Below are 263,304 nucleotides of genomic sequence, written 5' to 3'. Positions count from 1 at the left end.
ATCAACTAATGATTATTTCAAATAAATCAGAGTAGAAAGTATTTCATCTCATAAAAGACGTCATTATGTCGAAAATAAACTTTCTATCAATCACTTCCACAATTATGTTAAAAGATATTTTTAAAGACATTTAAACTTGTTAAAAGAATGAATTTTTTACAATTTTTTAGATAATTATAATTTTTTAGATAATTTAATACGGTTGATTGACAAGTTTACACAGAAAATTTTAATAGAATTTTAATAATTAAATTTCATTAAAATGTTGAATATAAAATTTGTTGAATATAAAATTAGTCGCACAGTATTTGTCATCATTTTTGTCGTGTATATATGAGATCAATAAGTTTGATACAAAAAAAGAGTTGGTATGATGTGTGAAAAGTCAGCAGACTGGCAATTGCAGCACGCAGGTGTTTATTAAACTAAAATTTGGGCGCCAGCAATACCGCAACAACCACACGACCGACAGAGAGTAAGTTAAATACACAAAAAACATAGCAGGCGAATGCGATTCAACTTGAACTTTCTGCTATTGCCATATTCAACCGCGACAGTGGTTTCCATTGAAGTAATATTTATATTTACAAACTATGAGAGAGGGGGAGAGAAAGAGAGAGAGAGAGAGAGACGTGTTTGTATGTAGAAATTAATCAATTTTACCTACACTTGACAGATATGAGAAACTGAATATTTACGCGGAAGTAGGTCGGTCGAAAATACCTGCATACGGAGAGATAACGTCGGTAGCTAATGGCGCCGTCAATGAGAATAAGTTGCGACAATATACAGGAGCGACAGGTGCACCATCGATGTTAATCGTTATTACACATATATATAAGGTGCGTTAAGAGGCCGTCTTCGTAGTTGATCGCCTTTATCTGCCTGCTTCCCTTACCGAGACTTGCCTTCACGATGCGGCATTCCATCGACGAGACATGACTAGAATTCCTGAAGGATCCTCTCGCCTGGAAGTTGCCTCGTAAAACGACAACAGAGTAGCAGATTGCATGAACGACGATTTATAAACCAACTCTCCTGCGTTTAGCGAGCATTCCTATGATTATTCCAGTTCGATATTCTATAGACTCTTGTTAACGGTACAGTACTCGCGTACTTTTGTCAATTTCAGAATTTTTATATTTTCACTGCATTATTGTAATAGTAACTAAAAAAGATACGGAAAAAACATGAGTTAAAAAATATATAAAAATTTAATATATAAAAATATTAATTTATTTATATAAACATTTTTGTGTCATTGGGATACACAATTAATTTTCGTTTCTTTTTAATTTATATATTAAATTTTTATATAGCTATAGATGTAACGAAAATTAAATTCTAGATTTATGTGATTATATATAGCTCTCTTACTTCAGATGCAATACAATTCGAAAAATTAAATGTTTTAAAAGAAAGAAAATCTATTTTTCAACTTAACAAAAAATTATTGAGAGACTAATAAATCAAATAATGTTGGCTAAAGAAATACATTTGTAACATAATCAAATGTCGTTTTATCATTTTTATTTTACAACCTTTAAAAATCTTTTCTGAGTAATTTTTTCATTAACAATCTTTTTTAAATTTGCTTTTTAAAATTTCTCTGAATTGTGATGATTTTTATGACAATTTTTTGAAGTTAAGTTAATTTTGATGAGTAATGCTCACCAAACTTATTCATAGTAATAACTCCAAAATCATGTTTTATGAGTTGTATCACTTTTGAAATAAGGAAGCGATTGTATGATTTGCCGGGATCTAAAAGTGCGTCGAATTTTACAATTTTATCATTGCACGTCAGGTTTACATGTCCGTATTCTTGTCGACGAAATTACCGTTTCGTCAAGCTTATCCTATTTTAACAACAGAATCCTACGCTCTCCAGCAAAACATCTACTAGATCCGAGATGAAACTGAAGACATTGGCGGCACATCGCGTATATAGATCTTCCGACGAAACAAGTTTTCCCGTCTTACCGAGCGAGGATAGTATTTCGTTGTAATAAAGATTCAGTTTCGCTTGAAGGATGGGCGACGTTCGCGCCATGAAAAAGGACGTCCTTGCCGTCGCCCGATTGATAGTCGCGCTTCTACCCGGTGGAAAATTAATTGCGGTAACGCGAGAGCTCCGGCAATTTTGGCACGATGGACGAAAAAAAAAGAAGACAAGAAAATTACTTGTCTCGCACGTAAAAAAGATCGCGTTACTAACGAGATGGCGGCTCGACTCGCGTTGTGTTCACAAGACGAAGAAAAGGGAAATTGAACGGCATCAGCCATGATGTGTTTTCCATCCTGGTTGTAAGAAAGCAACGGGAATAGAGATTCGTATAAAAGACTGACGGAGGAAAAATAAAATAAGAAATAAATAATAAGAAATCGGACATGGAATGGCGGTCCACTGATTACTTGACGATCGTCAAGGAAACATCCTCAAAATCGGACACTTTTCAAAATGCGTGCCCTATTCCAATTAAAATGAAAAATAGGAATAGCCCATATTGTATATTTTATATTAATAGATACCGAGATTTAGTAAGGTTAGAGTTTCACATTATAAATACTTATTTCATATCAATGAAATGACAATTCTAATTATATATTAAAGAAAAGAGAAATTAATAAAGTCGAATTGATGTTGAAAAAATTTAGTTACGTATAAGCAAATAAAGAATATATATAAGCATACTTATTTACTGTATAAACTTAGCATCTAAAAATATCTCATATCATTAATAAACACCGGAGATACGAAGATAAACGGCATCATAACGGCAACACATCGGCGTCGTACGTAATGCGTATATCACGTTATAGCTTCTGCCACATCCCCGATTACTTCGTTAGCGGTATTACGCGAAGATAGCGACGCCGATCACGAGCTCTCGATGAATTAGCGATTACGCTGACATGATGCGCATGGAGCGCTTTGAAGAGACTCGGCTTTGAGAAGGGTTTTCAGAGAGGAATGAGGCAGTGAGAGACGGATCAACAGAGAAAGAGAGAAATAGAGAGAGAGAGAAAGAGAGAGACGTCCGTATTCGCGCGACGATTTAATCGAGTACGGCGTGCACGGCTGTGTCCAATCAATCCTGGGAGAGGCTGTGATCGGAAAGAGAAGCCCACAACGCGTAGCGTACACCCGGGGATGTACATTACACAACCGGCCTAGGTCGGCAGTCACCTGGCTATCCGACGTGCCGATCGCCGTCGTCGGGATATAATCCTGTCTCCCCGTCCAACGAACGAGAGGCTGCGCTTGCTCCCTCGGTTAATTGAAAATTAACCAACCGTCGTCCATCTGTGCACACGGGCCTCCGCCCGCGCTCTAATCACGTTTCTCCCGGTTGCACGTTCTCTCGTTAACCCGATATGCATCATCCGCTGCCTACGACCGTCGACCGGGGCCCTCGCAGCGCCGATAAGTAAATCGGGCTTACGCGTCGTCGCAGATACGCATCGTATTACGCGATCCAGCTTCCATCTCGATGATCGGGGATTGGCCTCCTCTTTCTCTCGTCATTAACGAGATACCTACCTACCTGTTTGTGTATGCGCACGTGATCGACCGTAGGAATATCGCGCGAGATAAGAGTTATTACACTTGGATGCTCAGAATTTTCGTTCATAAAACAGTGGACTTGTCACAACTACATACTTAAATGTCAGACGTGACATTCTAATAAGAGAAATGTTTGAAATTTTAAGTAGAAAGTTTATTGGCACTTCTATATATGGAAAAAATGCTTTTGAAGTATCTCTAAAACATACGTCGTCAATTTTTTTGTTTGTCCTGCCATTCGAAGGTTCGAAATCTTTTATGTGCCATTCTACTATAGAATTAAGCAAAAAAAGTTCGTAATCTTACTTATACTTTCTTCGCTTGCACTCTGAAACGAAAAGACTTTTTCTGTTTAACAAAGTTTACTTCTTGTACTGTTATTTCTGTTTTACAGTCGTTTTAAAGTAAATAATTTATCATGAAAACAAACAAAATGGATAGCCAGAGAGCGTAAGTGTAAAAAATAGATTTTAGTAGAGAGTACGGTTGCTATTTTGCTGTGTCATTCTTTGTTTCTTTAATTTTTTTCTCAAGCGTACTTCTTTAAGCGTGCCATGAGTTAGCCACTTCTGCTTTAAAAAGAGAATTTAGCTAGATATAAATCTAAAAATAATTTTAATGGACTATCAAAATAATTATTTAGGACTCATATATAATAATTGAACAATGCTGCAAAAAGTTTTCACATTCTAACAACCAGCTTGATCGCCCATATAATTATTTGTGTTGATATTTCAGGAAACTTATATTTAGATTTATATCCAATGAAATTTTCAGACATTATATTTCGCAAGAAAACGGTTTTCCATGCAGTTAATATTATCTGACAATCCTCATTATTTCTTACTTAAACAGTTTCCTATATCTCTCGTATTCTAAACTTTATTGTTATCACGTGAGTCTGTCTTTATTTTTATATTTATTATTAATTAAAAAATTTCTTATTTTCTTTTTATTATTTATATTAATTAAAAAATTTTAGAATATGTTTTCACATTATTATGATTTATTGTATGAATAGATATAGATATATTGAAGTAGGTAACCATACAAACAATAATTTATATGATATAGTACAGATCGCAATGCGCAAAGCAATATTTTACGTTTACATATAAACATACATAATGCATACATACATATACGTATTCTATACATGTATGTACATAAATCTATCTCCATTCGCATTATACGACGTATGAATGCAATTATGCGTCCAATTTATAAAACAACAACAACTCTCTCCGATTAAATAATAGAGATTACTCCAGAAACAATTATCTCTGTTTTCCGTCTTCATTTGCACAATTTTTACCTGTGAGTTTAACAGAGACGCGAGCGGATGAAATACAGGATTAGATTTTGAAAAACGACGACGACGACTTCTTGAGCAAGGCTGTGAAAAGAGATTTTCTGCGCAGGAAAACGCGGGACATGGCGGGACATGGCGTGTCGGCATGTCGACGAGCTTTCCCTTAAAATATCCGCTCAGCTCCAGGAACTCGCGTGGAAATCGCTACCGCGAGTGAGCGGCAGATGCAGCAAAATGCCGTCGCAGCAGCGCCAGTGCCAACCCTGTACCAACACCAGCAGCTCGTGAAATGTGAAATTGTGATGGACCACCATCCTGCCCATTCGATCAGACTTACCTCACTCAGATCGAATATACATCTCGCGACATTCCATTCTCCCATCCTCCTCGGCGTCTACTTTCTCTCCATCCCGCCGCTCTTACTTTGCCCACGAGACATCTTCCGATACCAAGACAGCGACCTCATGAGATTTTACGAGCCGACGATGCGATACCGTTCTATCTAACCCCTGAATCTCTCCCTCCCTGCCAATCCTGCAACGACGTAGCGCTACTTTTGCATCGCCGTCGTTGCATCCGACTTTCAGAATTATATCGCTCGCATCTTCCTTCGTAAAATACACCTTGATCTTATTCCGGTCACGCGGTTTGAACGCAGCAAATAAATATTTCCAAACGCGTTTACCGACTGTTGTCGTTGTATCTGTTTTCCTGAAATTCTTTACATACAAGAAGTAGGTAACGACTGTTATGTGCATACAATAGAATAGTATATTTGTTGTAATACTACAGCAAATTTGTGAATACAGCAAAGATAACTTTCTACGAAAATTATTTCAGAATATCAAAACTTTTAACGAAATATATTAGCTAAAATGACATATACTTTTAGTGTAGTATATGATGAAGAAAACTTAATTGTTACATTAATAATTGTAGCAAAGTATTAGCTGAATTAAAATAATATACTGATAATTGCTTACAGACATAATATCTTTGTTAAGCGATTAAATATTTATAGATATCGGACTTGTACAGTAAGTTATAACTATGCTGAATCATGCAATCTATTTTTTTCCCATGATTTATTATTTGTGATAAATTTATTGCAAAGATATCTTACAATTAGCCAAATATTCAAGCATCTCAAATTCTTCCACTTTCTAGGCACGTGTTATGGAATTGTTCGAAATGGATTCTGATCGGAATTATTCCGGAGTTTTTCCCTAGAAACACAATAGAAATCTAGGGAATAATTGAACAATTCCAATTTCGGACTTTTCCATGATAGGTGCCCTGGCACGAGTACTCTTCCCCACATTTTCACTTATACTTTATTGTCGATATACCAGAGAATTGTAGTCCGAGATAGTCAATCTATACTGCCGTATGTAACTGTCGAAAACGTTTTGTGCCGAAAACGTTCTGAGGAAAGAAAAAAAATTCTCACTATTCTCAAATTTTATTTTTTTTTTATCGCAAATATATAAATATTAGCTTTGTTTTTATCGCTAATATATAAATATTATTTATTATAACAATTTATAAAAAGTTTTACCAATTAATACAATAAGACCAAACCGAAAATAAAGATCATATTTCAGAGGTTGTTTTTGATATTTTCAACAAGGTAAAATCTTTCCAAATAATGGAAGATTATTTTTGTTATTAGAGATAAAATATGTTATGCTTAGGATATTATGCGACATAATACAATGTCATTGGGGTACAAACCGCCTAGGCATTATTCATAACGAAAATGAAAATAGAACGCAACTCTCTTGCTAAATATTGGCGCGCGTGATGGCGAGTGACAGGATGAAATTAAATCAGTTGTCTGTTCAATGTATATCGGTTGCTGCAATATTTCGGGCTCGTCGCTTCGCGTCAGACATTCGAAGCGCTCTGAATGAAAATTTCAAAAGTACGGACGATGCCGCGATCTGTTTTCGCAGCGAAATAGGAACGATTCAATTTCGGAAAACCTTTACCACGAGTTAGATGAACGAAGTGAGAGCTTGTACGACATGCAATCCTATCAAAATAGGTAGCATGTAATCAGAAATTGAATAATTAGTGCATGAAATATCTGTAATTTAACTTTACAGTGTATACTTTATGTATTGTGTGTGAGATAAGTGTAATTATTATATAATAAATATAATAAATACAATTGTAAACGAAGGAAGTTACTCGTTTTTATCTCTTAATTTATCTGTTACATCAATTTTTTAACAATTTTTAGGAAAATCAAATTTTTTTCTAAAAAAAAATTAGCTTTTTTAAGTATCTCTTGAAAATTTGTCAGTTATACGATATTATTTTTTTTCAATTTTTAGAAAAATAGAATTTTTTTAAAAAAATTAACTTGTTAAGTATCTCATACAACAGGCAGAGTCAGTATATACAATATATTTTCCTTGTAGCGTTTTTGCATCGAGGCCTTTTCCGAAAATTCGGAGCCCAAACATAAATCTCATATCTCAAATAATTTTCTAGTGGGCTCGACGGAAGAGACGCTTTCATATGAAAATCTCACGGTTGTCAGATTGTCGTAAAAATTTCATGTCGGCGGGATGAACGGCGACGTTAAAAACAACTCAATATTTTCAATGCGCCGCTTGTGCGCCACACTGTTCGTCCCGACGATTCTCTATATCCATAGGGAGTTCCGAATTCGCACGGGCGAACGAGTGCGCTGAATAAAAGCTAGAACGAGTGTTCGTCCCGCGTTACTGTGCCGACTACTACAAACAGCGTAAAAGTTCCGTCCAACGAGACTTAAAAAAGCGCTCTATTCTAAATTTTCGAAATAAACGCGCGGCCCTTGTAAGACTCCGGGTGTTTTAACATTCGTTCGCAACGGAACATTCTTTGCATCTCCGCGAAAGAAAGTGCCACTTAAAGCCTTGCGCCCGGCTTCGCTACTCTCTCTCTCTCTCTCTCTCTCTCTCTCTCTCTTTCCTCTTTCTCTTTCCTCTTACATTCTTTCCCACACCATTTATAAATAAATTATCTTCAGCTTCCTGTGGCGTTATGAGTGATAAATTTAACGACAGAGGAGTATTATAATAACAATAAAGGAGATCTTTGTGTCGGTGGGCGGGAAATATTTGCGTAGAACAGAAAATATCCGTGATATAATTTAAAAATGCCAAGAATACACACGGAAAGAATGATTTTGTTGAAATATCTAAAAATTTAGTTAGATACAGATCTGAAAATAATTTTGTTGGACCGTTGAAATAATTACGTAGGAATTTCAAGCGTGGTGAGCAATGCTGCAAAAAGTTTTGAAATTTTAGTAACTAGCTTAAGCGTCCTATGTAATTATTTTGATGGTTCAACAAAATTATTTTTAAATCCAATTAAATTTTCCGCATCTGCCTAAACTAAAAATTCCGTATCTACTTAAATTTCTATAAATACTTTAGCAAAATTATCCATTTCGCTCAAACTTTTACAAGAGAAAGTTGAGATTAAATTTTGTCAAAATATTAATACATGTTCGATCGGAAAAATATAACAAATCTCTCAAAGATTTTATTTCACTTGCTATTTTTTTCTGCATTTCTATCAAAAATGGCGAGGACTTTCTGGTGGTTTTCCCTTTGACCGATCAATCGTCAGTGAGCGCATTTCGGATCGTTTACGTTCTACATTGGGCGAAGAGGAAAGCACCACTCGACATTTTGGCCCGATAAATGGGGAGACCGGACACAGGGAAAATACCATCTCAATTTGATTCGATTAAACAGGAAATAGGCAGCGTGTATTTCCAATCTATGTACGGTATATATTTGCAATTGATTAATCGCCGTACGGTCCGGCCGCGAGGCCAAATTGTCTAAACGCCGGAATCTATTTTTCCAACGGGCGTGCGAATTGCCGATTACCGGCTTCACCGTACGAACGCTGAAAATAACGATCGTCGAAACGCATACAAAATACGCGGTCGTCGCATATGCCTGTGAAAATAGTAATAATTTAATTACAAATTTTTGTACTAAAAGCGCTTCGCAATTGATATGAATACCTATTGGATACACCAGCATCGCTTTAACATCGCGTAACGACACGGAATGATAGAACCGGCAGTCAAAGTTTCCATTTTCACGGTACTGATCCATCTTACGATGTAATACACGCGTTTTACAATGCATAAGTAAGAGCAATATAAAGAAATTCTCAAATGTAAAAAGACGCGAAATTGCATGTGAGTCGCGAGCTACGCAATATCATTCTGCACGAAATTCTGAATTTCCCACCGTTAATAGAACGCTCTTAAAAAGGCGTGGCCAGCATTTTCTTTCTTTTTACGATTTACCGACATCCACCGAGTACAAGATACATTTTTCAGGAAAGTGCCCGACGTCAAAAGGAATTGAAAATGCAAAGATAAGTCGTAAAATTATACTTATTCCTTCTAATGGCTGCTCGTTATGAATACTTGAAACTAGAAAGTAAAATGATGTGTGAGCAGACCAGCAGGTCGTGAAAAGCCACTTTTCCATCAAAACGTGATTCATTCTAATGTCGAAATGTCGACGTTATTGATCGAAAAATGACTTTTAATAATCGATCATTTCGAGTAGAGCTCTATATATGAACTGTAGCGAAGGTCCATCATGTTTAAGCTAATAATCATATCATATAAAAAATTGTTTACTTACTTATAATATATATAGTTATAAACTGTGTTTACTTACTTATTTATTGGTTTATTTACAAAGTTTACTTATTATTTATCATTCACTTGTTAGACGGTAGGTCAAAAATAGGGGTCGAAATAGCCAATGAGAAAATTGTCGGCATTTAGTTCAGGATTGCGTCTACTCTTTTATAAATAGAGCTCTAATTTCAAAGTCATATTGACGTCTTCTAGCTAAATTTTTAAATACTCCAGCAAACTGTTCTTTTCTCGGGTTTTCTTTCCTTATTTTCCAGCCAAAAGAATGATTTTTGTTCGGATTATCATTCCTTATTTTCGTTTTTTCTCGCTTTTATTTATTTGTTTGTTTTTCAACTCAATAAATGATCGCTAAGTTGAGACAAGCGTCACATCATGCGGACACGATAATGCATGTCGCCGTGACAATGTTCTAATTGTGCGTGACAATACAGTTAAATCCATCACGTAAATGCAGCACATTTGAATTTGTCGAATATTTGACAACTGAACGCATTGTTTGGAACCGGCTCCACGCGCATTCGCGAAAGTCATAAATTTCGCCGACAATTAGAGCGCAAACTGCACTATCCATTCGAAATATGTACGTATACATGTATAAATACGCAAACCATGAAAATATCTACTACATTGCGTATAGAATGAAGTCGTCATGTACGTCGCCATAATCTTGGATAAATATTTGCCCCATATTTAACATAGAGAACGACTCTGTCTGCGCAATCATACGAGTAACATCGTGGCAGGGAATTAAGATGTGTGCAAAACATGTATGAAGGTGTAAGAACGTTTATCTCGATGCCATATCGTGAATGATGGAATTTAAAGTAGATATATAATATTTTTATAATATAATACACATTTAACACCGCATCTTTTCTTACATTTTGTTAAATACATATATAAATAACATAAATTCATAAGTTCCCGAATACTCCTAAAAATTAAATAAAATATATATTTTTGCCGAATTTTTTTATATTTTGGCGACGTAATTTGATCTTTTTTGACTATAAAATAACTATAAAAATATCTGTCATGGCTTGATATGTTGTTTAGAAAATTTAAAATTTTTTTCATCAAAAAATCTCTAGTGATAGACGGGTGTAAAAAGTATAATAGATCCGTAGATCGTACCACAACTTTGGCGACGTTTATAAAATAAAACCTGGAGAGGAAAAATATCATTAAGTATATGAAAGTTTGAAAAATTAATTAACAGAGTGCCGAAAATGTAAGGGTTTAATAAAAGTAAAAGAATATTACGAAAAGAAAAAATTGATGAGAAAAAAAAGTTTTCCAAGCAATATATATATATATATATATATATATATATATATATATATATCAATTTGTGACAAATATTTTTGGAACTTTTTAATTAAAAAACCAAATTATTATAGTTATGTTACCAAAATAAAAAATTACACAGTACAGCGTGTTTTATTTTATTTTTAAAAGTATTCTGGAACTTTTAAAATCGTATATGCATTTTTTGTAAATATAAAAACCAATATTATACAGTGAAGAACAAAATTTCCTCAAAAATATGACATAAATTATAAATTAATATTAATTAATGTTAATTGAGGTTATAATGTTTTTAGTTATTTGGATAAAAATATTGCCAAATATTCGTTACAGATTATGATATTGATATCAGATTCATATTACCGAAATAATTTATTATTTGACAAATAAAAGTAGCAAACGAATAATATTTTACGCTAAGTAAAATTGTATTTCAACAGCTGGCTGATGGAAACCTTTTAATTATAAACCCAGAATATTATGTAAGCTAATTTCAGCGCTGCATTGCATTATCTTTAAAAAATTCAAATAAAGAAAGTTTAATTTCTTTACAATTATTTACTTTTGAAATGTACATGTTACTACTAATTGTACAATAATAATTACACATTATAACTTCTTTTCCTAATATCATCATTATTTATTACGATAAATCTATTGTTAATTTGTATTATCAATTATCGATGTATCGCATTTAAATGACGATAAATCAATCGTTGCATTATTAAATTAATTATTAGGTTACAAACATATATATTACGCTAACAATACTTGCGATATATCGAGTTTGCAAAATGGGTTAAGTGCACTAGCGACCCTTTTTCATTCGTCTGATATAAAAACAATTAAATTGCTCTCGTCGTTTGCGTTTGCACATAAAAATTTCGAGGGAAAAAATTGAAATTTCGAAATATCCATTCATTTTACGTTTAACACGATGGACGAAGAGGCAAATAAGGGAGAGGGGAGACATCGGATTCTCAACAATGAAACCCATTTCAATGTTTAATCAAACTGCAAATGTATCCGACTTGAAATTTCATTAAATCTCGACGTGCGTCGTTAGCTGCGTTACCGCTGTATTAATATGCCTGCAGTATATAGATCAAAAAATTGTTACGTTGGCATGAGTGTCGCACTCGTCTCGCCGATCAGACGTGAAGACTTCATCTTGTATCGCATTCGAGTTATATTCATCGTATGTTGTATCGATTCTCGTACGCGCATTACATTATCCATGATTCCACTGCACTGAGAAAAAAATGCTGTTGATTCAATTAAATTCTATATTACGGGCTGTCACTAACATAAGTGATTAATTCATGTATATTTTTATTGACATGAAGGCCTTAATTATTGAAATAATAATTTATGCCTTTATCAATAAAAATATTCATGAATTAATCACTTATGTTAGTGACAGTCCGTAATATAGACTTTAATTGAATCAACTTTTTTTTTCAGTGTGTGTACATATCTACGAACGAACGTGGTTGTATGGTACGTGCATATCTTCGCACGTTGATTGCATCAACATTATAGACTTATGTAAATCTATGATCAACACAATCCCTGAAACCTGTGTGTAAAATAATCGAACGGGCAGTTTACGTCATGGAGGAGGAAGAGTACGAGGCAAATATGGGAAGAATGATGGAGAATGATGAGTTTCAGGATGATATTGAATTCGAGTATAGATATGATGACTTTTTCAAAGTGGAACAATCCCTCGACTCGGAAGAGGCAAAACCTTTCGAGGAAAGAGAGTGGGAAGAAGAGGAAGAACCGCGTAGGTTATAGTTCTTGAGAGGAAATTTGACATAATGATAACTGAATATTTTATTGTACATTTGTTATTAATGATACATGTATTTCTTACCACATCGAAAATTTTAATTCATTTGAATTCAAATAAATTAGAAAAAAAAACGCAAAATACGATACAGGATTAAAGCTTGATGTCTAATAATATTTCTTTATATAAATTTTAAATATATCTTTTATTTAAATAAATCGATTAACTATCAGACTACTTGAAACATAATTATAAATTGAAGCTGAAATAATATCTTAAATTCATCATCAATTTAATAATGACGCTAATATACGAAAAAAAAAACGATTTTATGAAATATCTAAAAATTGAGCTAAATATAGATTTGAAAATAATATTTGACCAAAATAATTATGTATAAATTTTAAGCATAATGAGCAATGCTGCAAAAAATTCACATTTAAATAAACTAAAATCAATAATCCTTTTTATAATTTTGTAAACTTGGTGCTTTATCGTGTCATTCATATTTATGATCGGCTAAATTTATGTTTCATTGTTAACATTTTACTTTTTATATATTAATTACTTTGAAAGTTCTACTGGTTTTGATGATTCAACAAAATTATTTTCATATTTGTAATTTAAAATATTTATAAACTAAATTTTTAGATATTTCAACAAAATCATTCTTCCTATGTAAACATTTTAAAAAACATTACAAAGAATTTATTACAAAAATATCTAGCCATGCATGACTGAGGTGAAATTTTGAAAATATTTAAAAAAATTGTTAAGCACCAGCTACGATCGTATTTGCCGCTATTTTCTTACTTATTTGTGCTATTTATGTTATCTAGTTTAATTTATTATTATTAACACATTTGTTGATTATTTTAGTACTATGCGAGGGAAAAGCTAAAGTTAAAACAAAACTAAATACAAAATTTAAGGCATTATTCAATATATATTTTTTTTAATTTGAGTGTAATAAAAATATTCTGTTTATTAACTCAAAACAAAACTAAATACAAAGTTTAAGGCATTATTCGATATATATTTTTTTTAATTTGCGTGTAATAAAAATATTCCGTTTGTTAACTCAAAACAAAACAAATACTCTTTAATAGAAATACGTTCTGTTAAAGCATACAACGGACGCGTTCGAAGGAATAACGTCGATAACGTCAAATGTAGAAATATTGAAACTTTGTAACGAATGGGTTAAAATTATGTGTTGGACGAAGATCGATGATGCGTATCAAATACGCACATCGGGTGGAAGTATGCATAGTGTTAACAATGAAACGTAAACTTAGCCAAGCGTAAATATGTTCAAATATAAATGACGCGATTTAAAATACCGAGTTGGCACAAATAATGAAAAAAGATTATTGATTTTGGTTTATTTAAATGTGAATCATGCGAATCCGATAAAAATGTTGACCGTGCTCAGAAAAAAACATAGCAACAGTAACTATAAAGGTGTTTTAATAAAACAATTTTATACAAGATTCCACATAAAACTTGTACAGTTGTCGCTTTCATAATCGTTACTATTATCTTTTTCTCTGAACATAAACTGACTGAATATTTTTGTTATTTTGCTTTATTAGTTTGCTGTTTCAAAGTCTATTAATCAGAAAATTAATTTATTTAAATAAAATTCTGCTGTGAAATGTTATCTTAATAATTGGAGAACTAAATAATTTTCTTACTGTCTAAAAAGTCGTGAATTATCTGTTTCATTGTTCTGTCAGCTGTACAAGATTGGGAGACAGAAGCGAAGAAGAAAATTAATATAGAAATGGATGTGCCGTCGGAGGAAAGAAAACGGAAAACTGTCCATGATCTCAATGCTTACTCCTCTCGACCGTCATTGAACGACATTTCGAAATCTAACACGACGCAAACAACCACGGAGCCATCAAAGAAAATTCGATATTCCGTGTCGATGGTGAATATTTCAGCGTGCCAACGATTTATTTTATTTTCAAAACTTCCGAATTATTGAATTGTTCTGTCAAATGTAAGATTTTAAAAGTATTCACGGCAAAGATTCTGCAGAATTATATCTGAATAAGAGATAAGACGTTATTAATTTTAAATGTATTAAATATATTTAATATTTATTTTGATTTCTATAATATCGACAAAAGAGGCATCACTTCAGGAGAAAGAAAAAAGAATATTAATAATTACAAAGTTAAATTTACGTTGGTTTAATCTTACAATTAGAGACTACCGGGGCTTGCAAGAATCGATCTGTCGCCATTGACACAAAAAATCGTGGGCTGTATCATTGGAGAGGATGTTACCACGGAATTTCCATGGGTGCGCGTTGGAAAGAACATCATAGAAGACAACATAGACTTACATTCTGAGAGCAGTGATTTTCTGCTAGTAAAGGACGAGGTTCATGCATTTCCTGATAACAAGATTTTCATCGGATACGCACCATCCCTAACCGAAAAGGGCCAATTCTACATTGTTCTTACCGAGGAAGGCAGAGACGCTGTAGTGAAACATATACATGAGCAAAGGGAGGAACACGAGAATCGTGTAAAAAGTGCGATTTGCAAATTTCCTGGCCGATGGGATGACTTGGGAAGTGGTGCCGACGTCGATGCAAACGTCGCCAAGAACACAAGGCCGCTATTCGAGATTGAGGTTTTCATACTAAAACAAAAAAATAGTTTTAATTACCATAATTTAACTGTAATTTATATTTTTAGTGCCAATTACACATATATTCTTTTTGATAGAAGTATAAGTATAATTATTATATATCTAATATTATAGCAATAATAACTATAAAAATAGAACTTTTAATTATTTTATCAATTGTTACAAATGCTTTCTTCTCAGTGTAAATCATTAAAGAGTCATAATTCTGGTTTTGGACACATTAAAAATTATATTTGCGGTTTGTGACATTAAAGAATTACAATCTGGTCATTCTACTATTCCCCAAGAATCAAAATTTATATGATACATCATTTATTAATTTAAAAGATATTACTCTTTAATAATTAGAAGATTTAGTATGATAATATCTAATTTAATATTTTAAGAACTTGAAAAAATTAAAGCTCAGAAATTAAACTTGAATTAACTTCTTATAAAATAAGTGCATTGAAAAGTACTATACTGAATTCTTTAATTGTTAATAAAAATCGACATAGACAGGACATGTTACATATCGCATTGGCAGATCCTGACATTAAAGTTCTCGTAACTTTCGTCAAACGTGTCGCGTCACGGCTTTCATTGTCAAAACTTCCTGCCGCGACTTGCATGTCAATTCAATTTCATGTTCAAGCGTTGAACAACACAATCCTCCACATTTTTCAAAATTTTTATTACGTTTCGACAGCGCGTATTATGCGAGCATGAATATTGATAGTTTGCGTTTACTAATTCTGAGTCGCAGTATTACAGCGATTATCGTAAATTTCTATTAATTCCGCCTCTATAAATATTAGCCTCAGTGGACAGACAATAATATTGCAGCGGTGTTCACAAATCGCAGTAAATTATTTAGTTTAATCATTTTATCCTGATTTCAATCAGGCAAGAAGCAGTTTATAAATCCCACAATGCTCGTGATTGTTTAATCGTATTTATGAGAAGTACTATATGGGAGATATATCGTATGACCCGCACCGTTGCTGATGCACCGACCGATTCATATCTTTCGCATTTAATTACGATCAGGTTACGTCTACCGCTGATTTGCTGAACGTGCCGATAAAGCTAACGGACAGGAAGGCGGATGATCAGAGAGACGGATACATTGAGCTGCTACCGAATAACCGGCAAATATTTGAGAATATACGACGTAAATTGGTAAGCAGGTATACGCAAGTGATGCCGATCGTACGACACAGCGAGGTGCAAACGGCACCATCGATATCTGTCAATTCTTGGTACCAATATCTGTACGAATACAAGACAATCGATTTGTCTACTTATACCGAGGATAAGATAGAGGCCTTAAAATATTTTTTGAAACTCTACACTGATGAGGTGTGCGATCAGGTAATATTACAAATTGATTTTACAGTACTTTAAATAATATATAATTAAAATATAGTTAAAACACAATAAAAATGTAATTATAATTAAAATATAATATGCTATAATGTAAATTTATTGACTTATTTACAACACTTTAAATATTGTATAATTAAAATACAGTTAAAACCTAATAATACATAATTACAATTATAATTGGGATATAATGTATGTTATCAATAACTTAATTACAAGATTAATTATAAAAGGATTTAACTATTTTTTTAAATTAGAACTTAAAAGGTAACGATATTTCTTATTTATCAACTATTTTGTCACAGGTTTTAATGAACTCCACGTGGGATATATATGCAAACGATTATGCAAATTTGGTGCGTAGTGAAAAGGATACGCAGGTACCTATACCTATAGGCTATGAAGAACATCAAAGCTACTACGACGGAAAGATCATTGTGGATAAGGTTATCAATGATCTCTGCTGGCATCCGTTCTGGACCGGAACGATGATAGCTGCTTATACGCAACATGCGAAGAGCGAGCATTTAATAGGTCCCAAAACTTATGATGAGGTATGGCAATTGCAAATTACTTCTAAAAATTGTATTTATTTTAATCATAAAATTGATGTAGCTAGCTTTTTCCATCGCAAAGAAAATTTTAATTATTAATGTAGAATATATTTTTCTATTGACAAAAAAAAACACACGCGTGTAATATAATTTTAATGTATTATGATTTACACAAAATTGTACGTTCTCATGAACAGGTATTTTTAGCTTGCGAGGGCAACAATAAAGTATTAATATGGTCTTTCGACGACTGTTTGTCACCTAAACTCATCCTTGAATGTCCACGAGAAGTGACATCCGTTTCGGTCTGTCCTATCGACAATAGCATCATTATAGGTGGCTGCATAAATGGCCAGGTGATTAAAATAGATTTTACTTTTTCCTCATCATATGTTTTTGTTTGTGAAATTAATCATTGACTGATAGCTGGATTTCTTGAGACCAATAGCTATTCATTAGTCTTCGAAGGTTATTCGTGTATATCCTTCATATTGCAAGGATGTACAAAACTATTGCTTTTTTACTGTCGTTTTTTACTATACTATATATATTCGGAAAGAATTTTTGATTATTCGATAGAGTATTGATAAAAAATGACAAAGTCGCAATCCTCGAAACACTGTTAAATATTAAAAAATTAAATTTAAACCAATTTCTTAAGTCAAATAATAATTTTTTATTTTTAACTTTCAAGTGTCAAAATTTTAGTACAAAAAACTTGATCAAAAAACAAATTAATCAATCTATTTTTTAATGATAAAATTACTTAGTTTCAAAGTAAATACGTTTATATTAAACGTGTATGCTTCATTAAATATTAAACTAAATTTAATTAATATTTAAGCACAAAGATCTACTTCAGATCAAATAGGAATTTTCTTATTTAATTAGATAAATTTAATATTTCTCTATTTAAATCTTTTAATCTTCATTGTTGAGTTTAACTCCATTATTTAATTAAATTAACGACATATTGAATAAGAGTAGCAAGGATCTATAGAAATGGTTGAAAATAACTCGAATTGGGTATAATTATGAATTTAACAGGATACGTCTTTTTCGAAGATTAAGAAGATTGAAAAAAAATTGGAAAATAATTCGGTAGTAAAAACGCGTATGAATTTAATATTTTCCTCATTTCGCAAACGAATAGCAATCCACCAATATCGATTAACCCGTTATTGCGATGCACCCCGAAGCATTCGCATTCGCTTGACACGTCATCCCCGCGAATGAATAACGCGACACGCGTGTGTACGTAAACAAATTCTTCCGACAGACGCGGCAATCCGATGGAACACGATCGGTATCAATCACGTATATCGAAAAACACATCGTGATGGTGCCGTGGATCCACCGGGTGTTCCCCAGCTTGTCACCGCGTGCCGCTCCCGTTTCGGACATGAAAATTCGAAAAGTACGTCGGCAATCATGGCGGACGCGAACAACAAACGTAACGCGAATATCGTATGCAAGCGGGATCACCTATCTCCATTAATCCATCGCGACGATTCTCTCGTTGCTCCACTTGGTGTTCCACAACGTTCTGGATATCAGATGACACCTAAAACGCACCCGTCAATCGAGCAATCAAGTCAATCATTGTGAAATATGCTGATTAAAAATGCGCAATAAATATGAATAATGCCGAGAAATGCATTATTCCTGCTCGTGAAAACCAAGTAAAAGAAACTGTGGATGTCCGAAAATATTAAACTTTTCATATATTTTTTCAAATAGATTGTTTCACAAAAATAACAACATAAAGTTCGATCAGTTTTATTCAGGCTTACATACTTCTATTATCGAAAAAAATAAAATTTAATTTCTTTTATTACAAAAAAAATATTTATTTTTATTGAGTTCGTTAGCGAATATTGTTTCATATTTCTAATTTTTATCAACGCTCTACTGTCTAAATTGAAAACTGCGTGCATTTTCTTAATTGCCCAACACTATTTGTAAGCTGAAATTAGCAAATTTTAGACAAGAAGAAGCGTCTGGGAAAATGTATGGGGAAAACATCTCGTTACAAGCTGCAACCGTGAAACTCAAAAGTCTAGATTATAGTAAAACGAGGAGAAGGAGGACGGGTGAACGACGATAAAATCCATCCATATCCTTGCCGTAGATCGCCATCTGGCACATTCCCGGCAAAATCGAGCAGGTGGAGATTGTGGTGACACAGACGAGCGCCCAAGTGAAGTACAGCAACGCGATGAAGAGCTTGATGACATGGATGCGCGAGACGACGTCGTTGATCAGTCCGACGGCGATGTCCTCCCTCAAGTACAGCCAGAAGGCGGGCATCACCCAAATAGTCTGGGTGCCCTCGCATCACAAGATCGACAAAAACGGCCGGATCTTGTCCTTGCCGGAAGACGCGCCCCTGGACGATCTAAGCTATCAGTTTGCAACCGCCTGCACGGACGGCACCGTCGCCTTTTGGGATCTTAAGTGAGTGTCGTCTTTGCTTGTCGATCTTTTAATATATAATATTTATGATTTAACGGATGTTCTTATTTCTTATGTATAACATTTTTAATTGTTAACAGTCTTAATTTACTAATAAGTATAATATTTGTTGTATCTAACACTAATGTACAGTAAAGTATAATGTACAGTAATATACAATTTCTCATGTATAGAAAAAGTATTTTATTTTATCTTAATGCTGCATTATACAGAAAATAAGTGCTTTTGTATTTACATAATATAAAGATTATATTAAATAAAAAAGGAATACGAAGTTGACAAAATATAATATAGCAGGAAAATTATAAAATGAAGAAGATCATAATTTTCCTATCATTTTGTATTTTATCAATTTCGTATTCCTTTTGGATTTAGTAATTCGATTATATTAGGTATGTAAATACAAAAGCACTTATTTCTTACGTAATGCGTTATTAAGATGGAATGAAATGCTTTTTTCATGTATTATATGGGAAAAGAGCTATTTTCAAATTGCTATATCTCAAAACTTTTTTCTTCACATGTTGCAAAATGAACTTAGACAATGTAATTTTCTCATATCTTTTTTACTTTCGTCCACTTAGTTTTCTATAAACATTTTAATTCTTCTTATTAAATACTGACGACTGACGATAAAAAATAGATGTTGTTGTTCATCATTTATAAGTACTTTTAATAATAAAAGTTTCATCAAAATCGGTGTATACATATCGGGTAATATTCCTTGTAAGTAAAATGAGTTTTTATTTAGATTTAATATTGAGGATTGACAGTATTATCAATGGTTTTATAAGAATTAGGGCGAATATTGACATTATTGATATTCTGTCGCGTTGCACGAGTAGTTCCATCGATTAAGGATTAAACGTGAAGGAACTAAACGTGACCTCCGAGGAGTCGCATCGAATTGATGTCGATTCGTCGAACGAATTTTCCTATGAACTACGGCGCCATTCGACTCACAAGAATAAAAACTAAAATATTCAACATAATATTCTCGATGTAGTGGAAGAGAATTGTTTACCTTATATTTCATTTTCGCAATACCTGGCACCGTCGTGTCAGTGAAAACGTCACGTCGTTTTTCTTAAAAATGCAAGAACACCTTGAATGTTGACTGACGTATGATCGACCAGACTCTCGATCTGAACCCAGCAATTGGTAACCAAGGTCCGAACCTATCGTATCTCCCGAGACTGGAAGTTAGCGACTTCGAATGTTCTGACTGGCGCGAAACTTGTCGCAAGCGAAACGTTAAAGAGCCGAGCTCCGTCTCTTGCCTTTCAAGTCCTTCGCTCCGGACGCGGGACGACGAACTGCCTTCCGCTTCCTCCTGCCTTCCATTCCCCGTCCATCCATCCTTCTCGAGAAACTCTCCCGAAACCGTAATGGTCCTGCGACTTGACTCACCGTCGCTCCTTGATTCTCCGAAGTTGGCGTTTATATGGTCCGAAAATGGATAGACCATCCCTCCATAATCGTTGATCGGTATTCAGTTCTCGCTCGCTCCTAACCATTCCCTTGCCGTAGTCCAGAGTAGTCCTCCGGACCTGCTAACTCCCAAGCACTCCTTGGCCTCGTCGATCTCTCTGCATGCTCAGTAGGGTGCGAGGGAGAGTCGCTCTTCATTTCGGCTGTGCCACAATGGCTATGTAGATGTTCCAATACTAGTGAATTGTTTCCTCACTTGATTCGAAATTGGTACGATATTTACGAGATTACACTCTATTCTAAGCCTCACTGAGAGAAACGAGCGTGTTTGCATGAAATTACACCGACAGAGATAAACTTCCGAACAAATAATAATTGATAAAAAATCTTATGATAAATTTACATTTAATAGTTGATTATAAAAGTTTCGTTTTTCTGTCGTACAAGATATTTGAATAAAAAATATACACATATAAAACAAGCGCTAATCTTCTAATTCTAATAACTATATAGATGAAAAATTTGTTAAATTACAGTATTAAATTTAACACATTTTACTTGTCTCAAACAATCCATCTAATTTTTCGTATTAATTTAACTTAATTTAATTTAATTGATTTCATGATACAAATGTAAAATGTTTTTTTACTGTGTCTCGTTTTTATTAACGAGAAAACGTTGAAATTTTTTTTTCCTGACGAAGAACGTTGATCTGAAAGGTGGGATCCTATGGAGAAAACTATTGAGCAAATTCGTACCGAACGAAAGAAGAAGATTCAACCAGATATTCAGGAATCCGTGACGCAGCCGGCATCGCCGTTCAAAATTCTTGATCGTGTCTTCAAGCCTCACTATTACCTCATGATTCAACATCCGGATGAGAATCGATATCTCGTGATAACGACTCTCAGCATGTACAATCCAAAGTTTCACAAGGAACAAGTTGAACCGTTCTCGATGACAAGAGACGATCCCACAATTAGAAAGTATTACAGACCCATAATCGAGAAGCCGGACTATGTCATGGAGCCGAAGATACTCATCGGTACTATCGAAGGTAAAAACGACTTACATAACATTTTCTTACTCAATTTCCGATCGTTGACAACAAGGTTGAGAGACAAGCGACACGGTTATACGAGTTTATTAATGCAATTTAGATGTGAGATTAAGTACAATTAATTATACTTGAATCTCCCTAAATAAGATTGATCTAATTTAATATTAATGGCAGTAAAAAGTGGATTAAAGCGTAAACGACGGCAACAGGTGATTTTGGTTGCGTAACGTGGACCGGCTACGAATTCACCGAAGTGGGCATGAATCGCGAAACGGCACGGTGGGTCTGGATAAAGAAGGTACACGACGGACCGGTTACGCACGTAGTCAGATCCAGATATTATCATCAGGTGGTGGTCACAATAGGAGGCAAGATCTTCGCCGTGTGGCGGGACGATTTCGCCAAACCGGTCATTTGCAAAAAATCCAACGTTGGGTAGGTGAAAAGTTCGCGCGGGATCATCTGACTAAAATAAACTGAACCTTCGCTTCCGCGTCAGAGTAAACTCCCGGGTGTTAAGTGATTCTCGTTGTGCAGAGAAGAGAGAATGCAACGAGCAACGAAAATAAAAAAAAGGAAAGAGAGGAAGAGAGTTGTTCGTCTTGAAATAAACACGAACACGAGCGAGAATTGCATGCGGAGAAATTACTTCTCAAGGAGTAACGTCAATATCGCGAGAGTTAACGAAACATGAATATACATAAACGCGGTAAACATACGGTTCGCGCAGGTTTTGTTCGCGTTTCATTCAGAATAAAAATAACGAGTACGAGCGCGCACAATAAATTGCCTCAGTGTACAGCATGTAATTGCGATGATAGCATTTCGTATTGCCCGACGTACAAGCATTGACGCGTAATGCCCGTCTGCTTGCTTGTTTCACGCGCATAGTTTTCGCTGGTAAAAGTCGAACTTTCGGTATGATCTGCATGATAATATGATTATAAGTTACATTTACAGCCTGTGCGCTCTACTATTACGTTAATGAAAGCCCGCGTGTTTTACTATTTCGTATTAATGAAAACTATTTTCGATGTATGGTCGCACACGACCTGACTCAACAATCGTTATCGGATGTTGTCTAGTACGTCTATACTTTCGCGATTCTAACACTCGACAGATAGTTTATTCCGTCTCATTAACTCTATATAGTTTTAATTATTTTAGAGAGACAGCGACACACATCTTCCATTTAAAATTATCTCAAGTAAAAAAATCAGTTCTCAAGTAACAAAAAATTTAGTTGTATAATTTTGTATTTAATTAAATTAACGAGTATTTATTAAAAAAAAACAAACTCTGAACTATTATAGCTATATTTTATTAAATACCAAGAAGTAATAATTAATATTCATAGATAAATAACTATCTTAGCTTTCATACAAAAGCTTTAAGATGCTTCGCTTTATCAATGTAAAAAGCAGGAAATCAGGAAACAGCATTGATTTAATGCTGACCAGCATCACTATTGTCTTTAACCAAATGCAGCTACTCGGCGTGCTCATGGGGAACTATACGTCCGACTGTTTTGATTTTGGGGCGAATAGACGGTACCATAGAAATTTGGGATTTCGAAGTCAAGAGTCACGAGCCAAGCTTCATGCAGAGTCTGTCTGGACGGGTAATTACAGGCATCTATACTCACGAGTTACCGCTGGAACCGCAGTGTATTGGATTTTGCGACTTCAATGGCTCCTTAAGAACGTTCACGGCGCCGCGTGTCTTACTGACATACGACGTGGGCGACGTCGAGTGGATGAAAAAGTTCATCGACCGACAGGTTCAAAGGGTAAGATAAAAAGGAGCGTGACAGCGATATATCTAGAATGATATCGATTAAACGTCTGAACGAAATAACTTGAGATTTATAATATCAAAAGCAAAATGTTTTTATTAAATAAAAGGATTGTATTATATATTTAAAAAAATAGTATAATTGTTAGTTATCGAATCCGTAAAAATTAACTAAGTTTCATTACATAAAAAGAAAATTTTACTAAAGTATTTAAAAATTTAGATAGATACGGATCTGAAAATAATTTTGTTGGACTATGAAAATAATTATGTAGAAAATTCATGATCAATGCATGAAAAAGAGCATTGCTGAAAAAGTTTTGATTAATTTAAGCGTCCTACAAAATTATTTTGATAGTCCAAAAAATTATTCTCAGATCTATATCTAGCTAAATTTTCAAATATTTCAGTAAAACCATTCTTTCCGTGTAGCAATGATATATTTTCATTTGATACAAGAACGTCGTTTCACACAGCATAAATCCCATAATTTCACAACGTTACAAACAACATGTGTTACATTTATGTTATTGAGTGTAAAATTATAACGTTGATGTTATTTCTAGTTGGTGTTTATTGAGATGTAAATTTCAATGCGTATACATATTTACTCGCTTCATAAAACTTTATACTTTTATAAGACGGAAATATATCGGAACTTAATGGAAATCGTGTTTGTAAAAAATCTTTCTTTCTTTACGATGTTACTTTTATAGTAACTTATCGTAAATTTTACTGCTAACAATAATACAAATTTTTTCGTATCTTGTATCCGTATATGATTGTCTATTTTCATATATGATTAGATAACCGAGTTTCGAGCCTGGCAAGAATCATGGTGTGAATCAAATCTCGAGGAGATCTTGATGAAGAAGAATCTCAAAAAAATGAAAGAAGAGAAAAAGCGTCTGGAGGCTGAGGAGAAGATTAAAGTTGACACGATCGATGTGGTGGCTCGTGTAACTACACCTACAAAACCTGTGGTATACCTGTGGATCAATTTAATATTCCACGTTAATAAATAATTCAATGACTTTCGTTCTATTCATAGCGCCGCTTCGGGCGGCAGTTCGCACTACATAATCGCACCTGAGCGAATCGAACGTTTACAGCCGTGTAAATAACGGTGCCTTTCGTGAATTCCTGGTGCTAGTCGATTCAGTCGGGCACATCCAGAGCAGAGAAAAGGAAACCGATCTTTCTTCTTTTACTAAGTTAATTTCGTACTATTCATAGCATCGGAAGCCCTGGCAATTCATCGAGGAAGCCAGGGAACGGTGGACGTCAATGGAAGCAAAGCGCATGCAACGAGTGATCCTGGAGAAAAAAGGGCTCAAAAAGGACGTCCTCGAGAGGCAGCGCGCGCCGCTTCTTAGATTGCGACAGGAAGCGAGGACAAAGAAGCATAAGATACGCGAGATCCTGAGTCTGCAGGACAAGATCTTTGAGGAAACCGTCATGTTCCTCTTCCCGGAGCAGCAGGAGCGCAGAGAAACTTTGTTGCCGCCTTTGCCATTCTCTGCGGCCGACAGACGCTTAACGATCGACGAGTTCATTAAGGGGGAAACCGCTCTTCGAAAAAAAGTACGTCAAGGGAAACAATTAATCTTACGACCATCCTTTGCAAATAATTAGCACGGTATTGTACATAAATAATACAAAAAACACTCGCTCAAATAAAATGTACATTCGTAAAACGATGTGTATACAATATCGATGTGATAGCGCACAAACAATTAAATGTATTGTAGTGCATATTTTAGAGACTATGTAAAACGAAAAATATCATTTTTTTTTTATATTGTTTATGTCTCTTCTTTATAATATTATTCCATTTTTATATATATATTTGCGCTGTTTCACTAATCAGTTTTTATTTATTTCTTCATTTTTTATTTATTTATTTTTCTATTAAAAAATATTGTCCAAAACTGTCTCTAATATGTCATTAAAATAAAAGTTAATTATAACTTTTATTTTAAAAAAAGGTGTACATATAAAAGCACGACTGGAATCTTTCCATTTTAAAGAAATATTTAACATTTTAATAATAAATATATAAATACAAAAATGAAAAGATGAGCAAGAAAGAATGTTAGTTCAAAGTTACCTATGATATATCTTTAACTTGGACTTTTTTCACATGAAACTTCTGTATATTAAAATATTTAGCTTTCAACACAAGTGTGCGAACAACATTAGACGCTAATTATTTTTTCTGTAAAAAGGAAGTTTTTGCTGATTCTGAGGAAGAAATTATATACAATTTTATGGAAGTACAAGCCGAGGTTTTGGCCAAATTAAAGAGCAAGCCTTTCAAACGCACGTTCGACTGGCGCAAAGTACTCGCGCAACGAAAGTCGAGGAGAAGATCGATGGACATCGAACTCAAGAAGTTAAACAGACTGAAGAAGACGTTCAAAGTGGACGGTGCTGTAAACGATGCATCACGTCTTGTCGACAACGTATAAAAGATGTATGAAGATACAGCTCTGTTTTACATTTTGATTTGTGTTTTGTTAATTTCTGAGATACCAGATTTGTAACTCAGATTTATGTGAATTTGTTTTTCACTCGTTATATTTACGAAGAGAAGAGAATTCTCTGGACAGAAGATTAATTTGATGTGCTAAACAGCATGACATAGCAATTTCTGTATCAATTTATTTTCCAGTTGCACGATGCTAAAAGTTCGAACGCGCAACAACCATTTTTGATAAGTTTAGGTAACTACATACGATGTATCATAATTTTGTAGTGTTGTTCCACGAATCTACAGTCATAATACATTTTAACAGAGCTACAGCCATTTTTCTTTCTAGAAATGCCTTTGTGACTCTAAAATTACATCCATAATTTTGATTGCATTTCTGATAATGCATGTCCTAATATAATAGTATTGTTGGAAAATGAAACTACGTATCCTCGTGAGTGTCGTATAAGTTTATTTTTAGGAGTTCCTTTTAATCCCTTTAATCAGTACCGCTACATTACTTGCGACTAATGGCCACCTTTGAAACAAATAAAGCTCAGAGTCTGCAAATATAATTTAATTTTGTGAGTTTATCGAATAAAAGTATCATATAAGGAAAGAACAAGGTATTGCTATTAATTCTTTTATCACTATATCTAAAGGGAAAAGAATACATACAAAGATATATTTTTATATACCTTTGAGTATCCCAGGATCTGAAATGTGCATGTCATCACGATAATTGAATATCTATAAACAGAAGACATATATGACAGGGAAAGAATAGAACGACTGGATAAGATAAGGAATTGTAATATTTTTGTCGCGAATCTTAACTTATTGCACATGGAAATTCAACTTCATATCATCAATCTTAAAGTAACTTTAAGAAAGGAAATTATAAATGCATCTTATTACAATAATTTTAAGAGTACATCATTTATATTTTCTAGTTTATTTGTAACAATCTGATAATACTCATACACTGCAATGAACATGTACGAAGTAATTACAGTAATGAGACGGGTAAAAGGGGAAATGTGGCAGTTAACGGAGACTGACGATCTTCGCTTCGGCGATAAAAGTGACGTAAAGGAATGTCTGGGAGCAGAGAAGGGATGAAAGGATGGAAAGTAGGAGTTGGCAGCACACTCGACGATTTTTCATAATTAAAGCGGATTAAAACTCAGCAGCGGGACCGTAAATGAATTTGAAATTTCAAACTAGGTATGCTCTTCTTCTGCTTCTCCGTCGCGTTCCCGCCCTCCTTTTGTCATTCTTTCCCGTCATAAACGGATCTGCGAGGGACTGTGGTCACCGTGGCGCAACTTGTATGCCGAGTTTATCTGTTTTTATTTCCCCGGAGTAGCACACTTCTCCGATTTAATTTACTGTCTACTCCTTTGGCACGAATGATACTTTCAACCTTTAAACACACAGAAAGAACAGTTTTGCTGGAGGATCTAAAAATTTAGCTAGATATAATGAATCCGAAAATAAATTTTATTGACCATCAAAATAATTATGTAGAACACTCAAGATTATAGTTGCTACAATAAATGAATAAATAAATAATCTTAACTTTGCCCTACTTATTGACTTACCCACATTGTCAAAAATATTTTGTAAAATTATTTATCACGTTTAAACATCCTACATAATTATTTTGATATTCCAAAATTTAAATCTGTATCTAACTTTTAGATACTCCAACAGAATAATTCTTTCCGTATAGACAGGAATACTCGCGATACATTTGAAAATTACCTGACAATTGGAATTAGTTGAACATGAAAGCACGGAGTGTACTCTAAAGTAATATCTGTAATTGTGAATTTCTACACAGTGTAAAAGCTTATATCGCTATTGTTCAACTGCACATTGTGTAAAAGCTTACAATGCTATTACTCAAAAGTTGGTGCAGCTCTAAACAAAATAGATATGTGAGCACACATTTAAAAAAAAATGTTCTCAGTTATCAATGTTGCGATATTTTTTTTCAATATTTTATCTACCTATACCCTGTTTTTCTACATTTGTATCGATACGCAAGATAGCTGGGTTTAGCAACCTATGTGCAATGTTTGAAATATTGTAGCAACGGGATGAGTGGGTAAAGGATGAAAGCGGTTTTCGACCGAGGTCGAAAACAGTTTTGTATGGGGTGGGGACAAGTTGTAATTATTCAAAATAACGATGCTTTGTTCTGATCCGTGTGTCAGACGTCGCGGGATGTCGACTCTCATTTCGCCCAACCCTTCCATCGCCACGTAATTTTACCGTTAAAAGGTGAGTCTGCACGTACTTCCCTAATGACGATAATGACCGTATAAAAATTTACGCCGCGGGTGAAAAACAAAGAGCAACAAAAGGAGTCTGACCTGACAAGGAATAAAAAGATGATTTTCCTCCACTTATATCTACACATGCAGTTTCATAGATATCTATTAAGGATCATATCTCAAAGCATTATTAGAAATATAAAAATTTCATAGATTAATTTATAATAACATATCAATTAATTTAAAATGATTATCAAGAATTTGAAACACCGCATAATATAATTTTAGATGCTGAGTGTGAATATTCAAAAATTATATTCATCACACAAATTGGAGATCCAATTTTTTATATTAATTTAACACGAGATGAATATATAATATTAGACAGTAATATACACAAATATTATATAAAAATTAACATAAAAAATTACTTGAAAATAAATTGTAAAAAACATATTATTATCCTTTTATGTTACTAGACTTTTAATCTAAATACAAAATGTTTTTATTGTGTATTCTCAATATGTAACCAAAGGGAATAAAAGAATAGGAACAAGATTTCTAATTATTTTTATGTACATGTAAATTTTATAATAATCTCGGAAGATTAGTATCTAGAGATATACGAATTTTCCTCGATAACTCTTACTAGGCGAAGGTGAGGAAAACGACGAGAAAAAATGGAACGCGAATCAGAAGAATAAGTTAATAAATAGCAACGGATTATTACCGAAATGTAGGAGTCGGAACATGGCTGCCGGGCACGTGGCAAGTTTCCGAAACTATCCGCACGACCTTCTGCAACTGACTATCGCCTTATTGCCTAAGTTCGGAACATCCCAGAGGGTGGGTCACGTTCGTTCCTGCGTACAAGTGTTTCTCTATTTTTCTCGCGACACGAGCTCTACGCTTGCTTCCACCTTCTCTCTTTTCTACTTCTTGTGCTCTTCCTTTTTGGAATTCGCTTTGTCCTGAACGATCAAAGTTTTCCCCGGGCCGATCATGAACAGTATGCGCCGTGCGGGACGATCGTTTTCGCAACTTTTCTCCCACGTCGCTTCCTTCCGGCCTCGAGCATTCGGTTCGTTTATCCAACTGAAAATCATCGACAATGCGCGGAACATTCGACATTAGTTCAAATCTCACATTCGTAAAATCCATTGGGCGATTAAACAACCGGATGTTACGTACATATTCTACTCTACTGCGTCAGAAAAATAAATCGGAGAAAAATTGGCAAGAGAACATAGCCATATACATATGTGATAGTAAAAATTCTTCTCTTACACGATCAGTGTGATGTATGCGATGACGAATCGGCTGATACATCACACTACTTGATTTGATTACGTAAGAAAATGCGTTTGTTTCATTTCTTTGAGTGTCATGTTATATGTTTATCCATTTACGTACATTTCCTTTATTATTTGCAGTCGCTCATGTATGTACCTTGTACAAATATTTTATAAATGCTCTTAACAAAACCATCTTCTGCAAATGTTAAATTCTTATATTTTCCTTTGTAATTTTTGCTGGAGCAAATTCACAATGTGGCTACTGAAAACGATTAGATGTTGTCGCAACTCAGATTACAAAAAAATGAACCTATTTGATTTCTATGAAATGTCTTTCAATTTTGTAATATCATACAAAATTTACCATTCTTATCTAAGAACATAAAGAATCCAACATTAATTTTCAAAGATAAATTACTAAATATAGCGCAATAATTTGAAAACATAGAATTATTATTTTTATTAACACCAAAGAAAAATGAAAAAATTATGAGTGTAATATTAATCTACTTTTTTGTATATGTACATACATTGTAATGCACTTAATTTTGTAGCGAAATAGCAGCATTTTATATTCTTAGCGCGGAAATGCAAGAAAGTATTGTCATCTGATTTTAGAATGACGTTAGATGATGTTAAATGGTCTCTTTTTTCTCATATATAAAAACGGGCGATGAATGTGGAAAAAAAGAGTGGCTTCTTCCGTCGCGCAGTAATATCGACGCTGACAGTGCGACAGGCGCGAGGCACTTTTAATTCTCTGCCAATTAATCTCTCTCAAATCCATGAATTAGTCCCGGTTCGGGAACCACAGCTGTTCGTGGACGGGAGCGTGCGAGAGGAGGCTTTTCGGCGATACCGTCGCGCCAGTATAACGCGAGTGATAACGAGGCTCGTAAAATTGCTACGGTGAACGATGGGCGCGTCGATTATTGACGCAGCTGGGATTTGCCCGATACCAAAATCCGGTATAAAAACCGTCGACCGTTCTGTTCACTTCGTCCGGTATTTACTCCGGCGGATCAATTTTTAACAATACTCTTCGTGAATCGGTAACGAGAGATGTAGCTCGTTACAAGAAGAAAAAAAGTGTATCATCGATTATACTGAACGATTACATCGATTCCCCTTCCTCCGATATTTTACGGTTTCTGTCGTGACAATTGGAATTTCCCGCAAAAATATTGTGGCAGCATCCTTGCAAAAAATTGCGGTACGACGTGCTTTCTTTTGACACTTGACAAAGGCTTGCTGTCCGTTCAATTTTATTTATAGATAACGTGTATGATTTATAAATAACATGTACGATTTAATTGTTTTCTCCAGCAATTAAAATATATATTTCATATTTTGATCATGAATTTTGATAGATAAATCTATATCTGAAAAAAAAATAAAATAAAATACAGAGTAAAATATAATCCGATTTTTATGATGATAAAATCACATTGTTAAAACTTTTGATAAGTATATCAGAATTTTTCAGCCTTTATATAATCCGAAACAAAAAGACTTCTATGGCTGATGAAAAAAATTATTTGATAACGTAATTATATCTTATATATTTAAAGGAAAGTTATCGTTTTCACACTTTATTTTTGTGTTCTATCGATTTTATTATTGTATTCAATAAATTAATAATAATCTAATTTTTTCTGCCAACCTTTCAATCAGTCTAGAAGAGATCAATTATATATAATATATATATAAGGTACATATTCATACTATAAAAAAAAAAATTTTTAATTATACCAAATTATTGCAAAATTTAAAATAGATGACGTTAAAAATGTTAATTTTTTTTTTACTCTTGACATGTTCTTATATTATTATAAAAATTATTTCATGTTAATTATTTTAAATGGTAAATTTTATTTAGATTCAGACTGTAGCTTGAGTGTTTCTGCACGGTGTTGACATAGAAGCTTGATATTAACCTCAGTATCTAGTTGTCACTTCGCCTGGATCATTAACATTTCACACGTATCGTAGCAGCAATTAACTCTCCAAACGAGCTCTATAATTAATGAAGAGGGATGAAGGAATTGCACTGGCTTCACTCCTCTACGCAATCGACCATGGAAAAGATTAAGAGCTCGGTCGCACCCTTCTGCGGATTTCCATGATTTCCTTAAATACAATCAGCCTGCACATTTGTCTTACAGTCAACACCGAGATAAATTATTAACTTTTTCGGTGCCATTTTTAATATAAGTGTTGTATAAGTTATTGTACATAAACAGTTATATTAAAGAAATCATGTGTAATATTAATAGAAGATAAATGTGAAAAACGACATATTTTTAAAAAGGAAATTGAATATGTGCGTGTATTTTCTATTTTATATGTACATAGAGGATAGACAAAATGTTTTATTATTAAGAATTGGCCTACTATTTATTTTCAATACGCATTCTATCCTTACATCATAGGAATAATTATACATTGCATGACTAATTATCAATGGAATTATATACTATCTTTTTAGAACATCTTATAATACTTATGTAGGTAAATGATATTAGAGAAGGAAATTTACTTCTCATTCTATTGTCTAAAATTGCTTTCTCTATAAACAGAGCTGTATTCTAAATCCTCTATTAATAATGATTTATTAATAATGATTTTTTATCTGAGCGATACAATAAAAAAATTGACAAATTCATTGACAAATTAATACGAGTAATTTTTGAAAGTTTACACTGTATATTAGCTATGCAAAGAAAAATAGAAAAAAATGATGAAATGCTATTTGTCAACTTGCTGCAATAGAATGAATAATCGTCACGAGTTATTAATTTTTATTATTAAAAAGATTAAAAGCTGCACTGTCCCAACATGTAATTCGCGAATATGTTATGTCACGTTGATCCTCCTTTAGAACGTGACCTAGCACCAACTAGTAGCAGCAACCTAATTAATTCCAGACGCGAAAAAGATTATTTAGGGAAGAGTGACATTGAACGTGCCTCGCGCTTAAATAAGATGAATCTCAGATTTACGAAAGTGGCAAACGCAATATTTCAGCGATAGCGGGCTACCTCATTTTCTCATTGTCTCTATTAACTACCAGACACAGCCCGGAAATTTATAACTTGGGAGGGAAAAGAAGCCGCCTGACGGGAAGAGGGGGAGGTGGTCGTGCCCGCTCGCTCGGCGACATCTTTTTTCTTAATTCATTTGCCGGGGATTATTCATCAGCCATTACGAGACGCGAAGCGGCGTAAAACCGTGAAGAAGGTGACGAAGTGTGCCGTCGCGATTGCCTTTCTACATTTCGAATGGGAATTTTACGGCGAGCGACGCGCGACTTTGACGAGAAGAAAGAGGAAGAGGTAGAGAAAAGAGAGAGAGAGAGAGAGAGAGAGAGAAACGAGAAAGAAAAGGAGGAATAGGAGGGCCTTTCGAATTGTTAATGCGCGAGAAGCTGTCTCGACTTCTTTCCATTAACTTTAGTAACTATGTAGCTGAAGATGTACTGTACCTGAAGAAAACCGTCTCTCTCTCTCTCTCTCTCTCTCCCTTTTTCCCTCTCTTTCACCCTCTCGATTTCATGCATCCTCCATCTACCATTCTTACTCTCGTCTTCGTTATCCTTAATCTCGTTTGCACGGTAACTCGTGCCAAGGACGTTAGATAGGACGATACGATATCACGAAAGACCATCTGTACCGTTGCACTTGATCGACGTTGCAATGCTAATGCAATAAAGCTAAAAGTTGGACAAGAAGAGTGCTCCTCTGGTCGATTATAATGATGAAAGAAATGTTATACGCCACGTTCCGCCAATTCGTTTTACTGTACATATGATATATAGGTGATTACCCTGCATCGGCATTGATTCTTATAAACAATTAACAACGACACCGACAATTCAAAATAAAAAATTCTTGTATTACGAAGACGAAGATATAATGCATAAACTTTAATAACATCAATTATAATTAATTAATATTTTAAAAACTGTTGCATATACATATATCGAAGATGCATGTTTAATCCTATTATGTTATCAATGCTTATTTAAGTTTAAATAATTTTCAATCTTATACTATACGTCGCTAAATATATCTACTAATATATATAAATAAAAAAATACAACAAATAAATATTTAATTTAATTAATTTAATAAAAAAAGAAATTTAAAATAATTTAAGTTTAGTACTGTATAAAGTATTGTCTTTTTAAGCATGTTTTGATATCATACATGTTGCTGTTGAGATACATTTGATAATGGCAATTAAAGTTGTTGAAAATCATCTAAATTTAAAAAAAATAAATGCTTACAAAAAATTAATATTGAATATTATCCCTATATGGTTATCTCGTGTCCCTGTCATTTTAAACCTTAAAAATTTTTAGACGACCCTTTTATTTAGTGGTAGAGGAAAGACTCCTATTATGAGATACCGAGTTCATTTTGGACAAATGCTAAAGGTCTATGAGCAAAATTTAAAAAAATAATAAGTCATTTTGAAAAGAATTTAAGATAACGTTATATAAAATTTAATTCAAATTCCATTTTTTTTAAATTAAAGAAATGTAAAAAGTGAGCAAATCACAAAGTCAAAAAATTATGCTTCTAATATAAGATGCCTCGAGAAATCGATAGTAAAACGCAAAATATATCAGTATTGCAAAATTAAAAATTTTCATGTTTCTAAAATGCAAATAAACACAGTCAGAGTGCGTGAAAAATAAGCATGCTATGGATTATACCAAGAACTCGTCTTCAGGTAGTTGGAATCAGGCATCGCAAAAATAGGCACTCGACATTCATTCCGGTTATCCTTTTTATTATTACAATAACATTTACTCTTTAGCAACAATTTTCAATATAACATAAAAGCATGGGTTATTTCATATTAAAAATATCCTGGATATCTCATATTATGATTTCCATGCCTTATGGTTTCACGATCATCAAATTTAACTTCTGTAATTAAATAATTTAATCCCCCGTAATTCATATCCCGTATTTTTCTATTATATTAGTATTTTACTCAATCACTACATGAAGAATTTATTGGCAAATATTTATTTATTAAATAATAAACAAGATTTAAAGGCTCATCTCAATAAAACTTGAAGACATCCAAATTCTAAAATCTTTTTTTACAATAACTACAGGCATAATCTAATAATGAATTTTCTACTAAATAGTTTTCAATCTAAGAGCAATAAATTCATGGCAGAACCAATAGATAGTGTTTATTAGTTTAGCAGAAACGCCGCTATCTTATATTAGGCACCTATTTCATAATAGAGGGCTTCTTCTATAAATAGTGTCTTTTTCTAAAAAAAAACTTCAGTACAATAGAGATATGAGCACGAAATAACGTCACCTTTTAATCAGCAAAAGAAAAAAGTTACGCATCACACCTGGATGGTGTTTCCGAAAGAAACTCTTTTAATAAATGTAAAAAAACGTTTCCAAGCTTTTCTAAAAATCAATATCAATATCGCAGTTCCTGTACGATTAAAATTTAACTGACTCATTTATAAAATGATTGGATACATCATGATAGATGACTCTACGTCACCTATCTATACACTTTTACATTTTTTAACGCTTAATTGCACGAAAGCTTGTTCGACGGCGCGTACAAAATGTTCAAACGACACCAGCGACATTTGTACTCCCGGTAAAAGCAGTCTCGCGGAATTCAACCGGAAGGATAGTACATCTCTCGAAGACAAGCGATAGCTTTGGTACCCGCAGCTGTGGCAACAGAAACAACAGTCCAACACAAGAAGAATGAGCGGCGGCAGCGCGCGTCGCGTCCGGCATCGTTGAATTTCAAATCGCATCGTCTTCGTCGTAGGTACATCGTCCTTGCGACACACGTACAGAGAAATTCGAAGAGAAGGAAAAAGTAGCTTACGAAAGAGTACGGGGATAGAAGAAAAATTTACATGCAACGAGAAGAAGAGATACGGATGGGGAAGAGCAGAGACCCAGGCATGAATCCTAACTTTTCAGGTCTCCAATACTTTCTTCACACTCTCAACGTAAGCATCGAAGTTGTAACTAGAATTGTATTTTATACCGAAGCGTTTTGCAAATATCAAATTACGCTCCCTTGTTCCCTTTATAAAATTAAAATTAAAAAATTGGAATTTTCTCAAAAGTCACAATTTTACATGTCCGAAACAAACGGTACACACATGCTTCATTTTATCTTTCAGTTAATATATATAAATTTCAAATATTAACATATCGATAATGTGAAGCTCTAGCTCCAGTAGTAGCTTCTATCTACACAGATTCGCCCCTATATAAAGCGACGAAAGCGTGGAAGATGAAGAGTTTAAAAGGAGAGCGATAAAGATAGAGGGTGAAAGGGGCTCGGAAAAAAGTAAATTTCCATCGGCTGCCGCCGGCGTCGTACTTGAGAAACAATGAGGCGGAATTACAGCGTACGGTCTTGTCGCTGCCTCCCTCGACCCGCCATTGTCTCGCGACGTGAATTTACAAGTGAATTTCTTCGAGCCGCGATGTCGTGCGTCCAGTCTACGTGTTTATTAGCTGCATATCGAAATAGGAGTTTATCGAGATAGGTTACTGTGTCGATATATGTATATAGATAATTTATATTATTTAAAAACCAGCAATAAAGTATCGATACAGTGACTCATATTTTTTGTGGATGAATATATTTGCTTGCTTTTTTTCCTTCGGTTTTAAGCAATATAAATTTCCGTTTCTATACTCCGTACGTCTGTATAAAGAAGTGGCAATATTACTTTAAAAGTTTGTGACATATAATACATGTATGTTCTATCATGACGATATAATATAATACATTACAATCATATAATATTCGCAGCAATTAAAATAATGCAACCTTATTTATGGATGCGGAGGAGAGATTGCATCGAGAACCGTCAACGTGAAACGTTTAACCATCGTCCTTCTTATGTGTCCCTTAGGGACAAACACAAACAGAAGGAACTGAAATTCTCCCCCGATAGCACTTTTCCTTCCTTTTTGCGAGAAGCATCGAAGAAGCGTGAACGAGTCGGTTTCCTGTTTTCTTACAGGTTTCTCCATAGTGAAGCGCGCGCCGGGAATAAGAGGGTGTATCCCAAACCATTGTGTTCGTTTTTCCCCTGTTTTTCGCGGATTCGCCCTTTAAACCGCGCGTATATAAATCGTCATGATAAATTTTCTGTTAATCCGCGAGCGTTAAAGTGCGGACCGATTTTTGCTGGTTCAGGAAGAATCCCGGAAAGATTCCATCATAGCGAATAGAATTTCGAGTGACGTCTTTACTGAAGAATACGGAAAGAAAAAAAAAAGAAAGAAAAAGAAACAAAGAGAGAGGTATTTTTAAATTGAAATGCAATCAACTGTCCGAGAAAGAAAAGTATTATTTTTTTATTTATCAAAATAATTATATAGGACGCTCAAATTGGCTACTAGAATGTCAAAACTTTTTGTATTGCATTGCTCATTATGCTTAAAACTGTATGTATTTACTTTGATGTTATAAATTATACGATAAAATTATTTTCGATAGCTAGCTAAATTTTTAGATACTTCAGCAAAATTATTTTTTTTTTTTTTTATGTAATTATTAACAAAATATTATTTTCTTGCAGAGAAAAGCTACATAACTTCTGACACAGTTTGGATATTATATACAATCGACTGGTTTGCGCACAATTTACTGGTTTACACCTGGACGTCAATCTTGATGCCAAAGGCGATGTGCATTTTGCGAAACGTAAATGCGCAACCGTTGAGCAGAACAATTCGGGCGATCCATTGCTGAATCGCCTTGCATCCCATTGCATTGCTATTTGCTGAATTAGGCGGAATATTAAACGGGGCACTTGCAGCAGCTGCCACATCGTCCGACGTCGACTTACGGCTTCGCCATAGAATCCAAGGGGGTCCCAACTTCAGGGGTGCCTCTCTCCCTCTCCCTCTCTCGCCTTCCCCCCCTCTCCCTTCCGCTCACCTCTCTTCCGCCTTCAATCCGGGATCCGGGTTATATAGCAGCCCGGGGCGACGTGAGTGTTGGTACGTGAGTGTGTGCAGCAATTTATCGGTTACCTAACGGGATGGCTATCGGTTATCGCTAATCGACGATCGCTCGGCCTTATTCGATTACACGCTAATCACTGGCTCGACCCGATCGATTACGGCTAGTCTGCCGCTTCCGAACGTCCTACGGCTATCGGTGCCTCCAGCGCCGCGTGCGAAGATAAAGGGTAGAGAAATAAATATGTCCACTAACCCCTCGAAAAACGTATTCTGGCCCTGTGTATCCTCTCTCTTTAATTCCTTTAACCTTTCCATCGTATCAAGGAGCGCAATAAAATTGTGCGAGAGCGATTTTTCACCGTCCTTTAAACCGTACTTTCAAGTAAATCATTTCCTTTGTGATCATATGAATCGATTGTAAAATATGCGGGTGTACGAAAATATAAGACGAGATTTCCCCAAAACGATTCACATATTTAACATTACACAAAACACACGTACTACTTGTCTTTAATAAACTGATCGACAGTCTTGTTTAATAAATTGATTTTGAGATCGCTGAAAATATCAATATATCGATAAGAAAACATTTTGTAATTACATTAACTAGCTCTTATTAAATTTTTGTGTTGAATTTTTAACATACTCGAAGTTAATTCAATATAATGTGATTGTGGTATTTGAATATTTTGTATCAAATCGATATTCGACATTTCTTAGTTCTAAAATAACATAATTTATGAACAAATATTCACATTGTGTTAAATTACACAAGATAAATAACACAATTTTTATAGATTGTTTGAAACACATGAAATACGTTAAATTTAACACACATTTTTCAACTGTGTATTTATCAACATACGCACAATCGCGAAATATTGTTAAAAGAAAGGTACGCACAAAGTACACGGTGCTCATAAACTCGCTCAAGATATTAGAGAAAAAAATTGCTCCGCGGATGTAAATGCAATGTTTCTGTAATCGCCGCGAACGAACTGGCAAAGCTATATACGCGCGTAAACGTCGAAAAGAAGAGGAAATATCCGCAAAGGGGAGGGACACGGGGATGAGAATCGTACAAGATAAGCGTCTGTGACAAACGAGTGGATTAATAACAGCCGCTAGAATGCTGGTTGTCGACATATTCTTGCCGTTTATTGTGTTCCTCCCTTGACGAAGAATGAATGCGTAATAACAAAGAATACAAATGATTCATTGTTCCCCATGTAATATCGCGAGATTGCTCAGTTTTACAATAAACACAACGAAACAACAAAGATTGCCATTTTGTCTACGTCTCGTTATAGATGATCAGTTTTGTAATAGCAAAATAGTTGATGACAAAGTCAAAGAGTAAGCATTTCAAGTTTCTTTAAGGTAAACTTGGTTAGTCATATAGCTGATGATAACGATTATAATTTGCAACTTTACGTACAGTCAGGTGAAATATAATTAAAATCATTAATTATCTGTCACTACTGTAATTAATTTTAAAGAGAGTATTTAATAAAAATATTTTCTCATCTTATTTTTAATTCGCTTTGATTTAACTCTCCGGAACTGACGTCAAATAATAGTTACTAGCTATAGATTCAGAGCTCTGGATCTACACGAAAAGAATGATTTTGCTAAAATTTTGCTAGGCACAGATCTGAAAATAATTTCATATTGGACCCATTTAATTTATATTAATTACATTTATGTTAATTAAAAATGCACTAATTAATTTCAAGGAGCCAAGGAGACATAACTTTTACAAAAAAGAATAAATGTATACTTATTTTAAGAGTATACTTATTTGAGAACAATCTAATCTTAATTTATCGATGTAGTGTAAAGTTAATTGAATTGTTTGACATTTTTAACAAAAAAATTTATTTGAGTGGATTCAATAGACCGTCAATTTCCAAAGGGCTAAATGAATGCAATATCCTTTCCATATTATGTTTACATGTATACAAGCTAACTTACATCCACGATGCCGATATCGATGCCATTATCGAATATTACGCTTCTCAAATACAAACAGCCTCAAGTAACGACTAATGGTCGTCATATTCGAATAAATACTGTTCTCCATAGAATTTCTCTTTGTTTCCATAAACTATCGCGACTACGTTCGCTGTCGTTACAACAGTGGCTGTTATCGCTAAGTTGGCGGATCGCCGCGGTATCGACTGCGCGATTTATTCTGCAAACGGTAATGCACTGTACACGGCGTCGTATAAAACTATATTCTCCCAGTCGCGTGTGCGAGCAAACGAGCATGCCAGCCGAAGCTTCGTCGGGAAGCAGCCTCTTTCGAGAATATTGGAACTGTGCAAAGCCGCTTAACCGGACAATCTGTCGTAAATATCCAGCAAACGCTCGGCTTACGTGTATAAATATATAATGCGGACTCTCTCCTGTATATATACACATGCATGAACCGATTGGACAATGTCGGAAAACATTTTTCGGAAAAGTATATCATCGCGCCCATTCCCCACGAGGCAAAGAAAAACATGAAAAATATATTGGTATCGTGAGCACTTATACCTCTGATCTCTGAGTAAAGCCTATAAACAACCTAGGTGTACAAGGTGCACCTGCTTTTCTTCTCCCTTTATACATATTTCACGATCAAAATTCTAATAGCTTTAAAGGTGACTTAACAAAACATGCAACAAAACATATTAAAGAAATACATGTACATTTTACAAGCAAATAAATATTGGATGAATGTTATTCAAAACTTGTGTTTTTATTGAGAATATGCAAAAGAGAAAATTCTATAATACTTTAGATATATGATGTAGATGTAAAAATAAATTCGTCGTTATTTGATCACTCAAAACGAATCCATCAAAAAAATCCAAGACGCATCTAACATGGCCATGGCCTTTGGAAAGACTGTATATACAGAACATATAGATGTAATAAAACGAAGAAATAAAGTACGATTCGATCGGAACGTAATTAAATAGCGATCCCTTTCAGAGCAAGAAGCGCTAATACGGAACGATAGTCGGATCGGCAATGAATCCAACTTAAATCGTTCATTACGTTCAGGCGAGCGACACTGTCGCGTGATTGCTCCACCATTGCCGCGAATATATTGCGGTCAAATTTACAAGCGCGCTTCTGCTCGGGTCGCTCGTTGCGGTAGCGAACGAACGTGTAACGCACCCCTTGTCGTTCATAATACCAGTGTATACGATTTCCAGTGATTCATTCACTACAATCCCCGCCAGCGCATCGCCTGAACGTTAATCGTGATCAATTTAATCCCTTCGTGATACCACTTCCTCGTGTCTCTCATTCCTTGTCGACGTATGTACGAAAAAAAAAAATCGTTGACACAAGATTTTGGAAAAAACAAAAAGAATCATTTTGCGCCTACGATTTAAACAGGGCTTGGTTCTTGTTTACTCGGATGTAAAAATAAGCTGCATCCAATTTAAATTAAAACTTAATCGGCCCGTAATGTCAACTTTGTTTCGTAGTGGTTCGTAGAATGTTTGTGACATGGCTGTATTTAAGCTTACAAAGTCTGCCGTCTGTTGGTGAATTGAGAAAGTTGTTGGCGTCGAAAAAAAGGATTATTATTTTAACCAGTTAAGAGATAATATTAACTTCTAAAATTTCTAGATGCAACATTCTATACTGTTTTTGAAATTTTTTCTTTGTTCCGTATATTACGCTTAATATAATCTCGTATACTATTATTTAACGTATTATTAATATATAATAATTATACCAAAACGATATATTGTTTGTATATTCACTTTGTAGACAAATTTAAATATATTAAATATATATACTGCAAATATATTAAATGTAATATATTAAAAATATATTAAATGTATTAAAACTGATTTAGTATAAGTTAAAAATATGTTCAAAAATAATTAAAATTAAAGATTTTTTTCTCGCATGATTGTAATATTGCCAATCGAGTCTGTGTCTCTATCGATTTCAGGTGCACCAGACAAGGCGATTAAAACTTTTTCAACGTCAGAGAGAAAATATTGACTCAATTACTGGAAAAGAGTTTCGCGCATGAAAATTTCTTTTAGAGGATAGCTATCGAGCAATTTCAACCACGTCACTGCGGATGCGCTCGCGGGTATTTACACAACGCAAAAATCTCAATAAATTCCACAAAGAAAACCTGGAAATAAAGCTTGAAAGTGAAAGATAATCATTGTTCGTAGTGATACTCGCTGGCTTAGCTGGCTATGGTATCAAATTCTCATACATTTGTGAGGCAATCTATACGGTTAGAAAAAATGTGTTGAATTTAACATAAATCGCATGTGCCAAACGATCCACTCAATTTTTTTAGTTAATTTTTAAACATAAGATGAATATATTAAAAGGTAACACAAATATTATGTAAGAGAATAAATACAAAGAAAGATAACATTGACACAGTTTGTAAACAAACGTGAAAGCATGTTTTTTGTTAGAAAATTAATATTTATGATATGTTAAATTAACATGGATTTTATTCATTTGTTTTAGAATTTTAAAATATGTTATTTTTGTGTTACTTGTCCACTTACTCATAAATTGTGTCATTTTTACACAAAAAACAATGAATCAATTTCACAAAAAATCTTTAAATAACATAATGACATTATGTTAAATTAATACTTGAATATGTTAAAAAATTCAACACAAACTGTTAACAAGAACGTGTGTAGACCGTTTCTAACACAAATTTTTTTACTATGTACCACTGTAAACTTCTCTAAAGCGTACCAATTTTTATAAAAATTATATAATAAATTTTCTTGGAAAGACTTTTAATATGAAAAATTTTCTAAGAATTCAAAGAACATTAATTATAGAAACAGTAGCAAATATTTTGCATTTGTATTAAAAATTTTGTAAAATTTTTAACATATCCTTGTGTTAATTTAACGTAATATAATTGTTATTTGTATATTTTGTATTAAATTAATATTTAACAATTCTTATCAGTGATAAAATAACACAAGAATAAGTAAAAAAAAAAACAATTAACATGAAAATAATGTTTTTTTAAACATATATGGAAAGAATGGTTTTGCCAGTGAATGAAGTATTGAATGAAGTATTTAAAAATTTAACTAGATACAGATCTGAACATAATTTTGTTTAAACAATTTGACAAGAAAAATATATTAAATTTGACTTTACGGATTTGTTCACTTTGAAATTAATTGCAGAAATATATTAATTTACATTTTGGCACACATAGAAGTTAAAAATAATAAAATGTTACTTCTAAGTCAAGGAATTGGATTACTATTGCTCCTTTAACAATGTAAGTATACCGAAATATAAGACTTCAGTTAAATATGTTTAATGTAAAGATCAAAGAATTTTATATCAAATTTTAGAAAAGTCAAACGTGAGTCAAATGCAGAGGAAGTTTTTTACCTTATGACAGCAATGCAGAATTATGACGCGAGAGACTGAGAAGGGTGATCGATGTATCTCTATAGGATGGCATATCGACATGCCGTTCACGTATACGTAAACGATAGTTTCATTGGATTGCATCGTTTTCGTGACTCTCATGGCTCTCGTGCAAAGACTCAAAAGCGAAGCTCTCATTAATCGTTCCGTTCTTTCGGCTCGCGCCACGTCGACGTCGTCGTCGACGCTACTCCGGAGCACGAATTTCGAAACGCGAGTATAATTTATCGCACACGTCCGTCACGCGACTCTCTCGGCCTTCTTCGCGACGCTTGTTAAGAACTACGGGTAAAACTGAGATGTGGTTCTTATTCCATTTTTCCCTACAACCGCTTAAGCGTACTTAGCAGCGCCGCGGCAACTTAATTTTTCCATCTCCCCATCATCTCTCTTTCTCTTTGCTGGTACTTAAAAAATCTTACATAATGGAAGCTCTTAGGCGTTCTTAAGACCCGTAATGAGAGCGCCACACCTACTCGAAGTTCGCAGGAGATTCATTCAAAGTCGGCCACGGTCGCGTAATTAAATTTTAAAGAACGCCAGCTTACACCGTAATGTGAGCGGCCACCGCGTCGGATAATGTAAATGGCAGTACAACGACGTAAAGTCGTCGTTTCGTATGTAAACATGTATTAGACCCTTACCACGTCGCCGAAACTTCAGCGAACAAACACGGCCATTGGACGGCTCAGTAAGTTCTTAATGAAGCTTAGGCTTGGATGTTGGGTTCATTTTGCCCACCCACTGGCTTCTTAGTGCATTTACGCCACAACGAGCGGACTCGCAGGTAATGGTTGCCAGTCTCTATCTTGCTACTCGTGACCCAAAAATGTGTATATACGGAATTGTTAATAGGCGACCACCACTATTACCCGAGGGAATTTTCCTTCCGCAACTTTGTGGAAGCTGCATATGAGTAGCAATAATGCAGTACCGCCCACAGAGAGACAGTGAGAGAGAGAGAGAGAGAGAGAGAGAAAGAGTAGAAGATTATCGACCAAAAGTTTGCCAAAAGAACTTTAATCTTACAAAGTTAGCGAAGGATAATACATGCATTAAATTAAGATATATGTTTATATTAGGTGTTAGAATTAATTCGTAGCGTTTTACAAGTGATGGGAAGTACTTTCATTAATGTATTTTTTAATGCTCATGTGAAATAAATAACATTCTTTCATTAAAAAACGCTACGAATTAATTCCAACACCTAATACGTAGAATCATTTTTACTTTCTTCTTTATTTTTTCTACTTTTATAATTATAAATTAATACTCCAGTTTCAAATTTTAAAAGATTCTCAATACACTCGGCTATATTTTTTTTACAATTGTTTCTTGATATAAAAATATTCATTTATCTGTGTTATATTTTCGGACAGCACCTAAACTAGACTATATTAATTGTGAGCAAGCTTGTGGTTCTCTCAGAGAAATGTGTGACATGATTCACTTCCTATTTCAACGGAACGTGGAAAAGGCAAAGTGTGTACATTCCGCGTGTGTTTTCAACCAAAGGTTTATTCGACTGGCGCCGTGCCGTTAACTGGAAATTAAACGCTAACAGTATACGATAAAATTCCGCGGTCGGCCACCGGGCGCTCGCATGCCGCCATAATTAGCCGATGTATCGCGCAGTAGTTCGAAATTACGTAGAGGTGAACGGATGGCCGTTCGGTTCTCGTCGTTTTCCACTTTTTAGCAGGCGAGTTATATCGTCGCTCACTAACCATGTTTGCCGTTGCCTATGCCAGGATCTGCCAGCTGTTTGCGTTGCGCCGTGCAAGCCGCGCTACATCCATTAGTAACTTTATACTTAAATGCAACGAGGCGGCCGCGATGCAACTCCCATTGAGAGACGGTTCATCCCTTATTTGTGCCGGCCCTTATGTTGTCTTTGCGGTTACTTGTGGAAACTAACCACCTTTTCTTCATCTACCTCTCGCGGGGCCAGCTCTTTTTTAATACGACTAAACTCGTGCAAACTTCAATTAACTCGGTTGACTTCCACGAGTTCTTCTGCGTCTCGTAGAAATCTCAAATACAAAATGAAAAAAAAAAACATTTTTTCTAGTCGTACTGTTTTCTCATTGTGAGAGTTGTGCTGACATTTATATGCATTGTATAAAGACAAAAAAAAAATTATGATGAAATAAATCAAAATTTATTAATTCAAATAAATGAAGAAATAATTTTTAAGGCTTTTGCAATTAACTTTTTTTACAAGTAAAAATAAACAATAAATGCTAGAAAGATACTATTCTAATATTGTATCTAATATTGTATCTAAGAAAAGGATAAGAATATGTACAGATATTTAAGATGCGAATTAAAATCAAAACTTGAGTTTTTCCAAAATTTAAAACAATTTGCCTTTTTTTATGACAAAAATTATAATTCGCATTAATGCCGAGCAATAAAATACAAAAATAAATTGTCTTTTTATTTAATATCAGATTGCAAATAATGAGAATAATAATTTAGAATTCTATGAACCTAAATGACGCAATAAATAGATCTTGTGTTATTTTTAAATAGAATTAAAATAATAAATATTCAATATTAAAGTCTGATATCGGTTTAATGGATAATTATAGAAACATGATGAAAGCAAATTACTATTCCAAGGGTATAAGATTAAAGGGATAAGATTAAATGTCACATTTTTATTATTATAGTGAATAATCTAGTAGAATCTGATAATAACTCGCAGGACATCGATAATAATTCGAAATCAAATTGTCAAAGTACAATTAAGTAACATAATTTCCACATCAAAACATCTATTGCAAATATTGATTAAGCATAATACAATTTTCTAGAAATAGTATGTCCTAAAAATCTATATAAATTTTATAATCTAATAAAATTTTCTTTAAAAAGATATTAAATTTTTTATAGTTATAAACGTTTAAAGCGTACTTTGACTAGTAAAATTTTACTATTAGAAGAAATATAAATAACGAATATTCGGTTTAAGACAGATGTTATTACTTTTTCAATTTGAAAAAGAGCAAATGCGTTAAAAATAATAAAGATATTAAAAAATGTCAAACGTTCTGAAATATTTTATAGATACTTTTATGTTACTTGAGACATTATATCATATATGACATCAATTTATGAGTATAATAAATGTTTTCCATTTATCGTACTGAAGATATCGATGTGAGCCAACTCAAGTATAGGCATCGTTAGAAGTCATGTAAATGAAGAGCATCCATTATATCATAAAATTCTTATAAGTACCTCTCTATCAAAGCTACGCGAATTTTTTTCGGTCACGTAATAGTTTTCGACGGCAACGTAACGAGACAAAGGAGCAAAGGGAGCACAGAGAGAGATTATTAATCCCAATTGCAACAGAGCGCTTTCAGCAAATGGGATATCAAGTCACAATAAAGAGCTTAGTCATGCGTATTTTACATTTAGAGAACCCAGGGCGTGCAGCAAGCTTGAGGAAGAAGCTGGAGGAGGGTACACAAAAGAGCTAAATTATTTAACAAGATTTCAAGCCACGGTCGGAAGTTCCCTAGAAGTTCCCGTGTGTTTTGTTGCCCCATGCGGACTAAGCGTCCTGGGCTGCCTATTGCACGCTTAACAAGAGCAAGCCGTGCGCGCATATACATTTTTGTCTAGCTCGGGCAGAGAGTTTAATAGTGATGTGTCTGTCTGGTTCCTGACTTGCGCGAGAAACGTTGTCGTTTTAAAGTATACATACTTACGCATCGTTGTCTTTGCGTTGCTTGCCTCGGCGCTGCGTAAACATTTGGAAAACTCGAGCTCAGAATGCTCCGACAAAGTATCTTGATTATATACGTAACAATATTTCCGTATATATATATATATATATATATGTAAAATTCTCTCTGTGTGCATTTTTTAATAAGGTCGCGAGTTAAATTACAGATAATTTTAATACTTTACAAGTATCATAAATATTCAGGAAACTTAATAAACTTTAACAGTGCTTGGTCATAATTATCTTCTTTTCTTACAGGAATCCAATTTAATACTAAAAGATAGTGATTAATTACTTATTTTGAGTATTAAAAGCACTGAACTACAATGCTTTTAATACTCAAAACAAGTAATTAATCACTATCTTCCAGTATTAAATTTCTGTAAAAGTTTATCAATGTAGCAAAATTCCATTAACAATATAAATAATGTAACTTGAATAATAATTAATTCTATTATTCCGATTAACGTTTCCGATTAATCTCATCCGTTTAATTTCTCCATCGAGCGATTCAGCAATCGCCCCCGTGATAAACGCGAAAGAAATCGTACCGCGATTTACAATTAATTTCTTCGTTATCTGATTAAGACAGGCGCGAGAGAGAACTATTAGACCTTCGAAGACAGACAATTAAACCTCGGTTACTAAACCTGTTTTTGCCGAGTACGGACGCCCACGCCGCGCCTCGACTCGAATCGCGCGAGTACGTCGTGGTCTGTCTAGAGAGCTTACGAAGCGCGAAATTGCAGCGCTACATTTTCTTCGTCCGCTTCTTGCGTGAGGCAACCCTCGCCCCGGCAGCACACAGTCGCATCCTCTTTAATTTTCCTTCCGAGCTGCTTTACACCGGGGCGTGAAATTCACAGTAACTTTGGCCAATTTAGTTGCCTCGCGTGTGAGCACGAGATCCGTCATCAACCGGAACGCGAATGTGCGCCCTCGCTATAAGCGTGCTCATTATTGTGCGGAGTCTCTCTCTATTGAATCTCGGTGGAAATTATTAAAATACGTCAAGTTTAGAGCAGTTATCTAATTAGCCACGCCTCCCCCCCCCCCCGTAACTCCGTGAAATCACGGTAACAGTATTCGAGTTTACATTCGGCTAACAAATGTCACGTTTCTGCTTTGTTGTGCGTAAACGATACTTTCGTATAATCGCCGTAAATGCTTTTAATTCTATCAATCGATATCCGCCACACAGACACTATTAATGCCTTAATAATATAAAACTTTCTGACTTTCTTTCTTTTTTTCTTCTTCTTTTTCTCGTGTAACTAACATCGGATGTAAATTTTTACATATTCTGTAAGTTACGTAATTAATTGTAAATACAGATTATCAAGATTGTAAAATATTTATTAATGGACAACAAATCTCTATTATAATTATGCCGTGCCATCCAGATTGTTAATCGATCATTCAGTTTATGAATGCAATAATTATAATTATAATTAATTGTAATACATTCAAGGTTGTAAGATATTTTATTTACTAATAAATAAACAATTACTAATAAATAAACAAATCGCTATTATTGTGCTATACAGATTATTAATCAATCGGTTTATGGATGCACACAATAATTTTGATTCATATATACTTCAGCAGAAAAAATGACGCTTTACTAATTAAATTTTTAATTTTTAATTGATGATCAGATGTAAATTTTTAATATGTATTCCAAAGTACGTAAATTAATTATAATATACATATTTAAAATTGTAAGATATCGGTTAAGATCGACGATAAATCGCTATAATTGTGTCATCCAGATTATTAATCGATCATCCAATTTATATATATAATGATTCTGAATCATAATATATTTCAGAAATATATACATTTACAAGCCGGCACCATAATTATTCTGACGATCAATAATCGAGACGGTGGCACGAGAATACGCCTGCTTTATTATAATCTGTCTAACGATCATTTTGTACGTAGCCACCGTCGCGGCGCGATATTAATTCCAGTCTTCGTAATTAAAAGTTTTATCGGGAAATCGCGTATTGAGTACGCGAGCAAGTTCAATGGGGAGAATATAGACGAGAGCCTGTAGATTCCGAGGGGTGGCAGACGAAAGTCTAGCTTTAATATTAAACTGCACGCACACCCACACGCATGCAGGCACATATACACACGCACACACAGCCATCACGAGTCCGGTCCGATCTCTTCTTTTATCTATCAATATTTGTCATCATCTTTAGTTCTCCTCCTCCTTTGTCACCTTTACTACGTTCGCGAACTCTTCCCGTATTTGCAATTAATTATTTCTTATGAAAAGCCCAAGTCTCGAGCTACTCCCACCACATGCACGCAATAGAAACAAAAGAAAAAAATCAAGATAATTCGGAGACATATATAAGAGTAAATCTTTTTAAAAAATCATATAAAATAGCTATAGTTTGCTTCGTGATTAAGGATCACTTTAACAAACTTAATCAACCAATTAAGTATGTCAAAGTAACCCTAAAATTCCTATTTAGTCACCACTACTATTTCAGATTTTTCATGTATACTTTTAATTTTTTTCCATAGGCATAAATAAAATTTAAACTAATTTAACTTTATAAAGAATCATTAAAATCATCACAATTGATATTGAAAAAAAGATGGTTATACAAATTTGAAATAAAACTTTTTTGTATTATTCTTTATATATCATCTTTATTTAAATCTTCTTAAATTTAAGCAATTTATTCAAATTTTTTATCTAATCAAATAAACTAACTTAATTTCAAATGTGAAACTTAGACATTTCTATTTCGAATTTAAACACATAGCTTATTCGAATTTTTTGTGTCTGTACTTTATTAGCAACGAGACAGATTATAAATTGCTCAAACTTACTCTTGTAAAAAAAGGGTATCTTGCATGCAGCATCACAAATCCTTAAGAGAATAGAGCTGTAAGTCTCGCAAAATTCAAGGCGTTCTTACGAAAGAAAAATTCCAATGAAGTCCGACATCAAATTTATCAGACGCTTAACATTGTAATCTATACGAGTTACTCTGCTCATTTTTGCGCCCTGAGATTTTTAAATATCTCAGGCGACTACATAAGGAATAAAATAAAAAGAAAGAGAAAAGGGGATGGAATCGAAGTCCACACCAAAATACCGATTTAAACGGCGGAATCTTCTTTGATGACGTCTTTCCGTAATCCTCATAAGATGTACATGCGACGTATAGTAATTTACTTTATGAAGCTTTGCTCAACGCGTTGAGGTCATCACTTTCTCCCTTTATATCGACCGGCGTGATGCACCCCCGACGCTCATAACCCGTAATAACTAAGAACGACGTGGGGGTGACGAGCAACGTCAACAATGATAAACGTCTTTACTTGCTGCGCCGGCGAAAAGACCTGGCACGAGGCAGACCAGTTTTACCGGTAGGAACGAAGAAACGTAAAGATCATAGAATCTCCTCTCTCTCCCTCTCCAACTCCCTCTCCCCTTCCCCCTCTCTCTTTCTTCGGCAGTCGGCAGCGCAAAGCGGAATGGAGTGCCGACAATAGTAGAGTAAGTTATGAGAGTCAAATAACATCGATTGCCCCCCTTCCCTCCTCTCCCTTCCGAGTGAATTACGTGCGACACCCGTCGAAACTGTCGAAAGGGATGCATCTTGATACATCGTAAGCAACGATGTAAAACGATAGTTCTCAACGTTAACTATATTGTCGGCGCAACTTCCAGCTGCGCCACGTTTCTCAGGAGTCGCATATATTACGGAAAATTAGTGGAATACAGAATATTTGAACGAATATTCTGATTATTCTCTTTTTCTCAACTAGCGATTGTCAAAGATGAATATTTATAGAGTTAAGCAGAGAAGGTTGAGAAATGATGATATAAAATATTGAACTTATAATCCTAGACCATATTATTAAATGTATTTTAGATTTTTTGATAGATTTATTGAATAGCCGAATTCACAATTATTTTTATTTTTGTACATTTAAGGTAGAATCTTTATTTGTTTGAACATTCTTAATTAATAAAAAAGCAATTTTGATAGTATTTCAAATATTTATTTATTTTTGTAAAATAAAAAATACTTTTTGATATTACAAGTCTTTTAACAAGTATATCGTAAATAATAATATGATGAAAGACTGTATATCATCCAGTTAATACCTACTAGAAATAATATTAATATTATAATTTATCATTCAACAACGTAGCTGTCATGTAACACCATGTACTTTATTACATTTACATCGAGAGTGTGAAATTATAATATTAATATTATGTTACTTTTACTTAGTGTCGACTAAAATAAGCGTTTAAGAGAAACTTCTACAATAATGATTGCAATAATTATAAGATTAAGAGAGAAACTAGTTGTACAACCAGGCTTTAAACGCGCGCACAGAGTATAATTACAACCTGCCAAGATCTTTCAGCTCATTCGATCGTCTCGCGACCTGTGGGTCACATTCGCCTATTTAAGTGGACTGTTTAACAATTCAATGCCATACGTCGCATAACAAACTCGCATATACACCTTGATCAAACAAACGTCCGGAGCTGTCGCGATCACGCCCAGACCACTCGACATTGTCGCTCGATCATTAACCGATGCACATGAACGCATTTACATCGAGATTGCATTTCGCTAATTAATTATACAGCTACAGCTATACAGTTGGCCGTGAGTCAATCATCGAGTCATGCTCGCGGGGTTGTCTCAGAGACGAATTAAAAAGCGCTGACAAAAAGATGTTGTGTTTCTCCAATTGAAAGCAAACAATAATATTGATTTTTTTTCTCGTTGCATAAAAAGCGCGAATGACTTTGACAAAAAAATAAGCCTGTACTAATACATACTTATTCACGTGAACATACTTGATAATACCATACTTGATGACCTACAATTATCTTCTCTTAAAAAAAAAACTGGTATATCAATGCAATATAACGCGCATTATTTTTTTGTGACGTAATAATATAGTTTTCTCGATATTTTTTTTATTACAGTCACGATAAATATATATTATACCCAAGAAATAACGATATGATTTTTTTATTGAATCGTTAGAAATTCAGTTGTGTGCACTTCAATTTAGTTTTTCTGCATTTTTTTTTCTTCGTCGATATTTAATATTTGTTGTCTTGTAATTTTGATGCCTTTTCCGTACAAAGTGCACAAACTTATAAATAATACACGATCACATTGAAAAAGTCAATCAGGAGTCCAATCATATTTCTTGTCGCGAGTCACAATGCATTAGGAAGATCCCTTTATGCACCGGAGGACGATCATTTTTTGCGGAGTATTTCAATAAAACCTTGATAAAAGGTTAAGATAAATAGTTGGTTCCTAAAAAGAAGTTTAATGAAATTTGATGTTGTAAATAATAACGGAGAGCATTTTCGATGACATCCATGTGACATTGATGATTTCTGTCAATAATATAATAGTTTGCAATATTACTCAATACTGAGAATCGTTAGCAGCAAATTGCTATGAACTAGGAATTAGACGTCATATGTAATTATCGTAAAAATGTTCGTTCCAATTGATAATATGAATAATTATAGACTTTACTTCCGTGCGCTTCGGAATAAATATCTTCGAGACATATGCACAGTAAAAAAAATTTTATATTTGTTAAAATTTAGTGTAGATTTTTTAACATATGTAAGTGTTAGTTAGTTAGTAATATATTTGTGACTGTGTTATAATATAATGTGATTATGTCATTTAAATATTATGTGCTAAATTGATATTTTTATATGTCGGTATTTTTTAGTATCAAAATGACAATTTATAAATAAAGGAACAAATAATATAATATAAAAATAATATATTTTAAAATGAAAATTTTAAGATAAGTAAATAAAATTCATGTTAATTTAACATATCGTAAATGTTAATTTTATTGAAAAAATAAACTTTCTTACAAATTGTATCATGCTATATTTTTATTAATTGTATCAATTTTTTTACATAATATTTATGCTACATGTTCATCTTATGTTAAAATAATGCAACTAGTGGATCGTTTGAGACATTTGAAATTCGACACAAATTTTTCCAATCACATAGAAAGATTATAGATCGAATTTACAAATCGTATACTAGAATTCGGATAATATACTAGAATAAATTGATGATCTTTACATATCTTTGCGAGAGAAACGATTGTTTTAAAAGAAAATACGTTGATTATGAATGTAAAAATATTTTTGTTCCGCCGAATCTGTAAAGTAGTTATGCGGGCGAGTTTTTGGAATCTAAATTTGATAGGGAAAAAACAGGCAGTAAAATAACACGCAGGTGCAGTGAAGTTCGTCGATAAACCAGAATCGATTAGACTTCATCTAAAAGGTAAAAAATATTTTATTGAAACTTTTTGTTATTTATTGATCTTACAAGCAAAAATCAATAAAGCGCCATTAAATTTTCCAAGAAAGTAATTAATTTATTAACGAATACGAAATCCATGATCTCTTAATTGATTAAATTATTTACACGATTTTCTACAGATATTAATAATCAATAAAGTCGATTGCTTATTTATATGTATTATTTCATATTATAACCATATTTCTTGGATATTTCACTGCTTAGTAAAGTTCCAATTAAAGATCAGTCTTGTTTATGCAATCGATATCATGGACGATGATATTACAATGCATTTTCATAATTGTTAAGCTCGTTTAGTATAACATTCTCACACTAACACACAGTGATTCTATATAAATTATACACAAAGTCGAAGATTTTCCATTCATTTACACAACAGAATAATATTGCTTAAATTATTAATCGTCCTTTTCAAAATAAAATATCGACAACTCGCTGAAGTTTCGATATGAAACAATTTACGTACAATTGACGTCAAAATGGTTGAAAATGCCGAGACGCTTCTTTTAATACAAATAAGAGAAAGAATCTTATATTTGGTCAAAACAGATTTCGGTGCTTAATAATCCTATACATAAATTTTTTAATATATTTTTCAGTTGTTATTAAATTCATTATGTCAAATTATACCTACTATTTGGGTTATTTTTAATCATTCCTATAGGTCATCACTGCTTCTATTCAATATGTTGTCCATTTATAATTTAATTCAAGAAATTCATAAACTGAAGTTGGAAGTATATACAAATTATACTTTCTTTAGAGATCCTCGGAATATTGAATATAATAAGGAAATTTATATATACAATATTATATATTTTTTGAATTTATTTAGTGAGTCATTAAAAAAAAATCTTAATTATAAACATTTGTAAAATCGCCACAATCATAATCTTCTACCTTCATCACGTAACACTGTTTTTCCTCGGACTCTTCCAGTTGGACTCGATATTTCCATTGTACCTTGACCGATTCGTGATGAGACACGCGACGCGGTCGGGCCGAGTGCAGTGTCGACATTGTCTCTCGTATCGACGGTTCCGTTTACATGCTTTTGTGGAAATCGCGCTAATTACGTTGAAATCCTTCGCCAATTTCATATCTCATCCAACCGCGTTGGATTTCTCTCCCCGCGTTGTGAAACCGTAATTCCAAATGTTAAACCGTTCGATCGGCGCATTTTCGCGATGCCCGATATACGACATGTTCAGAAGAAGCATTTCGTATTGTCGTGTCGAAGAACAAGCATTGTCATGTTAGCGCTACCGGAAATCGGTATGAATATTCAACCGCCACCCGAGTTTCGCATCGCACGCTCGTAACAAGCGCGGATTCGTACGAAATTTTCTTTTCTTTTCTTTTCCTCTTTTTCCTCTCTTCTTTTTTTCCTTCGTCTGGGTGAGGATTATCTGAATGACAGAACGGCGGGTCGAAAGGACCGCGTGCGAAAGAAGTGTCCCGGAAATATGTCACACGATCTGAACTCCTCGTCGTCCTCGGAGCTGCCGTTGGACGACGATGCGAGAGACGAGTATCTCGCCAGGTGGGAAATCGCGGTGCTGACCAGCATATTTCTCATCACGATCATCGGTAATGTCTTGATCCTGTTGGCTCTTTACGCTCGGCGACGTTATCAACGACGAAAGTTTACCAGGATGTACTTTTTTATCATGCACTTAAGCGTGGCCGATTTGTTGACGGGTCTGTTCGACGTTCTGCCGCAGCTCGCCTGGGACATAACGTTCAGGTAATCTGCGCAATCATTCCAACTAACCTTATGACTTTTTTCATGAGTTTTTATTAACCAATAAATTTTCATTTTACGCCGAAGACAGCAATAGCAACGGGAATCGGGAAATATGAGCGCATTTGTTTGTCTGTGACAACTACGATGTTAATCATGATAGCCTTTTGATATCGTTTTTTTTATTCATCAGTTATTTTATTTAGACCCGACCAACATTACTTTGACTTTTAGCGAGACTCAAAATTCTCTTTCTCTCGTTTTAAAAACAAGACAAGGAGGAAGAGTTTTAACTTCGCTTAAAGTCAAAGTAATATTGGTACAATTGGGCCTTAGACGCATAAAAATAATAATAATAATATATTCTTCACTACAGCTATGAAAGTTACATCTAAGTTCTAAAGTGCTCTGTTTAAAGTACAGAATGCAAGTGAACTGTTGTCTTATAGTGATTGATAGAGGAACTTTAAAGTTCTTTTACTTACAATTTAGAACCTCATCAATCGTACAGATTGCACCAAAAAAATCGTCTAAAATTTTCGCTTCAGTCCAAATGACTCATTGCTGTCGTTGCTGATGTAGCTCAGAGTTAAATATCAGGGTAATATAATATTTTATTCTAAATTAATAAATTATATCTAAAATAATTATTTCCTATTACTCGAATGTAGATGTTCGAATTCAGGTATGGATATTTGAAAAATTGTTTTGAGAAATTAGACAAAAAATTAATCGCAGAATGTAACAGAATTTATCGAAATTATTTATTGAAAATTATGTGTGTAACTTTCACATATCTGTATATAAATTTAATATGTTTTATAATTTTATACGATAAAAATATTACAAATATAATGTGTACTATAAAATTTTTTTTAGGAACAAGAAAAATAATCTTAAAATTAAATATTTTTTTCAAAAACTTTTTTTTCAATTTTGATAATAGAATATTAATTGATTTACATACTCATACAATAGACAGGTTTTTTCGCCTGTAACGATATTTTTCGCTGCGAAAAACATTTTTCAGAACTAGCAAAAGAAATTTAAATAGATAAATAATGAACTAAATAAATAAATAAAAGAATAATAGAAAGATAAATTTACTATTCTAAATTTAGTATTTAAATTTAGTATTTAAATAGCTTTAAATAGCTTTAAATATATATGTAGAAAAATATATTATATATATACATATATAATACTGTATATACATGACAGAAACGAATCAGAAATCTTTTTTGAGTTAAGTTTAATCACTGTCGCGATTGACAGCGAATAACCATCTTAAAGTTCTGAAATCAGGACAGACTTTAAGAAAAGCAGTATAAGCAGATACACCTTATATTTTCCCCAGCATAATCGTATATATTGACACTTTGATTGATGTTAGGAAATTATATTTACCCATCAAGATATGATGTATGATAGGATTAATCCAGATTAGAGCTTCTAACGTTTTGCTTTCACAGCCCAAGAATGTTATCTGCTATTTTAATTATCAATAACTTATCGTAAAAAAAGTTTTTCACAAAAATAAACATATTAAAATTTCGATATAATAATTTTGAGAAATAAATAACAATCTATAATACGTATAATACGTTAATACGAGAATATGTTAATTGATTTTTAAAGTACAAATTTCCAAATACAATTCTAAGAAATATTCTAAAAATTTTAAATCGCAGAAATCTGTTCTCATCAAGGCGATATAAACGATCCGATTAAACAAAATTGACTGTACGGCGGTCAGATTTCAGGGTGGTGCAGTTCTCTGCAAACTGATCAAATTCGGACAGCCATTCGGTCTGTATCTCAGTTCCTATATCCTGACGGTGACCGCGATGGACAGATATCATGCCATTTGCCATCCCTTCAGTTACTGTAGTGTCACATCTCGAAGATCGAAAATGATGGTGTACGGGACATGGACGCTCGCTGCTATGCTGTGCGTACCACAGGTCCGTTGAAAATTTAATTTGCTGTCTCTCCGCTTCCCCGCGAGACGTATCCTACTTGCACGATCCACCTTGCCACGCGCGGAAGGTGGACCAGCTTACTTGAGATATTAATTTTTATCCTATACAGACAGCGGGCACAAATCTAATTGTGCTGACACGCTAATTTGCACAGAAAGAAATGGTTTTATTAAAGTATCTAAAAAAGTTCAACTGGATACAGATCTGTAAATAATTTCGTTAGACTAGCAAAATAATTATATAAGAAATTTAAGCATAATGTTGCAAAAAGTTTTAATATTCTAGTAACCGGTTTGAACAATCTATATAATTATTTTGATATGGAACAAAATTATTTTCAAATTTATATCTAACTATTTAAATTTTTAAATACTTTGACAAAACTGTCTTTCTACGTATCAGCATGCTAATTATTTGAGACTTATCGCTTATAAATGTCAATGCATTTATAAGCGGCAAGCATATTTTGTACTTAGTAAATTTCTCAATATTTTTGGTAAACGTGTCTTTAGCGTAACCATCGGACAATCGTAACGTCGATGCGTTTCTTATTACAAATCTCTTTCATTCAATAATTTTAGATTTTTATATTCTCATACATGGAAATATCGCCCGGTGTTTGGGAGTGTTGGGCCACCTTCTACCTAAAATATGGCGAGAGAGCCTATATTACTTGGTAATATATATCCATTTATATATTTTTTCATTAAAAAATATCTGATTTTTATAACATAACATTTAATAACATTAATAGATTTAAATGTTGTGAGATGTCTGGATTCAATTATAGGTACAGTGTTATGCAGTTCTTATTACCCTTCATAGTGCTCGTATATACCTACACAAGAATATGCATATCGATATGGAGAAGTAGTAAACTATCGGGACTCATTGATCTCAAAAGAAGCAACAAAATCAGTTTCTGTCAGCGAAATCGAGATCCCCTTATCTCCAAAGCAATGATCAACACTGTAAAACAAATGATCGTTGTGGTTACTTTATACATCGTCACCAATACCCCGTTTATCGGATGCGAGCTGTGGGCAACATGGGATCCTAAAGCTTCCACCTCGCCATTTTTTACAGGTAAATATCCTATGAAAGGATAATGATAAATAATAATACATATGGTAATAGGATAAATAAAAAAGTATAAAATAATACTAATCATTTTCATTGTTATTGACATTTCAGTAATTTGAAAATTATTATTCTTTCAGTCAAATTATAATTGATTACAATTCATAACATTTATATAATAAAGTTAATTTGTTATTATGTATGTAGTCTCTTAATTTATATTATTATTATAGATACGTATTAATATGCAAAATAGCGAGATCTCATCTGTATTTATTTTTCGGATCTAATGTTTCTGTAATATTTTCTTAAGGTATTAAATTATTTATTAATTCTTATCTCATTGTATGCATCATAACTTGCAGGGGCTGCTTTCACTATTCTAAGTCTCCTAAATAGTCTCACGAGTTGCGTTAATCCTTGGATTTACTTTGCATTTAACAAGGAATTACGTGTGGCGTTGACATGTTTTTTCTGCAGAAAGAAAGATTATTCGTTGACTTATGGTAATCATAATCTTTCACTATTTTCTCTCTCTCTCTCTCTCTCTCTCTCTCTCTATATATATATATATATATATATATATATATATATATATATATATATATCTTCCTTTCATATGTATATTTGTATTATACCGTCAAATATTTGGATCACAAGAAATATAAACGTTATATTTATATGCCATTTTCTTTCAGATATAGATGCACGTCAGAATACGTCGGATGTGCCCTCTTCAACATCGTCGTTTATTTCTAGAATCTCGCGACTTGCGAGTTCAAAGATATTCGGGTAAAGTGGAAATAAAACAAAGTTTGCATTTTGAGGAGGACTGTTTTGAATATAAAGAATACACCGAGAAAATATAGTTGATGCATATATACATTTCGCAGACGTGTAAATGTGTTTGGTGCAACAATGTCGGAGCGTGTGCAACTTCTTTCGCGAGAACTCTTTATTTAATAAAAATTATTTATTAAGAATCTGTTAAAAAATACCTATGAAAGGATATTTCTTTTACAGAAATATTTTAAGAAATACAGCTAGCGATATAGGTTAAATATTCACTGTTACGCGAATTTCGATCACTTGAAAATATAGAAACAACATTCGACTTCGCGTATCTGTTTTACGACCGACGAAAGCACGGCACAATTTCAAATTTCTTTTCCCCTCGTATTCGTAATTCTCGTCGCATCTCCGCCCACGGTGCGTCATCCTTTACGATCTGTTATACTTGCACAGTTCCACCTCATTAGTATTTCCATCGGTCGGGCGTCTATTATGTTCCGATGTTTGTACTCCCATTTTTATCCCGATCATCCCAGAGACTCTCATACTTATGCTAATATTATACACCAGGTATGGCCACCTTAACAGCATTCTATTTAATTTCTTTGGGAGGTACAAATAACTTTTTAAAAAATATTTTTTATTGTGCAAGCTTCAAACACAGTTGAAAACAAAATTTTTTCTCAACAAATTAAATTGTTACTTAACCGAGTCACAAATAATTAATATCAACTTTCCAATTCTGATCGTTGATTTAAACTAAACAAATTGTATATATAATATGCGACATAAATAATTTCGTGTAAACATCTTAGATAAATATTATTGCAATAATTATGAAAATTAGCTTAATATATAAAAAAATAATGGTCATTTGCTGTAATTATTTACAAATTTTTACGAGCGTTTTCTTATTATTATATAATAATAATTTTCTAATTTTCCATTTTATATACATGATACACAAATACTCTATTAAAAATACTATACTTGTGATACTTTAGGCAGGGCTCATATGATATTTGATACACTCCTCTCTCTTCTTGGTTGCGACAAACTGAGAACCTCTGGCGCGGAACACCTGAATACTTAATAAACGGATAAAATTAACATTAATAACGACTGTCTGTGGCTGATCCACATCTTATCCGAGGACAAACGTGGCCGCTAGACCCACGTGATAAACGCCTTACGATACTTCGTCGAGAAGGGCGAACCGTCAGTTTTTCACATCGTTTCTCTTCGATACGTCGATGGGTGATATCAGGGTTAACGAGGACGTGCCGTTTGTGCTAGATCGGGTGTCCGCGATGGAACAAAATTCGGAGGAGTATCGCGCCGAGCCGGTGAAGAACGAGGTAGAAGCAATCGAAGTGATGCGACACTACCACAAAAATGTAACCACCATAATATTGCTCGATAATGCAATTGAACCGTTATCTTTTTTACTTATTTATTTCGTGCACAAGTGTAGGCCGACGTGAACTTTTTTGTAACATAAAAGGTTCTTTTATATTACAAAATACACTCTATGTATTTTGGATCCAGAAATGTTTATGTATTTTACATTTTTTGAGAAACGTGCCTTTAGTTTCGCAAAATAAAATAATAATATACATTACATCGCTCGAAAGTTTTACTACACTTTCTATTTATGAGTATTTTGTAAAATGTAAATATAGTTTGCATGCATTATGTTTAATTTATTATTACATATTTTCACTCAAATTAGAAAAAGAAAACTTTTTTCAGACTTTTCACTTCTTTAAACTTCTTCTTAGGTTTTGATAAGAAACCAAATTCTCTCTTGACATTTTGTCGATAGTCTTCAAGTTTCTTAATTAAAGACTTGTGTTTAAGTCTGGCACTTAATTTCTGCGAGAATAAATTGTTTCCATTTTCTTATTATTAGTTATCATGATATCCAAATATTTATTGATGTTTAGTAAAATTTGGAATTGATATTTCCTTCAATCGATTACAATACATAATATTTAAGAAATTTACTTATAATTTCCATTTATAATTATTTTTCAGCAATTCACAATTCTATTGAATATTTCGTGATAATAACCGACAATAAGAGTAGTATATCGTATTATAATTGCATCTTTTACAAATAAAAAATGGAATTATGTTGAAAAACGTACTAAATCTATTAAATATTAATGTACTTTAAGTTTCATATATTTTATGTTCATTTTTTAATCTGTTCTTCGTTATCTTTTAATTTTTCAATTTAAGATACTATTAGGATGATTTAGGGCAATTTGAAACTTATTTTACAATGCTTATCCACAAATTTTAGCGTCGCATTTATTTCCGTATCGCGATTATTTCGATCGATGAGGAGAGAATCGGTGCGTTAAGAAATCATGTTCAAACATCAATGTTGAAAAATAGCTAGAAAAAAGACAAATTTATATTCCAGTCTGAAAACGAGAGTAACGATGAAGATTATGCTCATTCGCCGGTATTACTAGATCTAGACGAAAATTTGAAACAGCAAAAAGCAGCGAATCGGGAAGCAAACTCACCGAGTTGCATAGTGCATCAACAGGATCAAGGATTGGCACCAGGTACGCAAAGGAGGTATTTTGAACTTTTATATTAGAATACAAAAAAGCTACTCATTCTTATTACATACTAATTAAATCTACACGGAAAGAATGATTTTGCTGAAAGATCTAAAATTTTACTGGATACAAATCTGAAAATAATTTTGTTAGACCATCAAAATAATTATATTGGAAACTAAAAATGATGAATAATCCTTCAAAAATTTTGATTTTCTAGCAACCAGTTTAAGTTTCCAACACATTTGTTTTGATAGTTCAACAAAATTATTTTCAGATCTATAGCATTAGCAAAATTTTAGATTTTTCATCTTTCAGCAAAATCGTTCTTTTTATATATAGTTCCCCATTTATTAAATCATTAGAGTAATTGCTCGATTTTTTTATATATATTTACAGTTTTCGTAGATATGCATAAGTAACGGTGAATATAAAATTGCGTATTATTAACCGCGCGTACATTATTTTTATAGACGAAACGATACGGCCACAGGCTATAAGAGATAGGTGGCAAGAAACGAGCTTCGAGACGCGCGACCAACAGAATCCTGAGGGAGTGCTCGTGATTAGAGTACCGGAACCGGAAATAATCGGCAGCCATCCGCACCTCGAGATACTTCATGAGGCCAACATTAAATCGGTGCAACGGGAGCCATTGCAAACTGAGAAAGGTGCGGCAATGTCAAATTGCACGTTGCCTGGTGAGATCACATCCACGATTGAACTAATCTACATTCCTTATAGAAATGCTAAGCGATATCGAAGATCATATGATATATATATTAGACAGATATATAGATACAAATATAGAAACTGTTATAGATATTTTTATCATAAGCTTAAAAACTTTTTGCCACAGACCACCCTTTATCGATGTCAATTAAATGGACTTTATTATTGTTTTAAAAGTACAAAACATGCAAAATTCTGACTATTATATACAGAGAATAAACAAAATAATGAATATCTGGGAAATACATTACTTATTTTAACCATACTAGATACAATTTGATCATTCCTACAAACATGGACCACTAGAATCCATTTTTTTTTTATCTATTTAAAATGATTCAAAAAATCTCTAAAAATTCACCAACATACTTTCAACTTTCTAGAATAAATATTGGCACTTTATTTTGGAAAATAATAAAATGTGGTATAATTTATAATTACCGAAAGACTCAAAGAAACTTGCACGAACAGGAATCGTTCGATCACTAGTGACCCATATTAGTAGGGTAAGAGTTAATAATAAGAGATTGATTTATCATTTGCCCTTATTCTAGAGATTCTATTCCCTGGAATAGTCATATAATAGTCATACAATGCTTGAATGAACATTCATAGAAACGTTGTATTATTCTTTTAGCAAGACTTCTTTCAATTATTTATATAAGTGATATGGAGAAGGAAATTTGCATCTCACTTTATTTTTCAAAATTATCCTCCGTTCTCCAAATAATCCGAGAATATATAATCAATTTTTGTGTGAACAATTACCTGGGGATAGTTTGTATACATTCCAATTAAAAGTTACTATTATTAACTATGTATATTATTGAATGCTCTTATTATCATTTAAGATCATTATATGAATTTATTGAACATTAAAAAAAAAATTTTTTTTAAATAGATACAGATTCTCTCGATCAGTAAACAGAACTATTATAAAACTGATTGTGAATTTTATTTTTTCGCTAATACGAGGTATAATAAATCAGCTGATTATTCCCAAATTAAAGACAGATGATAAGCCAACCTTGTTAATAAAACAAATAATGTATTTCTCAGATGTTCACATTATTATTTTGTCTACATCCTATTATACGCCACGCTAAAATAAAACGTGAACGTATTAAGACGTGTTTATGATAAAAATCGAGCTGAATACGTGATCTGAAATTAAATTTCTTCTCGAAGTATCAGTTTCCTTAAAACAGGAGAATTTTAACAGAGGGGGCTGCTTAATTGTCGGACCTTCGCAGTTAGTCGCAGTTCCCTCCTGGTAGTTTTCGGCAAATGTGCGCGCAGCTCTCGCTCCAACAGCATAACCCGTAGATTTTTGTCACGCGTCCGCTGTATCTGTCGCACGAGAATCGAGGGATGATGCTGCCGCTTCTCGCGCGACTTATTTTCCGTCACGACGCCCTCATACCGGCTCGTCTCGTCCCTGTGGAGGAAGCGCGAGTACGAGACATGGCGCATGAATATCAATTCGACCGGAACGTATGCACGTATTTCGTAAAAAGGACGAGCTATTTTCGCGTCACGACTGCATTCAATTTTAGGCGCTAGCACATTTTTATACCGATGCGCCGCGTAACGCGTTTAAAATTATTTGTAAACGTGCGTGTCACGTAACGTCGGACAAACTGCGTTCGTAAAATCGCGAACTCAATTTGTGACTACTCGGCCGGAATTCTACAAAACTCACGCGTATAAATCAGTCGTAAAATTCATAACACTCTCGCATTTTTATAATCAATTCTAACACTTGCAAATTGGACGGAAATCTCAAATGCATATCACCTCATTTTTGCATTAATTTCCAATAATGAGTCCTGTGCAACGTTAAAGGTTTCAAATTATAAATTTCCTTTGATCCCTTTCCTTTCATTTTTCTCCACCATCAATCTCTCTTTCTCAATGATTAATTAATTTAATTAATCAATCATTTTCAATGCTGTTAACTTAAACTTTAGAACTGTATTAAAAATAGCAAAATTTAATTTTCGTTAGATGTTCATTTCAAATTCTAAAGTTTTAGAATCTTTAAATAACAATATATTCAAAGAAGTTTTAAATTTTTGTGTTTCAGGATTTTGAAACAATAAGTATATACTCGCAAACTATATTATATACCTATATACGTGATTTGCAATGTAGCCAATGTAGCCGTTGTTGACTCGCTTCAAGCGTATCCCATCGACGTCTTTTCCGCATCCGTTATGGCCTTTGCCATCCCTTGAGACGCGCTTGACACGCTTGCAAGGCTGCTTGCCGGTAGGCAAGACGTAACCCGTTGCTCCCTTGGCGCCTATTCCGCCGCGTTTTCCCAGTATCTTGGCGAAAAACTGTAAAATTGTTTGGCCGCTATCCTTCCACCAACTATTGCACTTCTTCTCTTCCGTGAGCTCGACAACGCGATCGCCACAATTTTGTTTCCGGTCGACGCTCTTACAGTTGCGCTCCACCTGGTTTCGCAATTCTTCCGAATTCCATATGATTTCCCGACAATCATCTTCGACTTGCGGAAAATCTGCGAATTTCTTGGAATCGTTCGGAACCATCGATAGACTATCTTTTTGCCACGTTAAGAACGATGAATTGTTGGAAACCTTGATAGCTTCGGTCTCTATGCAAATGTCCTGACGTCCTTCCTTAACTTTGAATATGGACATTTTAAACATCTTATTATAATCGTGTCCATGTCAATTAACATTAATTTATTTTGTACAACAATTAATTTATCGAATGTATTATATATCAATTTATTAATATACACAATGTCAATTTATGAATTTAGTTCTTACTTTGATCAATGCTTTCGAAGCCGTTGCATGTCACGAGCGCTATTTCGACAGAACTCTGTTTCGATTCCAAAGTCTTGCCGCGACATCGAGACGTTATTTCAAGTCCGGCATTCGGACTCGTAGTCGAATTCTGAATTATATAAGAGCAATTCATGTCTACGATGTGCGGCATTACACGTATTATCGTCATCTTCTTACGCGTGTGCGGCAAAGGCAATCGAAAATACTGCGCATCGTTCAGTCGCATTCCTTGCAACATGTATAAAAATTATTTTTCCCGGGAACTATTTTATGATTATTTTATTTTATATATATATATATATATATATATATATAAATGTCGTGAATTTTAAATATAAACAAATAAGAATAAAATATAAACATAAACAAATGAGATTAATAGTGCGATGTATAGGTTACGCAGAAGTTATAAGTTCATATGTTACGGATATATTTAGAAGATTCTTTTTATTTTTCTTTATTTTTTTTTATTTTTCTTTTATATATTATATTTAATGTATATTAAATTATATATTAAATTGAATATAATTTTGAATATAATTTCAACTCTAACCTTTACGACTTGCTTTGATGTTTGTCATTCTTGAATATTACTCCTATTATCCGTCCCAGAAGTTTTTTTATTTAAAAAAGACGATTGGTAAAATTTATTAGCAATTTTATTTCACAATCTGCTTCTTGTTTTGACATTTTTGCAAGGTAAATATCTAAAATTTATATTTATTTTTATCAATCATATTGGCTCTTTTTTGTTTTCCCACAGAAATGTCTCTCGTAAATGATTATTCATACAGTTTTATATAAAATATTACAATATCGGCGGGTGCTTTATTAATTCATAACATAAAACGAATAGAAAAAAATTGCTTTGAAGAAAAAAGATTATACTTTTAGCTACCGTAATCAAAATTATAAAAAAATAATTTATCTTATTTGCAATAAATTTATAAATATGACTAAGTCATCAAATCCCTTCGGAATCATCCGTTTTAAATTTGAAGTTTTCACAATTTATCAGCATCTTTTTGTGAAAGCTAAAATGTTTTTCTAAAAAATTTGATTTTAGATCGTCTAATTCCGAAAAACATCCGAACCAATTCGTTCAATCATTCGCGACAATACACCGACGACAACGACGACGACGACGACGACGACGAGTACGCGCGTATGCGAGCAAGAACAGTCATTAACTCCGACGTAATTAACGATTTCAGACTACAAGAAGTCGGCCTGCGATCGTGAACGGACCCGAATGCGCGACATGAACCGTGCATTTGAGCTGCTACGGTCGAAGCTGCCGATATGCAAGCCGCCCGGCAAGAAGCTCTCCAAAATCGAGTCGTTGCGCCACGCCATCACATACATCAGGCACCTGCAGAGTCTATTGGAGCCACAATACAACTATGTACCTGGCGACCGTGCCGGCGGCTATTACGCGGCCCCGTCGGTTCCGCCGACGTCTTTCGAGGTGCAACATCCGGCCGCGGCCCGATGGGAATCCCTAGCTTACTACCGGTATGATTATCACGCGCCCTTCGCCACCCCCTCGCCGCCAACCTTGGTACCGCCTCTGCCGAGACTACCAATTGAACAAGACGACCGACAGTTTTCTTATGAAGCGCGTCACTAGATAATTCATTGATGCGAGAACAAATCCCGAAAAAAATTAATGAATGAAAAAGTGTTTTGGGAAACAAAAGAATTTCGTAATATTATGAATAATTTAATGCTTCCTTGCGAGATATTAATTTTTTTAGAAGAAACACACGGTCTTAGTTATAGAGTCAAATATTTGTCTTCAAAGGAATTACATATTGTTATAATATGTTCTAAATTTGATAATTTTTTACTTTCCATTTAGATTTATTGATTTTGAAAATATTTAAATACAAAAAATTATATAAGTTGCAATTTTTAAAGCAAATATGCATTAGTAATATTCAAGAGATTAAAAATTAAAAATCGTAATAATATTGCAAAATAAATTAATTTATCGATTTTTTTACATGTATTAAGTTTTCGCAAGGATTGTTATTGTTAACTGCAATTTCTTAATAAAGTAACAACATTCAAGGAACGATTTTTGAAAAATAGGAAAGATAAGATTGCAGGAAAAAGTGCAGTTAAAAAAAACGTTAAGAATATTCTCATGACTTATACAAAAGAAGGATTTATATGAACTAGCGTTATTTAGAGAGATTAAAGTAGTCTGTTTATTTTTCTTCATCGCTGTGTAATATATCATTTCTGCGAAATCACTAGTCTCCAGAAAAACCATTACTATGAGTAGGAGCAAAAGCTGATAAAGTCATAGATGCTATTATAAAATTTATCATAGATATAAAAGTGCTCAAATTATTCTAACGTTTTCCTTTATTACAGAACTTTTTTTATTTATGTATATAAATATACGAAAAAAAAAAATATATATATATATATATCTTTCTCATATATATAATAATAAATTATGATACAGAATGCAAATTGTTTTCTAAGATATGGAACAATAATCACATACTTATCAAAGCATATGAAAATCAAAATACAGAATTATATACTATATTTTTATATTATTTTTGTTTATATTAATCTGTTGATTGCATTAAAGTAACGATAATTCACTTCTTTTATATGAACACGCTAAATAATTCAGTAACTAATATAACATCAATGTTATTATTTCATGCTCAATAATGTTACTATTATGGAATACATGTGTTATATTATATTTACACTGTTGAAATTATAACATTAATGTTATATTATTGTTAATGTTAATTGATGTTTTATTAGATATACATGCATATGCTATGTTATGGTACCTATATGATGGTGTTGTATTTCGTCTGTTGCGGCATATTCGGTGGAGTAGTGGTCGGATGAATGTGCAACGGAAGATCCCAAATCATCGTTTCGACATCCAGAGTCGACGGTCCATGCCAACTTATAGTATTCTCATTGGGCATATCCATCAGTTTCGGCGTTGTGACGAACTCGAAATGCAATCGCCACTTGAGTGTCACCAAATTGGTAGTAAAATCTGGCGTAACATGCAAAGGTATCGGTAGCACCAGGTGTGAATACTTGAGACCGAGACACATTTCGTGATGCTTGTTGTAGCTGATCAATGTCGGCGTTGCGATCTTCCCCCGTTTGTACTCCTCCGACACGTGCTCTTCTGACTGTAGAGACACGGATACCTGAACGCAGGATACAGTCGCATTCGAAAAGTCGAAGGTTCCAACAATGTCCTCACCGAGTTTGTAGGAATTCTTAAAGAGGCAAAATCGTACTACGCGTCCGCGGCCGTTTGTCACATTGTAAAAGTTTGGACTGCGTCTGGCTGTTAAATTCTAAAACATAATTAAATTTAACCGATAACTAGAACGTATAGATCTATGAGACATTTTTCTTATTTTTAAATAGTATAACGATTTGAAGTAATTTTGGAGTAATGTTTCACAATCTTTTTGACAGTTTTGTTCTATTCATGTAGACTAACTATTATCATACTACATTGCTATAATCAAACGATAAAACTTTTTACATGAAGTTAAAACTTTTAAAACTAATAACAAAAAACTTTAATGGATTCCAAAGCGATCTATATATTTCTTGTTTACAAAAAATATATGCGTTCCTGTGGAACTTATGGATTAAGTAGGATAATATAACCTGCAATGTTTGTAGAGCAATATCTAGTGGAGTTTCCCTATGTTGTGTTTCCATAAATGGATTGTTCGGACTCAGATCCACACTATCATTGCATGCTGTTATCTCTGGTAATTCTATGAAATAATATATGAATTATACTTTATATCATAGTGATATTATCATATAATCACATTTTCCAATACTTTAAATTATTTACCACTTAAAGAAAGTACTCTGAATGGTACTCGTAACAATTTTATAACTGTATTCACTCTTTGTGTTCCAATTGTAATCTTATAAGAATATTTTACAGCTTGTCCTCTGTATGAAGGTGGAGCGTCACTTGGTATTGTTTCACGATAAATATCTGTTAACAAAAGAGTTTAGTAAATTTGAAAAATACAAAAAACATACAAAGAATTATTAAACAGAAATAAAACATAATTACAAATACAAAAATTTATCCACTAAGAAAAAGAAATCTATTTTCGATCTCGATGTTTAATAATATTCATATATAGATTTATAAATATATTTTTTAGTTCTATCAAGATAAAAATAGAATTATTTCTTTTATTTGATTTATTCTTATCAGACTAATGTTGACTTATAAGAATTTAATTAAACAATAAAACTTACAAGTCTTACTTTCTCCAGGTGACAGTCTTAAATCACAACATAAGATTTTCGGCTTTGTATTCAGCACTACATGTCCATTGTCCTGTTGCCATGGTGCAAAGGTGGTATCTACAAAGTCATAATAAATGTAGTAAATAACAAGTAGAAAAAAAAGCAAAAAAGATTAAAATATTTTTTTTAATTCATACTTGCGTTAATTGCTACTGAGCGAGCTGCAGTATTTATTTTCTCTGAAAGTACCATTTTGCTGTTCGTTGTACATTGACAATGGACTTGTGCACTCGCCCATGCAAGGCTCTCGAATAGATCACTGTGGAAAAGCAATTGATGTTATAAACAATTCATTACTAATAGCATTGTCATTTTCTTACCTGTGACTTTGTGATATTTGATGATTTGGGTTCGGAGGATTAGTAAACGTCACCAAACATTCTACAATCTCTCCGGAAAAATACACAGGGCCTCGAACGAGTTTTGCCGTAATTTCAATCATATTGACAATCTTTCAGATTGAAACACTATATATACTTTTTAATCATAACATAATAATTTTATCATCAAGATTCAATGTCATCGAAATTCTTGTCGTAATCCACCACTCATTAAATAATTCAAATGTCTATATATTTAGATTAAATCAAAATATGCGTGATGTGTCACATATACTTATCTGTCAGTTTACTCCAAATTCGTTTCTATTTAATTTCTAAATTCATGAGGAAAATATTTAAGATATTTCATTAATACCAACTATGTTTATTGAATATTGATTAGGAAAATTTCTTCATGAGAAAAATTCCCCAGCAAGCGCCAATAGTTGCGTTCCAGAAAAAGCAGCTTTGCAACTGTTGTAAGATTCATTAATATGATTGGTTCTTGCCTTTAGTTCTTTGATGAATCTAAATTAATATAACAAATCATAATTAACGAATCTTATAACAGTGCAAAGCTGCTTTTTCTATTTAATGTTGTTTAATCAGAGAGAAACTTGAAAAGGATCATCCTTTTCTATCAAAATCGTCCGTACACTACCGCCAGTACATCCATTTTTGAAATATGCTCACTACGTAGCAACATCCATTTTTCAACTGTCGATAAAATTTATAGAGAACGTCGAAAATGGATCATATGGTGCAAGTTCGTCCTACATAAATTTTTATAGTCATAAAAATTTTTCTAGGGCCGGCTGTCTTTTAATTAATAATATACGTATCTCGTTGATAACTTACAAAATAGTTGATAAAAACAAAATTTTGTGGTTAGATTTTATCACTCTGTACAGTACATTAAGATACTTCTACTTCTCTAGCAAAATACACAGGTGTCAGATGCATCGCCGTTGATTTTGATCGCCTGCGCAGTGCACATCGACAGGATGAGAAACATATACAGAACATAATTGGGCTTGAGAGGTTAATGGTTGTCCGCTAGCGTCATCATGAAGGGAATATTGTGTTTATTCGTCATTCTTGTAAATTCATGTGAGCGATACGTAATAGCGGAGCACGAAGAAGACACATCCACAGATCTATTTGTGATCGAGGGAAAAGTGTTCCCTTGGGACAACGCTGCTTCCACTGGGTGGCAACTCATGACACATGTGATGGCAAATGGAGGTGAACACTATGGTTTTCTAAGGTACGCAGCTACGAGCAAAATCTTGTGTCTACAATGCTAAAATCGTCCCGAGATCTTAGACATAAAAAGAATTGATCAATCACACTGGTCAATTGGTCGAATTGTTCAATGTTTAATTCGTATTAATATTGAATTAATTGTCAATAATATTTCTTTAATTAATGTAATCTGTTCTTTCTCTCTCCAAGATTTCAGAGCAATTTCTAACATCGTGGACAAGGCTTAATACAAGCCTCAATGAATTTACATGTGATGTGTCATATATTAAATGATGTTTAATTTCAGGGAAGATGGTACGTTTATAATCTCAAACGTCCCATCTGGTTCTTATATGGTTGAAGTGGTGAACCCAAATTATGTTTATGAGCCAGTCAGAGTAGAAATCAATTCGAAAGGGAAATTCCGAGCTCGAAAAGTCAATTTGATACAGACGTCGCAAGTGATCCAAGTACCTTATCCATTGAAAATGAGGCCTTTAGCACCATTTCGATATTTTCAAGTTAGAGAACAGTGGCGATTAACAGACTTCCTGTTCAATCCCATGGTAATGGAGCTTTCAATGACATGTGGACAATGCATACACTTTAATCATAGATTTATACAATAGAGTCTGTTCTTTTTAGTTTTAGAACTTCTTGTATAGATCATTCTCTCTTTTTCTCTCAAACGTGAGAAGAAAAGGGAAAGATGAATCATTGCAAGAAGCTTTGCTAAAAATAACAGGTCTGTGGACTAAACGCTTCCTTTAGAGATGTCAAGACAACATTAGTAAGAAAGGACAATAATATGTAATGAGTAAGGTTCTACACACAATGAAATAAATATTAATTATTATAGAAAAATAAAAAAAATTAGGAATAAAGATTAAATGTAAGGTACATTTAATTTTATATGTAACAATAGATATATAAAAGAATATGCATTGCTATTTTTTTTATTTTTCTAATATGTATTTCTATTCTCTTTGCTAATATTTCTTTCATTATGCACAAGTCTAATATATGTATACATACCTCTGTTCTTCATATGTTGTCTTCGACTACCATATATAAATATGCAGTCTATTATATATTGGGTCATCTAAAAAGTATCCGCGGTTTTTAGATGACCCAATAATATAAATCTATGGCTTTAATGGCTAAAAACTTCCTTCGCTAATATCATAATATTTTTGCTCCTGTATTCAGGTTCTAATGATGGTTCTGCCACTTGTACTGATAATGATTCTGCCAAAAATTATGAATGATCCTGAAACTAGGAAGGTAAGAAGACCTAAAGACCGGCCAAAAATTGAGTGACCCTAAAGACTAGGAGAGTTTTTTCTAATATCTAAAAGTAAATGAAAGATAATTAACTGTAAGATAATTCGTCTATATAGATTATTATACTATTTACACGTAGTCTATATATTCTAGTCCTTGACAAAGTCATAAACTAAATGCATTTTGTAGGAAATGGAGCAATTAAATAATCTCACTATCTATAATATGCCAGAAATGTCTGAAGTAATAACGTCTTTTCTTTCTGGAGGAGAAAAACAAAAATCAAAGGCTGTAAAAGCTGCTAAGAAAAGACAATAATGTATCGGTTTAGTTTATTATCTGTAGATGGTTATATGTGTACATGTTTATTCTAGTCGTTAAAATATATTAAAATATTGACGACGAAAAGTAAGAAACGTTCCGGTTCCTTCCATCGAATGTTGCATAAAATTACGATTGTTAATATGTTAAGCCTTTGACTGTTTCAAAGTGCTTAATGTATTCCTGCAATTTCATAATTGTAAAAATAATTTGCATTTTTTACATGTGAGTGCATTGAAAATGTAGAGAGAAATAAAAGCACCAACAACTTTTTAACATGTTATTCGTTTTGTTTTATGTAGTTACTTTATATACATATGCTGCGCGCAATTTCATAAAATAGTATAGAGAAAACTTTGTATGAATATATAAGTAAAAGAAAAATCTGACCTAATATAATGTAACACACGATACTTATAACATAATTGTACTTTACATCACAAAAATATTATTTTGTTACACTTTCTTGTGTCTGTCATTTTCTGTGATGTTTAGATTAATCCTGTCTTATGTAAGATGTTGTCCAGGCACAAGATACAATTTTCTAAATTATAAAAAAGCATGTATCTATAATACAATAAATAAATAATTATGTATAAATTATTGAAATGGAAACAGATTATTATCCACTTTAAACTTCTTCAAATTTTCTAATCAACTTCAGTAAAATTGAAATGTATAGAATGAAGATTCGAAATCAAATCAAATATTTCAACTTTTAATGACAGTGTCGATATTATATTGTTGTGCAGATATTATGGCAAAAAAAAAATTACGCAACGACAATGCAACGATATCAAACTGTCGTTAAGAGTTATAGAATCAACAAAACGTCGATTACAAATCAATTGCTTTAACGTGGAGTCAACTTAATAACAATACATAATTCTGCAATATCCTATTGTCTTACGAATAATTATTAATCAATTAATAATAATTTTGTATTCATTCTACAAAAAAAATATCTAGAATTATACAAGAAAGCAAAAAAGATATTTTCAATTATATGTATTGAAAAATTATAACAAACGATAACGATAGCTGTTAATAACATTTTTAATAAAAAAATTTTGAATCCTCCAATTAAAAATCATATATTATTTCAGAGGTGCTAAAGATATACGAGTTATCACCGTGTTGTGATTCATTGCTAATACAACGTTTCCTGAACCTTTACTTCATCAGAGCGAGGAGCGTAGTGATAGATTCTAAGAAACTTTTTATTCTATAATTTCTAAAAAATATCTTAAACTTTTTCAGATTTTATAAGATATCTCTAGAAATTATAGAATAAGAAATCTTAGAATATTTTAGAATTCACATATATAAAAAGTTTTTAGAAAAAATGTAAACTTTCTTGACACTTCTAAAAAGTACTTTAATTTATATAAAAAGTTTGAGAAATTTTCTAAAATATAATTATAAAATTATTCAGAAATTCTGAAATTTACATACAAATTTTAAAAAATTATATGAAAAATTCTTACCATTAACATTTTTCATTGGTTCGCCTCCAATTTGACTTATGTAATGTTTTTTATTTAGTATTTGAAATGCAGAATCACGTAGAAAAGTAATTATCTATTGAATTATTCAAAGTTATCGTGAATCGTTTTAATAAAAATCTGTAAATCGTATAAGCCATAAATTGAGTGAATTAATTTTTATCTTTTTTCATCCTTATTGTGATCTTAGGAGAAAATTTTTATTTTGTATTGAATATAAAGTATTCTCCATACAAATTTTATACCAAATAATAAATAAGTAAACCAGATTATATTTTATTATTTTTTCTAAATACTATAAATAAGAAACATTATATAAGCTAGCCAAATTGGAGGCAGTCCAATGAAAAGTGTTAATGGTTAGAAACTTTCACCAGGACAGATCGAAAGGAAATAAAAATATTCTCAGAATACATGAAGTCATATCGCATGACAAAAAATCGGCTGCGGCATTAGATGTACGTTTTCAAGAATAAATTCGGGGTATCGAAAAAAGATATCTAAACATATCTGTAATTTGTACCGGAACCGAAAGAAGTTCATATAAAAAGAAAATACGACTTTCCCAAAAGTATTTTTGTTCAAATGAATTACTCTGATTTTTAAACTTATCGCTGAAATATTTTTCGATATCATGAGATAAACTTTGCAGCAATTTGAGATAAAAGTTTATCACAAAATTTGAAAGAAAGACAGAAAATTATGTTATTCGGGCTTGATTAACGTCAGAAAGCGAAATCGCACCGTGGGAATCGCACGTTGGATAAAAATGAAAAAAGGAACGTGAGTAAAGATGAGCAATCACAAGCGTGATTCAACGGTCGACGATGCGCTGGAGCAAGAAGGTTGCTCGCCGAGAGCGGCTGAGTGTATCGCTCTTCCGGGAATCCATATTTCGCCAATCGAGTCTCCAGTTCGGCCGTGATTTGCCTCGCCCTGACCAATTTCGTTTCATTCAAGCCGACGATTAGATCGAAGCAAACATGATGTTGTGCTGTACCGTGGTGATAAAGTTCCCTTACGTTACGAGAAAAATAACTGATTGATCAAGTGATTAGATATTCGTAGCGTGCAGGATGTAAAAAAGAGAAAGTTATTAAAACAGTAAATATGCTATGTATCTACATTTATAGTAAGTATTTATAAACAGTGCGAACAAAGAAATTGAAATGATTGCAAAGTGATTAAATGAAAATGAACGACTTATAGATTAAGGCACCAAAGTATGTATGCAACATATGAAAACACGTAGAGATAATTCAAGTAATTCAATTTTCATCTCGGCAAAGAATGCTGGACTTGTGTGATTTCACTTCATAAGACAGCTTTAACGCCGAAATTAGGTGAGAATGCTTGATATTATTCAACGTGAAATAACAATAAGTGTTCGATTCACGAAGAAAAATCATAGATTCCTTCATTGAATAGTGCGTCTCAAGATTTGGACATTATGCAAATGTCTGAAGTGATGGATTCTGAGTTGACTTCAAAGTGCAACCGGAAGAGGAGATAGTGATGAGAACGCAAGTTAGAACTGCAGACAGATTTGTGTCGATTTGTGCGATGTCTTCGCAGGAACATGGAGTATGTAACTTTGAAATTGTGGACGACGCGGTAGAAAACGATGAGAAGAGCAACGATGAAGATCTTGATGACAATCCCGCGCAAATTATGGTGCCATCCGGTAAATATCTAATCGGCGAACGATATGTGAAAGTTGTATCTTGGACTTATAGTAACTTGGACTTAAGTGTGGGAAATATACTCCGATAATCTCGGAATTTTCACCTTTCAGATCCGTCCAAGTGGAACTCGAGTGACATAAACAAATGGATTTTATGGTGCAGTCATACATTTGCCATAAGACTAGGATCCATCGCATCAATACTCCCATCAACTGGTAAAGAACTGCTGCGATTAACACTACAAGATTGGCGGGATATCGGCGGAACAGGAGGTAGTATTCTAGCGAGACATTTGGCTCATCTTCGTTTACAAGCCACCGGTGTGCATACTACGGATTTACTACAAGAAAACGAAAATAATAAGGAAATTGGTAAGTCTAAACGAACGATAAATTCAATCACTTTTTTCGTATTATGGATACTAATAGAGATATATATATAATCAATCATTCTATTATTCGAATTAGTCTGAATTCAAATTTACTTCTGAATTTAGATACTTAAAATCAGATACTCGAAATAAATTTAAAATCTCTTAAACGTACTAACTTTGGTTTGTTGGATTATTAGAATAAAATCCTAAGAATTTGAAAAAATCTTGGATAAATAATTAAATAATAGAATTATTTATATTTTATTTATGATTTGAATTTTCCTGAATAACCGAATTCTGACATTAATTATTTCGGTAGTCTAAAGGTTTAGAATGCTCGCACGGAATGCAAGAGATCCAGATTCAATTCCCGACCGAGGCAATATTTTTCGCAATAAGTTTATTACAATTTTTTAAGATTAAATTTAGAAAATTTTGGGAGAAATTTTTTATTAATATTTCAGATTGATTACGTTGAAAGTCTGACAACCATATCGGCACGCAATTATAATTTCTAAAATTAGTTCATTTAAATGAATACATATAATAGTTCAACATCTTTATATTCAAACCGTAGTGGCGCTTCGTATTTAAAATAATTAATTATTTCATTTAAAAATGATATAAAAGAGGATACCGCTAGTTGAAGAATTAGAAAATGATGAACAGTAAATTAAATCAAAAGTTAAATTCTACATTGGTAGAAATTAACATAACTCTTTAATAAAATTTTAAATATATAGTTTTCGAAATCTAATCATTGCGTTATCTGTTTTTCACTTCTACGTGTAATATATATATATCAACGAGATCATAATGCTTTTTTTCCTCTTGATGATACTAACATCATCGCACATATATCATCCTACATATATTAATTACAAGCATAAATTTAAAACAATTTATGCTATAAATTTAAATAGCAAAGCTTTTAAGAAAACTTAGTATAGGGATTTAGTCTTGGATCTGTCACGACTGAATGGAGAGTGACCGAAAAAGGCTAACCATTCCCCAAAGATCGATTCTAGTCTAACTGACCAAGAGCTTATCTAAAGCTTTAACGATAATGGCGATCTATTATAGATAAACGTGATTCGGGCAGGAAAGTAAATATCGGTATCGTCGAATGGATAGTTTTACCCCAGACTTTCTTCACCTCATGTGATTCGAAAGGAAAAGCAACGTGAAACGTATATATTTTATCGATATAAAATCGAGGTGATTGAATAAAAAAGCGATACCCCAAGGAATAAAGAGAAAGCTTGCAAACATTGAGTTGAAATTCATTTCATACAAAATAAGAAATTTCTACGAAAGTGTCGACGGTATTATATGACAATCATGTACAATAACGATTATAATACGAAATTGTTATATATAGAAAGATGCTTTTATCGAAATATCTAAAAATTTATAGCTACAGATCTGAAAATAATTTTGTTGAACCATCAAAATAATTACGTAAAAAGCGGAAATATTGCAAAAAATTTTGACATTTTAGCAATCAGCTTGAGTCTTGAGTAATTATTTTGATAATCTAATAAAATTATTTTCAGATCTGTATAGATATTAATTAAACTTTTAGGTACTTCTGCAAAGCTGTTCTTCTCGTGTGAAATTGGTCTCGACTGTGTAAAGTCATAATGAAAAAGCACGAAAAACGAAATAAAATAAACTTAATTTTCTTTTATCTATGCTCTATTCGCCCCTCTTTTTCGGTATACGGAATACAGACTTTCGAGCACCGTCTCTTTGGAGGAAGAAAAGCTAAAAGTGAGAGGTACCGAACTGTGGCAGCGTAAGCCTCTGAGATATATCGTCCGTTTGAATAACGTTGCTGCGCTCTCTCTCTCTCTCTCTCTCTCTCTCTCTCTCTCTCTCTCTCTCTCTCTCTCTTTCCTTTTCTCTCTATCTTTCTCTTTCCTTCCCTCTTGTTCTCTATGTGTGCGTCGGCCCATCTCGCCCCGGCAGCAGCCGTTTATTAAACGAATCAGTGTTATCGCGGTGAGAGAGTCCTTCATGAATAAACCATCGAGTGTTTAGGGCAGCGGAAAGGTGGTGCCACGAGGGGTTACGAGCTTGCCGCGCGACCGCTTTTACCCCTCTTTCTGCTCTCCTCCAGGGGCAGGCTCTAACGGGCTCGGGGGTGGTAAGCTCGCCGCGGGGCGCGACTATATTGTTTTCGTGATGAGCGGCAAGCGTACTCTGGATCTTGAATGTATACGGGATAATTTTACGCGTCGCACCTCCGTCACACGTCGCTTAAACTTCTCTCCTGTGTACGTTCTGTCTTGCGTTTATGGCATGCACTTTGTATTTACGCGTATATGCGCATGTGTTTAATGTGTGCGGCCATGATATTCTCGAACGAATCTATTTGAGTTTGTCCTTTGAGCATTTTGTATCGTATTTAACATAGTGGTCGAATAATAAAATAAAATGATGTTATACTTCTATATATGTATTTTTCTTTTCTCTTTTTCTTTCTTTTGCATAATTGGGTGCGTAATAATATGCGAGAGAGTGTAAATCTTTTTGTATCGTTACAATCCTTACATTTAAATTTTGCACATTTCCATATATATTTTTATCTTTGTCACTGCATTTAAGATAGGTAATTCTTGGTATATGTGCTATTGTTCGTCAATGTATTACAGAAAGTGGAAAATGTAAATATTTTCTAATGTTAAGTTGACTGAACTAGTATGATAAACAATAATAAATGCAATATGAATATTCGATATTAAAACTTCTTATAAGTATAATTGTAACATAAACAACTATTCTTGAGGCTTCCATGGGTGCTTTCTATATAAAGATTATGCGTTTCGCAGGTTTCCTCCGTGTCCAGATCCATTCTTGGAATGCCAACGTTTCGTGAATCTTGCAGTCCACTTCATCAGGATGAGGAGTACCCTGATAAGGCTATCATGAAGTGGACTGCAAGATTCATGAAACGTTGGCATTCCAAGAATGGATCTGGACACGGAAGAAACCCGCGAAACGCATATTCTTTATATAAACAATTTATATAGTGAACAATCACTTCAACTGAGAATTCTGATTTTTTTCATTTTCATAAAAGGACTTTAAAATATTCTCTCTGATATTCCATATCGAACAAAAAGAGCGAGTAACATGCATATGTTTTCAGTTTATATCTCCATAATCACAGACAGATAATATGATATGAAATAATATAAAATATAGTTTTTTGCAGAAATATTATGATTTAAAAAGAAATGATCATCCCAAGCAAACGAAAAATCCAGTTTCGAAAGAAAAAATTTCGAATAAATCTATACAACTTTGCTATCTCGCTCAAAATCTTAAAGATACTTGCGTAAATTTCGAAAAAGAAAGAAAAGAAAGCAAAAGAGATGGCAGCTGAGACGGTAAGTACTCTAAGCGCAGTATGTCGCAAGAGGGGAAGGTGTAAAGGTATTCCGTTCTTAGCAAGACTAAGAGTGGGGGCGCAAAGGGCTGAAAGCTGAAATAACCAGGGGCAAAGGTCGCTCAGTCGCTCTCTGTCCACTGACTAGCGGAGTTTTATTCCAAATGCGTCTACTTTTCGTTTATGATTGATATTGTCGCGTGCGTGTAATTGTCCGAGACGTGTAGAATGTTATCGGTGAAATGAATCTCAATTAATATTCCCTGAGTTGTATCCATTATTTTGCAAAATAGTTGGTTCGCGATGAAATTTATTCGTTGCTCGTGTGATCGTTGGACATGAACCCCTGTAAAATTAACTTCTATTATTATTCGGCTAACACATGAAAAATCATAGCGATGTGTAAGCATGTAATACTTTCTTATTTAAATCAAAAAGATGTAGGATCAAGACGTAAGATTGCCATAAATGTTAAGACTGCAAGACTATCGGCGTATTGAAAACGCAAGAAAACGGATTCTCAATGCATGATTCTCAACTCCAGAGATGATGGGCTTGTCGTTTATCGGTTTTCGAAAACGCCGTTTATATGGCACAGGATTAGGCCAAAATATCAAATTCGGCGCGTAATGTGGAGAATTCAGACACATCCTTTACATCTTCAGCAGGACACTAGATTACACCCTTCGACTGCTGCGATTCTTTATAACGGTAAATTAAAAAAAAATTAAATTAAATTGAAATAAAAATATTGAGATTATTATTATGCATAATATTAAGCCTGTTCTTTTTAAATGAATTTCTTGCACGATTCATCTTTCTTTTTTTTTTTCCTCGAATGTGCAGGAGAGAAAAGAAAGAAAAAAAATAAAAAATTCAGCTAAATTGGAAAAAATTCAGCTAAAAAAAAATTTTTGACGTTGCAATTGCGTTTAATGCGAAAACAGATATATGACATCATACTAGCGAAAAATAACTTGTATATAACAAATATACGAACTACCTTGACAGTATAAAAAATAAAATGTTATATATAATAAGATGTTAGAAAATATTAGAATATATTATAGATAATATTAATAGAAAATATTAGAATTATTTGGCTTTTTACATACTCTCGCAATAAAATCTAAACCGATAATTATCAACTTTTTTGTCAACACGAAATAATATTTACATAGATGATACGCAGATAGAACGGAAGAATAAAAGTCTGTGTTAGTCAGAGCAAGAAGACAAGTGTACTAGGAAAAACCGACGATCCATCGCTTTTATCTCTCTGTCTCTCACAGTCCGACTCGATCTTAAGAACGACTTGAGAACATGGTTTGGTGCATGCGTATTCCGTTTTCTGCTCACAGAAAGGTTCAGCCTCCTACAACGGACTTGCTCGCTGATTGGATCAACAGCTGGAGCCAGTGGCTCGGGGGCGGTCGGAGGCGGACAGGTTCAGCTCTGGCAATTCCTGCTGGAGCTGCTCTCAGATTCGTCTAACTCATCTTGTATCGCGTGGGAGGGCTCGAATGGGGAATTCAAGCTCACCGATCCGGATGAAGTAGCGCGCCGTTGGGGTGAGCGCAAGAGCAAGCCTAACATGAATTACGACAAACTGTCACGCGCATTGAGGTAATTGTATAAATATAAACCGATATATAATAATACAATTATACATTATATCGCCGTGTTGATAGAAAAATGATACAAATAAAAAATTAGCATTTTTTAGATAATGAAAAGAAATTGATTTTAAAGACTACTATATTTTCTATGAACAACGACATTTGTAGCTCATTTATTTATGAAGTGTTAATATTTTTAATAATGAAATTTACACTATATTAAAATTGCACTGTTCGAATTTTGAAAATTCACTCTAGTTTTAAAAAATACATTATAATTGAAAGAATAACATGGAAAAAATGTGTATTTACTAGCCTATTTAAAATGTTCTTTCAATTGAAAATTTTAAAAATATTCTACTGAGAAAAGTTGATAATTATATTAATTATATTATCATTTTTCTAATATAGTGATTTATTGTTTCTTAGCGATTTATCTTTCTTTTTCTTTCTATTTTCATATGTAAATTTTCTTTTTTTTCTCAACACTTTGGAACAAATTGCATTAACACAGTGCTGTTAAGAAAGAAAAATGTTATTTCAGATATTACTACGACAAGAACATAATGACAAAAGTTCATGGTAAACGTTATGCTTACAAATTTGATTTTCGTGGTTTGACGATGGCTTGTCAGTCGCAAGCAGGCATTATGTTGGAGGCGTCAACATCACGCGTAACAAATACGAGCTGCCATCCTCATCATCAGGCTCATCGCACTCCTCGCTTATATCCAGTTGGATCTGCTCAGCACTCTGCGTCCACCTTCCAATCAGAACAGTCTTCCAGTCAACAACAGCCACCTCCACCGCCATTGCCACCACCACATTATTGGCCATATCGATATTCACCACCGACATAACATTGCTCCCAATCACTGTTAGGCATATGAGATTACATCAGCTGATGTTAACTTTGATTTTCTTCTTGCACTCTTTCCTAGTAAATACCAACTGAATGTAATATAATAATAATAATTTCATACTCTCAACAATATAAATATAACACATGTAAAACCTATAGCAAATTAAAGATTGAAATTGAATTAAAATTTAATCAAATCAGGAGAAACAAAATCAATAGCAAGATAAATGAATTTTATTTTGTCAAATTCTAGTCCAATCTCAATTTCAAATTCTAGTCTGATACAAGTTTAGTTGGTGTTTTAGTTGGTGTTTACTGGGCTCAATGGAGGAATTACCAGGTTCTAAATCTGAAAGCTTACTAGGTCAATATCCAGTGATAAATCAACTTTGATCAACTTGAGTGAACAGCTCTCATTTCTTTTCTCTTTTTCTTTCATTCTTATTTCAGATACACCACTGTTTTCATTTATATCTAAAAGCATTATATCTAAACTGAAACGTCACGTTAGCTTATTAAGTTCAGGTTTTAATTAACAAATATAGAAACAATCTGTACATACATAATAACAATGAAAATTAACAATATACATTAAAGAAATGTGAACTATTTTAGATTAATTTAGGTATTTAAAATGTGCAATCATTATATTTGCAATCATTATATTTCCTTCATTACTTTTTTACCATCGTGTTCTATAATATAGGATCTTGTAAATATATCAATCAGTACTATATTCAAAGCAATATAGCATGTTTTTTTATTTTCTTCTTATTATTCGCGACTATTATAGAATCTATTACATGTACAATAGTAGATTCTATACTAGTATATAGTAATTCGTTATTAAATACTTTTATATAATAAAATCTTATGTACTCACAATGTATATTTTGTAAACACACTTTCTATCTAATAAAATATAATGTAGGAAAACAAAAAGGAAAATTATCCATTATATAAACCAAAAAATAAAATTAAAATATTATTACTAGCTGTTCGATTGTTTACCAAACGTCAGCTAGTGCAAATCTCTAGCAGCAATTCATTGGCGATACATTGATTAAATGTTAAAGATGTAGTGGACTAATATTTGATCAATATTTGTGTTAGTAAAATCAATTCGTCTTCCTTCACACAATTATCCATATGGATCATTTGTAGTAATTACGTAAATCATGATTACGTAATCGTTAAAAGATTGAAAATCTACAGTAAAGCGTAAATACTAGAACAGTCCAAATTGAGCTAAATGAAATTAATTATATCGCGTCGGGGATAATTCTTCTTTAATGAAATATTACTTGCCCTCAAGAAATTCCAGATCCCGATAGAGACTAATATGATCAGGACGCCGATAGAGACTATGAATATGATGCCGAGGACACGATTCTTCTTCTTCTTCTTCTTCTTCTTCTTCTTCTTCTTCTTCTTCTTCTTCTTAAAATTAATGGCTCCCACCTCCCGAAATAATAAATGAAGGTCGATTCGACCAGATCACGTCCTTATGAGAGATACAAAAACTAAAAATGATACAATGCGAAAAAATCGAGGACACGATACGATTGATGCGAATTTCTTCGATTGATACGATTGATGCGAATAACATTCTTGCAGATAGCAACATTTGGCGCTAATATTTGTCCTAATCTTAAGACCTAAAGTTCGTCGACAGAGGGCATGACACACATAACGTAATTATGATCGATCGTCGATAACTCTACTGTTTCGAGCAAGATGCTGTAGATGTTGCTCCGCGTCAACATGTCGACCGGTCGAACATGCGCGTGGCGTCGCTGGTGATCAAAAAATGACGCATGCGTAAAAGCCTAGAATGCGGTAGCTCCTTCTCGGCCTGCAAGAAAGGTAAACTGATCCACGTTGGATATTGGCATGGTTAAAATCCGTTTATTATATTAAGATCGTCGTGTATCTCGCTTGCGAAAGCGTTGGAATGTATCTCGTAAAGAGAGAATAATAACGTCCTGTATTTATTTCCAGCTCTCCAGTTCGCTCAAACATGTCTGACGTAGAAAAGTGAGTATACTTATGTCTTTCGTATTTTCTCCTTTTGTCGTGCGACTAATCTTAATAAATTAACGAAATCATGAATGTTCGGATCTGCACGATCTCGCAAGGAGTAACATAGGAATATATATATATATAAAGTTTGACATGTAATAAATATATTCATCATTGTAGAATTGATTAAACTTTTGTTATTAAAAAATCAGTTTTAGATTTTGCAATTGTAAAAATATACACGTAGTTATAACAGCTGATAAATGGAAATAATAAAATGACATTGATCTATTGATAAAGCGAGCTCTAAATAATATTCTAAGATGCTCTATTCAATAAAATTGTTTCCTTACAGCGATGATGTGCCCTCTGCGATGGCAGCAGGTGGTAGTATGGATGTTAACACTGCGCTACAAGAAGTTCTAAAGAATTCTCTCATCCATGATGGTGTTGTTCACGGACTCCATGAAGCTGCCAAAGCTTTAGATAAGTAAGATATAAAAATATTAATTATAAGAGACTTATTTTTTTAATTAAACTTTGAACTGTTCATCTTTTTTTTTCTTTTTTATTCCAACATGAAAAAAAGAAGAAAGATGAACAAACTTCAAATATATAAGCAAATAGATATATAAAGAGAATATAACTATGTAAGGAAACATAAAGACTCTTAAAATCCAATTGCTATGTTTTGATGTCTTGCTGTTATATAATGCATAAATTATATATGCTATAATGCATAAACAGTAACAAATATGCCATGATGTGTGTCTTTATATTGCAGAAGACAGGCCATGCTTTGCATCCTGGCAGAAAATTGCGACGAACCAATGTATAAAAAATTGGTTCAAGCATTATGTAATGAACACCAAATTCCACTGATAAAGGTAGATAATAACAAAAAATTAGGTGAATGGGCTGGCTTGTGTAAAATTGACAGTGCAGGTAAAGCACGTAAAGTGGTTGGCTGTTCATGCGTCGTTATAAAGGTAGGCTGTATTAAAACTTTTGCTCTTCCTAATAAAATCTGTAATGGTCATGAAATAATATATTAAAGACATAATACATGATGATATTTAGGCTCCCTCTACTGAGTAGAACCCATATTATAAACAAACCATGCTGTAATTATGCCTTGCTGATGTGATTTTATTAATATTTTTATTTGTATCGTTATTATTCCATTATTGAGTTAGCATTTATTATTTATAGGATTTTGGTGAAGATACACCTGCTAAGGATGTTTTAATGGAATATCTTAAACAAAGCGCTGTACATTAATAAACTACTTTTAATAAAATATTTGACATAAATTACACAAATACGTCTGTTCTAAACATTTCTTAAAATTTTCATTAAAATATATTATGGATACAAAGATTGCAATTATTCTTTTCCAATAATTTCAAAATGCGCGAGAATTGTGACAATGTCCTCATTGAAAAAAGCGTTGCAATTTTTCTGTCCATAATATATTTTCATGACTATAATATTTCATTATAATTAAAAAGATAAGATATATTTATAATATGTTTTTAAATGTATTGATGAATACATATATTCTTAACTATTAAGAAGTGTATTATCACTGTTTAGTTTTTGTTATTGTGTTGCAAATATTCTTGTGATTTTCCCAGTCTTTCACTTGACACTCTCTATAAGAAAAATATCAAGTGTGCATTACTTTTTAAATGCATCTAGCATTTATTAGTAGTCTGATTATTTTCTATATACCTGCTGCAATACCAAACTTCCTTGCATCTGGAACATCGTTTCTTAGATGGTTCTTGACATAACGAACATTTTTTCGTTTCTATACGGTCTAACTTCTCCAAATCATAGACATCACTTAAAATTTGTGCGACCTCTTTAATGTAACTTGTATCTGTTGTAAATAAGTACTTGGATTGATGCCTAGCCAGTTTCTTCCATTTTTTATGATATTTTTCCAGAATACTTGACTTTATCTATATTTGATATGTTTAAGTTTATATAATTGATAAGAGAGAGGAATGAAGAACAGTGATAGTATACCTGCGGCATAACTTCTATGCGAACCGGGCAAGTTAAATTCGAAGATGGCATCGCCGGCGATATATTTAAGTAAGCTAACCATCTCTTAAGCTCTATCAAAGGTGCAATTTGATCGAGTATATCGTCATGCAAGTGTTTCTGTAGCTAAGGTATAAAATTTTAAAAATCATACATATTTTTGATTGTTAACATCGATATTAGTACACAAATGAGTGAAGGGAACTATTATATTTGGTCAAGACAGGTCTTAAAATCCAATAATATATAGTATAAATTTTTACAATTTTCAGTTCAAATAAACTACCGATTATTTATCAGTTTTATAACAGTCTTAGACTGAAGCTGAAGTAAGTCCAAGATCGTTTCAAGACAAATAATCGGCATGCAGTATGAACAGGAAATTGTAAAAATTCATACAATATTACATATATTATTAGGCACTAAGATTCTCTTTGACTGAATATGACATTCATTCATTTGCATTTAATTTTTCGATCCATTTTCACTTAATAATTAGTACCTTTGATAGCTGGGACAACCTGTGCTCTGTGATTTCATAGTACGGAGAACATTTTGGATTAAGAAGTAATTCTCGCAAGCCAAACCATACTTGTCCCTCCCTTTTATTAATTTTCCCAATTTCACTCGATTTAATTTTCCTCCAGCTGCCTTCATACATCAACACCTCATCTGCATGAAGATTAACGATAGCTCAATCTTTTATTATACTTCGTTAGGAAAAAATAGAAAATAGATGTTAACAGATGAAAACGGATTACCATTCTCATTTTGTTTCTTCCATGGCTGATTTTCTATCAGCTGTACAAATAAATATGGAACGTCGTGTATAGCTAGCATGCGCGAAATTGCGCAAAGAGGTAAGTTATCCAAAATTTCTATTAGATAATGAAGAATTGAGATACACCGCATCCCAATGTCAAACTCGAATGCTCTTTGCTTCTCTATTATTTCTTCCAAGCAAGAGCTAAAGTGAAAAATACATGTGTGATTAATAAATTCGATATTTACGAAAATTTAAAATTTATATCCTCTGGATAAATAATTTGTATATGTATTCTCTGTTTATTTTATACTTTCTTATATTTAATTAAAATAGAAAATATCTTACTCAGTGTCTTTGATTTCATATACTTCTAAAGTTTTTCCATCGAGAAGCGTTGTTACGTGTTGAACAATGTAATCGATGAGGTCTATCACCGTGTCATCCAATGTTTGCCCGCTTTCGCAATGAAACAATATATTTTCCAATAATGAAACCGCGATGACTTCGTGATAGAATATGCTGAATAGCATAAATGTATTTGTTGGTTCCCCATTAAAATTTATCAAAAGTGGAAACACCTTGTGCTTCCATATGTCAATTTGTATAGCTTCATATACAAGAATAGGAATCTAAAAAAAATACGATTAAATAAATGATTGTAAAAGGGACAGTTATATCGAAAGCTAATTTTTCACTTACATAGAATGTTGTTAAAGTAGAAAAAATTATAATTATATTAATTAAATATAATTACTATTGAATATTATAAAAATTGTAGTTATATTGATTAAATATAATGATTATTAAATATTAATAAAATTATAACACAAAGTTACAAAAAATTATATTTTTGCATATCTCTTCAGTTTATCGATAATTTTTCTGTTTGTGATATCGTATTAGGTGTTGGAATTAATTCGTAGCGTTTTACAAGTGATGGGAAGTACTTTCATTAATGTATTTTTTAATGCTCATGTGAAATAAATAACATTCTTTCATTAAAAACGCTACGAATTAATTCCAACACCTAATATCTACAACACTGCTTATAGCATATTTTACAAATTGTTCTTTTTAATTATTTACTTTCTTTAATGAAATAAACCATTCCATGACACTCTCCTCGCGTAGCCCCGTTATCTCGAGCACATTCTGCTGGTTTAGCAACGTCAATTTTTTGTGGAAATCCAACCAACTGAAAGAAACTCGTACATTTTCACACCGATTTCTGAATTACATCGAATGATAAGGGAATACGTAAAAGTGTGATTTACCTTTTTGTACCGACATTTTCGAGCTCCGAAGTGTTCAAGCTTTCTACGTAAGCTTCAATTTCCCATGGCGGTACTATGTATTCCATCTGCTCTGCCATTCTTTCGGAAAGAATTCTTAACGTATTTTTGCGTTAGATTCTAAATAACGATCATCATGTACTGCTGACAACATTCTTGTGTCCATGACAACAAAAGTATGTTTGATCGATGAATCGTCTATATAAATATATATATATATATATAAATTTAAATATTTAATACAAAACACTATAATGCAAGTAAACTACTCGCATCATGAAATATTGATAAAATATTCTTATATATCAACGTTACAGTAAATGAAATGATAAATCAATTATACAGTATTCTGATGAATTACAAATAATAGTAAACATCACATTTAATAATGTAATTAAAATTAGTAATTACAAAAATAAAAAGTAATAAGTGATTAAAGTAATATCAAAATAAAATAGTATAATATTATTTTATTATCTTCCAGCTTATTTCGCATATATTCAAATTTACAATTTAATAAAACTAAGGAACATAAGTTATAGAAAGACCTAATAAAAGATAAAAAAAATAAATATTTCTTACTTCAATATATAATTATTATTTTGCTTATATATTAGCTGGATTAAAAAAAATTAAATGCACTCGTTTGATTGAGATCGCCACTGAGAGAGTGGCGATCAAACATGTTTGGCTCTTATCTTTAAGATCCGGCTGTTTCGACCAATCATTCCTCTGCCGTTGTGGCATTCTGTGAATCACGATCACAATTGCGCAAACGCAATTTCAACCATCTGACCGATAGTTAACCTTGTTTTTGAAATTTGTACAGTTTCATGTAAGGACGTTGGGAATAACATCGAAAGTAGATAACGTCCGCTCCTGTCAAAAGATACGATGTATCGCACGTAATATCGGCGATTTTCTCTGCGATCGGATGCAATGGATGCCGTTTACGTGCTCCATTGTCGCGCAATGAGCTTGTAGAATGGCAACGAGGGAGAGCAGGATCGAATCCGTGGCGGATCCCTGCCCTGTGAATCCACGCAGGATCGGTCCGCAGAACGTGGTGGTGCGTCTCCGACGTAGGGAGACGATGGGTTGTCCATATCCAGGCACCCATGTGCACTGCGCTCGACAGTTCTACCAGAATGTCTTTCCCAACTTCACTGTGATGAATGTGGAGAAGCCGCCGTGTTTCCTTCGCAAATTTAGCCCAGACGGGAGGTACTTAGTGGCGTTCAGCGCGGATCAGACTTCGATCGAGGTGTACGAGTATCGCGGAGCACCGGCCGCTGCAGACTTACTGGCCGACTGTGAAGGCGAGTACATCGGCCACAAGAACGATGACTGTAGCTTTCACATACGAAGTAATATCTTCGCGCGATTTTTCAAGGTACTGGATACTATCCGACTCCGCACGGCATACGCCTTTACTTTGCGGATTGTAAAAGATTAAAGAAAAGAGAGAAATAGAGAGAAAGATAGAGAGAGAGAGAAAGGGAGAGAACCGGTGAAATTGATGTACCAGCTCTGAAACGTATTTGTAGGTAAAGTGGATTATAAATGTAGTAGAAAGCAACCAGCAATTGAACAGAGAATGCAGTCTTTTCACCGACGATGCTCGGTATGTAATCGTAGGCTCGGCCGCTCATATCCCTGAGGAGTTGAGGCCACATTTTTATCAGGTAGCACAAAATTTCTAATTGTTTTATCTAAGATTATTACTTTTTCTGAAAAAGAATTTAATAAAATAATATTTCTTAAAGATTTATTCCAATAATGAGGCACTGACACCGAATCCTAGATCACCGCTTGAAGATTATAGCTTGCATCTTGTTGATTTAAGGGGTGGAAAGTTATGTGACACTAGACATTTTAAAGTCGATAAAATTTACTTGTCGCACAATCAAGGTATATAAATGAAATTTGGATCAAATCAAACAGCGATGACATTGTACGAGTACGATTTGCTGAGAAGAGCACAAAGAATTTTGCTCATTTTTATAGGTTCTGAACCTTTTGTCCAACAATGAAACTTGGCTCAAATGAAAAATTACGCCAGCCTGCGAATTTATACATTTGAATTATTTGAACAAACTTTATCATTTTTAGGTTTTAAACACAATATTTTATTATCAATGAATATATCAAATAATTCAATAGTCTATTATTCCTCTATTGATTAGTATACGAGTACTACTGAATGAGAAATTCAAAATGAGCAAAGTTTTTTTTAATTGCATTTGTTAAAATATTGATCAATTAGATAGTTAACAATATTTCAAACTTTTAAAATAAATTTATTTCCTTTCTATATAGGTCTATATTTATACAAAGATATATTAGCAGTTTTATCTGTACAGCATCAAATGATTCATATCTTTCAAATTCTTGACGGCATGTTTATAAATGTCAGAACAATAGGAAGGTATTGTGAGCACACATTATCTTACTTAAATGTACAGTTATTAACACTTTGATAAAAAAACATGAAAATACAACATAAATGATATGTGTTAGGTTTTGCATGGAAGACGATGCTTATTTAGTGACGAGTGCTTTTCCTGGGATTAATTGTCGGCCATTTAAGGATGTTGCAATAAATAGTTTGAAGCACAGATTATTAGTATATTTATACAAAAGAGCAGAATATATAAGCTACGTAACCAAGAATCCTTATGAACTGAGAAGATTTTATCAATATTTTGATCAGCTAAATTCTCTAAGAATGTGGAAGATGCAACTATTAGATACCAATCACATCCTGGTGAGATATGCTAGCGAAGAAGTAGCAACGTTGCAAGCAACTGAACCAAATGCGCAGCCGGCTTTATTAGTAGTTTACGATATGGTTACGGCAAAAATTTTGGCGGCTTACGACAACGCGTCGACTCAATTGTTAACTCAATTCGAAAACTTTAGCGACTTTTTCAGAAATGCCAGAATGAGCACGGATTGTCAGTACATGTGTTCACCATCTAACAACATATATGCACGGTATATAATATTATTCTTCATCTTAACATTGATGCACACATAATTGTCTAGATAATTTTCCTTTAACTTTGTTTCATTTCCTTTCAGATTATTGCAGCAAAGATTCAAGCAAACGATAATAAGCGCTAGATATGGAGGTGTAACTGAAGCTACGAAAAGGCTGCTTGCTCAGTTACCAATATGTGCACAATCCTACTCGAGTTCTCCGTACCTCGATTTATCTTTATTTTGTTACGACGATAAATGGGTATCTATGATGGAACGCCCAAAAGCATGTGGGGAACATCCAATACGGTTGGCGATTCATTCTTATCCTCGTGATAAAAAGTTATCGAGAAAACTAATATTGCCTGTGATTTCTAATTTCTTTTCTTTTATACAGCTTTTATGCACGTGACTCGGGTCTCTTAAAATTTAAAATGTATGCCGGTATGCTGGGACGAACGGCACCAACGGCTGCAAGACGATTAGTTGCATTCACGTTCCATCCAACTGACCCATTTGCAATATCGGTGCAGCGTACTAATGCAGAATATATTGTTAGTTTTCATGTTAGGCATGTCTAGATCTTCCTTTTCTTGATACATGTATATTTTACTAATGTATAAAGAGATTTCTTATATCTCGCAAGAATTGTTGAGATCGCTAAAGTACAAAATGGGGATTCTGCTTTACGAACAAAACTATGTTACAGCGTGATCATACATGTTAATTATATTTAAGAACTATCATCGACTGCTAGCATGTAAGACAATTGTAGTTTAATATACTTTTAATACAATTAAAGATTGAAATTCTTAAAAATGCAAAATATTTGGTCACATTAATGAAGTCTTAAATATATATAAGGCCTGACTGAATAATAATTTTATTCATAAATATTCTGTTCATCTTGTATTCCTTGTTCTTTGTAACTAAATGTTCTGTATCTCACCTTTTTTTCATCAATATTTAATTTAATTTGTACTAATCTTAGCTAAATTTATTTTACGTATTGATCGATAAGGCTTTTTAAACTTCTTGATTGGCTGCAAAACAGAGAGATTCTTGGATCTCTCTGTTCTACAGCCAATCAACAAGCTTGAAAAGCTTTATCGACCGATACATGAAAAATTATCCCTGCAACGATCATAGCCAATCAAAATGTGCTACACTGGAGTATACAAGAGAAACATTCCATTTGGGCTGTGGTCAAAGTCTCGCTACAAATGCTTTGAAGCATTTGATGGACCAATTAGAAGAAAGAATTTACAAATTGACCAATTAAAAAACGCTTCAAAGCGTTTGCAGCATCGCGTTGACTGTACCCTTGATCTCGGTGCAATTGAGGACGGTATTTATAAGGTCGATATCAGACTATGCATTGAAGATTGAAATTGAAGATTAAAGATTGAAATTTCACCAATGAGGATAAAAAATTTTGGCTCCTTTTGTTCTGATTGGTCAAACTTCAATCTTTCAATCTTCAATCTCATTTTTCAATACATAGTCTGATTCCAGCCTTACGGAATTTTGTGTGCGATAGCCCTAAGGCTATATCCACATAATTTGCCTCATAAATATTGGGTCATCTAAAAAGTATCCGCGGTTTTTTGTCACTAGATGTGTGTTGATGGTCATATATCTAGTGACAAAGTACCGCGGATACTTTTTAGATGACCCAATATATGTATAAAGAAAATTATCCAATTACATTTTACGTGCATCTTTATAGAAGAAATGCGATTGGATAATTTTCTTTATGCATATGTTTATGTGGCTATACAAATTATATGGATATATCCTAAAGCCTTCTGTCCACGATGTTAGAAATCGAGACCTAGGATGAAGAAAGAATTGATCAATCGCAATGGTCATGTGATCAAATTGTTCAAATGTGATTTGTTAATTTTTTCTCTGTCGAGATCTTGGACCGTTTCTAACGTAGTAATCATTGGGCTTAAGAATTGACTAATCACAGTTGAGTATTCCTCTCTCATTAGATGATAAGAAGGGAATGCTCGAAGATGATTGGTCAATTTTTTTCCTCCATTGTGCGCGGAGCCTTATTTCAATTCCTAATTTTGTTCTGTTGTGCGCAAGCCCTTACCTTATACGCCGTGACCATCCTCCATGATTCATCCTCCATCTCGCAGTTCGTAGCACCACAGTATATGCTGTAGGACGTGTACTACGGAATATGCAATAAGCGTTCGGAACAAAGATAATCGGATCGTACTGATTCTTTCGATGTGTATATTGGTTGATTGATTCCTGATTTTTTAATCGGTCTTGTGTCAAATTTCGTAACAATCGTGTCGCATGTATTATCGCTAACATCTGGAACGCATTAGCAGGAGCATAACGCACATTTTCAGTGTAATTTGTCAGAGTGAATCTCGGCCGCTGATGTTCTAACATTCGCCACGTTTTAAGTTCATCAAAAGACCAGGAACTAGTCTCCATCGTGAACTGCAACACAAAATATAAGGAGGTATTTCTTATTTCATACAGAATACTTGTATTTTATATTCTGATGCAAATGCTCTCTGTTTATGTATTTGTCTTTTTTTTTTCTATCGATAACCTCCTGTTGCTCATATGCGCGCGCATATTTACGGGATATTTTACTTTTGATAAATAGTGCATTGTACTCTGTCTCTCCTCCAGTGCGTTGTTTAAAGCATTATTTTAAAGTTTTTATTACATGTCTATATTATAACTTAAATCATTAATTGTATATGTATATGCAGTATATTTGGTTTAAATGTGCTCAGTTATCTTACAAATAACAGTTATATAAAAAATTAGTTAAAAGTTATTTTGTGTAAGATGATCTATATTCTATATGATGACTCAAGTAAAACTTGAAAATTTTTATTTAATGCTTATAGAACAATTTTATTTTTTCTTTTTAATGGAATATTTATTTTAATGGAAGGATTAAAATTTATTTTATTTTTTGTTATACAATATTGTAAGATCAGCTTGCTACTTAGGCAATGATTTAAATCAGACAAAATTTGGTGATCAAACTTTTCTCACTCTATGAATTTAAAGTCTCCTCTATCTTAGTATGCTAAAGTTATTTAAGATGTTATTAAAGATATTACTAAAGTTATTTAAGTTATAAATATATAGAAAATAATTTATATTTATTATATTTTATTCTTGAAATGACTTCTTTTTGTTATAGGAATCTATGAGAAGAAAAGCACAATTAGATGTACAATTCTCGAAAAGATCTCACAGTAATCCTTTTGTCAAATAGTTACACACTCCTACATAAGCGTGTGTATATACATTTTTATGTATGTATTCTTGTGTATGTATGATATAAGCATATTACATATGCAATAACAAAGATAACTGTACTTAATTGTGCTGATGTTAACAAAGATGAATGAAGTGTGCAGCAATAGTAAAAACAGTGTCTTGAACTCAGAATTACAAGACGTGATCATAAATTTGACATCACCGAGTGAAAACAAGTTCCTTCCTTCGTATAAATTTAAATTACCCGGAGCATCGACTAAACATTATCCAAGAAAAAATAGATATCTATTTCAATACAAAATGGCTAAACCATTGATTGTTAATACTGATATAGATTGGAATTCACCAAATACGAGTCCAGACTGTTATTGTATATCATCATATAAATCACTTCGAATGTCATCTAGGTCAAGTAAAATAATGAATGCGCTCAGTTCCGCTCATAGTTCCTTTCGTCAAGACACTGTAGGAATAAGAAAATCATTGAACTTTGACTCGAGTCCAAGTCCAAAGAGGAACAGTAGTTATGACGAGAATTCTACCAGTTCGATCAACACTGATACATCGTCATCCATATTAAATATAAGTTCAGTTGATTCAACTGACAGTAATGTTCCGATGACATCTGGGGAATCTATCGACGAAAATCAGAATCAAACGCCTCAACAAAATCGGAAATTGAGTTATAGAACTGATATAAAAGATAAAGTGCAGTTAAGAACAATTTATTTAATGTCGATGCTCGAGGGACAAAAAACCTACAAAAATACCTCTCGCGGATATTCAAATCCCTTTTGCTCATTGAACCCATTCACTAGACCAAAAGGATCCAGCCGTGTTTTATCTGCGAGTACACCCAGGAATCTATCTCAGGAATTTAACCAAGAACTAGACGATAGATCACATACACCTGAAAATATAATAAATGTAATTCCAGAAAGTATAAGTTCTATTAAGAAGAGCCACAAGAAGGTATATACAATTATATTTTATTATTGATTTATCTTTGTTATTTTTGAATTAATTCTTACAAATCTTTATATATTATAATTCTACATGCATTTGGCTATCATCTTATTAAAATAAATTTTTTATATGTATACATACATATTCATAATATAAATATATGTATATTCATAATATAAACAGGAAATATAGATAAAAACAAATATTTTTCTTTTTTTCAAAATTAATTACAAATTTTAGAAGAAACAATATATATTTACTTTTTTATAATTGATATACTAACATTTCTATTTTAACAGGAAAAATTATATTCTTCTGAAGAACAATCGCCTATTCAGCAGATGGATGTTTCTATACAAAATGATGATTTACGTTCAAGAACTATGGAATCTCCGGGAATAGATATGATTGCTACAAGTAGTAGCTATGTTGCTTCTGAAAATAAATCTCGTAAGAAAAACAGAAGTATTAAGAGAACACTTATTTACAATGACGATCGTCGTAACACTGAATCAGATTCTAATCACAATATGCAGCAGAAAATCGCATCGACAATAAATGATTCGTTGGAAAGTGGATTAAATCAAATAGAAAGTGATAAAATGCAAGATATTGATTCCATCAATGAGAGTTGTAAAGAAGATATGCAAGTTAAGATATGTCTTGTAAATCATAATAATGAAGAAAAAGATTGTTCCAACGAGAATGTTTGCAATGAAGTAAGTCAGTTATTGTTGCAAAACGAATCGTCAGATATTTGTAATGTGACCAGTGAGAATAGAACAGAATCTCCAGAATCTAGTTCAAATATTTCTCAAAATGCTAACGTAATAGTTACACCCGAAAATAACGTAAATATGTTAAAGCATGTATTGACCGAATCGATTAAGAAATCGCATAAGAAAATGAAACATGGAAATAGAAAGATGTTGTTTAAAACTCCCATTAAAGATCCTCATCAAAAAATGGAATTAACAAAATCTGAAATATCACTCGAAGATGTTGGCAATATTGATCAAGATATTGAAAGTCAGACACCTGATGCGATTCATGTCTCAAGCCCACAGAATTCCGAGCTTGATCGACCAAACACACCCGAAAATGTAAATTCAAGTAGACTCTTACTGCTTGGCTTTCATTCAGTTAAAAAGTCACATAAGAAAGACAAACGTAGCAAAAGAACTTCTAATTTTGTTGAATGCCACGAATATTATAAAGAAGGTAATCCATTACGACATAAATATGAAGAGGAAATTTGCAGAACCTTACGTAAGAATAAATCTCCTGACATATCTCCTACAGAGAAGTCAGTAAGCACATTTTTGCAAAGTAGTACACCCAAATTTTCAAGTGCTTTCATGCCTTTAGACTGTAAAGATATAAACAATGAATTTAAGATTTTTACTCCCATTAAAAAACGACGAATCCCGGTTGATGTTATGAATTATGTTTCTGCGGCCGATATGTCACAAGAAGAAAATGAATCTGCACAAGCAACATCAAAGGAAATTGATTGTTCCAGATGCGTGACTCCAGTAGCACGTTGTTCCAAACTGAGAAAACATGATCTTGTATCGGAACGCGATAACGCTAAAAAATCTGAGACTAATATAAATGTTTTGACAGTGACGGATACAAATCCAAAAGACAAGACTGGTAGATCAACTCCAATAAATATGTCGACGACGGAATTGCTTTGTAATATAGACTCGATTAAAAAATCACATAAGAAAGATAAGCATAACCGTAGCAAGAAGCTGATTTTAAAGAAAAAACGATCATATGTTAAAAAGAATGAGCATGTCAATTTTGGAAATAATGATAAGATGTTGGAAGAACCTATTAATTGGTCTTTGAAGCATTATTTCGACAAAAATTGTGCCGAAAAAGAGATGTGTATTATTATGGGTGAAAAGGAGAAGAATAAAAGTTATAAAGAGATTGTTTATGACGATCCCGAAGATCCTCAACCGTCTACAAGTCGAGGAGCAGATAATATGGAAAATATAAAAAATATCACAAAATCCAAGTTTCTGGATACAACGCCTCCAAATAGCTTAAGAGCAATGAATTTAATGAAATTGGTGCAAACGACTTCCATTAAAAAGTCTCATAAAAAGGAACGTGACATCAACGCACAAACCAAGTACATTTTAATGAGTCAGGAACATGAATTATCTGATGATGGATCGATATTCGACGAAAAAGAAAGATTGAATTTTATTCAAAATGATAATATCGCCCAAGATGACATATAATAACATATAATGACATATAATAGATAAATTAAAATAAGATTTATTAGATGATGTTATTGCTATAAGAAAACAAACATAATACAGAAAATGCCTTAGTAACAGATAATATGTAACAAGAATTTTTTTCTAACGGAGGAAATTTTCAAATCAATATTTTTGATAAATTTTCCAATTATCAGTATTGCCTATCACGTAAATTCCGAGTTAGAAATTAAGATTTAGGATTATATCTTTGCTTTCTTTGCATAGTCTAATTCATGAAACATTTGTTTTTAATGCAGAGATTACTGGAATCTTGTTGAGATAGGATGGATTTGTTTAAGTAAAAAACAAACACTAATATTAATAAATATTATAATTAAAATTGTGATCATGTTCATGTTTTTTGTATACTCTGCTTATTTTAGAAGACTAACTAAACAAAAGACAATTATAAATGGTAGCTGATTATTTCAAAATTTTGTTCAGTTAAATTAATTGAATGAACAAACAAATAAAATGTTTGTAAGATGTTAAGTGAATTTGAAAAGACTATTGATTTTTGTGTCTTCAACAAAGGATTAAAGTTATATCGCAGTATTTTGTAGTATGGATATAATTGCAAACAGTGCGATTATTTGATAATTTTAAGTAGTTTAAGAGACTATAATATCTTTCAAAAAAAAGGTATGTTCAAATTTATTGCGTAAATATTTCATGACTGATACTAATAGTATTCGAAACACGTACATGAAATACTATTTTTTATAATTCTTGTGAAAATTATCAATATTAAATATCAATTTAATGTTTTCCAAGTTAATTAAATTCTTGATATTGTTTTTAACATATTTTTACGTATATAAATCTGTTGCGGCACGATTATAATATTAATTCTTGTATATTTTATACCGCAATTTTGTTACGTTTTCGTATATAATTTATATCAAATAAGAGCTGTATATCTCAATATATATTCTGTCAGTATTGAAAATTTATAGTATACATAATGTGAATTATGAATTAGATTTTCAGCACATGGCAGAGTAAATCAGAAAACGATTAGAATATATATAAATAATTTAGGAAAAATTGCAATAAGTAATATTGTCGATATCTACGTTTACTGGATTTTATATCATTGATTTGTGACATTGATCGATATCGATTGAAATAGCTGAACTAAATTTACTTTATCTATATTAGTTTACTTTAAGAACTCTTTAAGGGTGTCATTTCGTTTGTGCACTTTTGTTTTAAGATAAATTTTTCAAGCCTGTCCTGCACAATTTGTTGTACGACAAACGCACAAATAAAATAGCACTCTAATTAAATCGCGTTATGAAAAATACAAATATACTGAGCACATATATTATTACATCCCGATATACTTGCATGGAAAAGGCATTTGCATTTCAGTGTGTAGTATTTAGATATTATGAATTAAGTTATTTTTTTTTAATACAAACGCGATTAGTGAATAAGTAAATCCATATATAATTTACTTTTTTTTGTAATATTGTATTAAAAAATTAAAAACATATTTTCTATCTATGATTTTTTTATTGTGTATAGACTGATCAGTCCTTTTTTATCCTTTTTTTCTAGAAAAAAAAATTTATTATAAAGAACTTTGTGATGTGTATCTTTTCTTTCAATTAAGTGATACGTAATATATTAGGAGTAGTAAAAATCTCGTCTACGCCTGATACAGATTACTAAAGCCATCTATTGAAAAAATAATGGATTCCTTTTTACTACACCTAATATATTGGGTCATCTAAGATGGTGTTGATGGTCAACACATCTAGTGACAAAAAACCGCGGATACTTTTTAGATGACCCAATATAAAGAATTGAATATCTCTGGGATAGATAATTCGAAAAATCCACATTATTGCTTTTCCTATCTAATGTAAAATCTTAAAATTTGACAATATATTTGTCCTTTTTTTTCTTTTTTACTATCTTTCCGAAAGGATTTAGATTGGATTCATCCGAGTATCTTCAACAATTTTAAGAGCTTTCCAGCAAGAGGCAAATTGATACAAGTCATTTTGTCCTTGCTCGATAATCAGAAACTAGAATTATTCTTTTGTCGATTTATGCCTCTGCTGGAAAGCTCCCTTTATTAGGTATTGATCGATCATTTTGGATCATCTGCCTTCTTGAATTACTGTGGAAAAAAGACTGATCACAATAATATTTTCTTAAGAATAAACATATGGGATTAGCGATGTTCGAGATCAAAGATAAATTAATTATTACTTCTGCATGAAGCAATATATCTAAAAATTTGTCTAATAGTTTAGTTCAATTAAAGAAACACAAACTTTAATTATATTTGATCTTTGCAATAAAGCTCAATGAACATCTGTTTCGACTTCAACGTGCAACACGTGTTCGAACACATGCTGCACTCTATCATCTCTACCTGTAAAAGCTATAAGCTAAAGTTTGGTATTTTTTGTTCAATCGGTAAATCATATTGAGTCATCTAAAAAGTATCCGCGGTTTTTTGTCACTAGATGATGTTAATGGTCAACACATCTAGTGACAAAAAACCGCGGATACTTTTTAGATGACCCAATATAACTTTGTCAACAATTAATGATTTTTTATATTAATAATTTTCTTATAAAATTGTTTATATTTTATACGAAGTTTTCTAAAGTATAATTAAAAAAGACTTGACAATAATCATCCAGATAATTGTATAATTATATGAAGAATTCTAAAAGAATTTTCGTCAGAATTTTATAATTGAAAAGAGATCCATAATATAATTATATAAATAAGACAAGTTTTTTAATTAATCGATTAATACATTTGTACATAATGTAATTGATCAATCGATAAATTAAAAAACTTGCTTATAATTTAAATTATGGACAATATTCGGTTTTCATGTTGCAAGTACGATCTTAAGATGTCATAAGTCAATCACAAGTCGTATTAACATCTTAAGATATTACCTAACATGATCTTAAAATAAAAATGGACTATGAATACTGATCTGAATATTTTTGAAACTCCATAATTAACCGACATATTGGCTAAGTTTATCCAAATGCATTCGAGAGGGCGCAACGGTAAGACACGAAGTGTCCCATTTATCATCCTTCCATCAGATTTATTTCTTTCAGTTCTTTTCCGGCAAATTTCGTGCACGTTTTAATATTGCTTTGGTGGATTCACGTTTCGTGTCGTAAGACTTAAAGGTACGTTTAAATTTAAATTTTGTCTTTATAAAGAATAATATTCTACATTCCGAATTATCTGAATATCGACAGATTGAATTAATTAACGTCTTCGTTCGATCGCACTTTACAATTCGTAACATCGATGGATACTTTCCACTTTCCATGCGTCACGTTTACGCGAAAGCGCAAATATCCGAGACGTTATATGTAATAAATATCGCTATCCACTTTACCGAATTACGATTAAATTTACTAAACAACATAGTGTAAGTTTTGAAAATAATATGAGGCATTTGATAGAAAATAGAAATGGAATTCGCGCGCGCCAAAGTGCAATAGGTTATGATCCGGTACAAATATATCAATATTTAAGATGTAAATACATTACCTATCACGCTCCGATCACGCGAATGATGTTTATAGTTCTTATTTGTATAAGCCAAACGTATCTCACGTATATTTATAGAAGCTTCTTATTTCATGATGATTATATCACCATCTTTCGACTGAATGATTGTGAAGATATATTTTCTTTTACTGAGCAAAATTAATCCTTAGAGTAATCACATTGTACAAATTAGCTTGCATTTATATTTTAATATACCATTTTGCAGAATGCGTTACGTGGCCGCTTACATGCTGGCAGTTTTGGGAGGCAAAGCCTCGCCAAGCCAGAATGACATTGAAAAAATTCTGTCGTCAGTAGGAATTGAAACCGATGTTGAGAAATTAAAGAAGGTCATTAATGAATTAAATGGCAAATCGATAGATGACCTGATTGCCAAGGGTATGTACATTCTTTGAAACATTTATCAGATTAATTTTAATCTTGATTTAACTATTTTTTTATTTCTTTCTAATTTTACAAATTGAAAAGAGATAAAGAATAAATTACAATAAAATTGAAATTAAATAAGCACCTAGAATTAAAAGTGTATAAGAAATTGTGGTTTGTAGAGTAAATAAGCTCAGAGAGAATATATAGATTTTTTGTGATTATCTTAGAATATAGCAATAACTAGAGTAATTTGTATAGAAGCGTAAGTTAAAGATAGGTGTATTGATTATTTATTTGTAAACAAAGTTCTTTCTTGATGTTAACTGAAATAAATTAATTCTTTTCTACCCTATTCATCAAGATTAAACTTAATCTGCATTGATAAAAATGGATATTAGAAATATTTATTTGGTTTGTTCTTTTAAACTTCTTGTATGATTCATACATTCTCCTCTTCACTAGAGAAAAAAAAAGGATAAATACAAGTTCAGTTAAAAAGAATAGATTATATTTCCATGAGCCAAACCAAATAACTTGTAAAATGAATAATATGAGTTCCTGAAACTATTTGTCTCAATTGCTTTACCCAACTTTTGATTTTCTAATTAACCTGTTACAAAACATAAACATTTGGAATAAATTTAGGGATTGAATCACTGAGGTCAATTGTTTTTCATTCAGAACTACATGTAATCCAAATCGAATTGTATTGTTTTGCAATTCTAGGCAGAGAGAAACTATCGTCCATGCCAGTTGGTGGAGCAGTCCCTGCTGGTGCTCCTGCAGCCCCTGCTAGTGGCGCGGCAGCTCCAGCTGAAGAGAAGAAAGGTAGGTTTACCTAACTTTGAAAGTCTAATTCTAAGATCCATTCTTTTTAGTTGAATTTCTTGCACATTTCATCTTTTCTCTTCAACGTGAAAAAAAAGGGAAAAGAGAATTATGCAAAAAATTCAACTAAAAGGAATAGGCTTCTATTTAAGATGTTTATAATAATACTAAATGCTTGTGTAAAATAACGAATAATATTTCTTTTAACAGAGGAAAAGAAGCCGGCTAAAGAAGAATCTGAATCAGAGGACGACGATATGGGCTTTGGCTTGTTTGACTAAAGACTCTTTTTTTTTTTTATTTTATCACCGAAGAATGAAATACACTGCATTCTGCAGTAGTGGTATGAGCGATTTCCAATTTAACTTTCATAGGCGTTAAGGATCATTAGCTGATACTTCTGCTGGAGAATAAAGCGTACTTTTAACTGAACTCAGTACCAATCTCTTTACATCCCTACTTTTAGTCACATTTGATTCTAAAACGAATTTTATACAGGTTTTAAACTTATTTAAATTGAATTTTATTAATTTAAATAATTTAAATTGAAAAAATTGTTATGTAAAATCCTGACGAAAATTCTTTTTAGAATTAACTGCATTCAACGTATCGCAAGGAGGTGTCGCGAGCGAAGCGAAACCTCAGCGATAACCTTCAGGATGTGTGTTTTATAAGAGAAAAAGTATTTTAATTAGAGAGGGAACGTGAAGAATGGTAGAGTGGGAAAGAGAGGAGGAGAGAAAGACGTAATCGACTGCGTGGAAGTACGTTACGCACTCGTGCGCCGCTCGGGCGGCTGCGGTTTCACTCGGTGGCGACAGCGGCAGGTGGAGTAAGAGGAGGGGGTGATGCGCGAGATCCGCCACCGAGTCCAATCGTGTCAAATCGTAGCTTGTATTCTTCCGCTGGTGTCGGAGCGCTCGCGCCGTGCTCCACTCGACACTTCTCTCCGCTAACGTCATCGTGATCGTTGATCGTCCAGACACGAGAAAATTTTCCGGCACTCATTGTCATTATTTAGCGATCGTGATCGTCGACCTTTTCGGATCTCTCTCGTGCGCGAGCGGTGAATCTTTCCACGGGGAATCTCCATACGCGGGAACTATTTCGAGTTAGAGGGGCGGCGTTGGCGGCCATGATGGGTGTCAGCGGCGAGTAGCGACGTTTACGCTCGCTCTCCGCTCAGTCGGTTTTTACGCGTTTCGACGAATTGATGTTGAGCGTCCCGCGACGGGACAGAGATAGACAGAGAGAGGCGCACACGACGACACCCGGGGGAACGAGATTCGTAAGTAAGGAGAATTTGATTTTGAGACTGTGTGATCTCCATCCGTGCACGGGGGAGATCTAAATCTGCATCACGGCGGGAACGGTGACTGAGAACCTCGCCACGACGGATCCCTCAGACATCTCGGCGAAAATGACGCAGCTACTACCCATAAGGTTCCAGGAACACCTGCAGGTACGTTTGCTCCGTGTTCCCTCTCCCTCCGTGAACTCCGCGCCGCGCGCCCCATCATCGGCATTTACCACGTCGGCCTTTCTCTCGGAACACCGGACATTTTCTCTGCCCCCGCATTTCTCGTCCTCTCTCTCTCATTTATCTCTCCCCCTCCTCCTTGTCTTTCTCTCTTTCGCGTGTGTCCATCCGTCGATGTATCGACGGATTTACTTGCCCCCGTCTCTTTGGAACGGAAGTGCAATATTTCGAAGTAACTGACGTTACTCTTTGACAGTTGCAATGTCTCCTCTCTCCCCCTTCCCTCCCTCCCCATCAGCCGAGCGCGATGAGACTCGATGACGTTACACACCCGACTCTGCTCTGACTTTGCCGACTTGCCTCTCCTCACATCGGATTTCCTGGCACAGGTTATCCGCATGGAATTGAACGTGATATCGCGGACCAGACGAACACATTTTATAATCCCGAGAGGTCTCTCCTCTTTTTCTTTTCCCCACCAAGACGCTATCGTCCAGCGCATACGCCCCTCGTTTCCGTTTTTACTCGAAACTGTTGCACCTTATCGGCATACAATCCTCCCATTGTCTCGACGCGTCATCGTTGGATATCATGGAAAATGCTGTCGCTCCTTCCCACATGTTCCGCATGTAGACGCTCGTTAGGATGATGGAAATCAAGCTGTTTACTTGCAACACACACACACACACACACACACACACACACACACACACACACACACACACACCGCAATTCGAGCATGTTTTATTTTAGCAACATATGGTTGTTACAATAATATTACACATTTATTGTGTTCAACAGAATATTTATTTTGCAACTGTTAAGTTTTCTTTGCTGCGATAGGACTATTTCTTTAGATCTAAAAATATAATTCAATCAGCCCAAACTTCCAATAGTTACAAAAATGTTGGAATGTCAGTTTGTTTAAAAATTTATTTTGTTAATGTCTTGCTTTATTTTTCCTGATTATACTGGCTATAATCAGTTATAGTATCTAAAATCAGTATTAAGCTCACATTGTTGAAGAGTGTACGTATTAGTCGCTTTTGGATTGTCAGAAATATATTGTCAATAAAGTTGACTCAATAATAAACCTCTTTGCTCTCAGAAAACATAAAATCAGCCATATATTGAATTTTATCCTCGACTAAAAACATGAGTTTGAAGAATACAAGGCTATCTATGTTTTTTATTTTTGCAGCTTACGGCTGTAGGAATTAATGCTAGTAATGTCAGTTTTAACACTCTCACCATGGAGTCTGACAAGTTCATTTGCGTTAGAGAGAAGGTTGGTGATACTGCCCAGGTAGTAATCATTGATATGAATGATTCAGCCAATCCTATCAGAAGACCAATATCCGCTGATTCTGCAATCATGAATCCTGCTAGTAAAGTTATCGCTCTCAAAGGTATGTATACATGCGCATACGAGTGCTCGATTTCAGGAAAAGGTATTCAATTATAAAAAGTAAATATCGAACTTTTGATTTTATTTTATTTTTAATCTGGAAAACAATATTGGCTGCTTTTGACAAAAGAAAACAAATAACGTGTTGCTTGAAATCCCCAAACATTTTGAGATTTATAATTAGATAAATATATATTTAGATGTTGAAAAGAGTAAAAGCAAGACTGAATACAAAAAGTGTGAGCAACGCGAACAGACCTACAGGTGACACAACGTAACACATGATGCTTTTCAGCAAATGATACAGTGTAACAGTAATCGTTTCATCTTTATTTAACAGTGGCAAACAATGATTCATTGTGTTATACTGTGTCTATGTGTTTTGTTGGAATGCACATTGTAATCTATACACGCATTTTCCTAAAGCGAGCAAGATAATGATTCTATAATAGTAGAAATATTGAAAGAAAACATGAGGCAATGAAAATATGACAATTACTAAGAGAAATTTTTTTTTAGCTATGAAGACGCTTCAGATCTTCAACATTGAGATGAAATCAAAGATGAAAGCTCACACAATGACGGAAGATGTGGTCTTTTGGAAATGGATATCGCTGAACACGTTGGCATTGGTAACAGAGACTGCAGTGTACCACTGGTCCATGGAGGGTGATTCGACGCCAAATAAAATGTTTGAACGTCATTCGTCATTAAATGGCTGCCAGATTATAAATTACCGAACAGATCCAAAACAGACGTGGCTGTTGTTGATCGGTATTTCAGCACAGCATAACCGGGTGGTCGGCGCCATGCAGCTTTATTCTGTGGAACGTAAATGTTCACAACCGATCGAAGGACACGCCGCCTCCTTTGCTCAGTTTAAGATGGAAGGAAACGGAGAGCCAAGCAATCTATTCTGTTTTGCTGTCAGAACGGTCCAGGGCGCGAAGCTTCACATCATCGAAGTGGGCCAACCACCCTCTGGTAACCACCCGTTTCCCAAGAAAGCTGTAGATGTATTTTTCCCACCTGAGGCAGGAAATGATTTTCCCGTCGCGATGCAAGTTAGCTCCAAATATGACGTCATATATTTAATCACGAAATACGGTTATATACATATGTACGATATTGAGTCCGCGACCTGTATATTTATGAATCGTATCTCTGGGGAGACGATCTTTGTTACCGCACCGCACGAAGCGTCTGGCGGTATAATAGGAGTGAATCGGAAGGGTCAAGTCTTGTCGGTCTCCGTGGACGAGGAGAATATAATCCCATACATCAACGGGGTGCTGCAGAACTCGGAATTGGCGTTGAGAATGGCCGTGAGAAACAATCTATCGGGCGCGGAGGATTTGTTCGTAAGGAAATTTAATATGCTCTTCCAAAATGGTCAGTACGCGGAGGCAGCGAAAGTCGCGGCAAATGCTCCCAAAGGAATACTCAGAACACCGGCGACTATCCAACGATTTCAACAGGTTCCTGCTACTCAGGGCCAAACGTCTCCTCTCTTACAGTATTTTGGTATTCTTCTGGATCAAGGACAACTGAATAAATACGAGTCGTTGGAATTGTGCCGACCGGTATTAGTTCAAGGACGTAAACAACTGCTGGAGAAATGGCTGAAAGAAGACAAACTGGAATGTAGCGAAGAGTTGGGGGATCTAGTGAAACAGGCAGATCCCACATTGGCGCTTAGCGTTTATTTGAGAGCCAATGTTCCTAACAAGGTAATACAATGCTTCGCGGAGACCGGCCAATTTCAGAAGATCGTATTGTATGCCAAGAAAGTTTCGTATACGCCCGACTATATATTCCTTCTGCGGAATGTCATGAGGATTAATCCTGATCAGGGTGTGGCGTTTGCACAGATGCTGGTTCAGGACGACGAACCATTGGCCGACATCAATCAGATTGTCGATATATTTATGGAGCAGAATATGGTGCAACAATGTACAGCGTTTTTGCTGGATGCGCTTAAAAACAATCGGCCGAGCGAGGGTGCCTTACAAACTCGCCTCTTAGAAATGAATTTAATGTCCGCCCCGCAAGTGGCTGACGCTATATTGGGCAATCAAATGTTTACCCATTACGACAGAGCTCACGTCGCGCAATTGTGCGAGAAGGCTGGCTTGTTGCAACGCGCCCTCGAACACTACACGGATTTGTATGATATTAAAAGAGCGGTGGTACATACACATCTGCTCTCGCCCGACTGGCTCGTAGGTTTCTTCGGTACTTTGTCCGTTGAAGATTCCCTCGAGTGCCTGAAGGCTATGTTAACGGCCAATATACGGCAGAACTTACAGATCTGCATACAGATTGCGACCAAATATCACGAGCAGTTGACGACTAAAGCATTGATAGATCTGTTCGAGAGTTTTAAGTCTTACGAAGGCCTGTTCTACTTCTTGGGGTCTATCGTGAATTTTAGTCAGGATCAAGAGGTGCACTTCAAATATATTCAGGCGGCGTGCAAGACTGGCCAAATAAAGGAAGTGGAGCGTATATGTCGAGAGAGCAATTGTTACAATCCAGAACGCGTAAAGAATTTCCTAAAAGAAGCAAAGCTGTCCGATCAATTGCCTTTAATAATTGTGTGCGACCGATTTGATTTTGTTCACGATCTTGTTCTCTATCTTTATCGTAACAATTTACAGAAATACATCGAGATATATGTCCAAAAAGTAAATCCATCGCGACTACCGGTAGTCGTGGGTGGTCTACTGGACGTCGACTGCTCAGAAGATATCATCAAGAATCTGATACTGGTGGTGCGCGGACAATTCTCCACCGATGAATTAGTTGAGGAGGTAGAAAAGAGAAATCGGCTGAAATTGTTATTGCCATGGCTGGAATCTCGCGTTCACGAAGGTTGTGTGGAACCAGCTACGCACAATGCGCTGGCCAAAATCTACATCGACAGCAACAACAATCCCGAAAGATTTCTTAAGGAGAATCAATTCTATGACAGCAGAGTTGTTGGCAAATATTGTGAGAAGCGCGATCCTCACTTGGCTTGTATTGCATACGAACGTGGCCAATGTGACCGTGAGCTAATAAGTGTGTGCAACGAGAACAGCCTGTTCAAAAGTGAGGCCAGATATCTGGTGAGACGTAGAGATCCTGATCTTTGGGCAGAAGTGCTGTTGGAGAGCAATCCGTACAAGCGACCGTTGATCGATCAGGTTGTTCAGACGGCGTTATCTGAGACACAAGATCCCGAAGATATATCGGTTACTGTCAAAGCTTTCATGACAGCCGACTTGCCTAACGAACTGATCGAACTTCTCGAGAAGATAGTACTGGACAGTAGCGTGTTCAGTGATCATCGTAACTTGCAGAATCTCTTGATATTAACAGCCATCAAAGCTGATCGTACGCGCGTCATGGAATACATTAACCGCTTAGACAATTATGACGCCCCGGATATCGCCAACATTGCTATTAACAACGAACTTTACGAGGAAGCTTTTGCAATCTTCAAAAAGTTTGACGTCAATACGTCGGCTATCCAAGTTCTAATTGAACAAGTTGGTAACTTGGACAGGGCTTACGAATTTGCAGAAAGGTATGGTATATTCTAAACCAAAAGTTTGGAAACACTTTTTAAAAATTGACATTTTTAGGATTACTTATTCAAATGTCTATGACAATGTGTTTCTTTTAACAATGATTCTTTAAGGTAACGATCATATAACTTTCCCTAAGGCGAAAACATGATAGTAAAAATTTTTGTTATTGAAAGCAATGAAGAAATTTTTCTCAAAAATGTCTTTTTTTAAATGTTTCCAAACTTTCTGCCTGGAATGTGCATCGCATATTTTTTTTATACAATTTACTTAAATAAATCGTTGTGTAGATGCAATGAGCCACCGGTGTGGTCACAGCTTGCCAGGGCCCAACTGCAGCAGGGTCTGGTTAAAGAATCGATCGATAGCTTTATTAAAGCGGACGATCCATCCGCATACATGGACGTAGTGGAAACGGCGCATCGGACTTCGCATTGGGAAGATTTAGTCCGTTATCTTCAAATGGCCCGCAAGAAAGCACGCGAATCCTTTATTGAGAGTGAATTAATATACGCATATGCGCGGACCAACAGACTCGCAGATCTTGAAGAATTTATATCTGGCCCTAATCACGCCGACATACAAAAGGTAAAGAGCCATTGCTAAAGTAAAAAAAAATACAAAAGCTCAAATAATATAAGGATCATCAAGATTTTATATGTCATTTCTAAGTTCATTTATAAACGACAAATGAATTTATGATGATGTCTTACGGTATCATAACTCTGTGCTCTACTTTGTTCGCGTTTGTAAATGCAATTCCATTTCTTACAAATATTATTCTTTTTGCAGATCGGCGACAGATGTTTCGACGATAAGATGTATGACGCCGCGAAGCTCCTGTATAACAATGTATCGAACTTTGCGCGTTTAGCCATAACATTGGTCCACCTGAAAGAATTTCAAGGTGCTGTTGATAGCGCACGCAAAGCTAATTCGACGCGCACCTGGAAGGAAGTTTGTTTTGCCTGTGTGGATAGCGGCGAATTTCGTTTGGCACAAATGTGCGGTCTGCACATAGTCGTACATGCGGACGAGCTTGAGGATTTGATCAATTATTATCAAGATCGCGGGCACTTCGAAGAACTCATTAATCTTTTGGAAGCTGCTCTAGGACTTGAACGGGCTCACATGGGAATGTTTACCGAACTAGCTATTCTTTATAGTAAATACAAGCCTCAACGAATGAGGGAACATTTGGAACTCTTCTGGTCGCGTGTCAATATACCAAAAGTAGGTTTTCATCTCAGATCAATATGAAAATCAATAGCAGTTTTATTAACTATTTATGTGCATTTCTATCAATGTGGATTAACTTTAATCTTGATTTAATTTATTATATCTTTTTTATCTTTTTTAAATTCTTAAAACTAATAAAGATAAAAAGTTAAACCGAGATTAAAATTAATCTACATTGTTAGAAATGAACTGAAAATGATTGAATTGTAGGTGTTACGCGCAGCGGAACAAGCGCATTTATGGGCCGAGTTAGTGTTTCTGTATGACAAATATGAAGAATATGATAATGCGGTCCTAGCGATGATGCAACATCCTACCGAGGCTTGGCGAGAGGGTCATTTCAAAGACGTAATCACCAAAGTCGCAAATGTTGAGCTCTATTATAAGGCTATACACTTTTACGTGGAATATAAACCCCTTCTTCTGAATGATATACTGCTCGTGCTTGCTCCGCGCATGGATCACACTAGATCAGTAGCATATTTCACGCGAACCGGCCATCTGCAATTGGTGAAGCCGTACTTGAGATCGGTTCAGGCCCTCAACAATAAAGCTATCAACGAAGCCTTGAACGGCTTATTAATCGACGAAGAAGATTATCAAGGTCTTCGAACATCGATTGATGCGTTCGATAATTTTGATAATATCGCGTTGGCGATGCAACTCGAGAAACACGAATTGATCGAGTTCAGGAGAATCGCCGCATACCTGTACAAGGGAAATAATAGATGGAAGCAGTCCGTGGAGCTTTGCAAGAAGGATCGACTATTTAGGTAATGTTTAACAATGGCTGCACATTACTTTAACATTAGAATCGTTAATAGTGCCATTTTGGCTTCGTTAATTATTAAAATTTTTTTCTTTTTTGTATTAGATATATAGTAAGGAATATTGAAAATATGTGAATATAATACAAATAATTCTAATGATACAAGTAACAGATGTCAAAATAACTTTACTATCCAAAGACAAGGATAGGAAATTACCAAATTGGTACTTGCAGTAGTTCTAGCAGAATATCATTGGTGTTTCTAGTATTAAATCAAAGATACATTTATATACGTATATTGGAATTTTATTAATTGCCAATTTAATAATAGAGACGCCATGGAATACGCGGCAGAATCCCGGAATGCAGAGGTCGCCGAAGAATTACTCGAGTGGTTCTTAGAAAGAGGTTCCAAGGACTGTTTTGCAGCATGCTTATTTCATTGTTATGATTTACTTCATCCGGACGTCATCTTGGAACTCGCATGGAGACATCGCATTTTACATTTCGCAATGCCATATCTTATACAAGTCGCGCGGGAATATATCACTAAGGTATATATAAGATATTCGTAAAAGAAGTGTCTAATTCTTCGTACCGCTAGCAGTATTCAATGATAAATATGTTTCATAGGTTGATAAATTAGAAGAGGCCGAAAGCCGACGCATCGAAGAAACTGATCATCAGGAACATAAGCCTATGATTATGCGTGAGTGATCATTTTAATATATTTTCACGAATATATCTCATTAATGTGCGAAGCCGGTAAACTATTTTCGACATTAATAATAATATTTCTTCCTATTATAGCGGAACCTCAGCTAATGCTGACCGCAGGACCAGGAATGATGGCACCTGGCTACGCGCCTCAAAACGTATACGGTACACCTGCACAAGTGTACGCGTCCACCGCAGCCTACCAAGGTTACGGTATGTGAAATACATTTAAGGAGACAGATCAACAAAGTCTACTTTTCTATAAAGTTTAGGTAGAATGAGATTGTTTTGTTAGCTTAATATCGTCAAAGCGAATACGAATGAATATCATTAGAAAAAAAAACGATGAATTGCCACGTTTAGATCATGATAATAGTGTATCGAATAGCAAAATGCATTAAGAAAAGGCATTAATACGCTATCACACGCTAAATGTGAATGTGTAATTTATAGGGAAGACGTCGAGCAAATTATATTTCATGGTTTAAATAGCTGTTCAACGCGGATTTTGCGTAAAAAAAATTTAAAAAACTTATTCGGAAATTATTGTAACGAAAAAAAAGATGTTTTTTCTCTCTTTTTTTTTTAGTGCGATTTACCGAGATTTTTCCGATTTGAATTATCGTGCACAGTTAATAAAAAAAATATACATATGTTGTGTGAACAAAGTATAATTTCCCTGTCTTTTACCGGCACACACACACACACGCGCGCGCGCGCGCGCGCGCGTGTGTGTGTGAGTGAGTGCGCGCGCGCGCGCGCGCGTGTGTGTGTGTGTATGTGTGCGCGTCTACGTGCCTTTCTTTTGGCTACTAACAGGAAGCAAGCTTTTTGGGCAATATAATAATTAATTCGGAAGCAAAATCAACTGTAGATCAACAATTACATCGTAATTTCTGTACAGATTACTCAGTGCTTGCTTTTCGGTGAAATTTCTTTCAATTTTTCATCACTTATATAAACATGCTTTTTTGAAAGTCATCCCGTCTTTCTTTATCTTTGAATAAACGTTGGCACTAGATGTACATTCTCAAAAGCGTGTGATGAATCACAGTGGAAAGTAAGGAATCCTCGCAAAATTGCAATGTAATAAGAGTATCTTTTAGGTCGGGGTAGATCGCGTATCGTTATATCAGTATTGTAACGACGAGATCAAGATGGAGAAAAACTTGTAGACACCTCAGAATATGTTTGGCGTACCTATAATAACATATACATCGTTCTAGATCTACCTGTATGTACATTTGCTTGAACATAATACGAAGACACATGTTCGCCACAAGTTAGCTTGATTTGCGTAAACAAAACGAATCATAAAATAAATTATAGGTACTGAAATTGAACGACAAGACCTTATTGTCTTACTAATGTACTACAATGCATAGAGTAGTCCGCCCGAGTTTTTTTTTGTCCAATCTGCATTAATCGTATTTTTAGTCTTTCATTGTTCATTGCATAAAAAGATTAATTACAGACAGATATTAAATGATCTTCAATTCTTTGAATTATAATAATTGTTCGAGTTCAAGAAATTAAAGATAATTTGATAACAAAGTCCAGCACGCGATCGCCCATTGTCACACATTGTTTCATATATACCGTAGTTTGATAATATTTTCTACTCGTTTCACACATAGACGTAATAAGCATTGCCTCTATGATTTCACATTTAATGTATGTGCATAATATCTTATTCGAAGTTATTGATTGTTATAATCATTATATAACTTGTTATAAACTATGCCTAAATTATGCAGTTTTAAGATAAATTAGATCACGATATTTCTAGAAAATAACAAAGCCATTTTGTTGACACTTGTGTTTCTCTTTTTCTTTTAAAATCTTTACGTCGTATATATAAAGTGTTACGTCGATACATCAAGATCAGTATATATAAAGTGCGATAGACAACTGAGAAAAAATTAATCTTGTAGTATGTCTTACCGTTAACATTCCTAAGAGAGTGTAAATTATCAACCTGCGTAAATTTGTATCATTTAGTAATATATCTCGTTTCTTTTTCTCATATCTCAATGGATTATAATATGTAGTCTTTTTATTTTAAAATGCGCGGAGAGCGAAAGTTTATACCGGCGAAAAGATCACGTTAATACTATCCTCAAGTAAAAGAAATTTGTATTATGTATTAAAAGAACGAACGCGCTCATCGTTTTCCTCGTCTTCTCTATGCGACATTTTGATTTTTTTTTTGTACTCCACAGTTGATCTTGCAGTGATCTAGCTGTATATATATATTACATATTAAAACTGTTATGTCGAAGGAGAAGGTCAGTAACATGTCCTGATACTATGTTTTACTTTGATCTAAACTTTAGCCAAATAAAATTGTAGAGATTGATTAAACAAATATAGTTGTTGTATTAATTGAAAATAACTATCATTGTATCAGTGTCATGTTTGACTATTGCGGTTTTAATGGAAAAAACATGGGTGAACACACTTCCAAAAGAAAAAATAGATTATTGTTCAATAGTTATGCACACCTTTCCATATAAACACAAGAGACACAAAGAGATTTACACGCGTATACATTATATATAAATATGACGCTATATTATATATACGACTATATATATAAATACTGTACCATGTAAGTAGTAAATATACATTACCAATCCTGTAATTGTAATATCCTATGATAATAATCTGCAAAGAAATGCTGAAAGATATGAAGAAATAAAATAATTCTAACATCTAGATGAAATTAAAATAATTTCCACAAAAGGATCATCATATATAGTATAATCACGTACAATTATATTATCCGTATACTGATTTATTTTGTCACATTTTTTAATTTTCCGTCACAACGTAACTTTTTTTATCAAGATTTAACATTAATTTGTGTATCTTTATAGAAGATACCATCAAATTATCAATATATTAAATATTTATCACAGCATTACAATTGAACTATTCTTAAACTTCTTAACTGCTCGTTCTGCAGGCCTTATAGAAAGCTCTCTTCCAAACACTTTTAGTGTTACTCCATCATCCAAGTGAACGTTAATCTTAACTACATCTTTTGGTATGGCTGTAAACAGTTTAATAAAAATTAGCAATAAAAATATATATATATATATACATGATATTTGGCAAGATGAGAGAAAATTTAAGGACAGGCTTCTAAATGATAAAATAAGAAATCGAGAATAACAAAAGGATTTGTTTTTTAATTATAAATGTAAAGCATTTTTATACGTAAATATTTAGACATTTATAATTAACAAAATTACAACCGAAATTTTATTATTCTTGATTTTGTAATTCCGTTTGACATTGTAACGAATGTTTTACATATTCATGAAAAAATGTCTAGTACTTGTGAATATTTAAAAATTTATAATTACAAACGAAGCTTTGAGCGTAATTTTTTTATTTTTGATTTCCTTATTTTATCATTCAGAATCGCTCTTAAATTTTCTCCCATTAGCATTGTTCAACACTCATAATTTCCAAGGGATTTATTGTACTCATGTATATACATGTAATGATAAAAGCAGCAAGTGCATATAATATACTTTGTAACAGATACGGCATGTTTATGCGGGGAAAAATCGATAATATACGTTTATTGCTTACTTCGAATAATATTGTCCATTCCACAGACCCTAAAAGTATTCTTTGTGTCTTGTATGACAATTCCCGTAACTCCTACCAGACTGGGGCATTTGGATCTATCGATCGAGATTTTAGCACCATGATAATCGGCTTTTATCAATTGCAGGTTTACGTTCTCCCAATTTCGAGGATTCTCCGATATATCGGTAAATGACTCGACATTGAGCATCTCTCTCATATATTGTAGCCATAATTGATTTAAAGGTAAAACATCAGAGTACTTCATCTGATTTCTATTACCGATCCTACCTAAACCAAAACGCAGCCTCTTCCTGGCAGAGAAGCATTTGCCCTTTTCCACTTTCTTCTTGTGCTTTGGTTTAATTTTGTTAAATATAAAGGTCTATAAAAATTTTCGAAAAGCAAGATCTTAGTCAATCAGTAATTATATTTCCATGATTCTTATTTATGTTATTATATATTAGGTGTTGGAATTAATTCGTAGCGTTTTACAAGTGATGGGAAGTACTTTCATTAATGTATTTTTTAATGCTCATGTGAAATAAATAACATTCTTTCATTAAAAACGCTACGAATTAATTCCAACACCTAATATTATACAGTTCATGAACTGATACAATAGAAATGGTGATACAATAGAAAAAGAAATGATACTATATAAAAAAATAAGTTGAAAATAAAGAATAAATTTTTTTCATATGAAGCTTGTTTTTGAGAAAATTTATTTTAAATATTTATTGTGTGTATGTGTGTGTGTGTGTGTGTTGTGGATATGGATTAATTGATAAACTAAAGCATTGGGACGTGTAGAAAGCATTCATAGAAATTTACTTCAAAGAGCAGAACTGTATATTCAACAGAATGTGCAATATTTTTTCAATAATTTACAAAGTGATAAAATTATTGTGAATGTTCTTTTTATTGTGTATTCTCAATTACCCGATATAATCAACTTAAATATAAGAGATTATAGTCTACAGCTAAGATCTAATATCAAAATATAGTTGAGTAAGAATCAATTTTAAGTATTTTAAGTATCACCTATATATCAAATCTATTTTGTCGAAAACAAACCTTACGTGAAAGAATTATTCTACATTTTCTATTTATTTTGCTATGTATAGAAACATTCTCTTTTCAATTATATCACCAATTAATAAACATTTTAGTTTATTATATTACAACGTATATTATGTACCTTTCGCAATTCATCTGGAATAGATTTTCGGTCAGATGGTGGCAACAAGTTTTGCAAAAAGTCAATGATATACTGCTGAGTATTTTCACAGATCTTGATATGACTGATCTTACTTTTGGGAAGTGGCGTGCACAATTCTGGAAAAGAATCGCGTTATTAATATAAGAACATAAAAAAATTTACAAATCTACATTATATATTTTTGTTTACTCGCATAATCCGACATGATTCTGCAGCGTTGTCTTCTTGATCTTTCAAATTGTTAGACCGCAATTGAAATTTTTAATTATTTTCGCAACGTTGAAATATTATTACAATGCTTTTTCATGATTTTCTATAACATAGAAAAATATCCTTAAAGTATAATATATTAAAAATGAATATATTGATTGATATTAACAAATTATAATGCTAAGAATTAATATTAACAAATTATAATGCTGAGAATACCAAACCAACTTTTACAGCACCACGATACTTCATTTCTACTATAAGTTGGCAACAAAATGGAAATGGACAAGAAGCATTATTGCGTCATATTGTTATTACAACCGACCAATCATGCCCATAATCACGCTCCTTCATTTTTAATTAACCAATAAAAACGTGGCGTTAATCAGAAAATGATTTTAAGTGCCATCTACAGTTTGTTGTGTTTGCAAATAGGGAAGAAGTATTATACAATATAATCAAACCGGAAGCTACATATTGAGATTTACTGACTACCCGGTTTCCGGTTCGTAGGCGTTCTTCTCTTCGTTTCACGTACCGTTGAGCGTGTGCTTGCTAATCGTCGTTCAAAAGATTAAAATATAAATTTAGAAAGGATTAAAGACGTTTGCATACAGAGATAATGGCAGCGACGATGAGATGTCTTACGAGGTTCAATGTGGGACTGGCAAACCATACTCTTCTGAGGAATAACTTCCTCAATTGTACGTAATTCGACTTAACCTTACATTAATTTTTCTCGCGATGACTTTATGACCCAAGTTTCACGTTATTAGCACGTACATGTTACTGTACGCAATTATAACTTTCAGTTGATACGTATCTCAGAAAATATATTCGAACGCATATGCTATAGAATAATATTTAACAAGACGAGCGTAATTAAAATATTTTTCATAAGTAATTTTTTTACATGTTTAATATTGGGTCATTTAAAAAGTATCTCTGGTTTTTTGTCACTAGATGTGTGTTGATGGTCATATATCTAGTGACAAAGTACCGCGGATACTTTTTAGATGACCCAATATAATAGTTTGATGTTATAACTAATCTGTGCTTCGCGGGTTTTCTCCATGTCTTGGTCCAAGCATAGATTAGTTATATAGAAAGCACCCATAGAAGCATCAAGGAGTTTGATGTTATATTTATATAACAACTATTAATGTTATATTCACTTTACAGCTTGCAGATTCTTATATTCGGACAAGAGCCTGGGTCTGCAAGGCTACGAAAATGCACGATTGAACTTTCGCAATCAGTTTTTAAATGTGGAAAATACATTCCGCAACAAAATGGAAGAAATATGCAATACAGACTCAGGTATGATCTTCACAGAAGATCTAAAGTCTATGTTGCATTTAGCTCAGAAAACTTCTGAAGACATTGAGTTACTTGTCAAAATGTTGAAAAAATTTAACAATCAAACCAAGGAGATGAGATTTGGTACTTTTATCTTTGGTCCTGTAGTGATGCGTACCCTGTATTACTTGGATGAACCAGATCTTGCATTCACTGCTTTCAAGGATCCTAAGTTTGAGAATTTTTTTGATCAATTAATCAGTTACCAGATTCTTTTATCTCTGTTATATAAGCATGGAAAGTACACAGAAATGAGAGAAATATATGAGATAATTAAAAACAAAGACCTAATAGGTGGATATCCTAGAAATTCTTTAATATTGGTTATGGCAGCATGTTATAAGGAGGTAACATTTATACAAGAGTGATTAAATTTTCACGAGTTTGTTCTTTACATAATTAGTCTTAACACTTCTAGAATACACCGGAGACATTGCAATATGCCTTGAACATCTGGAAAGAATTAGATGAGAAAGGATGCATAATCATGCGTAGAGCTACTGCATTTTTAGCAGCTTTAGCCATTAAGCAGAATTCGCCTCATATAGCAATAGAAATCTTAAGTACTTTGAGAGAGACCAGATATATTCAGATAAGATGTCTAAAAGTTTTAGCCTACACAGATTTGAAGAGGTTTACTGAGATAGTGCCTATATTTAGAGCATCATTGGAACATGATAGACCCAATGTACAAAAAGAAGGTTATTTCAAAGATGTGGTACGTATCCTGTTTATATAGTCCTTGTTTAGTAATTATGTGTATGTAACGTATGCACGTTTTATTTTTATTATATCTATAGATTGAAAAATTGGAAGAGGTTATGGCACAGGAGAATATCCCTGAAGATTTTGAACTTTACAAGTTGATTACTTTATTGAAAAAGGACGAGCACATCTTACCTAATGTAAGTTGATACTCTGACAATCCGTTCTACTAATCATTGATTATCAATTCATACTAGTTATATGTTGGAAATATATTTTATATTTTATTTCTTATACTATTATTTCTGTAAAAAATTTTTATATGCATATAAAATTAGCTTAACAAATTAAGTATCGTCAAATCTATTAGAATAAAAAATTAAATGAATTATATTTTTACAGATTTTGGAAGATCATATCTGCGCGGAAATAACAATTGATAAATCGAGATTTGACAGAAAGAGACTTGATACACGATTTAATTGGTCGGAACGTCCACGACCGTTTGCGCATAATAATAGTAGACCAGCGTTGCGGGATCTTTTGTAAGTATGTTTATGGAAACATTTCCATACAGAAGTTGTAGAATATGTCTCATATAACCCGCTGATTAATTTATCTGGGACAGATTTAAAATAAATAAAAATTAAACCAATGATAATAAATAAATAAATATGATTTGTTTCAATCAATAATGGACGAAATTACATTTGTTTTTATTAAATAATAATTAATACCTTTAATCAATGTACCTTTCCATAAATTGATACTTTTTTTACACAAAATTCAATAAGACAAACTACTTCAATTAATTAGATTTATTATACAGAGATTTTTTACAAGATAGAAAAAATATACTGTTTTTTTACAATAAATCATAATAAAATAATTTATTTAAACTGCGAGGCTTTGTTAACTTGGAGATGACTTAGTTCTTTTTTGTTATGAAGTAACCATTGTGACATATTTTCAGAAGCGTAAAATTGTGATTTTATTATTGATATTAGTGACAGTATCCACTGACTATTAATTGGAGTACAGTCCTTATCCTTATTTCTATAAATAAAATAATTATACATATGACAACTCAGCCGTCGAAAAAAAACAGACAAGATTGATATATCATTCTATAATACCAACCTGGATAAAAGAGCTGCAACGAGATTAGCCCAGCTCTCAATGTTACTGGGATATGTAAATATATTTTTCTGAGCTTGTCTGAGACCCTCTTTCGTACCAAAGTGACTGTATGCCGATGCGCAAGCAACATGTACAATATCAGCATTAGTCGTATTTCTGCTTAGTGTCAACGCCGTTAGAGCACATTTATGAAAGACATCCAAATTTTTGTCCAATAGTAAAACTCGAACAAGACGCATCCAATATCTAACGTCGTCTATAATATCACACATTCATTATAAAAGATGAACTTGCAAGCTCATCATTTGATAATACATAATAACATGAATTACTTACTAGGATGTTTGAAAATAGCTTTGGTAAGTATTCGAATAGCTTCCCTGAGATTTCCCTGAATAACTTGATAGTATGCTGACAGTGTGACAACATGATAACCGTACTTGTGATGATTTTCATATGATTTCAATTCGTTCAAAACTAAAGAAGTTAAATTGACGTCGTCATGCAAAATTCCTAATGCAGCAGTCGCTAAGAGACCAGTTACAGTAGGCGGTTCTATTTGTATACATTGAAATAATAAAGTCTTAACAGCATCTGCTCCTTGGAATATGTAAGCAATCGCAGCCATTGCACACAAGATATTAGCTTTATCTGCACCAGTGTCTGCTAGCCAATGTAAAGCTGCTTCATATGTGTTGTACGAATCTTCATATTGCTTGGCTAAATATATATGACATTTTTATTTTCATCAAAGTTTATACTTCAGTCTTATAGAAAGTTGAACATAAAATGAATAATCCATTTCGAGAATTTATATTTTCATAAGACAAAGATAAAAACTAAAATTTCCATACCTTTGAATAAAGATAATGCTAGATGGCACTGAGAATTGAAATTTGTACATTTCACTTGTTTGCATAATGCTACTGCTTTTTCGTGTGTTCCGATTTGAATCAAGATGCGTGCTAAGTTTATGGATATCATATCCCTTTCTTCATCTTCACTCAGTTTTAAAGCTGTAGAAAATTGTTTAGCTGCCGTATTGTACAATCTTAGTCGTTCCAATAATAAACCATGTGTATTTAGAGCATAAACATCATACGGCTCGCGTTCTGAAAAAAAGGCCAAAATTACTTTCAAGTAGAAAGAGAGTATCTCGTTAAATTGACAATGTTATTTGCTAACCTGTGTACCAAGTAAGAATGTCGGCTGCTGCAGGTATCGCGTGCATGTTTTCGATAACATAAACTAACAGTGGATCTTCCTTCATTGCGGAATTCAGGAGAGTAGTAAGTACCCAATGAGCATAACCTAAAGCTGCTTGATTATGATAACCCAATTGTGTCGAATGTCGGAACAGATCCATTGCTTCCTTTCTCAGAGTCTTCTCTGCGATTAATCCCTGTCCGACCCAACTATTCACGTAACTAGGATCCGCACGTTGTGATCGCGAAAACGCTTCATTTGCTTTATAGATATCTCCTAGATATATCAAAAGATTGTTATAAAATGCATATAATTTTAATAAAAATTTAAAAAATAGTTATCTTTAGGTACCTAGATGCAAGTATAATGTTCCCAAATTGCTCCAAGCTATTGCATTGTTCGATTCTCTATCGATCGCCATAATGAAACAATGTTGAGCCAGGGCATAATTTTTTATATATACTGACATACAAATAACACCAAGAATATTCCAATGTAGCCATGATTGTGGGCAGAGTTTAACGGCATGTTTTGCAGTCGCATAGCACTTAGCCGCCACATCATTCTTATTGATTGTAGAAGCGCGATTTAGTTGCATCAAATAACAGCATGTTAAATCATGCCATAACAATGCAGAATTTTGCATGGATAGTGCTCGACAAAAACATCTGAAAATAAAAGTTTATTGATAAAGTTAAGTTTTGAATCGTAAAATAATACAAAATACTAATTAAGTCTTATATATATAATATTCGTAAAAATTTATTATATCGTACAAACTTTTGTATATTAATAATTGCGTTTAACAGTTTAATTGATATTAATCTTGTTTTCTAATATAGTCATATTATGAAAGAATATATTTAAGAATCATTTCTTTTTACCTTATTGATAACATCAATATCTCGTCTCCTTTAATATTCATATATTTTTCGGTATTATCACACTTCATTAAAACAGATTTAATCCTTAAATAGCAATATTTTTCTGGCAGAGTGATTATTCTATAACACACGTCGCCAAGCAATTTCCAATTGCAAAGTAGATCACTGCGTATTATAATAGCGTCTATGAAATTGTCTGCTGCTTGTTGTAGATTTTCCCTTGCCCGACATAAAAATTGTTTCTCGATATTTTGCCTTGCTAAACCTAAACACGCCTGTGCTAGACCTTTTAATGCAAGAATATGCTGTTTATCGTTCTGTAATATACTCTCGAAATCTTCTTTGGCTTCTTTATATTGACCAATGAGCTATGGAAAAAAATTTTGTATCAATTATATTATATGTTTTTATGAATTTTACTTACCAGTTTGATATTCGCGAGTTGTATCATAGGATACAAGGATTCTGGGCTCAGCTGTAGTGCTCGTTGATACGACTTTAGTGCCGATGCATGAGCGCCGCGTGCCAAATATGCATCTGCCAGAGATTCCCAACAATGACTGTACAAAGTATACACTTGTGATAAGAAATATTATAACATTCTGTAACATAAAATAATAGCGCGAGCTATATTATACTTGTCATTAGGATCAGCTCTGATCACGTGCTGTAATGCTGTGATAGCTTGTCCTGCATCACCTTGATCCAAGTAATGCAAGCCTAGTTGGAGCCAAGCCCATCTTGGCCCAGTACCTTGCATAGTTACCCTTTGTAATAATTTTATATTGGCATCCTAAACAATATATAATATTAGGATTGGTCAGAATAGTTGTCACATACAAATTTGTATTTTAAATAGAAAAATATGTATGATGCTCACAGTGTTCTTGAGAAGACGATAAGCTGTACTTAATCCGATACCAGCTTCTTCGGAATTCGGATTGATTTGTAATGCGGCGTGATAACATCTTCTTGAACGTTCTATGTCGTTACCATGTTCGCGATAATAATGTCCTAAGTAAACCATACATTCCCAATTATTACGATCTGCTTGGACGCCATTTAAAAATGCCATCAAACTGTGATTGTAATCTCCCATATCCCAATATATTTTACCAAACAGCAACCAAGCTTCAGAATTTTCTAAAGCTAGCTCGAGAGCGTTAATAGCATCTTCGTATTGTTTGTGCTTTTGTAAATGCAACGCTTTAAGAATAAAAGCTTGAAGTTTAGTTTCATCCTGAGACTCCAAGTTACTTAACATAACAGTAGCATCAGGTTCATCCAATAATATATTTGTGCGTGCATGAATCACTTGTAATTGTATGGAAGGCTCAACACTTAATAACTGAATATAAATTTATTATATATCAATAAATATCGAGAAATTTATAATATTCATATTAAATACTCACTTCTTCGCACATCTGACGTGCTTCTATCAATTTTTGTTTGTTACTACTTCTACTTATTGCTTCAAGTAATCTCAATTTAATTCCATGTTGAAATTTATCCTTTAAACTTGATTTTATTAACCATAGTACTTGTCTAGATGCATTCTCGGTTTCTTCCCAGCAGTATAATTTGGAATATATTTGACTCAACATTAACCAAGCATAAAATGATTGTGTATTCAATGAGACTACTTGCTTCAAACAATTGCATGAGTCAATTAATTCATCTGTTCTTTTCAAATATACTGCCTTTGCAATGAATGCAGCCTCGGAATTTGCATTTATCTTTAAAAGTGATTCATAAAACTGAGTTATATCAATTTCAAGTTTAGTTTCACATAATGCCTCCGTTTCATAATAAATACGGCATAACCATTCTGTGCAAAGAAAATGACTATATTGTATGAGAATATAAAAATATAAGTTCTGACAAGAATTAAAAAATAATTTACCTAAAGGATAAGCATCCTGTGGAAATTGAGTATGCATATCTTGAGCAGCTGTTAGCAACTTTGTAAGTTTATTTGAATCATGTAGTATCTTTAAATATTTTCTGTAATACTCTTGTCTATTCACAAGATCTGTGTCTTTTATCACAGATTCTAATACATTTTCATAAAGCTCTTGATACTTGTTTATTCTATTATTAGGATACTCTGATAAAATCCACACTAGAGTCTTATCAATCAGATTTATCTTCTCTTTGGTAGAAATTTCTCGTAATGCGCTCAATGTGCTCAGTGCTTCAGACAATATGTCATCATTCTTGATATACAAAACAATCTCCGAAATTTTATTCACAAAATGTATGAATTTAGGAGATTCGCTAAAACAAATGTTTAATCTTTTTTCTGATCTTTATATACAGTTCAAGATGTTATAAAAATTGTAATGATATCCTACCTATCTAATTGCAACAATTTGCAATAAGCTAAAACTAACTTTCCCCAATTATCATGGTCCTGTGGAGCTTTTTCATAGTGTGCCGCTAAACCTTGCCAGGCTAATGGATTGTTGGGTTGCACCTCCACAGCCTTATGAAGAACTAAGGATACCTGTGATTTAAATTCCTCCACCTCTTGCATGGAACGGGCTAAGAGTACTAATGCCGCATAATTGTTTTTGTCTTTTTTTAAAACTTTTTTGCATTTCTTCATAACTTCCAGATATTCATTTTGCTTGAAAGACTCACGGGCTTCCTTCAATAAAATCTTTACGTCGTCTGACATTTTGCTCTCTGATAAAATAAAAAAGAAATATTATTATAATGCTATGAATTTTTTGCTTTCAATATTTTATAATATATACACAAGATAACAGCAGTAACAATTGAATAACGTATAATCGTAAAAATAATTTATAAATTATCATGACAATATCACAACATTTTGAATGAAAGTTATCCTACCTTCAATCCAACTTTACAATCAATTATAGGTATGAATCAAATTTGTTAAGAGAGATGTAACGAATACTCGTTGCAAAAAACATTAAACGACTTAAACGTAATCACGAAAACGTAATTATCACATTGCTTGCATTTTTGGCATTTGGAATCTTCGCTTTCTCTCCTTTTAATGTCTCAGAACATATATACTTGCTCGTTTTAAGTGCAATAATTTTTCAGGAAATTTCAAGCAAAGCGAACAGACTTATTATTTGACCTACAATTCCGATTCAACGAAACGCGACTTGCGAAAGTTGCGAGTGCGACACAGTGCGACAGAAAACTAGGGCTACGTTCCAAAATATCCTCTCCGAGGAAGATTTTACTCTATATGCTATAATATACGTTACGTATACTACATATCGAGTAAAATTTTTCTCGGAAAGGAAGTTTTAGAACGTTAGCCTAGGATGCTTTAGGAAGCTTACATGCGCGCGCGCCCTGATGTCGCGTACATGTGCGTATGTACCTGCTGTGGGAACGTGTGGTGCGTGAACGAACGTAGGAGTCGGGAGGTGCGGAGGTAAAAAGCTGGTAGAGTCGCCAGGAGGCCGCCCGATGGATTCGCCCCGCTCGTCGTGTTTACGTCCGTCACTCACTTTCCTTTTGACATCCGCACTGCTCTAGGTTTACGCCATCCTCTCTTCCTCTTTACATCGCCGTGTATCTCCCGTGTTTCTAACCTAAGATCGTCTCCACCTGCACCGCACGCGAGAGAGATGAATGCTATGCTACTTTGATAGAGGCATCACGTCGTCACCGACATCACCGACACGCACCGGACGGACCGGATCCCTAGCAACCCCCATCACATCGGGGGACCGTCGTCGTCGATCGACCAAGAAAGGCTGACGACCGGGAACGGCGCTCGTCCAAAGTATAGACCCCTCCCCTTACGTTTTACGCAGCTTCTCGTAATCCCTTTTGTCGCACGCAGCTTGTCGCGAATCCGCGTCGCGTCATTTACGAGGATACATGGGGTGTGGCTATCAGTTCGTCGCTATCAATGTATCTTCGTCCGATCGCAATATTTTACAATATGCATATTGAGTTATGAATTGCAACCGCATGTTTATGGTGCGGAGGATTCAAGGTTAGGTTGAATCCTCGCGACAACGGTGATAATTAGTCGTTTTTTCGGATTTTCATTCGCGAGTTCCAATTTCTTTTCCTTTTTTTTTTAACTTATTTTCAATCAGCTCAATCAGCTCAAGAGAAATTTCGATCTCTCGCGATAAGATGAGATAGCGACACTTGTGTTTTCCATTATAATTGTATGTTAAAATTATGATATAAGAATATCTTACATTATGTAAAAATATTCTCACATCACGATCGAAATTATCTATTTGTTTACGAAAGTAACAAATGAAGTAAAAGATATCAATTTGTATTCCAATTATGCTAATGGCTGACTTTTGTGTTTAGGTACAGTTACTATACCTATAAACCTAACACTACGTATAGTAATGTCTGTCCCTCCTTCATCCTCCAATAATATATCTGACAATAATAAGCTAGGCGGTGCTAGTCCTAGTCCAATTGAGGGAATCGAGGGAGTTCCAGGACCGAGTTCCTTGGATCCTATGCATTCAGTATTGCCACAAGACGAGGAATCCGAGGATTATGGAGATGATGAGGAGGAGGGTGATGAAGAGAGTAGTGAAGGAGAAAGTGAAGTAAGTCAGCATCAGTTTGGTTTGTATATTGTTTTTTTTTATAGAGCAAGCTGAAGTGCTAACCTTTCCTTTAGTTTTATTTTTGTAAATAATGTTAAATTTTGTAAATAAGGCAAAAAATAACTTGCTTCTTATTAACTTTATGGCTACAAAGTGAACTGTCTTTCTAATTAACGCTTTATCATTTAGATTAGCGATAGTGGATTGTTCTGCGATACCGAGTGTACAGCAGAAGTTGAGAGCAACAATTGTCAGTCACCTATGTCACAGTCCCAAGTGGTTCTCTCAGAACAAGTTCAGAGTCCAGTATCGCATAATTGTGTGCCATCGGATGCTGTTCAGCCTCAGAGAAAACGAAAAAGTGAAACGGAATGTTGTCTACCTTGTAAAAAACTTAATCCAGAAGAAAAGTCTCATACAATGTATTATATTTCTTGTCACATAAATATAATTATACATAGGTATATGTTCTTAAATTTTAATACCTCTCTTCTATTTTAGGACTGCAAGAAAGCTAGATGATAAAGGTAAACACGTGAGATGTGTTATTCCTACCAAGGACAATCCTCCTCCAGAAATGAGCAGTTGGCTTCTGCAATTTCAAGTATTTATATATAAATAATATTAATATTTTTAGTGAATATTATTTTTATTGTAATAATAACAAAAAATTATGTCGATAGAGTTAGAGAAAATAATGTAATCAATTATATCCAGGTCTTTTCAAAAAGTAAATGAAAATGATATTTATTACAGAGATGGTCAAACGCGGAAAGGATGTTAGCAATAGACGAACTAATAGAAAGATGTGAGCCCACGCAGGTGCGTCACATGATGCAGGTGATAGAGCCGCAGTTTCAACGAGATTTTATATCGCTATTACCGAAAGAGTTGGCATTGTCGGTATTGGCATTTCTGGAGCCAAAGGATCTCCTAAGGGCTGCCCAAACCTGCCGAAACTGGCGATTCCTAGCTGATGACAATCTATTGTGGAAAGAGAAGTGCAAGGCAGCTGGTATAGAGGACTTGAAAGATCTACCACCGCCGAAACGAAAGAACTGTCGAAACAGTAGTCACTCGTCGCCGTGGAAGCAGGCTTATATGCGACAGCACAATATTAAAATGAATTGGAGGACGAAGCCGATTCGCACACCGAAAGTGTTGAAAGGTCATGACGACCATGTTATTACATGTCTTCAGTTCTCTGGCAATCGGATAGTTAGTGGTTCAGATGACAATACACTCAAAGTATGGTCCGCTGTTACAGGAAAGGTAAATTGTAAATGCGTAATTATACGATATTTAATTGTCAGCAACAAGAGAGGAGATTGTATATATTCTATCACTTTTCACAATATTTCAGTGTTTACGGACATTGGTTGGGCATACCGGGGGTGTGTGGTCTTCGCAGATGTCCGGCACAATTGTTATCAGTGGCAGTACAGACCGTACTTTGAAAGTGTGGAACGCAGAGACTGGCCAGTGTATTTATACATTGTATGGTCATACGTCAACAGTTAGGTGTATGCATCTACATGGTAACAAAGTCGTCAGTGGTAGTAGAGACGCGACACTAAGAGTGTGGCAGGTGGACACAGGGGAGTGCTTACATGTGCTCGTGGGGCATCTAGCGGCGGTTAGATGTGTGCAATATGACGGAAAGTTGGTGGTCAGTGGTGCCTACGACTATATGGTCAAAGTTTGGAATCCGGAACGTGAGGAGTGCCTTCATACCTTACAAGGACATACTAACCGTGTTTATTCCCTCCAGGTAAGTGCATTATATGTGTTATTCTTATATTTGCTTTTCATCTCTTTCGGGATTGACAAATGTCCGTTTGCCGTTTCCTTTCTGTTAGTTCGACGGTGTACACGTTGTTAGCGGATCATTGGACACGAGTATAAGAGTGTGGGAGGTAGAAACAGGTGCTTGTAGACATACTTTGATGGGCCATCAATCTCTTACCTCGGGGATGGAGTTGCGCAATAATATCTTAGTGTCAGGCAATGCTGATTCTACTGTTAAAGTATGGGATATTGTTAGCGGTCACTGCCTTCAAACTCTCTCTGGTCCGAACAAACATCAATCGGCGGTTACTTGCCTTCAATTCAATAGCCATTTTGTGATTACGTCCTCTGACGATGGTACAGTAAAACTCTGGGATGTTAAGACTGGTTTGTTATATATTTTTTTATCGTTTATTTTCGATTAGAATGCGCATCGATTGTTAAGAACAACATGTGTTGTGTTCGCAGGTGATTTCATTAGGAATCTAGTTGCTCTGGAAAGTGGTGGTAGCGGCGGTGTTGTATGGAGGATTCGAGCGAGTGATACGAAACTAGTGTGTGCAGTAGGTAGTCGTAATGGTACCGAGGAGACAAAACTGCTTGTCCTCGATTTCGACGTTGAGGTAAAATAGTGAGCTCCACCACTTGGATCCAATCGCCCCCTTTGTACGACTTCTGTACATATTTTCAATTAAGTAATCTAAAAACTAATCCATGCTGTACAATGATTTATGTTTTACATGGTGTGATTGTGATAAGACTGTGTACGCGACGTAAAATTGGGAGAAAGTTTTTGCGGGAATTAGGGGAGGGAAGGAAAAAACTGAAGGCAATAAGAGAGTTATCTTCAGATTGATCAAAGTGCCCGTTGAGAAAATTATAATTATGTCGGTTTGCTGGAGCGCTCGCGCATTGTTGTGGTGTACAAACGTAAGATTTATAAGACTCGTGAACTTATTGGGAGGGAGGGAGGGAGGGGGGAGGGAGAGAAAACGAAGAACTTATCAGTGTACTTCTGAATTTTCGCTGTTATAACGATTCAGTAGAATCATCGACGATGCAAAAGTAGCAAACATCCCTAACGAGATTCATAAGTATAACAGGTTTATTATGTGGGCATTTAGGAGCATTTGTCAACGGTGGCAGACGAAATCGAGGCGACTGAGACGTACTGAAACTGCAAGGCAAAATGACATTAATCGAAGAATCTCATACCTCCTGGAGCAAGAAAACTATCGACGACAATTCACGTCTTTCGGAGAGATCATACAGATCTTTTTACGAGAAATTTCAAACGTTTGTTATATATTGCAACATTAATTTTGTCAAACTGTTAGCTTCGATATTTCCTGATCATGTAATTTAGACTTTACTTTCTTATAAACATCGATCTGGTTAAAAACAAATATTTTTATAAATTTTTATGTTTATAAGTCAATTTTTCATTTGATTGACATTTATTGGAAGAGAATGATCTTTTGGCAATTGAAGTAAAATTACGATTAAAAAAAATCGTTGAATAATTTTCTTTTTTTGTAATTGAAAAGCTGCTTCTTCCAATATCGCATGTTTCACTTCATCATGGTGCAATATACAGATATAGCGCACTTGTCCGCGTGCAATACAGATTTACAAAACAGTGAACCAGTAGTACAAGCTTATAAAGAACAGGACTGGTACTTTTTTAAATCTTTGTTTTTGTTGATTAAAATGTTTAAAATATTCATCAATATGATGATAATGAATAGACTTGTTAAAGGAAGAATATTTGTATTAGCCAGATCTTTACATTTAATGTGAATTGTATAATGAAGACTTATAAAAACATTGCATCATTTGTCATTGACGAATTTTATATGGATTCTACTGAATCATGTCATGAACATGAACGACATTATCAGATAATACAATTTGTGCAAATGCATCTTTATTATTGGACCTAGGTTAGACTAGGTGTCGTGTTTATTTGTATATTGCTCAATAGTTTATATTATAAGAATGTGTTACCTGTTGTATCATTTTTTATAAGAAATAGAAAAAAGATGTTGCTGATATTTTAGATTTTGTTTTTTTTTTAAATTTATTACAACTGTACACATGTTCTTGTGCTAAAAAACATATTTTGTACAAAATAAATGTTCGATTTCGACCTTTTTCTATATATTGTGAGTATTATCTTATCTTACTATATAATGAAGAGAAAGCGCATTTTATTTTATCATCTTGAATAAATAATGTTCAGTCACATTTTACAGACTTCTTTAAACAAAAATCTATAGATGTCGTCAAAGGTTGTATTTTATTGTATAAACTAATATTAGTGTGCTATGTTTCAACAATGATAATAAGCGTACAACCGTCGCACGTCACTTGGAACATAGTGTTTTTTTTTCGAAGAGCTTCTCGTTCAATAAAGTAATTTTCGCCACACCTGCAGCGGTAAAACAATGTGTCCTCAAGAGCAGATTCTTCGAGTTCATGCGGTGTGAGACGCGCGTACACAGGATTGTCTTCTTCCTCTAACTGTTCCTGTTTGCAGACTGCATCATACTTCTTCCTGCATTGTGGATGTCCGAGCACTCGCCAAGCTTCCTTGACGTCATGAAACTCTTGGATATCCACGACATCATTCTTATCGGGATGAAACTGCAATAAGCGTCGATGATAAGCATGCTTAATCTCCTCTTGAGTGGAGTCCTTGCTGCAGCCGAGCACTTTGTAGTAATTTAATCGCATCTTCATAAATGTTCTAGAACAGAATACTATTCTTCTTTATGGCTAATCTATATATGGCTGTTCACATGTTCACATGTTCAATTGATTGCTCAAGCGTTATGAGTGTTAAATGAAACATAACCACGAATGCATATTGCATCATCGGACTCAGGCTGTAGTCTCTCTATAAATGCTTCAAAGCATTTGATGAACCAATTAGAAGAAAGAATTTTATAAACTGACCAATTAAAAAACGCTTCAAAGCATTTGCAGCATCGCGTTGACCATATCCTCAATTCAATAGTTGACTGAACGCTCGCTGCTATTGATTTATTTTTCTACATTTAAAAGCCTTAGAAGGGCTTGTTCCACCTTTTGATAAATTTGATAATTAACGTTTGACTTTAAGCGAGACTTAAAGCTCCATCTATCTCGTTTTAAAGTGAAAAAGAGACAGACAGAGTTTTAAGCCTTGCTTAAAGTCAAAGTAACATTGGTGCAACTAGGTCTAAGGATCGGTTCCATCTTTTGGCAAATTTTACCTATTGTAAGTAGCAAGATTACACAATCGCATGCGTGGTAGCCCTTATTAGGGGCTACGTTTCCTCTCCGAGGAAAATTTTACTCGAAATATTGGGTCATCTAAAAAGTATCCGCGGTTTTTTGTCACTAGATGTGTATTGATGGTCATATATCTAGTGACAAAGTACCGCGAATACTTTTTAGATGACCCAATATATTGATATATGACCATCAACACATATCTAGTGACAAAAAACCGTGGATACTTTTTAGATGACCCATACAATACCATAAGGTGTTTCGCTTCCGAGAAAGTGTTGACCAATCAGAGGGTCGATTCTGTAATTCGAGTGAGCTCACTCACTTTTCGCACTTTCATCTCACATGAGTTTGTCCGCGTGATTCTGTAACGACGAAATGAAAATACGAAATCACTAGATTTGCCGGTGGATCTGGGGATCAGTGGATTTGGAGAAAAACGTGAAAATGTGAAGTGAAACAGTTCAATTCATGCTCACACACTTAAAAATCATTTCATCCTTGTTATTTGTCAAATGTTAAACGAAGACGAACGATGCTCATAAGCGTTATCAGCATAAATCGGACCATGGCCATAAAGTTTAATTTATTTCTAATTTTTTTTCAATTCTAGAATTGAAAACGAATGACGAATAAGTCGAACTTCGATTAAAAGTGGTTAAAAGTAAACCATGAGTTATGGAATTGGGCCTAAATGATTTTCTGTCATTATTTACCAAGTTAATCCTGTTGAAAATGAATATCTCTAAGCATTCTTCGTGAAATTCTCATATGTGGTTCAAAGACCTCTTCATCCTTTTCATCCAGTAACAAAATTGCTACCATGTATATTGCCATTTGATTTTATTTTTGTCTTTGGACTGTACAAAATTATATATTTAACTTTAAAACTGTCAATTCAGTCGATTCAGTCTGTGGTTCCTCTCTCGCTCTATTTCTCAGCCTTTCTTTCTCGATCTTACTATTCAACAAGAAATTTCTTGCCGAACGAACTCCCCTGAGATTATTATTCGCAATTGCACCATGATGAAAGTTAGAGAATCGATACTCCGACCATACAACTAAGATCCAAACATGGCTGTCGATGGATCTGTCGTATTGCATGCACTTTTTGCACTCAGTATCTTCACTTTCTTTTCAATGAATACTTATATTGGGTCATTTAAAAAGTATCCGCGGTTTTTTGTCACTAGATGTGTGTTGATGGTCATATATCTAATGACAAAGTACCGCGGATACTTTTTAGATGACCCAATACATTGTACAATATATTGTATTGTATTTATCTCGTGCAAAAGTTTTTAGGGATTTCAAGCAACGCGAACAAACCTGATTATAAAGTAAGTTACTAGCCATTTCAACTGCTAGGGAAATCATAATTTTAAAATACACAATGCGCATGACCGTAGACTTATACCGCGATTTATAAAGTTCTTCAAATACAAAACAAGAGCGAGAGAAAAAACACACACACACACGCACATACATAACAATAGCAACAGCGATTAATCAAATTCGTACAATATTTATGAAATCAATTTTGATTTAGGCACTAATTAAACTTGATTTATTGCCTGAGTTTGATAAATATTGCAGGATATAATTTTTGGAGGATTGAAATTAAGAGATACTTGTTTATATCGTTAAAATTAAGAATCGGTAAAGATATTTTATTAATTCACAACGACGTCAGACTTTTCATCGTTTCCATACGCTTGTCACGGACAGATCTCGATTGCACTCGCGGACAATAACGAAAAAAAAAGAGACGAACAACAAGACAAATGTTACTTTCACAGTTATTTTTACATTCAATCGTCTAGATTCAATGACTGCGATAAACATTAAAACCTGAAAATTGCCAACGTCTCTCCATATTTGCGCCGATGCCGAACAATTCTTGTTTAAAGACCTGTGGAAAACGTTGCATTAAAACTTCAACTTCACTTGGTTTAATGCCGGGCTCCATTTTCTGCAGATAGGACCACAAATAATCCACACTTGCACCAAATGGATGGATATGCAGAAATGTCGCTATAAGTCCTGCAATGTATGTTATATATTAGCAAAGTTACAACTGACATTATTTTAAAATTATTTTCCAATTGTTTCCAAAATTTTTATATTACCAATAAGTTTAGCATCCTTCTGGGTGACTTGCACAAAGTTAGAGGTGAGAATGTGTTGCTTCGGTGTACGTGGCTCCTCGCTAATATCGTCATCCTTGTCAAGTGTGATAATCTCACTTTCTCTAGGCTCCTCCTTCTTTGTAGCATTCAGCTTGACGGTTAAGTCCTTGATCTTCTGATCGTCCTGCACTTGCTGCTTATGCGACTGCATCAATTGTTCTTGCATACCTTTCAGCGTTTGCTGCAGCATCTTCATTTGTTTCTCCTTTCCCTCCATCTCGGCTTTTGTTTCCGATTTTAAAAGATCCACCTATAAAAATTTATAATTAGAAACTTTTCGAAAAAACTACTCCCCCGGTGTTAACAAATCAATTCGCATTAATACACACTTCATTCTTGTACGCTTCCAACTGGCATCTCAGACTGTCGTTTTCTTCTTTGAGACTCTGTAGTCTCTCGACGTCCTCTTGGTTACCATCCAATTGATTGCGTGTTTTCTTACGTTGAGGTTCCTCCTCCGAGTCCGATACATCCATTTCACCTTCGCCTTCAATTAGACTATCTTCCAACTGTACCGCTTTTATTTCCTGTCATTATGAATAACGAAAATTATAAAATGCTCCAAATCATGACTATTGTCTTTTCACACAAATGCATGCAAAGTATGTAATTTCCTATCTGCTGTTCAAACAATGGTATTTAAATACATCCCTAAATGTGACTGGTTCTATTGTTTTTTCTTTTTTTTTTATTAATTTTTTTATTTACTTTTTATACAGTATTGATTTTTTAAAATGTAATTTCGTACATTTCTGTAATTCAGAGTTTAGGCGCGATACCGCATACGATTTTGTCTCAGTTTTCATTACAGAAGTGTTTCAGGACTTTGCTCGCCTTTTCAGAATGATTTGGGCTTACCTGATTGTAAGAAGCAGATGCAGCTCTGAAGTACAGAAATAACAAGTATTGTATATCGAGTGAACGCTGTTCGAAAAAAGTAAGGCAAATCCATGCTGGATAGTCTGTAGTTGCTTTTCGATCCGAAAGTGCTAATCTCGTATTACCTTCTGTTCCATATGTTGTTCTTAATGTTGTGCGTGTTGCCGACAGGATTTATCTGCCATACTGTCACGGCATTCCACGATAAAGTATCGAATTATAACGCACGAAGAGAAGCGTGTGTCTGACCGATTTCTTTTTTTTTTTTTTACAGCAGGCGACTCGATTCTTTTCTCAATTGTCACTTACCTGTGATATCTTAAAAATATAATTTGCAAAACAACCGTGTTTGGAGATATCGTGCAAACGCGCAAAGGAGCATATTGCGACAGAGAAGATTCTAAGATTATTTTAAATTACGCAAGAGAAAGAGGAAGTATACAGAAGACACGCTACTAGCATGTGAGAGTGCGTTACATACATACCGAGGATTGTTTCTTCCACATTTCGATGTTCTTCCTCTGCGCCTTAGTGAAGTGATCCCAGACTTTCTTGTGGCTGGCCGCAGTAAAGACTCGTTCGATCTGACTGACTGTTGATGACATGTGGTCGCATGTTGCATACAAAAAAACACAACAAATCCTCCGTTGTATACCTGTTGCTTGAAACTCTAAGCTCGGTAGTTTCGTCTATGCTTTTAGTACTCATTACGCATACTCGTTATATTAAACGTTTAGTTATATCATGATATTCCTCGACGGGAACGATCCCTCCTTTAATAATCAGAGCGTGTTTTTCGTACATATGTACAGCTACGGAGTCTCACGGAGTCTCACGTAGATTGTGCCGAGTGTTGGAGCGTATCTAATCTAACGTAAAGTTGGTTTCACCAAATATTCCGCTCTCATTGTTCGCCTTTCCACCATACTGCGGATAATGTAATTCCGAAGACTTGCAATTCGCAGACTTCCTATGTTAAGGACTATTTTGAACAACAACGAATATGGTTTCACGCGTTATTAAACGTTCATATGATTATTTACATTACATATACATGAACACTTGATAAAATGATACATATGTAAAAGTCTCAATCTGCAGTTCAAAATAATCTTTCAACAATGGATGCCCAGCCCATCACCCTTATTCCTTAGCATTGCCAAGCATGCAACTTTCAAGTACACTATGACTCTATGAGATAGAATTTGCGATAAATCGGCTTCGTTCGTTGGTTTTGTTGGATCCTAAATCCGAGAAGATAGGATTTTTTCACCCACCTTATCCTCGCCTACTATCTCTGATCCTTCCTACCGAGTTGCCTCCAATTGTGCATTGACCACAAACAGAATTCATTCAATTCGCCATGATACACTTGAGAGATTGCTAAAATTAGTGACGAGACAGAGAAATACTTCATCGTAGGTATTAAGAGTAGGTTTTACATCAAGCGTATCACTTGATATGCAAAGCCGGTTTTCAGAATATGATACGTTGAGATCGACAAGCTTAACATTCGATTTGACTTTGTACCTGATTATAATCGGTTGTTGTACCTTAATGTCACGAATCATTTTTCTTAATTATCACGTAACGATGTAACATACCTTCGTAACTGGTTTAAGAAAAATCTCTGCTTTTTATCGGAACTCAATACGTGGTACAAGGATTCGTCATACACACAGTGTGAAGAATGCAATGAATACCGCTGTTGTTACTTTGAGATTACGAACGAAATAATCACGATTTTTGTTGCGTTTACTATATCCAAATAAGGATTTCCTTCTATTGGTTGTTGGACCTCTTTATGCCAGAATTAACTTACCAGCCAATGCGGATTTTCTTAGCGCACACGAAATATGTACGATAATACGGAGCTATCTTAAAAATAGAAAAATAAGAAAGCGTATAAACATACATTGTATGAGAAGTCCTTGCATTCTTCCTTTCATTAATTCTTTGGCTTTTTGCAGCTCCTCCTCGTAAGCAGCTTTCTCTGTCAGGAGTCGTCGCACATGAGAGTTTGTTGATTGTATCATGGAGTAGAAGATATTGGCGTTACGTTTGATGCAATCTCCTCGTTCTAACCATGTTACAACAATCTACAACACGTTCGGATCATGAAAATACAAAGATGTTAATTGATATAACTAGAAACTGGAAACTGAAATATATATTAAAAATATGTATTAGAATGTTCATTAAAATGACTACTCACTTGTACTGCTTTCATAAATGTATCATCTTGCTTAATTTTTTCGCAGATATTCGATGCCTCATGATCCGTATAGTGTACTACTGGAGGCGGACTCGACGGTGGTCTTTGTCTCTCCTTTTCTACTCTTTCTCTATGACGTTGCTCCCTTTGTAACTGTCGTTGTCTACATTCCCATTCATATTGGTCATCTCTAGCCTAAAATCATTATTAATGATTATATATAAGTAGAATTTAATTAAAGTTATACATTTTTGGGTAAAATTTCTAGCGAGTAACAAACCTGAGCAAAATCTACATGAAGTCTACCGGTATTTGCAGGTTCTCCACTCGATCCTATTCTTACTCTATAACCTGATAAATAAATTGCTGCATCAACACTAGCTTCCAAAACAAAGCGTATATGACAAAAGTTCTTTTTAGAAAGACGCAAAGTAGTTATCTCTCCACATCGTTCAAATATTTCCTGTATTATAGCTTCGGTAATGTTTTCCGGCAACCCTGTGTAGGTAGTATGATTATGTAAAGATTTTCAAGTAATTTATTATTCAATGTGCAATGCTTACCTCCCACAAAAATTGTCCTACATCCTGGTGGTCTTTCTCGCGTGGTAGGTGGTGGAGCATTCGGATTTGGTGGAAACAATACACAACTTTTACAATGTATGATTTCTTTGGTACCCTGAGGCGTCATTGGCGGCGGTGGTAAACTCGCGGTCATTATTTGCGCTGCGTCTGTCATAATTTGCTCAGCGCCCAATATCTGAGCGCCTATCATACTGCCATCGTGTGACATCATACCCATGCCCATTGGATTGTAACTGTGCGTATGACTCATATGCGGACCCAATGTCATCTCGCCCATCATGGGTGCCATTGGTCCCATGGGACCCATACCCATCATAGGATAACCCACTCCCATTCCCCAAACACCTGTAGCAGGTTCCATCTGTGTGCCTATGCTCGGTGCGTTGTTTGTATTTGTCAACGACAAAACTTCGTTGTTGTTGTTGTTAGAATTATTCGCATGATTGCTATTATTCTTTGAAGAATTTGAGTTATTTCTTTCTTCGGTTCTCCGATCGTCCCTTCGATCTCGGTCGCTTCTCTCCTCCCTCCTGTCTCGATCCCTGTCGCGTCTATCGCTGCGTTCTCCTCTTGACCTTTTGCAAACATAATGAACAAGTTATAACTAGATTTTAAGCAGATAAATTATATAAAACTGTAATTATTATTCATGCAACTTGTTATATTTCTTATATAATTTGATAGAACAAACAAAAATAGAGTATCACCTCCTGTTGTTATCTCGGAGTTCACGGCTATCCCTGTTCTCCCGATCTCTTCTATTGTCATTTTTGTCGCTTCTTCTATCATTACTATCATCCGATGTTTCTCGCACTACCGGAGGCTGATTCTTATTCGTACTAAATTCCAGGGGCGAATCGTTCATGCCAGGTAGTGGTATGGGTGGTGGTGGTAACGGTGGAAAACCTTGACCCGCTAGTTCCATAAAGCTCTGTGGTCCTGCTATTGGACCTAGCGAACCTATTGGTCCCATGCCTGTAAATTGTATATCAATGAAACAAACGGCATCAGGATGACAGATTTGGATGGAATCGATTTGAAGCAAGGCAAATGGAGTAACGATTAATAAGGGAATAAGTTATCGCTCACCCATGGGTGGCATAGCAGTTGCTGGTACCCCAGGGAAGTTGTAAGCCATTTCTCGTAAGATGATCTTCGACTTCTATCCACAGAAGGCGAGAGGCAGCGGAAGTAAATACGCCGCTCTGAAATATTCTGCTTTATTCCGCTCGTTGTTGTCGAAAGTCGCGGAGATGGCGGCGATGAATATACAGAGTGGCTACTATCGAATCGTGATTATGCGGCGCGGGAATGGTAGTACATGCAAGTACGACAGATGACACCACCGCTGGCGTTTGGTCGCGTTGCCTAATATATTTGTTTTATTTTTAAATATGTTAAATACGTGATACAGAAAGAGAAGGTATCAATGATTTCAACTACACTCTCACGTTTCTTCCGAAATAAAAATATGTAGCCGCATAATTGTAGTTGTAAAGAGCAGCATCACTGCAGTCACATGCTATTCAGGCTGCTCCGTTTGGTTGCCATTTAGCAACGGCCGGTGTGTAAACATAGATGGCTGCTCCGAACGTCAAATTTTGTCAAGCATTCTAGTGACGTTTTCTCGTATAATTCACCACATGCCCGAGGATATTTGCCTTTTGCATCTTACATCGAGTACAATAATGATTAGCACACTTTGTCTGGGGTACGTATTTCTGTTATCCTTAAATCGCGACGTTTATATTTTAAGTAAATGCAATACGTAGTATGTTTGTTTACTAAGTAAATCCACAAAAACGCAGAAATGAAAACAATACACACGCAATGATAATAATAATAATGAAAATTTGAAATAAAATTAGAAAAATAATAGCCTCATCAAATTTGTTTAATTATGGCTCGATATAACGATTGTTCTATTAGATTTTAGCCATCGTGAAACATTTGTAGTAACAGTTTAAAATGATAAGTTATACATATCTCTTCTTTTATAATTATATATATGTATATACATGTATATGTACATCTCTTTTATCTGATATATAGAAAAATTTATATAATGTTGTATTCATGTTCCCCAAGTCTTGATAAATATATACATTTTCCTATACATATATTGTTGATACAGTTTCAGCTTTATATTCTTTTTTTAAATCTGATAATGATAGAAATCTAAATACAAACTTAAAGTTTCCTTAAAAGAGGAAAAAAGAAAATATATGATCAAGTATAAATATTGGTTATTAAAATAATTTAACAAATTGTTTTACGTAAATTAACAATCAATTTTTCACAGAAAAAAATTGATTATTAATACCCTGCGTTCACACAAAATTAATTTGTATACAAAACATATTTCTACGAGAGAATTTTTTAGACTCGAGAGCACAAGTATAAAGTGTCATATCACTTTATTTAATCAATCATAACATTCAATAATACATAATTTAACTGATAAATGTATTTTGTGTTTAAATTTTTACATAAGGACATGCGTTTTGTTATGTTACGATACACTCGATTGTAGGTAATACCTAGTTTTCAATATCGTAGGCAACTATGTCGTGTAGAGTTTTGACAAGATTCGAAACATCTCAACGCCCCATTTTGTAATTTACATACGTAATACAAACAACGATTCCAAGTAGCATATGTGCGATTGTATTTACATGAGTAACTTTGTATCGCGCCTCACATTCTAACAAGTAATTTAATTAACATATTTTATTCATATGTACTTTTATTTAACCACCCTTAAGTATCAATGGCAAGAACTTGCGTTTTTCTTTTCTTTCCTCTTTTAAGAGCTGTACTGTGACTAAAAAGATGATGTCTTGAATTACGATGTAACTTACAAAGTATGAATAATATTACACACACGTTTCGAATCCTATTGTATTAAGAGTCAAATGATGGTGCGCATCGTCGCATTCATTCATCCAAATAACATATGTACATAGTATATTCCCCGAGACCCAATCTCCATACCCACCCCATTCCCCAACGTAAAGTGAACAGATTAAGGCTCCAGCAGGCTATAGGCTACATTCTACAATGTACAATATATTATGTACTTTGTTAGTTTTCCGTTTTCGCGTACAATGTCTGGCTGTGTAATGTGTAGTAAGCGATAGCACCAAGAGATTTCTCGCTTCTGCTTTCGAATTCGAATGACTCTTTCGTGACTGCTACACCTAATGTGATTTAATTTAGAAACCAAGTTGCGCAATGATTAACATTTATTTCATTCAGTAGTTCATTAAAACTTTGCAACGTATCAAGTATATAATAGACATACTTATTATAAAACAATACGTTTTAACAAAAATGTATATAGACTTATACCTTTATGAAATGTAAAGTTGGATAAAAATAGTAGGCCTTGCCCACCAATATCTGTTAAGAGTTATGTTTCCTTGTTTCTCGTACTTTGTGTATTGAACGCGGTAATGAACACTTAACGGTGTTCGGTACCGGGCTGACAAATCATGGATAGACACATCTAATGTCTTCATATTACATTTGATATATTATGCATTTGATATCACCCATGGCCCCAGCATGTTGTATCGATAAGTAACACAATAATCAGAGAATATGTATATATATATATATATATTTATATAATAAAAAAATTCAAATATAAAGAATGGTATATGTATATATATATGTGTATATATATATATATATATATATATATATATATATATATCATTCTTTAAATCGAATTTTTAAATACACAAGATGTGTCATCGAGTCGCTTTGAGTGATCTAAGACTTAAGCGTTACAGATTTGTCTTCTTTTTAAAAAAAATTAGAATCAGTCTAAAGATCTTCCTTATACCTGACGTAAACTATCAATTTCACTACTTTATTCGCACATCGTCACATCCGTAAGAAAACCTTTTTCATGTAGCATTTTTCATACAGGCTTCTAATCGTGTTTCACAATTATATTCATAAAACGTAAACAGCATATTTTATTTTTTAGTATTTAAGTATCAGATAGACGGTCTATAATAAAATAGTTCAAATTATTTTGCTTTGAGTCAGGGTGAACCATCAAGTGATAGATAAATTGTGCTAGAGCAGATTAATGTAAATGTAATGACAAGATTATCAATAAAATAATAACCTCAGTGAATAACATTGCGTATTAATTTCTCTTATAATAATATACGAGATATAATAATATTCTCCAAAGAGTGTTATTAAAAGTAAAAATATAAATAATTATAAGATATCACTGATGTTACTATATTCTTGATAAAGTTTGCAGGAATTTATAAATTTTATCAGTTGAAAATCTGCCTTTATCTGCTCATTACATCACAACTACATGATTATAGTTTAAATTTATTTTCGCTATCGGTGTCTCACGATCTCAAGCTATTCAACACATTGAATTCAACTTCAGTTCAATCACTTAACATAAGAACAAGGATCCCCATTACCCCATTATAAATAGTGTATAGATCTTTTATCTTTGATACTTATTATCGCTTTTATATCCAAAGATTATATCTTGCACTATGCTGCACAATGCGAATATCACGGACATTATTTTAAGAAAGATGGTTAGTCAAAACGAAAAAAAAAAAACAGCGTGATTTATACAAAGGTTCCGTCGTCGAATATTGATTTTCGATTTTACAAGAATTAGCATATTTGTAAAAATAATGTTTATCAAGCCGTTTAACATTACATTATTTTATGAACAATTCATGTAGATTTAAAAAAATTATGCTTTTAATTAATTTTTTGATACAATTGACAACGCCAAAAATGTTGACCTTCTTGTTTTATTGCTTCTTGTAACAACATACAATATGGAGTCAAGAGGAACCTTGAGTGGCATGCATGAGTCGAATATCTCTAGTCAGACGTTATTTAATAGTGTAATTTGCTCCCATGCACATCACACCTCCAGACTTCACTCATGCAGCAAAATGCGCTTTTTTTTAATTATTTCTTTTAATATAAAAAAATTTATTTCTATTGACTTTTAAGCTCTTTGCCAATACTGTACGACACAATTTTGTTCCAGTCAATTTTTGTTCGCATTACTGGTAATTGCCTTCGCAGTGCTTTAAAGGTGGTGTCGGACATTGTTTGATAGTTCTCGGAAATTGCCGTTTGATAATCATTTTCAGATTCCTCGACAAACCGTATTAAATCCTTCGCCGTTTGCTTCTCATTGGAGATCGGCAGGCTCTCCTTCACGTCTTTGCTACTGACCAATTGTACATTTCCATCCTCATAATAATGTACTTGTACTTTGAGACTACCTCTCAGTTCAGCGTTACCCGAACTTGGGGTGAAACTGACGGTCCACACTGAACGCCAGCGGCCGTTCCAGAAATTTTTAGGTTGAAACTGATGATCTTCTATGCATGCCGTTAGCGTTATGTTTCCTGCGTTAAAAAAACAATTGTTGTCAACAACTCATGATGTCCTCTGATTTGTTTAAAGTCAACTGATTGAAATAACAATTACCTCCAAGGGATTTTCCAAAAACTGAGCAAGCGCCATGTCTATAATGACTTTGAGTATAATTCGTTATCTCTTCTTGAAGGGCTGACCTCCAAGGCTCCGCTAAGGGATCTGGTTCGTAAGATTCATAATCTTGTGCCTCCTTTCTCAGGTGATCATATTTAAAACTTTGCTTACTCCGCGCATCGTAAAACCTCTGAGAACCCAAGTCATTGTGTTCCGTTATGAGCGCTGGATGCTCACTTCCTTCTATCTGTACGTGATGGAAAAGACAATTTTAGTATTTTTCTTTACATGCTTATTTTTCCTTACGCTAATTAATGTATCACAATCTATATATGTATATTTTTGCATGGTCTCGGATTTATTATTTTACAGAAAAAGACATATGTAAATCTTGATTTTTTTATATTACAAAATAAGTTATTTGCAGTAGAGGAAAAACGAATAAAAAAGACATTGTGGCACTGCCACTGGCATTGTACATGCAGTGCCTAACCTCAGCTGAATTTACGATAGTTTCCAAAATATAGACATTACGTAGCGATCTAGGAGAAAGGAAATAGTCTTCATTTGTATATTCGAAGATTAAATAGCGATACGATGTTCCTGTTGTCTAGCTAGAGCAAAATTTCCATAACCTGGCGCGAGGGGGGGTCGGGTATTCGAGCCGGTCGTACGAGAGCCGCGGAGATGTCACGTGACGATGATCGTCACCTGGAGCGAACGTCATCCGCGCAATGAGTCTCAAAAGGTCCCGATAACGCGAGGTAGATAGAGACAAAGTGTTTAAGGTCACCGTGGTCGCGCCTCGCGGGCTTTCGGAATCGATACATACACTTTAAAAGGAAAAGGGGGTAAACGCGCAAAAGGGCGCCAAGGGTGCGAGCCGCAAGTTAGGTGAAGGCCGCGCGGGAGAAATACAGGGTCAGCGTACGCGGTACCGTCAGCGGCCGCCTATAATGATGATGACGACGATGATGATGTACCTTAACAGGCGTGAGCTGGTCCTTGTTATACTGAGCGAAGGCTCCGGACGCGCCCTCCTTCAACAGGTTGTCATTGTTCAGCAGGACCCTGACGTCGTTGAACACCTCGTTGAACTCGCCCGGCGGCGAGTGCAATATAAAATCCGAGACTATTCGCACTTTTTCCTGGTCCGGAATCACCGCATCTCCGTCCGCCGCCATCTTACCTTTCCCACTGGCACGCACACTCCGCCACCGCCGCTGCCGCCACCACCACCACCACCACTACCATCACCACCACCACCGCCAACACCACCGCCGCCGATGTCAAAAGCGAGAATACGGTGCGGTGGTCACGGACGAGTTCAGGTTGTGCTTGGTCTCTCCTCCGGATCGTGACTCCGCTTCGTAGTTCGCGTCCCGTGGCGCCGCTCGCACTGGTTCGCAGCGGTACTGATGGTGCTGATATACCGAGTGGCGCCAGTTCGCCCCACGTAAGACATGTCTGTCTTTCTTCCCCGAGAAAGAAGAAAGAAGAAAAAGAAAGTAATCAAGTGTTAAATATAATCATCAGAAGCTGCGTGATCTTTTCCATCTTTCTCCTCTAAGTAAACTGAATTCCTCTTCTGTTATTTTTTTCTTTTCCGCTACATTAAAAGTTCTATGTACAGATATGATTCATATCGAATGAGAATGAATCACATCCTCGGAAAAGTCCTTCGCACGCGGAGACGAGCGAAACATGATTCTGGCAGATAGCGTATAACGTTTATCTCAAATCTGGCAGCAGAAGTGATAACGAGCAATAATTATTGTCGCTCGCGTATATCCAGCAATATATTTTAGTTCTCAAATAAAAATCGCTTCCCAGCAAACGAGAATGGATCGAAATGAATTGAAATGGATTGAAATGGATTCAGATTTTCAGAAATATTGATCACGAATGTTAAAATGAATGCTTTTCAATCGTGAATGCATTTTTATTCATTTATAGGAATTGCTGAAGCATATCTCTATGCCTTTCAATCTAAAAATAATATTAGCTTTTTCTGTGCACAATACAATTGTGAATACTGTTCAATTCAAAATTTTAAATAGGAAATGCAGTTTTTCAATCCAATTGCATCCAATGCATCTAATTGAATGCAATTGAATCCAATTAAATCTAAAAAAAATATTCGCTATTTAAAATACGCATTTGGATAGAAAAAAATTTTAATTCATTTTAATCCATTCTCGTTTGCTGGGTTATTATGTCTTCTCGTTTTTGAACATGGAAGGCGGAATAATGATAAAAGTAATATATGTTGTTACGTTATTTATAAATATAATATTAACGTTATATGTATATATATATATATATATATATATATATATATATATATATACATATTATTATAATAATAGTATTTCTAATCCATAATCACATTCACTTCCACACAACTCGCATCTTGCAGAACATTGAATTAACAGTAACGTTACATCGCAATATTATAATTTCTCATTCAATATTATAAATATAATACAATTAACACATTTACATACATAATAGTTGTATTGTTAAATTAAATAAAAAATTATAACATTGATGTAATTAATAAGTTTACAAACGCTACCCAATATATTTTTGTCAAAATCTTTGCACGAATTATCACGTAACAGCAATGTAAACAGCACTTTATACGCATGATGAATGATCGTTTATTATATGTAGACTGAAGTTAGTATAGAATCACAGAGTGTTATCGATCACTTGAATTTTCTCATTCGCAAATCGGTAATGGAACAAAATCGATAGACATGTTTAATTACTCTTGTGCAAATGATTGGAAAAAAAATCGTTATTTCGGCGAAGACAGTGCAAGAGATATTTTATAAATGTAATTTGAATCATGAGAGGCAATGATGATCTAGAAGAATCGTTCCTATATGTTACGCGTTGTCTCTTTTCAAATTAAATCCTTTTAATGCGCTCGCAACATCTCGCGAACGAATAGCGCTAATTCCACACTGCATGTTGAATTTTCAGCATCCGCTGACATCCGCATGCTAATCAACGTCGTCTCAAAATTGTAGACGATACTTTTCGTTTGATCTACTATAAGACGTCGGAAATTCGATTGAAAATGGCAGACGATCCGAATTGTGACATCTTGCCCGTAAAGGAAGGCTCTTACGTGGATACGATTATCAGTGCTATAGGTTCGTATCCATTTGTATCTGCCGTATATAATTCCAGTTGGATAATTTATAGCCAGCTGTTCGATACTCCTTTGATTTGCAGCCTTATTTCCTAGCGCGCGCGAACATAAATTTCTTCCTACGTTATGTTCCAAAATTGAAATCGATAAACAATATTGTTACACAAATCTGTTATATATACTATTTCTTTATTATTGCGTATAATGATATACAAAGTGCGTGAATAACATTTTGAATATTGGAAGATCCTAGAGAACGTCATCTCGTTTGCAAACTCGATCGCTATCAACTGGAGGATAAATATCTACGTTTACTCGATGAAGCGAACAATCTGAAGAAATTATACAACTGCCAGGAGGACAAGATTAAGCGACTCGGGACGAAGCTGATTAGATTGGCTGGTACTCCAAGAATGTGTGGATTAACGTTAGATATCGATGATAGGAATAGAACGGCTGCTCTCGAGCTTGAAAATACCAAGGTAAACTAATAATTGAATCTTCTACTCAAAAGAATAATGTAAATATTATTCTATTGTATATTATTTTTGTACAGCGTAGATTAATAAATTGTTTATAATATTATTAAGTTTATAATATTATAATTGTTTATAATATTATCATGATACTCTCTCTTTAAAAAAACGAAATTAATGCATGTTAAGGATTATATGTAATCTGTATGATCATAAATTAAAAAAATGAATATTTCGAAATATTGTTAAATGTTTCAGCTGAAGGAGAAAATCGCCGTGATGAGGAATCAATTGTTGAGTCACACGATGAGCGGCAGGTCGTCGTCGCGCAGCCGTAATCTCGTTAGACCATCGTCTTCCGGAATTGTGTAAGTATATGTACTAGGTATATGTATATACTATGACTCATTATGTCGCGGCACATTGAAATACTGAATCGGCTCCCTTTAGGACATGTCGAAGCGAGAATAACCGCATGAGAGGACCGCCGTCCTGTCAGTGCATCGTCGGGGACGATGACATACGAAATTATCTCGTTAAAATCGAGGTAAAACTAGTCCGAATAAACTCGATATTTGCACTATATATTCAACTTCATATTGTTTCATCTACTTCATTCGTATAGCACAATCAATATCATTTCGCATGTACAGAGTAAAACGAATTTGCGAAATAATGTAAAATAGTATAAAATATGTAAATAGTATAAATTGTTATTGCATGAGTTCCTTTGCATGATTTGATATTTGGACGAAGCATACATTCACGAGAGCATACACACTTGCTCATTATTGATATTATTAGGTGTTGGAATTAATTCGTAGCGTTTTACAAGTGATGGGAAGTACTTTCATTAATGTATTTTTTAATGCTCATGTGAAATAAATAACATTCTTTCATTAAAAAACGCTACGAATTAATTCCAACACCTAATACATAATTCTTACTTAGCGTCCAACTTTTGTTCGTAGAAATTAGAGGTGCAGAAGAAAGACATGACATGTCATATAATAGAATTGGAGAAAGAACTGGCGTATTTAACCAGTAATCGAAAAGAGAAAGTAGCGGAAAATGTAGAGTATATACGAGTGTGGCGACAAATGAAGCAATTAAACGATAAATTAATGACAAGCCAGGAGAAAAATACTGCACTGACTATCGAAATTAATGACTTGAAGACAACTCTTGAACTAACGACGAAGTATATTTATTATCAGTCTCTTATTCTTATAGCTATAATAAATTGTTTAATATATGTATTTATAATTTAGATATTACAAAAAAAATGATTAAATATAGTATATTTTTAATTTGAAAATTTATTATTTTATTAGAAATAATCAGGAAATAGCGGCTATTCTTTCCTCGGAGAGAATGCGCATAGCCAAGATTGACGATCACATATTGAAGGCAAAGAATTCACAATTCACATTACGCGAAAAAGACGAACAGATACGAGATCTTATGAACGAAATTAAAATATTGCAACAACACAATAATGAACTTATTATGCTTACGTCAAAATACGGGCGTTTTGAATTAGAGAATATTGAATTAAAAAAAAGACTTTGCGACGACGCTCAAGAGCAACAGATTTTGAAGACTGCTTTCAACAATGAGCAGGTTAATATTATAGAGTTAAAAACTACCAATGAGCGATTACTCTCGAAACTTCAAGAATTTCAGGCAAATATAGATGTTTTGACGATACAATTAGGGGTTAGTATATATATCTACTGTACATCTAATTAAAAAATTGCCTAATGATTAATTCTCATTATCAGTTTTATCATATTTCCAGTCTTTGCATACGCAAGATAAAAAGCAGGACTTTACAATAACGGTACCATCGGGTGTGGAACAATGTAAAAAGTGTTGCGAAATGTACGATAAAATTATGCAACTAGAAAAAACTGTTGGTAACACTAGAGAAGATTGGCAACTGGCAGATAAATCAGTACAGACAATCGTCATTACTGGCCCAAAAAAACAGGATACAATGATAATTTCAAATAATAAAGATAAGACATCGTCTCAATCTCCATTGAAGGAATGGAAGACAAATCAGGAAGCGAATAACACGAGTGTTTTATCCCGAGAAAAAATATTAAAATTGTTAGATCAAGCACAAATTAACACTCCTTTGGATGCATCAAGGATCACTCCTAAGAAAGAATGTACGGGCATTTTGGACGTAGCTCAGAAGCACAGGCAAGTCGTACCCCTCGAGAAGCTACTGTTCGGTGATTCTAATTGTTGACAGAAACTCTACCGTTCGGTACTAACTGTAAATATATATTTTATAAATATAGCATTTATATTCTTATACAGTACAAATGCTTAGGAAAATTGTTTAAATATTGTGTCAATGCTTTGTGTGTGTGTGTATATGTGTGTGTGTGTGGGCGCGCGCGTATTTGTTTGTGTGTGTATCATGAGTGACATATATCTATTTTTTAATCAAGGATTTTCTCTGCATATTCCCTTGATTCAATAATTGTAATTAATATTTTATATTTTGCATTCCTTGTGTCGCGGAAATCAATAACTTGTGTACATATTACAGAAAACCTTGTGTGTTCAAAAATCTAATTTCTCGATATTGTAAGATATAAATATATATATTTATATATATATTTTATATATTCTATTTATTTAAATAAGGACATCGTTGTGTGTAACAGTTTTTTGTATATGTGCATTTTAATATTCAACTACGATTTTGTATTTTTTTGTAACCTTATTTTATATATCTTGTTCCATATCTTATTTTTCATATCTTTTAACATTATTAAAAATTAAAAAATTAGAGTTTTTAATATCACTAGTATGTATTGCAGTGATGGAGAAATATCTTCTCAGCATGATATATCAAATGCTATGCGGGAGTATTTACAAAAAAAATTCGCATATTTGGAAAATTCAAACATAACACTAGATCAAATGTTTTCGATTTTATTCGACATTATGCAAGAATTCTTATCGTTTACTAACGTTGATGGAAAACCACGTTTGGATCATCAAGTATCTGCGATCGAAGATCCATTAATTGACGTTAACAACAATCTTCCTACAAAAATTATTCGCGACATTAAGAAACATGATTTTAATACAGGAACCACGAAAGATTTCGGTAATAATAATCATATAATCTAAGATTATCACAAACTCTTAATATGGAAACAATCTAAAAGTGCGATAACGAGTGATATCTCCAATAATTTTAAAAACTATTATATGAATTTAGAATCTGGTCGTTGTACGAGCTGTTCTCTTAAATCGAATGCCCTTTACTCCAAGAAGTGCAATTTTGCATGCAAAAAAAAACCTGCAACCGTCTTAGCGAGTTCATCAATGAAAAATATAGTTGATGCTACTTCCTCTTCTATGGCTTACAGAAAATCATCATATCGAGATATTAGTAAAGATTTTTGCGTAAGCAATTATAATATTTCTTCATGAAGCATTAAATTATAGCATAATGTAATATCAATGATTTTTATTTAGGCAGAAAAGGTGATAAAGATAAAAAGATTAAAATCACCCCGTTTACATCCCAAATGTAATTTAACGTGTCACTTGCGCAAAGTGAAAGATCCACTATCCCTGCTGGAGAAGCGAAAATTACCTTGCACAACCGAGTGTTTGAACGACAGTATAATGTTACCAATGTGTCCAATGGATCCTTTATTAATTACTGACAGGCAAGGTCTCATTGAGATTCACATTTCGCGATTGCAACTTTCTACTTCGGTTAGTATATCTCATACATTTTCCATTGTTTCTTGAAGTGGAGAATATAATCTTGTTATGTTCGTTGAGATCATTAGGTTACAAATATTCCCGACGAAGAAGATATATGTAGTCTTCACATTTACGTAAGCTGGGATGTTTGGGGCGAAAAAACCGCTTATACACCAAAAATGAAGTGTCCTAATCTGATTTTTAATTCGTCCTGCGTATATCGTATAACGGATCTTTTCTCATTCTTCAAAAACGTGTTGTCGGAATACCTCATCTTTCGAGTAAACATTGTTCGCCGAGACGGTACTAGCTACACATTCGCCCGAGCGAAAGTCTCCATTAAAGATATCTTAGATTATCCGCAAAACAAGTTGCATTATATCGTTCCTGTGAACAGTATAATTTGTTCCTTCTTCGGCGTTAATTTCGGTCAACTATCGTTGTGGGTCCGGTTGAGTTGTAATGTCGATATGGTCGAAGCTTTTAAGAAGCAAAGCGGTATAAACTCGTCGAAAGATACCCATGCGCCTCCAATAAATGACATATCTAAGAATTCAAATTCTACAAAACAGATCATTGATATGTTCAGAGATCAACAACAAAAGGATAGTTTAGTATTTGAAGATTCAACGGATACCCAAGTGCCATTAGACTCAAGTAACATTGCTCGATCGTATATAATTACGATTTGTATATATACTTGATTGGAATATTTGATTGAGAATTGCAATTTATTAAATAATTATACTTTTTTTGTATATGATTAAGTCGATTGGGATTGTATATCATTAGCAGCAATCGTATTATAATCAATCATACAAATATTATTAAGATAATTGGTGAATTAAATTATATTAATTGCAATACTTCAATACATAACATCATTTTATCAAAATCATAGATTTACAATATGAAATTGAAAACTCGGACGAGGAAAATTTTTACGTTAATTCAAATAATGAAGAATCGCCTATCAACGAAACGTCTGAAGAAGAAAATGGAATGATTGCAATGAAGTGAGATTTCTTCTTTGTTATCTCGTTGTGTTTTCTCATGTATTTCAATTGCTCGCAAAATCGAATTTTGCAACTTAAAAAATAATTTTAATTAGTTCAGGTTACAAAACGGATAAAAGGAAGGAGAATAAGAAAAATAACGCTCTGAGGGATTCACCAAGCATAGCAGAGTTCAAAACATTATTAGCGAATGTAAGATATGTTTAGGAAAACTTTCGCGATTGCATGAGAAATAGCAAAAGTGTGTTATTTGTAAATTATCGAGATTTCGGACATATTCAGGATATTTCGCTCGAAGGATTAAGCAACACGACCCGCGATATGGACGACGTTCTCTCGGATAGAAACTGGGAGAGGTATAGGCAGAAGAGTCTGCTGACTTTTGCCAGTACATTTAATAATTTATTACATCTGTATTCATGTGTGCTGATTGAATAGCTCAGTATTGAATTAGTGGTCCAAAAACACTTGCAGGAGTTAACTCGTTAAACGTGGAAGCGCAGGATTACCAAAATGACATCTCTATTTGCGTATGGGACTGTTCCATTAGTTATTTTTAGATGCTCCTCAAAGAGTGCTGGATTACAAACATAAATTTTCTGCAATAAAAAAAGCTACCGACTATATATTTTATACTGTTTAGTTATTTAACGCTGTAAGTTAAATAGCTACAGCAAATTGAGCTTGAGAGTTTAATTTAAAAAAAATTCAATTAAATTTTATTCAAATTTCTGATTTTATTGTTTAATGCAAAAAATAAAAATTTGCGAAATAAGCTAATAGAATTTTCGTCGAAGATGTATCATCCATAAATTTAGAAAATTATATTATTATCACAATAAATTGTCATATTTTACGACGCAGAATTTTAATAATACTTGATAAATAAATTAATAAATAAATTAGTGCATTGTACACCAGCACGTTTCTGATGGAAAAGCATACCTAAAAATATTTTTGTTAAAAGTATATCAATTTTCAAATGTACGTGACATTGTATGAAGATTAATTCAATGCAATTTTGATTTAAATACACTCTTTTCAGCGCAATGAAAAGGATGCGATAATCATAGAAATAGTGAGTATGCAATTTTTCGACGACAGTTGCGTGATGCAGGACGATCAGATACATTTGCTTTACATAGAATATTGTTTCCTCGACAAACGTGGCGAAGATATGGAGACCATTTCCGTGGAAAAACCAAAAATAAGTAAACAAGAAATGGTCTACAATTATAAGAAAAGTATATACCTTTATGCGTAACAGCAAATATTTAGATTAATATTATAAATTAATAAAAAGACGCGTCTTCAAATATGTAAATTATAAATGAAAAATAATCATTCAGAAAGCATATAACGTAAATAAGTACAATAGTTTCGTAATTTTAGAATTTTGGATAAATGAAATAACACATCCCATACAAAGAGAAAATTTGCGCGCCATGTTAGCCGAAGACATAAATCCGAATATCAATTTTATTGTTATTAGTGAACCATTACCCGAGGAAAGGGAAGTTAAAGATTGCGAGGAAGTGGGGCAAGTATAATGATCTATTAAATCTATTTTATTTGTAATGTTCATAGTATTATTGTAAATATATAGAAATTTATATTTACTACTTCGTGTTTCCTCTTACAATAATCTTCAATTTTATGATTTTATAATTGTTTATTGTATATGTGATTTGAGATTTAATATTTAATAACTAATTTCTATTCACATTTCTTTTAGTTATGCAACTTTTGATATAAAACAATATGCGCTTGGTGATGAGTGCAAATATATATTATTGCCGATCAAAGATAATCAAAATAGAGAAATTGGAACACTGAAGGTAATATATATATTATACATTATCTCTTTGTTAATAATTATTAAATTTAAATTTATTACAGATCTCTGTGACTGGTATGAATGCTATTCGACAATGTTTACCAGAATTAAGATAGATCGATTGCATTTGGTACAAATAGCAATATGAGAGACAAATATTACACGCATTTAGATTATTAGAAGATGAAGTCGAAAGATCAGTATTCTGATTCAAGAAGAAAAATTCAATTTCTAATCATATTTATTCAAAGTTTATTCAAAATTGTTTACATATTTTCTAATACATTAAATTATGTTGTAACATCAAATTGATAAAAAGTATCGACACATTTATTAATCTTTAAACAACTTGTTCGTACTTTCTTGAGTTTATTTAAATTATTGTTGGTTTACAGACTTTGTTTAGCGCTGAACTTTTTTATCGTTTTTCTAGACGTTTCTTACATTTTCGTTGAGATATTTAAGTCTTTTTTTTTTCTGCTTTGTATTGATGCAGCGTGTTATTTGGTTGCAACGTGCTATTTTGTTGAACTATATTATTCGTTGAGATTTTAGCGGTTCTATTATCCTTATTATCTTTTTGAAATAATCGCGTGATCTCTTGATGTTGTTTTTTCATCTCTGATGACAGTTTAGTTCGGCGAAATATATCGTTGTAGATATTTGTAGCTATCTGAAACTCTCTGCAATCCTGTGGGCTATGGGCAATTGACCAAACACCCACTATCGTATCGATACCCTGGCATACTCTACACGCACCTGTGTATGTAATTATAGATCTTTTTTAAAATTTTTAACTGATTCCTCGCGTAATCTTTATCAAATGCGACAAAATTAATTTACTCTGTCGCTTATCATACCTGCGAACACCGCCAGAGATTTCGTGCAATTGTCAATGGCAAGTAAGGAAAACGGTTCACCCTTCGTAAACGGTGCATATCCGGTTAAATTCCAGGCGGGATTCAATAAACCTCGATGAGCAGGCGGAGGTGATAATTTTGCGAGCGTCACATTTATGGTGCGATTAGTAATTTTCATGTCGATTCGCACTCCACCCTGAATAGTTATCCATGAACCTGATATGTTGCAAGGCAAACCTATGTTGGAAAAGCATTATTTAACAATATTTTGTTTTAACATTAAGCTCTCCTAGACTAGCTACACTCGTTCAAGTATGAGTCTGAGCACAAGAATTCTCGTAATTACTTAGACTTAAATTGTAGACGTAAGTAACGTGTAACTTATTACCATGTCTCCAAGAGATGGTAATAAATCGTACATCATACGCCAAAGCTTGTGCGTTACTTACGTCTACAACTTAAGTCTCTAAGTAAGTGTTACAACAATTCTTGTGCTCAGATCCTATGCTTGCGCAAGCTACATGTGCAAGTTTATTTGAACGTATGTGACTGGCCTTGGACTTTCAAAATAATGCATAAATTTTAATATTAATTTTAATTTTATTATATAAGATATAGATATATTGACTAGTTGAAATTTCTTAAAGAGAACTTATTGCTATTTGATGCCAAGTTTACCATTAATTAAATGTTAACTTTAAAGCAAATTAAGATTATGCAATAACCTTCTATCTGTTCATTTTCAGTGGCTCGATTTGATTTAATTTCTTCCAATTCGTCAATAATCTTCTCTAATATCTGATTGGCAACTTCCTTAGTTTCGTTTAACGTCGCAGAAACATTCGCACGTTGTATTTCTTCCGTTGTTTTTGTTGAAATCATAGGTGCAAGATTATCGTGTGTTTGATCGTTCGTTGGTTTATTATTTGTGTTATCATAGCTTTGGAATTGTCCATGATTAATTTGAATCGCTTTCTGTTTCTTCTCCATTAACTGTTGTTTCTTATCATTATTGTACCAACTCTGTTTGATATCATTTTCTCGATCGGGAATGAAGACGTGTTCTTTTGGTTGATTGACAGTTGATTGAGAAAATAGCGGAGCGTGATTGATCTTGTGTATGACTTGATTCGAGGAAATAACAGGATGATCATTAGATAAATGCGCTATTGCAGGTCCAAAATTGTTCTCAGCGATGTAGACATTCGAAGTTCCCGGAACTTTGCGAAGGATGTGCGGTACATCCATTGAAGTATCGGAAGAGAGCACTTGAACTTCTTGAGGTTTGCTCATCTCTGGTATAATACTTAAATTTGAATACGGAGGAGCTTTTAGATCCTGATATTGTACATCGCTAGGAATATGTTCAACTTCGATTTGCGAACTGATATCCGCACTGGTAGTGAGAACTTTCGCGAAATCAAGATCAGAATTGACAAAATTTTCAGTAGAAGATTCCATCTCATTGATGTATATGCTTTCTTTAGGTAGATTAATGTTCGATACTTGAAACTGATGTTCGATACTTGAATCCTTCTGTGTTACGTCGGGAATGTACAGACTTCCTGAATCGGTTTTCTGATCGATCAGTATCGGCAAGTACATAGATGTGACAGCGTTATCTTCATTTACTTGATCGATCACAGAATGATCGGTCTCCCAAGGTTTTAACAATTCATAATTGTAAGTTAAATCTTTATCATACGAATCTCTGTCTATGAATTGCTTGTTTCGCGAATGATTGATTAATGATTTACTGTCAAAGACATCGTTTGAGATTTGTCTGGCGATTCTGTTGTTTTCAATCTCTGTTTCATCTTTTGATTGTATTTTAATTGGTTCGACATTGTCATTATTATAATACTCCGAAGATACGAATCCATGATTCCTAGAATCTTTTTTAAAATTCTTTTTTCTTATTAAGCGTTTAATCTTCTTATTTGACATTTCGCTAATTCGATGCCTTTGTCTTGGGCGACTGTCTTTTTCACTTACAATATTTCGTTCAGCAATGTTATTTTGAATCATTTTATTCACAATATTTTGATTTGTCTCATCAATATTAACAGGTAGATTTATTTTTTGTCGTTTCTTCTATAGAATAAATATTACTAATTAAATTAATATTTAAGTAGAAAAATAATAAGATCTTTCTTTTATTCACCTTAATATGATTTTGCTTGCGTAACCAAGGATGTTCTTCGTATCGTTTTAATCCATGTTTATTTCTCTTTTTTTTTCTTTTTCTCTTTTCATTACGATTTAATAATTCATTCAATTTTCTCGTACTTACTGTTGGTTTACATACACTTTTCATTCTATCTACCAGTAAATCTTTCATGTCAGAATGATTCTGTACAGTCCCGCTCAGATTTACCAATTTCTTTATATTACGTTGTAATTGCGGTGATTCGAGAGCTTCCTTTGCTAATTTCTGTGCTAAGAATTTAGTTTCTGTTCGTTCAGGATTGAATGTAGCCTCTAAATCTATATTTTTGTCAAATCTTTCATTAGAAACTTGCTCGTCCAAATTCAATTTTTTCATTATTGTTTCCTTTTTACATGTTTTATTATCTTGTATGCGGAAAAAATTCTTTGCAGGCGGGATAATTGATTGCACAACAGACACATCATTGCAAATTATTCTGAGTAGTAATGATATTATCATGAACCTGATCACACAAAGAAAAGCTGTTGTGTACATATACCGTATCACAATAAAATTTGGCAATACCTAAGATATCAAAGATGTGTACGATGCCAAGAATACCTGTAGTGTTTGCTTGTATTTCTTGGTATCATTTACAAAGCATTTGCTATTCTAACAAGAAAATCCTTCCTTCTTTTCTCTTTCTTTTTATTCAAGATTTATTTATTAATTGTAGCTGAAACTTTACGATCCCGCACTTCATTAGCGAAACCGAGAAATTGCACAATTCTTTGAGTTCCTCGTAACTACATCGATAGATGTGTAGATAAAAATTTACGAGCGATAAATCGACACGTAAATGTTGCCTTCTTCTCGTCAATCATTTTGTCGCGAATGCCTTCATTAGACTGAATAAGGCATTCTCACATTAGATTTAGCTTTGTTTTATGTTCAGAGTAGTACAATTCAAATCTTTAAAAATTATGATTTAAAAAATAGAAGTATATATAATTTTTCATCATTTTTAACATTGCCAAACTTTAGTGTTTATTCGCCAAAATTTTGTATCACCTTAAAATATTGTTATTATAATTTTTCAGGATAATTAACATTTATTATAACGTTAAATTTGCAACGTATTACATATTGTAACAGATTCGATACGCAAATAGATCTCATCTGCTCTCAATTTAAAAGCCGAGTATAATAACGAAATACGTCATAATTGATCAGTGGCAAAGAAATCGCAGTGGGTATAACGCTACTAGCCGTCTTGGTATCGATTTGGATTCGTGAAGAGAAATCCCTGGAGAGACGTGTAGGCATCGATTATTATTAGAAGCGGCCGAAACTCGGCCAATTGACCGCGCTACGAATTAGCACATATGCAAACCCCATAATAATGATTTCGCAGCAATTGTTCTCATTTTAGTTTGTAAAACAAGAATGCTTTATTACATCAAAAATAAAAAAAAACATTTTATAAGTAGAAGAATAGCTGATTTTATCAAAGAGAGAGAAAGTTTTACGTTACTTAATTTTTAAAAATTATTTTTTGAAAATTAATTAAGGAATAAAAAAAATAGTAAATAAATTAGAAAATATTTAATAATATTAAGGTTAATACTAAAAGATTAAGGATTTAAAAAAAATATTTTATCAATTATTAGTGATTTAGTATTTTTTTAATTAATAAAATAACAAGAAGTTGTATGGATATTTTCAGAAAAGAAAGAAGAAGAATCACTAGAAGAAATGTATGATTAATAATATTTTAATGTATTTGAACATATATATATATATATATATACTGACGTACACACACTGTTTAACTCACACTTTATAATTATTACAGAAGATCTAATTGAGTAACAACTACATCAATTCAGATGTAATTCAATTTAAAAATAGGAGGGAATTTTATCGTCCTGTAGAACTAACGTAATGTTTGAAGAACAGAATTGAGGTATAGCGATTAAGGGAAAAAATTTAAGAAAGCAATTCGGAGCATCATGTCGAAGAGATTATCGATGGCGATGAGGAGGTAGAGAAGAGAAGAAGAAGAAACTGCGTTCGGGCATCGGGACGCGTTGTCGCTGGCATTGGTAGCAGTCTCGAGATAGCCGTCGGCTGGCTTCCTCACTGGTTCGGGCGATTTATTCGGGGATTCCTAGGTAGTCGAAGTGGCGAGCGAGTGACTCGGCGACGTCGACGGAGATCGACGAGGAAGATCATTTTGTATACGTAATTCAATTGCTTTCCCCTTTACGTGTTAAAGCCGATAATCCGAGGGTTGGTGAGTGAAAGCCGAGGCAGTCTCGAAGGTCCTGGAGGTCAGTGCATAGCTCTCTCCTCTTTCTCTCCCCCCAGGACAGTTCTGTTCTTCTTTCTCCCCTGATCACGTTTCCCTTTCTGGCTGTTGTCTCTTCTTTCTCTCGTTCGTCCCGTGTCAGCTTAGCTCGTTGGTGCTATTTTCGCGCGAGTGTGTTGTGCAAGTGTCGAATGTTAGCGTTAAGGTGCTGATTCCGATGTAGAGCTCGTTCGATAGGTCAAGTCGTCTCTCGCTCCGTTCGTCGAGAAACCTTACCCTGTCCAACTTACCCACTCCTGACATGTATATTCTGCTGTGAACAGTTTATGTGTGTATGTGTGCAAGTACAAAAGATCGTACTTGTTAGAAATGCAAACACCGTCGATGATTCGTATCGAGAAATTCATTCAAAGTTTAACCAATGTTATAGGCATAAATATTATCTATATATATTTTATGTGAAGATACGACAATTGAAATGAAGTTTATTATAACTAATGTCATTTATAAAATCTACTTCGTTAACATTGTAAATATCATATTGATATTCTACTCTATCTATATAATATTAAAATTTGAATTTGTAAGAATTATAATTCTGTTCAGAATTATTCAGAATTATAATTCTGGATCAATACTAGAAGTCAAATCATACATAAGTGTATCAATAACGACAATCACTTATCGCTTTGAACGAAAAAAATTATTAGTCGCTTAAATTGTAGCGAATGACACTTGCAATTGATCTTGATAGTGACAATAATAATTTTATGATCTATTTGTCATAGTGTCCGATTTGTTTTAAGTGACATGTATAAAATACTGCCACGCGAAAGCGTAGCACATTGCGAAAACGAAAGCATGATGATAGTCTTCCTGAACGAGGAAACCCCGTTGTGATGATATATGATATTTCGCTTCAGCGAGATAGATACAGATTAATAAATGTGGTTAATTAGTTAAGGTCTGGATTCGGTGTCAACTAAACGTCTGTTCGTGTCGGTCTCAATTTTCGAAATATTACACTTAAGTAATTGAATAGCTTGTTCTATTAAAACAACTTTATATCCCATATTAAATTGAAAGAAGCATAATATAGACGCTATCAATTAAAAAATTTAATTAAAAAAATAAGGTGTACAAGATTTTTAAAAATTTCAATTTTTATTTTAATGTTATTTTATAATAGTATTTATACAATTCACTTTTTCGTTGATTCGTAGTACTTAGAATTAATAACATATTTATTAAGCAAATATATAATACAATTTTTTTATTATTACACCATACGATATATTAATATTTACAAAATATGTTTGCAGCTATATCCTAAAGATTGTCAACAATACGAATTTTTCTCGCGATCAAAACAGTGAGACGGCCAACTGTGTTAATGTATGTATACAGTCTGAAATTTTTGGCCAAATGAAACGCATAGCTCTCTATGCATCTCTCTAGTCGTGCTCAAGGTGCTTCATAAAATAGCTGCACTATTTTCCTGGCACAGTTTCCCAGAGTCAAGCTTCCAATGAATCAAACCGTAGGAAGGCCAAGTTTTTAGTTTTGTATAAACAGAGTTATACATACATGCCGACACTCTAGGAATTTGCGCTTAAATTTTATTTAGTAAACTACTAAGCTTGGTTTACTTTGTGGAGAACAATAGAAGCTGATAATGTAATTAATTACTTTTACTGTAACTTCAAGTCAATCAGTTCATTAACATTCACGAAATTTTTATAATTTTGCTTTTCTTGGCTTGTTAAATTTTTTGCGACGATTAATTAATGACAAAGGAATTAATTCGATTTTATATTGGTATCTAAACATTTTTCCTGTTATATTAATAAATTGTTAGTTAGATAGACAAATTTATAAATTTATTTATTGGTATTTGGGGATGTAAATTTATCTTTTGTTTTTTAATTAAATTACTGATAGGAGTAACCATGTACATTACTAATCTTTGATCACGACCTGTTTTGAGAAGAAGTTTTCTCCCTAATGATAGCTCTGGGGCCATGTGTTTACACCACGTGAGCTGCTATATCATTCACTGCTATATCATTCACTAACACAAGGCCAGTATATTTTCATTCCAGTGAAACGTTTAGAAAAATCGTGGATTAGCGCATGATTTATTTTTATTACATCAATGATTGCAATCGTAATAAAGAAAGTTAATAATAATTTCAAAGCTATAAATTATTTTTATATTATTTTTATATTATAATTTGACATAATTTTATAATTAATGCAAAAATTAAGGACGATGCGAAACATATATATCGAAAATTGAAAATTGAAATTACATTCAAGTTATGATCTGACGCGCGCTTTGCAATTTTCCCAAAGATGAATAATCTCGCGCATCAATCCCGCGATTCAGTGTAGCACTTCGGTGATGCGAAAATCGAATAGCGGAAGTGACCCGATTAACGGAGAAACGAATGAAAATGCGGCCAACATCGCGACGAGCCGACGGAGTCAGCCAATCGCGACGGACAGCTACGACTGTCCGCGTGTCGGAAATAGATCTCGGATCTCTCAAACCAAAGGTTGATCCACTAAGATGCTTACTTTATTCATCGGTGCATTACGCACAACTTATCGTCGTTGGCTCTGGCCATTAAGTAATGAATTATGGCACTTGGCAAAATCAAAGACTGTCATAAACGCGATTTTCCGCGCCACAGGAAAGAGAGAAATCTTCCCCGTCATCCTCGTCTTAATATATCTATATGCTCCATTTTGAAAATTAATATTTTTTATTTCTTCATATTGTATTACAATTTAGTTAAGTTATACTGTCAGAGTTATAATTCTTTTTCTATGATTTTTATTTTGCCTATAAATCAATCTATAGTTGGCAACTATCACAGGTTTCATTATATTCTTCATTTTGAATGCAGATTTAAACAGATATTAGACATTGTGTGTGCGATTGATGATAACTTTATAAGATTTCCGTGGATAAATCTGTTGTGTTTTCTTGATTGTTCGATGTAGATAAGTTACCTACTGCTCGAAAGAGAGACTTCAGGAACTTGCAACTTTCTTGAAATTTATCTGAAAAATATTTAGCAACAATGTGTTTAATGATGATATCACAATGATATATTAGCATTTATATAGACATATAAAAAAATAAAATTTGTTTATGCAAAAAATTTATCATAATATATATAAATTATTATTTTGAAATAATTATTGAGATAACAAGGTAATTTAGGTAAAACTTAAATTGTATTAGCCTTTATTTATGTCTGTTTCAGAATAATAATGTAACATTGAATGATTGAACACACATAATAATGGCATTTAGTTCGCGAATGAGTACTACATCCAAAAGAAAAAAAGGCAAGTAATATTTGTTATACTTTATAAAAATCTTGTAAAAAAATACTTTCCTCTTTGCTTAAATTATTATAATTATGCTGAGTAAGCAAATCTAAACACATTTATGTTGTTCGCATAATAATAAATTGAATATATGTTACGCATGAAAAATGTTGGAAAATTAAAATTGCGCTATTTAAATTTTATGATTTATGATAAAGATATTTATCAGTATATAAATATTGATATTTTTCTATGTAATGTTTGTTGCATTGTTTGTGCAGAATTTTCGTTGGAGTTATCTCGTACCATTACTAGTGGAACGACAATTCAACGAGGGGTAACTGAAGAAGTCGTACATTTAACAAGCAGCGTGAGTATAATATCGATTATGAAAAAGAACCGCTCCCATTTTTTTCAATTGTACTTTATTATCTATATTTTCTATATTTAAAATAAAATAGCCATATATACGTTTTAATTTATAAAAAGAAAGAGAAAAAAGATTATAAGTAATGAGTACAGCTCAAAGAAATAACAAATGCTTAGATCAACTTAAATTAATTAATATAAAACAATAAAAACACATCGATATTTAGGCTGTGTTTCAAAATTCAGTGTCAGCTCTAAAAATTTATAGTTTACGTTACGTGCGCTCTATAGATTCGTAGTACTGGTAGTGAATTTTGGAACACAGTCTTAGTTGTAGAAAACGCTTTATGTAATATGTTATGCGTTCGATATATCTGAAACTGAAACAAATGGCATTTATTCATAGACATAGAACAGAAATAAGTATGTAAAAGAGGCAATGCTCTGTCTTCATATTTCATACTATATGTGTCTATGCATTTATGTATTACAGTGAGTGATGCTGACATTTGATGGACTCTCTTGGTTTCTAAACATATAAATACCGTACAAATTTATAAATAATTGTCCAAAAGCAAAGACAATTACGTCTCTATGACCGGTATTCATAATAGGTTCTTATTTTAAGACCGTCTTAAGTTGCTAATACCCCCTCTGCTTGACTTATGACATCTTAAGATTGTGTTTAAGACGACCTTAAATATAAAAATCAACTATGAATACCGGCCTATATTAGCGCTCCGATATTATTGCTATTGATATATGCATATTGAAGCTATATTTTCATGCTACATATACGTATATAAAAAATAAAGATGTATATAAAAATTTTTATAATCTGTATTATTATCGAACGTATTTTATGCAGGCAGATTTTGGAACATATACTTTATTACATTATAAACAGATATTATATGAAGATATACACTTATAGGATTTCTCGACTATGTGTGTCTCATTTAGCATGTGAGGTTGACATGTCCTTGACAATAGCAACATCTTTTTTGACACATTGCGTTGGTCTGTAGAAAAAAATCTCGGAATCATTGTGATTGAGAGGAGACCAGGCGAGTACATGACAGAAGTAGATGGAATATCTGATTCGTTGCCAAAAGCTGCAGGCTACACACTGCCATTTCGAGCCCTCCCGCGATACGCATGTGTGTCTTTCGTCTTCACGCGTTGTCTTTCCCTTTTTTCCCATCGCCTTTCGCTCGGCAATCTTTTTATTAAGATCATTCTCTTTCACGCGATGCATACAAGGGATGCATTATGTCGGGCGCGTTTCAAGTTTCTCGAAGCAATGCTTCGTTCTCGCGATGTAATTTTTATTTCGCACCGAAATATGTGCCCAACCCTATTAGGCTCGGATTAGTTAATCGTACAACTTCTTAGTATTGTAATATATATAGAATTATTATCATCCCGTTATATATTTTATTACTAATTATATGAAGTAAAAGTAGAATTTATTTTAATTAATTATTTGTTTTTTTACACTTCTTATCCCATTAAGCTTTTTATAATATGTATATAATTATTAATATTAATATCTTAAGATATTTTATTCTATCATCAAGACACTGATGAAATATTTCTGAAAATGGAGAGTGAGGCAAATTGGGGACAAAGCCCGTGGAATTTACACGGTTTACGTTTACACGCGAGGTACTTGCCCGGCATTGGTTGATTTTTATTCCCGGTTTATTTTTGATCGCATCGTTTTAACAACGACCAGATGCGTTTATCGGTCGTTAGTGAATTATACGAGCGATCGCGAATTCCGCCCACAATATATACACGTCTGGCGCCTCGTCATCATCCATAAGGGTCTTACAAAATCTTCCGGATTTTGAGAAAAAGCATTTTGAGAATATATAATAGAAGAATTAATTTACGTAGTTAATGTGATCTTTGTAATCAACTAAATACTTCGTCAAATTCTGCAATCTGTAATCAATTTTTTATTTTAATATTATTGACAGAAGTTATAATAACAACTGTTGTATTTATTTAAATTTTATGCAGATAAATCATTTTATTTCTTTGGAATTAAATTTTTTTTCACTGATGATTTATGCGTTTGTTATGATGAAATAATATATAAATTAGAACGCTTCCCTAATTATAAATCAATATTGATCTGCATCGTTTATCATGATTCGCTCGACTTCTTCCCTGAGAAAGTTAACAGTTGTCGTAAATCACTGCGAACGACCGCGGAACAAAACGTTAAAGTAACTTCGGTTCGTCCATTAAGTCACGCTAGGAAAACTGTTCGCTCGACCATAAAAATATGCAAGTATGTTCTGAATGCTCGCGCGTGATTTTTCCTTCGTCTGCCAGTGGACTGGCACCAAATAGATGTTTAAGTTTAAACGACATCGCTCATTCTCATCGTTTTTCATTGTAAAGCTTTATTTCTCACAAGCTTTATTCTCACCTATTCCGCTTGACATTGCCAACAAAGCGTCCGTGCATTTGTTTACGAGGGTCTTCAATCATTCAGAGCAAATCGCCTGTTGCTCTTTTTAAACTAACATTTGCGATTTATTGCCGGGATTTGCGTCCAGCATTGTTTAAAACGGAACTCCACTCAGTGCAGCATTATCAAGAAAATTACCAAGCAATTATTAAAATTTACACTATTAAAATTCATAATGAAAACATAGGAAATTCTAATTTACATGAGAAAAATACAAAAAAATATTCTTCGAGTAATCAATAGTACAGTATAATTATATAAATATCAGATTATTAATTTCAATCGTAATTCTAATGAAAAATATATTCTATTCAAATTGTCATGCAGTTTCAGAACCGAATCCGTGGTTACCAAATCCGTGGCTTTCAAAACGTGAGAAACTTCCACGTGCAAACTCCCGTGCGCTGAAAATCCGGTGTCGGTTATGCACGACTTCACGGAGATCCGGGTCCGTGTACTCCGTTCTAAAGATGTATTGGAGAAGTGTAAGAAGGGTAGGCTATTTCTGGTCGTGGGAGCTGAGAGAGAGACTCGCTGTGCAAACGGCTCTTAGCCACTTCGTACGCAGAGAGTAGTCTCGCTTTCGCCGCGTATCGCCGATATACACCTTTCGGGAGGACCGCATCTCGCGAAAAGCCGAACGATGTGATCGGTGTAACGAGAGTGAAGATGTTTTGCTTAGTGATCGGCATGAATGAGAATCTATACGGGCTATGAAATCAACAAAAATTGTAGTATAAAAATAATGGAGAACGCGTTCATCCGATTACACTGGAACGAGAAACGAATGACATCAAATATGTATATTAGACGAGAATGAATATTTTCACGTAGGAAGAAACGAATAAGAAGCAAAATAATTTTTTCTAACAACGAAACAGGATAGAATAAAATTACTTCAACAATCAGTTTGGAGGAAAGAAATTTTGCTTACAAGATTAAATATTATTAAGAAATTCGAAAAATTTCTATGCAAATATTGAAAATTAATGATTATTAATAGCTTTACTTTTAAATTTGCATTTTCTAAATTTCTTTTAAAGAACTATTATTAAATTATCTGCATAAAAGTGCATATTCGAAATTAATAAGTGGACTAATAAAGAAATCAAGGTTGTGATTCGTGACATGAAATAATGTACAGAAATGTTTTTTTTTTTTAGAATTATGAATATGAAAAGTAAACCGTGAAACGCTCAATGTTATGTCAGTTTACAGGTGACGCGTGCGAGGTATTAAGTAATCGAAAGTAAAATGTCAAATGGTTAAATGCTCGTTCTAAGAAAAGATAGAATAAATAATATTGAGCAAATGTTAACTCAAGTAGTAAGACAAATTTTTTGTTAAACAAAAATTTAAAATGGATGTTAAAACTTTTCAACTTTGGATCAATTATAAAGATTTATATCGAGAAGCATCGACAAATGATACGCTTTGATCTAAATTATATTTTATTCAAAAAGAGGAAAGAAATCATATGCAAGAAATTGTACTCAGAATCTAAACATATGTAGATGAATTGAAAACGAAATTCAACAAATATCGCGGCGGAGGTGAGACGGTGATGCGTGAAAATGATCGAAGGCGCAAAATCGCGATTCCCATCGTGTGGATGCCAAGTTTCGAGCTGATGTCCATTTATCTACATCATCGGCAAAACGATTTTGTTGACGTGTGGGCGTAAATGTGATTGGACATTAATTTCTGAAGAAAGAATCGGTATATAAATCGACCGGTTAAAATGCGAGCTTCTATAGCGCGGTCTTAAGAAAGACCAATTCGATTCGCACAATTTGTGAATTCGTCGCGAGTTCAAGTTCAAGACGAATCTGAATCACTCGAAATCTCGAAAGCTTAACATATAATCTTTCATTCTAACCGCTTTTAAAATCGCAGAGTATATCTGTAATTTCAAGTCATCAATCAGAGTACTGTTAATAATCTCAAACTATCAAGAAGGACACGATTAAGAGAAGAATAATCTAAAATCAAGAAAACTCCATTATCTATTTCTATAATCATCACCTTGAAGTCTACGTGATAACATCTGTAATCGTTAGAAAAATTATAAAGTATTATTAATGTTTTTACTAAATATCAAATAATCTCGGGAGAAGACAATGTCCTTCTGCAGGATTACAGGTAAAAGTCGGGGTCTCCCTAGACCAAACTACTTTCCGCTTTTACCACCTATAAGTCCAGCGGACGCTAAGCGATTCTGCCGCATCACTGGCAAATCCTACGGCTTGCCAACTCATCATTACATTCCGGTATTGTTGGGCGCGCATCCTCATGACAAGTCAAAATGTAAGATCACGAACGCGTCGGGTCTCGGCGCGCATCATTACACTGCCGGTTTGATTGTCGGCGAAAAGAAGAGACACGTGATGCTCAAAGACTATCGTTACGTCTTCCCGATTTTGGAGGGCGAGGGTGAGCAGCAACGTGCATTGAGAGAGCTTCTAAACACGAAGCAAACCCCAATTGAAGAAGCAGAGAAGTTTGTGTACACGGTGGAAGAACGAAGATGCAGCCTTGTATTTCCAGCGAAGTTGGAAGCCGCCGTTAGGGACGGAGATGTCAAAGATGTAATGCTCTCGAGAGATTGTGATACCGTTTTGTTAAGATTGAAGCAAGGCAAAAATGTGTCTGTGGATTTTAAGAATTTAGTGGATTTTGATAATCTTTATGACGGCATGGGACCACGAGAAGAGGTGCTGAAGGAACGAGAAAAGCTGGAAATGGAAGCTAGAAAACGAAAAAGAAAGAAACAGACTGTACTGAATTATGCAAAGAAATTTTTTGAAGAGAAAGAGAGAGCAGCCGATGAGGAAGAGCTTCAACGTACCAAGCAACTTAAACTACGAAGCATCAAAGAAGAGATCAAGGAGGAAATGGCAGAAAACTGGAAGCACGTGAATGTAGAACAAGCGAAACTGATGTCTTTTGATGTCGTGAATATGTCGAGTGCCTTTAAGGACGCAACAAAACCCGTTTCCAACATATTAGACTGGAATTCATTGCAAAACAACTCGAAGAAACCAACTGGTGTGCCAATAATCGAAAAAATACCAATACCTATAATAGCTGAGCCACAAATCATAGATCAAGAACCAATCTTATACACTAGTCCTATATCTGAGTTTGTAGGTGGTTTTGAAGCGATCGCAATCGTAAAACCACTAACACCTTTAATTGCAAAGCCGGACATTACATTGCAGAATGCGATTCAAAATATTCTACAGGATGATCTTGAAGGCAGCGCGAACGTGACGGAGAAGTTTTTGCAAGCTGGAGAACAGGCGTTAGAATGTTTGCCTAAAATAGAGGAAATACCCGAACTAGTGCGAAATCTGCCTACTGGCAAGAAGTTTACGATGCATAACGTTAAAGGTCTCAAATTGGACATTAAATCGGCCGAAAGATTTGTTGCTGGTCAAACGATGCATACACCTTCCGGTACCATTTTCGTGCCTGGTCAAACCTTGCAGACACCTCAAGGTCCCACCTTCACTCCAGGATTAACTCTTAATACGCCTGATGGTCCTCTTTTGGTCCCTGGACAGATCGTGACTGTGAATGAATCGGAGGGAGCAAGAACGTCAGTGTTTATCGCTGGACAGACCTTAACAACAGAGCGAGGCGAGCGTTTCGTGCAAGGACAGACATTCCACACAAGCGAAGGAAGCAAATTTGTTGAAGGTCAGACCGTTCTGACGGAGGAGGGTCCAAAATTTGTGGCTGGTCAAATAGTAGCAAATGGTACTTTCATTGCCGGTCAAACCGTGATTACTCCGGATGGAATACGTTTTATGGCGGGCCAGACTGTTACAGATTATCATGGCGAGCCAGTCTTTGTGCCGGGACAGAATGTACAGATCAATGGCAGGCACGAATTTGTACCTGGTCAATGCGTTGAATCACCGAACAGCGGACCCAAGTTTATTCCTGGACAGACATTGCTAACAACCGAAGGTTCACAATTTGTTCCAGGTCAATACGTAACTACGAAATCGGGCGAGAAACATTTTATTCCTGGTGTTGCTAGAGAAACGGAGGATATCTCAACATTTGTGTCGGGGATGACGCTGGATACCCCGAAAGGTCAGAAATTTGTTGAAGGACAAGTATTAAAGACTCCGGAAGGTATGGTATTCTGTCCAGGACGAACTATTATCACCGAGAAAGGCTTCGAATTTATCGCAGCGAGAAAGTTCGATGAAGTAATTTTCCAAGACGCTAGTCCTATCGGTATACCTATAAATTCGAAAACTGCGAGTGCAGTATCAACTTTTCAGCAGCGTGAAGTCTTCGGTCACATGGTGCAGACAGAGAAGGGTATCGAGTTCTTCCCGGAGAATGCAAGAAATCTGCCGGAAGGTAGGAAAATCGTTCCCGGACAATTGGTTACCGGTGACAAGGACGGGCCACGTTTTGTACCAGGTGTCATGACAGAGGATGGCTTCTTACCAGGTCAGATAGTTACAACAGAGAAGGGCGAGGAGTTCGTGCCTGGTCAAGTAATCGATACTAGCAGTGGACCGAAATTCGTGCCTGGTCAGATAGTGGAGACCCGAACCGGTCCCAAGTTCGTACCCGGTCAAACGGTAGATACGCCGGATGGACCACGTTTCGTGCCAGGTCAGATCGTCGATACCAAAGTAGGGCCGACGTTCATTCCCGGTCAGGTAATCTACACCGAGGAAGAGGGATCTAGATTCGTACCGGGACAAGTAGTGGACACGCCGGATGGGCCCAGATTTGTACCTGGCCGTGTGGTGGAAGCAGGCGAAATGGGTGTGACCTTCATACCGGGTCAAATCGTACAGACGGAAGAGGGGCCTTGTTTCGTCGCTCCTGATCTCATTGATACGCCTGAGGGTGAGCTGGAGTTTTCTGTACAAGGATTCGAGGTTACTCCCGAGGAGCTGCGATTGCTGCGTCCGCAGCATCTACATTACAATCCACGTTTTCGCCATCGCGGTGAGACCAGCATAGACTCTAAGATGTTACACGAACTATCTGAGGCGGGATTATCCGTGGGACGAAAAGTTGCGACAAATCTACCAACGGTGGACGTGGATGTGGATCCGAAGGCGATGGCTTTAGAACAGGCTCTCGCCGTGGCAACAAAATTAGGTTTGCAAGGTGGTACAGCGGTGAAGTTGGCGCAAGTCATGTCGACAATTGCGCAATTAGCGAAAAATATTGTTCTGCAGCAGCAACGAAATTCAGATACTGAAAATACAATAACGTTAACAAACGGTAATCGATCGCCTGTTATTGAAACTGAAGAAATAAGAACAAACAATGAGAATAACGTCGAGTCACTGCAGGGTATAATAAGAGCAGCAATTGCAGCAACTGCTTTGATGATATCGGATGAACAAATAACATTAGATAATAGCAATTTTCAAGACTTCGTCTATTCTTCCATTAGTGAATCATTTAAAATTCTATTCCGTCAAAACGATCAAGACATCGATCGATCGGTAGATGAAATTCTAAAAATTCTCTTAATTTCGCAAAATCGCAGTTCTTTTTGCCAAAGTATACTGTCAGAATTGTTGAACACCAAGAAAAATAAAGTGAACATTCTCAAATCAACCGTGAGTCCACGCCAGCCGTTGCGGAGAGATGTTATACTCGACAAGCTATCGCTGATTCTCGAAGAGGAACACAATACGGATTTAATTGGACCGGCTTTTCGAACCGTTTCGAAGAACGATCCAGAGCTAGTATCACTTGTTCTAAAAAATGTGTCGCGACACGTAGCGAACGTGGCAACTGAGAAGGAAGCTGCGGAGACGGTTCATAAGGCGATCGTCCAGGCGGTCCGAGAATCGAGCAAAATTCATGTAACAGAGCTATTGAACGCCGAGGGACCGGACGTTCGCGAGATGCTGCTTCAAGCTGTAGGTTTAGCACGAGCTCTAGGGATGCCTGATACGGCGAACAGCTTGCTGTCAGTGATCAGCGACGAGAAATCTACTCAGGCTCTAGCAAACGACCGAGTGACCATGGACGTATTGAAGAGGCTGGCAATCATGAGAAAACTCGCAGAAGAACGACCACCTTTTATGAATGCTCTCGGACAGCTATGCAGCGATCCTGAATTGGCTAAAACGGATCCGCGATTACGAACTCTCGTAAGAGAGAGTGCCGCATTGATGATAGTACCTGAAGAGACTCCTTTGATGTCCTCAGCTGATGTTCCAACTGCGTTGCTACGCGCTGACAACAGCCTGGCAATGGAAGAATTCTTATTGAGAAGAAATCATAAGCGGTCGGCTATTTTCATGATTTTGAAACAGGGTATGCAAGCAGTTGTACCTAGAGAGGCTTCTAGGTCGGTGTTAACCGGTGAAGTTGCCTACACTGTCCTTGATGAAGATGGTATACATCATTTCGAACCATTGCACGTATTTTCGGCGCTCAGGCTGAATCGTCCAGCCGCTCATCGGTTCTCTATGTATTGTTGTCCGGTAGCAAAGGAAGTGGACATTGAAATCGGCGAGATGATGTCCACCACCTTTACCGGTACAACATCGATTGCGAGCAGTCTGGATAGTTCTGCCAATGGTAATTCCAATAAGCAAGAAAGTAATGGTACTGCAAATCTATCAAAATCTGAACAATCGGCTGCTTTTTATTCAGTCAGCAGGGAGAACACGCCAAGTCTGAAGAGATTGAACGGTGCTCGGCAATGGTGCAGCTTTGAGCGGGTAAAGTATAATATTAGGAAGATGGAGACTGAAGTATGTGATGAACATTTTTTATCGAAGAGCCAATGTATTTAATATTTTATATTTCACACGTTAACTATAAATTATTTAATCAAGAAAGAGTGATTCACGTTAGGTCTAGTTTCACGCGTGATATATATTTTTAAGATTTTCATCTCTTGTTAATTTCTTTCAACGTTGGTTCCAAAACCTGTCTCTATTTTTCAACCAAAACTATAATTTTATAATTCAATTGCGTTTTACGATTTAAAAAAAAAAGATGTATCATTCCTATTTTTGTTTCAAGGTGCACTTGAAAAAAAAGTCCGTTACAATTTTTTATTCTATTTGTGTCGTCGTCACATTTTTGTTACAGGGATCTTCGGAAAATTATGTCATTGTGAAGGACTATATAGCGGACACCGATGGATTTACCGTGAATGTTGGCGACATCGTCGAGGCCGTCGATCATGACGGTTCGGCAAAGTAAGTAATTTTTAGTTCAAGAATACAATTTAAGAAGAGAAAAGAAGAGATAGCTTCTCGATGGATTTTGTCATCGCGCTGCTTTTCGTATCGCGCGCGTACACGTGGGTGGCAACCGTTTCGTGGTAGATAAAATTCACCACTCGATCTAAAGATAGTCTGCGCGACTCATCGTTCACATGCGAGTCTCACGCTGCGCGTGTCGACACGCTTGCGATAACGATTGTCCAGGTTGTTTATCACCGATACCCGAGATCTCGGCGTACATGCGGAAGTGATAACCGAGGGATCAAATTGGACGGGGTACATTTATGACCAACAGGTGCATCTCGTCTATTAACGCTGACACTGGTCTTCTCGCGAGAGCGAGCGCAGATAATATCGGATTTTGAAGGCAGCTACTGTTTGTACGCGTATTAACCGCGGCCGCAATTATATACTTTCACATCCATCGCTGAATCCGTGGCTTCTCCGTGTGATCGTAAGAAAACCGGGGAGCTAATCTGACTTCGGTCAAGCTAATCCGGATGTCGAACCATAAGACGAGGATCATTGCCCTGCGAATATAAGACACGCTTGGGTTTCTGCTTGCACACCCGCTCGCGGTGTTCTATTTTTATACTATACGGTGGTTTTATTGGCGTTCGTCTGACATATGATGCGAAATTTGTAAATACTTCGACAGATGGAAAATATGCGCGAAATTTATAGTCACATAAAAATCTTGCGATAGTCTCGGTTATACAAGAAAATTGGCGTTTACGCGCTCGCTACAACAGGTGAATAATCCTCGAATAGTCAAAGATAAAAATCTTGAAATTGCTATTAAATCGCATGAGCTTTTTGAAATGAAATAATATAACGATGGAAGAACCGTACTGTGAAATCTACGTCTTGCTATTACACGTCGTAAAATTAGCACAGCACATGGCTTTCAACTACATCCGCAAAATTAACAAGATGAAACGGTATGTTGCGAAATATAATCCGCAAATGGCACCCTGATCCTACCACAATGCTTGTGAAACATCCGCTTTAATTGCTTTGCACGTCAAAGACTTACTCATTGTTATGCGATTAATTCTGATAACAAATAGATAACTAGCTCTATATAAAAATATTATATATATATATATATATATTAGGTGTTGGAATTAATTCGTAGCGTTTTTAATGAAAGAATGTTATTTATTTCACATGAGCATTAAAAAATACATTAATGAAAGTACTTCCCATCACTTGTAAAACGCTACGAATTAATTCCAACACCTAATATATATATATATATATATAACAAATATGTAACAGATATATAACATAATATCAAGAGATACAAATCTCTTTTCTATAAACTCCTCGTCGCACAAAGGACGAGATCCTATAGCGGATGCTTCGCGTTGTTGTAGGAAAGCGAGAATCGATCCCGATCTGGAGGTCGAAGTTGGCGATATCTTGGACAATTCGGCTGCCAAACACAAGCTTTCGATTCGGCCACGTCGAAATCATGCAGATCCGCGTGCTCGAAGCAGTCCGAGCGTCGACTCAGATACGAGCCTTCAAAGGTAAAACATCGAGACTGGGACAATGATATTCATTTAGATTTCCACCTTGAAAATCATCTGATAACGTGACAACTAGAAATATGTTCCGTATTTGCTAATTTTATCGCCAAAAGCGTAAATTAGCTCTTCGATGTATAATATTTTACCCTGATCTCATAACAAAGTCTAAAGTAACCGACTCAGAATAGAATAATGAAGGCTGCAATATTAAATTTTGACTCATCAAGAACATGTGGTCATCAGCTTCCTGTGTTATAAGATAACGATTGCCGTCATCAACGATGCCATTAAAATGCTGTTAATCCCTTTAATATTGTATGCTGTAAACAATAATTCAAGAAATATGTATAAATTTTTAAAAAGTTAACATAGATTAGTTTTATAAGTTTAAAATGACAAACAATTTAATGAAGGTATTATAAAAAGTTCAACCCTACAAAATCTCAATTATGAATTAAGATATCAAAATAAGCTAATTGTAATGAATATTTTTATAGATGAATGTTACAAAAACTATTATGTTCTGACTAAAAATACAAAATGATAAATTACCATAACATTGACTATTCAAATATTACTAAACTAAATATTTATAATAAATGATTTGATACATTCCTTTGTTGTTGCGGTGTCAGCACATTTAACGGAACAATCATTCAAATTCCTGCAGCATGTGCGCGTTTTGTGACTGTTTAAATACGACAGACGAGACAAAAGCAATCCGTGCAGCTGTATTGAGAGCAAATTTGGATTTGCGGTTCCAAAATAAATTTAACAACGCTGAATTATGACGACGCTAATGAAGATTAAGCATTTATAAACGTCCTGCACAATAATATCTCGAGCAATCACATCTCTGCGTGATTGGCGGCAGGCCAATGTCAGTAAAATCGATAGTATAACTTATTACCTAAAAGAATCTTTAAACGTTGAAAAGGCATTGTATTAACGAGATATTACAGACGTTTTGCAAAAACTCAACATATTTATAATTTTAGAAAGAGTTATGTTGTTAGACAAATGCTCGTTTCTATCAATGTAGGTTAATTTTAATTTTGGTGTAACTAACTCTTCATTTTTCCTACTTCTAAGAATTAAGAAAGAATGAAAAATAAGTCGACCTAAGATTAAAATTGATCTACATTGATAGAAACAGGCATAATTCGATATACAATATTGAATTACGTTTCATTACTGTTAACGTGAATTGGCGAGACTGAGATAATGCACTTCTCTATAACCATGAGAATGGCAATTGCATGATAAAGCTTTTGTAGCAATTCAAGCATGTTCGCCAGCATATTTTGCGTTCTGTGAATGGACGATGACTTCGATGGCACGATGCCTTAGTCATTCTGCATAAATATAACTGCGGGACTCCTACGCTTTCGAATGTCTATCTATATCATCTCTGTCGATAATCATTCGATCCTGATTTAATTATTAGATAATTTTATTTGACTCAAAATTATCGACGAAAATTGAAAATAAAATTGTACAATGAATTAGTCGAAAATAAAATCGTTCAATGAAGATTTCCGAAAAATGACCTTTCGATAAGTTTTTAAATGTTAAGAATATACAATCGCGAATTATCAAAAATGATTAGTATGATTAATAATTTTAAAGAAGTTTGTTTTTATTTTTATAAAGATGCAACATTATAAAATTTCTTAAAATGTCTGCAATCTTGGAAAATGCAAGTATTCGGCGGAAGATATTTTTTTTTACAATATACAAATGTCTAATAGGATTTGTTGCTTTATAGGGTATACGTTCGTACATCCGACGGAAGGCAGGGATGGTTACCTTCATCCATTTTAATGCAAACGGCGCTTAGTGAAGAGACTTTATCAATGAATCGGCCAGAAGATTCTCATTATCGACGAGAGTATGTATTTGCTTTTATCTTTCAATTTTTAACGCATTTTTATAATTTGTTACATATAATAGACATATATATATATATATATATACTTTAATTTCTTTTACAATTATATTTTAATATAATCAACAGTAAGACAAAAATATCTTAACATTCGCTTTACTTACAGAGCTGTTGTGAAAGAGTTAATCGAAACTGAGGAAGAATTTGGCAAGGATATTCAACTCGTCGTTGAACGTTATCTAAAGCCTCTCGATAATCCTGGCGTTCCGCGAGTTGTACGAGACAATAAAGAAATTATCTTCACTAATTTGAAACAAATAGCCGATTTTCATAACACGTAGGTATTTACGATAGCATACATTAATTGAAAAACGCAAAAGTTTATTGCAACACTGTCACAGACGAGCATTTATAAATATAATACTTGATTTCTGTTTTTTTTTTATTCAATTTCGGTGGAAATAAGGGATATTATAAACGTACACGCTTAATTATTATAAACAATCAACAATTACATATAAACAATCACAAAATTTATTAGGAGATTCACTGTATTTATAAAATTATACATCTTAATCTATTATTTATCTAAATATTTTATTACGTTGATTACATAAACAAATATAAATATTTCATTTTGTTATTTACAATTGCGAACACATCGAAGAAACACATGCACACTCGAATAATCTTTTAATGCGCTAAATACAAAGTAATATTGCATCAAATTAATTTCCACTCAACAGTAAATAAATACATATAATATATTATATTGTTGTGTGTAACAATTACATTGTTAAGTGGGAAATTATAACATTGATGTAATGTTAATGTTATTTTGTATTTAGTGGATAATGTATACCGTTATTGACTTATCAGTAAAAATATCACTAAAAATTGTTATACACAAATTCTTATACACAACTACATTTTGTACGCACATACAACTTTCCACACATTATTTTTTCACTTATAGCGGAATACGATGTATAAAGCGTAAGTTGAAGCGTATTTGTGTGATAGTGTGCTTCTTCGTATATGTGAACGTGACCCAAAAATTAATCCATATTTGTATTATCGCTTTTTAAAAATTTGATTATAATGTCCTCTTTAATGATATGATTTGATAGACGTAACAAGTCAATGTTACTATAAAAATGTTACTATAAAACATAAGCTGCATAAGCTTTAAAAATATATAAGTAGTTCTAATCTCATTTAAAAAAATTATCATGTTACGATATTATTGATACAATATTAAGTCAATTTTGTATTCATTACATTACTAACTCAACCTAATTCATCAGTACTCATCGATGTTGATCTTGTTGTTTTAATCTGAGAACAAATTAAATTCTAATTTTTCCATGAGAACCCGTAAGAATCGTTTTCACCCTTTATAGATCAGTAAAATAATATTGACAACTAAAATATGCCACATTTTTGGGACTACCTTGCATTACATATCGTTCCTAAGTAAAGCGTGCTCATTCTGAAGATGACACAGACTTCCATTCCGTAGCATGTTAGGCGTGGTGTGACTTTGGCATGATAATTAATTCCGGCCTTACTTAGATCGTTCGGCAGGGTGTTGATCGAGGGCGTCAAATACTATGCGGATCAACCACGTATGCTTGGCAAAACTTTCTTAAGATTGGTAAGTGATTCACTAGTAATATTTATTATTGAAATAATTAAATTAAGTTTACATTATTTGAAATAATTTTTGATTATTTTTATATTTATTTATTTTCTAATTGTAATTCTTTATACAAGAACGCAAAATTAAACAGTAAAATGTTTGTTTGGTATATGAGAATTGCATTCGTGAAAGTATATATAAAGTATAAAATAGAAATTTCTATAAACAAATTGCCAAGGAATAAACTTAATATTATACATTACATAATCGACTCTTGAATCAAATAGTTAATTACAACAAGATGCTATTCTATTTCAGGAGAGAGACTTTGACAAGCACGTGGCGTACTGCAGAGACGAGCCCGCTGCTCAAGAATTTCTTCAGGCAAACGACAAAGTACGCGAATACTTTGAGGCAAGTTATGTTTTATTATTATTATTATTGCAGAAATTCATTTCTTATATTAATTTGTGTAATAAATTGTTGTCACTTTTAATCAAGAATTCATTAAGCTTAAATTGGCGAGAAATACGAAATTTAGTTTCCAAATTAAATTGAATTAGCATCTGTAATGAAATTAGGACTTTAAATTTGTTGATAGTAATAAATTGGCATTAATAATAATCAAAATTAAGTGATCGCAAACTAATATTTTATTTTTCTAAAAATACTCAAGATATATTTTTATCTAAATGCAAAATCATATATTATTAAAAAATAATAAAATAATATAAAAATATAAATTAAGTATCAGATACTGTATATGTATTTATATTAAAACATATTGCAATGTATATTATATATAAAATATGTCTTAAAAATTATTTTCTGTAGATAGTTTATTATCTATTGATAGTATCTTTTAAAAGCTTTTAACCCACACCGTGTATCCTATTTTAAAACGTCATAATAAATATTCTTTTATTTGTCATTTTAATGCGTCATACGCGTTGCGAATTTTCACTGGAAATCCATGTTCGATTGCCTCAGCGGTATGGATTGAAGAAAATGATGGTAATTATATAACACGCGGGGGATATGCGGGCGTGTGTCCAGCCCTCAAAATAGCTGAGTTTATTCTTAACGGACGGAACATCTTTCGCTTCTCTTACCTACGACTGATAGTATCGAGATGCGTGCTATTCGGAAAAATGCGTTTTCATCAAGATTCAAAATATGTCATAGACAATATTATATAACACGACATATTATCCGATAATAAATATTATAGAACATAAAATATTATAATTGCTGCATTAAATATATTTCGTTATAAATTCATAAGTATCTATTTTAAGATTTATATTTTTATAATCGCAGTTCTTCGATCTAATATAAAACTATTCTTTAAGATTATATCATCCGTTAGACCAGAAATCAATTTTGTCCGAGATGGAAATTCTTTGCTAAAAAATTATTTTAATTGAAGAAGACATTCCGGATTTTTTTCATCTGCAAATTCTTATGCGCCCTTTACATCCACTAGAGAGTGAATAAGGTGAAGTAGATTGTTCGACTGTCGTGTAAAAAATGCAAGGAGAATGGATCGCGAGATGAAGTGTATTGATGATCCGCGCAATCTTCGTGTTGTTTTCGTGCGTGGTCAGTCGTACACGAAATCGTCCGGCGTCTAAGTATAGCCGTTACCGTATTGGTCTTCCGAGTATACTACGGAGGCAGTTGCGAGCACCCGAAGATTCCTCCTCAGTATCGTGAACCACTGACCATCACACCGTCTGTGTGTGAGAATCGCGCGACCCACTGAATTTGATCAGAAGCCGGACTTCTGTGCGCAGTTCATCTGCGAGCAACCACGCGACGACCATATCTCGACGAAATATCTCGACTTTGGTAGCGATCTCAGGGTGTTCCCTCCTTGTTTAAGGTGCGCGTCCGATAGTAGTACGCAGTTTTGCTCTCTCCGTTCTCCAAAAGTCACAAAGCATTGCGATGCGCTTATGCGATACGTCAATCGTGTGTCATCATTGTCTCAACATGCTAACTCTGTGACCACGTTCTCTGCGGGGATGACACACACTCGCCTTTGCATGCAAAATTCAGTCACACATCCAAAAATACGTATGTTCACGCCAGATCTTCTTGGTGTCGAATTACGGTGTCGGCCAATTTCTTCATTGAGACGCGAAAACCACCTCAAATGAAACACTTCAATTTCACTTAGCAAGAATGTGTGGTGATTTATCGTTTCGTTAATCTCTAATCGCTCTAATTGCGAATTACACTTCTTAAAGTAGAATAGATCTGGAAATATCGACATTAGTGCATGTGCAAGAAAAGTTTAAATTTGACATTATATTTATGGAAAGACTGTAAGTAGAAAAATGTAGCTTCAGTTTGAGATCGCACAGATCTGGGTAGATGCATAAAAATAATGAAGAAGGAGACTCTTAAGAATTTTAGAGACAAAAAAAAACTAAAATTTAAATTTGCTAATATAATTTTAATTTCATACAAAATTTTGCATAAATAAAATTTACATAGAAATTTGTTCTAAATATCTACATACGGCGTTGACAAAACTAAGAATTCGTGCCATCGTTTCGTTTCTTACAGGAGTTGAGCCAAACTCTGGGTGACGACAAGAGCATATCAGAACATTTGAAGCTCCCGATACAACGCATAAACGACTACCAGCTCCTGTTAAAGGTAAAATAACGTTTTATTTTTGTTTCATTGCAAAATAGGAATAGAAATCTCATAATCTTATTATACGAATATTCACAACAACACTGCAGAAATATATTATTAACTTATCAAATTTGAAAAACATCTGTAAAAAATGAATAACACAAATGTTTAATATACACTTTTTTTTGCTGATGAAATCAAGACAATAATACCAGACAACCGAATGCACAGATATACAGCACGACCTATATTTCCGCTCGAATTTTATTGCGTCAGACGGAAATAGCACGGCGCTAAAGCGCTTTCCACTTTGCCTTGAAATCATATCTCCTTGATATAATTACAGCCATTCATTCAAAATATATATTACAAATTGACAATTAAAGAGGCACGAACTGTCTGCATCATTTTATAATTAAATCATCCAAAAAAATCTTCTCACTAACATTTAAAATGGAATTAATTTAATTGATATTAATAAATATTCTATTTCTATAAAAAATTTTTTAAATAAATATAGAGACGTTTTAGATCTAACGTTTTAGATCTACATGTCAAGATTTTTCAAGTATTTCGACAGTGCTCGTAAAGTTTGTTGAAGCCAAGTAGATTAATTTTATTAGCCAGTTTAAATGGGCCAGTTGCCCGGAAAAATTAACACCAAGGTAGCAACTTCTACATTGAAGTATGAACAAGAATTCCGCAATTAATAGTTTTTGAGCTATATATTGTTTGTTGATAGTACCGCTGCAGACTGTCGCCGCTCTAACGACTGTGTGTTTTAAAATACGCATAGTAAATATTAGCCAGAAGTCTAAAATAATACTTAATTATTACTTCGCGACATCAACAGGTTTGCTAAATTTAGAACATAACAAGTTTGCTAATTCAGAACCGAATCTAACTGAATATAATCGTCATTATAATTTTGAGTATAATTGTATGATTTTCTTTTCTGTTACGAAATTCTTTTCAATTCTTGCAATAAAAAATTCTTTCATACTTTAGTATAAAATATCTTTGTAACTATATATCCAGATATCACAGCGAGTTCAAAAAGAATTTAATTGCAATGTTATCAATTTAGAATTCATTTTCAAAAGAAAGACAAAAAAGAATTCTTTTTGCATCTGGAAATGAACTCAGAATTGACGACATACGACTGAATTCTTTTTGTGCTATATGGGTATATACATATAAATAAGCTGGAAATATACATGCTAAAAAGACGTCGCCGAATTTGCCAAAGAATATATCTTTCAATAAATCTGGACTCTCTACATAAAAACGATGATGTAGAACATTTTGCGTTTGCATGAATGTGTGTGGGTGTTATACCGATTTAGCGGGCTAAAAATGCGTGTTCGCGTCTACATAGTAGATTAATAACTATCGAAACACGATTTAACTTTATGGAAAAACTGTCCAAACACGAGACAGGTACAAGCATGGAAAAGCGACGGTAATAATTGAAGTATATGATACGAGTTAATTCGGTCCAAGGATGACAGTCACGACGTTGCGCAAAATTCGTGCGATCGTAGGCGGATTGAGGCAAAGTTTATCTCGGTTTAATTCGTCACAAAATTATCAATTTTTTTGTATAAAAAAATATTAACTGTTTACGCGTATTGTTTACAGGAGCTGGTGAAGTATTCGACCCGATTAGGTGAAAACTGCGACGATCTACAAAAAGCGTTAGAGTTGATGCTAGGAATTCCTCATAGAGCGACTGATAATAAATTTATAAGTAATATCGAAGGATACAAAGGGAATATTCACAAACTTGGTAGATTACTCACACATGTAGGTATATGTGTATTAAAAGATAGTAAGTAAATTAAAAAGTGAATTAAAAAGTAAATTAGAAAGAATAAATTAACAAGAATTAAAAAAAATAATGTTACATGATGTGTTTTCAGGAATGGTACACGGTTATCGATAAAGAAGGAAAGAGCAAAGAAAGATACTTGTTTCTATTCAAAGCACGAATTCTCATTTGCAAAGTCAGACGCATATCGGAGGATAGATCAGTTTTCATCTTAAAGGATATTATTCGAGTAAGAAAGAATTTAAATAACATTGTGATATTTACAATAAAAACATGTAAAATAACATGACAAATTTGATCATTTTGTTTTAGTTACCGGAAGTAGAAGTGAAGGATCATCCCGATAATATACGATCCTTTGAACTACATAATCCGGCTGTATCCAATTACCCTATCACTTTAGTAGCTCACAAAGACCCCGTAAAAGCCTATTGGCTCAAAGAAATTCGTCAGTACGCCAGTGATTTGGTCGCTCTCGCCGAACATGCAGCAGATGATCTTCAAGTAACCGAAGAAATACCAGAAGGCAAGGAAGAACTCAAAAGCGACGAGAAATCGGTATCGCTAAAAATCGAACCATCTCAAGCGAATCCAGGATTACTTAAAGCTCAGAGTAATCCAACGAAGGTAGAAGCAAATCCGGGTCCATCAAAAACAGACGCGACAGACGCGAAAGAATCCACGAAAGTTGTGGAGAAGAGGAAGGACTCCGTGAGTACGATCGACACATCGGAAATAAAGAAAATTAAGATCGAGGAAGAGCAAGCAGACATGTCCAGAAGATATTCCGCGAGTCGATACAGCGCGAGCGCCTCTTCGAAAGTCGTGGAAGGTGAGAGCTTGTTGATACTCGTATCGCCAAAAATCTTTCGTCGTAATTTGGTGTAGCATGCGGATGCTTGTTAAAGTTGACAATGCAAATCAATGTTGCGCCGAATGTATATTGTAGTTGCAAACGCTTATATATCACTAGAATATTTATTTTTATGTGTTCAAGAATGTCGAAAATAATTCTTTTAAATATTAATAGATTTTCTTCTTGTTCTCTTCTCTTTCTCTTTTGACAAAATGCCAGTAAATATCGCATCATTTTGTTCGAGTATAGTATCCAGAAACAAAAAATAATTTCAAGTTACCTAATTTGAAATCTATGGACATACTATATGTCAAATAGTAAGGTAGTTACCAATTAATACCCCTGTAGAATATTCATCGATATCGAGCAGTCGTAATGGCGTGTCCTCATACATGGAATCAGCGGCGTCTGCCATCGAGACGAGAATGTCTTCCTCGTCGCAAGGGATGGGTCGGACATCAGAAACCATGACTTCCTATGAGACTGCAATTGCCGGTGGTAGAGCAACGGATACGAATGTCGAAAGCAGAACTGCCAAAATCACTCTTGACACTGATGTTGGCAAACCGGTGTTTATCAAGACGATAGAAGGCTGCAATGTAGAACGTAAGTATACGACGTCAAATCTTTGAACAGTTACCATTATATTATTGTTAATTAATAACTGGGGCGTACACAGAAATTAGCATTAAATAATTGCTAGGAATAATACATACATTTTTTTTCTTTGATTATCACAAGATATAAGATACATTTTTATTGTTTTAGCGACGCAACCAAAAAAGGCATTGATACACGCCATAGGTAAAGTGACACGTACTTGCTTAATTTATCAGCGTTCACTGTTCTCTATATTTCTTCCATATCTTTTCGTGTTCTTCTTCTAGCTAATAGAGCAAACTGCTTTTAGACGTAATATTATATTGCTGGTTAAACACGCTTTATACCGCTAAATCATAGATGTCTGCTACAACATCTACACTAAACATTTATATTCATTACACTGATATGTTATTCTGATACCAATATTACATCAACATTCACGGACATTTACATTGACATATTTTCACAATTCACACATTATATTGCTTCTTCAGTCGATTTTCATAGATAGTAAAGTGACATTGAAGCATTTGTTTAAAAATATATACATATTTATATATAGTATATTTTCAGCGAAGTTTTTTTATAGCAAAGTAATTTTTTGTTAGTTATTAAAAGATAATATCCTTTGATATACATTTTACATCTTAAAATTTGTTATACACATATGCACATTCATATTTCCATGAATCAAAAACAGTGTTATGTGTTAATCACATTCAATATATATGCATATATAGTCGCACGATATGCATATATCGTCACATCAGATCGTATGAATTGCATTGAGCACATTTAATAACTATATTAAATCTATTCTGTGATAATTTTTATATTCCTTCCCATTTTGATGTTCACGTAAAGGGGTAAATTATAATGTATAATGCTATTTGTTTTGAGTATTTTAGATACAGGACGATTGTATTGGAATTGACGAATTCGTTTCTCACATCATTCTCATTTCCTTCGGAATCACGATGCGTCGTTGCTTTGCTCTAATTCGATTTGTCTTTTATAGCCGGAGAAGTTGCCAGTTTCGAGTGCACGATGTTAACTAGCGATCCGACCGTAAGGATACAATGGTTGAAGGATAACAAACCGATGGAGGACAAATTGGCTGATCGTGTCACCACCACATTGACTGACAATATATGTAAGCTTGAGATCCAGAACGTTCACGAATCAGATTCCGGCATATACATTGCACGTGCTCTGAATGTAAACGGTGAAGCGACGTGCACTGCTCAGTTAGTGGTTCAACAATGTAAGTTATAATATCATAATGTTATTTCTAAACATAAATAATTTTATGTTTTTATTGATATAAAATATTGCAGTGAGTCCGGAAGAGAAAAAAGCAAGGGTAGAAGCAAACTCTCCTATATTCTTGGTGCGTCTGAAGGATACCGAGCTCCTTGAGAATACCTATCTACGTTTTATGATTAAAGTCAAAGGGGATCCTAATCCGGAAATACAGTTGTAAGTTCCAAACTTTCTCTACTACAAAAATCTCTATTTGTAAAATTTATATTTTAGAAATAAAAATAATTTAATTTTAAATAAAAGAAAGCAAGGAAATTTTTTAGCTATAATTAGATATATTTAGATATAAATTACGTAACAAAAATTTAAAAAATGTGCAATAGACATTAGAAAGATGTTTGAAAAATTGGAACACTTTTTTCAAATGTCTATTGTTTGCGAATTAACACATTAACGCGCATTTTTTCTTAGCTTTAAGGATAGTACCTTAATTGACGCAAAGTATGAACGTGTGAAGATCATTCGAGACAACGCCGAGAAAGGATTTTATGAATTAGTGATTGCTGATGTTCAGAAGCAGGACGCCGGAAAATATTCATGCACAGCTATGAATCGCTATGGCGAAGCCACGTGCGAGGCGGTGGTGACAGTGACCGATGAAAAGCCACTTTTCCAAGGTCTTCCTGAAGGTCTCCTTGAGCTTGGAACCGAGCCACGATTTATTTGGACGCGTGACGGACAGACATTTGATCCTGAGGAGAGATTCAAAGTTCTCTTCAAGGATAATGAAGATACTCTGGCACTGGTGTTTCAACATGTGAAGCCTGAGGACGCCGGTCTTTACACTTGCGTGGCGCAAACTAGCACAGGTAAAGATTATATTGTAATAATTAATATTAATTTAATATTGCTGTCGCATTTCACATATTATATTAATACGTTAATTCATATAAATTCTTAAATACGTAGGTAATATTAGCTGCAGTGCAGAGCTGACAGTACAGGGCGCTGTGAATCAATTGCTGAAGGATCCAGAAAAACCGAAACTTCAAACAGAATCGAAGCAATCCGAGGTGAGCGCCGGTGGCTCTGCGATGTTGGACCTGCAGGTGAAGGGATATCCCAAGCCGGATATCAAATGGACCAAGGATGGTCAAGAGATTATAGCTGGTGGTAGGATCAAATACCTCTGGGAAGATGAGGAATCCTTGTCATTGGTCATTAAACAAGTTACCGCTAAAGACGCCGGAGTTTATACCATCAGGGCAAAGAACGATCTTGGAGAGGATAGTACACAGATCGAACTGATTGTGAAATCTGCGCCAAAGATCACGAAGAAACAGTCTGATATGATGATTATGATTGAAGAGACAGACACGATGACTGTGCAAGTGGAGGCTACTCCGGCACCGGAAGTGACTTGGTACAAGGATGGTCAGTTGATTGAGGAGAGCAATCGTATTAAGATCATTAAGGAGAACAGCGACACATACAAGCTTGTAATAAAAAATGCTAAATTGACTGATGCTGGTTCATACTCGATTGTTGCACGAAATGAGATCAATCAGACAACTGAGATCTGGAAGGTCGGCATCAGATGCCCGCCAAAGATTAAGAAGGGACTGGGCGAGCCACGAGTAATTAACGAAGGCGATACATTGAATCTCTTGATTGAGGTAGAGTCTGATGGAGAACCAACAATCAACTGGTACAAAGACGGGCAGCTTTTGACTGCGAGCGATCGCATGAAGATGACGAAAAACGGAAACAATTATATACTTACAGTCAATGGTGCAAAAGTAGAAGATGCGGCGATTTACAAAGCCGAAGTGGTGAACAAGCATGGAACGATTTCGGACGAGACGAGAATCAGGGTATATAATCTGATCCTTGAATTTAAAATATATTTTGAAAATAATCTTTTATATTTTAAACTAACTAAAGTTTATTTGGAATTCAAAAATTCTGCAATTATTTTTTTAATTTTTTACTTCTAATATTTTTGCGATATTATTGCAGGTACGCGGTATACCGAGGTTCAAGACGAAATTGTGCGACATCAGTGCAAACGAGGGCGAGTTGAACGTCGAATTTGTAGTCAAGGTCGAAGGCTTCCCGAAGCCAAGTGTGCATTGGTTTCTGGGTGATGTTGAAATCACAGAGAAGCGCACAGAGTACACTCGCGTAGAAGAAGACGACAATTATAAGCTCATCATTAAGGAGGTGAAAACCGAGTTGAAGGGTCATTATACTTGTAAGGTGGAGAATGAATATGGTGAAAACTCGAGCAGTTCCAACTTGACAGTAAATACTCGGCCGAAGCTTTTGAAGAAATTAACAGACCAGAGGTTAAAAGAGGGTGAAACGCTGCAGTTGACATTCGAAGTTTCCGGCACGCCGGATCCAGAAGTTAAGTGGTACAAGGATGGTGAAGAAGTGACAGCGGATGCCAGAATCAAAATCACTAGGGACAGTCAGCGTAGTGAGAGCTACGATTTAACGGTGACATTACTAAAGGGTAGCGACGGAGGCTTGTACGAGGTGCGGGCAGAAAACGAATTGGGTTACGTCACCAGCAAGAGTAAAGTCATCGTGTTGAGTAAGTTTCCGCATCTCTTAATTTTTTTTTCTAACTCTAGAACTTGAGTCCGTTTGATACGAATCTAAGTCCGGTTAAAAAAAATGTCATGTCTTAAATTATCAAATTTGATACAAATATAATAACGAAATGATAGCATGATACACATTTATAATAATAAATAATTGTACTTCAAAAATAATTAATTTTTTTAAGATTGTATTGTAATTTGCAGAATAGCAATATTTCTTCTTGTAATTTACAATCGAGTTCTAGAGTTAATCGCAAGGATAATTTTAGCACAGTTAAAAAAATCTTACGAAGGCTATCATGACATTTACTGGAACGGTGTATAGCAATAAACATTTCTAATTTTTGAGAAATCGCAGTGGTAAAGTCGTCGTATTTTGACAGCATTCAGTAAGTATTAAATGTATAAATAAAGCCATATGATTCCCTTTTCATTTGGTTCTGCCGATATGACATCTTAGGAATTCTTTAGACGGCCTTTAGTAACGAGGTTCAATGGACAGATTTTTTTCTCATAGTGTCAGTGTAAAAAAATCTGTGTGTAAAAAGAATTCTCCTGATTTCCTTAAACGAAAGGGAGGAACATCATTTTTGACGCGTCACATTATTGACGTTGACGCAAAATGTGTTCTCTGTTTTTTCTTTCTGTATTTTTATTAATCCATTTGTAGATTATCATACAATTGATTTTGTGGTGCTCTGAGAAATTCTTTCGATATATTTTTCTGACTTTTTTGAATCTCTAAGTGTCATAACATGTTGACATATCGCGTCTTGAAACACGTCATGACAAAGACTCGAAAGAATGTACTTCTATAGCTAAGACGGAAGATGAGAGGGTAAAACCTCCGAAAGAAAAAGCCGAGGAGGTGAAGATAGCAGAAACCCAGACGAAGAAATTGATAAAGGAACAATTGCCACAGGAAGAGACTCTGCGCGCTGAAGAGGGATCGGAAGGTAATCATGTGCGCTAACTTGATTAGCTCAATTAGAATGCAAGAGAAAAGCGAAGTTTTGACTTTGCTGCATTTGAAACGCTACAACGCTTTGATAATTACAACAGCACGCTTCGATAAGGGTTTCTTTACATATTAGGAAAAATATTTTTACTCTAGACTCGAAACATATGTTAGATAATTAATATCAGAGAACACCGCATGCTAGAACCAATTTTGTAACATATAGATTTTTAAAATCGTTGTTTGATTTTTTTTTTGTCACACATATCTTCATTGAGAATCTCAGAATTGATGATTAGAAACAGTAGTTACTTTGCTGTCGATCGTTTTTTAAAAGTTTGTTTAAGCGCGTACAATACCGATTTTAACAAATTAAGTATATATTTGTGTAATTTTCATTATGTATTGTAATTTATCACGCAATACGCACGCACACACGCTATGTAACTTAGCATCGAGAAGGTATATGGTTAAAATCATTTAGCGGTAGAAACAATATCTGATAAATTTAGGTCGTGTCAAACTGGAGAAACAAAACATCCAAGTAATTCAAGGGGATAATGAAACAATCACGATCTCTATGGCCTCCACGACATCACACGAAGCTATACTTACAGGTAATCTTACGTATACCATACATTATCAGTCAACCGAAAAAATATCCAATCAATATAAAAATTCAAAAGACTTCTTTTAGAATTCTGTAAAGTCTTTTAGATGTTTATGTTGTCTGGATATTTCATAACTAACAGTTACACAAACAAACGAAACACAAAACTGTAATGCTTTTCCTGAAAACAAAATGTACTTAGACAAAGATCGTTTCGCTTTAAAATTTTCATCATCTATTTTTAACATAGTTGAAAACGCGCGTGTTTCTGACATATCATAACATACATCGTGTGATTTAAATAATAAGCGTGCAATTTATGGAAACAGCTCTATAATAATCGCTGTATAATAATCGCAACTTTAGTAATGATACGAAGAGATCGTTTCTAAAGATTCGGAAGACATATGTTATGCGTAATTGTACGCGGGATGTTGATAGTCGAAGATATTAGATTAGACCATTCGCAGGTCCCAGTGAAAGTCACACGATCAGCAAGATGACGGCAACCAAAGTCGAATGTCGGGAATTCGGTGTTGATTCGGGACCCCGCGTTGAAGAAATCGCTTCTTATGCTTACACCGTGCAAGAAGAGAATTCTAAACCACAAAACGGTGTGTTGATCGAGGAGTTCTCCGAAACTGAAGAGAAGAAGTCAAATTTAGGTGTCAATCAAGGCGTTACAATTGTTTCCGTTTCTGACGACGAATCGACTTTGAAAGCACTATCGCGAGACGTCAGCACGGAGGATGTTCAATCGGCTGATCAACTCCCAGAGGATCAGAAAACGAATGGTATTCTCGATGAACTTTTCTTCAATGGAACGCCAGAAGGGCAAAAAACTTTGGAGGATATTAAGTCACATAGAATCTCCAGGATCACTGAAACCATCGCCGAGGAGCGATCCTTGGAAGAATCGTTATCGGCGACATTGTCGAATCAAACTTTAAAGCGAGAAAGTCTGGACGTGAAGACAATAAACTTGCCCAGTCAAAGTTCTACAATTAGCGATACGAGTCCGGTGAAAAAGGTCGCGGAGAAAACTTCAGATCGACCAAACTCAGCTGTCGAGTTATCGAAGGAAACTACGAAGCTTGAGAAGACAAAAGCTTCGGCGATATCAAGTGAAACGCTGTCGAGACAGAGTTCTCAAAAAGCACAGCTTGATGATGGCGACGAGGAGATCGACGAGGAGATGAAGGACCTTTTAGCTCGAGTTAAACGACAACGTAGCGTTTTAGATGAAATCCTCGATAAAGAATCGAGCAAAGAGTCAGGTACGACCGTGAGGTTCCATCGGTAGCTTTAACAGTTAACTCTAATCTCGCAGCACTACGATTCGTCGAAAAACATATTGTTGCACCGTCTCTATTTATGACTGATAGATCCATTTCGCTAATTGTCTTACTTTTTTCTTTCTCTCGCATGTGTTGCTCTTATAATTTTATATAACATTCGCATGCTCGCATGGAAATATAAATATCTATAATAGACAGTTTATCGATAGGAACTTACAAGAATATATTTGTAATTTTTAAAAAACCTATCTGCTCTCTCTTGATATTTATGGTATATTAATATTATAGTGGTAACTTTTATTTAAAATATGATATTCATTATTAATCAATATATATTATTTATGCTTCCATGCGTAATATTTGCTGCTTGTATTTTTGGAATTTCGATTTTTATAGCATTACTCTTCACCAACTTAAAAGAAATATTAAGGTAAGATTGTGAGGCTTTTAATCTAAAATATGATAGTTAACTTTTTTATATAATTTTCACTATGCGGTTTTCTGAGCACCTGTTTAATCAAAAGCTTCTAGGTAAGTATATCAAGAGATCTTAATAGAAATAAAAATGATGAATAAATAGATGTAATTGCATTTAGATTTATATATTTGCACATATTTTTTAAAAAGAAGACATGGTAGTGTTGTTTTTGTTTTCATTCATAAATTTTGAAATATATTATTATATATTTACTATTGGTAAATATAATTATATATTTACTATTGGTAATTTCAATATTCTTATTACCTACAATTTTAAATAATTTATTTTAATTATATGTACAAGTTAATTAAATATAAAGTTAATTAAATATTTAAAAATTAAAATTTATATAAAAAAAATATACTGTGATGAAATAAATTATAGAATATCATAACTATCTATATATAATAAATTAAAATATATTATAATAGCGTTCTTTGTAAAAAAAAAATTTGATTGCATAACAATGTTCTTTGGTCAATTATTGCCTAATGCCTTCTATTATTATCAATTTACTGATAAGAGGAATAGTTTGTTTAAACAAGGCATGCTTTCTTGCAAAATAAATTTTTTTAATAAATAACTCATTCACATCTTTTTCCTCGTAGCTCCGCCTCACGTCGTGAGCACAGATCTCACCGATCGAATGATCTTCGAGACACAGAACACGAAGTTCGAGATAAAAGCCACTGGTTTACCAAGACCAGACCCGAAATGGCTTAAAGACGGTAAGATTCTTCGATCCGGGGAACGGATAAGGATCACAACTTCAGGGGAATCGTACGAGATGGATCTCAGCAAGGCCACCCTCGAAGACGAGGGTCTTTATTCGTGCGTTCTGACGAACAAATTGGGCGAAGAAGTCATAGACGGCTACCTGACTGTCGGAACTGTCGACGAGCTCCGGAAACCGAGATTTACCGAACCTCTTAACGATGTCGATGTTGCCTTTGAGACTAACGGCGAATTTAAAGCTGTCTTTACAGCCGATCCGATTCCGGATGTCACATGGTATATATTTATATGACATAGATTTTAAGAGATTTTCATCATAGGATTTAAATATAGGATTTTATTTATATGAAAAAATTAAAAATATATAGAAATATTAAAACATAATTAGAAATAGAAGAAGATATTATATTCTTCTTTTCAATCTATAAGTCTATTCTATCTTAAAAAATATATTTATATATTGTATATAATTAAAATATATTGTTTAAGTCGAAAAATGTTATTTTGTATACGAATATATTTTTTCAGGTACTACAAAGGTAACGAAATTCCGCCTGATGATTCTAGAATTAAAGGGACTATTACTAACGGACCGGCAGCGGATAAATTAACAGAAAGTAAAGTCACATTGAAAGTCCCAAAATGTACTAAAGAAGATACTGGAGAATATACTTTGAAATTAAAGAATAAGTGGGGTGAAGCCGAAAGTAATGTAAGTAGCTGAATGTAGAGTAACAAATGATTGCAAAATATAGAAGATCATTTAACAATTAATGAGATTTATACATTTTTAGGCATTCTTGAGTCTTTTATTGAAACCGGAAATTGACAGCTTTAGAGATCATACTGAATCAGTTGACGAGCGAGTTGAATGGCAAGCTGTAATTAAAGGAAATCCGAAACCCGATATTAAATGGATGAAAGACGGTACAGAACTGCAAAAGGACGAACGGTATGATATGGAAGAAGATAAAAGAAATTGCAAATATAAACTTATTATTAAGAAGCTCAGTCTAGAAGATAAAGGCATCTATACTGTTACGGCAAAGAATTATTTGGGCGAAACAAGTGCTCAAGCTACTCTCACACCTCACAGTAAGTAAATCAAACGAACATAACACGCGCAAACAATGGGAAATGAAAAAATATTTTGTAAATATTTCTATTTGAATGGATTTTAAAGGAATAAAAACACTTTCAAGAAATAAAAACATTTACATTCTTTTTGTAGCTGAAGCTCCAGTCTTCTTGAAGAATTTGTCGAAAATGCAATGTACCGATCGCGAGGACATTGAATTAAAGATACGCGCGACTGGGATTCCGAGGCCTAGCGTAGAATGGTTGAAGAACGGTGAAATTATCAAGGAAGATGAAAGATATCAGGTGACAACTCACGTGGATGGCATAGTGGACAGCAATCTTTTTATCAAAACTTTCTCTGCAAAAGATGTCGGTACAATAACATGTAAAGCGAGTAATGTCGCCGGAAGTGTGCAAACCAATTGCGATCTATCCATGACATTGACCGCGCCTTCGTTTGGTAAAGCATTACCGAGATCAGCGGAAGTCGACGAGGGCGAGCCTCTAGAGCTGAAGGCCAAGATAGATGGTAGCCCGATACCCAACGTCGCTTGGTTCAAGGACGGTGAAAAAATCACGCCAGACGATCATGTGAAAATTAGCACTTTGCCGGACGGTACTACAAAGCTTACGATTGATGTGGTAAAGCCCACCGATTGTGGTGCCTACAAGCTCGTCGTTGCAAATCCTAGCGGTGAGAATTCTACGCTTTGCGCTGTCGCTGTCACGCGTAAGTAAACTTTGTTTTCTCTTTATCAAATCTTTGTATTATGATATTCGTAATACGATCATTATCTTAATATAAGATTTGCGTTTGTTATAGCTGAACGAAGGAGACCATCGTTCACGAAGCCATTGGAAGATACAAAAGCTGTGGTTGGGCAGCCATTGAAACTGGAAGCTCAAATCTTAGCGTTCCCAAATCCGCAGGTACAATGGTTCAAAGATGGAATACCATTAAGACATACGAAGGAAATGTATTTCACGAACGAACCAAATGGTCTTATCGGATTGAAAATGGATTATGTACGTCCAGAAGACGCAGGGACTTATTCGGTGATTGTATCCAACGCACTCGGTGAAATCACGGGTACGGCTAAAGTAGAAGTGGAAGAACGAGAGAAGAGACCAGAATTTGTCGCGAGTCTTCAACCACAAACCGTTGTTGAAGGTTTCCCGGTAAAGATGGAAGTGAAGACAATAGGAAAACCGACGCCCGAACTCCAATGGCTACGAAACGATGAAGAAGTTAATATGATAATATTGATATATTTTAAATTAATATATTTATTTTTCAACAAAATGATGCTTACATAATTAAATTGTTTTTTTTTTAGATTATCCCAGACAATAAACATGTAAAGATCGTCAGTCAACCGGATGGTAGTCAAGCTCTGATTCTCGATAAGGCAACGCCAGAAGATGTCGGCGTGTATCAGGTAGTAGCTGGTAATACGGAAGGCACTGCGTCCTGCAAAGCTAAACTGGACGTTGCTGGCAAAGTGAGACCGGACACACCGGAGGAAAAGCCAGCATTCACTAGTCCCATGCGCGATGTATCTGTCGAGGAGGGCCAGCCATTAACGCTGGATGTGTCATTTGTCGGTAATCCAATTCCCAACGTGAACTGGACGAAAGATGGTGAACCAATCGAACCATCGGAACGTGTGACGATGAACTGCAACGGGAAGAAGGTCGGTCTACAAATTGATCCGTGCAAACCCAAAGACGCGGGCGTTTACGGCTGTCGACTAAGCAATCCATTGGGTGAAGATGCCATCAACGCAAATGCCATTGTTCGCAAAGTGTATCAGTCACCAACCTTCACACAGAAGTTTACAGATCTACAACAGTTGCCCACGTTCGACGCCAAGTTCCTGGCCCGCATAACTGGCATACCGCAACCGGAAGTGACCTGGTATTTCAATGACAAGCCGATCTTAAAGGACAACGACAAATACAAAATAAAACGCGACGGTGATGCCTGCTGTCTGTACGTGAAGGATTGTGCATATGATGATTCAGGACGGTACAGATGTAAAGCAGTTAACAAGGGCGGCGAGGCGGAATGCGCAGCAAATCTAGCTATAGTTGATAAAATGTAAGATTTTATCTAAGAAAAAAGATTTTTTAGGTGTTCTATATATATGTTAACCAAAAGATATATAAAAAAAAACATATTTAACCAAAAAATGCTGAACATTTGTAACATTTGTAATTTTAGCCAAAAAATGCAGAAGGTCGAGCCGCCGACATTCCTGAAGAGAATCGGCGATTGTGAAGTCTACAGAGGTATGCCGGCCAAATTCACCGCGTGCGTCACGGGGTATCCAGAGCCTGACTTTGAGTGGTATCGTAATGGTGACCGAATTTGGCCCACTGATCGCATCAGAATGGACCAGGAGGGTAGTTTGTTGCGGCTCATGATAGTTAACGTGGACGAGTTGGATGCCGGAAAATACGTGTTGAAGATCTCTAATCCTCATGGTGAGGATTCGTGTAGTGCCGAGATGATTTACGAATGTAAGTAAATGTGAATTTTACCTTCGAGGATATATGTTACAAGATTTTTAAAATATTCATTTTTAAAAAGTCAGTTTTTACGCTTCATTTTTCAATTTCAGCTTTGGAACCACGAGCAAAGAGACCTCTTGCCGATCAATATGCGGATTACGATAAATACCAGAAGTCCGGCATTCCGTTGCCCCTGGCAGATCGTCCAATTATTAGCCGCATGATGGATCGACATCTTACTCTATCGTGGAAGCCATCCATCCCGATCGGGCCGCGAGTACCTGTGACCTATTTGGTGGAGATGTGCGAACTCCCCGATGGCGATTGGTTCACCGCTCGCAGTGGTATTCGCAGCTGTGTCTGTGATATTCGCAATCTCGAGCCGTTCCGCGATTACAAGTTCCGCATTCGCGTGGAGAACAAGTATGGCATAAGCGATCCATCGCCGTTCGCGCAAACCTATCGCGCTAAATTGGAACCGGAACCGCCCAAGTTCTTCCCGTATTTACCCCCTGGGATCGACTTCCGTCCGGAGACTAGTCCCTACTTCCCGAAAGATTTTGACATCGAACGACCTCCGCACGATGGTTATGCTCAGGCGCCTAGATTTTTGCGTCAGGAATACGACACTCAATACGGCGTGAAAAATCACAACTGCAATCTCTTCTGGTTCGTCTATGGCTATCCCAAGCCGAAAATGACTTATTACTTCAACGATCAACTGATTGAATCGGGCGGTCGATACGATCAGAGTTATACTAGAAATGGTCAGGCGACTCTGTTCATCAATAGAATGCTTGAGAGAGACGAGGGTATTTATGAGGCCGTTGCTACAAATGAACATGGCGAGGCCAGGCAAAAAGTTATTTTAAAAATCGCTGAGTATCCCACATTTATCGAAAGACCCGAAGAGACTGTTGTGATGATGAGAAGAACCGGCCAATTGACTGCTCGCGTAACTGGCGTGCCTTATCCGGAGCTTAAGTGGTACAAGGACTGGAAACCTATAGCTTCATCTTCCAGAATCAGAGTATTTTCCGTTCATATTTATATTATGCAAAATTCTGATTTCATTGCAGAATAATATCTTATTGCGTTTTTTGAGATAAAAGATATCTATTTTCAATTAAAAATTTCAATTAAAGATATTTTAATTAAAAAGATATCTTTTTAATTAGGTTCAGTATATCGAACCCGACATTACGATTCTCATTGTCAACGATGCCATTGTGAAGGATGAAGGCCTTTACTCGATCAGCGCGGGTAATGTGGCCGGTTCGATATCCTGCTCGGTGATGTTGCACGTGGAGGAGAATGAGCACGAATATGGATACAGAACATATAGGAAGAAGATGGATGTGAAACCACACGATAAGCCATTTGACGATTTGTATGATCTAGGTGACGAGTTAGGTCGTGGCACTCAGGGTATAACTTATCATGCAGTCGAACGGAGTACCGGAAGAAATTATGCTTCTAAGATTATGCACGGACGCGGTGATCTCAAACCATTTATGTATAATGAAATGGAAGCAATGAACAACCTGCATCATCGTAAATTATTACGATTGCACGATGCCTTCGAAACGGACAATTCGGTCACGTTGGTCATGGAGTTGTATCCTTTATTATTTCCGTATTTGATTTGCCTTACATATAACATCAGGATAAATGTTGAAATAACTATAAAATACTTTTCCTAGTATTTTTTATTAATTATATTAGGTGTTGGAATTAATTCGTAGCGTTTTACAAGTGATGGGAAGTACTTTCATTAATGTATTTTTTAATGCTCATGTGAAATAAATAACATTCTTTCATTAAAAAACGCTACGAATTAATTCCAACACCTAATAATTAATTATTATTAATTATAATGATAACTCTGTCATTTGATGTGTCAAAATAACACGATTGGATCAAAATCCGGCAGAACAATCCTTAATGATGATAATTTAGAGCTGCTGGTGGTGAATTAGTGGACAATCTCACAAGACAAGAACATTATACTGAAATAGATATTGCTCGTTATATACGCCAATTATTATGGGGATTGGAATATATACATGGAAATCATTACGCACATCTCGGTCTGACGGTGAGTTATTTAAAAATAAATTTTTTTAAAGAGATATGACATTTTCGAATAATCAGTGATTTGTGCAATTTCTTTTTATATCACTTAAACTACTTAAAACGAACATAGAATTTGAAATTTAAATATAATAGAAATAAAAAATCCTTTTTTTTAATAAATATTATTCCTACATGAAATCTTTGCTAAAATTAATATGTTTGAATATTTTTCATTGTAGCTCGGCGATCTACTTGTTTCCCACGCTGGAGGAGATGATTTAAAGATCGGAGATTTTGGATTAGCTCGCAAAATTTCTCAAACAAAGCTGATGACCTTGGCATACGGTATGCCAGAATATATTGCACCGGAAGTAACTAATAACGAAGGCGTTAGCTACGGTGCAGACATGTGGTCTGTTGGAATAATTACTTACATTTTGCTATCGGGTATCTCGCCGTTTAGAGGTACGAACGATAGAGAGACGCTGAAGAAGATTAGAGAAGGCAAATGGGATTTCGATGACCGATGGAAAAATATTTCGAACGAAGCGCAGGACTTTATTCGTAATTTATTGGTGTACAATGTTGATAAAAGAATGGATGTTAGGGCTGCTTTGGCTCATCCATGGTTTAATTACATTGACAGCTCGCCACCAGAACCCTACAGGATACCTTCCGAAAATTTGAAGAATTATTATAAACTTTATCGGTAAGTACAGACTTTTAAACAACATTTAAACGCGAAAATAAATTTTGCATAATTTAGGATTCTGTAAATATAATTATTTTCTTTAATTTAAGTAGAAGTTGAATACAGGAAAAAAGGATTATGCGTGCAAAATATATTTGTGAAATTTGCTTCACAATAATATTCAGAAAGACATGCTTTTATTGTAAAGTTAATGTAATTTATCATTTTGAGAAAGTTTGATTGCGAATGAAACACATTTTTATAGCGATTGGTACAACAATGCTTCGTGCCGCACATGGTATCGTAGAAGCAAACTGGAGACAGCATTTGATGATCCTTCACGAATGGTATATCCACCCGGACATAAGTTCACACCCGAACCTGACAAGAGTCACAGTCCATTAAGGAAACGTTCACCTAGGACATGGGAAAATCAAATACCATCCAGAGAACCAATTGACACAGAAATCGGGATAATCAAAAGTGAAAGCCAGTAAGTAGATGTAAAATAAATATATCGGATTTGATTTTTAAAAGAAGAAATTCTGATTTTTATTTTAATATTAAATTTCGAACAGCATGTCCATAAAAATACTAAAATAATTGATAAAAAACACGTCGAATTAATATAAACTTATATAATTTCTCTCTCTCTCTCTCTCTCTCTCTCTCTCTCTCTCTCTCTGTCCTCCTCTCTCTCTCTCATATTCAATGTATTCTATATAACAATACAAATTTTTTGTAATTCTTTCCTTTTCTATTTATATTTTATAGCTATCAGAATGGTCCGGACACATATCTTCTTCAGTTGCGAGATACCGATTTCCCAGTACGACTACGCGAATATATGAAAGTTGCGTGCAATCGTAGCCCCGGTTTCTCACGTTCTGCTACCGAAGACAACGGCTTTGACTGGAGGGTAGCTATAAAAAAAACTGTATTTAAAATAAAAAGTATATCATCTTCAAAAATATTTATCTAATTATTTATCTTATTATTAGGCACCCATCATACGAGAACGTCGTCGATTCACGGATGTTATGGATGAGGAGATCGATGATGAAAGAAGGGCACGCATCAATCGATACGGATCTGCGGACACGTTTACGCTTAGACGTTTAAAAAATGAACTAGGTACTCGGTTAGATAGTTACGCTGAAGCTGAGGCAATGATCGAATCGAAAAAGGATGGTCAGTCTCCATTCTTCCGCGAAAAGCCGCAGATTTGCCCAATTGAAGAGGGAAAACCGGCGCATCTCACCTGTCTAGCCGTAGGAAATCCGAAACCACTGATACAGTGGTTTAAAAACGATATGGTCATACAAGAGAACAATAGAATCAAAGTGACAGAGGACTCTGATGGAAGATCTATACTTAGTTTTAATCCTACAAAGGAGCATGATATCGGAATATATAAAGTTGTGGCAAGGAACCCGATAGGACAAACGATTGTTAGGACCAGGGTATTGCAGGCAACGGTTTCTTGCGGTCCGGATTCTCCAGAGGTAATCTACAGTACAATAATTAAAATGATTTTGAAGTGGCGATCAATTCATATACAAAAATGATGTTTCCATTTTCGTGTTGTAAAATATTATTTTCGACTTTCTAGGCTTCCGATGTTTCGGATACCGAAGTTCTCCTGCGATGGAAGCAGCCGAAGTATGATGGCAACTCGCCCGTGCTATGTTATAATTTACAGTACAAGGAGGGTGATTCAATCGCATGGATAGACGTTGCCTTCAACATTGATCACGAATTCTATCTGGTGCGCGACTTAAAGCAAGATACGAGTTACAACTTTCGTTTGGCAGCGCGTAATCGTATTGGTTGGAGCGAAAAGGGCATTCCGTCAAAGTTAATCAAGACGCGACCGCCGGGTTGTCCGAAAGTACAGATTACGCGGGCGATGAGACATCTCCAAGAGCTAACCGAAGCCGGCCAAGAGATTGTCCTGGAAGAGGACAAACCACACATCGATTACTCTATAGAAGAGAATCCGATTGAATGGTTGGTGGAACCGCAACTATCCACCAAATATAGTTTTATCTCGGAGCTGTCGCGCGGACAATTCTCCGCGGTAGTGAAGGGTGTAGATAAAAGCTCAGATCGCGTGATCATTGCCAAGATCTTGGAATTAAATGCCGAGACGGAGAAGCAGGTGAATCAGGAATACGAAGTATTACGTTCATTGCGACACGAACGGATAGCCATGCTAGAGGCTGCCTACAAAGCGTCCAGCTCGCCTGTGGCGGTGTTTATCATGGAGAAACTTCAGGGTGCCGATATACTCACGTATTTCTCCAATCGGCACGAGTATACAGAAAACTGCGTGGCGAATGCTATTACGCAGATTCTCGATGGTCTGCAGTATCTTCACTGGCGTGGATACTGTCATCTAAATATTCAGCCGGACAATGTCGTTATGTCATCTGTGAGATCAGTTCAGGTGAAGTTGGTTGATATGGGGTCAGCTCATAGAGTCAGCAAATTGGGCACAATGGTGCCCAAGTATCTGGGTCATCCAGAATACAGATCGCCCGAACTCTACAATGATGAACCTGTTTATCCGCAAACGGACATCTGGATGGTCGGTGTGTTGATCTATGTATTACTATCTGGAGTGTCTCCATTCCGTGGTAAGGATGTGGACGAGACCAGACAGAATATATCCTTTGTCAGATACAGATTCGAGTATCTTTACAAAGAGCTGAGCCAAGAGGCCACCAGATTTCTCATGTTGGTCTTTAAACGCGCACCAAGGTAATAATTTAAAAAAGAGTTTTCAATATAAAAATTTATTATAATCGAATGTTTTTCTAATTATACTTAATATTAAATGTGGAATAATTTTTTTATTTAATACAAAGGCTCTTATATATTTTTAAAAAATGCATTAATTTTATTTAGCAAAAGACCATTAGCGGAGGAATGCCACGAACATCGATGGCTACTGCCGACAGAGTTTATGATTAAGAAACGCGAGAGGGCTGTGTTCCTAGGTAACAGATTGAAGGAATATAATGAAGAATATCATGAAGAAAAGTCGAAGATAGCTTCCAACAGTAATAGCCTAGGGAGTGAGAGTTTGCTGGGTTCCAAACAGAAACTTATCAGGTCAACCAGTATACAAGAAGAACTGCGGACCACGTTCTAACGATGGAAAGCTGCAATTTTTTATTTATATTTATGTACACATACACACACGCACACGCACAACATGCACTGACACATGGCCGTATCACTTCGCGTACATGCTTAGTCTAAACAGCGCGGAGGAACGATGAGAAATGAGAAACAAGCAGAGACATTATCTCTCCTTGTCTTCTCTTTTGTTATTATTTATTTGTTACAACTTGTAATTATAACAAAAATCGTTGATCGATCGTCGATGTATTATTACGCCGACCTTCATCAGCAGTCAAATTTTTCAACCGTCCGTTAATTAATTCGACGAGTACAACACAAACAAATTATGATTTACTCATTTCAATAAATCAAAATAAAAGGTACATGGAATAATAAATAATAAATCAATTTTTTTCTGAAGTTTAATAAAAATATCAATCGAGCATTGTACGAAAATTATAAATAAATATTTGTGACAAAATAGTGTGTACACTTGTAATTTTCAATTCTTATTAGTGTGAGATAGTTTTTACATATTCAATATTTGTATGTTTTACGCAAAAGATATATACTCATATAAGTTATAGTTACTTAAATATATTATTAAACACCCACTTTATTTACAATTGCTCGTTGGCATTACAATGTCTCGTCAAGAGAAAAAAAAACATTGTGCACGTAATGTACTTTTAATTTTTAATGTTTACATTTCCTTCATACATAATGATATAGATCATAATTAAAGTATATTAATACAATTTCGCTATAACAGTCCGCAAATTGAATTACATAAAACTGAAAGCGATGACAATCTCTTTCAGATAAAAAGACTAGCAATATTAATTGATTTAAATCATAATTAACCTAAAGCAGATTTGAGCAAATTCTGTACTCATATACTAAAAAGAGGCACGGAACCAATTTGAAAAATGTAAATAATTATTTGTTAATTAAAATGTTACAATGTAAATCATCTTTTTGCATATTGCATTACATAATCTTTAACTTTACTTCGAAAAGATTCTTTATCCTTAATAAACAAATCTGCTGCATCTCTATTCAAAGGATCGTCAAAATTTAGGAGATCCTAAAAGAAGCACAAGTACACATATCATATGTTCAACATAATCGCATCCATCAAATGAATTATGCAACAGAAAATGCTTGTATACATACAGTGAAAAGAGAATTTAAACCCCATACAACGTCTTTTAGTTTGCGTGTTGGTGCCCATCCCATGCCATCAATACTACTTTGTCTTAAAATAGATAGGCATACATCACCATCCTCGCTTATGTTAGGATGCCATAACTTCGTTAAGCATTTTACCACTGGCGGCTGAAAAATATTATTTAATAATAAAAATTCAGCAACTTTCGATTTTCATATTGACAAATATTCCCATCTTCTCTTTCCTTCCTAAAGGGAAAGAATAAGAAGAAAAAGTCCTTTCTTTTCTCTTCCTTTGCAATATCTTAATGTGTTGATAAATACATTGTAATTAAGACATACTATGCCCAGTGAGCTGTAATATACTGGAGTGCATCGTTAATGAATGGGGATGTCCCAATTTTTAGACAATAACATTCTAGATAGGGTCAAAATCTTAGGCTGGCGTCTCATGACCAGAAATTTACAGCAGAACGGAACAAGTCCAATCATAACTGTAGAAAGGAAAGTTAGAGACTGCTAAGAAAGACTGCTACTGACTGCAGAATTATGATTGGTCTCGCTGTCCTATTCCATTGTAAATTTCCATCAATGGGATGTTAACTTATTATATAAATGTTTTGAAGCATTTGATTGACCAATCAGAAGAAAGAATTTTACGAATTGACCAATCAAAGAATGCTTCAAAGTATTATGTTGACCATATTCTCTGATGCAAAGATAGTTTATGTCAAGAACTCACTGATTAGCTAATGCTGTTTGCAGGAAAGAATCATAAAGATGTCTTTCTTTATTTGTTTGTCTTTCTTTTCTCCGTCAAGCTGCAGTTTTCTTTTATTTTCTTTTATCTTCTATAATTTAGTAGGAGAAAGACAGTAGTGTATTACAGAGCTCACTGGTGATGCCACTTTATTTAATTCTAAGATAACTACAAGTAAACTGAGATAACATATAAAAATCAAAGAATAGAAAATTACCGCCATGTTGTAATCTTCGCTTATATAAATTTGAAAATAGAAATGGCCACCAATCCAATATCCCTCATCTGGCATAATTAACAAGATAAATTCATGAAGACAATCTGGATCTTTAAATGTGACTTTACAAGTTACTGGCAATGTCTGTTCCATTTCCTGTACCTAAGAAAAATAATTTAACATAAACTTAGAATTCATATGTTACATCGTTGTCATGATACATTATGAGAAGAAGAAATATTATGTCAAATTGACCTCTTTGATCAGTAATTTATCTCGTATCGAGACTCGCCTGTTGTAATTCTTTGAATTTGCTATATCATTGTCCTTTTTGAGTTTTCCTCGTAACGTGATCATATTAAACTGCACTAAAAGCTTTTATTCACAAAAAGATTAAAATTGTTACTTTCATTTTCAAATTTATAAAAATATAATTATAAATATAATGTTATACAAAGTCTAAATTATTTTAAGCAGGATACAATAGAATTTGTATATAAAGTAAATGTAATATCAAGAATGTTATAAATTTGTAACAGAAAAAGAGGCCAAAAGATAAAATTATAATAATTTAACGTTCGTAAGATGCAAAATCGTGATATATGTCGTAATCAAATTAAAGAGATATTACGACATCAAAAGATATCATTATAATCATTTGTAAAGATATAATTAGGTTAGAAAAATAACACATGCTTTATTTGATAATGTAATGTACCTTTCGTTGCCAAATTTAATTAGCCTCGTTTTCGTATCACCTGACTCCCGTACATTAAAGCATGTGTAAAGGAGGCTTTTTCATTTCTACTTATTTTCAATTATTTTATTGCGCAATGTAAATCTATGAGAAAAATCACAAACTTTAATATAACTCGGCGTCATGAATCATAAATGCCATATCACATGAACTTACACTAAATTTAGTCGTATTCACGAGTATTGCGATGTACGTGTCATGTCTAGATATCCATATATCGTGACTGTTAGTTTTCCAAAGAAATAAACGACAAAATTATATTTATCCAAATGTTTTAGGTTCGATTGCAACGTTACTTTGATTTTAAGTGAGATTTAAAACTTTTTGCATCTGACTTTTTGACTTTAAAACGGGACAGATGAGTTTTAAGTTTCGCTCAAAGACATTGATGTAACTGAGCCTTAATCCAAATGTTAATCTAAATTTCACAAATACGTTTTAAAAGTTACGAAATTTTAAAGATAAGATTTTAAAAGTTACTATATTCAAAAAATTTGTTTTTAAAAATTATTAGATTTTGAAAGTAAATTTTAAAAGTTATTAGAACATATAAAATTATGAAATTTTAAAAGCAGGATTTTTAAAAATATCTAGACTTATATAAAATTTCGACAAAATCTAATATAATGTATTGTATATACATATAGATAATTTATAATGTTATTAGAGAAAGTAAGCATATCTATCACTTAAGCCTGCAGCATACGATGCTTATTTTCCTGTTGGATTAGGATGTGTTTCAAAATTTGCTGCAATGCTGAAAATGTATAGTATACGTGACGTAAACTGCAGTTTTTCAGCGCTGGCAATTTGGAATTTAGCCTTACTAGCTGGATTAGAATTTTGCCACCGTATTGGCTACGGTGCTGTCAGTGCCAGCATCGCAGCCAATACGATGGCAAGATTCTAATTCAGCTAGCAATGCAGCAGGAAAATAAGCATCGTGTGCTGCAGGCTTAAGTCACGTGTTCCAATATCATCACAGAAAAGTGTATTAACTTTCGTTTCTATAATACCTTGTGTCTATGACTATGGTCAAAGTTGCTATAAATGCTTTGAAGCGTTTGATGGACTAATTAGAAGAAAGAATTTTATAAACTGATTAATTAAAAAACGCTTCAAAGCATTTGTAGCACCGCACCCGTTGACCATATCCTATGATCCTAGAAATTAGTCCGAAATTTCGGATAGAGAAAGAATTAACAAATCATTTGAACAATTCGGTCACACGATCAGTGTGATTGATCAATTCTTCCTTTGTTTTGTTTTCTCTTTTCAATATCCGAATATATAAATTTATCTCATTTTAATATAAATATTTTTGAAGATTTTAAAGCAAGGCAAATAGATTTTGATGCAAGATTCACGTTGCTTTCAAATTCAATAGGAGAATTGCCTCCTGGACAAAAATGTGTAACTAGAAACTAGGAATAAGCGAATTCTCTTATTGGATATCATATCATCATGTATGTACGTTAGATGTCGCAATGTGAATCAGACATTGACCTAGAATATTCGTTGAAATTATCACATATATTTTAATATCAATGAGATAATATCAAAGTTTACAAACAGAAGATAATATCTAAAGGACATAAACATTGATATGTAGTTTGAGAGATTTATTTAATTGAAATCAATAATCTCATAGGAAAGAGATCAATTATTTTATAATCATCAATTTCATAGGATCAATTATTTTATAATTCAATAAAGATAAGAAAAGTGACTAATTTTAACAATTGTATCTTATAAGATAATTAAAAATATGAGTCGACATTTACAACCCTTGGAAGATATTCTGAAAGAAATTCTACCAGAACTTGAAGAACCTATATTGTTTCAGAACATGTTACAAAATTCTGATGGTTCTTATGAGTGGAAATTACTTCAGTGGAGTCTGACTGAATTGGTTGAAAAGTTTGGAAATAAGAAGTTGCCATTTCGAATTGGTAATCATAACAAGCGTACAGTAAGTTGTAGCGATATACTTGTATTTATATATTGTTTTAATGATTTTATTAATAATTTAATTGAATCCATTTCTTAGTGTGTTCTTCAACATCATCATTGGTGCTTGAGTCCTCCTGCAAAACCGATTCAATTAACGTTTCAAGAATTTATTGATTTACAAGAAACAAAGCAGAATAATATATGGCATTACTGTGATTATAAGCATATAAAGGAGTGGCTCAATGATAATACAGACATTATAGAATCTTTTAATTGGCTCAAATTTGGGATTGACAAAGAACTTGGTAAAAATGGAATGTATTCTACTATTTGGATTGGAGGCAAAGGTGCTCATACTGATTGCCATTGGGATACCTATGGTTATAATTTGGTAGCACAAATACATGGCAGGTTCGTATTTTTCAATTATTTTTTAGTTTTAATATTATCTCTGTTTATATTGTACCTATTTTATTTGTAGGAAACAATGGTTGCTTTATCCACCTAATACTCCTCTGATACCAGTTAGACTTCCTTACGAGGAGTCGACTGTATATAGCAGATTTAATATTTATTGCCTAAGTGAAGAAGAAAAAGATTGTTTGTTGGATATACCATACAAACCAAAATTAATAACTCTAGAACCTGGAGATGTTTTATTTGTGCCTAATGGTTGGTGGCATTACGTGGAATCTTTAGATAAAGTCAATGTAAGCGTTAATATATGGGGAAAACTGAAAACGGATAGCAGGGCACGAGTCGAGGAAGCTCTAGTAAAATTGATAATAGCCAAGATGGGAGATTATAATCAGTTTCCAAATAAGTTAACTACATATTATACAACAGAAGTAATTTTTTTCTTCTAAGAAACATCAATATTGTTGGTTAAATACAGATAGAACTTGGGTTTAATTTATAAAACTATTTCATTAGGTCGAATGCGCTGTTGAACGTGCACAAGAAGAGGAGCAAGAGAAACAAATGGAGACAGTTCCAAAAATACCAGCGAAAAGACCTAAACCTGAACCAGAAACTGCAACAGAATTAGCTGAAGAGTACCCCTATTATGTTAAATTGTTACCTGATGCAAAGGAGCACGAATTAAAAGAATTTATTGAAGAAAGACGTAAAAGAGACAAGGAGAAATATCCATCAGAAGAAACAAGTGCATCTGGAGATTATGTACCTAATCCTCAATATGACTCATTTTTTGAATCTCTTATCAATGCTTTATGTCATCCAGAAGTTATTAGTAAAGCAGCAAAAGTATTATTAGAAAGACATTACTAATAACCCTTAATGATTGCATTTTTATTTTATAAACGTAATATTGCATGTAAAATAATTAAGTTTTTTAAATTATCTATTGTGTCAGTTTTATGTTATTTATTAACAGTAATATTGATGATACACTGCTTGATAAACTATTAGGTGTTGGAATTAATTCGTAGCGTTTTACAAGTGATGGGAAGTACTTTCATTAATGTATTTTTTAATGCTCATGTGAAATAAATAACATTCTTTCATTAAAAAACGCTACGAATTAATTCCAACACCTAATATTTAACTTTCAGCTTTATCCGCGTATAGTTTATAAAAATTAAATATATACAATGTATCATATATGTATTAGATACCGTGGAAAGTTCATATTGTTTTTTCAAGATGTTTATAGGGAAAAAAATGACATTTTCTAATATATACATATATGTCATATATATCAATTAACTTTTTATGTATAGATGTGCAACATTCCATAAAATTTGCAAATATTACAAACAATTTATTGGAAATTTATAATTGTGAAAAAATCTTTTAGTATTTGATGAGAACATACTCATTCAATTGTCATTGAATTTAATTGAATAAAATATAAGTCCCTATAAAATAGAATACTCGTAAAATATAAGTGAATAAAATATAAGTCCCTAAAATAGAATACGTATTCCAAAAATATGTAAATAAATATAAGAAAATATAAAATTGTTTAAACAATCAGAAAGTTTTTGAATCACAATTTCATGTTGTTGCCATAGCTTTGTATTTATAGATTGATAAAAAATTTATATCGACAATTGATAATGATGAATTCTATAATTTTTTTCTACATATAATATACAATTATAGCTAATCCACTTGCTACAAATGCTTCGAAGCATTTTTTGATTGTTCAGTTAGTAAAATTCTTCCGATTGGTCAATCAAAAGTTTCGTAGCATTTTTATTTGTAGTTGTCAAATTGTGGACCACATCCTATATCCATCACTCACTTGATAACATATGAAAATTCACTCGGCTGATCATTTTTGATAATAGTACCTAATCAGTACAAGATGTGGCGTTTTTACATGTGCTTTTTACCGATTGTGTAATTTGTGATCAGAATTAACAAATTGAATTGGAGGTTAGAAACGTTTCTGTCAAACTCGAAAGAATTTTGTTCGCATACGAACATTTATTTGTTAACGAGCTGAACATCGTGGAGTAATTAATGGATTGACAATGGGTCTGTTAACGGTGCTGAAAAAATTGAAACAGAAAGAAAAGGAGATGCGAATTTTAATGTTGTACGTATTTGTGTTTGTGTATCTATTTTATATATTTAGCTTGTGGTTGATTTACACAGGTTAATAAATATTACGCTTGCTGAACTTACAATGCATTAAATGATTGAAGAATAATCATTTGAAATATATACGTGTTTCTTCATTTGCTTTTAACAATGCCACGTTAAAATTTTAGGGGCTTGGATAATGCAGGCAAGACGACAGTGTTGAAGAGACTCAATGGTGAACCAATAGACACTATATCACCCACGCTTGGCTTTAATATCAAGACATTAGAACATCGTGGATACAAGCTCAATGTATGGGATGTGGGTGGACAAAAATCATTGCGTTCCTATTGGAGAAATTACTTTGAGTCAACAGATGGACTTGTTTGGGTGATAGACAGTGCAGATAAAAGGAGATTGGATGATTGCAAAACAGAATTGTACAAGCTTTTGCAAGAGGAAAGATTGGAAGGAGCAAGTCTTCTTGTATTTGCCAATAAGCAGGATATGCCTGGTGCATTATCTGCAGCTGACATAGCCGACATTCTGGAGTTACCCAATATAAAGACTCATCATTGGCAAATTTATAAGTGCTCCGCTATGACGGGTGAAAATCTAGTCGATGGTATTAATTGGATTGTTGATGATATTGCAGCAAGAATATTTTATATAGATTAAATTTTATATGTATACACACACACACACACACACACACACACACATATATAAATTTAGATATTGGATTTAGTTATTAAAAGCAAAAATTAATACTTGATAAGTTTTTGCAAAATGACATTTATTATAGTGTATCACATATTTCACGATGTGAAATATGTAATATAGTATTATAAAGAGATTCTAAAATTTTTTTCAATCATTTATTACATAACAATATAATTTATATATATTTTTAATATATATTCTTTTTAATTTTTGATTTATTTTTTATTGTTTTCTATATTAATTTTTTCGTTTTTTCGTTCTCCTTTTCACTTCACTTTTTTTTGGTATTTGCTTTTTAATTTCTTTTTCTTCAATTTTTTTCGTACTATTTTTGTATTCTATGATCGTTTCTGGATATTCTTCCAAATAAAATGATTTCAACAGTTTTTGATCGACACTCTTATACGGTCCCTGGAATGCATTCATTATCTCATTGATGAGCGATGTAGAAAGCTTTAGTTTGAACGTCTGCACTAATTGTGTAAATTTTTCTACAAGAATGAAGAAATCTGTTTATTTTCTTAAAATACGAACGATTATGATTTTTTTATAAATTTAGGAAGGAGGAAACTAAGAAAAAAAAGCTGTAAAATCTAATAAATTCGTGCGAACATGCCTCGGTTTATTAGTTTGTCTGTCAACGACATCACAAATTGGCCGAAGTTGCGTCGTCGATTCTTTTGTTTTGGTAGCATTGTCTCGTATTTTGCTCTCTTCAGAAGTATTCTTCTAACATTTGGTCCAACGAGCTGATAATTGCTCAGAATACCGCCTAATTTGATTGTAACCCACGGTCTGACGTTTTTGATTGTCTCCAAGTCTTCAAGAATATTCTTATTTGCCCAAATGTTCTCTAAATCCAAAAGACGCAAAGCACTATCGGGCGATATGTTCGGCGTAATTGCGTGAATCAAAGCTGAAACACCTTGTGCTTCCAAAGGGTTGTTTCCCAGTTGTAATTCTTGAAGCGTATTATTTTTCGATATACCTTCTGCTATGATTTCAGCATCTTTTCCGTTAAATCTATTCCCTTTGAATCGCAAAAAATTAATCTTTTAAGAAAAGAACACGTGCTTTTGGAATTTATTTCCTCCGAGAAAATATTTCAAGTGACTGCTAGATATATTAATATTTTATGATACTTTATTTCGTTTTTTATTATATGAAAACGATTTTCATGACACTTTCTATCTCGTTTTTTATTAATGAAATATATAAATAATGAATGTTGAAAAAATTGAGCCATTCTTAAAAAAAAAAAAAAAATAAGTAAGGAAGATTATTTTTGATAAAAGATTCTTTTTTGTCTACTTGACGATTTTTAATTTTTATTTCTTTTATAATTTCTTTTATAATTGTGTGCGTAGAAACGTTAATACAAATATGCATTTTTAAAAATCTGATATATATTTACAACTTAAGTTCAGCTCCTCAATGTTCCGCGAGCGTGATAATAGATTATAAAGATGATGAACACATTCCTCTCCAATTGCGTTCCAAGATAAATTCAGGGAACGCAGCGATTCTCGATTTTTCTTAAGCCCATTGACTAGAACTTTCCAGACTTTTGCGTCATACAGAGAATTCCAAGATAAGTTCAGATGCGTCAAGCTTTTGGACGAGAGCAAATTGTACAGACTTTTTGAGCACATCTCGTCCAGATGATTGTCGGATAGATCAAGACTCTCCAAATCTTGATTATTAGATAATGCAGACGCGATGTATTCGAAGCCTTCATTGCCGATGTTGCAACGGCTGAGATCGAGCACCTTCAGGGCTGTGTTCTCCGATATCGCATGATATAATTTTTTTGCGCCATTCGTGCCAATTCGGCAACCCGATAGTGATAAATCGATTATACTGTTGTTTTTAAGTAATAAATCATTTAGATATCTGCATGCATTCGCGGATAGTTTAGTGTCCTATAATAAAAAATATAAAAAATAGTTAATTGGACAAAAAAATTTTATTAATCAACGCAAAGTAAACATTTGCATCATAGAGCAAAAAGTTTAAGTTTAGTTCTAATTCATAGACAGTTTTCAAACAAATAATCATTTTCATGTAAGTGATATTTTAAGATATTTAGGATTATTTTATTTAGGATTTTATACAATCCATATAAATTGTTACTTAAACTTATTGTACCTTCAAATCCAGTTTTCGTACAAAAATATTGTCGGTCAAAGCCTCACAGATCGCTTTCATTATTGGTGACTTAAATCCAGTATAACTCAGATTTAATTGATCTGTTAAGAGCATATCTTTTAACGAACCAATCGATCTCAAACCGGCACGTTTTACTATGTCGTAGAATTTCTGCACACCATCAGTGCTGTAAATCGGCGGGCGTTCACGTAACAACCAGAAAGCTGGTAGCAATCCGGGATCGTTCGGAACCTGGTACATCGTATACGGATTCACTTTCAGCTGAGAATCGCTGATATCTATCTTGTATAAACATGGATGAATCGAACTTTCAGTGGATACTCGTTCACTCACAATATCTTCATCTTCTGGCGTGATCAGCGTTTCTTCAGATTCATCATCTTTCTTCTGTTCAACCTACCTTTCATATCACAGCGCTTAACTAGAGATTTATTCAAAATTAAAGACAGATCGGTCCTGTCATTTATTCGTGTTGTGGTAGCTTAATTATTTACGACATACTTATCTAATAAAATTGAATTGCGAACATTGAAATACAGGACATTCTGTATATTACTAAAATAATAAGCTACCAAGTTACCACGCTTAAGTTACACCGATCAGTTGTCGTAGCTGTTTCTTCTTCTTTTCAGCCTTAATTGCCAATTCCTTCGTCCGTTTTGCTCCAAATTCTGCCATAAAATCAGTAAATATGTCAGTCTTGTCGATTATTTCTGGTTCCGTTTTGATGTCTTCCTCTTCTTTTTCTTCCTCCACGATTTCAGTGTCATCTTCATCATAAGTCCATACTTTTATTTCTACATCTTGCAATGGCTCGGCAACATCCTTGTCATCTTCCAATGTCTGAATGATGTTTGCGAAATTTATATAATAAGGTTATTTGTGAAATTTATATAATAAGGTTATTTGTGATTATATCTTAATCGTTATCGTTAATTAATAATTTGATATCACATATGATTTTATTTTAAACATAAAATATATGAAAACTGTTCGAATATATTTATTCTTTCAGTTGTGAAAAAGAAAATATATCGAAACATTGTAGAAATCACATTATTGGTTAAATACTTGTGTGAGATCCATATTTATGGTTGATATACTTATTATTCCTTCAATGAAGTTGGTGATATAATGAAAATTTGTATAAATATAAATATTATTATATCAAGATATACATAACACATGATTCTTAATTTTATAACACTTCGTTATGTGAAATTAGCTGCAGATTTATGGAAATTAAATTGCATAATATTGCACATTGCATAATTATAATATTAAAACAAATATAATATTGAATTAAATGTAATATAATAAATTCTTTGTCTTTGGGACAATACTTAAGTTCACAATAATAAATGTATTTTACAAGTAATAAAAGGTATAGGGTAACTCCGGCAAATACACCGTATCGAGATTTATGTCGCAGAAGTCAGAAAAAAATAGAAGGAACGAGGGAAATTTTCCCGCAACTACTCTGTTACATGCTTTTATATTATATTAGTATTGTGTTATGATTTCAGCTTTTTATTGTTAATATTAATGAAATTATTGAGTTGAATCGATTTGTCACTGTAATAAGTAACGCCATCATAAATTATAATCTACATAAAATGATTAGGGCGTGTAAAAGACCAGTTATAAAACTTTATAAATACATTTAAATTATTGTGTCATTTTACGCATTATTTATAAATTTTTATGAGCCGTACATACCCCTCCCCTCTCCCCCTCTTATGAGTAGTCATATATCTCACTCCTATGGAATATACGGCAAAAATGCAAGAGTTTCACAAAGTTTATTTTTTAATATGAAAAATAAATATTTCAAATTTCTAATATTTTTTTCATAGTAGCAGGCAGTACAAAAAGTTTTTATTGATATAGTTCGTTTACTTTAAACATAGTAAATAATACTTATACTAATAAATTAAATTTTTGATAGGTGCGGCGTATATACCGGAATTACCCTAAGCTATTGCGGCGATCGGCGGCTACTATCGTGTTTCACACGAACCAAATCGTTTATCACGCATGATTCATCTACCGGGTATTTGTCAAGTGGCTCTTCTGGTCCATTGTATTGTAATTTCGGTAGATCATTCATTCAACGGTACGTGCTTCGTGCACGAGAAGATCCGTCCCGTCTCGTCGCGGCAACGACGAGATGACCCGCCAAGCGCTTTGTTAATCTCGGCCGCGCTTTCGATGGTAATGGTATCGGTATTATCTCTAATGAAACAATCGTGATGGGCCATTGAAATCGGCGCCGCTGATAAAATCCGCCGCCCGTATCTCTATCTCTGAAGAGAAGCAAATAAATTTATGACTTCTTAATTGGCTAACGAACAATGAAGATAACTCCAATAGCTTCATCATAATTTTTTCTCATCAGGTTTTTCTCATTTTTACAAAAATAACAAAAAATATATAAAACGACTCTGTTAATTAAATGTAAAATATTATGATATTTATTACTGAAAGAAGTTGTTGCGAGAGTTTATAATTTTATTTTTTCATATTTATTCTATTCTCTTTCAGTGATTTCAATGCTGGGAATGCTTATGAGAGCGTTGTCGCATTGACGCAAAGGTATAATAAATCGTAAACGCAATGTCGAATGGTTGTACTTTTTATTGAAATCCTTCACATCGTCATAAACCTATGTGGGGGAAGAGTGGGAGAAGAGGGGATAATAGGAGGGAACTTATATACACGCATTCGTTCGCACATTTCTCGATATCAAACACGAATAATCACAACGTGGATGTTTCTTAATTAATTATTTATCGTCAATTAGACCAAAAGCATTAGTGTGCCGGATTTTTAATGCAGTCGTTCGCTTTGAAGACGACGAATGAACGAAAAATTGTATGACAATGATCAACTATTGCTTATGATCTGAAAATAATTAATACGAAATAATAAAATAAAAATAATATAATATATAAAATAATATATAATATATATTTATATTTATATATATTTGTATATATATATATATATATTCCTCGTTTTTCTCATTCTCTTCTATATATGTATTCGTACAATAATATAGCTTTCTCTACAAAATAAAGTATTTATTATAAAAGTTGGTTCCTTCTTGCTGTAAATCTATGTATGCCTAAAACGAGCTATGTTTCTCAGTTTAAACTAGTCTGTTGACACTTTGCTAGAGAATACGAAAAATGCTAATATAAAAAAAAAAACGAATTGCACATCTAAGGGTGGGTCGATAATGACTCGGGATGAAAACGATTTGGACATGTGTACTTAGATTTATTTACATCGTTCCACGATGCAATAGCGTCACTATGTACATCGTTTTTATTCTGCGTTCGAGTTCTAAATCATATTACATTTACGCTGCTAACATGTTCTTTACAATGTGCCGCCGCGATTTAGCGTATCGTATAGAACATTCTTTCGCAATGGCAATATTTCTCATCGCATAAAAATCACGTGTCATATCTTCGCGAAAAAAAAAAAATAAAACTCGAGCAAATGAAGTAAATGAACACGCAGAGTACCATAGTAATGCTATACAATAACGTTGTTTCTTCTATGAGTATCACAATAATATCGTCTGAAGGAACGTTTGAAGCCCACGTTATATCATACAAAGCATACTTTCACGTACGATGATCAAGCGATTGTCTGCGCGATATATTAAACACAAATGATACCTAAAGAAATTCTCGTATTTTTTGTCAAATTTATTTACATGCTATATGTATCTTCTGATCTTGAATAAAGCGCAGCTTTGCTTCAATTATGTATGACAAACGTACAATACATCTCGTAGGTGCGACGATGCCATCCTATTTTTTAAATTATGAAAATAAAAATGCTAACAATGGCGATATATAAAGTAATATCAAAGAGTATAAGATTAAATATAAACATATAAAATCGAGGGCGCGTACAGGAGAGAAGAATGGCAACGCCGAAGATGATGCGGAGGAAATACAGGCTTAGCGAAATTAATAAGTACGAGCTATGTACATATGTACAACGATAACAACTGATCATTATCATTAAAATTATTTATAAATGTCAATCGTTTATTGTCGTCATATAAAAGCATGAAAGGGCCGGATGAGGAGAAAAAGAAAGGAAATAAATTTTAATTATTTTCTAAATTTTCAATCTGAAAATAGTACTAATATTTTTGCTAATTATTTTATAATTATTTAGAAATTGAAAATTTTAATAATCATATTCTAATAATACTATAAATAAAGCGATCATAAAAAATGCGCTTCGGAGAGGCATTGAAAATTTATGTGTTATTATATTTATGTCTTATAACATAATGGTATTGCTGAGCCCTATCGTCCTCTTTCTTTTTTCTCTGCATTTGTCCCTAATATATTATACATTGATTCAACTTTCATAAAGAAGAACCTGAAAAGAACCATCTCAAGTTAATCTCGAAATCGAAAGTCATTTTCCGTTATCACAAAAACAAAAAAAAAATAGATCGTTCAAGTGAAGTTCAGTCCCTTTCACATTATCTTTCAAGTCTCTAAGAATTTTTCTTTAGTGCATCATGTATGGAAGAAAAATAAAAAAAAATCACTGTTCTTCACATTATTTTAATGATATTTAATCACACGTGTACCGTTAGCACTTGATGCGGCCCCGACGTTTGACTGGTACCTGGTTGCTGATGAGGGTACATTGGTTCCTGCAATCTGGGCTTGATGTAAGGCTTATGCGCTCCTTCTTCATAGCTAAAACTGGCCGTATTGTTCCTAGCTTCCGCGCTGGGCGGTTTATAGAGTGGTGGCAAACGATGTCTGCCTTCTTCAGATACCATTTCGAGACTTTCCTCGGTGCCGGTTAATGTGCCAAGCGAAGTGCCTGACAAAGGCCTTACAACGGACACGCGGGGTTCGGAATCCTGATCCTTCAGAGGATTGGCATATCTCCTCAAATTCTCCTCGTTCTGAAGGTTATTCGACTTTTCGTCTAGATCGCTGCGATGACGGTGTAATGAAGTTTCGCTGCTAGTAGTCGCCGTCAGGTTCGATCTATGCCTCATATTTTTGAGGTACCAGAGGCTACCGAATAGCACCAATAATAGCACAATCGCCAGAGCGCTGCCCAAAACAGTCACGTAGCTACTGGCATTAGCCGCACTCGCCAAACTAGGCTCGCTGAGCAGCGCTGTCTCTACTTTGACCTCTAGTACAGAAACTAATACGAGAGGTCTGGCTAGTGGACGACTGAGTGTTTCGCCGAGATCGCGGGCCGCGTCCGCTGCTGCCTCGGAGAAAATGGTCACTTCTATCGTATCGTTATCACCGGGCTTCAAATCACACAGTAACACTACCGATTGAGGTCTTCGTGGATCGGCCAATAGTTTCCTCAAACGACGGCACAATAGTTCCACTGACGTGCCAGACGCCAGGGTATCCCTTCGCAATAGTATCGTAAGTCTCGAGCAAGTTGGTCCGAGCGTGGTTTGTCCGGGCCAGCAAGATGGAGGAGCTGGTAGCGCCGGTGGACCAACTCGTCTGCCAGTTTCGATAGGACGACACTCGCCCCACGCTGGACACGGTGGCGCTAGACAACTTTCCCCCGGACTAGGAACGCAGACCTCGTGAGCCAAGCAAGAGGTGCCGTTCAAGCAGTTGCCCGGTCCGCACCAGATATTGCTGCATTGATTCTTACCATTCCGACACTCGCATACGTTGCATTCATCCTCCCACGTAGCGGCTGTGCAACCGGGTCCACCAGCTGTCCGGATCTCACATCGCGGGCCGGTTCTACCAGGTGGACAAATGCACGAGTAGCTCGCGATGCCGTCTACGCAGGTGGCACCTCCGTGGCAGGGATCGCTCGCGCATTCATTCACGTTAATGCGACAATCCGGGCCAGTAAACCCAGGCGCGCATTCGCACCTGAACCAGTTGTCACCGTCCACACATTTGCCACCGTTGAGACATGGCACTGGTTGACAATTGTCCACATTGCTCCGGCAATCCGGTCCTTCGAAACCCTCGCGACAGACGCATCGATAGCTGCCATCAACCGTATTGACGCAGGTTGCGCCATTTGCGCAAGGATTACTCGTACACGCCGATGGCGATGCGATGTGGCAGATTGTGCCTTCCCATCCACGCGGGCAGTTGCATGTAAAACTGTCACCGTGATCCTTGCAATCGCCGCCGTTACGACAAGTGTCTTCATCGCAATGGCCGCGGCGCAGGGTGCACGTCTTGCCCTTCCAGTCGCCCTGGCAAATGCACGTGAAATCTGCCACGCCGTCTACACAGGTACCGTTGTTGTGGCAAGGCTGTGTTAAGCAGTCATCCACATCTAGAAGAATTCATTTACCACATAATAATCGAGTCTAGATCAACCAAATTTCCATTTCATCACGTTTCTTAATGTTCTATTTATTCTATTACTTACTTTGGTCACAAAGATCTCCACTCCAGCCCTCCCTGCAGATGCACTGGAACGAGTTAAGCAGGTCAACGCACGTGCCGCCGTTCAAGCAGGGATTGCCGCGGCAATCGTTGATGTTCTCATGGCAATGCACGCCAGTGTAGCCCGGATCACAGATACATCTGCCGCCGCTGCATCGGCCCTTACCGCCGCATGGAGTACCTTCGCTGCCGCAGCCCGATTGCCCATCGTCCAACACACCGAATTGCGGATTATTCAAGGCCGGCTCCGAGCAATTTCTACCCTGCCACTGTGTTGGACAGTGACAGTAGTAGTCGGTCTGCGTATTAAAACATGGTGCCGAATTGCGACACGGATTCGGACTGCAATGATCGCGATCGATTTCGCATTGGTAGCCAGTGAAGCCCACCGGGCACACGCACTCGTAAGCGTTCACCAGATCGCGACAATCACCGCCGTTCTGGCACGGCTTGGACGCGCATTCATCGATATCAACGTCACAATCCTTGCCGGAGTAACCGGGAGTGCAGCTGCAATGATAATCATCTACTAAATCGATGCAGAGCGCACCGTGTTGGCATTGGCCGACGCAATCATTGATATTCTTCGTGCAATTCTTCCCGGTAAACCCGCTCCGGCATCGACATCTGCGAAACAAAACGATGAAACTTGTAAATGGTAAGGTTGCGACTTGCGAGAAAATCGTTTAATCGAAAACTTGAACTAGATTTAAACATAATTTAGTTCCCTGTGTGTGGATTTATTCATTGCCGCTCGCAACTACAATATAGTTTTTTTTCTCTGCGTCAATATTATTTTACGAGCGGCATGGGTAATAAAACGAGTTATTACAATGCTCTTGTAAGTTAAAAATAAAAATGTATTATTATTATTACTATTGTTGTTAACGCCCTGTATTACGGAGAATGAAGGAAAACTATCTATAATTTAATTTCTAATAATTATATTATGTATTACATACATAACGCATTGTATTAAAAACAAAAGAAAAACTAAACAGAATTCCAGCTTACAATATCAATTTGTTTTCATTTTTCAAAGCATTGATTTTTAATATGTCTATTAATATATATTTCATATATTTATATCAAATCAATTAATAATATATGTGATCTATGATAATAACGAATGTCAATATTTTCGAATATTTTCGAATATTTTCTATAATTATTAAATATCAATTAGTTACTTTTTTGTAATAAAAACATTATTGTAATAAAAAGATTTTCATCTAACCGTTTAATATATGTAATTCTACGAGTTTTCATCAAATACACAAGGCACAAGATGTATAATTTAACAGAGGTAGTGATACCTACCTATAATCACCGGCCAAGTTGATGCAAGTGATGGAGTTTTTGCAGGGCGACTCCTTTAGCGTGCACTCATCCACGTCAAACTGGCAGAGCACGCCTTTCCAGGCAAATGGGCAGTTACAGACGAAGCCGTTCTTGCCGTCTACACAGGTACCGCCGTTCTGGCACGGTTGCGAAGCGCACTCGTCGATGTCGGTCGCGCAAAATGATCCGGAGAATCCCGGGGCGCATTCGCACTGCGCGGTCTCGCCGAATTCGCGACAGGTCGCGCCGTTCAGGCATGGGTTGGACGCGCAAGGATTGTCGATTTTTTCGCAGGTAGGCCCGGAGAAGCCCTCCGGGCATGTGCACCGGTACTGATCGGGAGCAGTGTTTTCGCACGTACCGCCGTTCTGGCATGGCTCGTGGGTGCCGCAATAGTTGAGATCCTGGTCGCACAGTATTCCGCCCCAGTTCGTGTCGCAGATGCATTGCCAGCTCGAGCCATTGCAATAGCCGTGTTTGCAACCGGGATAAGGCATGCATTGGTCGCACAGCTCACCGCGCCAGCCGTGCCGACATTGGCACTCACCGCTGACGTTGCAATGACCATGCACGGGGTGACAGCCCTCCTTGCACACGGCTGAAACAATTTTTGCAAATTATTATATATTATTATATGCTGTGCATTGGTCGCGCTCAATCCGGAGTGCTTGTGTAAGGTTCTAACGATCCATAATCATTTCTAAGAACTTCGCTAAAGACGGTTTTGTCACTGCAGCTCCGGCATTTAGCCGTGTGTAACACTTTCTCATTGTATTCATTTACTTTCCAATCATTATGAGTAAGATATAACTGTATCACGAAGATTAATATACTTTGCGTACTCTTGAGAGATTTAAGTTCTATCCATCGATTATATGTAGCTATTGAATGAAAGATTCGAAAAGAATCATCTCGAGATATCTACGGACATCTGTGGATGATGACGTAGACGGATTAAGTCTTTTATTCGTCTTCCGTGCGCGACATGCGACACGTAACAGTCATACAGTCGGGGCAAATGTAATTAGCGGAGATGTAATGAACGAAACTGGTGTATGCGTCGAGACAAACGCGGAAGAGAAGAACTGACGAGTGATGCTTTTTACTGTTTCTCGAAAGAAATACGCACGATTATCTGCAGATATCTCGGTTATATTAGACGTGAGAAGAAATATCAAAGCAACAGATACGCTTCTTTGTACAGGTGGTTGCACGAAGAAAACTAATTTCGGTGCGGTCGGGGTACCATATCTCCGGAAACGATGAAACGCAAGGAAGATGCAGCGACGATGACGCCTCGATTTCTTCCCATCCTCACGCCAGGATAAAAAAAAAAAGGAAAGAGGCACGGAAAAGAGGACGTACGTGACGGGGATCTCGCCGGGACCGGGCAACTCAATTAGCCGGTGGGACAGAAAGACAGATGAGAAGTGACAGAGAGAAGGATTATCCCTCCAACCGTGAAACGAAAACTCATGCCGCGCGCTCGATCGTGTGCACATACGTACGTACGTATGTCTTTTCGAGATTTCAGTCGACCGTGTACCAACACCTTTACCGTTACCATGCATACGCGATTATCGTACACGCGTACGTACATTCGCGCGTATATACATGCGTATATACCGCTCGCGGCATTCTTAATGATTAATAATCCCGCTCTCTCGTCCGGCACGGACAACGGACATTTACGGATATTTATACGACTGCATCGCGATACTTCGGAGTCCCCTAAATGACGATGCATACGACAGCCTTTTCTTGCCGTGCTGCACCAGCCGTGATTCCCGCGAGATGCGTATGCTAACGTTGTCGTCGTCGTCGTCGTCGTTGTCGTCGTTGTCTTCCGTCATTGAGGATCGAGCTAATCAAGCCTTGCCCCATGTTTTTACAGTCTCTGGAGACTCTCTCGCGCGCCTCGCTCGTAGTCCTTTCGCACAGTTTAGAAACTATAAATCCCCCATGGGTTGAAACGATCGTGCTGCTACTCGTATGCCTACGGCTCGCGATTGATTAATACGCCGGCAGTTAGGTAAATTAACTTGCGCGATTCCCCTTCGCAAAGCATTTCTCTTCCTTTTTCCGCATCGTACGCCTTTTTGTACGGAACAGCTGCGCGCAAAGAGGCGGACTGCCAGACCCGCGGTCTGCGATTTTTCGTGCGATCGTACTTCGTATGCGCACAATTATGACTGGGCTGGTCGTTCAGCTATAGCACGGAAGCGTTTTCCAGGAAAATTCGTCCGTGGTTGCACGCGCTGAAAGAATAATTTTTATTTGTCCGTTGGTAATCCGCACGTTGAGAGGATCGTCGCTGTGATGCGACCCTTTCTCCCAGAGTGTAATTATATTTTTATCGCGTGCAAGATAAAGGCTTGTCTCTTAATGACAAATAATATACAAGAAAGCACGTTATTAATTTGAAGAACTTTTTCCTAGTCTAATTTTATCATCATATATCTAATTTTATCATAGCAATTGTAGTTAGACAAGACGGAGCAATATTTTTACAAATCAAATTTATGAATTTCGTATGCTAAGTCCTATCACGAACAAGATCTTTTCACGGTTGTCAAATGTTAAAAGAGCACGTATGCGCTTAGTGCACAGATTTTACCTCCATCGCGCGCGACCAAGTTGGCGCATCGTGTGAAGAGGATGCACGAGTGAAATTCTCCTATTGACCTTTCACAGCGCTGCAAAAATCTTGGAGCCAGTTCTCTCTCTCTCGTTTCTTCTCTCTTCTCTCGTAACCGAGACTTGCGACTCATCGCCTTGCACGAACACGCGATCTTCGCCGATAGTTTCTAATTGGGGTTCGCGCATTTTTCCGTCCATTTAAGTAGAACGTGCTCAAAACGATAACTCGATCTTTCCGCGTTGTAAATGGGAGAAACTTTTTAGGCGTCACGCTTTATGTCAAGAAGATTCGACAAAATCAGGAATTTATTTGAAACTGGAAAGTATTGCATGAAAGTAACTATCGCTCTCGCACTTGTCTGATATGGCAAAAAGCGAATTATCGAGTGGTCGGAGATGATCATCGCTGCTGGTTATCAAACAGTAGAATTTCAAAGTTCACAGTGCCAAGGAAAACAAGCAACGTCGAAGTAACCAAATGTTATTTAAATTTCTTTGGCATATCATAAGCAACAAACATGCGAAATAAATGAGCAAATTATTATTTGAGCATAGATCTCACTTTCTAGCTAGTAGCTCTTATAATATTCCAAAATTTATTTAATAATGAGGTAATAATCGCGCGTATCGTGCGCAGTTTTTCGAAATTAACGTGTGCCTTCTTAATTTATATATTTATAAAGTCTCTGCAATCTGTATATCTTCTGAAGAAAATATATATTGCACCTCGAGTAGCAAAAGATAGGAATTGTACATCTATTTGTGTTGTTTTATCCACATTTCCTCTTTGTAACAGCATTGGATATTCTTATTTTAATGTTACAATACCTATTGCGCAAATCGAACTGTTCTGAAAACGAATTACATGATTTGAACGCCGGAGTGTAGAAAGAGGACTTACGTATCTATCTAACAGTCGGAATCATCAAATAAACGCGGTCGGGGTCTCTTCGAGTCGTCGGTCTGCATATGATCGACCTTATACGTTGTGTCCCGTCACAAAAGGGAAGGGAAGGGATGACAGTAACCACGGAGCGGTCACGGCGAGGCGGAAGTAACGATTAAGCAGCGAAGAAAGAGCTGTTATATTGGTCGGCGCAGCATTGTGCGATGGGACCTGGCGTGATGTGTCGCTACCTTTGTGGCGATCGTACGACATGCGTCTAACGTCCGCCTCATTGAGGCACGCTCCGGGATAATTCGCGTGTTTTACGATCCTTACGGGACCACGCACAGCGACACTCATCTTCCTCTTGGCTTGACTCGTCACTGCGACTTCCTGCGCGCTAAAACGCGGACGTGACGGAATCACGTTCCCTGGGAGACGAGAATCCGGAACGGTGAAATAAAGATAGAAATCGCGGAACGTGGTAGATAGTTTCATCCATTCAGTTCCTTCCGTCAGTTTTCTCGAGATCTTTGTTCGTGTTGTCCATTTCTGTGTCTGTAGTTCCTAGGCTTTCTTGGATTACTCAGATCTCAGAGGAAAAATATTACCCTAAGATCTCAATAAATATTCTTCAGAACAAAAAGTCTAATATTATGATTTAAAATCAAGATATTCAAATATCATCAAATTTACTATTCTTAATATCGTCTATCATTTATAGATTCCTCAAAAGCAGGTGTAAAATAGGATCTTTAAACAAAAATCGATTCTTTTCCCATTTAAAAAATTATCGAACTTACGCAACGGTTTCATTATTAATATGATAATTATTAATGTAATCAAATTGTAAACCTCATTAGACTGAAAGGTGCATGCACGTATGTGAGAAATTGAGATAAACGATTACTCATAAGCGGTAAGTCGCAAGTTTTCACGCTCCAATGAATGATTAATTATTCCCTTGACAGCACACAGGAGAAGGTAAAAATTAGCTTGCGCCATCGATATCATCGGAGATATCTTTATGCATAATGAAATGATAACAATGAGAAAGAATATCCATTTCGTGTGTGCGCATAGTATATATTTTTGTATCTGTCACAAAGTTTTTATAGATAAGAAAATTATATGAGCAAATTTGTTATCTCGTGAGTTAAAAAAGAATTTAAACAAGTTCTTATCCATTTTGTATAAAGCGCATTCTTTTTGCAAGAAAATTGACGTGATGAAATAAAGATGTAAGGAAATTAAAAATCGAATATGATAATATATAGTAATTTTAACAAAACACTTTGATAAAAGTCATTTATAGAAAATAACTAAACATTTTCCATAAAAGGATTCAGAGAAGGGTCAAGGAATACGTTTATATAAACATTTTTTGCCTATACGTTATACCGTGTCCAGTATAATTAATAATGTGCATGGTAATACGTGGTTATGCATGCAGTAAATGCAGGATTAATCAGCAATAATTCATTCTAAAGTCGATGCACATCTGAGGTGCTAACTGAAATATGTTAAGAAAATTCTTTACTTTTTTTTCTTACAGTGCATTTCTGCATAATTTTACAAAATAAGAATTATCATTTGAAGATTGTAAAAAAATAATTTACAAATTTATCAGAGATTATTTTCTCAAAAAGATTTAACATCGTTAATTTAAAGGATTTATATATGTAAACGTTGGATATATTTTAGATAAAATGACATATAGCCATACAATAATGATCTCAAATAATTACATAATCAAACGAACTTACAAGTGAAGTTCGATCATGATTATGCGAATGCTTCGTCCGAGTAGAAATGTAGTCACGTCTCAAGCTACTCCCTTTCAACAAACATCTTTAAAGCTAGCGCCGAAAAGATTGAAACGCTAACGCTGCGTCGCCACGCAATGGTGGATATTCATTATAGGCTTATTCTTTTTAGCTGAACTTTTGTACCAGTTCATCTTTCTCCTTCTTCTTTCCTCCTGAAGGGAAAAAGAAAAAAGATGAACTACTGCAAAAGTTCAGCTAAAAAGAACAGACCTTATGTTTCTTATTTTTCCGGACAACAACATCGTGTTACGTGTGCTTTTCCTACTTTTTAGAAGAAAAATGGGCAAACATCCATCATCTAAATTTCAAAAACATCCGCAGAGATTCCGCCCTTACAAGGGCGGCTACGATTCTTCTATTGAGAATCGTCGAGATAGATCTTCGAAGCCAAGACGGTTTCGAGCACGTTCGCGTGAAACGTTTTGATCAGTTTTGATGGGCGCCATCATGGATCATCCAAAGAACATTCTCTCTCATCAGAATGTCAAACCTCAGCCCTGGAAGGAAAGCTGGATAGATTAATAGATATCCCGTCACAATCAGAAGCGGTCCGTATCAGGCAATCCCCTAATTTCTCTGCCGCCATCACTACGTTCGATCCTCAGAGCTTCGAGGCAGACGACGAATCATCAATAGCACCTATGGATATGTTCGTCGATACGGGTATAATTTTCTGTCGAATTATATGTGAGGAGGACCAGTGCCACGCGCAACGTTTTGTGAGGTTGCGTCCAACGTTTCGTGAGGCTTTAATCGGACAAAGAATTTGTCCATTATCTTGAGTTGATCATGTCCAACTTTTCTGAAGGTTGTCTTTTCATGCTCGACGCTCATTTTCAGCGTCAAAATAAGTCACGTGATCAAAATTGACGCTATTCCTCAATTTCTATCACGTGATTTATTTTGACGCCGAAAATGAATGTCGTCATGAAAAGGCATCTTGAAGCACGCCCGACAATGTTTACGCTCATGGACAAGATTCCATGAAGCTCGACCTCGCTCATCTGCTATCGCCTATCAAAATCTTATTTCCTTTTCGTTCCTTTTAGATAAATCTCTTGGAAACGAACCTGAAACACCACATGACGCGGCTGTGGTTCTTGCACCGGAGCTTGTGGATGCTAAATACGACGTTGCTATGTTTAAAATAGACTTAATGGGCACTAACATCGAAGAAGCTACTACGGGATCACATGATTTAATAAGGAAAACGTGATATGAAGCAGAACTAAATCGCCTTCTGGATAAAGGAGGCTTTAACAGCGTTAGCTTTCTATCTCAAATAATCATTGGTTGTTGACCGTATTTAAACTCACCTGTCTCGCAGTCGACGCCTTTCCATCCCTGTATGCACACTTTGTCCCCATTCTCATCGCAGGTGTAATGGCCGAAAATGTCGTTTCTAGGTCGGCAGAATTTTGTACAGGTTGCATTGTAGTAATGATCGGCGCATTGGACCCGCACCCGATATGCTAAGTTAGCGTTTTTTCCTTGATGATTGAGAGTATGCCACGTGGGTCCTGGCAAGACGATGCCGCTGTAACTTGCTTCTTCGATCACGCCGGCGCTCTCCTCATCCCTCGCTCGTAAGATCAACGTGAATTGCCTCTGCAGCAGAATATGTTAAAATCATTTTAAACAAAAGCTATAAAGTGATAGATAGTGGATAAAAATTCAGGTTAAAAATGTTTCATTGCTCTTATTACGTTATATGTGTAACTTTCTTTTTTTTTTTAATTAATTTTAATTGTTGATATATTATTTTATTTCTTACTTAGAATAAAATAATTATTTAAATAAATCTTTATAAAAATATTTTAAAAAAGAACGTATGTATATTATGACCGAGATGATTTTTTATATAATGGATTTATCCAGATTCACGTCTAGAATTCAACATTGCCATGACGCAACAAAATCGAATTAAATACAGAACGGTGATGTCACGGACGACAAGGGCTCATTTGAAAGAGGAAGGGAGGTGGTTTGATGAAGGCAGCAATTAACCCTTGCCCAGCTTGAATAATTCCTCGCCAAGTATGGCTCTAAGTGGGACCTTCGGAGCCTGGTGCTTTTGCAAATTTATACAGCGTCTGCTGACCTTTAGGGGCGGTTTAAATTATATGATAGTGTAGGGTTACCAATTTCAGGACTTCAGCTTATGTAACCGAGAGTTACACGAAAGCGCATTTGTCGTGCGAAACTATGCGATAGAAAACAACTTCCGGTGTAAATGGGATGGTGTAGAACATATTGATTCCGATGTAATGTAAACCTGATAACGAAACAAGATGAATACGATGCCGAAGCGCATCATCTCCTGTTCCACCGTGTAAAGTGTGTTATATAAATTGCCTTGTTTCTTAAATTATACGATATGTGTGATTTACACTTTACTATGCGACATTATATACCTATGCGGATAAACTCAACGGCATACATAAGACATCATGGATAGGACTTGGATATTACCGTAAACCCTGTTGTAATGATTAGCGATACATTGATAAAGCTTGCATGATAATGCAAAACTGAGAGAATCGCCGTTAATCAGAATAATTACAACGCTGTTTGCACAAGTATCGACATGACAGTTTCGTCCTTTATATAGCCAGCTTATCTCCGTCATCGCGTTGCGTCGTTCGCAAAGGGGAACTCGATTGGTACCACCAATCAAAGACCGTGAGTGAGCGACGGTTGGCTAATGCAATAAATAAATTCGAATCGTGCTGCCGCGCGCGGAAGATGCGACTGTCTGCTTCTTCGTTTCGTGTAGCCGCGCGCTGGCACCCGATGAGGTTACACGGGACTCACGGGAGTCGAGCCGCCGATGCGATGGTAGAAAGCTGGAAGTGTTCCTCTGATGGAACCGGTCTTGGCGAAAAAAAGATTAGCGCGCATTGGCGTCTTGCGCGCGCTCACACACTCACCAACATGCCTGCATCGGTATAATGAACTTGACGATCCTCGGAAATTAGACAATGAACACGGAGTCTCGACTTCGATATTTGCGAAGTAACAACCGCGAAGTGAAAACTTTCTGACTTGTACTTGCACTTTGAAATTTATGTTATATTCACAAGCTAATATTGTTAATGCTGTACATATATTTTTTAAATTAGAAGAATTTTGGATAACACGAACTACAATTTAACTAAGTGATCCGTTTTTCATTAGCGAATAAATTGAAGATCTGATTAACGTCCTACTACTAATGTGAATTAACTTTAATCTCGGATTAATTTATTTTTTATCTTTTTTCAGTTATAAAAATTAAGAATAAGATAAAGAGTAAGTTAAAAAAAGATTAAAATTATTTTTTACGTTGATAGAAATGGATTAAATGATCTGTTTCCATTAGTGACTGATCTATTTTTCGCATGAGACGAATTACTTCTCATCGGTCGATTTGTCTCTCGCTTTTGGCGTCGCTAAATATGATTCGCTTAATATGATTATGATTTAACTTAATTCTCGAACTTATCAATCGCATAAATTTTTTTCGGCGATCGAAATTGTTACATATCGCTTCAAACCGTTCGCGTTCAATTTTGAATTAATTTTGGTTATCAAAGAATTTCGAAGATTTTATTAAATCTGTTATAAGTGTTGGTTAACTCAAAAGGAAATAATGATTGTTCAATACGTTTCTAATATTTCGACGGTAGAGGCAATATATGAATATATTCGATGATGTAATCTTTGCAGTACAAAGAGCATGTTGTGGCCAATCCGCAGCGAGTCAGACGTCTCGCTAAACGTAAAGTCAGCTCCGCTCACTGGCAGTACCTAGAGCAGATGAGCGCTAATTGGTGTTAATTGGTGGCTCGCTCGAGGGCCGGCTTTCCCACGCCCGCGACTTTCGTGCTCGCCTTTTTTTTACACCTCATATATATATATATATATATATATATGTATATTCTAATGCGCCCAGTCGGCCGGCCGTCGCACTCGCTTCTCCATGAAAAGGACGTTCTTTGTGCTCGAACGTCGTGACGCTTCCTTTGTCGCGCCGCTCTTATTCCTTAACGACGAGTTCGTTACAATTGAGACGTAAATGGTTTAAGGTTAAGGTCGGAGGAAGTGTCCAATATCGTGTCAGATTTTTCGGGCTCGATAAGTTTTCAAGCGACACGATAAATATCAGATCATAAATAAATCTTATTGATTCGACGATCTTATTAATACATTCAATAAAACCACAGACGATTGAAATATACAATATAAGTAATATAAGCAATATAAGTAAATTAGTGGTATTTATTGAAATTTTAGGTATGTTCAAAATGTTTACTTTTATATGAGGATCCTTTGGAAAGACTTGGGAGAGTAACGAATTACAGTTACGAATTAAACATGGCTTTTCCGTTCCTGACTATTCGCTGATTATGCAAAATGAACTTTAAATCTTCGCTGTACCTGCTTAGAATTATCATGGAAGCGGTCCTAAAACAAAGGAACATGCATGATGCACCAAGAGAAGAGAATCGCCGCCAAGACAGCACAATCATAGATCTAGGAATTTGTGTGGGCGTTTCGCTACTCTGTTCGTAGCTTTATAATCACGTACCTGACGAATTTCCCCTTTCACCGTTAAATACCGAGGGGGAAATTGAAAGCCAACTAACCAGTTAGGCGGATGCATCTTCGAGAAGTATCTTGCGGCTGATGATTTATGATCAAAACCAATAATCAAATTTTCATCGAAACGTTGAGAAATATGTACTAGCAAATAAATAGCAAATAAGAAACGAAATCAATCGTAAAAACAAGGTCGAAAAATTAAGACTGTTTGGTAAATAGAAAAACATAATAAATTATAATACCAATGACTGAAATAATAGTCATTACAATTGAAAATTAAAATTATATTTATTCAACAGCCATCAAACATAGCAATTATTAATTTTATTATGATTATTATTATTAATCTCGACCTCAGGAAAATATAATAAATATAACGCGGAAGAAAGAGGAGCGTGGGATGTACATACGTGCTGCTTTGCGGTCGTATGCGTCATCTCGTATTCCACGATCGTCCAGTACGTAACATGAATTATCCTGTTTCTCAAATTATGCGACGCAGAGTACACGCATAAACCATTATTTGAATGCGTGTCAGGGCACGTAAACAAGTCGAAATATATCTATAAAACGTCGCGAACAAGAATTTGTTATGATCATGCTGTATGAATGCACCCAACAATTTTTCCTTTTCATAAAATAATATGAAAAAAAAAATAGGCAATTCAACGCAAATTAAACGCGGCTTTCGATATCGAGAGAACGGAACCTCTCGATATTGAAAATTATCGGTACGATTATTTTCATCATCTTTTCAAGGGACGTGGAAGAAATCGCTTCGACCAACTCGCGTAGGCGTAGGAAATTAATTAAGCTGAACGGTATTCTCGGAGAAGTCGATGCACGTCCATTTCCTCGCAATGACCAATTAATTAATTTCCTGTAAGACCATAGTCGGTTTCACGTTGGCAGCTAATATAACATTTCTAAACCGTTGAGTGTCTGCGTACTTTACAGTACTAACTAAATATTTAAAACAATTTTATACGAAGTACCAATAAACATGGTCAAAAAAAGTTTTTATGAATATAAAATCTTCTAAAAAGTGATTGATTCAGTGATGAAGATTATAAAACGCAACAAATATTAGTCAGCTTGTTCTTATAATTTTTTATCCTATGCTTTATATGAAACAAAGCTTTATATGAAACATTACAGTAAAGTATATACTTAGGATCCCAAAAATCTGACATTTGAACATTCCGATATAAACGGTTCGTATTAGTTCTCACAGGAATTTTGTGTCGAACCTCTCAAGTTCGATGAGCAAACCCTCGTTGGCGGTCGGATCGGTTCGAAATTCGTGCAATCTGCATGTCCGGCATATTAGAGCATCACGCGGCGATTCGAGGCGAGTCTAAAGAGATCGAAGAGAACGAAGCGAGCAGACACATGAAGCATGTAGAATCCCGCTGCGAAGCTATCTGGCCTCGCTTGCCTGCCTGCCTACCACGTCCGTCAGTCTATCGGACCTATGACTTACGTACGCGTACATACAAGCTCGTGTGTGCGTTTATTGGTAGACTCGCGAGCTGGTAGACAAGCAGGTAGATAGATATTTACGTACGCCGGAATAGAGTGCGGCGAGTCTCCTCTCTCTATGTCAGACGACGTGTCTTAGGTTTCGCGGAAAAGATCGAACGAGCCGTACGTGAGGACGCGTACAAAAGACGACGATCGAACGAGGATACCAAGAGTTCCCTTCGATTTCTCATGCGATCTTCTTCCTCTACCTATAGTCTACCTATAGTCGTCGCGTTAGATTTCGCGACGCGATGCGACGCGATGCGACGCGATGCGACGCGACGCGACGCGACGCGGAGCGTTCTCACGCATGCGTCAGAGAGGAGAGCAATCGCATTCCCTCATTCCGACGAGATTTACAGTCGACTACGATAATGTGACGCTAGAGAAAAACGATTTTTCAAAATTACCATTTCATTTCTAAAATCTCGAGATGATTGATCAAAACGAAGTTTCATTGAAACGTAATAAACTCGCGAGGCGATCGGGAATTAAGAGATATTTTAACAAATTCATTTTAAATGAGTAGATAAAATCTTTATACTCGCAATAATGTCTTTTTCCTTAATATTATTCTAATATTATTCTGAAGTATTACATAAGGTAGATTGTCCTCGAGAAAATCGCCGGGAAGATAATCACGTACGTGTTCGACTCGCAGCGGAGAATCAATCTCGCTAATTGACCAAGCCGGAACACGCAGTAGATAGAGCGTCGCGCCGTAATTGAAAAACGTGGCGACGACGCCGAGGAACGCAATGGGCGCCTTTGCAGCTGGAGATTCTGGTTTCGTTCGCCAGAGATTCCGTCCGGTGCACCGTCCGATCGCGTTGCGTCGTCTCTCTCGGTAGCGCATTCCCTTCGGCGACGGAAATCTCCGTTCTGTAATCCCGGCGGCCGTCCTCGCTTCCCAATTAGCTGGATAGCTAATAAATCTCGCAGTGTACCCAGAACTACGGAAAGATTTTTCGAGCGAGAGGGTAGGATCAAGAATGAGAGGAAGAGGAAAGCGGAACAAGAGGTAGGATTGAGAAGAGGAAAGGAGAAGAAGAAGGAGACGACAAGAGGGAGAGGATCCCGTCGTCGTCGTCGTCTTCGTGAACGAAGAGGTGCTCGTAGAAAAGAGGCGTCCACTATTCGCGAGGGCACAAGGCCAAGTGCACGGCGCGCCTTCTTCCCGCTTGGAGGAACCAAAGTGGAAACATCGCGGATGGCGATATGCTGATGATCGTGCTGGTAGTGCTGGTAGTGATGCGTTACCTGCATAATATAACGCGAGTCTGGGATACGCGCGCTATGCCTCGCATTAAATACTCTCCACGACCGTCCGACCACCACCTTCACAAATGTGCTTTACATACCGATACGCGATTTACGGATGAATTAGCGAGACTCGTGACATCGTAATAGATACACTTCTTATTGTACGTGATTCGTTTGCAATATACATTTGCAACATTCATTTGCAACACACATCACGATATCAGAAGTGAAGTTTGAAATCAACACGACTAAAATTCGCTTCAAAAATCATCGATATTAATTTCTGCTATTCGAATAGAAAATAAATTAAGATTAAAAACGATGGAAATGTGTTCAATTACAAATTATTGTACAGTTACATTATATATCTGTGCCATCTGTAACAAGTGCGTAGGAATCGCGATATTCTTTGAGAAAACGCGAATCGGAGAGACACTGCATGCTGCCAGTGGTTCGTACGAACAGTCTTGACAGCCTTTCGAGGGAAAGGAGGAATAGGGAGAGAGCAAGGACAGAGAAAAAGAGAGAGGGACGAGTTTGGTATGCGCTTCGCGCAGCGGGTTCACACACGACCGGCCCAAAGGAGAGGACTTCAGAGCTCCGACCGTTTCCTCCACCACCACGTTCGTCGAGCCCCCCGTGAACGCGAAGATACTCCAAAGCGAAGAAGCATCGGCCAAGTGAGCATGGCGACATTTTTTCCTCTTATGTACCCTTCTTCTTACCTCCCGTGTAACACGCCATTGCATTCTGCACCTGCTTGTATTCGCACACGTCCACCCACTGCCGACACGTGCGTGCGGATGTGTATACAATAACATAAATGCGGTCGAATGTAAATCTTGTAAAGAGGAGGAGGAAGGATACAACAGGCATGATTGCAACCATCCTCGCGGCGATCGTTTATAAAGGGAGCAATTTCGGAGCGGCGAGAGAACAAGGAGGACCGGTTCGCGTGCGCGGAAGTTTCGACAAATCGGCTGCGCTTCCGCATTAAGAATGTGCAATTTATGCGTTCCCGGTGAACTCAATGCGCGATGAATCCCGCTTCAAGCACTTGTTGATCTCTCCGGAGTCACTGTTCTTGAAGAGGAAATCGTACGTTTTTGTCACTAAAAAATAATGCAACAGTCGGATGTTGCTCATCTCCTTCGTCCTTCTGATTGCAGCTTAATTACTTAACTATTTCTCATGATTTCTTTTCAACGTTAAATTTCATTTATTTTTCACAACTTTTATAACTAAACAAAATATTCAATTATATGGAATCATTTTAATCTTATTTATATATAAAAACATATTCAATTTCTAAATTAATTTTAGTAGTCCGTTATTCTCATGTTAGTTCATTTTATAATCATTTGCGTCGTTGAATTTTATTTAATTATTTAGATTTATTTCATTTTGTAATAATAATAAATTTTTTATACTGCGTTCTCTCATAATTTCTAACATTTATATCGTTTATTTATATCGTAAAAATAAATCTAATAACAATTAGACAAAGCAGACAGAGGAAATATCTTGCTCAACAATCGATGACAAATTGTACAGGTCATTATATCGGCAGGATGACTATTACGTTAATGGAATTAAGATTAATGCTGGCGTGGGAATATCGCGAGTATGTGTTGTGTCGTTGCAATCGCTGATTTTCATTGAGAGATTGTCTTCGCCAGGAGCCAATCGGTCGGGAACTGGCAATCAGGAAATCTTTAATTCGCGCGAACGTAAATCTCGATGACGGGTCCGATGCGGCTAGCCGTGATTGTAACCCCTGCGGGCGATCGGCGCAAAGAGAGCAATTTCGGATCGCCAGTCTCTCTCTCCCCCTGAAGACCGGTTTGCACGGAAGTTTTAACAAATCGCTCATGCTTCCGCATTCGAAATGGTGCAATTTACGTGTGATTAGAAAAAGGCTCGGCGACGCGCAGGGATGCGCGACGCGAACGATCGCGCGATGTAAATCCCGCGAGAGTTATTCATTATTCGCGTTAGCGTCGCGTATTAACGGCACTAATATATTTGAACAACCGTAGGTGCCGCTTACGGGCTTAGCGCAGTTTATTCATGACGCTATTAAGTACACGGTGTGACCAGTGGTTGCATGGAGCAGCTGGTAATTCTGCAAGTAACATGAAATAAAACACTGAAAGTCCCTTGTCCTCTTATAAAGAGATCATAGTCATTACATGATTATGTTTAATGTTTCTAGCAGAACTATTTTCAATTTTCTTTTTTTTTTATATATATAAAAATAAGAAATAATTCATTCAAAGATTTATTTCAATAAAATTACAAGGATCATATATTCAAAAAGCAAAAGGAGATAATTTTTTTTTTAGATATACATTTTAGACTTCAACTGTACATTGTACAACGATTTATTCCGAAAAACGGAATAAAAGAGAATTGATTTCACATTGTGCTCGTAATTTTGGAACACGCGATAGATTGGAAGGGCAACAAAGATATTGGCGGGAATGGAAAACGCTTATAAGGCCGCAGGGCTCACTTTCGAGACGCGGATGTACACCTGTTAGATCCCTGACTCACGTCGTTCGATCCTCGTGGCGTTCCACGACGCGTCTTTGAACGGGCTCCTTCATTTTCGTTCCCCGCTCGGCGCTCCTTCATTCCCGCTGCCGGTCGCCGCCTCTTACGTGATGAATGCCGCTCGGCCGAACATCGTTTATCATTATACATCCATTATCGAAACTACGATTGTCGGAATTAATCACGTGTCTGGGGAAAGGAGATTAAACGTGCCACAGACACGGTTTCCAATTCAATTCGATGAGACTCTTTCTCTTTTGTGTTTCACGTAACTGTGTATCACAACAATGCCACACTTAAAGAACAATTTTAATAACTACAATTTATATTTTAATTGAAAACTTTTCAATAATTATTATATATTACATTTATAATCGCTACGTTTTTTCATAAGATTAATTATAACAGAAAAAAAAACATCGTTAAATTATTTTAAGCAATTGGATGCACGTAACTCTTGAAGAACAAAGACACTGCAGCAGCATCGTCCACATGGATCCAGCGGCGTCTCGTGACGTTTTACCATTCATAGTGGCGCCCAGATTAAAGACATTGTACGCGTAGGTCTGTGTATGTTCTGTTGCGTTCAACACACCAGCCAGTCGTACGTGCCGTTGCATACAAAACGCATGAACAGGTCACGTACCATCACATGTGAATCGTATAGTTGACTTCGTATAGAGTCACATTGGCAACGGTCGAACGACAAGAAGAAATTATGGAGAACAAACGGGGATAAGTCGGAGAGAGAGAGAGAGAGAGAGGATGAGGGAACGATTTGTGTAAGGATGAAAAGAACGAGAGAGAGAGAGAGAGAAAGAGAGAGAGATCGAATCACGAAAAGGAGATGCGTGGTCGGAGAAAGGAGACATGGAACACACTTAGGTCGAAGATGTAGCTCCGAGGTGGATTGTGCAAAAGCTCGGCTGTATATACTCTCATCTCGCCGATCGCTTCCCGCACCATTATGTGACTGCTGAAGAAGAGAGAGAGAGAGAGATATGCTTACTCTATCCAATATTCCTTACATCGGCATTGAAATTAGAAGTAGGGAAAAATCAACGACGACAACGACGACGATCACAACGTTTGATGTTGCTATCGTGACCGCATCACGTTCGCATAAACTAGGTCGCTATTAGAAAACTCTTGCGATTGCCGACGATATCCGCATATATAATTTATCAACAGTTATACAAATATACATATATAGATGCTTAGATACCTGGTATCTAGAACTATTAGTAGCCAAGTCTAACATTATACGTTTTCTATGCATTAGACTCAACGATCCAATTATTTTACTGTGATGAGTTTCGCATATACACGAAATTTCAAATTTCAATTACAATTTTCGCACGTACATGCAACTAGTTATTTGCATAAAGCAGAGAGAAATCGTTCTCAAATTATTTTTCAAACGAGACACGAACGATAGATTTAGATTGAAAATTTTCGCGAATGAACGTGCAATCGAGGCATCTGCGGCTCGTTCAATACTGACGAGAATCATGAGATTTATATTGGTGAGAAGGGGACTCTTGAATACTCTCTCAAAGCCAGCTTCTCTTCTAAGCGCAGGTGGCTTTCGGTAGCCTGCGCGAGAGTGTTCGCCGCTCACTCGCTTCTAGTCTCGGTTCTAGTCGAGAGGACGAGATTATATATACCGTATTCAATCAGCGAAGATGATAATGATGGCATTATCCGCGGAAGGACGATGAAAGTCAGGCGGTTTACCGTTTTCCATGGTGGGTTTCACCACATGAAAACCGTTCTATAGCTATTACACGACGGGAGTACGCGAGATACCGAGGCATCCGGGCTTTTATCTCCGCGCCTCTTATTCCCCTCCCCTTATTTTGACGTATTTCGTTATGCGCAAACATACCCACATTCTCTCATACCTGTATGCTTTCTACATATTTTTTTTTTTCTTTATTACGCAGCAGCGGCATCATAATTGAATTAGACCGGTGAAGCGCTAAATGATCGAAGGTAACGTATCGGAGATTGAGAGAAAGAATCCTTCATTCTCAGGGAAAGGGAAGCAATTTAAGGGTTTCTGTTTATATCACTCGTACAGTGGTTCTTCGAGAAGAGAGAAAAGAGAAGGGAAAAAGTAGAAAGAACGTAGGAGCCTCGTAGAGTTCCTTTGTCGCGCGATGGGTCCTCTCGTTGAAAGATACCCGCGAGCGAGTTATGAAATATATAAACAGAAGGACTGGCGCTCTTCAAACAACTCACGACGCGACACGGACGCGTGTAGGTAGGTACACGGGTGCGTTTTTTCGAATGCAGTGGCCCTTCAGGACCCGTCAGGCACCCACCGAACCCATCGTTGTCTGAAGGAGGTACTCTCGACAGTCCTGCGAGGGCACGCCTGCCTGTGCACTCCAACGTCTCTTGAGAGGACTGTTTGGGCATTCTCGAAATCGCTCGTACATTATGCCATAATTACGTTAGACAACAACGGCGGTCTGGTCGTAGGTGGTGTGCTACTAATTGGGTACCGACAAGATGACTCTTCTGGCTTCCGAGAAAGATAAAATTTTTCTAATGCACTGTACGATAATATATCTGTACCATAATCATTTTACGTTAATATTGTATTAAATAAAGTATTAATAATATTTTTTTAAATAAGTATTATTTTAAATGTTATTTCTCGAGTCGCAGTTTTTTTTTTTTACATTTTTCCTTCATTACTTTTTAAATACGAGACAATTATTTTGTAAAAAATGTGAGAAAAGAATCACGATTAGTATAACAAACTCATAGAAAATTCGTGATTTTCAAATGTACAAAAGGCTGTTCACAGTTGAGCAAACTGATTCGTAACTGTAGAAAAAACGGCAAGATAAATTCAACGTGGGTGAACGATCGTAAAAATTTTGCCACGAGAGTTCACCAAGAGCGTGGGGTGAGAAAAAGGAACGCAGCGGGAGAGATGAAGAAACTGACGATGAGGAGTTACCAAGCGACTGGAACCAAACTGGAATTCTACGCAACGACTTGCGCGGATGAGAGACCAGCAGACCGGAAATTCCTCGCGCGGATTCGATTCGAACTCTTTCGCGTCTCCTCGCCTTACCGTGTGGTAGACAAAGGAAATCAAGGCTAAAAATTCGCGATTCATCCGACCGACGATATATTAATGCGAGTTATAAGCGCACGATTCCTACTCGCTGCTGGTTGTTAGCCTTATACGTTGCGAAAGAATACGGTGCCGTTCGCCACAATTCACACTCGGCTAGCTTTCGGCGGTTTCGAGAATGGGAGCTCGGAGGAGAGAAGAAGGTAGTCACAGGTACACCCATATATATTTACAATGTCGGCCCCCGGAGGCGGCGTCGCTAATGAGACGCCGCCGTTCTCCGTCAGCGTCGTGTCACGGCGTCGATGATAAATGATCCGTGGCGGCCGATTCGTAAGCCCGAATGTGTCGTCCCCTCGTTACGACTTCATCCTCTCGCACGTCCATCTTTCGGCGCGACGTCATTGTGCCGGTGACCAAAGAAAATTATGGTCCCGTATATGTACATCATACGCCGTCATTAATCGCGGGACATCGAATTAAGTCTCGTCATCTCGTGCGTACGTGGTGTAACGATCACGACCGGTTAGGATTTTCAGCTGACGTATGCATTCTCACGGATATTAGGTGATGCTCTGCCCGTGTTTCGCCATTTGAGCGACTTTCAGAATGACCTTCTTACTTCTCTCGAAATACGTATTTAGCGTTAAATTAAACGTGATAGTCTGACTCTCATTTGTCAACATTGAATCCGCATTAAATAAATAATATTAATAAACGTTATAAATGGGAAAGTATGTCACATATAGCTGATGATATTCATGAATCAGACTAAAATATAAAACATGTTTCGTGAAATCTTTCATCACAGAGAAATACGAGTAACAATCATTGTTACTTAAAAAATATAAATTCAAAAGCAGATTATTACGAAGTAACAACTCACCGTCCATCGGAAGGTGAAGTGAAGATGTAGAGTGACGGGGTCGGAGAGGGTGAAAGTGTTTTGGCCGAGGGCGTGACTAGATACATTGCCGAAGCTACAGGAGCCGATGGCGGTGACGTTCGACTGGTATTCTTTGAGACAGAGCCAGAAGGCTGTCGAGCAGGGCGTCGTACAGGGTGGGAATTCTTCTTTTCCGCCCCCGTCTCCTCCACCGCAACATCTACCGTCCACCAGAGTGCCCCTGTTGTTCGTCAGCGAGAGGATCTGCACCTCGAAGTATCCGCTCGCAGTTGTCGCCTGCAGCAGCAAACAGAAACAATCTTTAGAAATCATTTTATTTATTGTTCAACTATTTCTATTGCGATATCATTCTCAATGTATTATTAATTGTTATCATGATAACATCATATTACATTGAATGTTTAATGTATAAAAAAAATGCTTCTAAGACTAAAATAACTTCTGCCGATTTATTATAAATAAAACAACTTGTGCTTATTGTTAGATGTTATACACACACACACACACACACACACACATATATATGTGTTGTACGACTTGTTAAATGTGAAATTACTTGTTTCTTATTAACTTGTTAGAAATTTGTTTCGTAAATTGTTTCGAAATTTGCAGAAAATAAACGATAAGTAAAACAGAGAAAAAAATTCGGAGCTCCTTCTAGTATTATGAAAGACTTTTTCATAAAATTCGGTTCCCACTTTTGCACCAAGCGCGGGAACCTGAAAAGGCCTCGGGTTACTGTCTATTATTGCGTATCGTGGAAACGGAAATCTCATGTTAATATATCTCAGAAGAAAGAGAGAGGAGAGAGGAGAGAGAAGCCTCAGGCGAATGCACCAAATGCAGCAGCAGCAGCTTCGGGCCAATCTCGGAAAAGAAATCGAGCAGTTTCGAAACTGTAATCACGGACGGGCAATTTTCGAGCTCGCCACGATACTGCGTGCCGTTACGCGCGATACGCATCATACATTCTACATATACGTATAGTGAATGATTACTTTTTCTTCACTTTTACAAATCTAAATTTCTTATACGCAAATTTAACAATAATATACAAGCAGTTTAATAGGTAGTAATAATCGGAATGGCAAATATATGTTTTGTTATGTGTATCAATAAAAACTAAATATAATATATTCAAAGTTTGTTCTTAATTTCCTTTCTTTAATTCTCCGCTAGGTATACTGGACTTTAAAGAACTTTAAACAGTTAATTTTTTGTCTGTAAATTCTGGTAGATCTAAATATAAAAAAATGAGTAAAAATATAATACAGTTTTTGTAATAATAAAAACTTGTTGTTACAGCTTTCACAAGGAAATAAGAATTTTTTCAGATTTTTATGCAGTCCAGAATAATATACATAAATATCTGTTAAAGCTCGGAAATCCAACTTAATAAAGATATGAAAATTTCACATTGCCAACGGAACGGAGGGTTAATTTTATGAATACACATCGTCCAATTATTTAGAATCGATTAGAAACATACTTTCAGAAATTAATGTGGTAACAAAATCTTATACAAATCTGCTTTTTCGAGAAAGTAATTCTATTATAGTTTAATTCATTTAAAGAGCTATAGGTAGGAGTTGTATAGAATCTCGAGCGTACGTATAGGAATATTTTCAATATGATGTGTGTGTGCGTGCGTGTGCGTGCGTGTGTGTGTGTGTGTGTGTGTGTGTGTGTGTAGGTACATGCATACATAATTATCGTAAGATCGAAGGTAGAAAGCGCAAAAGATCGTCTGCTGGCCTTTGCTTTCCATAACGCGTTTCCCTGTACGTTATATAAGCCCGTCTTGCGAGTGACATTTTAACGGGTTGACGCTGAGCTCCCGCGAACTTCGGTTCAGAAGACGTCGGGAATAAATCAAAGAATAATTGAAAAGAAAACCATTTCACGATCGACCGCGTGACGATAATCGCGATTCAAAAAAGGCGGAGGAACGAAGGAGAAAATAGCACAACGGAATGAATCAGATCTTTTGTGTGCTCTAACAATACGTTCGCACGGTACGTATAAAAATTCGTTCGAGATGTTATACAAGTCGCTAATTTCGTGCTTTTGACTCGCATAATGAGATGCGTGGTAATGTACGCTTGGAGCAATTTGGAGAAATCGTTAAAAGAAAATGGAAAGCGGCACGTAAATCAACTATCGTTTCTGACGAAATCGGTATCTGCTAAACTCGTATTTCAATAATAGTTTAACTTTATTTAGAAACGAAGATTGAAAAACGATTCAAAATATTGCAATTTGCGAAGCAATCTGTCCCACCGTGCATCATTCCGCTCGCGATGGAATGCACGGAAGGAGGCTCGTTTCAATAAATTTTAAAACGAACGTTTTGTGCTTTACGATCAAGCTGGTGCTCATGAAGATGACCTCGCGTATATGCGATTCCATCGCCGTAAAAATGATATCGCGATTTATCCTCGCGTTAACCCGACCCATTCGGCAATAGTAATAACTATTCTCGCAGCGTCAAGTACGTCTATTAACATCGCTCGGTGTTTTTTGTATGTTGGAAAATGCAGGATGAGTCGCAGGCCTCTCTCTCCCTTTCTCTCTCTCTCTTTGAGTCATGTCGCGAGGCAAAGTTCGTCGTCGTCGTCGTCGCGATTCTCGTTTACGACGACGGATGTCCGTACAGTGATAAATCCCGTCGTACGAGTTTCCGAATGCGTGCGGTGACGAGAGCCGTGCGTTTGTTTGGAAAGCGAACGCTGTGTGTAACGACGCGCGCGTACGCGTTTTATTAGCCAAGTATACTTATTCTGGAGGCTCTCTCAGCTTCGCCGGTAACCTCCTGCCTCCTGCCTCTGTGCGGTCCAGCGATAGAATTCTTTCTCTCTTTCTCTTGTTAGCAAGCGAACGCGCGCGAACGTTTGCAAACGCGCGTTCCGCAAACTTTGCACAGTCCGCTCACGTGCCGACGAGAAATTGTCGGACGACGAGCAAGCTGAAGATGCTTTAAGTTAGCCGACGCGGAAGAGCCTCTTCGACGGATGGGCGCTTACGCGAGATGCTCAAGAAAATTGTTCATGAACGCGACCAGAATGTCTGATAAAATTTCAATATTTTAGCAACACTTGCATTTTTCTTATAAAATAATGCAATGGTACGTATTAGTAATGTATTAGTAAACGTAAAATGTTCTAAAAATATATAATTATTATATTTAATAATCAGTAATTAGGTTACCTCTCTCGTATTGTAAATTAAAAAAAATGTATAAAAAGAAATTACTGATGCTATAAAGACTCTTCCAATTTCCTCCTATGAATATGCATTAAAGTCTCTATTCCAGTGTTTTCTCACATCGTCGGAATTGACCGCCACCCAACGATAATTAAAGTTCCTCGGAACTGTCGAGGTGTAATAAAAGTGGACACCTCGTATTAGCGATCGCTTTCCTATTCTAGTACCTCACATCTTGCAGAGCGATTATTTCTTTCGTCTTTCGCAGTGACGCTTGCTTTCACGGTTATTAAATCGAAAGTTCATCCCTTTCTAACCACATATATCGTGACGTACATCATAATAACTCCATTACCCAAATAAGTTTTCATGATTTATATTTAAAAATATAAAATTTTTAATTTACGCGCGATGTTCTAACTTTTTTAATGATAAAATAAAAAAAAAACATTTATGAAAACTGTTTCATAAACTTCTCTTCTGATGAACAAGTCTGAATCCATCCGATCCAACTTAAGTTCCGAAAGCTATTAAGTTCAATTTTCAGTTAATTAATTAAATAGAATGTTTTAGAAGCATCTTATTCTCGTTGAGAGTGTACCGTTACCATCAACGTGTGCACACCTTTGTAACCTATCGCGACATTAATCGTTCTATGTTGTGTGTGCGTGTGCGTGTGGGTGGTGTGGTGTGTGTGTGTGTGTGTGTGTGTGTACGCACACAAGCGAGCAGAATGATGGCCTTCATTATACGTGGTGGCGAACTGCATGCGCATGTATTGTGTACGTGTGTGTATGCACGTTTGTGCGGCTGGTCGGTCGGTCGGCGTTTGCCGACCGACGTCAGAGAAGAAGAGCCTTTCCTTTCCGCATAACCAAGGTGCAGCGAGCCATACCTCAGTGCGCCTACTTTTATATACACTCTCATGAAACTTGCAAAGTACGAATAATTCGTCCGTCCGGCCGAAAAAAAAACGCTCGCGGAACGCATACTGAGGAACGACTCTACCGTGTCCTCTTCAAGTGCGTCTTCCTCCTTCCTTTGTTCTTGCCCTCTTCTGAGGAAACTCATTTACCGATGCAAACCGCGATGCGTCTGCGAAAATCAGAACTGCTTTCAAAAAACCCGCTTTGCGCAATTTTTCTTACACTGGATGAAAAACAAGTGCGAAATCTACAGTTATGAAATTTTTCAATCGCCAAATAATAACGAATACATAAAAAAATAATAAAATGACAATTCTTATTTATTATAACATGATTTTCTTGCCTAACATAAGTCCTTCTTGGATAAAGTATCTCAGTACAATTGGTATTACTCAAAATCAATTCAAAATATTACACGAAAATACAATAGATATAGAATTCGATACACACCGATTTATGATTGGTAATTATTGCATTTGACTCGAAAATAAGCAGGTTTAAAAAGTGAATAAATGCAGAAAGTAAGCTGTACAAATCGATTGTTATCGCTGATCTCATTAGCGGAATAAACGCGCCCGGTACACATATGTGTAATTATGTAAATACGTAATTACCTGGCTATGCTTATGTAAACCCACGGAAGAGAAGTGTATTAATATCTTTAATATCTTAATTGCAAATCCGCTACTGTCTGAATTCTGACGACGCAGTGGGACGCATCAATAAAAGTATCCGTATTTTATGATAAGATGTTAACGCTAATTGGAAGACAGCGATACATCATTAGCTATATTACCTAATTGTACTTTTGCTTAAATAACTTGCATTGAACGATTCTAAATAATAGACATTATCCAAGCAAAGAAAAAAATCGTAACAGGGCACGGCACAATAATTTCTAAAAATTAATTACGTAGATGTATATCTCTCATATCTTATATGTTAATAAAGCACAGTGAAAATTACACACTTTTAATTACCTCTTTATCTCGCCAATCATTATGGTTCGCGAATTAAATGGCGCGATTGATCATTCCGAATTGCAGAAGGAAAGGAAGGACAAGAGTGAGAATTGGCAAAAGGAAAAAATAGAAGCGAGCAGCACCAGCAGCAACAACAACAGCAACATCACATCAACGACTGACGCGATTTCGGTTTCGAAAATCATCCGGGCCTTTCATTTTATCTCTGAGCTCCCAAGTCGTAGGTAGTAATTACCAGTGGCCGCTACCTGCCCGAGTGAAATAGACCTACCGAATACCATTTAATTTTATACCGTAGGATCTGCACAGACAAATCGTTCGGGCATGCGTGTGCGTGTGCGTGTGCGTGTACGTGTGGCCTGTATTGCACATCTCGTTTCTGCACCGTTGTGTTTCGCGCGCTCGCTCGCGTTTTACAAGTTTGTGTTGTGTGTTGCCCCAGTACCACGGATTTAGGCTATGCCCCTACGGTCCATATATCTCTCTTTCCATCCTCTCCGCGAGAGATAGGAAGACCTATACTTAATATTATTTGCTACCCACTCGCCGGCCCCACGGCAAGCCCGCCAGACTGGCTTTAACCTGGCCACAAATTACCGAAATAATTAAAAAGTCTTACTTTGCGTGGGAAGTTTCGCGAACCCCTATTGCTTTCCACCTTTATCATCATATTGGATACAAGCAAGAGAGATTCGAATCGAAACATTCGAGTCTGATTGAATATTTCTCTTTTTCAGACTCATTAAAGAACGGATATTTCGCTCGAAGTATCTCTCGATGCTGAGGCATTTCCTGGCATATAGTCTTAGATGTTTTTTAATAAAATAAAAAATGTCATCGTACGTCGTTTAATTTAATTATACTTGTTTAATTGTATGTTGATAGCTTGAAAACTGTTAAGACGTTAACACACATGTGATCGTGTAATAAAATTCGCTAGACATTCGGTAAAACAATAATCGTTAAAAGCACTGAAATTAATAATCGCCAACATAAATTTTCCAAGGATATAATTTTCACATTCTTTCGTAGTTAAGGCAATAATTTGATTTAGTCGTAAAAAGATACTTCGCGTTTAAGATACTTCATCGATCAGGCAATAAAATTTAAGTAATATAATATCTATCCCTGCTATATAATTATAAGACAAATTAGTTCTTATTTCGCCGCTGCTTGTCGGTAAAAAATTCAATTTTCATGAACACATGCTTTGTATTTTCTCAAATAACTTTGAAACAATTATAAAATCATAAATTATCCATTATTTTTTTGCCTTCTTTCGTAGGTTCAAGAGAATTTACCAAAAGATGAATTGTTTTTACAAATGCATGTGCAGTATACTTTGTTTTTCTGATTTCATCGGACGCGATTGACACATGAATGCATCGTATTCGTCGTGGGAAGTACTTGTCATTGTTGCAACAAAATGGCAGGTCGTTATCGATGAGCTTTTGTTAGCTCCAGACGAGGGACGTTGAAATCCGATCGAAGATTGGACTGGAATGATCAGCCGCAGTCTCCTCAGTTTGAACATCTTCTACCTGTCGGCCTGCAAAGATCTGGGTCTGAGAAACGGCGGGAACAGGTGTGAGTCGGGACTGTTTCGCAGTTTACACAATGCCTTTACGCAAGGTAGGTGTCTGTATGCAGACAGATATATCGGTTTCGTCCTATTAACTAATAAGTGTGTGCATGGCGGTCGATAAAATCTCAATAACGATCACCTTATTCCAATCGAGTGATTATCGCTTCATATATCGCTTTCCAAAAAGGAAGTCTGTTTTCGCGTCCCCCATAATTAATTCCGAGTCAATAATTGCGACTTAATCCGGCATTCTTGATGAAATTTTTACGTTCCTACACAATGTTTAATGTGAATACCAAAGTTAATTACGGTACAATTTGTTACTGTAAAATTTCTATAATATATATCTTTAAAATTTTCAATGTCTAAAATTGATCACAACAAAATTTATGATCATTTGCTTATACTCAATTAAAAACTGCGGGCGTTACTCTCGAATTCACGTAACCGTAACTTTGTAAATCGCGTTTTGTCCTGGCTCGTCGGTTTTATTTTGCGGTTACCTTTCGCGGTAAAGAATTGGAAGTGTAAAACAATCAGCCGAACTGCCTGAGGCACTAACACAAAAGACCGTCGCGCTGATCCGCACGCAGCGAAAAGAAAGCGGTGCCAGCAGTCTCTAATTACCGGACTATAGATTACGAGGGCGATTATTCCCGATTACATGTTGTGTAAGTACTCGCGACAGTGGCCAAGGTGGAACGATTATGCCGGTAAATCGAGTGGGGCAAAATGCGATAATAAATTAAAAGGAAAAACGTCGCCCGTTGATGGGGCGACTAAGCGTTAAAGCGCGCACTTAATCATAATTGACGTTGTGCTCGAGTTCAGTGAACACGAAAATGAGCAACGAGCCGATCGTACGGAGTCCCCGGAGTTTGAATTTCAGATAGTCTCATTATTGAAATTTCCGAATAAAACAAACTGCCAGCGATAAATCCTACTACGTCATCCTTCTAAACGGTCGGCCGCGCCGCGCTCACCGTTGAGACGCATATTTCTGTCGCGCGTGGTATTCATGTAGTGCGAAATGCACACACTATGCATTTAAGATGAGATGTGTAAAGAGGAATTCGCGTTCGATGATAAGTGCTACATAATTCCGAGGAGTGATTCGACTTGTTGGAACTGTATAGCGATTATAAGTTATAATATACAATAAAAGAGAAACGCGGTTGAATATTTTATTGGTTTCGTATGCAAAGATAACGTGGCATGTCGTATTGAAGCTATATATTTGCGGAAGGTGAAGGGATATTAAAATACATATCTCTATAACATCGCCGAGACACTTCGAAGAATGCAACGTGAAGTAACTGTTAATAGATTGCGTCCAAGTTTCACCAGTTACACCTGCCGGCGACGGTTCATCGAATCGTCACTCTTTTATCCATGATTGTCATTGGCAGAGGACGAGAGAATTGGAGGAGGCCAATGAAGCACAGAAGCATCTGCGAAAAAACGCGTCTTTCTTCTCGAGGCCGGTATTCGCGCAGTTCCTGCATTGACGAACTCTTTCTCGTGCTCGTTCTTCTTACCCACTATTTTCGTTCAAATAACGGCGACGAGACCGACCAAGAAAATCCGATTAACGTCAATCGAAAGAAATCATACTACAATATTTGAAAAAAGATAATCGCCCCAGTAATCACGTCGAGTCGATCATCCGCTATCAGGAATATGACTCTCTTTTTGTCGTCTCTATCGCAAGATTTAGTTTCTATGCAAGGTACTTATACAATAGAAATTGAATCGATAAATAAATTGCAGGAAGCAAGAAGAAGCTGCGAACAAACTCGACGGAATAACTAGCGGAATTAATATTCATATAGTCACGTGCTGCTTCGGCCAATTCCCACCGTCCGCTGCAAGCCGCTGCTGTATCCTATTACGTTCGGCGCGTTTCGAAACTCGTGAGGAGCATCCGCGACTCATTTCCACGAACTCGTAAAAGCTCTCCGTGTAGGTTCGCTCGGCAGCCTCTGCTTCTCCGCCTGATGTTGCTCCTTACTACCGGCCTTACCGGCGAACCGACAGGAAAAAGGACTCGCAGGCACGCACCTGTGCGCCGCCGCGATCCATGGGGTACCATGTCGGCCAGGACGGGATCTCAGCGCCACGCCATGCCACGCCACGCCATGCCACGCCATGCCACGCCATGCCATGCCATGCCATGCCACGCGGGGCAACGCCACCGAACCGCATTATCTGTCTATCTGCCGAGCATTCGCCGAGGCTGCTTGCCTCTTCTTCGCCTCGGGGCTGATTTTTATAGAGGATTCGCGTGACCGCCGGCTAAACGCTTCGCTTTAACCCGGCTCCGGCTTCGCTTCGGCTGCTGTGCGTCCGCTCTCTCTGTTTTCATCTCTTTCCTTCGTTCTCTCCGCCTCGACTTTTTCCTTGGACTCCGCCTCTGCTCGGCCACCACACGTTTTCACCCGGCGGCGGTTCTCGTCCGCGCAGAAGGCGCTTCTTCTGCCCCTAAGGATTTTCTATTTACACCCCGGTCATCATCGCGTTCCGCGTTATTTCCGTCCTTCCGCTCTTCCGTCTCTTTGCTCCTCATTTCTTCAAACCTTACCGGATCTGAGATTAATATTTTGTTTGATTTTTTTTCTCTATTTTTTTTTTTTTCGCTATTACTCGTCTCTTTTATTTTCTTCATCGTTGTGCATTGTGTAAGTCAAAGAGCGTTGGATGTTGTCAATTATGCCGCGAATTCTCCTAGTTAACCAAAGTTTTCACTTTCGAGGAGCATTCTTGCTCGTCCTCCTCTTCTTGATAATTGGCCACGCCGATTGGACGCGGAATGAAATGGTAACAGAGATAAAAAAGAAAAGAGAAGAGGATGGATCGAGGTGAGAGATGCGCGAGAATATTCTTGGTTCTCAGGATGAAAGCGGAAGGACTAAGGAGGTAGGTACAGACGCAGAAGCTTAACAGATCGTCGTCGTCGTCGTCGTCGTCGTCGTCGTCGTCGTCGTCGTTGAACAAGAAACGCAAGTAGCGTAGGATGTACGTATATACGTCTTGCTCGACTTTATCTTGCGTCTGTCACGCGGAAGAACTCGAGCCATCGGTCTATGCCGCGGCGAATGCGTAACCGCAGATTTTAATTAAGACCGCGCGAAAGATCGAATTTAACGACCTTACGTTAATTAGCCGCGCCTCGAAATATCGTCAGCGCGATAACGTTAGTGGTGTGAACAGAGCCGTAATCGCGCGAGCGTGTAATTACGGTCTTACTGGACCGCTTTCAGGTTCTTCTAAACTCGAGCCCCAACGAGGCGCGCCGGAACTAAGGCGGGCGATCGAGACGATTGTGCTCGAAATAATCGTGTTCGAGATTTCGCCCGTCAATTGATGGTTACTTAATCAATCACGCTCGATTAATTATACTTCACTCACGTTGAATAAAACTTTCTTGTCGAGCCTACAACTTTATCTAAATGACTGTAAGAACTATCTGAGAAAATTACGACAGTACACATCAATGATCGGTAAAATTGGCAACTAAATAGTTCCACGGCGAATTTTCTAAGATATCGATGGAAAACTTTATAAAAAAAAAATTAGAGGAGAGGAAAGTTAGAGATACGTTGCTAAGACCCATCAATTATTTGCTGCCGTTGCGCTAATAATCATTATTTCTTATTGTAATATATTATGAAAATATACGTTTATCGTAATGTCACGTTACATAATAAATCAGAAGAAATGCAAAAATATTCGTTTTCACAAGTAGCTGCAGAGTTTTTCAAATTATCAATCAAGATTATTATAATAATTCAATAAAATCAGTGAGAGTAATAACACAATTATGTAACGTGTATTCTCGTGCGGCAAGCGATAATAATGTAATCGTCAAGTCAGTTGAAGCATTAACGTAAGTGGTTGAATCATCAATAGGTATAATAATATGATGTAGAATATCGAGAGAGAGAGAGAGAAATAACTATGCTATAGAGACAACAGAGAAAAAAATTGTAGATTCATTTAATAGGTAGTTGGAATCGAAATCGAACGGTACAACTGCATAATATGTCATATCGCCTGTTTCTTATATTAAATGAGAGTCGATAGTCCATGGTACGTTCAGCGGATAATTAAGCTGCGGTAATGAGAGATAAAAGACCGATAAAAGTCGGACCGGGACGAATCTCAGGTGCATCTCGCTGCATCTCGCGCGTCTCACTATACATATGCAGACGAATGCGGATCGATCTCAACGGATCGGGAATCCATAACGGGAGTTCACGATAATTGTCGGAGGCCTCGTGCAATTTCAAGCTTAATAGCCTGGCGTCTCTCTTTCTCTACTGTGCGATCGTTCGCGTCGTCGCGGAATCTCCGCCGCGGAAAATCACGATGAGAAAGCCGATCTGCTAGTCCGGTGGTTCAATATTCGTTAGTCAGGCCGCATTAACACCTTCCGATCCGCAAGGCCGCGGCTTCCCGTGAAATCGTCTTTAATCAGACGGCCGAAGTCGATCGCGCTCGATTAACCGTGATTGCGCGCCGCATCGAATAAAAATAAAATAAAACACTTGATCTGGAGAGAAGTCTGGAGGCTAAAGAATCATAAAAACATATTTTAAAAAATGTAAAATAGAGAAAGCATATCTATTATATAAAGATATCTCACTTTTCAATTAAAAAACTTGATTAATAAGTTACAATATACGACACTACAGTAGCATCCCAAAGATATATAGCAGTATTTAGAAAAAAAACGATAATTTCTCATATGCCATATGTTTCAAGAATGATCTGTAAGTATGTATTATAATCGTTTCATCATATACATCTAAAAAAAAGAATTACTCGCTTACTTCCGGGTTGATCTCAATCGCAGGCTCATCGATCGCCGCGGTCAGAGGAAGCGTCAGCTGTGCACGTGGAAAGTCTAGAGAATCGCGTAAGAAATTGCGCGGAAGTAATCGCTTTGCAAATTACAACGCAACCGTGCGAAGGCTAAGTTCCCTTTCTCAGGTTCACATATATATTTTCTCGTAAATTTTTTTCACGACTAACCTCTCACATACATGAATCATAGTGTGCCGTGTGGTGAAATTCATGAATAGCTAGTGTGTTTTCTTAAATTAATGTATCTTTAGGAAATTACTTGTACACTTTAAGTAAATGACCCATTTTTTTTAATCGAAAGAGATGTCTTTATGTAATAGAAATTTTCTCAAATTTAATATTTCTTTTGAAAATACAACACGCGGAAGAGCATGATCGGAGAGACACACACACACACACGAGCATCTCAAACGCGGGATATGCGCTTCTTCGGACCACTTTCGGGGAACTTTTTTCAGCATCGCGTTATAACGGTAATTCTGCTCGGACTGTAATTGAAAGACAGCAGCGCACACAACGCGGCAGCAACAGCAACAGCAGCAACAGCAGCAACGGCGGCGGCTTAATTGCACTAGGTCGAAATCATCGAGGGAACAACGGACAGAAGACGAAGGAACCCTCTTCTCTACTGCGGCCCGTTCTTCGAAAGTCGTTTACAAAAGAGAGGGTCGAGAGAGAGCCAAGAGAGGAGGTGACCCCCGATAACTCCAGGTCGGAGCGAAGCAACGCTTCGGCTCCTAAGCTCCCATTATTCGTCGGGTTCGACCGAAATTGTCGATCGTTACGGAAGCGTGGATTTGCTTGCCTCCTTCGCTGGCGAACACACGCATCATACTTTAACCCGATAATTTACATTTGATATTTATAATTTAAGCATTTTCGCTCATGATTGCAGCTCTTTCCCGGGATACCATGGTAAAACGACGGGATAGCTACGAGAGTTATAATCATTTTTATTTTGGCGCGCGCTGTCTCTTGAAAAAATATACATTTTGCGAATTAGTACAAAATTTCCTATTATTCCGCATTACTATTTTAAGTTTACAAGCCACATCAAATATTCAATAGTTCTCAATAAATTGATATATGCATAAGACACACTTATAAACAACGATAAAAATGTTACGTGTGTATCGGCGTACTTTCGACATCACAACATGACCGATCAAAAAAGTTCAAATAACATTAAATATGGAGAATAAAGTTTAAAATAAGTCCATGATGATTAAAAAATTGCTGATTAAAAAATATTATACATATTAAGAACGGCGTTACATTATTTTCCTTGTTCTCAACTAACAGAGATTATTATATATATATATTATTGCGTCTATTCGATGGAATAAGTAAGTTTGCAACACGAAGACTTGCTCGGCATTGTCGTTTCTGGACGAAACTATCTGGGAGAGTGCACAATAGAGAGGAGAGACGCAATAAGAAAATTATGAAGTGCGAGTGACGGGGCAACATCCGCAAAAAAAAAAAAAAAAACTATACTTATGCCGTAAGTGCGTAATCTCTCTTGGCTGAGAACAAGGAGAAGGATGTAGTACCGCCCTTCTATCCTTGTGTAACTCACGAGAAAGACGCATTAAAGTAGTAGTTGTCCTGCGATATGTTACGCACAGTGATACAGAAAAGTAGTCAACGATTAAGAGGATAACGTAAAGAGATACCGATTAATTGAAAGTAAATTCCCATCAACGATATCCGATGGAACAGAAGAATTTTTTTCCCGTGATGTGTAATTCAATCGCATTTCCAAACAGTCCTTGTACGCAATAATCATAGTTTCTCTTAGTTACTAATTCTATCAAGTATAAAAAGCTGCTTTTTCTTGATGGACTTATTTTTTTAATTACTTTTCACTTACTGAACGTGAGAATATATTAATCTGTAAAAACATACATATAAATCAGGTATTACTTTTATAAGATTGCAAGAAAATAACGGAGTTTCTTATCGCATCAATATTTAAGGACACAAATAAATTACAATAAACTGCATCGAATGAATCATCGTTTCTCTCGCCTCTATTTATCTAAACTTCACTTTACAGTAGTTTGCTCGTGATTTGCTTTAATGTCAACGATCGATATGTATATAATTGTTTTTTACACGTGACATTGAAATTAAAATGACTTTGATAAATTAATTAATTAATTAGGTTTCGCAATGTATATTTAAATGTCTTTATATAGAATAATATATCAACGAATAATTTAGCTATCAACTAAATTATGTAATCGTATAAGCGAGTAGAATATTAAGTAAAAGTCGACTTTGCTAGTACATGTGAAAGCAATAAAAAAACATGCAAGAACGTGAGGAAGTTATAAATTTAGTATTAAGTTTTTTTTTATTTCTCATAATTTGTAGATTTGTAGAATGATTCACTATTCTATTTTTAATATCAGGAGTAACAATTCTGTCATTGAGTTAAATTCATTTGTTAATACATACTATTTTTTGTACATTTAAACTGTGTATGCGCGAATGAAAAATAAATTTGACTTCTTTTTATCTCTCTCTCTCTCTCTCTCTCTCTTAATCTACTAATAATTAAAATTTGACAGTATCCATCACACGCATGTTTAAACTTCTTCGAGGTCATAATAGCTACAATCATTAATAATGAAAATTATGTTTTCTTTATTACTTTTACGCGATTAGTTTTATCATTTTAGTTTTATATCATTGATCGTTCTCAAGGCGGAAGACTGGTGAGATCAAAACACGTGAGAACGGCCTCGCATCGCAGATGCTGCATCACGCACGACTAGCACCTTGTGCGGTGATGCAACAAGCGGTAAACTATGAGCATTTGAAAGGAGTCAACGCTATGCACTGAGATCGCAATGATCTATAATGGTCGCAGGGACTAGTATGGAAATCTCGCCGCACTATCTTGCAAATTAACTTCCGATACGCGATGGTAGTAGAGCTTGTGTAAATCATGTTGATAACGAGACGATACTCGTGAATCAGATATAAGTGTTTTCTATTACATTATTATAATAACCAATAATAGCAAAGGTATTTGTATGTACAAATATTTCAAGTTATTGATATTCACGCTATTCAATTATAATCGATTTCTTACGTTTTCCATAAGATATTAAGTTAACACTAGAAATATCAATGTTTGTTATTCATTAATAGGACCAAGCGAATAAATTATTTTGAAAATAAAGAAAATAATAAAAAACAATATATTTTATCAGTACAAAAGATGTATTAAATTATATCCTTGTAATTAAAAAATAAAAAAGTTTCAGAATTTTTTACACGAAATATTATATTTTTATAATATTTAAAAAATAAAAATATTAATAACGATCGTTTGATACTTTTAGTGTTAAGCGATTTGTGTTGCATTAAAGGATATTATACTTATAAATGATAAAGATTTTAATTTTTAAACTACGTTTATAACATAGTTTATGAATAAAACCTATTTGATAGACACGCAATGAAAAAGACCTGGATTCAATCATACATAAATGTATATCGTAATGGCTTGTCACAACTGTTTATTTTTGCGAATGTACGCCTGAGGGTTTGTATGCACACTGCGTTCTGTATGCTTGCATCATCTGTTCGAATACCCGTTGTACCGCCGCATTAACTTTTTTTCCCCCAATCTCGCTTGTCGCCAAGCAAAGCGAAAGAAGGGGATACTTTTCACTCGACTGCGTAAAGATTTACTACTGGCGATCGAGCAAATGTACAACGTTAACGCAATCTAATCATGTCTTAACGATCGTGAAAACAGTCGTTCGCACAAACTAAAAAGTGCGCGTTCGCACTGATTATGCCCGATTATGAGTATAAACACCACGATCGTCTCGCTCTGCTATGCTTTTTACGGCTCTTAAATGCCGGCTTAAATGTCTGCAGAGAAAGACGTTGCAGTGGCTACGGAGTTTACATTACTAGATTGGCAAGACTTGAATACTTGGAGGTTTCTCAGTTATTTTGACATTTGCATTATAAATCGCGTCTTTCTCTTTTAAAATAAACATGATTTTCTTAATGCAATTTATCGTATCTTGTCTTATTCTATTAAATTCATATCATAGCTCTGATCGAAGCAATCGAGTGTAGATTTGCAAATTTATAATTGAAGGGATGGACGGAATAAAGGCCTAATTACAAATCTTCATATTAATAAAAATTGAAATAACTTGCTACTTTTTTATTATACTTGGATACAATATCAAACGAATTTATGTAATGTCTTTAAAAAGTTACATGTTACAATACTTTTCTATTACAATTGATATTACACAAAAAAGCTAATCGCCGGAAAAAATCGCCTAAGTAGAATTGTACCTTTATTTCGCCCATCCCTTCAATTGTTTAAATTTGCATCTCTCTCTCTCTCTCTCAACTTGACAAATTGCAATTTTCGGAATTAGAGCACCGCAAAAAATAACGTCCAGCTTATTTAATCTTACATAAAAAATTGATTCTATTCATCTTTTCTCTAAGTTCGTTTGTAAGGTTGCACGAATGTGTAATTAATTACATATCGCGACGATATCGCTATTATTACTTGACACTTGAGATAACTCTTTTCACTCGTTTCGAAATGAAGAGAAGCGAGAGAGTATCTTCGTGAATCAGAGTAAGATGTAAGCGATATATCGCGATGCATACCTGTATGAGGTGGGCAAGGAATAGGACGTAGATGGTGGCCGCCCTCATGTCTCTCCCTGGGGAATCCCTCGACTACCGCATATCATCGATATCCCCTGCTGCTGCTCCTCAGCCGCTCCTCCGAGCACTTCTCTACGCTTTTGGTGGATCCTCCGCTGTCCTCTCGTCTCCGCACCGTTTGGGTGTATCCTTCGCTCTCTTTCTCTCACCACTCTCACCGAATATTATTGATCTCTATTATCGGCACACTGCACTACGCAAATCCTTCCGGTCCGCGCACCAACACCGAATGATCCAACATCCACTGATGTCCTCCGCGTGGAGGGACGATCCTTTTTCTCTTTCGCTGAGCACTAAACACTCGTCGACACTTGGTGAATGGAAGACTCGCGTGAGTTTTCCTTCACTATTTCTCGTTCGTAAAGATTCTCGAATTCTCACTTTTCCCGTGCATGAACGACGTTCAAGAAAGATTCTAATAAGATCCGCATAAACTCCTTCGCATGCCGTTCTCTTACGACGCGATACCTTTCGCTCTCGAGAATACTCCAATACTCATGAGCGATACGATCCTCTTCTTTCGTGCTTCTTTTTTTTCTTTCGCTCTACACTCGATTCGTCGGTATGCAAACTAATCGCAATTAATTACAATTAATTAGTGTCAAATTTATTGGACAGAAGAAAGTCTAATGATCACAAGCGCTGCTTCGAAACTCGACATCTATTTTCTTCGATGTAGGCACAAATCGCGACGTCCAACGTATTTCTACATGTACAGGTAATACGACAGTTCAAAATTGATTTGGGATATTAGTAGTAGTCACGTGTACTTTTTCTTCCCAGAAATTTCTTCCGAGTTAAAGATAGATCTTTATAGATTTCGATGGATGATTCTTCAATCGCGTTTACGTGTTGCAGTACACAAAAGATGAGAACAATTCGGAGCTCGGGCTGTCAGATAATTCCAGTCACATCTCATGCGCCAATTAATCCCTGATGCGCGACTGAGGACGAGGAAATCTCGTGGGAATCGTTCACGCTCCGAATAAAAACCAAATTCGTTGTTTATTGTCGCAAAACGCTCGTCGTACACCGATACACTCAGGTGGATTATAACAATCCAGCGGTCCTCTCTGACAAAGCAGCTTCCTCAAGATCCTTGGAAAGGGAAATGGGGCAATGAGAGAGATATTAAATGAAGGCACTACATGATCCTCGAATCGGAAGGAGGAGATGCGTGACACTGCTTACGCACTACGTAGACGCGTGACAGACGTAGACGCGAGAGCCCGCGAGATCGACCGTCCGGTGTCGGCGCCGCCGCGGAAACGCGCGTTGAACAGGTGTGTGCACGTGTCCGGCGTAGCCTAGCGTGTGCTAGCGTGCAACGCGCCTTCGCTGTGTGCGTGGACACACACGCACGCACGCACGCCGCTTAGTAGCCGGCGTGCATAAGGATGTATGTATACATACACGTATACTCGTACGTGTACGAATGTGTGTGCACGAATGTGTGTACCGTTCCTATCACCGTATCTTGTGCACGCTGGAGCGCGGAAACGCAGTAACGTCCGCGGGGTACACGACTCGGTCGCTCCGGGGATACTGAAGTTGGAGCCGCCAGGCCGGCCTCCGGGCCTCCCCCCTATCCATCGCGGCTTGTCCCCCCTTCTGTGCAGCGGGTAACCCCCTTCCCAAGTCATTCCACCTCCGGGAGCACGAAGGACCCCTTTACGTGTACCCCGCTCTGCCTCTGCCTCTGCCTCTGCCTCTGCCTTTGCCTCGCATCCTCACGGGGTCCTCTCTCTTTTTCTCCTCCCGCATCGCGCATCACGACTTTACACACGTTTGCGCGCTCTCTCTCTCTCTCTCTCTCTCTCTCTCTCTTTCTATCGCAAATCCACCTCGCATGTGCGCACGTGCGTGTGCATCGGACCACGTTTGCTCGCGCGCACATACGTAACTGTGTGTGCGCCCTGCGCGAACATCTCGAGAGCTCTTTGCTCTCTCTTGCCTTTCTATGAGGCATTACACGACGATGTACACTTGTGCCCCCCGTGCCAGGATGCTGGGTCCGGCTGAACACGAGCGAGCGCACGTCCGTTCGTATATAAGTCTTACAATCGGTTTCATCACGAGCGGCATCGCCAAGTCGCCGGTAACGCCGCGAACGATTGTGTATTCTCACCTCTTCTCTCGCGATCGAAATGAGAAACGCGTGGCTTAGGCCCACTCTTCGACTGCTGCTCGTGATATGAATTTCACGAGATTGCTCGTCAAGAGCTGCTCTCTGGGATACCGTCCAATGAATCATATCGCTGTTGCAACGCTGCGCCGCGCCGGAGGAATATAAATTTCATTAGTATTGCGGAAGAATAACGAATCGATAAACGCAACGAGAATTATGGAAATAATTAAAATCTCGCTTGTTTCCGTAAGCAAAAATTATACGATAGAGTATTTAACTGTTTATCAAAATCTTAAAAAAAATTTTCTGAGAATTTCCGGATTTTCTCTAGATATTTTTGTTCAAGATTAAGGTAAAATTAGAGGATCTTTAAAAAATTTTTTCTAAAATAAATTTGGAGTACAAGCGACGTATAAACTATACTATATAGTGAATAAACAGGAGTGAATAAACATTCTATGAGACTGTATCTATCATTTTCTACAATTAGTAACTGCGAAACCCATAAAATTCCAATTAATACAGATTAAAAATTCCAGGTTTTCCAATTTTTCCAGATGGTAAACACCCTGTATAAAAATGTTAAAGAATTTATGCGAAAATAATAATCTCAAATAAGAATTATTTTGTTAATGATGTTCTTAATAATAAAATCTTCACTTTTTCGTAGCAAAAAGTTAGCGCGCAGCTGTTCGGCGTGATGTTTTCATTTAAAAAATGAAAGAATTCGCAAAATATACCGATAATTGTGTTAAATTTGAAGGTACAAAACTATTCACAAAATACTCTGTAAATTGATCATCTTTTCTGAGATAAAAAAAGTGTTTAAATGTCGCTAATAATCATCGTATCCAAGATGGGTTGTTTATCGAATCAGAGAGGTGAGTTCCCGGTAGGCTCCTTCGGTAAGATAAAATTATATATATTTACGAAGAATGATTTTGGATGCGATGAATAATGGATAAGTCCTGTGATGTCGCGTGTCCATCGTCATTATGTGGCTCGCGGGCAATGCCTCTCGTAAAAGAGAGATGCCATCACTATCGCGTCGTAACGATCGTCATTGAATTTCTGCCCCATATACATACAGTATATACCGTTCCACGTAATTCGCGTGTCGAGAATATCGTGCGAACTGAGAAGCCGAACCGAGTTAAATGGCTATAAATTATCGCTGCAATAAGAAACTTCTTCGCTGATCTTCTTTCAGGAACTACATAGTAATGACGCATGTCACTTTTACGTGATACGATGTTCTGATAATCGGAGAATTATAAATGCACGCATATTAACACGTAGTATCGTACTGGGTTCTGAAAATTGATTAATTTGATAACATATAAACGATAATATTTATGAAAAGCTCATAATAGGAAATTCTTAAACCGATCGTAACAAAAAATTCTCATTTCTGAATTTATATATGAGAGCATTCGCGTTGTTAAAAACATTTATCATGATCAAAAAATAATTATTATTTTTGCAATTCTAAATTATTTTACGTATCTACAATGAAAATGTATTAAGACAGCTCGCGCGCTTCAGTCATATCGCACCTTTTTTTTGGCAAATCACTAGATATCATTAGTGATATGAAAAAAGTGTAAAGAGAATTGATAAAAAGTTAAAGAAGCTAAATTTGAACGAAACAAAATTCTAAGTTTCGAAATAAAATTTGATGACGCTTGCGCCAGTTTTGATTAACATAGTCATTACAATTGCAGTGGAGTTCTCCCTTCGATTGAAAGAGCCTGTAACGGACAGTACAGAGCAATGCGGAGGGGCATTTATTCTCTCTTTCTACTCTTCTAGCGGCAATTTCTCGGATCAGACGACGACCACGTACCGTGGTCCACATGAACGGATGGACGAACGGGCGAACATCAGTAGTGGGATGCTGTGCGATGATACTGCTTGGTCCACGTTCATCCGTCGTTCTCTCCTCGTCTCTTCCTTCTCTCTCGTTCAATCTCTCTATTCTCCTCTATCCTTTTTTATCTCTCATCTCGTCTCATTTCATCCCGTTTTGCTATCCTTTATCCTCTTCTTACTATAATACTAGATACATCATTCTTCTCGCTCTCGCTTATACTTTCCGTCTCTCTCTTTTCCTTGTCTCGGAGGACTTGCTTACTCGAGGGCCTCTTGCTTAGCCGGCGGGCATTATGGTGGCTACTCCGTTGGCTTCTCGCGTCTCGCGAAAGCTCACGAGAGAGTGTGCCCCCCGAGGGTCAAGGAACTCCCTCGGGAACAGGTTCACCTCCTCCCCGTCTCTCTCTATCCCTTCTCTTTCCTCTCCTCCTCCTCCTCTTCCTCTCTCTCTCTCTCTCTCTCTCTCACCTTTCCCCTTTCCTCTCTGCGCCGCGCACTGCCAATCCGCCCTATGCCCCCTCCGGTTCGTACCTTAGGGTTTTACTTATTTTCTCTTATTACCGCCGTGGGCATGTAGGCATGTTTCACACACATACACTCACACACTTGCGAATTGAACTTATACGTACACAAGGTATGGTCCACCTCGAGGTTCACCGGACTCCCTCCGTCATACTCGGCGCTGTTCCCTATGTTCCTCTCGTCTCCCCCTCAGTGCTTCTCTCAGGTACTCCAATATGTGAGCACATTATTACAGAGGCGCAAGAGGAGCGGGAGGAACGCGAGAATCATGGGGAGTCTCTCCCGCAAGGGAGCAAAGACGAGGTGAAACGCACACGCGTTCTCCCGGTGGATGAGGAAAACGCACGAGTGAGTGAGCGTTCACGCAAGGGTGTTTAGGTGCGGTTCCCTCTCCTCGCGCGACCCTTCGCATACTCCTCTTCCTCACTTCCCCTCCCATCCTCCCTCCAGCTGTCGAGCTCTCTGAGAGCCAGATACGAGATTCCACCTGTGCTGCCTGATATGCTGCCGTTGCTGCCGTGCTCATCCTCCTCGTCTCTTCCATGTCTTCTCCGTGTCGTGAGATCGTTTCGAATTTGCTGGATAGCTCATCCTTTCCTCTTTTCTTTCTTCTTTTCCTGTTTCCTTAAAAGCCTGCGGCCCAAGTTTTAAAGAAAATAAGAAAAGAAGGAATTTGGAGATTATGGTATCCAGATGAGAAAACTTGTGGATTTTCGGTACGCAATATAAAAATCGGTATAAAAATCGATGAACGGAAGAAAAGCAAAGGCTCATAATAAGGGCATTTAGCGGTCCTCATACTTTCGCAATTCTCGCATGTCTTCACCTTTCGCCATCCCAACAGTTAAGAAATTACCTACCAGTATTCACACGCATTCAGCGGCTTCCTTGTCCCCGGTCTCGTTCTCCGCGAGATCCTTTCGAATTAACCGTATACCGCGTGCATTTTTAACATCTTGACTCAAATGGCACGGGATGGAGGATTATATGGGCCGGTTCGGTGATCGTGAATATTATGATGTTGCAGAGATACCAGAGTGGCAAAAATGAAAGAATCATAAAATTACCTTTGCCTGGCCGCTTTCCTTTTTATCAGATTTCGCCGGATTTTTTTTTTCTCGAGATGTGCGATTTATCAGGATCGTCTGTTAAATAATAAAATGAGCACTTTGTATAGGTGTTATCATTTTAGTATTTATGTACACGATAGGTACTATGAAGAAATATTTTTGCGACGAATTCTATATAGTTTTCTCGCGCTTGTCATCGACAAAATTCTAGACATGTTATTCTCCCTGCCTTCTATTTTCATTATTCATGAATTTACGTTTAAGTTTCTGAAGGGCTTTCGCAAAAGCGGGAGATGTAATGGATACGCGACGGGGTGCAAACCGCGCGGAGTGTACACACACGCAGAAGGATTTTAATGATCTTTCTTCAAGCATTCGTCCGACTATAGATACCAGATTCCACATGGACCGCAGCCGTACGTTGCTTCGAACTCGACTGCATCCGCAGCCTGTTTCGAGGACACGAGCTTCTTATGTACTCTTACTTTCTTTCTTGTAAAACTAATGTAAACATTTGAGTGATTACTTATATTAATAAATATTTAACAATTTTTTTTCTTTTCACCTCGATTCATGTTCACATAAAATATTACGTGATGTTCGATAAATACATTTTACAATACATTTTTGTCTCTCATCTTTCGGAAGTACTTAAAATAAAACTACGATATTTCTCATATTATTAGGTATTATATTTACACTACATTCGTGAAAAATATGTTTATAAAATTTTAATAGAGATTTCATTCGATCAGTTGTAATAATCATCTGTAAGATATACACCGACAAAAAATTTCATGCTGCTTTAAGATTTCACTAGAATTTCATAATGTCTAGATATATGCTGGACAGATTCGCAGGCGTGTCGTGAACTCCAGGATAGCTCGGTTTCTCCGGTTCCGTTATCCCACGAATACCCGTCAGGTGTCCTTTTGACGTCTCGCTAATTGTTGCTGAAAGCAAGTATGCCCGTTACACAGCCATGAGCCTGGAATAGCTGGTAGTTCCTTTTCTTCGTGTGCGAAATTATACGGATTCTTGCTGGACGGAACGAATCGGCGAATCGATGATATGCAAATTTTACAACGAACGCGCGTAATTAGCGACGCTTCGACGAGCACGTAAATAAAGTAAAACTTTCTCTGCTCATTATTCTAATCTTATTAAATAATTGCGTGATATTTGCGATAGAGCACTTGGATAATATTCATTGAAAAGTAAAAGTATTTCAAAAATAATGCAATAAATATTTTTTATCTCTACGATCTCGTAGCAATACAATTATTGAAAAATCAGTAATATTATAAATTACCTAATTTATAAAATATACATTATTTAAATAAACAAAAATATCATTCTGTAATTTATCCAAAGTCATTTATATAAATATTCCATTTCTATAAATATCAATAAATACTTATTTTGTTAGTTACTAATTATATCTATACATTAAATATTAAGACCGTGTACTGTAGATCTAAATAAGTGCAGCTTCAAAATACAAAATTAACTTTTACTGTTTTTATTTTTACATGTGACATACCGTATGTCGTAACATTATAAATAATTATCCAAATGTTTCTATCTAAATAATTTTATTTTCTTGTAATTCTTTGAGAGTCAATATACTATACATTCTAATATTTCTCGTAAGTATCTCATCGCATGAGTATGTACTTAATTGATGCTTGTATGTATCTTATGATGTACGATTCAGTACCTCTAATTCGTTCTTTCAGATGATATATTGGCAACCACGACGGAAAAGTGTAAGGATGCGGCGTACCGTTAATTCAGTGACGCTGTCAATAATGATTAGACGAACCGGCCGATACGAAGACGAAGATATATACGCGGATAGAGGGATAAAAGAGATTTATCGTTCTGGCTATAAACGCATCATTTCGCCGAGATATCGATCGAGCGAGTAAAGCGAGAAAAATCGACGCATATTCCATTTGCAGACGGATGTGAGTTGTCAATCAACCGAATTGAAAAATATGATGTTATCGAGAAACCATGTGCGAGATACCTCCACTTTTTTTTCGTTACAAGTTGTATACACTTTGCCAATTAGCCACAACTCTATTCGCGATCGTGCCTAGATAAGATTACGTAAGATCAGTTATTACAACAGTTATTTTTATTATCGTCCACGCGCTCCGATCGTAACGAGGTAAAATGTTATTAGCGAGATAATTAATATTCGCCTACGATCCGGTTTTTCGGTTGGCGAGTCCCAGAAAAAATTATAATTACGGTCCCATGAGAGTTTTTGGCGTCGGAACAGGATCGCGAAAGTAAGTCTCACCGCCCCTTGGCGGGCGCATTGCAAATCGCTGCTTTTTATTGCAGTCTTAAGAGGAGGCGGGCACAGATATTTGGGCGTGTAATAATCGAATGACGCCGATGAGACGAACGCAGCGCGCAGAGGGTGATCGTTCAATTTTCTGCGCATTGGCGAGTCACAGCACGCACACGATGAAGCCGCGTGGCACGAGATTTTACACAGTATACGTGTGTGCGTTCAGACCTCTGGTTGGTTTAAGGTTCGGTCAGCGAAGCCCGCACGATAAGCCCCGGTCGAGTTAATTAATGTTAAAAAAAAGCTTGAGATAAGAATAAAGGGTCTCGTGTGCGCGCGTCCGCATGGCGCACCACGACGCCACTGGACCGCCAACAGGCCTCTCCCCACGAGTCCCATTCTCGATATGCATATTGTGCTCGTTAAATTAAACAATCGCATAGGGATCGAAGTAAAAATTCGAGTAAAGACCTATCTAATCTACCCGACGAGAACAGGCTGGCTGTTCGTCCGGCAATACTCCCCTGGCGGCTTTCGAAGACGATCGTTAGAATCAGCATTCGTGTCCTTGCAGCTGCCTATCGGACGACTTTTTTTTTATCACAAATTGATTCTTAAAATAAAATTTCAAAAGTCATCCGCATGTCGGATGGTAAAATTTGTTAAATTTCGAATAAATAATTTTAACTACAATAATCGTATATATATATATATATATATATATATATATATATAAAAAGAAAGAATATTTTTAAAAACCATACATCAATACTAATTTTAGAATAACTAGACAGTGTTTTAGAGATAATTATAGAGAATACGTTCGCGACTTGGTGAAAAGTTTTATGTTTCTGCTTCATAAGTTATAGATTAACATTTAGAAGAACGTAACAATTTCGCTAACCGTAGATCGGTCGCAGATAAGGTTGTTGACAGTGACGTTCTATTCTGACTTAGTTAAAATCCCATTAATTTGGAAAAATGCCGATTTTCTGGAGGATCCTTTCGTCGTGTCAGATATGTATATGTTACTGCAGTGATACTATATATTGGAAGCGAGCAAGGTGGCTTTTAA

The 263,304-nt window shown here is 35.3% G+C and overlaps 26 protein-coding genes, 1 long non-coding RNA gene and 1 other non-coding gene across 46 annotated transcripts; 17 read left to right on the top strand and 11 right to left on the bottom strand.

The window, feature by feature from the left end:
* Positions 1 to 53,665: 53,665 nt before the first annotated feature.
* On the bottom strand, positions 53,666 to 70,433 carry LOC105150779 (RAB6A-GEF complex partner protein 2). Of its 4 annotated transcripts, none has more exons than XM_011064085.2 (7): positions 70,029 to 70,433; positions 69,846 to 69,967; positions 69,658 to 69,765; positions 69,236 to 69,385; positions 69,040 to 69,152; positions 68,187 to 68,717; positions 53,666 to 55,365 (listed from the first exon to the last, which is right to left on the bottom strand). In XM_011064085.2, exons 1-6 carry the CDS (start codon positions 70,148 to 70,150, stop codon positions 68,187 to 68,189), a joined length of 1,146 nt encoding a protein of 381 aa, XP_011062387.1. In that variant the 5' UTR covers positions 70,151 to 70,433; the 3' UTR covers positions 53,666 to 55,365. The 4 variants fall into 4 exon arrangements, with proteins under 4 accessions (XP_011062387.1, XP_087264628.1, XP_011062383.1 ...); XM_011064081.2 differs by lacking the exon at positions 53,666 to 55,365 and adding an exon at positions 65,458 to 65,592; XM_087408501.1 differs by lacking the exon at positions 53,666 to 55,365 and adding an exon at positions 66,002 to 66,071.
* On the top strand, positions 55,103 to 59,556 carry AkhR (Adipokinetic hormone receptor). Its single transcript, XM_011064077.2, has 6 exons — positions 55,103 to 55,383; positions 57,137 to 57,344; positions 57,944 to 58,038; positions 58,153 to 58,448; positions 58,808 to 58,948; positions 59,141 to 59,556. Exons 1-6 carry the CDS (start codon positions 55,103 to 55,105, stop codon positions 59,236 to 59,238), a joined length of 1,119 nt encoding a protein of 372 aa, XP_011062379.1. The 3' UTR covers positions 59,239 to 59,556.
* On the top strand, positions 60,256 to 68,012 carry sage (salivary gland-expressed bHLH). Of its 2 annotated transcripts, none has more exons than XM_011064079.2 (4): positions 60,256 to 60,631; positions 61,666 to 61,813; positions 62,284 to 62,481; positions 66,579 to 68,012. In XM_011064079.2, the coding sequence occupies exons 1-4, from the start codon at positions 60,488 to 60,490 to the stop codon at positions 66,992 to 66,994; spliced, it is 906 nt and encodes a 301-aa protein (XP_011062381.1). In that variant the 5' UTR covers positions 60,256 to 60,487; the 3' UTR covers positions 66,995 to 68,012. The 2 variants fall into 2 exon arrangements, with proteins under 2 accessions (XP_011062381.1, XP_011062380.1); XM_011064078.2 differs by having other exon boundaries at positions 62,284 to 62,511.
* Positions 70,434 to 70,986: 553 nt separating the features above from the next.
* EMC7 (ER membrane protein complex subunit 7) lies at positions 70,987 to 73,481 on the top strand. 3 transcript variants are annotated; one of them, XR_846758.2, is made up of 4 exons: positions 70,987 to 71,295; positions 71,581 to 71,839; positions 72,483 to 72,651; positions 72,747 to 72,875. XR_846758.2 is itself a non-coding variant. In XM_011064076.2 (4 exons), exons 1-3 carry the CDS (start codon positions 71,096 to 71,098, stop codon positions 72,591 to 72,593), a joined length of 570 nt encoding a protein of 189 aa, XP_011062378.1. In that variant the 5' UTR covers positions 70,987 to 71,095; the 3' UTR covers positions 72,594 to 72,630; positions 72,747 to 72,875. The 3 variants fall into 3 exon arrangements, 2 of the variants coding, with proteins under 2 accessions (XP_011062378.1, XP_011062377.1); XM_011064076.2 differs by having other exon boundaries at positions 72,483 to 72,630; XM_011064075.2 differs by having other exon boundaries at positions 70,988 to 71,295; positions 72,483 to 72,557; positions 72,747 to 73,481.
* Positions 73,482 to 77,945: 4,464 nt separating this feature from the next.
* LOC105150810 (ETS domain-containing transcription factor ets-5) lies at positions 77,946 to 83,973 on the top strand. Its single transcript, XM_087408589.1, has 3 exons — positions 77,946 to 80,546; positions 81,197 to 81,461; positions 81,999 to 83,973. Exons 1-3 carry the CDS (start codon positions 80,363 to 80,365, stop codon positions 82,312 to 82,314), a joined length of 765 nt encoding a protein of 254 aa, XP_087264715.1. The 5' UTR covers positions 77,946 to 80,362; the 3' UTR covers positions 82,315 to 83,973.
* An 85-nt stretch (positions 83,974 to 84,058) lies between these two features.
* Positions 84,059 to 85,660, top strand: RpS12 (ribosomal protein S12). Its single transcript, XM_011064074.2, has 5 exons — positions 84,059 to 84,182; positions 84,318 to 84,353; positions 84,694 to 84,828; positions 85,123 to 85,327; positions 85,551 to 85,660. Exons 2-5 carry the CDS (start codon positions 84,337 to 84,339, stop codon positions 85,617 to 85,619), a joined length of 426 nt encoding a protein of 141 aa, XP_011062376.1. The 5' UTR covers positions 84,059 to 84,182; positions 84,318 to 84,336; the 3' UTR covers positions 85,620 to 85,660.
* On the bottom strand, positions 85,612 to 89,273 carry Zmynd10 (zinc finger MYND-type containing 10). The gene is made up of 9 exons (XM_011064073.2): positions 89,031 to 89,273; positions 88,431 to 88,646; positions 88,243 to 88,351; positions 87,502 to 87,785; positions 87,152 to 87,357; positions 86,893 to 87,062; positions 86,373 to 86,516; positions 86,073 to 86,305; positions 85,612 to 85,993 (listed from the first exon to the last, which is right to left on the bottom strand). Exons 2-9 carry the CDS (start codon positions 88,526 to 88,528, stop codon positions 85,924 to 85,926), a joined length of 1,314 nt encoding a protein of 437 aa, XP_011062375.1. The 5' UTR covers positions 88,529 to 88,646; positions 89,031 to 89,273; the 3' UTR covers positions 85,612 to 85,923.
* Positions 89,274 to 92,256, top strand: abo (de-etiolated protein 1 abo). Its single transcript, XM_011064072.2, has 7 exons — positions 89,274 to 89,841; positions 89,996 to 90,133; positions 90,215 to 90,359; positions 90,768 to 90,876; positions 90,969 to 91,445; positions 91,533 to 91,739; positions 91,828 to 92,256. The coding sequence occupies exons 1-7, from the start codon at positions 89,434 to 89,436 to the stop codon at positions 92,009 to 92,011; spliced, it is 1,668 nt and encodes a 555-aa protein (XP_011062374.1). The 5' UTR covers positions 89,274 to 89,433; the 3' UTR covers positions 92,012 to 92,256.
* A 1,283-nt stretch (positions 92,257 to 93,539) lies between these two features.
* LOC105150771 (uncharacterized) lies at positions 93,540 to 99,455 on the top strand. Its single transcript, XM_011064070.2, has 3 exons — positions 93,540 to 93,918; positions 94,621 to 95,672; positions 95,966 to 99,455. Exons 2-3 carry the CDS (start codon positions 94,812 to 94,814, stop codon positions 97,922 to 97,924), a joined length of 2,820 nt encoding a protein of 939 aa, XP_011062372.1. The 5' UTR covers positions 93,540 to 93,918; positions 94,621 to 94,811; the 3' UTR covers positions 97,925 to 99,455.
* Positions 99,456 to 100,965: 1,510 nt separating this feature from the next.
* On the top strand, positions 100,966 to 103,144 carry RpLP2 (ribosomal protein LP2). Its single transcript, XM_011064069.2, has 4 exons — positions 100,966 to 101,124; positions 101,721 to 101,893; positions 102,611 to 102,712; positions 102,923 to 103,144. Exons 2-4 carry the CDS (start codon positions 101,722 to 101,724, stop codon positions 102,991 to 102,993), a joined length of 345 nt encoding a protein of 114 aa, XP_011062371.1. The 5' UTR covers positions 100,966 to 101,124; position 101,721; the 3' UTR covers positions 102,994 to 103,144.
* Positions 101,582 to 101,655, top strand: LOC147908661 (small nucleolar RNA Me28S-Am982). Its single transcript, XR_015546060.1, has one exon. It is a non-coding gene; the product is annotated as a small nucleolar RNA Me28S-Am982 (small nucleolar RNA).
* A 485-nt stretch (positions 103,145 to 103,629) lies between the features above and the next one.
* On the top strand, positions 103,630 to 114,615 carry Chc (clathrin heavy chain). Its single transcript, XM_011064068.2, has 9 exons — positions 103,630 to 104,174; positions 105,394 to 105,601; positions 106,120 to 109,171; positions 109,463 to 109,760; positions 109,965 to 110,405; positions 110,622 to 111,184; positions 111,512 to 111,734; positions 111,814 to 111,889; positions 111,991 to 114,615. The coding sequence occupies exons 1-9, from the start codon at positions 104,133 to 104,135 to the stop codon at positions 112,116 to 112,118; spliced, it is 5,031 nt and encodes a 1,676-aa protein (XP_011062370.1). The 5' UTR covers positions 103,630 to 104,132; the 3' UTR covers positions 112,119 to 114,615.
* A 58-nt stretch (positions 114,616 to 114,673) lies between these two features.
* On the bottom strand, positions 114,674 to 117,307 carry Pop4 (ribonuclease P/MRP subunit POP4). 3 transcript variants are annotated; one of them, XM_087408715.1, is made up of 5 exons: positions 117,149 to 117,307; positions 116,909 to 117,032; positions 116,699 to 116,835; positions 115,501 to 115,882; positions 114,674 to 114,952 (listed from the first exon to the last, which is right to left on the bottom strand). In XM_087408715.1, exons 2-5 carry the CDS (start codon positions 116,922 to 116,924, stop codon positions 114,813 to 114,815), a joined length of 675 nt encoding a protein of 224 aa, XP_087264841.1. In that variant the 5' UTR covers positions 116,925 to 117,032; positions 117,149 to 117,307; the 3' UTR covers positions 114,674 to 114,812. The 3 variants fall into 3 exon arrangements, with proteins under 3 accessions (XP_087264841.1, XP_087264842.1, XP_011062369.1); XM_087408716.1 differs by having other exon boundaries at positions 117,158 to 117,307; XM_011064067.2 differs by having other exon boundaries at positions 117,128 to 117,269.
* Positions 117,308 to 117,402: 95 nt separating this feature from the next.
* LOC105150766 (pentatricopeptide repeat-containing protein 2, mitochondrial) lies at positions 117,403 to 119,697 on the top strand. The gene is made up of 5 exons (XM_011064066.2): positions 117,403 to 117,633; positions 118,112 to 118,635; positions 118,707 to 119,006; positions 119,089 to 119,193; positions 119,396 to 119,697. The coding sequence occupies exons 1-5, from the start codon at positions 117,552 to 117,554 to the stop codon at positions 119,540 to 119,542; spliced, it is 1,158 nt and encodes a 385-aa protein (XP_011062368.1). The 5' UTR covers positions 117,403 to 117,551; the 3' UTR covers positions 119,543 to 119,697.
* Positions 119,698 to 119,796: 99 nt separating this feature from the next.
* Positions 119,797 to 125,728, bottom strand: LOC105150765 (superkiller complex protein 3). 2 transcript variants are annotated; one of them, XM_011064065.2, is made up of 14 exons: positions 125,594 to 125,728; positions 124,581 to 124,914; positions 124,130 to 124,503; positions 123,639 to 124,054; positions 123,104 to 123,571; positions 122,862 to 123,016; positions 122,648 to 122,783; positions 122,224 to 122,591; positions 121,691 to 122,007; positions 121,319 to 121,615; positions 120,988 to 121,245; positions 120,470 to 120,853; positions 120,134 to 120,389; positions 119,797 to 120,049 (listed from the first exon to the last, which is right to left on the bottom strand). In XM_011064065.2, the coding sequence occupies exons 2-14, from the start codon at positions 124,904 to 124,906 to the stop codon at positions 119,884 to 119,886; spliced, it is 3,921 nt and encodes a 1,306-aa protein (XP_011062367.2). In that variant the 5' UTR covers positions 124,907 to 124,914; positions 125,594 to 125,728; the 3' UTR covers positions 119,797 to 119,883. The 2 variants fall into 2 exon arrangements, with proteins under 2 accessions (XP_011062367.2, XP_011062366.2); XM_011064064.2 differs by lacking the exon at positions 125,594 to 125,728 and adding an exon at positions 125,086 to 125,495.
* A 134-nt stretch (positions 125,729 to 125,862) lies between these two features.
* On the top strand, positions 125,863 to 130,752 carry ago (F-box and WD-40 domain protein 7). 3 transcript variants are annotated; one of them, XM_011064063.2, is made up of 9 exons: positions 125,863 to 126,001; positions 126,553 to 126,803; positions 126,993 to 127,225; positions 127,305 to 127,407; positions 127,560 to 128,075; positions 128,167 to 128,574; positions 128,663 to 128,978; positions 129,060 to 129,214; positions 129,716 to 130,752. In XM_011064063.2, exons 2-9 carry the CDS (start codon positions 126,594 to 126,596, stop codon positions 129,764 to 129,766), a joined length of 1,992 nt encoding a protein of 663 aa, XP_011062365.1. In that variant the 5' UTR covers positions 125,863 to 126,001; positions 126,553 to 126,593; the 3' UTR covers positions 129,767 to 130,752. The 3 variants fall into 3 exon arrangements, with proteins under 3 accessions (XP_011062365.1, XP_011062363.1, XP_011062364.1); XM_011064061.2 differs by having other exon boundaries at positions 125,986 to 126,217; XM_011064062.2 differs by having other exon boundaries at positions 125,986 to 126,217; positions 129,060 to 129,257.
* Positions 130,646 to 132,225, bottom strand: LOC105150763 (dnaJ homolog subfamily B member 14). Of its 2 annotated transcripts, none has more exons than XM_087408717.1 (2): positions 132,118 to 132,225; positions 130,646 to 131,340 (listed from the first exon to the last, which is right to left on the bottom strand). In XM_087408717.1, exon 2 carries the CDS (start codon positions 131,331 to 131,333, stop codon positions 130,917 to 130,919), a length of 417 nt encoding a protein of 138 aa, XP_087264843.1. In that variant the 5' UTR covers positions 131,334 to 131,340; positions 132,118 to 132,225; the 3' UTR covers positions 130,646 to 130,916. The 2 variants fall into 2 exon arrangements, with proteins under 2 accessions (XP_087264843.1, XP_011062362.1); XM_011064060.2 differs by lacking the exon at positions 132,118 to 132,225 and adding an exon at positions 131,550 to 131,689.
* LOC147908660 (uncharacterized) lies at positions 131,723 to 137,119 on the top strand. Its single transcript, XR_015545944.1, has 2 exons — positions 131,723 to 131,853; positions 136,906 to 137,119. It is a non-coding gene; the product is annotated as an uncharacterized LOC147908660 (long non-coding RNA).
* On the bottom strand, positions 133,499 to 138,964 carry LOC105150760 (ecto-NOX disulfide-thiol exchanger 2). Its single transcript, XM_011064055.2, has 10 exons — positions 138,824 to 138,964; positions 138,442 to 138,709; positions 137,714 to 138,309; positions 137,431 to 137,648; positions 137,151 to 137,345; positions 136,851 to 137,034; positions 135,421 to 135,527; positions 134,386 to 134,583; positions 133,997 to 134,306; positions 133,499 to 133,910 (listed from the first exon to the last, which is right to left on the bottom strand). The coding sequence occupies exons 1-10, from the start codon at positions 138,870 to 138,872 to the stop codon at positions 133,693 to 133,695; spliced, it is 2,343 nt and encodes a 780-aa protein (XP_011062357.1). The 5' UTR covers positions 138,873 to 138,964; the 3' UTR covers positions 133,499 to 133,692.
* A 346-nt stretch (positions 138,965 to 139,310) lies between these two features.
* On the top strand, positions 139,311 to 153,793 carry LOC105150762 (uncharacterized). The gene is made up of 20 exons (XM_087408718.1): positions 139,311 to 139,445; positions 146,231 to 146,403; positions 146,649 to 146,884; positions 147,137 to 147,246; positions 147,329 to 147,425; positions 147,850 to 148,079; positions 148,213 to 148,597; positions 148,680 to 149,089; positions 149,719 to 150,011; positions 150,126 to 150,313; positions 150,386 to 150,631; positions 150,709 to 151,279; positions 151,524 to 151,638; positions 151,734 to 151,830; positions 151,921 to 152,026; positions 152,113 to 152,168; positions 152,684 to 152,882; positions 153,031 to 153,178; positions 153,374 to 153,476; positions 153,538 to 153,793. The coding sequence occupies exons 2-20, from the start codon at positions 146,328 to 146,330 to the stop codon at positions 153,589 to 153,591; spliced, it is 3,720 nt and encodes a 1,239-aa protein (XP_087264844.1). The 5' UTR covers positions 139,311 to 139,445; positions 146,231 to 146,327; the 3' UTR covers positions 153,592 to 153,793.
* Positions 140,135 to 144,696, bottom strand: cpa (F-actin-capping protein subunit alpha). Its single transcript, XM_011064056.2, has 3 exons — positions 144,223 to 144,696; positions 143,237 to 143,486; positions 140,135 to 143,154 (listed from the first exon to the last, which is right to left on the bottom strand). The coding sequence occupies exons 1-3, from the start codon at positions 144,421 to 144,423 to the stop codon at positions 142,736 to 142,738; spliced, it is 870 nt and encodes a 289-aa protein (XP_011062358.2). The 5' UTR covers positions 144,424 to 144,696; the 3' UTR covers positions 140,135 to 142,735.
* Positions 153,794 to 153,885: 92 nt separating the features above from the next.
* LOC105150809 (uncharacterized) lies at positions 153,886 to 154,615 on the bottom strand. Its single transcript, XM_011064141.2, is given in 2 exon segments — positions 153,886 to 154,234; positions 154,336 to 154,615. Coding segments are annotated over 2 exon segments (579 nt in total). The 3' UTR covers positions 153,886 to 153,935.
* Positions 154,572 to 158,569, bottom strand: LOC147908659 (uncharacterized). The gene is made up of 2 exons (XM_087408719.1): positions 156,500 to 158,569; positions 154,572 to 156,429 (listed from the first exon to the last, which is right to left on the bottom strand). The coding sequence occupies exons 1-2, from the start codon at positions 157,037 to 157,039 to the stop codon at positions 155,020 to 155,022; spliced, it is 1,950 nt and encodes a 649-aa protein (XP_087264845.1). The 5' UTR covers positions 157,040 to 158,569; the 3' UTR covers positions 154,572 to 155,019.
* Positions 158,570 to 158,632: 63 nt separating this feature from the next.
* Positions 158,633 to 201,158, top strand: Obsc (Obscurin). Of its 6 annotated transcripts, XM_087408711.1 has the most exons (39): positions 158,633 to 158,817; positions 162,071 to 162,155; positions 162,419 to 162,507; positions 172,093 to 172,202; positions 173,609 to 173,764; positions 175,533 to 175,655; positions 175,819 to 175,989; positions 177,228 to 177,309; positions 177,613 to 177,708; positions 179,869 to 179,961; positions 181,585 to 181,749; positions 181,866 to 182,003; positions 182,087 to 182,606; positions 182,979 to 183,236; positions 183,399 to 183,434; positions 184,252 to 184,497; positions 184,571 to 184,712; positions 184,968 to 185,365; positions 185,466 to 186,370; positions 186,516 to 187,095; positions 187,924 to 188,061; positions 188,576 to 188,680; positions 189,144 to 189,950; positions 191,061 to 191,463; positions 191,716 to 191,899; positions 191,982 to 192,282; positions 192,419 to 192,997; positions 193,091 to 193,515; positions 193,605 to 194,368; positions 194,492 to 194,790; positions 194,892 to 195,811; positions 195,960 to 196,399; positions 196,741 to 196,879; positions 197,097 to 197,566; positions 197,814 to 198,041; positions 198,323 to 198,467; positions 198,550 to 199,053; positions 199,161 to 200,311; positions 200,459 to 201,158. In XM_087408711.1, the coding sequence occupies exons 2-39, from the start codon at positions 162,110 to 162,112 to the stop codon at positions 200,703 to 200,705; spliced, it is 12,603 nt and encodes a 4,200-aa protein (XP_087264837.1). In that variant the 5' UTR covers positions 158,633 to 158,817; positions 162,071 to 162,109; the 3' UTR covers positions 200,706 to 201,158. The 6 variants fall into 6 exon arrangements, with proteins under 6 accessions (XP_087264837.1, XP_011062352.2, XP_011062351.2 ...); XM_011064050.2 differs by lacking the exons at positions 158,633 to 158,817; positions 162,071 to 162,155; positions 162,419 to 162,507 and adding an exon at positions 165,539 to 171,716 and having other exon boundaries at positions 177,240 to 177,309; XM_011064049.2 differs by lacking the exons at positions 158,633 to 158,817; positions 162,071 to 162,155; positions 162,419 to 162,507 and adding an exon at positions 165,539 to 171,716.
* A 189-nt stretch (positions 201,159 to 201,347) lies between these two features.
* On the bottom strand, positions 201,348 to 203,753 carry LOC105150758 (NEDD8-conjugating enzyme UBE2F). The gene is made up of 5 exons (XM_011064054.2): positions 203,543 to 203,753; positions 203,080 to 203,199; positions 202,825 to 202,986; positions 201,854 to 202,015; positions 201,348 to 201,764 (listed from the first exon to the last, which is right to left on the bottom strand). Exons 2-5 carry the CDS (start codon positions 203,179 to 203,181, stop codon positions 201,648 to 201,650), a joined length of 543 nt encoding a protein of 180 aa, XP_011062356.1. The 5' UTR covers positions 203,182 to 203,199; positions 203,543 to 203,753; the 3' UTR covers positions 201,348 to 201,647.
* Positions 203,754 to 205,037: 1,284 nt separating this feature from the next.
* Positions 205,038 to 206,896, top strand: HSPBAP1 (HSPB1 associated protein 1). 2 transcript variants are annotated; one of them, XM_087408714.1, is made up of 5 exons: positions 205,038 to 205,306; positions 205,428 to 205,553; positions 205,632 to 205,945; positions 206,016 to 206,382; positions 206,468 to 206,896. In XM_087408714.1, exons 2-5 carry the CDS (start codon positions 205,431 to 205,433, stop codon positions 206,822 to 206,824), a joined length of 1,161 nt encoding a protein of 386 aa, XP_087264840.1. In that variant the 5' UTR covers positions 205,038 to 205,306; positions 205,428 to 205,430; the 3' UTR covers positions 206,825 to 206,896. The 2 variants fall into 2 exon arrangements, with proteins under 2 accessions (XP_087264840.1, XP_011062350.1); XM_011064048.2 differs by having other exon boundaries at positions 205,038 to 205,553.
* Positions 206,897 to 207,896: 1,000 nt separating this feature from the next.
* Positions 207,897 to 209,426, top strand: Arl2 (ADP ribosylation factor-like 2). The gene is made up of 2 exons (XM_011064047.2): positions 207,897 to 208,100; positions 208,276 to 209,426. Exons 1-2 carry the CDS (start codon positions 208,036 to 208,038, stop codon positions 208,763 to 208,765), a joined length of 555 nt encoding a protein of 184 aa, XP_011062349.1. The 5' UTR covers positions 207,897 to 208,035; the 3' UTR covers positions 208,766 to 209,426.
* A 4,172-nt stretch (positions 209,427 to 213,598) lies between these two features.
* Positions 213,599 to 257,144, bottom strand: Ser (protein serrate). The gene is made up of 6 exons (XM_087408712.1): positions 254,273 to 257,144; positions 238,026 to 238,322; positions 225,435 to 225,726; positions 218,743 to 219,361; positions 217,406 to 218,049; positions 213,599 to 217,309 (listed from the first exon to the last, which is right to left on the bottom strand). Exons 1-6 carry the CDS (start codon positions 254,318 to 254,320, stop codon positions 215,595 to 215,597), a joined length of 3,615 nt encoding a protein of 1,204 aa, XP_087264838.1. The 5' UTR covers positions 254,321 to 257,144; the 3' UTR covers positions 213,599 to 215,594.
* Positions 257,145 to 263,304: the final 6,160 nt, after the last annotated feature.

Source organism: Acromyrmex echinatior, chromosome 8, assembly GCF_024713525.1.
Source record: "Acromyrmex echinatior isolate Ae372 chromosome 8, ASM2471352v2, whole genome shotgun sequence".
Classification (NCBI taxonomy): Eukaryota; Metazoa; Arthropoda; class Insecta; order Hymenoptera; family Formicidae; genus Acromyrmex; species Acromyrmex echinatior.
This window is presented reverse-complemented; position numbering and strand designations above follow the sequence as displayed.

Bases quoted from the DNA above. Each gene is read 5' to 3' on its own strand.
- AkhR (XM_011064077.2), top strand. From the start codon at position 55,103: ATGTCACACGATCTGAACTCCTCGTCGTCCTCGGAGCTGCCGTTGGAC. The intron at 55,384-57,136 runs GTAATCTGCGCA...TACGGCGGTCAG, and splicing joins GCCTGGGACATAACGTTCAG to ATTTCAGGGTGGTGCAGTTC. The intron at 58,449-58,807 runs GTAAATATCCTA...CATAACTTGCAG, and splicing joins CACCTCGCCATTTTTTACAG to GGGCTGCTTTCACTATTCTA.
- sage (XM_011064078.2), top strand. From the start codon at position 60,488: ATGGGTGATATCAGGGTTAACGAGGACGTGCCGTTTGTGCTAGATCGG. The intron at 60,632-61,665 runs GTAACCACCATA...TTTATATTCCAG, and splicing joins TGCGACACTACCACAAAAAT to TCTGAAAACGAGAGTAACGA. The intron at 61,814-62,283 runs GTACGCAAAGGA...TTATTTTTATAG, and splicing joins GGATCAAGGATTGGCACCAG to ACGAAACGATACGGCCACAG.
- LOC105150779 (XM_011064085.2), bottom strand. From the start codon at position 70,150: ATGATTGAAATTACGGCAAAACTCGTTCGAGGCCCTGTGTATTTTTCC. The intron at 69,766-69,845 runs GTATGAATTAAA...ATGACTTTGTAG, and splicing joins CTCAGTAGCAATTAACGCAA to ATACCACCTTTGCACCATGG. The intron at 68,718-69,039 runs GTTATATTATCC...ATTATGTTTTAG, and splicing joins TTGCTCTACAAACATTGCAG to AATTTAACAGCCAGACGCAG.
- EMC7 (XM_011064075.2), top strand. From the start codon at position 71,096: ATGAAGGGAATATTGTGTTTATTCGTCATTCTTGTAAATTCATGTGAG. The intron at 71,840-72,482 runs GTAATGGAGCTT...TCCTGTATTCAG, and splicing joins ACTTCCTGTTCAATCCCATG to GTTCTAATGATGGTTCTGCC. The intron at 72,558-72,746 runs GTAAGAAGACCT...TGCATTTTGTAG, and splicing joins ATGATCCTGAAACTAGGAAG to GAAATGGAGCAATTAAATAA.
- LOC105150810 (XM_087408589.1), top strand. From the start codon at position 80,363: ATGATTCTCAACTCCAGAGATGATGGGCTTGTCGTTTATCGGTTTTCG. The intron at 80,547-81,196 runs GTAAATTAAAAA...TTCTGCTCACAG, and splicing joins TGCTGCGATTCTTTATAACG to AAAGGTTCAGCCTCCTACAA. The intron at 81,462-81,998 runs GTAATTGTATAA...ATGTTATTTCAG, and splicing joins AAACTGTCACGCGCATTGAG to ATATTACTACGACAAGAACA.
- RpS12 (XM_011064074.2), top strand. The intron at 84,829-85,122 runs GTAAGATATAAA...TTTATATTGCAG, and splicing joins GCTGCCAAAGCTTTAGATAA to AAGACAGGCCATGCTTTGCA. The intron at 85,328-85,550 runs GTAGGCTGTATT...TATTATTTATAG, and splicing joins GTTCATGCGTCGTTATAAAG to GATTTTGGTGAAGATACACC.
- Zmynd10 (XM_011064073.2), bottom strand. From the start codon at position 88,528: ATGGCAGAGCAGATGGAATACATAGTACCGCCATGGGAAATTGAAGCT. The intron at 88,352-88,430 runs GTAAATCACACT...AGTTTCTTTCAG, and splicing joins GAAAATGTCGGTACAAAAAG to TTGGTTGGATTTCCACAAAA. The intron at 86,517-86,892 runs GTACTAATTATT...TTTATACCTTAG, and splicing joins GGTTGTCCCAGCTATCAAAG to CTACAGAAACACTTGCATGA.
- abo (XM_011064072.2), top strand. From the start codon at position 89,434: ATGGCAACGAGGGAGAGCAGGATCGAATCCGTGGCGGATCCCTGCCCT. The intron at 90,134-90,214 runs GTAGCACAAAAT...TATTTCTTAAAG, and splicing joins TGAGGCCACATTTTTATCAG to ATTTATTCCAATAATGAGGC. The intron at 91,740-91,827 runs GTTGGCGATTCA...TCTTTTATACAG, and splicing joins TGTGGGGAACATCCAATACG to CTTTTATGCACGTGACTCGG.
- LOC105150771 (XM_011064070.2), top strand. From the start codon at position 94,812: ATGTTAACAAAGATGAATGAAGTGTGCAGCAATAGTAAAAACAGTGTC. The intron at 95,673-95,965 runs GTATATACAATT...CTATTTTAACAG, and splicing joins TTAAGAAGAGCCACAAGAAG to GAAAAATTATATTCTTCTGA.
- RpLP2 (XM_011064069.2), top strand. From the start codon at position 101,722: ATGCGTTACGTGGCCGCTTACATGCTGGCAGTTTTGGGAGGCAAAGCC. The intron at 101,894-102,610 runs GTATGTACATTC...TTGCAATTCTAG, and splicing joins AGATGACCTGATTGCCAAGG to GCAGAGAGAAACTATCGTCC. The intron at 102,713-102,922 runs GTAGGTTTACCT...TTCTTTTAACAG, and splicing joins TCCAGCTGAAGAGAAGAAAG to AGGAAAAGAAGCCGGCTAAA.
- Chc (XM_011064068.2), top strand. From the start codon at position 104,133: ATGACGCAGCTACTACCCATAAGGTTCCAGGAACACCTGCAG. The intron at 109,761-109,964 runs GTAAAGAGCCAT...TTCTTTTTGCAG, and splicing joins ATCACGCCGACATACAAAAG to ATCGGCGACAGATGTTTCGA. The intron at 111,735-111,813 runs GTATATATAAGA...TATGTTTCATAG, and splicing joins CGCGGGAATATATCACTAAG to GTTGATAAATTAGAAGAGGC.
- Pop4 (XM_087408715.1), bottom strand. The intron at 115,883-116,698 runs GTACATAATATA...AAATTTTTATAG, and splicing joins TTCCAGATGAATTGCGAAAG to ACCTTTATATTTAACAAAAT. The intron at 114,953-115,500 runs GTAAGCAATAAA...AACTGTTTACAG, and splicing joins AATGGACAATATTATTCGAA to CCATACCAAAAGATGTAGTT.
- LOC105150766 (XM_011064066.2), top strand. From the start codon at position 117,552: ATGGCAGCGACGATGAGATGTCTTACGAGGTTCAATGTGGGACTGGCA. The intron at 117,634-118,111 runs GTACGTAATTCG...TTCACTTTACAG, and splicing joins GAGGAATAACTTCCTCAATT to CTTGCAGATTCTTATATTCG. The intron at 119,007-119,088 runs GTACGTATCCTG...TTATATCTATAG, and splicing joins AAGGTTATTTCAAAGATGTG to ATTGAAAAATTGGAAGAGGT.
- LOC105150765 (XM_011064065.2), bottom strand. From the start codon at position 124,906: ATGTCAGACGACGTAAAGATTTTATTGAAGGAAGCCCGTGAGTCTTTC. The intron at 124,504-124,580 runs GTAGGATATCAT...CATTTGTTTTAG, and splicing joins AAATTGTTGCAATTAGATAG to CGAATCTCCTAAATTCATAC. The intron at 122,592-122,647 runs GTAAGTAAAATT...TTTTTTCCATAG, and splicing joins AACTCGCGAATATCAAACTG to CTCATTGGTCAATATAAAGA.
- ago (XM_011064061.2), top strand. From the start codon at position 126,178: ATGAATTGCAACCGCATGTTTATGGTGCGGAGGATTCAAG. The intron at 127,226-127,304 runs GTATTATATTTC...CTTCTATTTTAG, and splicing joins GAAGAAAAGTCTCATACAAT to GACTGCAAGAAAGCTAGATG. The intron at 128,076-128,166 runs GTAAATTGTAAA...ACAATATTTCAG, and splicing joins GGTCCGCTGTTACAGGAAAG to TGTTTACGGACATTGGTTGG.
- LOC105150763 (XM_087408717.1), bottom strand. From the start codon at position 131,333: ATGAAGATGCGATTAAATTACTACAAAGTGCTCGGCTGCAGCAAGGAC.
- LOC105150760 (XM_011064055.2), bottom strand. From the start codon at position 138,872: ATGGCTTACAACTTCCCTGGGGTACCAGCAACTGCTATGCCACCCATG. The intron at 138,310-138,441 runs GTGATACTCTAT...TGTTTGCAAAAG, and splicing joins CTCCGAGATAACAACAGGAG to GTCAAGAGGAGAACGCAGCG. The intron at 134,307-134,385 runs GTGTGTATTAAT...AAATTTTTATAG, and splicing joins TGGAAGCGTACAAGAATGAA to GTGGATCTTTTAAAATCGGA.
- cpa (XM_011064056.2), bottom strand. From the start codon at position 144,423: ATGGCGGCGGACGGAGATGCGGTGATTCCGGACCAGGAAAAAGTGCGA. The intron at 143,487-144,222 runs GTACATCATCAT...CATCACGTACAG, and splicing joins ACCAGCTCACGCCTGTTAAG to ATAGAAGGAAGTGAGCATCC. The intron at 143,155-143,236 runs GTAATTGTTATT...TTTTTAACGCAG, and splicing joins TTTTGGAAAATCCCTTGGAG to GAAACATAACGCTAACGGCA.
- LOC105150762 (XM_087408718.1), top strand. From the start codon at position 146,328: ATGGCAGACGATCCGAATTGTGACATCTTGCCCGTAAAGGAAGGCTCT. The intron at 147,426-147,849 runs GTAAAACTAGTC...TTTTGTTCGTAG, and splicing joins ATTATCTCGTTAAAATCGAG to AAATTAGAGGTGCAGAAGAA. The intron at 151,280-151,523 runs GTAACATTGCTC...TCAAAATCATAG, and splicing joins CCAAGTGCCATTAGACTCAA to ATTTACAATATGAAATTGAA.
- LOC147908659 (XM_087408719.1), bottom strand. From the start codon at position 157,039: ATGTACACAACAGCTTTTCTTTGTGTGATCAGGTTCATGATAATATCA. The intron at 156,430-156,499 runs GTGAATAAAAGA...TTTATTCTATAG, and splicing joins GCAAGCAAAATCATATTAAG to AAGAAACGACAAAAAATAAA.
- Obsc (XM_011064049.2), top strand. From the start codon at position 167,112: ATGTCCTTCTGCAGGATTACAGGTAAAAGTCGGGGTCTCCCTAGACCA. The intron at 188,681-189,143 runs GTAATCTTACGT...GACCATTCGCAG, and splicing joins ACACGAAGCTATACTTACAG to GTCCCAGTGAAAGTCACACG. The intron at 192,283-192,418 runs GTAAGTAAATCA...TTCTTTTTGTAG, and splicing joins AGCTACTCTCACACCTCACA to CTGAAGCTCCAGTCTTCTTG.
- LOC105150758 (XM_011064054.2), bottom strand. From the start codon at position 203,181: ATGATCACGTTACGAGGAAAACTCAAAAAGGACAATGATATAGCAAAT. The intron at 202,987-203,079 runs GTCAATTTGACA...TATTTTTCTTAG, and splicing joins ATAAATTACTGATCAAAGAG to GTACAGGAAATGGAACAGAC. The intron at 202,016-202,824 runs GTAATTTTCTAT...AATATTTTTCAG, and splicing joins GCGAAGATTACAACATGGCG to CCGCCAGTGGTAAAATGCTT.
- HSPBAP1 (XM_011064048.2), top strand. From the start codon at position 205,350: ATGAGTCGACATTTACAACCCTTGGAAGATATTCTGAAAGAAATTCTA. The intron at 205,554-205,631 runs GTAAGTTGTAGC...TCCATTTCTTAG, and splicing joins GTAATCATAACAAGCGTACA to TGTGTTCTTCAACATCATCA. The intron at 206,383-206,467 runs GTAATTTTTTTC...CTATTTCATTAG, and splicing joins CTACATATTATACAACAGAA to GTCGAATGCGCTGTTGAACG.
- Arl2 (XM_011064047.2), top strand. From the start codon at position 208,036: ATGGGTCTGTTAACGGTGCTGAAAAAATTGAAACAGAAAGAAAAGGAG. The intron at 208,101-208,275 runs GTACGTATTTGT...TTAAAATTTTAG, and splicing joins GAGATGCGAATTTTAATGTT to GGGCTTGGATAATGCAGGCA.
- Ser (XM_087408712.1), bottom strand. From the start codon at position 254,320: ATGAGGGCGGCCACCATCTACGTCCTATTCCTTGCCCACCTCATACAG. The intron at 225,727-238,025 runs GTGAGTTGTTAC...ATTCTGCTGCAG, and splicing joins ACTTCACCTTCCGATGGACG to AGGCAATTCACGTTGATCTT. The intron at 218,050-218,742 runs GTAGGTATCACT...TTTGTTTCGCAG, and splicing joins AACTTGGCCGGTGATTATAG to ATGTCGATGCCGGAGCGGGT.